At 47.8% G+C, this 266581-nt stretch overlaps 2 protein-coding genes across 10 annotated transcripts; one reads left to right on the top strand and one right to left on the bottom strand.

The window, feature by feature from the left end:
* The first annotated feature begins 3260 nt into the window (after positions 1-3260).
* Positions 3261-23160, top strand: SNX11 (sorting nexin 11). Of its 7 annotated transcripts, none has more exons than XM_084615766.1 (9): positions 3267-3353; positions 12456-12923; positions 13078-13188; positions 16397-16448; positions 17009-17095; positions 18163-18263; positions 18793-18891; positions 19255-19467; positions 21851-23160. In XM_084615766.1, the coding sequence occupies exons 4-9, from the start codon at positions 16425-16427 to the stop codon at positions 21978-21980; spliced, it is 654 nt and encodes a 217-aa protein (XP_084471892.1). In that variant the 5' UTR covers positions 3267-3353; positions 12456-12923; positions 13078-13188; positions 16397-16424; the 3' UTR covers positions 21981-23160. The 7 variants fall into 7 exon arrangements, with proteins under 7 accessions (XP_084471893.1, XP_084471892.1, XP_084471889.1 ...); XM_084615763.1 differs by having other exon boundaries at positions 12407-12923; XM_084615765.1 differs by lacking the exon at positions 12456-12923.
* Positions 23161-30179: 7019 nt separating this feature from the next.
* Positions 30180-258032, bottom strand: SKAP1 (src kinase associated phosphoprotein 1). 3 transcript variants are annotated; one of them, XM_084615548.1, is made up of 13 exons: positions 257909-258032; positions 249330-249435; positions 229462-229487; positions 212057-212173; positions 84482-84562; positions 83189-83272; positions 78478-78602; positions 77593-77656; positions 75792-75971; positions 59899-59961; positions 48902-49014; positions 31455-31564; positions 30180-30539 (listed from the first exon to the last, which is right to left on the bottom strand). In XM_084615548.1, exons 1-12 carry the CDS (start codon positions 257955-257957, stop codon positions 31463-31465), a joined length of 1110 nt encoding a protein of 369 aa, XP_084471674.1. In that variant the 5' UTR covers positions 257958-258032; the 3' UTR covers positions 30180-30539; positions 31455-31462. The 3 variants fall into 3 exon arrangements, with proteins under 3 accessions (XP_084471674.1, XP_084471675.1, XP_084471676.1); XM_084615549.1 differs by lacking the exons at positions 83189-83272; positions 84482-84562; XM_084615550.1 differs by lacking the exons at positions 212057-212173; positions 229462-229487; positions 249330-249435; positions 257909-258032 and adding an exon at positions 175226-175390.
* Between the last annotated feature and the right edge of the window lie 8549 nt (positions 258033-266581).

Here is a 266581-nt window from a genome sequence, read left to right as displayed (position 1 = left end):
CCCCTTATTCTTGTATTACGAGACAGGGAAATAGAAGTTCTCAACCAACCTTCTGTATACTAAAAAGCCCCCAAAGACTCAAACCAGAATGCAAACAAAAAAAGACCATGGCATTTATTAATTTATTTTTTATTTTTTGTTTTAAAGCTAATCACATGAGTTTTAGGGGCCTGACTCATGATTTTGGAAAGCTTGAGGTGGCCAATACTACTACAGCACACCACAGGTCACTAAGATGTAAAACTGCACCACGCTCCATATAATGAGAACACATTGAGCGTGTGAGATCACACTGACTAATATGCTACAATACAGCGTGCTACACTGTAATACAACACCATGCGCTACACAATAGTGCTTCTGTACTGCAGAGTATGCTATAGCACGTTACACAATGACAATACACCACAAAACCATACAATGCAATGTAATACAGCACAACCATAACCCAACACACTATTCACTATAAAACAGTGGAAAACAAAAAGAAAAGGAGGACTTGTGGCACCTTAGAGACTAACCAATTTATTTGAGCATAAGCTTTCGTGAGCTACAGCTCACTTCATCGGATGCATACTGTGGAAAGTGTAGAAGATCTTATTATATACACACAAAGCAAGAAAAAATACCTCCTCCCACTCCACTCTCCTGCTGGTAATAAAGTGATCACTCTCCTTACAATGTGGAAAACAATACACTGATACAACACCCTATGACACCCAACAGCCACTGTTACCTGGGCAAAAAATGCCCCAGGAGCTTCAATGCCAATGTATTCCCCTGCCATTGCATTATTTAACTCTGGAGAGATCTTTGAGATACACTTTGTAGGAGAGACACAATGGGGCCTGGTGATACCATGCATGTCCAGAAAGGCCTGGGACCTACCTGCATGTATGGGACTGATTTGTATTTCCAGAACTCAGTGAAATGGGTCAGGTTTACCAAAGCTTAATAGCACTGTCAGGTGGCAGGGATACGGACTCACTAGATTTCAGAGTAACAGCCGTGTTAGTCTGTATTCGCAAAAAGAAAAGGAGTACTTGTGGCACCTTAGAAACTAACCAATATATTTGAGCATAAGCTTTCGTGAGCTACAGCTTTAGAGGCTCCTGTTACAGGGTCTGACTCCAACATGCCTGGAGCATCCGGTCTTCAACACTTTGCTTCTCTCAGTGGATTGTTTTTATTGGTTAAAGCAAATGAAGTGAGCTGTAGCTCACGAAAGCTTATGCTCAAATAAATTGGTTAGTCTCTAAGGTGCCACAAGTACTCCTGTTCTTTTTGTGAAACAGGAAAGAAAGTGGTCATGGCACCAACCATGTGTGAGGTGCAGGAGGACTGCTTACCCAAGTCAAGGAAAAGAGAGGGAGCTCCTTTTTGTTCCCTTCACTTTAAGCCCTGTAGTTTTGTTTTCTGAGCCTTTAGAAAAGGCATGCATCCAATGAAGTGAGTTGTAGCTCACGAAAGCTTATGCTTAAATAAATTGGTTCGGCTCTAAGGTGCCACAAGTACTCCTTTTCTTTTTGCGAATACAGACTAACAGGGCTGTTACTCTGAAACCTGAGCCTTTAGGGTTCATCCAGGTCACATTTTCAAGCTTATCTCTGAAGTCAGGAGGGCTAGGAATTGACTTTTGTTTTAAATGAAAGCTGAGATTCCCTTCCCACCTAATCACTTGACTCCAGAAAAACATCAAATGGCATGAGAATCATCATGACAAAAGAATGGGAGTTGGCAACACCTCCTGTGTCCAAAAGCCCCACCCGGCTAAGTGGCAAAGGACTTGGTGAAACAGGAGGAGATTATAAGGTGGACATAGGGGTGGGGAAGGTTGAAGGGCTGCTGTCCTCTTGTGATATGCAATGTTGTTGTAGCCATGTTGGTCCCAGGATTTTAGAGAGACAAGGTGGGGGAGATAATAGCTTCTGACGGTGAAAGAGACAAGCTTTCAAGTTCCCCAGTGCTCTTCTTCAGGTCTGGGAAATGGAAGGTACAAGGTGGAATAGATATTTGGGTTTGAATAGAGACAGGGAAATAGATTCAATATGTGTAATGACCCAGCCACTCCCAAAGTTAAGTATCCTCACACCTTCTTGTCAACTGTCTAAATGGGCCATCTTGATTATCACTACAAAAGTTTTTTTCTCCTGCTGATAATAGCTCATCTTAACTAATTAGCCTCTCACAGTTTGTATGACAACTTCCAACTTATCTGTATCTATCTTCTTACCATATGTTCCATTCTATGCATCCGATGAAGTGGGCTGTAGCCCACAAAAGCTTATGCTCTTAACACATTTGTTAGTCTCTAAGGTGCCACATTTTTCAGAGTAACAGCCGTGTTAGTCTGTATTCGCAAAAAGAAAAGGAGTACTTGTGGCACCTTAGAGACTAACCAATTTATTAGAGCATAAGCTTTCGTGAGCTACAGCTCGCTTCATCAGATGCATATCGTGGAAACTGCAGCAGACTTTAAATATACACAGAGAATATGAATATGCATCTGAGGAAGTGAGCTGTAGCTCACGAAAGCTCATGCTCTAATAAATTGGTTAGTCTCTAAGGTGCCACAAGTCCTCCTTTTCTTTTAAGGTGCCACAAGCACTCCTGTTCTTTTTGCGGATACAGACTAACACGGCTGCTACTCTGAACCCTAGCAAAATTATGAATTTCAGCTCCCAGGCACGTCTTTTGAAGGTACTGCTCAGGTTTCCTTTCCTGACTGTAACCCCCTGTGAAGAGAGCACTATGTGGATGGGCGAGCTTTTCCCCTTGACATAGCTGTTGTCTCCATGTGCGCCAAAGCTGGTCTCTCTTACCAGCGGATGTTGGTCCAACGGAAAGATCTTACCTCACCCACCTTGTCCTCTTGTGAGGCTGTTGTATATACAGGGCACCAGGTGACCTCCACAAATAGGTGCATAGGTCAGATTCTGCCTCTTCCTCAGGGTGAGGACCTTCCAACACACCCAGACCCCAGTCTCGCCTATGCTCTCTTCCCCCCCCCCCCATCTCTCTCTCTCCCCCTGTCCTTCCCTCCTTTCTTTCTCTTCCTCCTCTTCACACTGTCTTCTTAGCCTCTTTTTTGTTTGCACCAGCCTCTTTCTTTCTTTCCCTTTTCTCATTCTATTCTTTCTCACTTTCATCCTAGTTTCTTCCTTCCTCCTCGCCAGCCTATCTACAGGGTGGGGTGGGTGACGTCCTGCCTAGGAGTAGAACTACATCTCCCATCCTGCCCCTGGCTCCACCGGAAGGAGCCCGGGAGCTCGGCTATAAGGGAACGGGAGCCGAGCCCCTCCGCTCTTAAAGGGGCCGCGCCGGCACTGGCGACCGCTGTCCTGGGGGAAGAGGTGAGGATTCGGCGCAGGGGGCGGTCTGCGAAGGGTGGGGGTGAGTGTTGGGGGGCGGGGGGAGCCACGTCCAAAGTGTGGGGGGGAATTGGGTAGGGGGGGAACCATGTCCAAGGTGGGGAGGGGAGGGAGCCATACCCAAAGGTGGGGGGGGGGAAGCGAGGGGGCAATGGGGAGGGAACCATGTCGGGGGGGGGAAGGAGAAGAGAGGGTGAAATGGGGAGGGAACCATGTCGGGGGGGGGGGAAGGAGAAGAGAGGGTGAAATGGGGAGGGGAGGGAACCATGTCGGGGGAGGGGGGGAAGGAGAAGAGAGGGTGAAATGGGGAGGGGAGGGGAGGGAACCATGTCGGGGGAGGGGGGGAAGGAGAAGAGAGGGTGAAATGGGGAGGGGAGGGAACCATGTCGGGGGAGGGGGGGGAAGGAGAAGAGAGGGTGAAATGGGGAGGGGAGGGGAGGGAACCATGTCGGGGGAGGGGGGGAAGGAGAAGAGAGGGTGAAATGGGGAGGGGAGGGGAGGGAACCATGTCGGGGGAGGGGGGGAAGGAGAAGAGAGGGTGAAATGGGGAGGGGAGGGGAGGGAACCATGTCGGGGGAGGGGGGGAAGGAGAAGAGAGGGTGAAATGGGGAGGGGAGGGGAGGGAACCATGTCGGGGGAGGGGGGGAAGGAGAAGAGAGGGTGAAATGGGGAGGGGAGGGGAGGGAACCATGTCGGGGGAGGGGGGGAAGGAGAAGAGAGGGTGAAATGGGGAGGGGAGGGGAGGGAACCATGTCGGGGGAGGGGGGAAGGAGAAGAGAGGGTGAAATGGGGAGGGGAGGGAACCATGTCGGGGGGGGGGGAAGGAGAAGAGAGGGTGAAATGGAGAGGAGAGGGGAGGGAACCATGTCGGGGGGGGGAGAAGGAGAAGAGAGGGTGAAATGGAGAGGAGAGGGGAGGGAACCATGTCGGGGGGGGGGGGGGAAGGAGAAGAGAGGGTGAAATGGGGAGGGGAGGGAACCATGTCCGAAGAGAGGGGGCATTGGGTAGGGGAGGGAACCACCATGTTCAAAGGGGCGGGGGAGAGGGGTGGATTGTTCTCTTTCCAAAGGGGCGGGGGCATCTCTCAAATTCTGCAGCTGGCCTGGAATGTAGCCCCCACCCTGCCCCGTAGCTGGTCAGCTGAGGGCTGAGACTGCCCACGGGCCTCTCTGGGCGTAGGGTAGGCAGCGTATATAAATAGAACCCAAGCCACACAAATAGAAAGGAGGCCAGTTAGAGACACTGTGTTACTGTACCAATGCAACATATTGTCATTGCTCCTGTTGTGACTCATGGGGAGTAATTGCTTGGCTCTGCCTATGAAACCCACTCCATGGGCCCCTGCTACTTCCCTGCCCATAGCATTGCCAGGAGATAAGTCTACCAGGGCTGCTAAAATTTCAGCCTGCTAAACAGGATAGCCGGGTGAGTGGAGTCCTGGATGTTGCATTGAAATAATAGAATGTATATAATGCTTTCAGATAGAAACCGCCTTCTCGGTTCTCGTCCACGTCAACTGCAAATATATGTAAAAAAACCCAGTATTATAGTAACTTTTGGGTGCTTTTTTTTTAAAGCACAGGTTACGGGGTTTTGTATGGGGCAAGTCTGAGGACAGATTCTAAAAGAGCTCAGTATGTTGGTTGCTGACCTTTTGGAAATGTGGGTGAAATCCTGAAGTGATTTCAAATTCCACTGAAGTCAATGGTAAACCTCCAATTTCAATGCAGTTAGGACACGAGCGAGAGAGAGAGAGAGAGAGAGAGTGTCAGTCAGTCACAATTAGCACTTCTGAAAGCCTGGACCTTAGTTTAGGTGCTTAAACGAGAGCTGAGCTCTTCTGAAAACCTAGTTCCAACTGTAAGAAGTGTTGAGCCCTGTAAGTTCTGGCCCTGGATGTCTAGATGGATGTGGGCAGTGGAGGGATCAGTCTAGGGTTCCTTCACTAGAAGGGAGAGTCAAAGGAGAGTAAAGTCTGTCTTTGAAATCTACACAGTTTAAAAGAGAATCCTGTGCAAAATAGCTTCATCTAAAGATGACCTGCACAAGGAGGAATGAAACTGGATTTGTTCCCTTCTTTCCCTGCAAAGCCAACCCAAAAGATTTTCCCTGGCAATCTAGGTCTTCTCTAGCTCTTAACCTGGAAGTCTCTGTGCTGACTGGAGTCTTGATACCCCAGTAACCAAGATTACTGGTGTGGATTTCTAGACAGATGAGGCTAAGACCTGCACGCGGTGTGAAGAAAGAGAGAGTGCTGGTGGCGGTCACGTTTTTATTCAGACCGTTAAAAAACCCCAAGGATTTTGAAACATTTACTCAACAAACACTTGGGAGGAAAGCACATCCTGTAAAATAATGAGGAAGAAGAGGATGAGCATCCCCAAGGAGACATTTGAGTCATCTAGGAACTTCTCCAGCAAAAGAGGCAAACCAGTGTTCCTTATTTTTAAGGCAAAAATAAGTCACTTTTAAATTTTTCAGGGGCGTGGAGCTGACTTTTTATACTTCACAACAAAAACGAAGGCCTAGCCTATATTCAAGGGTGCACTACTTGAATTTTAAATCAGTTTAAATACTGCCTTAGCTAAACCTAGTGAAGACACCCCTAATCAGCATGGTCACCCACAATTGTTTAAAAATCATGAGTCAGTCATGAGATCAGGTTAAAAATTATGAGATTCAGAGAATAAATATTGGGTTTTTTATTTGGCTTCTGGTTTTTGTCTCTGTAAGGGTCCTATTTTAAAGCATTTTTTCCACAACCATGAGGGCTGGGAACTTTTACAAAAAATTAAAGCTCAAACTGTCACGTGACTCCAGGAGCTGGGTCTTTAAGAAAAATTCCAAATATCACAAGATTTGGCACCTCTGTTTCATGCAAATTAAAGATGGCAAGGAATCCAGTTAAGCTAAATCTACATAAACCAGGTTAAGATAATCCAATTTGAACTTTGCTTCTATAAATTTAAGTGTGTTCTGGTGCAATTTTGAATAGAGACATGACTCAAAGTTGCAATCCAACTTTCTTTGTAGATTGCCTTTAAACATATAAAAATGCATTGGCAGTGTCTGAGACCGAAATTTTTCAGCCTTTGGAACCTTAAAGCGAAACTGACTACAAACAAAACTGAAAGCTATGCATCCGATGAAGTGAGCTGTAGCTCACGAAAGCTTATGCTCAAATAAACTGGTTAGTCTCTAAGGTGCCACAAGTCCTCCTTTTCTTTTTGCGAATACAGACTAACACAGCTGCTACTCTGAAACCTATTTCATTTATTTTCCTTGTCCAAGGTGACAAATGCACCTCCTAACTCCCCCCACCCCCTGAAAAATCCACCAAACAATAAAGAGCAGAGTGACAAATTGGGTATTTTAATTCACTTCTAATTTAAGAGGTTCTAGATTTTTTAAAAAAGCATGTTTTTAAGCATTTTTAGGTTGAATCTGTCTCTTTAAACACAGTTGCAGCAAAAACTGGTTTCTGCGCCATGTAAGCTAGAGTTTTTGTAATGCAGCCACCAGGGGCTTTTTGTGTGGCCACAGCCTCCTGGATGGTGATGGGCAGGGGGGCAAAGCACTGGTCCCTGCCCCCTTCTGGAGCCCCACAAACATTGTAGGAGCAGATGATCAGTGGGAGTTCTCCACCTTCCTGGGGGTGGGGTGGGACTCAGGCTTCATCCCTGGGGTGGTGGATGGCAGGCTCTGGCCCTGTGGCGGTGGGCTCGTTCCCCCAGCAACAGGGCTTCATGCTCTGGCCCCAGGCTCATCCCCCACCATCGCCCTGACCCCTCCTGCCTCCTCTAGCCCTCCAATAGACCCCCAATCGCCATTGCACCCTCCCGCCTCCCTACCCATCTCCCCATCCAGGGCTTAATTTTCCCCCAGCTTGCCAGGGCTCAGTAAGTCTGCTGTGAAAAGTAATAACACATATCACTTTTCACTTAGCAGCCTTACTAGCCAGCAAGTCTAAAGAAAAAGAAAATCAACCAAAAGAGCAAAGCACCTTATTTGTGTTTCTATTCTGCTTAGGTCCAGTAAAGAATAGAGACAACTGTAGATAATTTTGTCTGCCCAAAAAAAATACATAAATAAATTACAATGATTTGGACATGTATAGGTGCATATTTATTTGTTTTTTCTAAAGTTAGTTAAGTATTTTAGGAAAAATTGCCAGAGTGGCCACCAGAAAGAGTTGGTGGCCATACTCTGAAGCCACCAAAAATTTTCTTGTGAGAACCCCGGTCTAAGCAGTCTGTTGTAGATGAGTCCAAATAGGGATAAATCCATGCTTAAAATCAATGTTTCTGGCTGTTCAAAGTGCTGTTCCACAGCCAATGACGACTGGGGTTAAGATCCTATCTACACTGTGAATATAACATTGTCTTCTGATTGTGCACATAGGGTCTCAGAGGCACTGTCGGGTATTTCCTGATCTCTAACGTACAAGGGAGCACCAGACAGAAGCACGTTCCTTAAAGCCGTTAGGCAGGGGGTCTTAAGGAATATCAGAGGAAATGCAAAGGCTAAAGCTCATAGTAACCAGGTCTTCAAAGGCAATTCCGAGAGGTCCAGATTCACTGTGCAGAGTGACACGAAAGGTCTCTCTCTCCCTTCTTGCCTCTTCTAATGTCTTGAAAATTATTCTGGAATAAGGTAGGGTATTGATTTCAAATAGATTAACTTTCCTGATTAACTCCATGTGTGACTACTCCAGAACAGCGTTTCTCAAATGCAGCCACCAGGGGCTTTTCTTGCAGCCATGGCCTTCTGGGTGGTTATTGGGGTGGGGGGGGGGGAAAACAATGGTCCCTCTCTGGAGACACACAAGCTGGAGGAGCAGGCAGTCAATGAGTTTCCCACCTTCCCGGGGTGCTGGAGTTGGCTTCAGCCCTGGGGTTGCAGGCTCCAGCCATGGGACTTTGGGCTCTGTTCCTCGAGCTCGCCACCCCTCTCATCACCTCTGGCCCCCGCTGCCCCCCCTAGTGCCCCATTGCTCCTGGCTCCCGCTGCTTCCGTACCCACCTCTCCATCCAGGGCTCAATTTGTCCCTAGGATTGCCAGGGCTGAGTAAGATTGCTGTGAAGAGTGATATTTGTGTGTGTGTTAATATCACTTTTCACAGCAGACTTAGTAGCTAGCAAGTCTAAAAAAAAAAAAAGCCACCCAAAAAGCAAAAGAAACAAGAAAAAATACAAGAACGTGCAAAGCACCTTATTTGTTTTTCTATTCTGTTTAGCTCCAGTAAAGAATAGAGACAACTGTACATTATTTTTATTATTGAGTCTGCAAAAAAACCCAACTCCTTCCTAAATTAATTACAATGATTTGGATATGAATATGTGCATATCATTTGTTTTTCCTAAAGTTAATTAAGTATTTTAGGAAAAATTGTCAGAGCGGCAAAATTTGTTGTGAGAACCCCTGCAGAATAAGAGTAAGACTGCTTTATTCTGAACCAGAGCGTAATCCATTGCTGATTCAGATAGTATCAACATATGGAGTAAATCAGAAATCACCTCCCATGTAGACGAGTCCTAAATATCTGTCTTGATCCTCCCTCACTCTTATTTCTCAGGCTCCTGGCTGATTTGGGCACATGAGCTAGGCTGTGTCCTCTCTGCCATTCAGTTGCTGGAAAATTGAATTCTTCTTCCTTCCAATTCTGTGCCATTCCATTAGGCACATTTTGATTCTCCTCTTCCCCTTCTGTGTGTTTCTAACCTAGCTAAGCCAACAGGAGGTCAGACTAGATGATCATGATGGTCCCTTCTGGCCTTATGAGATTATGAGAACAGGGCTGATGCTTTTAAACTACTTTATGTGTGCAATACTGTTAACCATACATCTCTGGGGAGGAGAGGGAACATAGGGGATAAGCCATCTGGTGCCGGTTCTATTGTCTGAGCACCTTCCATTACTGCATTAAGTGCTGTGACTAACATCTCTCGTGTGTGTGTGTGTGGCCTGTTCTTTCTCTCATCCTCTCCCTCGGGGGAGAACTGTGGATGCAGGGCCTTGTTTGTTCCGATGGCCCGCACTCAAAATTGGGGCCATATTTCCAGACCTACTGCACACCCAGCAGCTCCCATTGTAGTATCTAGGTGCTGAGCATTTCTGGAAATTTGGCCCTCACTTAGGGACCTAAATGGAACGAGCCTGGTAAATTAGGAATAGGTGGAAGGGGACTTTTCCTGCGTGAGGGAAGCTTTCAGTTTGGGTAGCCTGACACAAAGCGCAAGGTGGGTGGGGGTGAGGGAATATCTTTCATTGGACCAACTTCTGTTGGTGAGAGAGATGAGTTTTCCAGCTTAGTCTATGGCTACACTACGCAGCTTTTAGTGACACGGCTGTGGTGTGAAGTGAAGTGGCCTAACGCCTCTCCAGTCATGGGATGGGGGAAGAAGCAGGGGGGCGGGGGAGCGGGTTTTAGAGATTGTTATAGTGAGCATCCAGTGGCTATTCAGTTCATGATTTTTAGTATCTAGCAAAGTTATGGATTTAAGCCCCCAGGCTCATCTTTTGAGAGTGTTGTGCAGGTTTCCTTTGAGGATGAGGACTGAGAGGTCAGATATGGAGTGATCACTTTGTGAAAAGTGTTCATAGAATCATAGAATATCAGGGTTGGAAGGGACCCCAGAAGGTCAACTAGTCCAACCCCCTGCTCAAAGCAGGACCAATTCCCAGTTAAATCATCCCAGCCAGGGCTTTGTCAAGCCTGACCTTAAAAACCTCTAAGGAAGGAGATTCTACCACCTCCCTTGTCATCCACAAGTGACAGTGTTTTAGTCATGTATGATTTTTTTTTTTTTTCTGTGCGAGTTCATTCGCAAGCATAGTGATTCTAGGTTCACCCACTTAGTTGTTGCTGGAGTATTTAGCACTGGAGGCGGTGTACCATGTGTTGTGATAGGCATATGTGGGATCCAGGGATCTTGCAAGGTGTGTTGTGAGGAGTGTTGATCGTTGTAACAGTGGAGATATGTCTACAGGTTTCGCATCTGTTGTTCTGGTGAGATCTGGTGCTGCTTCGAGTTGGTGAGCCCTAGTGTGTGGGGAGCTTGCTTCTGATGATGATTGTGGAGAGGTTGGGGGCGTGTTTTGAAGGCCAGAAGAGGGGTTCAGGAGGGATTTTTTTTGTAGATGTGGTTCCCATTGAGTATAGGTTGTAATTGTTTGACAATACCCAGTATGGGTTCCAGTGTTAGTGGTAGGTGACAGATAGGGTTGTGTGGTTGGAGTGAGTTTTATTTCTGTATTGAAGCAGGTTCAGGGCATTGGAGTGGCACGTTCCAAAATAAAGAACGAGGAGGACTTGTGGCCCCTTAGAGACTAACCCATTTATTTCAGCATAAGCTTTCGTGGGCTAAAGTCCACTTCATCAGATGCATGTAGTGGAAAATGCAGTAGGAAGATATAGATACAGAGACCATGAAAAAATGGGGGTTGCCATACCAGCTCTAACGAGACCAATCGATTAAGGTGGGCTGTTATCCACAGAAGAAAAACTTTTGTAGTGATGATCAGGGTGGCCCATTTCAAACAGTTGACAAGAAGGTGTGAGTAACAGTAGGGGGAAAATAATACTAAAATTAGTTGGTGTAATCGCTCCTCCACTCCCAGTCTTTATTTCAAGCCTAATTTAATGGTGTCCAGTTTGCAGATTAATTGCAGTTCTGCTGTTTCTCATTGGAGTCTGTTTTTGAAGTTTTTGTTGTTGAATAATTGCGACTTTTAGGTCTGTAATTGAGTGTCCAGGGAAGTTGAAGTGTTCTCCGACTGGTTTTGAATGTTATAATTCTTGAGATCTGATTTGTGTCCATTTATTCTTTTGCATAGAGACTGTCCGGTTTGGCCAATGTACATGGCAGAGGGGCATTGCTGGCACATATCACATTGATAGATGTGCAGGTGAACGAGCCTCTGATAGCGTGGCTGATCTGATTGGGTCCTATGATGGTGACCCTTGAATAGACATGTGGACAGAGTTGGGTTCCTGGGTTAGTGTGTTTGTTGTGCGGTGTGTGGTTACTGGTGAGTATTTGCTTCAGGTTGGGGGGCTGTCTGTAAGCGAGGACTGGTCTGTCTCCCAAGGTCTGTAAGAGTGAAGGACTGTCCTTCAGGATAGGTTGTAGATCCTTGATGATGCACTGGAGATGTTTTAGTTGGGGGCTAAAGGTGATGGCTAGTGGTGTTCTGTTACTTTCTTTGTTGGGCCTGTCCTGTAGTAGGTGACTTCTGGGTACTCTTCTGGCTCTGTCAGTCTGTTACTTCACTTCAGCAGGTGGGTATTGTAGTTGTAAGAACACTTGATAGAGATTTTGTAGGTGTTTCTCTGTCTGAGAGGTTGGAGCAAATGCAGTTGTATCTTAGAGCTTGGCTGTAGACAATGGATCATGTGGTGTGGTCTGGGTGAAAGCTGGAGGCATGTAGGTAGGCATAGCGGTCAGTAGGTTTCTGGTATAGGGTGGTGGTTATGTGACCATCGGTTATTAGCACTGTAGTGTCCAGGAAGTGGGTCTCTTGTGTGGACTGGCCCAAGTTGAGGTTGATGGTGGGATGGAAATTGTTGAAATCATGGTGGAATTCCTTAAGGGCTTCTTTCCATGGGTTCAGATGATGATGATGTCATCAATATAGCGCAAGTAGAGTAGGGGCGTTAGGAGATGAGAGCTGAAGAAGCGTTGTTCTAAGTCAGCCATAAAAATGTTGGCATCCTGTGGGGCCATGCGGGTACCATAGCAGCGCCGCTGACGTGAAGGTATACATAGTCCCCAAAAGTGATCACATTCATGTTCCAGAATGTGATCTACTTCTCTGGCGGAGTGTCCTTGTTTGGTGTCTTTCTCTCACCAACAGAAGTTGGCTCAATAAAAGATATTCCCATACCCACCTTGAAGGTGTTAAAGTGTGTATCCTGGATTTCCCCCCCTTATGACAGGAGAGGTGTAAATGGGTCACTTCACCTTGAATGGTCTCTTGAAATATATGCTAACTTCCTACAGTATGCTAAATAATCTGTTCCACCTTGTATTTAGCTGTGACGCTGAGTACACTTCCTGGACCTCGTGTCTCTCTCGCCAACAGAAACTGGTCCAATAGAAGATATTACCTCACCTACCCTGTCTCACTCATATTCTGGGAGCAACATGGCTACAACAACACTGCATACAAAGCCATAAATCCATCCCTCAAAAACAGTCTACAAACAATCAAGCTGGAAGAGGTGAAGCCAGGATGCCCTGGGCAGGCTCAGCCCTCCAGCTGCCCCAATGAGTGACCCAGATGTGTCTGCAATATATAAAGCAAGCTGAACTGGTTTAAGAACCTTGTCTCTGAAATCTGCAGGGTCCCACTGGCTGGACGATTGCCACCATTTGTTGTTGTATCTGTTTCTCTTCAAACTATTGAGAGTGAAAGCTAATTATGTTGTAGAACAGGTATTGCAAACAGCTTAAGTCAGAAGCATTTAATGGTGCATCAGATCAACTGATGCCATCCAGTACAACTTGGAATTACTGAAGGGATGCAGTAAAGGAAGTGGTTTGTATGACGGTACTGTGCTAATATTTCTGCTATGTAACTTAATTGCTAAAGCTTGGTGACTAATAATACACGGGTCTCCTTTGGCTCCTCTTATTCAGGGCTTACCAAATACTTTACAAAGGTAAATTAACCCTGTGCTGGGTGTTGCTATCTGTGTTTACAGCACCATGGAGTCTGGTTTCTGATGGGCTCCTGTGTACGACCACAGCACAAATGACGAATATAATTACAAATGGGGGAAGGTGAGGCACAAGGGTTCTGCTGCTTGCTCCAGGTGAGTCAGTGCATCAGAAGAGCTAGAAATAGAGGCGCAGTCTCTTGCTCTAACCACTAGATGACACTGCCTCCACTGTATAGCTTATCAAGACAACTTGGGAGGCTGGCTTTTTGGATTCCACCACACAGGTTAAAGTGTAATCCTTCCTCAGGTTCCATTGGTGTTGGCAAAACAGGATATTGAAGCAAATAAGTTGTGATAAGACTGAAAACTGGGGGTAGGGGGGCTGTAAAGCTTCAGAAGATGGGATCTCTGTTTGCCCCTTTTTTTGCCACAATCTCATCCATGTGATCACAAGAACTAGTTTCAGAGTAACAGCCGTGTTAGTCTGTATTTGCAAAAAGAAAAGGAGTACTTATGGCACCTTAGAGACTAACCAATTTATTTGAGCATGAGCTTTCGTGAGCTACAGCTCACTTCATCGGATGCAGTGAGCTGTAGCTCACGAAAGCTCATGCTCAAATAAATTGGTTAGTCTCTAAGGTGCCACAAGTCCTCCTTTTCTTTTCACAAGAACTAGGAGTCACCAAATGACATTAACAGGCAGCAGATTTAAAACAAACAAAAGGAAGTATTTTTTCCACACAACGCAGTGTCAGCCTGTGGAACTGCTTGCCAGAGGATGTTGTGAAGGTCAAGACTATAACAGGGTTCAAAAAAGAACTAAATAAATTAACGGAGAATAGATCCATCATTGGCTATTAGCCAGGATGGGCAGGGATGGTGTCCCTAACCTCTGTTTGCCAGAAGCTGGGAATCGGCGATAGGGGATGGATCACTTGATGATTCCCTGGTCTGTTCATTCCCTCTGGGGCACCTGGCACTGGCCACTGTCGGAAGGCAGGATACTGGGCTGGATGGACCTTTGGTCTGACCCAGTATGGCCGTTCTTATGTTTGCTAGGCTGGGTTGAGATTTTATTATGGTGAACTGCAAAAATCAATCAAGTTCCCAGCATGGGGAGTGAATGAAAGTTGCAGCTGTTTTAAGAGGATAACTTCCTCTGAGGTCTAGCAAAAGCTGAGACCATCTTCAGCCATCCTCTTGTGCACGTACACATTCAGGACCTAATGAATCCAAAGGGCAGGCTTACATTTCTCTGCCTGCAGGGCTGGTCTTGAAACCGCCAAAAATGTATGGAGAACTGGGTGGAACTTACCTGTCCTTTCGACTGATCTCTCTCGGTTTTTGAAGAACTGAACTAACGTCCTGTCTGATCACCAATTATTTCTTACGCTGCGTATTACCGCAGCACCCGGGACATCATTGTGTTAGGCAAAGTACAAACACAGAGGAAAAAAGGCTGTTTCTGGCTAGAAATGTAACCTAGCTGTAAAGGAAGACTGGCTGGCAGAAGTACCAGTTACCTTGGAGGGGAAATATCCTTCCCACTCCTTGGCACAGGTTGAAAATCTAGTGAGGCTGATTCAACCCTCCACCTTTCCAAGGTAGAGTAACAGAGTCCACACAGGCTCTTTGAACTAGACCTTAAAAGCAGGGGTCCTCTCTGCCCTGCGTGGCCAAAGATCTTGGGTCACCCTTCCTGTGAAAGGGCCTTTGCTTAAAACAACCTCTGTGACTGTTGCGCTGTACAGCAGCTGGCTACCATTTCCCCCCCCGCTCCCCCCCCAGAGCTGGCCGCATTTTAGTGGCGCCATGCACAGAGAGATCGGAAAGTGCTCTGGGATGAGAGGTGCTACACAGGTAAAATGTTCTCATAAGAACATAAGAGTGGCCCTACTGGGTCAGACCAAAGGTCCATCTAGTCCAGTATCCTGTCTTCCAACAGTGGACAGTGCCAGGTGCCCCCGAGGGAATGAACAGGACAGATAATCAAGTGATCCATCCCCTGTCGCTCATTCCCAGCTTCTGGCAAACAGAGGCTAGGGACACCATTCCTGACCATCCTGCCTAACAACCATTGATGGACCTCCATGGATTTATCTAGTTCTTTTTTGAACCCTGTTATGGTCTTGGCCTTCACAACATCCTCTGGCAAGGAGTTCCACAGGTTGACTGAGCTTAACAACAGTTTTCGAATGGTTGCTACGGGCCAGCTGTAGGTCTCCTGAGCCACAGTGGGTGCTATTGCTTATCCAGACACAAGCTTCCTTACAACATGTGGGAGCATGGCCTCTGGATCCCTGCTGGGCTGGGACGCTCAGACCTGAACCTGGCTCTCTCTCTGAGGGGGAAGGCTGAGCATCGCCGCTAGGATAGCCTCTCCGAGGACCTGTCTTCCCGTACCGCTCTAGCGCTTCAGTGAAGACGCTCATTGGCCGATGGGAGAGCTTCTGTTGGCGCGGTTAATCCCTCTCCCGGAGAGGTGGTGGCTACGTTGGCGGGAGAAGCTCTCCCGTCGCCACGGCGCTGTCCACACGGGGGTTAGGTTGGTATAACGACGTCGCTCGGGTTGTTTATTTTTCACACCCCCTGGGTGAGGCGCTGAAGCCGACGTAGGTCTGTAGCGTAGAGCTGGCCGGAGTTGTAGCCTTTCTGATGCAGTACTCGGGTTATGGTGGGGGAACTCCCTTTGCAGGAGATCAGCACCTTTGTTGGCTGAGCTTGTGAGGCCGGGCGCTCAATCTGATGGCCTCCGTCTGTACTCCGGTAACTTCTGAACGTGGCATCTGATCAATTCCACATGGTTCTAGGCATCCATGGGGGGAACCATATTGATTTGGAGGCTGTACAGAGCCCTTGTCAACCCTTTAGCAGATGCACAGCTTCAAGACTTCTGCAAATGGGCTGTAGATCAAAGAACTAGTTGATGGCACCCATTACCGCCTTTCAGTAGAACGCCACCCCTGTCTCCGCTCTGCCTGCCCTCCCAATGGGTTAGCACCTTGACACCCTGAATGACTAATCTCCCAGACACAAGAGAAGTAACAATGGTGGGGGAAGGGGACGGGCACATGGAGGTGAGGAATGGAGGACCCTGGCATGGGGGGAAGCAGAAGAAGGGTGCACACAGCTGTGGGGCAAAACAGGGGGAAAATGGGGTACCCTGGTGTAGGGGGAGGGGGTACAGAATCTCTAGCAGGGGGGAGATTGGGGGACCCTGGTGTGGAGAGTAAGAAGGACTGGGAAGGGGGGCATCACCTTCAACTGAACATGTGAGCCTGTAATGAGTCCAGGCACACGTGTAGCTTAGGATCATCTCTGCTTCGTCTAACTGAGGGTCTGTTTGTTTTCATCTGGACAGATGCTTCCCTCTGGGCTCTGGCTGTAGGATGTTGGAGAATCAAGAGCAAGAAGTAAGGCTCTCCCGAGTTTCTGCCGTTTCCTGTTCCATGTTTGGGGGGCTGGCAGGTTGGGGGGATGTATGGAGCCTTTGAATTCAGTCAAAGATTGAACCCTAGTGTGAGCACCTTAATGCTAGCAAAGCGGGAGGTACACATACGGGGAAGAGGTGGGCAGCCCTTAGCTGGTACCCAGGGGGATAACGTAAAGTGTTTTACAGGGTCAGGTGGGGGGATTAGTCAGAGTGGTCAGGGCAGGCGCTGTCTGCTTAGCATGGCAGCAGCAGTGTGGGCCTTTAAGGGTAGGATGGGGTGGGAGGATTATAGTTTGGGGGAATCACTGGGTAGAACGAACCTCAGAGTATGGCTGGGACACTTCCCCATCAAAGTCTGGTGCTGCTGAGGTCAGTACCCAGCCTTTCAAAGGCAGCACCGCTTGCCTGTTCCTGCCACTTGCAGACCTTGCCACCAGCTGTGGGTTACAGCTGGGTGACAGGAAGTCAGGGACAGGCTGTTCGGGATGGGGCCATTGTGAACATCTCCTTGGAGTTCGGCAACAGGTTCTCTGCCCTCAGGAGCTGACCACGGTGCGTGTTCAGGACCCTCGGCTCCAGAACGAAGGCTCCTGGAATTCCTACGTGGATTATAAAATCTTCCTCCATGTAAGTGCAGAGCGGCTCCGGGGGGGGACATAGGAATGGAGCTGAGCAGCACAGGCCTGCCTGACGCGGCACCATGCTGTCACCTCTCCCCCGTGAAAAGGTGTAAAACGCCACATTCCAATCTGGCACCACTTTGCAGCCGTGTCTGAGACGGTGCAGGGTGCTGGCCAATCGGAGCCCCAGGGCCGCTGCACTCCAACTAATTCAAATCCCAGCATGGTCCACTCAGCCCCTTCGGCAGGATTCAGGTCTGGGGAGCTTGCTTAGCCCTGTACAGTGCTTTAACTAGTTGATCTTTAGATCATCTCTGACTCCTACCCATGAGGAAAGCCATCTCTGCAGGCCCCTATCTAGATTAGTAGCCCTCAACCAGGGATCCGGGGCCCCCGGGGGGGGGGGGTCACGAGCAGGTTTCCGGGGGCCCAGGGCAGAAAGCTAAAGCCCCGCCACATGGGGCTGAAGCCTGGGGCCCTGAACCCTGCTACCCGGGGCTGAAACTGAAGCCTGAACAACTTAGCTTTGCAAGGCCCCCTGTGGTGAGGGTCTCCGGGCAATTGTCCTGCTTGCTGCCCCCTAACGCCTGCCCTGGCTTTTATATGCAGAAAACCAGTTGTGGCACAGCTGGGCCGTGGAGCTTTTAAAGCATGTTGCAGGGCCTCACAAAGGAAAAGGTGGAGAGCCCCTGATGTAGGGAATTAAATGATCCCTAGCCCCTTGGTGTCGGAGCAGGTTCCAGCAGTGAGTTGGGGTCATGATTGGGGTCATGATTAGAGCCATTCCAGGCTCTCAGCTCCATGTTCAGGCCATGACACCATGCTGTCCCCCAACTCGTTTGCACGTAAAGTCCTGTTGCTTCTCCTGACATCAAAAGATTGGCTTGGACCCTCCGCTTGCAACTTAATACCATGTTCTGGTTCAGATCAGAACGTTCCCCTGGGAGCACAGGACAGCAGGACCTTATGGGAAGAATGAGCTGGCATTGAAGGGCGATCTGACCCCACACCCCTGGGGCATCTTACAGGGAGCTGCCTCTGATCTTTCCCTTCCTCCCGCGTCTCGTTTCACAGACCAACAGCAAGGCCTTTACTGCCAAGACCTCGTGCGTGCGCAGACGGTACCGTGAGTTCGTGTGGCTGAGGAAGCAGCTCCAGAAAAACGCTGGCTTAGTGTGAGTGTGAAATTCCTCCTGTGCCTCCCTGATGCCAGATGCCAACTTCCCCTTAGCACAGAGGTGCTGGGTATCCTGACCCTCCGTAGGATAAGGCACTGTAGGCAGAAGAGAGCGGGGGAAATAGAAACTGGCCCAAAAGGTTGGCTGCACCCACAGATTCTAAGTCAGGTGAGCTGGGTTCTAGTAACTGTGACCGGGGGCCAGTCATGTGGCGTGAGCGAGTGCCCAGCACCAAAGTAGATGCCTAAACAAAGGCCTTGAACTCGGCACCCAAAGCGCTCACCCCGCTGGGCAACCTCTCGCTTGCAGGGGATGGAAGGGTGTCTAAAGCTCCAGCTGTGGAAATGCTGGCTGTTCCTGGGCCCAGGATCTCTACAATCGCCCAAGGTTGGCGGTGGGAGAAAACGTGCAAACGGCAAGAGCACAAGGCTGGCTCCGAGCCGCTTTTCCCACCAGGTCCGTCCCATGGCACCTTGTTCCGTCTCTGGATACCGAGCCGTTTCCTTCCTCTGCTCTGTTCCCTCAGGCCTGTCCCGGAGCTGCCAGGGAAATCCACCTTCTTTGCAGGCAGCACCGATGAGTTCATTGAGAAACGGAGACAGGGGCTCCAGCAGTTCCTGGAGAAGTGAGTGGAAGGGATGCAGCTCTCCCACACGGCTCGCTTGGTGCCTAAAATGGGTTGGGGCAAGGGCTATTTCGCTCCAAAGCCCTGCTTCCCAGGAGGAAAGAAGACTGCCTAACTGCTCCGTTCCCCCAGGCTTGAGGGTGGTGGTGGTCTGGAGTCAGAGAAGAGTGTTCCCACTAGAGAGCCTGAGCTGGGAGAGGGTAATGTTAGTTTTTGGGGGGGGGGGAGCAGGAAAATGCTCCCTATCCTCTTCAGCAGGATCCTCCCCTGCCCTTGCTGTCTACCAGCCCCTGTGGCTGGTACGCAGGCCTGGGGGACTATACCGCATTCTGCATTGTCCCCTCACTTCCTGTCTCTCTCCAGGGTGGTGCAGAACGTGGTCCTCCTGTCAGACAGCCAGTTGCATCTCTTCCTGCAGAGCCAGCTGTCGGTGCCAGAGATCGAGGCATGCATGCAGGGCCAGAGCCCCCTGACCGTCACGGACGCCATCCTCCGCTACGCCATGTCTAACTGCGGCTGGGTGCAGGAAGAAGACACCCGCCCTGCGCTCGGGGCTAGGGCAGAACTCCACGGCAGGTACTGGGAGCCATCTGAGGGGCTTGCTGGCAGTGAGACCGATAGCTGGAACTAGGCTAAGAATCAAGCCCCTTTCCATGTTTGGAGCTGGAGATCAGTTGGAACCTGGCTCTGCCCTCTCCAGACAAGGCAGTGGCTATGGGCCTTACCGCAACTTAGCCACTGCATCAGCTGTTGTGACCAAGTGGGGTCTAATGTGCTTGGTATGATCCTCCCAAAGAACACACCACATCCAAATAGGGACGTGGCTTTAATTCACACAATCCCCAGCCCCCATCTGCTCCTGAGCGCCCCAGGACTCGTCACGGCCTGCTTGGAGGATTTCTCCCCGCCGTGCTCCATCTGCCCGGAAGGAGCAGTCCAGAGTCCCATCGCTGCTCTGTGCTCACCAGGGGCCTCTGGCGCATCCTTTCATCAGGAGCAAAGGTTTGGCGCTCTGGAGTGATGGGGGCCGCATATCCGAAGGGCTCAGCTCCCCTTTGGGCACCAAAACAATCACACGCCGCTTTCCTGATGCTCCCTGTGTTGAATGCGGAGCCCGCACCTGACTCATCTAATACCCACTTCCCTTGGCCTTTCCCCTACTGCACAGCCGGGCTCGCACATCCTGGTTTAGGCCCAAGGCAAACCCAGACCGTATCCTGAGCAACTCAGACTGGCACGGGTGAGGAATGATGGTCATTCTCCAGTGGCAAAGCTGCCTTGTGGCTGACGTGGCTCTGCCCGGGGGGAGTCGCCTCCACCTTCCTTGCTGGAGGGGAGGGATCCTGTGACCCGAGCACCCTCTGGGAGGGGAGGGATCCTGGAAGGGGAAAGGACACCACCAGACAAGCTCCTGCGCGTCCCCACCCGTGGCCCCAGTGGTAATCTTGTAACAGGAGAAGCGTCTCGTGCTCAGGATTTGTACCAATTTCCATTACTCAGTGAGTCGGTTTCTGCAGCCTGCCAGCTGCCCCTCTCCTCTAGGGGGGAGTCGTTGGGTCAGGGAGCTGGTAGTTGGTGCAGGATTGGGATCCTGCATGGCCTGTGGTCCTCACCCTCAGCCCCTCTACTGCAGCACCAAGAGTAGAATCTCTCTAAGCCTCCTGTGTGATGTGGGGGGAGCCACCCCCTCACCTCTGAGCAACCATTTAATAGAGAAGTGCTGTCGTGCGGCCTCTTGCAAGACCTCAAGGCACCTGTCCCCAGGGTATGGCGGTGCTGAGAATACTTTGTATTCCGCTGCCCTCCGAGCACAGAGGCTCCTATGCACCAGCAGCTGTGCAAAATCCTAGTTCCTGGAGGAGTGGAGATGCGTTTCTCACCCTGGCAAACCGGAAGGGAGGTGAATAGAGCCATGACAAGATCGTCGTGCCTAGGCTCCTTGAACATCTGCTGTAAGCCACTGTGGAGGCAAATGAATCCAGCTGCATTGCTTGTGTGTTCCCTTGCCAATTAACCAAATTCTTTAATTGGTGCTGGGTCCCCCCCACCAGTTAGGAAGACCCTGGGGTGGGCTCAGTCCAGGCCTAGCTGAGATTCCTTGTGTCCCTGTGCTCCTCCGGGGGGATCAGTTTCTGGCTCGGAATATCAAGCCTCTCACTCTTGGTTTTAAATAGCAGGAGAGGAGGTGTGGGCGGGCTGCAGCCCAAGACTCATTTTTAAGAGAGCCCCCGCCCCGGTTTAACGAAGGGTTTGGAATGGGCGCGGTGAGCTGGGCTGACGGGTAGGTATCCATGCAGCTCGGCAGGCTAGATGCTTCGCCGGCTCAGCTGCCCGTGCTCTAAGCCCCTCTCTGGCAACACCTGTCCTGGCCGCACCATGGGATTCACCCATCTCTTTCCCCTCCCCTCCCCTCTTCGCAGAGGGCTCTGTGCTGTTTTCGGTGGATGGGGCACCTGGAAGCGGAGGAGGGTGCAGGGGCGTGCGGAGCTGGAGGAGAGGAGCTGCTGGCTGGCTGAGCAAGTTGCACCTGTCCTCCTCCTTGGGCCAGCTGCGGAAGAGGCCCCCGTGGAAGCCTGGAGAAGCGGCTGCAGGCAGATGGGGGCAGGTGGCTGAAAGGAAGCCGCCTGCTGCTCTCTCCCCGCTCCGTGGGAGCACTTGGGCAGAGGTGGATCTGGAGTAGGGCAACTTTCCCAGCCCCCCCGCTGCTCCTCCCAGGATTGCTGGGGTCGGGGGCCAGGCTTCAGAGCACTCGGGTCCTCATGCTGCTGTCAGCTTGGCCCCAGCACTCACAGGAGCCGGGGGTAGGGTGGAACGAGCGAGGTGCTCACACAACTTCTCTGCCAGTGGCTCACTGCTGTTACACGGGGCAGGGTGCTTGTGCAGCTCTGGACAGCTGGGGCGGTGCATCTTGCCTTGAACCCCTCTTCCTTCCTGACTTTCTTGTGCCTTCTCTCCGTAGCTGCGCTGGTCTCGGAAGCCCCCCTGTTCGGAGCTGCCTGAAACCCCCTTCGTGCTGGAGCGACTTCGGCCTGGAAGACAACCACTCGGATAGCCTGGATTCTCCCACGAAGCAGCCGGAGACGGAATAAGCAGCACAAACGATCTTGTACGCCCTGTCTGGGAGCAGCGGCTCTTGCTCTGCGGAGAGCTGAGGAGGGCAGCTGAGTGGCTCCCATTGGTGCAGGATTGGGACCCTGCATGGCATGTGGTCCTCACCTTCAGCCCCTCTACTCCCAGAAGCTTGTGGCCACTTCCTGCCGCCTCTGGACGGTCCTCTTATAAGGCAGGTGCTGGGTGAATACACAGCTGAGCTGTACGAAAAGGGAACCAGTGCTTAGTAGAACCTAAGTTTGTTACTCCCCAGGGCTGTGTCATGCTCTTGTGGGGGGACCTGTGTGTATTAGGGATGGGGGCTGTTTGAAAACAAAAGCCAGCTCCCTTGATCTTGGCTTGATCCTCCGTCCCCTTGGAGCTGGGTCATGGAGGCGGATGCTCATCTGTGCAGAGATCCTCCAGGAGAGAGGTTGTCTGGATCCCTGGGCTGAGCTGCTGTCCCTCCTTGTCCAACAGATCAGGCAGCTGTCCCAGCAATGCCCAGGGAATTCTCGTTCTTAGAACTAGAATTCAGTCTTGGTAGCATTCCCCTCTGAAAAACCACCGGCCACGTAGGCACGAGCGGTGCTCCTTTGCACATCCGAGAGCCACATTTAAACAGCTGCTGAGCCGGAAGCCCACATGCTGGGTATGGATACCACCTCCACACCTGGGTACTCCTAGCCCGGCTCGGCCTGCAGGCTGCGTGCAGCTGGAATGAGCCAATGAGCTTTCCCTAGGGGCTCTATATTGCAGGATTGATTCCTCCATTGCAGCAGGGGTGGGGGAATGTGTTGTGGTGGGACAATGAGGCCAGAAGGTTTTGTTTGTGCTCCCCTTTTGTGTGGGACACCCCTCAAGCTGGGCTTTCTTGCAGGAGAACAACCCTTTTGGCTAGCACAGACCTGCCTAACGGCTCAGAGGGCAAAGGGGAAGGGCAAAGGGTGGTGATCCCTGTAGCCAGCCATAAGGGAGCAGAACCGAAGAAAGAATCCCTTAGTAAAGAATGGGCAATCCCACGCTGCAGCTTCCACCAGGGCCTCTCTGCTTTCAGCCCATCAGGTCCATTTACTCTGCTGCTCCCTGTATCTTTCCACCAGCCCGTCGTCTGGCATTGTCCTGGCTCAGAAGGCAGAGCTGAGGTGCTCTGGCCTGCAATAAATGTGAAGCATGTGAGCTACTGGGTGCTGGTGATTTACATCTGGTGGAGAATGGGGCTGATGTATCTTAAGCAATAGGCTTGGGGCAGGGTAAGATGCCATCAGAGACCATCCCTGCGTCTGTCGCACTGGGCACTAGATTGTGACAGCTGATTAGTGTCCAATTGCAGCTGTGTGTGTGGGGGCAGGGGGGCGAAAGGGCTTTTCCTCCAGGCTGGGCTCCCCAAATAATACATCCCTGCTAGGGCATCTTTCACTCAAGGCTCCTACAGGGCCGGACAAACGGGCCTCGGTATTATCCTCCGTCTCTGCAGGGCGAGAGAACCTGCTTCTCTCGGGCTCCGTGGGGCGCTTGGTCAGGAGACCCAGCCCGAGCTGGCTTTAGTACTGCTGAAAGGGGATGGAGCGGCGTGGCCGGGGAGCAGAGGGGCTTGGTTTCTGGGGCACGTGCATGTGGCTTTGGGGTGGGAGGGACACAAGGACGTAGGCCCAGTTATGTCCTTGCACTCCTTCCTTGGGCTGCGGCAGGGGGCTGACCAGCGGCAGGGCCCTAGAGAACGGCAGAGAGGCTGCCTGCTGAGCGGGCACCTGGCGGTGGCCAGGCTCTGCTATTCTGTGCCCAGAGCTCAGCAGGGGTGGGTGACCTGCGGGCTGGGCTGGCGGAAGGTGAGGGCCGCCCTGCAGCCAGGAAGGCAACCCGCGACGCTTAGCAAGGCTGGAGTCCGTTTCCCTCCCGGCGCCTGCCGTATTCACTAGCAGAGCCTGCTCTGAGCGGGGGGGTAGACGACACCGTACCACGCTCAGTTTCACTGACGGTCGGAATTTGGTGGTCGCAGGGCCTGGCTGTGAAAGTCAAGTTGGGTGGTGGTCGATTTCCCCGGGCGCTTGTGTTGAGGTTTTTCTTCCCCCCCCCCTTCACACGGGCGTGGTCCCCGCCTCACAGGCCGAAGGGTTGGGGCGGGGGGGAAGGGGAAATGAAGCCGACAGAGGGGAAAATCTAAAATGTCAAAAGAAGTTCATTTAAAAAAAACCTGACAGATGCTCACTAGCGGTAGCCGCTCTGCCGATTGGCGGGGGCTGCCTCCTGAATATTCATGAGAGCACAGCTCCACACGGTGCAGCTGTGCCTGCAGCTCTGATCTAGAAACTTCCAGCCAGGAGCTGGTGGGGTTGACGATGCAGCCAAAACGCCAGCCCTGCCAGGTGTGGGGGGGGCTGTCCCTGCTCTGCCCCCTCAGCGGAGGCTTGACCCGCAGGCACAGCGGAACTCAGGGCAGACACGGGGCCAAGAGGCATGTGGGCTGCACCCGGGGGTGAGCTGAGCCCCCATCAGCCTGAGCCGCGGGGGTACTGAAGCCAGGCTTGCAGAATCCCAGCATGCGGCTGGCTCGGGCATGGGGCTGCCCTGCTTGGAGACCTCTGCCGGAGCACAGTCTGCCCTAGGGTTTTCCCTTCTCACGCCTCTCTGCCACGACCGGGCTTCCCAAGCTTGCTGGATAAACACACTGAACTACAGTCTCCTAAATGCCTTACTGGGGCAGTTCCCCTCCCTGCTAGCATGTGGTCACTGAAAGGCAGTTCCCCACTGTCCTCTCGCTACAGGTCACGTTCCGGGGCCAGAGGTGCCCTGGGGTCTGCAGCTAAGAGCCCCAGCTTCCCCTACCTTTGACACCTACCGTCTGGCACAAACCTAGGCAACCGCTGGCTGAAACTCTACAAAATGACCCTGGGGAAGGGGGAAAGCCACCTGAGCAAGCGCTCTGGGGGAGGGTTAGTCCTGGCTGCTGCTTAAACAGTGCCTACCCCCAGAGCTGGCTGCATCTCAGGGACAGCAAAAATTATTTCTAGAGGTGCTGCAAAAGTGTCATGAAAACCCATCAATCCGGATGCAAAATCTGTTGACTTTTCCAAGGAGGGTGGGAACAAAATCCCTCTACTGTCGGCTGGGCCTGACCAAACCAGAACGGACTCCAGCTGAGTGCAGGTGTCAGGCTAACTCGAGAGCACTGGGGCTCGACCGTGATTAAAGGGGCTGGGGCGTCAAAGGGGGGGCATTATAACACTGAGATGTTTTCCACAGCAGCAGCTGAGCTCCAGTCCTGCTCCAGAACACGGCTTGGTATGCTGGGAGACGCGGCTCTGATCACGGGGAGGTGCAGGTTCTGTTCCCTTTCACCGGGGAAGGGCTTGTATATGTATTGAATGCTGGTCAGCTGCTGCGGGAGGATCATTTAGACCCCAGCTCTCCTAGCCCTCTGCTCCAGTCGGAGTTCCTCGTGGCACGAGCCTGTCTCTTTAACAGGGAAACTAATTTTGCCGCTGCTGCCAGTGGCATGGAAGGCACGGCCTGTGCCCACCGCAGACCCAGTAAGCGACGGGCAGCCAGGGCAGCTGTGGATTCACGTGGAACCGGCCAGCTGAGAGGGGCTGCAGGCAGGCGCTGTGCTGGAAGCGAAAGGCTTCCTTCCTGGATCCCAAGCCCTAGTCCTTGCTTGCTGCCTGCCTCCAAGCTGAGGCCAGGTATGTGACCGGCACACAGAGCAGCTCAAGGTAACCTCTCTTTTGCCCATGTGGCTGAGGCCTTCTCGAGATGACTCCCCACTCCCCACAAAGCCTGGCATCACCCCAGCCTCTCTGCCTGGAAGCAATCCAAGCGCTGGAAGCAATCCAGGCTCATCCTTTCCAGCTCCCTGAAGGAGGCCTGGCTGTGTCTCAAGTCTGTGCAAACAAATTGTAGCACATGTACCGGCCAGCCAGCTCAAATTGAGAGAGGGAGGAGCCCCCGGCGCCTGGCACTGACTGATCGGAATTACAGGCCGGAGCCAGCTACCTCCACCGTGCTAAGCCACCTGCCTGCTCCGGTGCTGGCGTTGAACCTGCCCCCTGGGAAGCTGCTGCTGCCTCACGCCAACCCCCTGCTGTACAGAGGAATCACCAGCCCCGGGACTGAGCGCTGAGAACGTTGCTGGCTCCCATCCCGCCCACTGCTGGAGATAGGGTGACCAGATGTCCCAAGTTTATAGGGACAGTCCTGCTTTGTGGGTCTTTTTCTTATATAGGGTCCTATTAACCCCCAACCCCCGTCCCAATTTTCACACTAGCTGTCTGGTCACCCTAGCTGGAGATGGAGGGAGCAGGGCCTCCCGTCCCCCCGTCTCCAGAGAGCACATACCCAGAGTGCACAGCAGATAAAGTCCCCCTTGCCCTCAACAAAGGTCTCTTGTAATATAAGAGAAGAGGTCTCTCTCCCTGCTCTCCAGCGAGTGGGAAGCACCCAGCGTTCAGGGCCAACCCCTGCCCCCCAGAGCCCACCCTTCACTGTGGGCAGGGCTGAGTTAGGCCTTCTGCTGCCACCAGCTGCTTAGCGGATGTGTCACCGCTGGAATCAGAACTGCTGCATGCCGTAGGTGCTCTGTGGGGCAGGTGCCCTCTCATAACCCCACTGCAGGGGATGGGAGGAGCGATAACCACTCCTGCTCAACCCACAGGCGCAGCTCTGCCCACGTGTTTGCTTGGATCAGCAGTGAAAGTGTGATAAAAATGTAAAGTAGTTGCCCTTAGGCTTCAGAGTCAACACCCCACTGAGCTGAATGAGGCCGTGCACACCTTCCTCAGAGTGACTGTTCTGGGCTGCCGGCAGACCCAGGCCCATGTCTTCTCAGCCTCCAGCGGCAGAGGCTAGGGTGAGTGTTTTTCAAAGGAAACCAGCTACCAAGCCAAGCATCAGCTCACCTGGCTGCCACCAGCAGGCCCAATTCCCCCCCCCCCGCACCCCTCCCAGCCTCTGGGGCCCTGCGGCGCTGCAGCCTCCCCGTTAGAGCATCATGCAGACTCCTGCCAGCGGGGAGAGAGGCCAGCACTGCAGCAGAATCGCTGCACCCTGCTGCATGCCAGGAGGCTCAAATATGTCTACCAATTACAGGACAGCTGTTCAACCGGCTGAAGGGGTGGGGGTGGGGGGGGACCTGTCTCTTTAAGAGCCCTCCCAGTGAGTGATGAGAGCTGGGAGATGCAGGCAGTCAGGCCCTGATTAAACACTCATTGTGCAGAGCACGCTTAGAAAATTACTGTAATTACAATCGGATCCCAGCAGAGGGATGAGCTCCAGTCCTGGTAATAACCCGGCCAGGTGCCTCTTTCCCTAGCCCACAGGAACCAGCTCCCTGGCCTCCTTGAGCTGCTAAAAGACCGAAGAAAGCTGCCCAGATTTCTGGCCTAGGCAGGGCCGGAGTGGGCTCTGCCTCCTGGGCATGGCGCTTTGGTGCAATGTGGCTCTCTGCCCAGACAACAAATCCCCGACTCCAAATTCAGGTGCAGCGACAAATTCATCCTCCATCGCACCCTCCAGCGAGCGACTAGCTCTTTGCCTCGCAGTGGGCCGGGATTGTCCCACCAGGTCTTTCCCAGCTTGGCTATGCTCCCCCTGACACAGGAGCAGAAAACTGGCTGTATGGACAGGATGGGAGATCTCCTGCTGTTTACTGCAAAAATCTAAATATCACGGGATGAGGACAGGCCAGCCGGTGCCTTAAGGCCAACCCTTCCAATCACCTTAACCACTTGGGTGCAGCTCCATCTTCCCAGGAGCAGGAGAGGGCGTGGCAGGGGCGTTCCCGCACCCCAGCTGCCATAAGGACCCATATTAATATTATTTACATTACTGTAGCATCTACCGGCCCCAGACATGCAGCAGGACGCCGAACAAAAAGCGGGTCCCTGCCCTGGCGCGCTTGGAATGGCATAAGTTAGGGAAGCCGGCAGGGCTGCCTTATGCATTGCTGGGGGCCGAAGTAGGGATGGTTGAGCCACCTGCCCTCTGTCCTTGCACTGGGCTCTAAGTCAGGGCCCGGCTTGGAAACAGCCCCGTGCACCCCCCCCCGGATCTCAACCCCCAGCTGGCCGTGGCCCCACATCTACCTGGTCTCTGAAGGGCGCGTAGTTTCCAGGGGATCATAGGGCGGGTGATCAGGAACAGGTAGATGCTAAAGCCTGGCTCAGTGTCCCCCCGCTGTCTCCTCCCGCCCTTTCCGCGGTGGAGAGAGCACGTTAGCGTCTCCCGAGAGGGTCTTCGCCCTGCGTTCGCTGCTGAGGAGCCCAAAGTGCGTTGCAAACAACCCAGGAGAGATCAGTCAATGGCAAGGAACCTCTGGGTGATCTTAAAAAAAAAAAAAAAAAAAAAAGACCCACCAACCTCTGCGCAAGGCAGGAACGCTCACCTTATAGCCAGGACCCCGAGAGATCCAGATTCTTAAAGGGGCCTAACTCCCATTGATTCCAACAGGAGATAGGTTCCTAAATACCTTTGATCTGGGCTTAAGTAACTTGGCCAAGGACACAGTATGTCTTGGTAGAGCAAGGAACAGAACCTGGGGCTCTGGGCTCACAGGCCCTTGCCTACAGAGCCCCACTCTGCCAGCCTTTACACCTGCTCCTGCTAACTTGCTCGGAGCATTTCAGCCCCAGTAGCCTCCGATTAAGCCATTTCTCGAGTTGGCTGCCAATTTTTGGACTCTTGCTAGCTACTGCTGATCAGTAGCCCCCCTCTTATCCATCGCTCATTCCCAGCTTTGCCGAGTCCAACAGGACCATGCAGCAGCCGGGGAGTTACTCCAGACCCAGCTCTCCTGGGTTTGAGCCACAAACGCATCCCTCTCCCCTGCATGTCTGAGCCGAGGGCTGGCGGGAGACCTGGCGGGCTGCCCGGTTTGGAGGGCCAACGACGGGAGGCAGGGCACAGATCATGCCTCCAGCTTACAAAGGGGCTGGTGTTTGGCCTTGCACATTGCAGCAGGAGCGGTGTTTGGCCTTCCACGTTGCAAAAGCTGCCATCTGCACCATGAGCTACACGGAGCCCAGCCAGGAATGAGGGGTGGGGGGACATCTGACAGCTCCGAGTCCCTTCCTCTTGCCCAGCCGCGGCTGCTTCCCTCCCCCCGCCATGCGGCCGTGCATCGCTCGCAGGTGAGCCATCTTGGCACCCTTGCCAGTGGAGCAGCAAAACTAATTAGAGCTGTCAAGGCTCTTCCCTGCTCCGCGTCCAACAGCAGGGGGGCAGGAAAGGCTTCCAGGTGCTTTGCTATGAGCTAGCAACGGGGCAGGGGGCAGGTTTACCCCCAGCCCCTTCCTGCAGCAGGGAAATCCTTCCCTCCGTGCAGCCAGGGAGGGCAACGAGCTCAGCCTGCTACCTGCCAGCAGCAAGGGCTGGAATCAGAGGCCTTGAAATGCCAAAGGAGTTAGAGACAAATGAGAACCAGCTGTCCCCGATCCAGCCCTCCTCCCTGTGCTTTTGAGAGCACTGGCAATCCACCACCGAGTCGCAGCGTGGCTCTATCTCTAATTGGCCCTAGTCCTCAAAGGTGTGTAGCCAACTCGTGGAGCCTCTCCTGGAGAAACTGAGCCCCTGAATTGGGAAGGCCCTTAAAACACCTGCTTAAGTCCGAGCACCCATGTAAGAGGTGGGCTGAATACGGACAAGACTACACTTAAAAGGGCCAGTCCCACCAGCAATGGTAGCTGGCTCGGGAGAATCAACACACTGGCCATGTGCTGTGATGTGGGAGGTAATTTCAGGAAGGCTGATGGCTTTTTTCCCTTTGGCCCGATGCTGCGGCCAACAGTTAGCTACCACCACCTAGTGGCACATGGGGGACACAGCCTCTCTCTTTCCTCCCCCCTGCCCCACGTTGATGGAAAGGTACCAACCCATCCGACTTCTGGGCTGGACCGTCCTGGAGGATGAAGTTCTCTGTTGCTTCCCAGAGATAGGGGAAGCACAGAGAACCTGTCCTCCCAGCCCTACACAGGAGCTGATGGAGCTCCTATCGGAAGAGGCTGGTCATGGGCAGAATTGGTTTATTGCGCTGGGGTCTACCAGGGCCGGAGAGGGAAGGCCAGTTCCAGTGTCGTGTCCTCTCCTGGCACACGCCCGTCTCTCCTCCCTGATCGCCGAATCTAGCCACAGAGTGAGCCAGGGACTGAGCCTACAGGGAAGCTGAGATGCTGCCAGAAACTGTGAGAACGAAAAGAGAATCCTTTATTTTGGGTCTTTCCCCACCCCCGGCTCACAAAAGAAAACAAAACTGGCCCCTGCGTTGGCCGACTGCTCAGGCGTCTCGCCAGCTGGGGTAAGAGCCACATACAAATGTCATTCAGAATCAAGTGGGAAATGAGGCCGATCATATGGAATCTGGAGTGGGGGGGCACATTAGCTCGATAACGGGCTCAGGGGCGAACGGGGGGCTCTGTGAAACATCAGCAGCGACGTGGGTGCTGGGACATGAGTCTCTTCACGTGGAGGTGGAGAAGGTTTCCATAGGTGCCCGAGGGGCAGCAGGGGAGAGGACACCGAGCTGGGGGCTGCTGTCCAGTATGTCGGGGAGAGAGGCACCAGGGGGTCTAGGAGGAAAGAGATACAGGAGTGAATATTGGCAAGGAGAAGATGAAAAAGGGCGTGACCATGGCACAAGCAAGCTGCGTGATGCACGCACAGCGACTCACAGCATGGGATGAGGTGACACCAGTTGATTCAGCAAGAGGCGGTGTGGGCCACTGGTTAGCGCAGGTGATTGGGAGTCAGGACTCCTGGGTTCTACTCCCAGCTCTGCAGCTAACTCGGAGTGTGATCGCCCAGCTCTCTGCCTCAGTTTCCCCACCTCTCTACAAGGCTTTGAGATCTTTGTGTGAAAAGTGATCTGTAGCCAATGCTCTGCTAAGTACTGTTATGACTACCACCAAGAGACAATGTTTTCTGGGAACAAAATCTTCTGAGTTGCTGTTGGCTCCATCTGACCCGAAGGTAACAACCCTTTTCTGTGCTTCATCCAGGGATCTCAAAGCACTTGAAAAAAGTCAGGGACATTTCCATTGCAAAGCCCCTGGCTCGTGGTCACAGCTGGACTCACTTCAGACACCTGCCCACGGTCACAGAAAAGCTGGGAGTGGAATGCAGAATCCTTGATTCCCCAGTCCTGGGCTTGAACCGGCCGCCCTCACTCCTTGAACGTCAACGGCTAATTCCTCCCACCCCACGCTACCTGGTCTTTGAATCGCCAGGATGGTTTTCCTGCCTCATTAGCTCCAGTGTAAGGTGAAGACCAGAAGATGGAGCCAAAGGCAAAATCCTCCCAGGTTTCTCCATGTCGATCTTCACAAAAGATTAAAAACATACCCCAGGACTGTCCCAGCCCCAGCCTCTGGACAGACATCTCAGACCTCCTGGCAAGACAGTTTTGTTATCAGCGAGGGCTGGGGTGGGGGAGCGATCTCTGAAGAAGTGAGAAGAGTTAAATCACAAAGCAGCATGCCTCTTACCTGTAGGATCATCTTTCCTCCAGTTCGTAGGCGGCTGTGAGGTATTCCTTTGGGACGATCCCCACCTCGCTGTTCAGTTCGCCGATCCACCAGCCATACATGTTGTATTCCTGAGAAAACAAAGCAAGAAAGGGCCCATCTTGGACATCCTGGACGAGATAACTTAATCCTGCCTTGAGTGCAGCGGACTGAACCAGAAGACGTCTCGAGGTCCCTTCCAGTCCTACGATTCTAGGATCTTAGATAGAGAGGATGGGGGTCACCGTTAAATCACTAGGCAGACAGCCTGGGTTCCATTCCTGACTGCCACAGACTCCTTAGGCAAATCCTTTACAGCCTAATTTACACATGTATCACTAAGGCCAGCAACCAGAATTAGACCAAAGTATTAAAAGTCCTCAGGAGTCTAAACTCTCGCGTGCCACAGGCAGAGAACAGGAGAGACCGAGGAGCCACTGTTGGTAGGGCACCGAATAGTGAGATGGGCCCAGATAATCCTGGCAAGTGACCCACACCCATATGCTACAGAGGAAGGCAACCCTCCCCTCCCCCCACAAGATCCCTACCAATCTGACCTGGGGGAAAACTCTTTCCCAGCCCCACCTATGGTGATCAGTTCGACCCTGAGCATCCAAGCAAGACCCACCAGCCAAGCACCTCAGAGAGGGAACGCTCGGCGCCAACCCAGAGCCCTGCCCCCCCCCTCCAGTGTCCCACATTCAGCTGTGGGCAATCTGTGATGCTTCAGAGGAAGGAGACAGAACCACCCCTCCGTTCCCCCCAAAAAATTAGACGGGGAGGGAGGAAATCCTTCCTGACCCCGACAGGTGACTGGCTGGAGCCCTGAAGCATGAAATACATCAAGAAGAGACGAATAATACCGTAGAGCGAGGGAGGGCTCTCCAGGCAAGCATCTCACAGCACTTTGCAAACAGGAGGGTGACGCTCAACCTTGCACAGAGGGGCAGCCCAAGCATAGGCACGGACTCCGCGGGTGCCCTGCTGATCAGCTCCTCCCCCTCCCCCCCTGCACCTCCCGCCCACTGAGGATCATCTGTTCAGCGGTGTGCACGAGGGAGGGGGGCGGAGTGAGGGCAGGGCGTGCTCAGGGGAGGGGGCAGAATGGGGTGGGAAGAGGAGGGGGTGGGGCCTTGGGGGTTAGGGGTGGAGTGAGGGTGGGGCCTGGGGCGGAGCAGGGGTCAAGCTACCCCCCCCCGGCAAATCAGAAAGTCAGGGCCTCTGAGCACAAGTTCTAGGCACCCCCAAAATTCCACTTAAGCCCCCTTTTCAGGGTGTAGGCAGGATTTAAGCAGTGCATAGACGCAGAGGATCTCACCCATGGCCCAGCTCGCCCGGTATGCTTTCACCGACAGCCACCAGCCCCAGCTGTTTCAGAAGCAGGTGCAGCAAATTCTGCAGCGGGTTGTTTCCACGTGGGATGAATTTTCACACGGGACGTTTCCTCCTAAACCCTTTGGCTAGCGGTTGGTTTGGGTGCTGAGGCACGGAGGCTTAGAGCCCAGGTGCTGATCCCCTGCACAGCATGAATTACGTCTCTATTTTACAGATGGGGAAACTGAGGCACAGACGGACCGTGGTTGGGGGTAGGGGCACATGTTAAGTTAGAGAGGGTGAGAGATAGAACCCAGCCCTCCTACGGCCTCCCCAACCGCAGGCTAACCAGCTTCCCAGCTGCGAGTGCGAGACAGGAGCAAACACCTGGCAGGGTGGCTGGTTTCCGCAAGCGATGTGCTCACCAGGGTGCCGTGTGGCAGCAGACGCTGCAGAACCTTTGAGCCAAGCAGACCTGCCAGGTTCCAGAGCGATGAAAGACCCTCCCTGGCCGCATTGCGACCCTCTCAAAACAGGAAGGAAAATCCTGCGGCAAAAGAGGAGCAAAAAAAGCTTTGGATGATCAGCTGCCTTAGTGCGGAAATGAACGGGATCTGCACTCGCAGCAGGAGGAAACTAACCCACCCAGGAGACCTTTGGCTGGAAGGGGTGGGCAGTTGGTCAGAGAGCCGTCCAACGCATGAATGGAGCAATCCAACCCTCCCCGCCCCATCCCTCCTCTGCCCACCGCAGCTACGCCTCAGCCCGGACACCACGAGGTATTTTAAAATAATTTCTGCTTTGATGAATTGCCGGGGAGCTTGCAATTGCTCATAATCAAAGGGAGGAAAATGCAAATGAGAGCCAGTCGAGAACTATCGGCACCAAACGTTTATTCCACTGCACAGTGCCAAAAAGAATTAAAACAACATTAAACTCCCAGCAATAATGTTTAAGTCCTCGTTTCCAAGTGCCAAATTGCACCACTCTGGATCATACAGATGTTTGTTAATTATGCTAATTTTTATTAAACTATTAAAACGAGGAGTGCATTGGCACAGCAAGCCAAAGCCCGGCACCGAGTGAACCCTGCTCTCGTCTGGAGGTGCTAATTTACTAAGATGCTGACGCCTGGATTTAGGGGGTGCTGAGCAGCTGGGTTTTTCTGGGGCAAGGGAAGAGAGCGATGGAGGACTGTTTCCCTGGAATCTACCTCATCAACTTCCAGCAGGGCCTGCGTGCTCTGTGCTTGCGCAGATTCGGTGGGGGGAGAGGGGGAAAGAACTTAGCTGAGACAATCATCTGGACGTTCGTTGCTTTGAGGAGGTGGTGAACAGGCACCTGGAGCTGCTGAGATGGGGTCTGACACGCACACTCCCTGCAGGGCGATACACACCTGCGGTTCAACACCACTGTGCACCTGGCCGGAGGATCTCCAGGCACTTTGCATAGCCTCATGTAGCCCCATTGTACAGGTGCGGCCACTGAGGCAACGGACGAGGAAGTGACACGGTCACAGTCAGCAACTGAGCCCAGGTTGCTTTACAAGCCAGGGAGTCAACATCCTCCCCCTCCTCGCCCCAATCCTCCTCTTACTCGCACCTGTTTAACCCCGCTGATTTACACGTCCCTTCTGATTCATCCCAGGGCAAGAGGATATACTGCCACCAACCCCTTGCAGGACGACGCTCGGTGCACACAGATAACAAAAAGCACCTGTTCGGCATGCCAGGAGGCCCCAGTTCTGCTCTCAGCCCTGAGACTTCCTCCCTCAAACTCAGAGATCCGCTCCCAGCAGGACGGCCCACTCCACCGGCCCTGGAGCTCTCTGCATTTCCTGCCTGCGACCGGCGGTGACGAGCGCCCCTGAAACAGACGCTCGTTCCAATAACCGGCAGCCGGCAGGTTTGCGCACTGGGCCGTAAAAGGATTGATGCTGCTAATCTCCATCAGCAAGGGGAGAACAAACAATCCCCTTCCCCCTGTAAAAGGAGCAGCCAATTCTATAACCGAAAACACGTCACGGCCACCAGCACGGGATATTTCACAGCTTGAATCAGCCTCCGGTGGTTTCCCTGTTGCCATTTATGGCCGCGCAAACATCACGGCCCTCCTTAGCGATCCGCCGGTCACAGGGCCTTGAATCCCTCCATGGGGCTGCAAATGCCCTGCCAGTAGGTGTCGGGGGAGGGAAGCAGCAGGTTGCTCCTCATAAGCCTGGAAAAAAGTGATTGGAGCCCCCCTGCTACATGATTGCCGCATTTTAATTTCCAGCCACCCCCGCTGCTTCCTATTTGTGTGATCTCTTGCAAGGCAGCTCAGCCATGACCTGGAATGACCATCCCTGTCCTGGGCACAGATGAGATGGCCGGGCTAGATTCTCAGCAGCTGTAAATCGGCGTAGTCTTGTTGACTTCAATGGGGCTACGGCGACTGATGGCAGCTAAGGAGCTGGCCTTGGCCTTTGAAAGTTCAGGCCAAGACCTGTTGGGGTTTCCCAGCCTCCAATGTTAATTTAATTCCCGGTCTCATGCTAATGGGTCCCCAGCCCCACCCTACAGGGCCCTAGAACCAGGCGGGGGCAAGAGGCCAATGAATCCTCCAGATTCACTGAGCCAGGGGCTTCCCCACACATCCGGTTCCACTCCTGGAGGGATCTTCTGCTTCCGGCGTGGAAGGAGAACTTCTTATTTGTATGGCGAGAGGACAGCTCTGTGATGCTGGGTGCCGCATGGATACGTAGCAAGAAAGAGTTGCTGGAGAATGGCAGAGCTGTTGTCCCTCTTTGACAGGCGGGGAATGGTACCCTTCATCTCCTGTCTCTCAGGCCGGTGCTTTTAGCCACGAGCCCGTTGCTTGGACCCTGAAACTGGGGCTGCATCTTTGGGCGGCTCCCCTCCTAGGGTCGTCGGGGGAACGCTAACGTGATATTAACATGGCTGCAAAGACAGCATCTGCTCCTCCAGAGTAAGCGTCCCCCCGCCGTCCCCAAAATACACGCGTTTCCTTTCCTTTCCTTCTACCGAAAGTGGAGCCGGCAATATTTACTCCTCACCCCGGCCTCTGGCCCCGGCCGACATCCACGCGCTTTCTGCCCGGCCTCGTAAACAACCCGTGCCTCCTTCAGGAACACAATCAATCAGCCCCCCTTCGCACAGAAGATCAATGATGCTTTGATGGATGCCCAAGGAAAAGCCAATCAATCAGGGACTTATCGGTTTATGATTGCTCGGCCCCATTATCAGCGTGTGTGTGTGTCATACATTATTGTTAGTCAAATGGAGGATCCTCATTCATAGGTGAGGCATGCCTTGTGCTATTAGAGGGTCAGCTGACACAGGGAATTTTATACCAGGTCAGCTATATATCTGTTTATCTAGAAAACTGGCTCGGAGCAGAAGCTAGCTCTGAAATTTAAAATTTACCTTCCCCCTCAGGGAATTCAAAACTTGAAGCCAGCGGAAGATGCCCAGTAACTGCTCAGAGACACTGTTTATTTAGAAAGCGCTCACTTATGTTTTCCCAGCATGGGGGACTTTTATCAGATATCTCCTCAGAGGAAGAGGGGACTGGTCAAAGGCTCGGTGCTGTGCTAAACCGGGAGGCGGCTTCCCCGTTACTTTGGCGCCCAGCAAACCATCCTTTTCTCCTCCCCCCCCTTCTTGTTTATTATTCAACCTTTCTTCAGATAAAGCACAATAAAAATGAATGATTAAATTTGACCCCCCCCAACCATTATTTATTTGCTCTTGCCAGGAACTGGTTAAATGAATTCCTGCAGGCGGGAGGTGGACAGGCCCAAGAACACACGCAGATGGGAAAAGCAAAGTGATGGCCGGTCGGAGCGTAGGAAATACGGGAGGTAGCAAGGGAGGGCGTCAAATGAAATGCTGCAATCCCCACTTGGGCAAAGCTGCCATTTGGGGTGAATGGGCTTAGCCCAGTTCATGCTGGACAGCACCAGAAGAATTTAGGAAGGGATTGGCCACTGCCCAGGCCTGTGATGTGCAAGAACATGCTTACTCCCGATGACTGCCCCCCCCCCCGGGAGCTTTGCCTGCAGGAGGAGGTCAGGATTTTGCAGGGAACTTAAAAAAATCATCTGTGCAATGCCCTCCATTTCGATGGCCTGCGACAATAAGCTCAGTTCATCCCTGGCCCGGGCCCTGGACTTGCACCACAGATGAATTTGGCCCAGAGATAAAGATGGGTGCACAAGGCCCAAGGACATTGCCTGACTGTGAATCAGATGGGCCCGTGGTCTTTCTGCGTATGCAAGCCACAGGGGGTGTCGTCTGCCAGGTTAAAACTCTGCTCCCAGTTACAGTGGTGTCAATCCAGAGCGACTCCATGGAAGGCAAAGGAGCTACTCTGCGTTTACACAGGTGCAGATGTACTCCGGATCGGCAAGCGAGGGCTATTTTAGGAGACCCATGGATAGCACGACACGAGGTACCGTGTAGGAACCCAGCTAGATCAGACAGACAGACAGCTGCAGGAAAGACTTGCAAAGCAGCTCTGTAATTGAGGCAGGAGGTGCACACCGAAGCAGAGGGAGGGAGAGGTACTTTCATTTGCAAGAGAAAAAAGGAAGGGGGGGGGAGTGCTGAATTTGGAGACCACCCCGGCTGCCCCATTTCCAAGATGATGGGATTGTGAGATCATGTGAAACTGCAGTATTAATATTTATTCCATAAAGCATGCAGCTCACAGCTTTGCACCATTCTGCCGCGCTTTGACCGCAGTACCAACCCTCAGGCACAGCAACACAATTTGGAAACAATGTGACGGAAATGTTTAATCTGCTCAGCCCATCTGTGCTGCGTATTTCTCCAGCTCTCCCTGAGAGAGACGCCTTCGAATCTCCACATCGCCTTTAATATTCTCCTAAATCACCTCCCCACTGCACTTCAAGGGCCATTGCTACAATATCACAGGTTCATCTAAAGTGCACTGGGTTGGGGGGAGCCCCCCCGAAGAACAGGGGTATGGGGGGGGGGGAGAGACAGGGTGTTGCTTGGGCTATTTTTTATTTCAAAATAATTTCCAGGGACAGTCTTTCCATGCCCCTTGGAAAAAGTGAAGGTGATTAGTGAGACTGTTTAGAACCAAACAGGCTGGAATGGAGGAAAATCATTTCCGAAGAATTGTTTTTATTAATCTCCTGCCCAGCCGCTCTCATTCAGGCACGGCTTTTATTCGGCTGGCCTGCAGGCCCAATCCACAGTGGGTTCCGCCCGCGACCACAGGACTGAGCCCTTTGGCAGAGAACGTCCTCCTAGAGCCGGGAAAAGCACAGGGGACTGGGAGTCAGGGCTCTCGGGTACCATCCCAGGTGCTGAGAGGAAGCAGGGTCGGGTGGTTATAGCTGAGAGTCAGGACGCCTGGGTTCCACGCCCAGCTACGGCACAGTGTTACGTGCCTCAGTTTCCCCTGTTTTGTAAAACTTGAATGATCCCCATGGCTGGGGGGGGGGGGGAGCTGAGGTTTATCTACATAATGCGTGCACAGTGTACAGCAGAAGAGAGACTAAATGTGAGACAGTCGACATTTTTTTATTATTACTTTTTTTTACACCCATCACTTCCATATCAGGTGGGGGGCAGCTGGTTGCAGGGGCTGGCTCGGGGCCTGATCCTGAGAGGTGCCTAGCTCCTTTGACATCCCACCAAAGCCGAGAGGATGCTCAGCCCCTGCACGCTTAGGGCCCCTCACCGGGGGGGGAGGGCCTGGCCTCCCTCTGAAAAGGGGGTGAAACTGGGGGTGCTCAACATCTGCTGGAAGTGCTTGGCACCCCTGGCTCGTGGAGCTGGGGCCGCGCGTGTGCACACGAGGTCCCGTTCTGCGCTAGGCCCCCCCCAAACCTGCCTCCAGCTGGGGGAAGAAAAAAAAAAACCCAAACAATCGGGCTCCCTTTGAGCAACTCTGCGCGTGAAAAGACCGGAAGAATTGAACGCTCAGGCTCGTTCGCTGGCAAAGGAGGGGCGCGGGGTGGACAAGGCGTCCCAATTGTGGTGGCCCCCAGCCTGCCGGTGTGTTACATCATCTGCACACATAGGTGTTGCCATGGCAGCTGCTTATAGCTTCATTTCCTGGATCCCCCGAGGGGGTGTCACAGCCGGATCCACCTGCTCTTTACCCTACCCTCGGTGGGGTCATAGTAAGGTCGCCAGAATAAATGAACGCGGGTACTAATGATCTGTTTGCTGGCTGTTTATGCTCCGTGTGTCAGGGGCACTCACATTTAGAGAGCTCATTATGGCTGCAATTAGACGGCACCATTGCTAGATATTTAACTCCTTTTTCTTTTAAATTAGCATTTTAATAACGTGCTTTGAGCAGGGGAAACAAAATGACCATTTTTCACGGCCAAACTTCTTAGCTGTAGGTGTAACTTTAATGGCAAAGTTGTGAGGGCAGAGAGGCAGGAGCGGCTGGTTCCCCTTCCACCTTCCCCCCGCCCCCCTTCTATTCTCCCCTCCCCATGAGGGAAAATAAAAATAATAAAGGGAGAGATTTTTATTTGCTTTACGGCACGCTCGATTTTCTCAATGTGTTCTGCCGCCAATTAGATTCAGCTTGAAAGTCCCAAACATGGGGGCCTGATGAAAATTAGCAGTCACCAGAGTTAAACTTTGTGCGTGACCTGTGAAGAGGGCTTGAAATGATGCTCTGTGTGTGTGTGTGTGTTTGTGTGTGTTTGTGTAAAAGGAGCCATTTATTTCAGATTCCCCCGGCTGAAAAAAGGAAAGGGGAGGGGAAAAAAAAAAGAGAGAGCACCCATTAGAAGATCAGTGCTATCAAAATATCTTTATACAGTAACCCCCAGGGCCACTTCCTTTCAAAAGGTCACTGCAATTATTTCTGTTTCGTTCATAACTCTTCTGATGATCTTATAAGACTGTGTGGAAAAAAGAGGAGGAGATAAGGCACTACCTGTAATTACTGATCCTAGAAGGGAGAGGGATGGAGAATTTACAAAGGAAGCTGGGGGCTGGCAAACTGAATGAGACAGAAGTGATGCTACAGGGGGAATAGAGTCTAGAAGTTTAGCTTTCAGGAACTTGAAAAGGCCCCTGTTTTATTCACATATGGTTTGAGCAGTTGAAAAGTACAAAGACCAGTAACAAATGGGAACATTTCCCTTAATTCCCAGGGTCATTTTATGATTGCTGTTTATTTCCTTTTAATTTGGGAATAAACTTAAACTAAACATCATTTTGCAGACAAGGAGGTGAACGGGACTCCAGAAACTGTGTTGTTGTGGAAAAGAGAGATGTTTGTCAAGTGTGTATGTGCGCACACATACAGTTAGAGAGCAGTGCGTAGGAGATACTGTTCGCAGTCAGGGTTGGAAGGATTAGATTATTAGTCGTAAATGTTGGTAAATGTGAATTTCACTGTACACACACAATCCGATGGAAAAAAATTGCTCCACAGATGATCAACAAAATATACAAAAAGTGCTGAATGAGAACATATTAGAGTTTGATTCAAGGCTATTTACTTTGTCTTTTTGGACGTCTGATCTTGACAATTAGAGTGTTAATGGTTATAAAGCTTTTACTTTTTTAATCTCAACATCTACGGTCGTTAAATAACCAGAGGACCTCCCCCAGAATTTCCTGTAACTGTGAAAATTGGGGAACCCCCCCCCCCGATCAAAATGGAAACCAATGCTTAAAAAGAAACATCGCTATTATCTGTCAAAATCATTTAAAAATAAAAAGGAAAACTTGAATTCTGCCAAGTCTGTGCACTTTATGCATCTGTAGGAGATGAGACAAAAACACGCGCGTGAAAGTGGCTTTAAAAATGTATTCGTTTCCTACCCTCTTGGAATCCCACATCCAAGTTCTGCCTGAGATTTTCTGTTCTGACACCGGGCTCACAACTCTTTCCATGACAACAGACGGGAGGGGATTTCAGAGCGACAGGAGTTTGGAGGTCAATAGTTGAAGACCAGGAGTTAGGGGATCAAAAACACTGGGAAAACACCCCCTGCACACACACACACAGACAGTTGAAATAAAGATGATCTTGGTGAACTAGTGAGGAATCAGAAAAGGGGAAAAGTGCAAGGGGGAACTAAGGCAAGAAAAGAAAAAGGCAGCTTTTGTGAGAACAATGGTTTAAATGTTTACTCTTCTGTATCAGCTCAGCTGCACCTTCGAAGCTGCTGTTTCATAAATACAATACGGATGGCACAGGCTATAATTTGGTGATAGCTACCCCAGGACATATCTAGATACACTTCTGTTATTTTAATTAAATACTGCATTATGGTTTGTGACAACTTCATCGCTATAGCGTAAATGAATTTGGAATTAAAGTCTTATTTAGGCATCCAGTGTATCCCCCCACCCCTCCATTTCTCAGTTTTACAAAGCAAAGGGCTATAAAATCAAGATGTTTGTTCATTTACAGATGGAGCAGTGTGGAAAAAAAAAAGGGGGAAAACACACTATAGAAGCTGACTCTGAAATACTCATGGTTTACAAGCATTCTCAGACAGAGGAGAGAATTCTTTTGATCATAAGTGGGCTATGCTGAGTATTAATTGTGTGTGTTTATTCTTATCTTTCAACCTGGGCTCGTCTGAACAATTATACTGATGGCCATGGGATTTTTTTGCCTCTTTTGTTTAGTAGTTAATAGCCAGCTTTTAATTTTTAAACTGTTGATTTGTTACTGGCTCCGTGCAGGAGAAGTTTTTGGAAATTTCATTTGTGATCAAGGGGAGCGGAGCTGATTGAGTTTTTTGGGCCATGGACGGAGAGGAGTTATGGCAAAGGCAAACTTATTTTATTCCCAGGAATGGGAGTTTCAATGCCATCAATCTATTAACTTCTCTCTAATGAAACTAGACCATACGTGACATTTTGCAGTATAACTGCTTTAAATGTTACCACATCAATTGGCTTAAATGTTACCCGCGCCTCATGAACCGGGATATGGTTTTATAATTATCTCTCTCTCTAACAAACAGATTTCCACTGATATTTTACACTATCAGAGGAAACAACAATGTAGTTTTAAATACAGAAGCTCAACAGGCTACAATTAAGAAAAGAAATTTACAAATAAGTTTTGTGACCCTGCAAAAGGAGGTTTCCCTCCCTTGCATATTGGACAAATCAGTGTAAGTTTTAGTGTTTATGATCTATTTTTGTGTGTGTGTAATTTGGATTTCACATTAAATTTTTCCATTGTCCAACTTATTGCTGATGAACCAACAGAACAGAACAACAAACCAACTCTCACAGGAGTTAAAAAAAGAAAAAAAAGACAGCCAAGTCATGTAAAAGTTATTGTCAAAGAAAGATGGTTCTGAAAATGACACCCTGCTTGAATATTTTTCCATCTTGGCAACCCCAGATAAAATGTCGTCCTCCTTTTAAGAAATAAAACCAGGAATCGGTGGACATTTGTTAGATTAGAAACAAAAGCTTTTTTTGCCACACATTTTAAACAGGGCATCTGAATGAAATGTCACCCCCACCCTCTTTGGCAGATTAGCAAAAGGTTTATTATTAAATCTCTGTCAAATAAAGGCAGAGTTGACTCGGGAGAAGCTGCCGGTTATAATGCTGGCTTCAGAAAATAGAAGGATTGTCACACTTAAAGACACAAATTTCCTCTGTAATATATTCGAATGGAAACCTCTGAATCCAATACTACATGGTCATATCTAATAAATTCACAATATTTCAGCCTCAACAGCCTACAACGGTTAGTTTTAAAGATTTATGTGGTAAAAAATTACTCAGTGATGAATATAGTTTATTCTGTGCAGTATTGGAGTGTGTAAGGAATTAAGCTACTGTCTTTAAACAGTGAATTTATTATTACCTCTGTCAAAGACGAAGTCTTTAACAGCATTTGTTATAAAATTCAGCACAAAATAAATGGTCTGAATATTAAAAGGAAAAAAAAAAGCCGGAGTTTGAAAATGCACTGGTGGTTCAGAAGATGAACCCAAGAGCGCTGCTAAAGTTTGCACAGTTCTGGGTAAATTCTTTGGTACGCTCCTGGAAAATGGTCATGTTCAGACTTAAAGGGAGGCTGGTGTGTGTGTTTGTGATTTTGATCAGCGGCGTAAATGCACAGCAAAGAACACGCTCCGATCTCACTTCTATCAGGGGAACCCCAAGATCGGGGATGAATTTCTGCTCCCAGCGACACACATGATCCTCCACGGAAAGGAGGAACATTTTGCTCCTGGGGGCAGCAGGGTGAACTCACCGCAAAGAACATGCTCTCATCTAACCTACACCAATGTAGACCAGAGTAAAGGCCAGATCCTGCTCTGTCTGCTCTACACGGACGCTGGTGTAAATCCGGAGCACCTCCACAGCAATCGAGAGCAGACTCTAGCTCTATTCCAATACCTGCTCTGGGTAGGGGGGAAAAAACATCGAAATGGGGAGGTAATATTGCCTATCTAAGACAAAGCCCTGCTATCGGGACCCTAGCTTAGGCTCCAGAATAGGTGGGGTGTTGATGGAGGACCCATGCAGCGGGGTTTGGCTAGAGTGTCCCGAGTGGAAACGTCGGGGTTTATTCTTTTTCTTTCTTTCTGGGTTTATAATAAATGGCCGCTGGGCAGCGGGGGCATCATGGATGTGTCATTGTGCTGCCTGGCTTTTGTCCTCTTCTGGAATGGGTGTCCCCTCATTTATAAAAATTACCTGGGAGGAATGAGGCTGCCAGGGGTTTGTTCTAGACGATTGGTTCCTGTCGGGGGGGGGGGAAGGGGGGGAGAAGGAATAGCCCTCGCCTGAATTTGACCGGTGTATGACCGTTGCCTTCCAGCTGACCCCAAATCCCGTCCCCATCCCTCCTCACTCGATAGCCTCCCATCGGGGTTATTAATGGGCGCGAAACCCCTTCATCGCCATCACAGCCCTCCGTCATCACAGCACGGCGCACGGCGGCTTGTTAACACAGGACCGGGGGCGGTTTTCCGCTTCCCCCTCCCAGCCCATAATAAATATGTGGGGGTGGGGTGGGGGAGAGATTTGCAGATACCATTCCCCTCCGGTTAGGTCAGAGGTGGATAATAGCTATTTGACAAGCAGCAACCAGGTTCATTGTGCCACTCAGACCCCCCCTGCACCCCCACCCCCACCCCCACCGAGTACAGTTGTTGGAGAGTGACAAAAAGGGCCACTAGATGTCACCAAACTCCTCCTTTCGCTCCAGGGTCCAAGGAATAAAAACATTCTCCCCCCCAAATACACTTTCATTTCAAGCAATTGAGAGAATTAACTTCTCCGGTTTTATGGGCTGCGTGTCACATCCAACTAAGTCCACTTAAAATAGGAAGTCTCACAGCGCTCAAATAATTATCATAACGTACAAATCACCCGGCCCGGGGGAGAGGGGGCCGGCGTCCTTTAGCTGCCGGGAAAAGGGAAGGGAAGCGGAACCTCGCTTTGCTAGCCCGTCACGCGGCCCAGACGTGCTGCACAATGGCACCGGGATGCCCCAGGGCCCGAGCAACGCTGGAGGCTCGGTACAGGCCCAGAGTGGTTCCAAGCGGTAATGGGACCAGCCCTGGCAACAGTCACAGCACTGGCAGTCCGGTGAAGGCCCCCGCGGCACTCCCGGTGCCAGAACTGGAGCAACAAATCTCTGGCCTGCGGTACCAATAAGACAGCCTGCGTTAGTACCGGTGCCGGCGGCGAAAAGGCCCGGTGCTTGTCGAACCATGCCGGTGCCATCATGTTGCAGATCAGGCAATGCACGCCGGACGCCTGCAGGCTACGCCCGTCCTGGGGATTAGCAGGTACCGGTGCACTGCCGCTGGACTCCTTCCACTCCCAAGGGGCAGGCTGGGACTGCGGCACTCATGCCAAGCACACCAGCTGGAGCTCGGCAGAACCCGGATCTGCAGAGAGAAGGCCCGGCTTCCCTGCCCCATGCCAGGGGCCTCTGGCAGGGCCGCTGCCCATTTCCTCTCTCAGGGGTGCACATGCTTCTCCTGGATTCAGAGGGAAGGGACCTGACACACTGATCTGTTTAGCGGCTCACCTGGTTGCTTCAGGTTACTTACAGCCACGACAGACTATACAGACAATTAGACCTGTGGTCGGAAGCAGAGAAAACACAATAATAGCAATGCCCCTCACCCCCTTTAGTGCCTTCCAACCAAGGATCTCAAAGCACCTTGCACATGTTAATGAATCAAGCCTCACCACCCCTGCTGGAAGGCGAGTAGGTAGCAACAGCCCCAATTCACAGATCCCGAAACGAAGGCACAGAAAGGCAAAGTGACTTGCCCAGGGACACCCAGCGAGTCACTTGCCAGAGCAAGGAATATAATCCCGATTCCCTGATTTACAGTCTCTTGCCCTAACCCCTAGATGACGCTACCCCTCTGTGCGTGTGCTCCGTGGGGACCCTGTTTCTACATCCCCTCCTGGAAACTTGATCAGAGCATTTCCGCCCCGGTGCCCTGTGCCCCAGAGCTAAGGTTGGAATCACTCCTTGAGCATGCTGGGTTGCTGAATCCTGATTGCCCGCTCACCCCCAAATCACTGTCCTCCCACTGTCGAAGCTGGAAATGTCAGACAGGACCCGAGCAGCAGCCAGCATGTGTTTCAAACGCACCAGATGGATTTTTATATTAGCTACTATTTCATGTTCAGACAGAGCGACCGCACCGCTAAAACGGCAGCCACGACGCTGCCGAGTTTGCTTCGATGAGATTAATTCTGGGGAATTAATTGGGACAAGATTGAAAAGGAAATTAAAATGCAGCTGAATGAACAGGCTCTTGAAACACCTTTTCTTTCCCCGCCCTCCCCCTGCTTCATTCCGACCCACATTCTGCTGTGGTCACGAGCGTCCGTCGTGCGAAGTAATTTACGAGAGGGAGACTCTCAGGACCCATCGGTTACGTGTGAGGAAGTCAGAGGAAGAGTCACAATCTGGAGCCACTGAAGAGAGTTCAAACCCTGCCGTGGTTCCAAGCTGCATTCCCTGCGCTGGGGTGAGGGAAGTGGGGGGGGTGAGGGAGGGCAGCAGAGGCCGATTCCCAAACAGAGTCCACAGACGAGAGGCTGGGAGGCAGAACGCCAAGCTGAGAGTCAGGGTCCTGACTCTCTCACGGAGGGTTTTACACCGGTGTAACTCCACCGATTTCAGTGGCGTCGTTCCCCACGCACCCCGGGGTCTAGGCGAGGTCAAAAATCTGGCCGTCTGGCTTGCGCGCCCAACACGACCGTGGGCAAGTCGCTTCCGCTTGCTGGCTCGTCTGCAAAAGGGTGGGGAAATGAAGTGAGTGGACCTCTTCCGGAAAGTGCGTTGAGAGCCCTGGATGGAAAGGGCCAAGAATTGCTGCCAGAAAGAAACAACTGGGCCGCTCACCCTCAGACCCAGCACAGAGCAGCCTGCGGTGCAATTAAAGCCTTCAGCTTGTCCTGTTAAAACCAAGGCCTCCTAGAAGCGGAAGGCTGAAATGGTCCAGCAGCTGAATGGGGTTCTCAAAAGCAGGGGAAGAGCTAAGAAGGGAACTCTATAGGTTCCTGTAGGATCTTGGTGTTCCACTGGGTCCTTATGCTCACCAGGGCGAGACCTTGGGTGAATTCCTTTGGCTCAGAGTTAGGGCTCCATATGAGATCAGACCAGACGAGGTTCTGCGCAGCCAGTTCTTGTGGCAATGAGAGGGAGAAACAAGCGGCCAGCGACTCCCGCACGGAGCTGCCCTCATCTACTCTGCTGCATTCTATTCTGCTTCTTATACCACGCCCATCACCGGGGTATCAGATCACTCACATTTCCACCATAGGAAATATCCAGTTGTCAATACTGGGGCAATTCAGATCCTTTGCTTGGATAACCATCCTGGACTGAGCAGTGCTCGTACCCTTTAGAGAACTTAACATGTACTGATTAGTCCACCCCCTCTCACAGCTGCCCAGCAATAGGCAATGGGCATTCCCATTTTACAGAAGGATAGAGTGAGACTTAGAGAGCAGGATGGCTTGGCCGAGGGCCCACAGAGGGAATCAGTGGCAGACAGGAGATGGAAGCAGGAGTTCCTGTGCTCAGGCTGCACCTCCCTATAAAAAGAACACAGCCGGCGTAACTATTCAAAAAAATAAAATGGGCCAAGCCCTGGCCGAGGCCCCACACTAATCCAGACCTGCAGCCTGGGGGAATCTTTCAAGAAAGCAAAGCTTGGGAACGGGGCCAGGGGGTGCCCTCTTCCTGAAGTGAACTGTATTCCAGAGAAGAGACCGAGTCTGATCCATGGGACTGTGCTCCCAAAGGGCCTGACTCCCACGAAGTGCTGAGCACCCACAACTCCCAGTGGGAGCTGGCAGGCCGAGCCCAGCTCCTTCCAGAATCGGGCCCACAGGAAGGGTCCAGTAGCATCATGTGACACGAGTTCAGGATTCCCCTTGGAAGAGGGGGTTTTCCCGGTCATGCAAACACAGCCCTTGAGCAGTGTCTCCCTTTCTGACCCGGCTTGGCCCGATGAACAGCACCAAGGGAACTGGAACAAAGCCTGGCACATCTGGGTTTTGCCCCATTAGTCACAGGGGGCCAGATTTTCAGAGGTGCTGAGCCCCTGCAGATTTCACCGAAGGGATGCAGGGGCTCGGTTCAGCAGAACCTGAACACGCCCGGCTTCCAGCCCTCCCGGGATAGACGCACGTGCTGGGCATTTGGACCAAAAAACACCTGCCGACCCATACAGGTCCAACGGGGAAGGCCCCCTGAGCCAGTACGGCAACCTGTCGGCAGAGCCAAGAGAGGATGTTCTCATCCCTGGTCGAGGGAGCCTTTTGGAAGCGACAACACTTAACTCTGCCGGGAAACTGGTGCTTGAGTGATGCGAGATCCAGGGAAGGGGCTGGGAACAGCCTGCCTGAGTCGTGAGTGACCCCCTGTGGCCAAATCATCGTGCTAGGCGCTGTACAAACATAATGCCCCTTAAGCTGTTCGGCAGAGAGTGACAGAGCCACGCTCTTCACACGCTCCAATGTCACTGTGAACCAGACCAGGCATAGCCGCAGCTGGTGCCCGCCCCGCGGCCACTTCCTGGCCTCTTCTGAACAGAGAGAACAAGAGAGGTCGCTTGCAACCCCGCTCCCCGGCCCCCCTTAGACAGGAGCCTGGCTGAGGATCCTGACTCCGTCCCCGTCCCCCTCCCCCCACGGGCACGTTCAGCACAGTGCACAGAGTTCATTTATTTACCTGCATGCTCCTGACAACGAAAGGCCCGGTCACACCTGGCTGAGCAACTCAATTACCCCTGTAATGCCAGAGAAACACCACACACAGACTCCATTACGGAGAAACATCTTGCCTGGGGGCATTTTAAATACCATGTGCTTATGCTTGGGACTGGGGAGGAAGCATTACAGAACAGTAAGAGCCAACGGGGGAGGGGCGGGGAGTCAGCACTGGGCTCGCCTCCCAGCCGTGGGAGGGAAAGTTGTCCGGTGATTAGAGCACAGGACTGGAAGCCGGGACTCCTGGGTTCCATTCCCAGATGTGCTACTGACTTGCTGAGGAAACGACCATGCTCCGTGCCTCAGTTTCCCCACCTGTGAAACGGGGATGATGATACTGACCTACTTCAGAGGGGGATTGTGAGGTTTAATTCACTCGTGTCTGCCATGTGCAGACGGGAGGCACTACAGAAGGGCAAAGGAGCATTATTATGCATGCCCACCCTCCTGCTTTCTCAGGGTATTGCAGAATACTGTTGGCCAGGAAGCACCATCCGGGTCTGACTCTATCCTGGATTCAGTCCCATAAGCTCTTAGCAAGTCACAGTGCCCTGAGCCACTAGAGAAACCTGGACACATCAATCTCTCTTTGTGCTGCCAGCCAGCAAGGACCTGGGCTCCCTTCCAGATGTCAGGCCAAGTCCTTCCATGACTCATTCTCCAGGCTATAAGGCACAGGAGAACGCTGGGCTGCAATCATTTCACATTGCTGCTCATGCTGTCTTCCTGCTGCCGGGCATTCAGATATTGCAGTGCTGGGGCGGGGGCATGTAAACACCTAGACACCGACGCCACTTCCACATCTGGCCCATTAAGCTCAGAGGCCAAGAATCCTCCTAGCTTTGGAACGGTGCAACCGTTCCCTACCTTGCTCAGGATGTAGATGATATCCCCACGCTGAAAAGACAGCTCATCGGGCTGGTTGCTGCTGCAGTCCCACATGCCTTGGTAGTAGTTTGCATAATCTCTCGTGCGAAGGCCTAGAGAGAGGGGTTAAGAACAGCGGACAATTACCAGAGGGTTCCCCCATTTCCCAGGGGGATTGGTTTCTAGTGGCCACTAGGAACCCATTCAGCAGTGGGCCCCAATGAGAACAGATGGAAGAGTTCCATTATTTCTTGTAGGAAATTTTGAAAATTTTGTATCTTAAAAAAAGGTGACCTTTTCCAGTTACATTAAAAATGGAAAGAAAAAGAAGTGGGTTCAAAACCATTTTTTTTAAATCAAAAAGGTTTTTGAAAAGACAAGCCCCAAAATAACGAGGAGTCCGGTGGCACCTTAAAGACGAACAGATTTTTTGGGCATAAGCTTTCATGGGTAAAAACCCTACTTCTCATGCGGCATCTGAAGAAGTGGGTTTTTTTACCCACAAAAGCTGATGCCCGAATAAACCTGTTCATCTTTAAGGTGCCACCGGGCTCCTCGTTGTTTTTGTGGATACAGACTAACATGGCTACCTCCCGATACTTAAGCCCAAAAATATTGACTAAAATCTGAACTGCAAATCGAATGGTTTCCCCCCAACATTCCCCTTTTAATCAAAAGCTAAGACGTTATTACCGGTGCAAAACCAGAAAGTTTCTACCTCTCGGAACGTTTTCCAGGTAAGTTTTCATTCTGCTCAAAAAGCCATTTGCCCTCAAAAATCTGTTTCAGTAAGAAAAGGTGACACCGGCCCCCGGTCTAGCCCAGAGCCCCAAGCACGGGAGCTGCGGCTGGTTCAAGCTCAGGGCAGTGGAAGAAGAGTATCATGAAGTAATGCCAGATATCTACACAGCCCCGCTGGGAGGAGGCTGCTGGGGAAGGGGACAAGCGGCTTGATTCAAGAAACCAAGCTGGAGGTTTCACTTCATTGTTCAGGGCTCCCCTTCTAAGGTTGCCAACCCTTCTGGATTGTCCTGGAGTCTCCAGGAATTAAAGATTCACCTTTATTTAAAGATTATGACATGTGATGAAACCTCCAGGAATAAGTCCAAACCTACCACCTCTAATCAACCAACACTGACACCTCCCTCCTAGTTGGTGTTGGTCCTGCTTTGAGCAGGGGGTTGGACTAGATGACCTCCTGAGGTCCCTTCCAACCCTGATATTCTATGATTCTATGCTGCCCCTGCGGTCACCTCCACAGCCAGTGAATACAGAGGAGCAGAGCAGGCTCCTACCAGCCCACCTGAGCTAAAGGACTTTCTCTCAATGCTGTGGACTCTTATTCTCGCTGGACTAAGCAGCTGAGGGAGACGCTCACATTCTCAGGAGTATCTACACTTCCAGCTCGGCGTGTTGTTCAAACAGAGAGTAGCCGCAGTGGGAGGAGCTAGCAGCCCGGGTCCGTGCCTAGCGTCTCGGACAGGCACGCCGTCAGGGTTGCTTGCCCTTCCTGCTGCCATGGCTACACTATTTTTTGGCATCACCCCTGCCCCCCGCCCAGCGTGAAGGGTAGACGTAACATGCAGCCTGAGGGTCTGGTTACACTGCAGCAGCAGCCCAGGGGGAGTAGAACACGAGTTGGCAGAGTCTGGGCTTGTTAGCCTAGGGCTTGAGCGTCTACACGCGCTTGTAACCCCAGGTTAGGAATGGCTGAACGCTGGATCCCAACCTAGGGCTCCAGCGTCCACACTGCATTATATAGGCCCGAGTCCAACCTCCCATATTCCAGACTTCCTAATGTCCTCCCGCTGTGTGGCCACTCCAGCCCTTTATTTGTGGGGCAGTGTGGCAAAACTTGTCAGCCTGTGGGATACTTCTGGAGGACTCCCAGAGCACGAGTCTAGAGGGGCTGCGTCTACACCGCAAAGCAATAGGGCTTGAACCCTTGGTGCCGGCCTGGTTCAAGCGTGGACTCTCCATCCCTATGCGGTGCTGGGACCCCGGTTAACATGATGCATGTGTAGCCTGAAGGGGGGTTGGGCTTGAGCCTGAGTTCGAACCCCAGGTTTACCCTATAGTGTAGACAAACCCTCAAAGGCCTGGGAAGCCTAAAAATTAAGCCTCATACTGTGGTCTATATAAAAATAGAGAGAGTTCTCATGGCCAGGAAGAGGAGATAACATGTAGCTACTTTCGTCTGAGGCAGTACCGTTACGCCCACTTTACAACCAGGGAAGTTGAGGCAGAGAGAAGGGGAGGAAATGACTCGCCCAAGATCATTCAGCAAATCAGTAGCAGAGACAACAGAACTGAGCAGCTTCACTTCCCTGATGGAGGGTGAGGCAGGAGAGCGTTCTAAAGGGGTAGATCAAGATACTGGGATACTGAGAGCTCCCAAGTTCTGTGGCCCAATATGCGTAAAAAAACCTCCAGTAAAACGAGAAGCTAAGGGGTCTCATTCGACCACCGAAGGGAAATCACTGGAGTGACAGGGCGGGGAATCAGGCCTGTGAAGCATAAATAGAAAATATTGAGCACATGTTGCAGGAAATGTTCCTAATATGGTCTAAGGGATTGAATGGTAAGGGCACATCTGGAGATCTGTGCCCAGATTTGATCACTTAAATATGAGAAAGGACATTACAGAGATGGGTAATGATGCAGCGGGGAACAAACAGAATGACTCGGGGACTTGGGGAACTTCAGGAGAAAGGCTGGAAGAAAGTAGGTCTGTATCCTTTGGAAAAATATTAAAGGGGGAACTTAGTGGCAGGGCAAAGATTGTGAAGGGAATAGAAAGAGCAGGAGCGGTTGGGTTATTTAAGCTTGTATAAAACACAGGACCCAGCGGTTATGAACCGAAGCAAAGGAAGTATCAGCAGGCAGAATCTCATCACAAAGTCAACAGCGGATGGCAGACGGCAGGGGGCAGCAAAAAATGGAATGAGTGCAAAAATATTTTTTAAGGGAACTAAAAGGCAGACAATCCTGTGAAGCCCAGAGTAACTCAGTACCAGGGGACGGGACGCACCCCAGACTTGTTGGGTCTCTCTGGTGGAGCACAAAGCCACTCAATTTTGGAGAAAAAGACACAAAACGTATTCCAGGAGGATGGAACTTCTTGGGGGGTGGAAATTGCTCAGGTTATTAACTAAAATATTAGTGATCCTACAGATCATTATAAGTAAATCACTGACAAAGAGGTTTGAATACAGTGATGGCCAAATTCAGCGTACTTCCCTCTTCAGACAAGAACAGGTTTATTATTTTCCCAATATGTTGTGGGGGTGGGAAGGAGATTTGGGACTGAAACATACCACGTTCCACGCTGTAAGAAGTCGGAGGGTCTATACGTGGGATTGCAGAACATATAGGGGTACCGGCCGCGCTTTGACCACACCAGCTTGCTAAAAATAGCAGTGTAACCTCGGTGGCATGGGTGGTGCTGGCACGGGCTAGCTGCTCGAACACAGTCCCGCCCGGGCCTCCACAGCTACTCTGCACGTTTTAGTGAGCTAACTTGATCAAAAGGTATGTTGGATACGCCTATGCCTGCTGTAAATTACACCTTCTGATTGCAGTGCAGACATCCTCATGCAGAAACTGGGGCCACCAACTATTTCCTCCTGTGGAGCTCTACTGCTGAAAGAACTGGTGCGCCCGCTGGATATCAGTAGTTAATGAGAGCAATCAAGGAAGATAAGGACATTGCTGAGAAGCTCAATGGTTTATTTGTGTCAGTTTTCGCTACTCGGTCGAGGAGGCTTTGGAGATCCCTACCCCGGATTTGCTCTTCCCTGGTAATAAAAAAAGAGAGAGTCTTGGAAGTGGAGTGGCAGAAGAGACGGCAAATTGATCATTTAAAAAGCAGCAAGTCACTAGGCTCATAGGGGAGATCTAAAGAAACTGAAGCACGACGTGGCTAAGCTGTTCTGTGCAAGGTCCCGCGTTGTTTAATACACAGTGTATGCCCCATTGTCTGAATAGCGTGGGGGACACGCGATCGAAAGGGCAGGAGTAACGGCACGGGGCCCAAGAACAGGGTTCGGATAATAAGGGCTTTGGAAAAACCGCAAGTGCGCTGTATTTATTAATGATCTGGAAAGGGGGGTAAGCCGCGAGGCAGCAAGATTTGCAGATGGTGAAATGTTATTTAGGTTAATCAGGACCAGAGAGGGCGGCGGGGAACTTCAGAGAGCCCTAACCAAACGAGGGTAACGGGCAACAGGATGGCAATGGCAACGCAATGTCAGTAAGTGCCAAATAATGCCCCGTGGAACTACTCTGACACCTTAGAGGAATCTAAATTAACTGAATCCACTCTGGAAAGGGACCTGGGCATCGTTATAAACAGCTCAATGAAGACCTCTGAGCAATGCGCAGCTGTGGTTTAAAAAACAAGAGCAAAAAGCTCAGATGTTAGGTTGAATAAGGAATAGAAGGGGGGAGGATTCTGTAATGCCTTTGTATAAAGTAGGTAGAAGAGAGTATAATGGCTTTATATAAAGTAGGCGGGTGAGGGAATCTCTTTTATTGGACCAACGTCTATGGGCGGAAGTGACAAGCTCGCAAGCTTCCCAGAGCTCTTCTTCAGCTCTGAGTCCTGACCTGAAGAGCTCTGAGAAGCTCAAAAGTTTTGTACCTTCCACCAACAAAAAAGACATGACCTCACCTGCCTTGTCTCTCTCATCTACTGGGACCAACAGGGCTACACCACCACGGCCAAAAACTTAAAATATAGCAGTGATGCAGCCTCTTCCAGATACTGTGGCTATTGCTGTCCTACAGGGGGTTTAGAAAAGGGAAACAATCATGATCAAGGGCCTGTAAAACCTCTCATCTGAAGAGAGATGGAAAAGGTTGGGATTGTTTACCTTAGAGTGGATCCGGATGAGAGGATCACAAAGAGCATCCTCATCCTCATCCTCATTTTACAGCTGGGGAATCAGGCACAGAGGTGAAATGACTTGACCAAGGCTACCCAGCAGGCCAGTGGCAGAGGCTGGAGTAGAAGCCAATTCTCCTGAGTTCCAGGTCCAGTGCTCTCCTCACTAGCCAAGGCTGCCTAGATTGGTAACATCTGTTCTCCTGGTCTCATAACCCGAGAAAAAAAGGGGGCACTGGATGAAATTAAAAGGTTGGAGAATTTAAACCTCACAAGAGCAAATATTTTTTCACACAACGTCTGATTCAACTGCACAACTCATTGCCCCTGGAAGTTGTTGAGGCCAAGAGCTTAGATCACTGGCTCAGACCAAAGGTCCATCTAGCCCAGTATCCTGTCTTCCAACTGAGGCCAATGAGGCCAGGTAATCATCAAATGATCCATCCAGTCATCCATTCCCAGCTTCTGACAAACAGAGGCTGGGGAAAAAGCACAGGAGTACTTGTGGCAAGATTCAGAAAGGGAATGGACATTTATATGGATAGAAAGACTAATCGGAGATAGAAGTAAGTTCAACACATTTTTTGGAAGGGATATTAACCTTCATGTCTCAGGGCTGACACCAATCTCTATTAGAGATCAGCATGAGACCTGATGTGGAGGGCAGATTATCCCACATCTGCTACTGCAGGGTTCTTACACCTTCCTCTGAAGCAGCTGGTACTGATTACAATTGGAGACAGGATACTGGGCTAGATGGGCCTCGGATCTGATCCAGTCTGTCAAATCTCACATTCCTGTATCCTGTATTCATTACTAAGCCCAGCTGCCACTGCCCTCGGGGGTGAGGCTGAGCCTACACTCGGTCATATGCCATACCAGCACCTAGATGGGCCCATCTGTCTCTACAGAAATTAGTTTTCCATTATAAACAAACAAACAAACAAACAAACCAAGCCTAGATTTTGTATTTGCTTACTGGTTACTTCAGTGCAGCTGCTGCTGCTGATTCACATCAACATAAGTGGGAATCAGAATCTGGCTCTATATTTATAGATTCAATGGTCATTAAGAAAACCATCCAAACGGGGCTACTGCCATGTTTTCCTTCCCACATCTGCATGGCTTGAAACAACAGTCAAGGGAGGTGTGCAAGCTGCCCCTGTTCATTTCAGGGGTGGCCTGTTGACTCTGAAGCGTAACAATAGCAGTCTAAATAGCAACAGGGGTTTTTCTTTTATTTTCATCTGCTACTCCAGGAGAGGGCGGAGCTGTGGATCGTGGGAGGAGCCAGAGATTATGGGTGACTGTCAAGTGGTGGAATTTGGCTGTCCTGGTAAAATGCCTTGCAGATGCAGCTACCCTACCTCCCCCTTAGCGAATTCTAGCTCAGACCACAGGCTTTAAAAGCAACCAGTTGCTAAGAGAAGAAAATGAGTATCCTGTCAAGATGAGACTGCAGCTCTCAGTTTGATTTGCTGGGAGAGGCTGGCTTCACAGTGTCCTTGTGGCTCTCGGAAATGAGAAACAATAAGTTTTACATTAGCCAAATGCTCATCTGGCATTTTGACCATTTGATATAATTAAGAAAAATGCCCATTGCAACCCCCATCCTCTCAGCTTTCATTTCAAGGACTTCACTCCACCTAATTAGTCTTTTATTCTGTTTGGACTGAAGAACAAAAAAAAAAATACAGGACTAAAGCACAGAGACAAGTGCTTCCAGCAATGCCACAAACCTGTCCCTTGAAATCCTGCCCAGGGATGAGTCTAAAATATTATTCAGCATGAAAAAAGACAGGTCCTAAAGCAATCATGACCACACTAATAACTAAAATAGTTATAACAATGAACAATTAGCTCCATGAGGAAGATACTAATGAATACGAGTAGGGCATCTGAATGGCTGGCAAGGCTGTAGTGGTATGGGCCAAAATTTTCAAGGATGACCTCTTATTTGGGGTCCCCCCTTGAGATGCCTGGGGCCTATTTTTCAGAGCACTCGCAACTCCATTCCCTCAGGCTCAAGGCATTGCAAGCTGGGCCGACAAAATCCGAGGCCAAAATGAGCCAACCGTGGAAAATACGGCCTTTAAAACCCCAAACCGACGGCAGTTAGGTGCCCTAAGGGACTTGATTTTCAATGGGACTTGGGTGCATTACTCCTTCTGGCACCTCTCAAGTCCCCAGCTTTAGGGAGCTAGACCAACTTAAGGTCACTTTAATTCTGAGTGACCGCTCACACAGGGGTTTAATGCGGTTACACTAATCCACTTTAAAATCACACCTTTAGTTAATTCGGATTAACTTTCCTTAGTATCTCTGTGTAGACAAGCCCTTAGTCTCCAAGTACATTAATAACTGAAAAGGGAACCCAAAATAGAAAGAGAAAAATGGAAGCCACTCAGCAGCAAGGATCTTAGCTGACTGAACCCAGCCTGTACCTGTTCCAAGGACCTCAACGGCACACCTTTTCACTGTAGCCCAGGACAGCACCTCCCTGAACAATGGTGCTTCCAGGATAAAGAAGTTAACACGGTTGCTCTGCACGTACTGAGCCTAAGCCCTTCAGTAGGGGTTAGTCAGGAAAGAGAAGTGCCACTTTGTGGGAGCTGCGTGTGGGCAGCCAAAGACCGAATTGATCCAAGGAAGATATATTATTTGTATTCCCGGAGCACTCGGAGATTGAGGTCAGGGCCCAATTGTGCTAGGGGCTGTACAACCACATAGTGAGACAGAGTCCTTGCCCCAAGGACGTTACAATCTAAATAGATACGATAGGAGGTGTGGGGAAACCGAGGCACAGAGAAAGGAAGTGGCTCGCCCAAGGCCACTGGAAGAGCCAGAAATAAACCCAAGCTTCCCGAGTCCCACTCTAGTGCTCTACCCACTACACGCCGCTGCCGCTTTAGGATTAGGGCCTGCTTCTGTTGATTATACATTCCAACATCCTCCTAGGAGCCAGTTCTGAGGGGAGAATTAGGAAGTTCAGTGGGGAAATGGAACTAGTTTATTTTATTTTAATTTACTTGCTTAGGTTGATTTGTTTATATTTTACAAACATGCCCCTCCAATATTCCTTCCGTCTGTTTCCCCTCTGCCTTCTCTCTTTAGTCAGCTGCATTTGATCCTACACAGATGAAGGTGCAGCTTTGTGTCATGACCAAAGCATGGTTTATAAATAACGGGACAGCGTCTGTTTTCAAAGCTTTGGGGCGCTCGTACCTGCTGTAGCTGCCATATGCTCCAGTGGCCTAATAACTCATCACGCTGGTGGGGCATGAAGGTGGGAAAACAGCACCACAGAAACGTGACATTCAGAAGAATTCTCATTCCCTCTGATCTTCACAAGCACCTGGAACTCAAACTCATTTGGCCGAGTGAGCCAGTGACCCTGCAGCAGCGATGGCCCATCTCAAGGGCTTTTCCACTCAGGGAATGACCCTCCAGGAGATAAAAGGACTTATGGCTGGACCTTGTGCTTAGCTTGTGGCTTCACAGCAATGCTGGGGAGACACCATCGCAGGCAGATCTGGTTCAGCCAGGTCTGAGCTAAAAACCCCATCTGGCTTCTTGTAACTGGGGCTGGCTAGGAAACAAGAATTCCATTCTGTAGAAAACGTTGCAGTTTCAAAATCTGTTCTCATTCCTCATTGGGAGGAAACAGAGAGCTTTGGAAATCTGTCATGGAAAGAGAGCAAGCGAGGAATCCCAGAACGGCCAATAGCCTGGTGGTGAGGGCACTCGTTCAGGATATGGAAACCCCAAGGCTCCTGTCCCGGCTCTTCTGTTTTGACCAGAAATTCCACCCTGGATTGGAAGAAACCTTCCTGACAAAATTGTTGTTCAAACAGGTCCCTGCCACGAAAAGTTTTGTTTCAATTGATTCCAATGAAAACAAGTCTTCTGGCCAAAAATTCCTCACCAACCCTACTTGTGCCCAACACCCGAAGGCCTAGGACAGTTGGTGGACAGGTAAGTAAACCAGCATGGCCACGCACAGACAGGCCGATACAGATTTTCAGGACTGAGACCTTCAGCACCAAAACCACCAGGGCTCTACCACTTGAGCTAAAAGGGGAACGCCACTGTACAAGTAGTCTCCCAGTCAGGTCGCTAGACGGAGACCTCTTCACGTGCACTAAGCCAGCAGACACAAGGCGTTGTACAGGCCGTGCGGTCACCTTTTCCTCTCGTGCACACAGAGTGCATCGCGAAGTGACAGCCACCCAGATCTGAGCTAGTCAGACCTTAACGGCCAAGGTTTTTGTGTGTGTGCAGAGAGGTGAATAAAGCTTTAAACCTGGCTGAATCTCCCCTGCTCATGTGGTTAAACCTCCCCCTTTAATTTCTGGGACATGAGCCCCATGGAAAGGGGGGAGGAAAGAGCCCAAGGAGGCGGGTCTCAAACCAGATTTTTGCCAGGTGGCCACAATTTCCTGAACGGAGCTGTGAAAAGGGAACTGGGGCTGCAGGAAGCTCACAGCTGCACCGCCCAAGGCTGCTCGCACACAAGGGCTTCTTTCCTGTGGGTGGGGCGGACGCCCGATGGGAAGAGAAGCAGGTGGGACTAGGGGGAACTGGGCAGGAAACAGACCTTCCGTTCAGCTCCCACCCGAGGGGTTCTTAAGGAAAAAGCAGGGGTGGGGACGCTGGATTCCAGGCACATGCCGGGGAGGCAGCTTGTTCTGTAGCGATGGTTTGGGGTTGGGTTTCTGGTGCCTCCAGCATTCCAGTACACAGACCCACCCTGCTCCGTTTTCCTCTCGGCTTTGCTGGCGGTGACTCACTTTCCGCTCTTTCCGATGGTTTTTTCGGTGCGTCTCTCTCCCCCTCTCCCCAATCCCGTTTGCGGCCTGAACTTTACAAGCCTGGTTCCCTCTCTGAGTGCTCCCTGGTCCCGATCACCTGCTGAAAACGGAGCAAGGGAAGACAGAGCAACGGCACGTGCATTTACAACCGAGATCTTTGCAGACATGAAACGAGCTGCTGGATTCTAAGTCAGGCATGGCTGATGGATGGAGCGTCCTCACTTGAGATATGCCCCGTTTTGCTGCAGATAGCAGTGTGGGAGAGGCCATTGGCAAGGTTCCCTGCCACTGAAGGAGGCTTCAGCAGGGCGTCCATCCTTAGGAACGCAGGATCAACTAGTTACCTGTAGCATGGATAACAGCAGGGGGCTGGAGGAGGTGCAATTTCGCATCCACCAAAAAAACAGTTCCATAGTCATATCCAAATGCACCTGGAATGAAACCTGGGCATCCAGAACTGGGACCAGCCAGCAGTTCCACGGTCGCTGCTCTGATTGCATGCCTCCCTGGCCCTGCCCTCTGAACTTCCAGTCTCGGGGCACGGCAGAGTAGAGACTAGGTCTTTCCACTCCCCTGGCCCTCAGGGTCAAGGAGCCACTTCCGCTCTCATTGAGGAGCAGGAACAAGGTAAAGAACCGCGGCCTCCATCCTTCCAGAGGAACCTGAACCTTTCCTCAGGGTCAGATCATGACATCTCCTTTTCCTTTCCCCACTGGGCTGTGCATTCCCCCTTTGCTGATACGCCTGGAGGTTAGCTGGATCCTGGAGCTCTCGGCCCAACCTTCGGAGAGGGACTCAGTGCTGTCACAGCAGGTAGGGGGCCACAGGAGAGTAGAGAGATGCTGGATGGTCTTGGGCTGCTGGAAACCAGCCAAGGGAAGATTGGAAGGAGAGGAAACCCCATGGTGAGCCCACCCAGCCTTAACGGCTCACAGCTGGTCATGGCGAGACCTGAAGGAAGGCTCGGGGGTGGAGGGGGGAGATAGTAGGGGGAGGTACCTCACAGCCCATTGGTGGAGCAGGGGGGCGTAGGTAAAGCAGCTGGTTGATGGGGGATTCAGGAACAGAAAGGGAGGAAGCTAACGGAGAAGGTTCTCAAAAGGGTTCTGAGCAGCTAAGAGCCTCCTCCCCTCCACATGCACCGTCAGCAGCCTCACTCCCAGGGCCTTTTCACTCCTCTATGCTCTCAGCCACACAGTCAGACGTACACTGACTCCTGATCTAACTAGCTGGAGGAAGGTCCTTCCTGCAGCCCAGCCCCAAGGAGCCTGTTGCTTCCAAACGATGTGGTCGTCTCTTACCTGTTTTCCCTTTACTTCCAACGTCTTCTCTGTCCTCCAGACCGGGTGGGTCAAGCTCCTCGTCTGGAGGGGAAATGAAATGAAAGAACTTGGTTAGTGAGGGATTATGGAAGGTCCCTTCACCCTGTCCCCTAGATGAGGGGTGGGACTTTTCCAAAGCTCTCAGCATTGTCCTAACTCTGATCCCCCTGAAGTCAGTGGTAAAACTCCCATTGACTTCTCTGGGTGCAGAACAACACCAATGCCATCCGTTTTGAAAAATCCTGCCCTGGAGGCTTTACGTGATGCCAACCGCCAGGGTCTCCGAATGCCTGGCACTCTCATTTTAGAGAGTAGTGGATGCCAAGCCGTGCCCTGGGTTTGAAAAAAGGACATGGCCCACAGAAAAGCCTATGGACAAATGGCGACTCTGAAGACTTCCACGCACAATGGTTACCAAAGGAATTAATCCTTGAGTGGCGGCCTTCAGAAGAGACAGAACCATTATGTGGAAGAAGTTGAGATACTTCAGCAATGCCAAGCAGCAGTATGAAACCAATAGATTACATTAGATTAGAGATTAGATTAGATAAAATAGATCGGATGATTTGGATTGAGAGAGAACATCTGATTCTCAAACCAGTAAATTCAGAGCGTACATTTGAAAAACGGGAAGGGGAAGTCCCCTGCTCCTGGGACAGGTAATATTTTAAAGCATGTTGCATAAACCCATGAATTCCTATTAACACTGTTAAAAACAAATCACTTACGATAGCCCCATAAATTTACATGGCACTTTATAAGCATCATATAGGAAGAGACGTTTCCTGCACTGAAGAGTTTATGGTCTGCGAGACACAAGACACTGACCGAACAATAATTTCCAGGAAATGGAGGAGGTGGAATGACTTCTTGAAAGAAGAAAAGGAGTACTTGTGGCACCTTAGAGACTAACCAATTTCTCGAAAGAAGCAGATTTAAGGGGGAAACTGAAGAAGGAGAGAGAAAGGACACCTGCTAGTGAAGAAGAGAGAGGATGATCCAGGCATAGAGGGCAGATGGTAGAAGATGCTGAGGTGATGGGAGTTTAGCCACTGGTTTCAGTAGGAGAAGGGTTGAGCCTTAGGGGAGAGGACTGTAGACAACAGGAGTAAGACGAAACCAAGAGCAGGGGGCCGGTGGGCGCTAGGCTACTCATGAGCACAAAAGGAGATTTAATTCAGTGTGACAGAAAGCCGCACCAGTTTAACTAAAACCAGTTTGGACTAAGTCAGTGCAAGCCCCTTTTGGGCACACCCTTAAATCGGTTTACAGCTGGGTTCTGGTGATTTAGCTGAAATGGGTAACGTATCATTAGCACCGGCATTCACTCTCCCAGGGGCTGATTGGTGCAAGGTCCTTACACTGGCACAATAATACAGGTTCCGAGTCCCTGAACGTAGCGGCATCCACACCAGGCGTGTATGCACTACTTGGCCAAGCCAGTGCTGAATTCAGTTTGGCGGCAAGCATAGGCAATGACAGGAATCAGGGCTGGATTCAGGCAATCCAAGATCCTAGCCACACCCCACCTACCCAGAACAGGAGATCTGGGTGCGGGGCCAGATGGCTCTAGCGTGCTCCCTCTGCCAGAGGCTGTCTGCAGACTCAGGAAGACGTCACTGCATCGGTTAGGCTTGGATCACATTTGCAGGTTTCTCTTTGCAACCATGAAGTTTAGAAACAAAACCCAGAGTCCAGTGCTGTTCCATGTCTCCGGAAGGAGCATGAGGTACCATCACTGAAGCTCAGTGTGTGAACCCAAAGGCACCAAGTTTTGCTCTAATCTCAGGGCAGAGCCGTATGTAGCCCAGTTTCATGAGGAACCATGGTGGGGAGGGCCTTTCTAATCAAGTCAGCGATGGGTCTTTTGCTGATACCATGCAACTTGATCACAAGGTGGTAGATAATCTGCTGCCTTTAGACACTTTCGGAAGACAGAGTGCTCTTCCCCACCCTCCACGGCCCGGACCCAGCTGTCTCTGCCTCCCGATTCTAATCAATGCAAATCAGGTCAGAGCTCCGCTGTGAATTACAAATTGGATCCGAAGTTGGAGGGTCACTGTAACGGCTCCCCCATTAGACGGGAAGTGGCACCAAAGATCTTTTCTAAATAAATCAGACTTTATTGTAAAACTCGGCCACTGACGAGACATAACCTCATTAGCATTGATTTTAAAATAAATTATTGAAAGTGGCTTTTGCCTGCTCTTTGCATTTGTAAAAGAGAATGTAAATGTATCTGCAACCATGATAAAAAAACCCCCACTATCAAGGCAGTCAAAAGTAGATTCCTTTATCCTTTCAGACAACGGCACTTAATCTGGCCCTGGGATGAGAATGGGAAAGGGAACAAATAAAACCGATTCTTCCAGGGCAGTTCAGTTTCTTTGGAGTCATCTCCCAGGCTACGGCCAGTCTTATATGCAGAACAGCATGACTATCAATGAGGAGCTCATGACCTCTAGTACAGGACAAGGACGCTTATCAGCAGAAACAAACTCTCCCCAGCCAAGGAGGATGACGATTAGGGAAAGGGCTGTAACAGCTCCCTGGCTACTTCTATAGCTAAGCTATAGAGAGGTAGCATTTCCAAATGGTGGGAGACTTGGGTTCAAGTGGCTGTTCTGCCACAGATTCCCTGTGTGACCTTGGGCAAGTCACTCAGCCTCCTGGTGCTCTAACGTGGGGATGCTAGCGCTTCTCTACCTCTTGGGGAGGTTGGGACGATAAAGAAGATTGTGAGGTGCTCCGATAATAAGGCAATGGAGGTCATACAAGCACTTACTTGAGGCAGATACTAATGCCAAAGTGTCCGCGCCCACCCTTACAACTCCAGGCTTTTCGGATAATAGGAAGCGAGATGGAAGAATGGTGTGGGTGGAAAAAATGATCTGACCCAGCCTTGGACATACAGAATTCCTGCCTGACTTCCCCTCTTTTACCCACATCGCGCCCCACCCCCCACCCCCTGGCAGAATTTATCCAGACCATAAATTGCTTCGTAAACCCATTTGAGCAACGGCGAGATCCTCTCTGCAATCATGACCTAGAATGATGCAGCTATTCCACTGGGACAGTGGACTAAAAAGGAGAGGCTCACGAATGCCGGAGGCGGAATTTTACAGCTCTTGGAGCCAGCGGAACTCTTGGCCACAAGAAATGAGGCCAACCACTTTCAGCCCTAAATGCACTTGATTTAGCTTTCCGTCAAGAAGTTACTTGCCCTGTAAACTAATTCAGCTGTTTCTCCTCTGGGCTGGAAAGGGAAAAAGATTGCTATTGTTACTTGCATTTTTAAATACTAAGGAGAGGCTTAGATTACACAGTGACTGTATACATATCTTGATCGATAAGTAGATGGTCTCCTGATTGGAGAGCTACCCATGCCTCACAGGCTCTGTGCCTCAGTTTACCTATCAGTAATGGGGATAATCCTACCTGCCTACATCAGAGGGGTGCTGTGGAGATTAGTTGGCTAATTCCTGTAAAACCAGACTCATCTGAGTGTTGCTACAGAAGCTCAACGTATTGTTTTCATTCTAATTAGTGCTAATGGGACTCATCTGAAAGTTACAGGGAGGTGTGTTGAGAGCCAGAACGCACGGGGGCTCCGGTTGCAATCTCCACAGTGGATGAGAAAATAGTGGCCCTAATGAGAGACAATGTGTTTTCCGCTACACAGCAAAGTAACATGTACAAGCGAAACACGCTCCTGGAAGAGCAGGAATTGCACGAAGGTGGTCCCATTCCAAGCTCTGTTTTCTGCGTTAGCACTTTCGTGGCTGGCCACATCATTTCTCTCTCCAACCCAAACATCCTCTCCCTGTGCCATTCCATCTGCAATGTGATCCTTCTCTGTCTCTCCACCTCACTGTTGCAAAGAACTCAGTCTACACTACGATTATAATCCAGCCAGTTGCAACCCGGTTAAATACTGCAGTGAGAACGGATTTAGTTGTGCAACGGGGTTAAAACCCTGGGGCCGTCCAAGGTTTGGGGGAATATCGATAGGTTCCCCTTGTATTACATATGAACAGTGCTGCAACTGGGCCCGGAGACGGCTGCAATCCCTCCTCTGCCTCAATTATCGCTGTAGCATAGAAGGGACCTAAATGTCCTCTCTCTTCCAAAGTCACGCGGTCAAAGAATGCCTGGCAAACGACGGCACGTGTCTTGCCTTTGCTGCCACTGGGTGAGAAGGTTTCAGAGTAGCAGCCGTGTTAGTCTGTATTCGCAAAAAGAAAAGGAGGACTTGTGGCACCTTAGAGACGAACCAATTTATTTGAGCATAAGCTTTCGTGAGCTACAGATCTCTTCATCAGATGGCTAAGCTGTTCTGGAGTGCTCTGCAGGGAGCGACTTCTCATAACTCTCGCTCCTCAGGTCAGCTGGACGCCGGCGTCCCGATGTGAGGAGAGACGGGAACGTCCCAGGGAGCACGGTTCCCTCTAAGCTGTGCGCGTGTGCGTGCACACAAATTTGCACAGAAGCACAACAATTTGCACTGAAGAAATTTTTTGCGCGCACAGACTGTCAAAAATTAGACGGGTTTCAGAGTAGCAGCCGTGTTAGTCTGTATCCGTCGCCAGGGAGGCTTGGCGAGTGCACACACAGGTCCCGGCCCTTCGAAGGGGAGAACATACATCCACCCTGTCTTCTGCTGGCATTTTCCCCTGGGCTTGGCAGCGGGGAGGGGGGCGGGTAAGGCAACTGGAATGGCAGAGCTACAACTCTGACAGGCAAAAGCCCTGCTTAAAAAAAAAAAAAAAAAATAATCGAGGAATGGATGAAGGCTGCCACACTGGAAAGAGCCCCCTGCAGAGACCCACGGATCCACCCGGTGCCAAATGAAACAAACAGCTGGCGAGAAGCTTTCTGAAATGCCTCCCCTGCTCCGATGCAGAACAGGAGTGACCCTGCATGGCACAGATTCCAGACTAAAGCTTCTCTACTTGATGGCCGTGTGGGCAGGGGGGATAATTAGCAGAGAGGGTTAATGATTAAGACGGAACCCCGTCGTCCCTTCAGAAGGAACCTAAAGCCACAATCTGGAGTTGAATTTAAACAGTAGGATGAAGGAGCCATTGGGGCACTTATAACCCATTCCCTATTGCATTGAGGTCACAAGCACGTGGCTGAGTCCAGAGGCTAACGATCACTGTTCCAATCAGCATATCAGACAAGCAATCCTCCATGCTACAGATTTGGGACTGCACATAGCAAGCTGTTCAAGCAACCCATCTACTGCTGCCATTACCGTAATATGGAAGCCGCCCCACGCTCTTTAATATATTTATCCTCACCACACCCCAGTTGCTAAATGACTTGCCCAAGGTCACACAGAAAGGCTGTGTAGGGAACTGAATGAAGATATCCCACATCCCAGCCTAGCACCCTAATCGCTAGACCATCCTTCCTCTCTAAAGTACCTTCCATCCGTTTGGCTCAATGGATATTCCCCCCACCCCCAAAACTAAATTTCCCAGATTTTAGTTTGTGTGTATTTCCCCCAATGAAGTACAGCCTGGGAGTACGGAGGACTAGTAAGTGGGCAATAGCCTTCTAGGTCTGCCATCCATTCGTTTATGCAAAGCTGTACCTTATTCATCCACAGTCTGTAAGTCGCATGCTGGGAAGCATATCAAAAAGTTACCATGAGCATTTTGTGGCAAGTCCGTAACTTGGAGGAATGAGCCCTGATAACAAACCTCTGTTGTATGTCCTGAGTGGGGGCCCTGGCGTCTAGCTCCCATGCTGACCGGCACATTATACGCATCGTCGACAGAGCGTTGCACTCAGCGGTACTCAGTATCATTTAAGTCTCCATGAGCCGCTGCTAAGGCCTTCAGGAACTCAAATGCAACCCTCAGGAACAAGCAGTGCTCGACTTGGATTGCAAGCTCTTCGGGGCAGAGATTTTTTTGTTGTTGTTTGTTTTCTTTTTGTTGTGTGTGTACAGCACCTTGCACAATGGGGCCCTGATCCCTGACTGTGGCCTTTCGGCTACCATAATACAAATAATGAACACCCCTTCAGTCCGTACTCTGCCCCCCCACATGGAGACACCCCATCCACTCACATCCGACATGCCCCTGATCTAACCCCATCTACCTGCCAACCTACTCCCCTGCCTATATGTGGTTATACCCCGGCCCCCTGTGGTCTGTGCGGATCGGATTTCAACCCCCATCTATTCCCTGCACACCCATGCTCACTCATCTATCTCACTGCACACTCCTATTGCAACCCCACAGACCTGCAATCTGGGCCTTTCATCTACCACAATCTGCAGCCTCCACACGCCCCTAATTGCGTCCTGGCTTGCTCCCTGTGGACATCTTTGCCCTCATCCGAGCAGAGCTGCCTTAGGCCTCCCTTTTCCCCAAACCCTCCAGCCTCTCCTCCCTTCTTGGGAAGCCATCAGCCAGCACTGGTGCAGGAAAACACATGACATTCCAAGGGGAGCCTTTCTGCTATGTGACTTTCGGTATGTGGGGGGAAAAAAAAAGTTTGCATCCATTATGCTAAGCCCATCGGGCCTTCTGTGTCTCTCCCCCCTCCTGCCTTGTGGTGGAGCAGGCAGCCTGGCTCCTTTCCGCCCCTTCCTAGCAGTAACACAGGCGGCTCTGCTGGACAGCAGAGTGTGTACTAAAATTCCCACGGAGGGTTATCTGTCTCGCTTTCTCTCTGCTTTACGGGAAACCCCTCCAGAGAGCAGGGCCGGTTCCTGTTGCCATTACAGCTACTGCGGATCCGCATTTCCCGCCTCTAATGGGTTCAGGCGGCTTGCTTGGTTCCAGCCCCCTGCCCCCAAAGACGACAAAACTTTACCCAAGACCCTTTGCTTATTCTGCACTCAGCTACGAGGTACCGTGGCTGGCACAGGAAAGGAAAGAGCACCTTTCCCAGCAAGTCTCCTTCCTCCGTCACCTCACCCCAACTTCACAGCTGACATATCACAGAACATTTTAACCAGAACCTCCAACCCCCTCCCCCCCAACAGGTTAAAAGTTCAAGTCATGGGTGCCGGGAACAGGGCACCAGGCCTCCAGGGTTCTATTCCCAATGTTGAGCAGAAGTGTCGCCTAGTGGGTAGAGAAGGGGGTTGAGTGTCAGGACTCCTTAGAGGTTTTTAAGACCCGGCTTGACAAAGCCCTGGCGGGGATGATTTAGTTGGGGATTGGTCCTGCTTTGAGCAGGGGGTTGGACTAGAGGACCTCCTGAGGTCCCTTCCAACCCTGATCTTCTAGGATTCTGTTTCCAACTCTCAAGCGTGAGGAGAGTGAAGCCTGGATGCGAGTGCTCTTCCTGGTTCTGAAAAAGAGGGTCATGTAGCGGCTGGAGGAAGGAGTTGGGAGTCAGGATTCTCTGCTGGATTCTCTTCCCAGCTCTGTCACGGAATTGGGCAAGTCACTTCCCTTCCAGTGAAAAACAGGGAAACACCCTCTATAAAGTGCTCTGAGCTCCTCCGAGGAAAGGGCCTATGGAAATGGAAAGTCTTTTCAGCCGATCCTGACAGCCTCCTGTACTTTACTGAAGGTACAGAGCCTTGATCCCGCTTCTCTTTGCATTGCTTCGATGGGAGCAAGCGAAGCCTCTAAGACCTCACCGAAATGGATGCCCGAGGAGATGCGCAATGAGCGAGGTGCGGGGTAATTCAAACGTCTGCCCCTTCTTGGGATGGGGGTAGCTCGGCGCGAGGTACGGTTTGCATCGACGACTAGGGCCACGTCTACACTTGAGTCTGCACTACAGTGCCTAGCTACACGAGGTAGTGAAAGGCCCCGGCAGAGAGAGGCGCAGATAAAACTTTGGCAGCAGGACACCACGCTGCTGAAGATAGCAATGGGAGGCACTGTTTGGGCACGCAGAGAGCCGTGTAGGATACGTAGCCTAAGGTTCTGGCACCTCTCTACGCATTTAAGGCAGTGATTCTCATACTTATTTGATCATGCCTCCCTCCTTTGCGTGTGTAGGAGTTAACGCCCCCCCCGCCACACAAGTTCATATACCGATAAAAAAAATCAACATGTAACTCTCACTAAATATTAAAAGCAGAAAGGCATTGATTCAAACACAGCCATTTAAGTGTAAATTTGAAGTAAGATACTACTTCCTGGCATCACACTGTTGTTACTAGTGTGAGCCTGGGTTTTTTGGCAATATTATTCACGCCACCCTTGCTTCGGCGCTGCTGCTGGCAGAGATGCTACCTTCAGAGCTGGGCGCCCGGCCAGCAGCCACCGCTTTCTGGCCACCCAGCTCGGAAAGAAGCGAGGGTGGTGGATTGAAACAGCTGCCGTGCTCTAAGACGGAAGCCCTGTTCCCCTCAACCTTCAAGAGTTATTCGTCGCTGTGGGGAAAACGTGCATAGGAAAGTGTTTCCCACCCCCCCAAACCTTCTCACAGCCCCCCCCGAAAACGGTAAATTCTGTGCTGCCCAGTTTGAGAACCTCCAGCCTAAGCAGTTCCTCACCTTCTACGCTGCTATTTCTACCCATTCTAGCTGGGCAGGCAGCGTCTGTGCTCCACACAGGTCGTGTTGCCCCGAGGGACCGAGTTAGCACTTGCCAGCTGGGATATTCACATGTTCTAAGGAGACCAAATTGCACAGCGGCAAGCGGCGGCCGTTCGCCATCCCTCAGCCGCTCCTCCCCTACCCCGAAGCCTCACCTGGTGCCACACCGCAAATGAACACGCCACCCTGGGATTTTGGAGGGGGGTGGTGGTGTCAAAGTTTTATCTCCCCAGTGAGTCAAACCACTCCCCTGCACGACCCAGAGGGCCAGGGAGTCAGACGATGCTGACATGCGCCGGGCTATGCAATTCCACCAGCCACAAGATGCCAGCATGTTCAAGGCTACGTCCCTCCCGAAGCAGCAAGCTCCACGGTGTGACGGCGGAGGGGACCCTGCCTCACATGACGCTGGCATGTTTGGGGCTCTAATTCCATTCACAGCAGGCTTCCCGTGCCGTGTGTGGCATGCTCCGCGCCTGATGCCAGCCCGCAAGTGGCAGGCTGAGCGAGTGGATTGGAAGCCGTGAGCTGAAACATTAATCTCATAATTAAATGCCAGCCTGTCTCCCAGCTGCACAGCACCCCAGAAGGGCTGTGATGGATGGAGGCTTTTAGGAAGGAAGGGGGAGAACTCGCAAGCTTTGGTTGGATTTTCCTGGGGAGCAGCTTGCTGGGGTGCTGTGGGACCCTTTCCTGTCTAGTGTGCAGGAGCAAATATCCCAAGGGATGGCACCATCTACTGGACCCACTGAAACTGCTCCCTGCTGGTGCACGCTGGCAGGTCACCCTCCTCTGCCTGTGGCTCAGGCAAACACCCCAAGTGCTGGAGGCTAGGGTGGGGGACAGCGATTAAGGAACTGACCCAGCCCCCTGCTCATAAGCAAGGTTGGCCGCCGTCAAAGCCTGGAGATTCCCAGAAGAGCAGCCAGGTGGGAGACCAGTGTCTTCAAACGGCTACACTGCCCTTTTTAGCTCCACTGCCTGGGCCCTGCAAGTCCCAGTCAATTGACCGGGGCTCTGAGGGTTTTTCTTTGCAGTGTAGACGTACAATGACCACATCATAGGCTCTGGCTCGAGCACCGTTTTGCCGTACTGTCCTGTCCCCGGAAGAGTGTTAAAATTCGGTACCACGCATGGTTCTATGGATACTATTAGGCTGTTTACACTGTAACCCCTTCACCCTGTTGTGACCAGGTGCCCTGAGTTGGTTATAGTGTAGACAGGCCCTTAAAAGAAAAGGCAGGACAAGTTCTGCCTTCTAGGGCAGGGATTGGTCTCAGATATTACAGAGATGAGGAATAAGGGAACGCTGAAAAATAAAGATACAGCCTCCGGCAAAACCCTGATGGGTCTTTTCTGATCCCGCTTCCCTCCATCTTGCCTCCCCCCGCCGACATGAAATCTACCAGTGCCCAAAAAGGCTGAATACGCAGCCTTTAATGAGGCACTGATGTGGCACGTTCCACCACAGCTGGATTGCAAACCCGATCCCCTCTGAACCCCTGCAGGGGAAACCGGTTTCCCCACCCCCGGGTTCCAAGAGACCGGGGAATCGGTTTTTCCCGCCCCCTCCCCGGGCACAGCTACCGAGCCCCCGGTGCTATGCCGGAGCAGCCTGCATGAGGGGCAGATTCTCAGAGGAGTTGTGTTTTAATGTAGCAATTTGATTCAATTTTCCACTCTATAAAATTACCCATCACTGCTCGTTGCTTCCTAACAGACACCTTCACTCTTAATTTAACAATCCTATCGAATTCTGCCAGGGAAATTGGAAAAATTTATCACCTGTGAAATTTTATTTTTCCTTGGTTGTATCTGTTTTTGTAAAACTTCATTAACGACGATGACTTGCTGAGGAAATTATCTCCCCCCCCCTTTTCTTTTTTTTAAACTTGGGACAAGAGAAAAAATAGCTCGACCTCAGCAGAGATTGTCATTTGCATAATAAAACACACACAACATGGAGATTCCCAGGGAGGACAGAGCTCGAGAACGCAGACGCTTCCTCAGTTAGTTCTCTTGGGTATTTACCTGGCTCCCGGTATGGCAGGATCTGAGCACCTCACAATCTTTGATGTATTTATCCTCACAACACCCGCTGTGGGGCAGGGCAGAGCTGTTCTCTCCACTGTACAGATGGGGTTCTGCGGCACGGAGAGGCGAAGTAGCTTGCCCACGGTCACACAGGAAGTCTTGAACCCAGGTCTTCAGCTACTGTCCAAACCACTGGACCATCCTTGCCTCTCTAAAGGTTCCTCTCTTTACGGTCCCCTGAAACCTGCCTCCTGCATCATCCAGCGTGGGAGGCAAAGATCACCTCTAATCCAAAGAACGCTGAGCAATCGTGGCGCCATTGGGAGGGAAAGGTGTACAGTGGCTTTAGGGACCTGGATCGCCCGAACCCTCTCCGGGGGAACGGTGGTGGATCCGCTGCCTCTGACACCCTCCAGGCCCATGTGCAGACAGGACATGCACCATAGTGAAGTGGCTTTAATCCACGAGACTTCTCTTATGATCCCAGTTTACATAGGACAAGACAGGGCCTGTCTGGTAAGAGCTCCACCAGGAGCTTGTCACCCACCCCTGGAAGTTGCAAGGGAAAACGGCTGCTAAGGTGGACAACCCACATCTATGCTTCCTGCAGCTGCTCCCATCAGAAGGGCTGGGACCTAGCAATCCCTCTTTTACCTTCTCCTACCCTCCCCCCAGGATACTCTAGCAAGAACGACTCCATTCTTCCTGTGCACACACCAACGGACATCGATTTTCAACCGAGTTGGCCATCAGCAGGTTCTGCTGTAGTTTGCAGAGGGGACCGCTCATGACTGGGGAGCACAGGTGAGGTGAGGAGAGGCAGCCCAGCACGTTGGGCTAGCAAAGGCCACGGGGGTCTGCATCAAAGGGAGGGGACATGCTGTCTCACTTGTCCTGTCACCGCACAGCAACGCTGTTTTCTTGTGGCACCCATTTTCGCCTTTCCTCCCAGCTGGTGCATTCTGGGAATCTCGAGCATCTACCCACGAAGCCCAGCCCAAGTTGCTGGGAGCAGGAGCCACTAGATAATTTCCCATCATGACAGTTTCCGTGTGGGATCCAGTTAGCTGAACCAGTGCCTCTGCACCACTTCTTACTTCCCATCCACGCACGGGGAAGCAGGAGGAGAAAACAGGATATTCGTTGAGCTGGACCTGACCTCGTTGCTTGTAAAGGACCTGGGCTGCAAGAGGACCAGGGCATGCAGAACCTCGGAAAGGCATGGCCAGGTCAAGGGGTTCCAACCAATAGTTTGTTGCAGCACCAGGAGCAGCAAGGCGGGGAACTGGCTGGAGGGGCAAAGAGTTTTTGGAGATACTGGGTTGACCTCGGCCCCAAAGGTGGATTTTTTTGGCAAGCTGTTACAGACCAAGTGAAGATGGACAGAAATGACTCGCCTGAAGCGTGTTCTAAAACCTGCCCAGGTAAAGAGAGGGTTTTATTTGGATTTCAAATATTCCGCCGTGGCACGCTGCAGCCTGAACATCACAGCACCTCTGGTTTTCCTCCATCTCATTTTCTGGTAGCACAAACGTGCTACCAGAAAATGAGATGGAGGAAAACCAGACGTGAAACTGGCTTCTCCTGGTTTCATCGGCCAAGCTCAGGAAGGCAAAAATGGCAAAGCAAGCAGCCCAGGGAAACCTCCCTGTCCCAGCCCTAGCCCAGGGAAGCCAACCGGCCCAACCTTTGTTCCGGGGAGCAACAGAAAGGCTGAAAAGAGGTTTAATGATTTTAGGCATTACTACCAGCACATGCAAGGAAACCCGGGGTCGGATTCTCTCCTTCCTTGCAGGCTGGGAGGTTATTTGCACCAGCACAAATGTGCATGCAAACCTTTACTATTCCAATTTAGTAGCATCTTTCATCCACTTTGCACTGGTATGGCTGACTACGGTGGGTGCAGGACGATGGAGGATTTGGTCCACAGGTTTCCCTCACTCGTGCAAAGTGCTACCTAGATCAGTATGGTGGCATTTTAAACGCCCGCCGCCCCCACACATACACACCGTCACCTTTATGCTCCTGGTAAATGACACCACTGGGCTGCAAGGCAGCGGAGAATGGGGGGCCCATAATTTTGAAGTCGGTGGATACAGTGCTCCTTGGGAGAGCAGCTACCAACTCAGGGAAAGTTTTGAAAAGCAACCTATTTCCAGACAATCATAGCTCTCATATTTCCCCTCCCCGGTTCTTTTTATTACTTCGGGGCATTCGGACAACAATCTGATCCTTGCAGCTCCAAGGTTCGTCTGCTCCTGCTGTTTGTCCCCCCACCCGTAGTCGGAAACCTGCCTTTGTGCAGTCACCGTTCATTGCTCTGGAGCTGGTTGTGGGTCCTGTAAACAGACCAGTATTGCCCTCCCATCCTGCAATCACGAATGCCCTAGGTGCTCACTTTTATTTTCCCCTGGGGATGCTCCCCCCTCCCTGCCCCAAGGCCCCGCCCTTGCTCCGCCTTTTCCTGCCCCCTCTCTGCCTCTTCCCGCCTCTGCTCCAACCCCTCCCCTAAGGTCCCCGCCTGCCCGCTGCTCTCCGCCCTCCTGCAGGCGCCTCCCTCAGCTGCCAAACAGCTGATCGGCAGTCCTGACAAACAGCTGTGGCTGCTGAGCACCCAGTATTTTTCTCCTATGGGTGCTTGAGCCCCAGAGCACCCACGGAGTTGGTGCCTATGACGAATACTGTTTGGAGCTGCCGGGGAAAATGCTCATCTACAGGGTGGGGTGGGGGTGGCAAAAGCCTTAGCTCTCACCAGACAAACCTCAGTGTATCCCTCCCCACATCCATCCGAGATCCTGTAAGCAACACAGGAGGGGTTAGCATCTTCCCCTGCCCCTATGCGGAGTTATCACCCTGCCCAGACGAGAGAGCGATCGAAGTCCCAAGGAAAGAGAATCAGCTAGGCCATCAGGCAGGGTCCGCCGAAGGCTGGTCAGGCAGATTTAGATGCTGCGGCAGCAGCTTCTCGATGCACACGGTGAAGGTCACTGGATTCTCGAGGGCATTTCCTAGTGCCATGGTTCTCAAGGATTTCTCCGCCTGTGCCATGAGCCGCGCAATCCCACAATGCTTTGCAGTTGCTTAAGTGGGGCAAAGGCCTCCGTGTAAGGATGGATTTCGGCCCCTGTGCACCCAAGTCCAGCCAAAACCAACACCCTGGACCCAAATCGGCAGGGGCATGTGACCCTGCATGCTGCCCCCCATGCGTCGCCTCTGGTTACACCACCTAGAGCCTAGAGGCTCCAACTGTGATCAGGGCTCCGTCGTGCTTGGCGCTCGCTGCACATACACCTAGCATGAGACAGCCTCTGCCCCAGAGAGCTTCCAGGCTAAACAAACAATAGGTTGGCGGGAAAAAACAGAGGCAGAGGGAAGTGAAGCAGCTCAACCAAGGTTACGCAGCAAGTCAGTGGCTCAGCGAGGAACAGAATCTATCCAGTGCCCTGCAACCTGCAGCCACCTCTACCTTGCTGCCCAACTGCTGAGCCCAGTCCCTTATGCCTGAGAGCTTGGGCTCTTAATTGCTGCCTAGCGGAACCTTCCTGACGTATTTAATTTAGCTTTTAACTTGCTAAAAATACAAAGCTCCAAAAATAAAAGGAAACAAGGACCTAATTTTCATGCAAATGCCCCTAGCCAAGGGGAAGACGGAGCAGAGTGGGGGCAGGGAAATAAAAAAGACAATGGAAGAACTGTTTCCGACCAGAATATTTTCCAACTTTCTCTAGGCCGCCTTGAAATCAGAACAAGAGGAGAGGAAGCTGGAGCAAAGCAGGGTAGGGCATAAATCAGCAGCGGTGGTAAAGCAGCCTCTCACCCTGGGATCCTTGTAAACGTCCGTCTGGTTCCCTGAGTAGGGACAGTCGTCAATGGAGCTACGTGAAGAATGCAGGGTACGTCTCCACCACAGCCAGGGGTATGAATGGCAGCTTGTGTAGATGCATTGGCGTGAGCTGTTCTCTCGTTACCTTGCTAATAGCAGAAGTGAGGATGCACAAGCCCTCCTGACTCCTCTGACAAACAGACATGCTAACACAGTCGAATCACCACCAAGGAATAGCGGTCCGCACCACCAAGGAATAGCGGTCCGCACCGCCACCTCTCTGGTCTCGCCACACTTGACAGCAGGCTCCGGGGCAGGTCCCATGGTGCTTTCATGTCAAGGTTCCTTCCCCACTCCGAACTCTAGGGTACAGATGTGGGGACCTGCATGAAAAACTCCCTAAGCTTATTTTTACCGCTTTTAGGTTAAAACTTCCCCCAAGTACAAACTATTTTACCTTTTGCCCTTGGACTTTATTGCTGCCACCACCAAGCGTCTAACAAATATATATCAGGGAAAGAGGCCGCTTGGAAACGTCTTTCCCCCAAAAATCCTCCCAAACCCTACGCTCCCTTTCCTGGGGAAGGCTTGATAAAAATCCTCACCAATTTGCATAGGTGAACACAGACCCAAACCGTTGGATCTTAAGAACAATGAAAAAGCAATCAGGTCCTGAAAAGAAGAATTTTAATTGAAGAAAAAGTAAAAGAATCACCTCTGTAAAATCAGGATGGTAAATACCTTACAGGGTAATCAGATTCAAAACATAGAGAATCCCTCTAGGCAAAACCTTAAGTTACAAAAAGACACGAAGACAGGACTATCCATTCTATTCAGCACAGCTTATTTTATCAGCCATTTAAACAAAACAGAATCTAATGCATATCTAGCTAGATTACTTACTAAGTTCTAAGACTCCATTCCTGATCTGTTCCTGGCAAAAGCCCTTCTGAACTGTATGACTTTGCACTAGGAGGGCTGCTCCCGAGTCCCTCAACCGGCCACTACAGCTTGGTTCATGCCCATGCGTGTTGCACCTTTGGCAAGTTTCACTGTATATTGTCCCTTGCCAGACCAGAAGCTGCATCACAATTACAAATCCGAAGCCCGCCAGGAGGGACCATTGTGATCATTCTACAGAATGCAGGCCAGAGACTCCTGCTTTGAGCCCACCAATGAGTGGGTTAAATTAGAGCACATGTTTCAGACACACACCTGACCTTGATTTAAGAGACTCCAAGTCATAGAGAAGCCACTGCACTGGGAGAGAAGCAGGTTAACTCTCATGGTCCGTGGTGGACCAAGCTGAACACAGCTGGGAAAAGCCACGTAGGTCAGAACACGTTATATATTCAGTAGAAACAAACGTTCCATGAACCAAGCCTTTTTATTCCAAAGAAAGTGGTTTCTTGAGGGGATGTAAATACCCCTCTGCTGCGTCTACAGCCCATTGCGAGTGGTCAGAGCGTTTCTTCACCTGACCGCTTGGCTGCTCACCTGGTAGAACCTCATAGATGTCCTCTTCCTCCTCCCCACTGGCCGCTGCCACGTCCTCCTCCGAGTTGAGGGTATTGCGGGATTCTGCATTTGGAGAGCCAAAGCCGTCGATGTCATCATAAGCTTCTTCCTCCTGCTCCTCCTCCTCCTCATCGTATGGGATGGTGAGGGAGCTCATGTCTGGCAGGGGGGACGATGAAAAAGAAGGAAGGAATCAAAGGAAAACAAAAATCACTGCGTTAAATGCTGGTGCTTCCGTCATGGGCTGAAATCTACCAGAGAAGTCAGGCTACCATCCCGCAGCGCTCATCATTCATCCTGTTCTGCAACAACACAGAACTTGGGGGGGGGGCACCCCTTTTATGGACTATGGGTGTCTGGCCTAACACGTGGGTTAGGAGCCCATGGAATGAGGATCGGGAAGGGGATGACAAACCCTGGGGAAGGGGAGGAAGTCTCCAGGGTGCAAAGCTATGCTTCTTTTCAAGCAGGAAAATAGGATGGAAGGTTTCTGAATGAGCCTTACCCCCCCGCCCCACCCCGAGAACACTCTGCAGGGCAGACTGACCTCAGCGGAGCACTGAGGAAAGGAAACGTGGTCAGTGGATTGTCGCCGAGCATGTAACAGAACTGATTTGCCAGCAGGGCCAAGGTATTAACAGACAGACTGAACAGTGTTATAGCATAGGGTGCACTAAAGCTGCCTTCCCTCTGTAGGAGGTTTGCACATCTCAGGCTATCTTCTGGTCTCAGCTATGCTGGTGTAAATCTGAAGTAACTTCCATGAAGTCAGAGAAGTGACTCCAGATTTCCACCAGAAACACAGAGCTCAGAATCTGGCCCTTAGTGGCAAGTCACATGCATGAACCCAGAACAGGCCCACTCCTGTTTTTCAAATTCTACTCAAGCTTCTTGCAAATAAATAAATAAATAAAATAAAATAAAAACAAAAACATCACAGTGGTTGGTTCTCTTGTTAGCAGAGGTACAGAGTGAAGCTGGCAGCCCTTGTCCTTCAAATAACAACAGCGTCTTTCTCTCCCGCAACAAAAGCTCACAGTCCAGTAAGCAATGCTGGATGACTGGGCCCTTTCCCACCTACATCAGTCTCCCTCCTCGTACGTTCGGCTGGGCTAGCTGATTGTGGGACAACTGGATATGGTCAATAACCCGCTCTACCCAGGGATGACTGCATCTCTCTCTCTCTCTACCATATTTGATTATAGCTTCCACACCCCACGGTCAGTGCCAACCCCCTGGACTGGCCAGCAGAGGGTGCCATTAGAACAGCCATTCAGCAACCCATGAATTAGGATTTAACCCCCCACGTTCTTTGCCCCGTGCCAATGGGCTGCGTCGGCCACATCCTGCTTTTCTATTCATTTGGGCGCCTTCGTTTATTGCAGAGAAGAGTTTAAGGGCATCAGTGCCAGGAGGAGAAGCAGAATGGAAGGACTTGCTAGTGGTAAAGGCACTGGACCAAGCGCTCTGAGGGGGAATATTGTCTGGTTTTAGAGCTGGGGACTGGGAATCAGGATTCCTGGGTTCTTTTCCCAGCTCTGACATCGACTTGCCCTCTGACCTTAGACCTCTCTTGATTTTCCCATCTGTATAATGAGGATAACAATAATATAGATACCCATCTTGGGGGCTGCGAGGTCTAATTCGTCAATATTTGGGGAATTCTTTGAGATCCAGGGATGGAGGCAGCTAAAGACATGCAAAGCTGTCTACAGATAATGGACTGAATGAACTGTAAAGTCAAGCACATTGGCTATAGAACTCCCCCATAGCTACTTACCCTTTAAGAGAAACTGGATCTGATCCACCCAGTCTTTAGCCTCCGCAGGACTGGAAGCTGTAAACTAGGGAGGGAATTCATTTGTTATGTCATTAATGTCTTAAGCAGAGGTCGTGTAGACAAGCTCCTAGAGCAGGGGCCTGGGATCCAGGACTCCTGGGTTCTTTTCCTGGCTCTGCCCCTCACCCACTGGGTGACCTTGGGTCACCTCTCTATGCCTCCATTTCCCCATCTGTAAAATGGGGATAATGCTGCTGACCTACGGCAGAGAAGGTTGTTAGGCCTAATTCATGAGTTAAATGATTTGGACTTATCAGATAAAAACGTGTCAAGTGGGGTTATTATTGAGTCTGAACCACAACTCCAGACCCAATTTCTCTGTTGCTTGGAGCTTGCATTCTCATTTACTGCTGGGCCAGATGAGGGCAAAGTGCTTTGGTTCTGGCTGTGTTTTACACCTGCTTTGTACTGGTCTAAAGGCCCGTACAAGATGCAGGGCTGTGGAGAATCAGACTAGCCAATTGGCAATGGAAGTCAGTGTTGCTGCCGATTGTCAATCTGGTAAAGTAGGTCCGATTCAACACCGTGCAGCAGGTCACAATGAGACACTTGGAAAGGTTTGCATCCAGATGAGCTTTCAAGAATGAGGGGCACCAAAACCTTCTGGCCTTGTTTCTCTGGTCACAGATTTGGGTTTGGGGGATGACGACATGGGAAAAGGTCTCACCCCACTCAGAGATTCAGACACAGCAGGCCATGTAGACCGTACAGTAAATAGCAACATGCCAGGTGCATGCCGTGGTATGATACACGCAGCGTTCTCATGCTCAAGCGGTTGGGGCTCAGAGAGCACAGAAATAGGACCATTTCTTCTATTGATCCTACCTCATAGCTGCGTTTGCCAGGGCTCATGAGTTTGAAACAGGATTCTCTTCGGGAGTCTTTGCGCAGGTGGAAAGCCAGCTGGGCACTGTAGTACTCAATGGGAAAAGTCCCTTTCGGTTGCTTGCCTGCAATGAAACATAATAATATTGGCTTTGTATGGCTGCAGCACCTTTCCTTGAAGGAGCTCACAATGCTTCACAGATGGGGGAAACTGAGGCACAAAGCCATGACCTGCCCAAGGGGTCTCAGCAAGTTCACTGGGAAATGGACAAAAAACTCCTAAGCCCCCTGGTGTGAGCATCTGTATCCCCAGGAGAAGGAAGGGTTGTAGCATTTTCCCTCTTAGGTGAAGGACCAGCAAAGCAGAGGCCCTTCTAACAACCCTTGCGGGACTGTAACAGCAAAGGAAAGGTTGTTAGGGTCACACAGACACACAAGATGAGCTGCCTGTAATGAAGCAGAGACCTGTGTGTACTTGGGGAAATATGATACAAACGATTATTCTGCTGCTAGTAGAGGATTAATGGTTTGGTGCATCCCTGGCTGGGATGATTTAGTTGGGGATTGGTCCTGCTTTGAGCAGGGGGTTGGACTAGATGACCTCCTGAGGTCTCTTCCAACCCTGATATTCTATGATTCTATGATTTAGCGAGGCCTTTGACAATTTGCCTCTGGAAGCTTGTAGACATGCAGACATGTTCACATATTGGATCAGATCCTCAGCTGGGGCGAACTGACGTAGTTCCATTGATGTCAACAGAACTATGCCAAATATACACCAGCTGCAGATCCAGCCCGTCATGTCCTTATTGGAACTGGCAATGAGCTGGTTCCTTTTTGCGTCAAGGGAGAGAGCACATCTGGTGGATACAGGAGAAGACTGGGAGTTTTATTCCTGGCTCCGCTGCTGATTTGCAGGGTGATCTTGGACACGTCATGCCACCTGCCTGTGCCTCAGTTTCTCCATCTGTAAAATGAGGGTGGTGATACATAGTATCAGAGCAATGCAGGACTGGAAGGGACCTCGAGGGGTCATCTAGTTCAGTCCACTGCACTGAGGCAGGACGATGTATTATCTCTAGACCATTCCTCACAGGTGTTTGTCTAACCTGTCCTTAAAAACCTTCAGTGATGGAGATTCTACAATCTCCCTAGGTAATTTATTCCAGGGCTTAACTACCCTGACTGTAAGGAATTTTTACCTAATGTCCAACCTAAATCTTCCTTGCTGCAATTCAAGCTCATTGCTTCTTGTCCCGTCCTCGGTGGTTAAGGAGAACAATTGATCACCCTGCTCTTTTAACAACCTTTTAGGTATTAGAAGACCATTTTGTCCACCTTCAGTCTTCTCTTCTCCAGACTAAACAAACCCGCTTTTTTTCAATCTTTCCTCGTAGGTCATGTTTTCTAGACCTTTAATCATTTTTATTGCTCTCCTCTGGACTTTCTCCAGTTTGCTCACATCCTTCCCAAAACATGGTGCCCAGAACGGGACACAATACTCCAGGGGAAGCCTTACCAGTGCTGAGCCGGTGGGAGTATTACTTCCCGTGGCTTGTTTACAACACCCTTGCTAATATATCCCAGAAGCACGTTACCCTTTTTTTTTTTTTTTTTTTTTTTTTTTGGGTGCAACAGTCTTACATTGTTGACCCACATTTAGTCTGTGATCCACTCTAACCCCCAGATCCTTTTCTACAGTACTCCATCCTCGGCAGTCATTTCCCATTCTGTATTTGTATTGCATTGTATTTGTATTTGTGCAACTGATTGTTCCTTCCTAAGTGGAGTACTTTGCATTTGTCCTTACTGAATTTCATCCTATTTATTTCAGATCATTTTTCCGGTTTGTCAAGATTATTTTGAACTCTAATCCCATCCTCCAAAGTGCTTGCAACCCCGCCCAGTTTGGTATCATCCGCAAACTTGACAAATGTACTGTCTTTGGCATTATCCAAATTATTTCTGAAGATATTGAACAGAACCAAACCAGGACAGATCCCCGCGGGACCCTACTCGAGACGCCCTTCCAGTTTGATTGTGAACCATTGAGAACTACTCTCTGAGGTCACTTTTCCAACCATCTGTGCACCCACCATATAATAGATTCATCTAGGCTGTATTTCTCTAGTTTGTTTAGGAGAAGGTCACGTGAGGCAAAATCAACAGCCTTACTACCACTGAGATGTAATCTATCTACTGCTTCCCCACCTATCCACAAGTCTTGTTACCCTGTCAAAAGAAGGATATTAGGTTCATTTGACATGATTTGTTCTTGACAAATCCATGCTGTTACTTATCACTGTATTTTCTTCTAGGTGTTTACAAATGGATTGTTTGATTATATGCTCCATTATCTTTCCGGGTACCAAAGTGAAGCTGACTGGTCTACAATACCCTGGGTTGTCCTTATTCCCCTTTTTATAGATAGGTGCTATATTTGCCCCTTTCCTGTCCTCTGGAATCTTTCCCATCCTCCCCATAAGTCCTCAAAGATAATAGCTAATGGTTCAGAGATCTCTTCAGCCAGATCCTTAAGTAGTCTGGGATATATTTCATCAGGCCCTGCTGACTTGAAGACATCTCACTTGTTTAAGTAATTCTTAAAGTGTTTATTTTCCTGTTTTAGCCTCAGATCCTCCCCACTGACATGGATGTTCATAGGCGCCAGGGCTGGAGCACCCATGGAAAAAAATTAGCAGGTGCTTAGCATCCACCGGCAGCCAAGTTCCCCCACTCTCCCCCCAGAGCCTCCCACCAGCCGGCGGCCCCAGTGATCAATTCTTCCCCCACCCTTCCCAGCGCTGTTCCGCGGGGTGCAGGTGGTGCTGGGAAGGAGAGGGAGGAGCATGGATGGGGTGCACTCAGGGGGGGCAGGATGAGGCAGGTGGGGGTGGGGCCCTGGGGGAAGGGGTGGAGTGGGGGCAGGGCCAGAAAGAGGCAGGGCAGGGGCTTGGGGAAAGGGGTGGAGCAGGGGCGGGGCCCGGGGGTGGAGTGGGGGTGGGAAGAGGCGCAGCAGGGGCGTGGAGGAAGGAGTGGAGGGGGGAGGGGTCAAGCACCCCCTGGGTAGAGAGGAAGTCGGCACTGATTGGTATGTTAGTTGCCAATCACTGCTAACTTTTTTGGTGAAAACTGAAACAAAAACGGCCTTTAACACGTCGGCCATTGCTGCATTTTCTGTTATTGTCTTTCCCCCCTCACTGACTAGAGGGTCGACCCTGTGATTGGTCTTCCTCTTGTTGCTTACTGTAAAATGTTTCTCCTTTATGTCGCTAGCTAGTTTAATCTCATTTTGTGCCTTGGCCTATCTAGTTTTGTCCCTACATGTTGGTTTTTTATATTCATCCTTTGGAATCTGACCTCGTTTCCATTTGTTGTAGGATTCTTTTCTGAGTTTCAAGTCGCTGAAGATTTGCTTAGGCCAGGGCAGCCTCTTACCCTACTTCTTATCTTTCCTATGCATTGGAATAGTTTAGTCTTGTGCCTTTAATAATGTCACTTTAAAAAAAAAGATCGACCCCCTTGGGTGATGGGGGTTGCAAAGCTTAATCTTGTTACTGTGCTCTGAGATCCTCAGAAGAAGGGTGCTAGAGAAGGGCAAAACCATCGCTGTCAGTGAGAGTCAGCAAATTTTCATTTTGTCCTAACAGGGGAATAGTCGTCATAAAACGAAGAATATGATGCACGTTTGCGCATGCGTTAAAGCTGTTAGCATGCAGGGTTTCTGGATGGGCGGAAGTGTATAACGAAGCCCATATAACTAGCCGTACCGAACTCAGCTGGAGGTATTAGCTGTGTGTTTATATGTACCTGATGGAGCATAACTGCAAAATATTTATATACACTGACACATGGATTATATACAGTCACTTGGGGAGTTAAAGCCCAGGTGATGCCTAATGGAAAACTCGGTTCAGCATTTTATTTACACAGTTCCAGTCCTGTGTTTCTCTTCTCTTGTTCTTTACCAATAAGTATATTGAAATAAAACAAAGCCAAGATCTTTCTAAAAGTGCCGGCGCTGATGCCTCATCTGGCATCAGTCACCCTCTGGCACATCATAATTATTTACCAGCCATGTGAAATGAGAAGCAGGAGCTTCAGGTGCGAAACCAACAGACAGCAGGAAGCAATGGACTCTTAAGGAAACCAGGACTGAGCTATGAATCGTAAGAAGAACTGAGCATCCAAATCTCTTAGGCACCTTTGAAAATGGCAGCCGACACCTTGTTCTGGGGCAAAACGAAGAGGAGGAAATTGGTGCATAGGCGTAATCATTAACCTGTGGAACTCGCTGCCACAAGACATCACTGAGGCTAAGAGCTTAGCAGGGTTAAACCTTCCTCCAAAGATTAATGATTTGTATGGCTAATGAGAACATTCATAGCAACGTAAGAGGGGATGAAAAACAAGGGATAGCAACCTTCCTGCAAGGCATAAGCCAGCCAGCACCTAGCGTAATAGAACCTCTAGGCAATATTGTAACACAAATAACAGAAAATCACAGGATTCAACAGAGTAAACTAAGGAATGAATCCAATTCGCTGGGGCCAAATTTATCCCCTGAAGTCCCAGGGACTTCAAGAGAGAATGCTCTGGAACTATCTCCCCAAGAGGCATTAGCGTTAAACAAGGGCTTGCCCCGTCTCGTCCCAGCCCACTTGAGCTCCCCGCCCCTTGGAGAACACAAGGCAGGTGCTTTGCCGCTTACTTTTTTCATTTGCATAGTACAGAAAGGTCCTTTTGCTGAGGACGCACCATCGCTTCTGCCACTCTGAGCCAAAGAAACCATGCTCTGTGGGGAAATGGGAAACAAAGCGGGAGTTAAGGGCACTGCGGAAAAGGTCTCATGATCTCTTTTGTGTATTTCTAGTCAGTATAAACCCTCCGTCCCTGCATAATCCCACAGGTTTCCCCATAGCATCAGTCGGGCTGGAATCAACTCTCAGAACTGAGCACTAGATATGGTGCTGATGGCCTAAGACTCTGCCCCACGCCTTTGACCCCCGCGGGCATTTCTTCACTAGGAAAAAAGGTGTGTTCTTAACCCAGTTTTGCTACACATGGTAACTAACATGAGGTAAAAGCCTAGTGAAGACAGGCAATTTGTAGCTTTCACAGGGATTAGCAAGGCAAAGCAAACCTTAGCCTCCCGCACCATCTGTTCCTCAACCTGCTGATGTATGTGAAAGCTACAAATGCCTCATCTTCCCTAAGTTTTCGCTCCGCGGGATCTAACCTGAGTGAAGAATTCACCTTTTTTCCTTGTGAGGACAAGGCCTCAATGTTTAATCCCATTTCTGGGTTTTGCTCTTTGGGCAGAATGATGACCTGCAAAAGTTGCACCCTTTGTTACTTCTGATGCATAAACAAAACCTGAGAGATTCCACACACCCCACCCTGCAGAAAAGATTTTTTTTCCTGCTTGTTCTTCACCTTGAGAATAATTAAGAGTTCAAATCTTATTTTTGTTGGAGAGCTCCTTGTATGACTCACACTATGGTGGAGACTTCTCCCGGCTCTTAAGTGGTGTTGAATCTTTAACGAAGAGAGCTTTCCTCCCACGTGCTTTAGTTAAATACAGTAGGTATTAACAGGGAGTAACGGCTGGGCTTCTCAGAAATGCCCAAGTGGTTTAGGCGCACAAGTCCATTGACTTTCAATTGGACTCGAGTCCCTAAATCACTTGGATGCTTTTCAAAATCCCACCCATGGTATTTTAAATCACCTGACTAAAAAGTCTTTCCCTTTCGGTTTACCAGGTGTCATCTTGGTATCCCTGCTGTCATGAACCTATTCAGTTCTCCAGTCATCCACAGAGACTGGATTTGAATTTGCAAAGTAAAAGACAAGCAGCAAATAAACCTTTTTCACCCCCTCAACCACAACCACCACCCACTCTCAGACTTATTTATATATCATCATCAAGAGGCATAAATAAAGGGGCATAAACCCACCCACCCTGCTTTGTAGGTCACCTTAAACCGGTTTATTGGACTGTTACCTCTGGACCTCTTCTCCAAGTAGCCTTGCTTCAAAACAATCCCCAGACCTTGGGCAGGTTTCTGTATGCTGTCCTCTGATCCTAAAGAGATCAGAGCAAAGTCTTGTGAAATACACAAAAGATTTCCCATCTGCGGACTGCGCTCCGCCTCGACCAGGCATGGCCATAGACACACAGTGCATGGCCAAACATGTATGCAACCAATGTGCACGCACACACATGCATGACCTCTCTGAACCCTTCCGTACGCGTCACACCCAAATTGGATACTCCAGCCCGCTAGAAGGGTCAACAGATCTTTTCCAAACTATGAGGCATCCCAGCACTGACATCAGCTTTTATCCGTAGGAGGCGGCTCTGAGAACTAGGCTCATAACGAACCTTGTTAGACTAAACTTTATTGAGGTTATTGAGATGTCCATCCATCTGCCACCACTTGGGCTTTTTAATGTCACCGTGCATGAGGGAGGCAGAGGGACGGGGGCAGAAAGCAGGAGCAACACGGTAACACACAGAACACCATCAAGTCTGCAAGGGGAATTTGACAGGTAGAAAACAAAGGAAGCGCGAAGGGAGAATATTGCAGGACTCCAGGAGCCGCTGAAGACACACCAGCTCATTCTGACATAGCAACATACTGCAGAACACCCACGGCTAGCCCCGTACACCTGTATCGATAGCCACACCTACGATTCACGCAACCCCCCTCCCCCTCGGGTGTTAGGTTTGCCGCTCAGCTCCTTCCATCTCATGCGCTTTTATCGTGCCCGACCCGGTCATTTCAAAGCACCCCCCCCACAAATTAAAGTCCTGAGCCTCTCCGGCAGGATCCCAGATGGCACCTTTCCCGTCATCGCCATTGCTATCTTAAGCAGGGTGCTCTCTTTTGGGTCCTCTTGCTTTCGCACCAACGAGCCCTTTCTGCACTCCACTTTGCACAGCTACTTTGCCCTGGCGTCAGTGTCTGCACAAGGGGTCGGGCACCAGTGAAAAGTCCGCTTTGACTACGGGGACGTCACTCATTTAGGGCCTGATCCAAAGCCCACCGGAGTCAGCAGGAGTCCTTCCATCAGGCTCTGGGCTAGGCCCTGGCGAGAGGAGGATCAGGCCCACTAGCCACGCTGAGGTCACCCTGGGTCCGGCCCCATGCTGTGCGGACAGAGATGGCACTTGGGGTCCATGAATCCTGTAGCTGCATGCTCCACCTACCTGGGAGATCTGGAAATATTGGGGTGACTCTCAGTCATGAGCTCCCCTTACAGTCCTCTTCCATGCACAGAAGGTCTTGGCTAGCATGGATCGTCTGTGAGCAGCTAGTCATGGGCCACAGCTCACAGCTGTGGGGGTCAGTGCCCCCCCCCCCCACAGCAGGCGTCAGCAGCTCAGGATCCTTTTCCTCCACCCCAAAAGGCTAAGGCTGATTCTGGGGGCTAAGCCCCCGGCCCCCAGTGAGAGCTCCGGGGGTGTCAGCAAGTTGTAGGAGGCTTTTGCCACCTGACAGGATCAGGCTTGTTATTCCCAGACTTTGAGGCCAGAAGGGACAATCGCGATTGTCTAGATTGACCTCCTGCATATCTCGGGCCGGAGACCCTCATCCGGCGACTCTGGCATCCAGGCCAAACCCCTCGCGGGTTGCAAGACTTAGGGAGGGGAGGCTGTGCCTTGCAGCACATTGTGTAACTGACTGGATTGCACCTCATCCCCAAAATCCAGCCTCGAATTCCACAGCCCAGGGCCTGCCGCTGAGAGCGGCCCGCCCTGCCGCCTTGTGTCTTAATAATTTGTGCTGAAACACAATAAGAAATGACTCACTGAACGCCACTAATCATCTCTCCAGTGCCTGAGCTTGGCAGCCTTTTAAGTATGAGTAACTTCCCAGAATCCCAGACCAGAAGGGTTGCTCCTGTTTTCTTAGCGTGTCTCTCTCCCGGCTCAATCCATCCCTCGTGTCAGCTCCCTCCTTTGCCGACTCTTTTCATTTTCGTGTTTTATAGTTTGCAAACTCTGGGGCTGCTATAAATCCCCGCCCACGGCTCTCGGCGCGAACGCCAGACACGAGAGCGGCACCAAAGGCACAAAGTCTGGTTTTGTACAAACATCCCCCCTACGTGGGCACCCCCCTCTGTGCTTGTTATTACCTGGGAATCGGAGCCATCCACAGGGGCAGATCCATCACGCCACTGAGGTCAATTTACACCAGGTGAGGATCTGGCGCCTAGGGTGAAACTCACCTCTGGGGAGAGGCCCATCACTTAAATTCTAGTTTGAAGGCTTGAGTGGTGCATCGGCCCCACGTTGGCCCTCTGGCCAGGGGTGATTTCACCCCTATTCAGTAGGCCTGGCCTTTCCCCATGAAACAGAAAGGCAGCAAATTAAAACCAGATTCAAGCAAATGCTTTTCCTGCGTTAATCCATGGAACTCACTGCAGCAAGATACTGCTGAGGCCAAGAGCACAGCAGGATTCAAAACCAAGACGGGACATCTGTTTGGAAGGGATATAAGGCCTCAAGCTTCAGGGCATAACTGGACCGGTAACTATTTGGTGTCCGGTGGAAATTTGGCACCTTCCTCTGAAGCAGATGGTCTCAAGCACTGCCAGTCGCAGGGCCCTGGACTGGTCTGACCCACTACAGCAATTCCTGCATTCCTAAAGCGGGACATGGGGTTTTGCTGTAGAAGGCCCCATTATTGACATAGGGGCCGGCTGAGCAGTTCGGATCAGAATCCATGGCCTTCCGAGAGACCGGGGTCGCCGAGAACCCTGGTGCAGAGGCCACCCGCCTGGCATTGCTGCAGCCCACTCACACAGGGAGCAGAACCTTTGTCACAGACACACCACGTGCTTTGAGATGCTGAACTTCCGACTGTAGGGGGGGTGGAAAGAAAAAAAAAGGTACAGTAAGCATTTTGTTTTGTTTTTTTTAATCGGAATCCAGGCCCCTTTTGTTAATGCAAATCTAAATGTCATTTTATGGGACATTTATAATTATGAAAATGGGCTGACACTGCCTGGTACACAGGGGGAACCCGCAAGTATGAATATTACATTAGCGTGCCCGATGCCAGCTCACTGATCCCGCTGGCAGGCGCATAAAAAATGCTCGAGTGAAACTTTTATTTAGACGTTAAGATTCCAGGCCCCAGCGGGGTGACGCAGGCAGCCCCTGTGAGATCCCATCAGTACGAGTGTTGGAATTGAATTACCCAGGGGGAAAGGCAGGAGCAGCGAGCGCTGGTTTGCTTATTTAATTTCATTTACTTTCAGTACATTATCAGCATGGAGCTTCCCTCAGTGTCCCCCCCACCCCAAGAAACAAGGCTGCAGAGAAGGGTTGCATGCATGCTCCAGGGGCCATCTGCAAGCTACAGATCTTTCCCGTCCGCTCCTGCTCCATGCGCTTGTCCTTCACGGGCGAGCAGAACCTGCACTGTCTTTTGCTAAGGTCTCCTGAGTCAAGGAGGATTCTGGGAAGCTATAAAGGGTCCATTCAAACACCCCCAAGAAGGGGGGAAAAACAAGGCAGTATGGCCTAGGAGACGGAGCATGGGGCTGGGAGCCAGGATCATCCATAAGTAACCCAGCTCCGTCACTGAGTTCACTGTATCAGCACTGTGTCCTGCTCCACCCGTCTCTCTGTATCCACCTGTTGTCTCTTGTCTTAGATTGTAAGCTCTTTGGGACAGGAACCATGTTCTTGGTGTGTGTACAGCGCCTAGCACAGTGGGGACCTGGTTCATGCCTGGGGCTCCTAGACACGACCACAATACAACTAATAAATAATGATGCCTCTCTTTGGGCAAGTCACATTGCCTTTCTGTGACTCAGTTTCCCCATCAGTAAAATATGAATCATGAAACTTACCCTCCTTTGTAAATGCTATGTGACTGCTTAGATTAAACACACACGAGACCTTGGAAACATTAAAGGCTAAGCACCCTTATGACTGCAGCACACAAGACAAACATCACTGTCAGAACCTCCCGGATACAGCCCTCGTAACACACCCGGAGCCATAAAGATGAAATCTGCGGGAGGCATGTTACTGCAGAGGACATGGCAGTTCTGCACCTACTGCCCTATCGGGGGAGACACAGAGAAGACAGAAGCTGTGAGGCAGAGCATTTTCTCCCTCCAGACTCGCCCCGAGCACCCACAGCCAAGTCTGCCACACAAGTGCTGAGCAGGATTCTATCTCTCGGGAGCTCCGTGACTCTCAGAGACAGCTGTGGACTTGGGCTGCCCCGGGAGAGCCCTCCCCAGCAGGCGTTGTGTATCCAAGAAAGCAGAGACGTTGGAGCCTACAGGAGTCACGGTCTGTTTCACCAGGTGTGTTCTCACTCAATGAGAAGAGAGAATCAGGGACAGTCAGCTGGTAACACCAGGCCACGGGGATCAGAACACAAGAGGCCACATGGCTTGGCTTGCACAGGGCACCAGTGCTGAGGGTGGGTCTTTACAGAACAAGCTGGCAGCAGATGGCTAAATTATCCTGAAAAGAAAATCACTGGGCTTTTTTCTTTTCTTTTCACCTTTTGCTTAACTTTTTAAAGCCCCCAGTTCATTCTCATGCGCTAGAAAAACAAACCCTAAGGGGCTAGTCACAAACTAGCCAGGGACACATGCTACGCCAAGCAGCTCAGATAGGAAGGCCGGGAAGGACCAATACAATATATCTAGTCTGACGCTCCGGGTCAGAGAATTTCACCCAGTAATTCCTGCCTCGAGGCCAAACAACTTGACCGGTCAACCAGAGCCTCGATTTAAAGACTAAGGCCTTGTCTAGAGGGTAAAGAGCGAGACCGTGCGCTGGTGTGAGCGAAGCTCCCCATCTCGGATGAAATTAAAATGCACATTTTTAACAGGGAATGTTAATCAATCATTGGGCCAGTTGCCAAAGGAGGGGCTAACTTCTCTATCGTTTAGGGCTTGTCTATTGCAGCCAATTAAAGCGTGGCAAGCCAGCCTGTGACTCTATAGCGCACCAGGTTGCCGGGCAGTTACTCGCCAGGGGGACACAGCTACTGCGCAAAGAGAGTCCCGAAACCAGCTACTAGTATGCTAAGCCGCACTCTGGGATGTTTGTTGCACTGTAGCAGTGGCCACATGGCAAGTTACTGGCCGGCAAGCTGGTGCGGTGTAGACTCACCGCCTGGCTTGCCATTAGCTGCAATAGACAAGCCCTAAGCGATAGAGAAGTTAGCCCCTCCTTTGGCAACTGGCCAAATGATTGATTAACATTCCCTGTTAAAAATGTGCATTTTAATTTCATCCGAGATGGGGAGCTGTGCTCACACCAGGCACCCCTCCCGCCCCTAGAAATCCCATCCCAGGTGTCATGGGAGCTAAAGCCACACAGGCCTGGAGGACACGGCAGCCCTCACCCTACCATGTTACCTGCACGTTCAAAGGCAGGACACGTGGAGATGTTGCTATTGCAGTCAATTCCTGAGCGTTTGTCATTCCTGCTCCCTCACTTCGGTTAGACACTGTACTGAGAGCAACCTTATTACAATAAACCTAGAGGTGGGATTTTCCAAATCGCTCCGCAGTGACCTATCTACTCCTATTGCAGTCAATAGGAGTTTTGCTGTTGAGTGGAATTAGGCTAACGCCGAGGAACCGACTGCGGAAGCAACTTCACCCACTCGTACGACAGGATTTGGCGGTAAATGGGTCTACGAGCATGGCGGCTTATGCGAACCTCACTGCAGTATTTTGGACCATTGCTGTAAGACACTGTGCAGGATCAAACCCCTCTCTCTTTCAGTCAGCATCTTATGGGCCCCCATAGAAGATGGTGAGTCTCCCCTTATTTAAGCTGCTGAACCGCCATCTCTGTCAAACTCAAGAGGGTTCTGTAGGAGGCCTCGTGTTGCTAAGACACGGGACCATGGAGGATGGTGGTCCATAAAGCCCTCCTTGGTGGCCTGCAGAATGGAGCACCTGGCAAGTCAAGCAGCAGGGGTGTGTGGGGGGAGGGGAGGGGAGCAAACAGGATGATGGGGGAAGGGGGGGCCCACGAAAGGCTGTCTTTCTCACAAAGCCATTCGCAAGATGAAGAAGCTGGAGAGCCAGAGTTAAGCAGACAACACTGGACCTGGTGTAGGTCAACACAAATCAACAGAGTTACACCAGTAAAAGAACGTCGTTTAATGAGTGGCGCTCAAAAATCTCCTGCAAACTTCATGGTTGAAAATGGCATCATGTTGGCCTGTGTTCTCTGCACCCCCAAGCTCATCTCTTGCACCTTTTCCTTGCCCTCCACTATTCCTTTGTTTAAATCAAAATATCTGCTTCATGTCCCCCGTTTTCTCTTTCTTCTCTCATTCTGCTGCTCCTCATCCTATTCTTCTCTTTAGTCTCTCTCTTCCTCCTTGCTCCCCATTTTCCTGTAGCCATATTTCTATCTCCGTCTCCCAGCTCTGGACCTTAGTCTAATTTTGCAGTGCCTTGAAAACTTAGAACCATTTATAGAAGAATGGGAATGAAATGAGCAACCGTTTCACAGAAAATGGGAAACTAAACAATCGCCAGCGTGCATCATCTGAAGTAGATCTTGTGCCAGACTAATTGCATTGCTTTTTTTTTTTTTTTCTTTTTTTTTTTTCGAGGAGGTTAATAAGCAAGTAGATGAAGCAAAGGCTGTGGAGGTGATTTACTTGGGCTTCAATAAGACTTTTCATAAGAGGCTAGTAAGCCAAGTTCAAAGGATAGGCATCTACCTTAGGATAGCTACCGGGATTGAAAGTTGGCGGATAACCAAGGTGCAGTTTACATTCAAAAGCAGCAAATCACATGGAGGAAGTTATCAACTGAAATTTCCTAGGGCTCAGACCTGGGTCCCGTTCTTTTCAAGGTACAAAAGCCTAACATACTGCATGGTATCCCAATTTGCAACGCTGTTTTGTCTGAATACAAACAATTCAGCTAAAGTTTGCATTCAAAGTCGGAGACAGGTCAAGAAAGAAAGGGCCCTCAGGGGGATGTGACAGTAGAACTGGCCACGGTGCGAGTTTTATACATCTTCTTTTAAAGCATTTGCCACCAGTCAACACTGAAGCCTGGATCCAAAGCTAGATGGCTTATGGCAATTTCTGTGTTCCTTTGACAACTTTCGACATAAAGGACTAAACGCCAGTCCCACTGAAGTCATCCTAGGAAGTTACAAACCCATCAAAGAATGGAAGATTGTCCTATTGGAATGATGTTGTACTTTAAAATTCTTGTAGATGCCACATAGTTATTGGCATAATATCGGTAGATCGGAAAGACAGAGACAGAGACAGACCTCTGTCTAGAGAGCTAGCTAGTTAGTGTAGGTTTTCCTAAAGTGTCCGTGTGGTATCTATGACTGACAACGAAACACGACAGAACAGACAGACTTCCATGACTTCAGATGGGACTAGTACAGGCCTGGGGCATGTAGGGAGACTCTCAGTGCCTTTTATTCTGCCTGGAAAATTTCCCAGCAAGTCTGAAGTTAAACTAACTTTGCAAAATGCAAAAATGGAATTCAGAAAGGAGGCAGCGCCTTTGGCCCCAAAGTTTCCATCCAAGCCACTAAGTCTATAATTGCAAAATAAAAAACACAATCTCACAATCTATTTGCACAGCTCATTAGCTCAGGGCTCACACTCAGCAAAGAGGGAGGGTGGGAAAAAAAAACAAAAAAACCCAACCCTTCGGCACCAAGTACCTTTTGGAAGTTGCTATGGAAACCAGTCCTTTGCTCCGGCTTTGCAACTGAGCACATTTCCTTTGCACATTTCTGCTCCGGTGCGCTTGTTCGTCTGTCCATCCGTCCGAGGAGTTTATGAAGACATTTTTTTTTAACAAGTCTTCTTTTTGTATACAGAGAGAGAGAGAGAGAGCGCACTCCCCTGTTACTTCTCTCCCCCAAACATAACATTATGTCAGCCACTCGACCTGCCGTGCTACTGGGACAGCATGATTTACAACGTGAAAAGGGAAAACCTAAATCATCACAGAATGAAAACATTAAAGTTAATGCCTCACAAGTGAGGAATTTATTACCATTAACTCCAATAAACAGTTATAAACCACCCGTCCTTTCCTGTCCACGCACAGGGACACAGACGCAGGGACTTCATTACGCTCAACTTTCTTTTCTTCTTCACTAGACCAGTCATGTGTGTTCCAATTGACCACCATTTATTGTTAACTGGACTGGCTCATTTTCCGGGGACTGAAGAAGGCATGAAGGCCTCATCCATTTTGTTTCGCGGGCAGCTCGGTGCAGATGGATGGAAGAAAAAAGTTCACGAGACATGCAGCTCGATGGGTTTATTTAAACGCCACTGAAATATATGCTTGACAAAAGCCAACTCTCGCCTGGGCCCCGTACGTCATTACTCAAAAAGGCTGATGTATAAGTAACAACATATGGGCAAGCTGTGAAGTTACACCGGATACCAGCTCGCTTCAGGGTGCACTTGGCCAAATATTTGCTCCTCACTGAGGTTCCACTACCACGCTGAAACCTGAGCCTGAAATCTGAGGCCTTACTGAATTTTTTCCTCTCACCCCATCTCAAAGGAACAGAGGGGAACGTGCAGTTCCCTGTATAGTACCCTCTCTCCAAGGAAAAGCATGTAATAATAATAAGGTTATTAATTATTGACCAAAGCCCAAGGTCTTTCCTCAGTTAAAAACATCCATTGGCTTCCACAGGACTTTAGGATCTCATCATCATGCACGCATCGGAGTTGGTTATTGGAGGGTTGCTCCCAATTAAGATTGAACTGGGCTCAGGTCTACCAGCGTCCGGTCTGCAGAGCTGCCCCAGGATCAGGCCCCTCAATACACACAGATAACGCCTGCACACCCCATATCTATTAGAAAGCATTTGTACTGTGGTAGCACACAGCAGCCCCCAGTCAAGCACCAGGACTCTCATGGTGCCAGGTGCTGTACAAACCCAGAACAAAAGGCTGATCCCTGACGATTGCCTGTCAGACCCTCTACCCCACGCCTGCTTTGGGGCTCTTTGGAACCATTTCTCCTCTCCTTTGCTCTGGCACTGATCAGGACCAGCTCAGCTGAGGAGAGCAGATACAGACCACAGACTCTTGGTACCCTGTCCATAAAGGAGGAATAGTCAATTCAGCTACTAAGGGACCAAAACTCAAATCCTCCACATCCTAAATTTGCTTGCTAATGGTTACCAACACAGAGAGCGGCTGAGCAATACTGGCTCCTCCTGTCCAGAGGAATGTTGCTTGGCTGCTCTCTAGCTTCATTAAGTACCCACTCGTGGATCTAACAGGACCAAGGATATAGATGGTTCTTACAGTGAATTCAGTAGGCGGCTGGTTTCGGGCTCATCCTGATCCCTAACAGGAGCAAATTCAACGGCTAGGGTTCCTCCATGGAGATGCTCTGCCCTCTTGAGTTTCACCCTGGAAACATGTAGTTTTGATGGCTCCAAACAGCCCTAGGCTTTTGTAGGAGTTTGATCCAAGTCCCAACTTCACAGCTTGGGGCCCATCTCTAGAACTTATTCTAAACCACGCACCCAATAAGCGGGTCCCACTGGATCTACTGTGGCAGCGTGCTCATACGGCAGTAGTCACATGGGCGCGGAACGGTAACAAGATACTGTCACAATCTAGCCTTGTGTTGGTCAAGCCCAAATTATCCCTCCTCCTCCACCTTCCCCATGGTTTGTTCTGAATGGACAGACAGAAACTCTGGAGTCGGGAAGAAAGCAGAGGAATGTTAAGGAGTGGAGCTGCTAGGGTACCGGAAGTAATTATCTAGATAGCTGTGCTGTAGTCAAGGTCATGCAGAAATGTACTTGGGTTTTGGGAACTGACAAACTTCACCAGTTTCTGGATCGCACTGTACCTCCCCTTATGTTCTGTCCTCCTGCAGGCCGCCCTGTATACCGGAACACGGAGCCCAAGCCCCTGGCACTTCTCTGCTAGGAAAATCAGCGACCACAAAATCAACGCAGAAAAATTCCCAAAGTTGCAGATGTGATTTTAATTTAGAGGGTCTCTGCCAGGCCACAAAAGACCAGACACCTGTTGGCTAACGCCTATCTCATGGCTTAGCCCATTATTTCTATAAAAATTCTGTAGCACATAATTGTCAGCCTTGACACAAACTATTCCTATAGATCATGGTGGAAAAATCAAGAGGATTTAAGGACAGAGGAGGGTAGGAAAAAGTGAAACAAATGACATGCAATTTTTCAAGCAGAAACAATGGCAATATGAAGATATATAGGTGTCAACCGTACTGGAGGAGGCAGGAGGGGCTATGCTCTTTTACCTCTTACGGTGTCACTCATGACCTCTACCATTTGAAAGGCTTTGATTCCACCTTGCCCAAGGGATCTCTGAGCACCGGAGAAGAGATGAAGAATGCCCGCACCTGACCTCACCTCTACGTTGTCTAATGACTGACGGCATAAATCAGTGTTTCCCCTCCGCAGACCCAAGTGTCAAGAACCTATGTGAGAAGGCTGGAAATATTAAATGATTTCCCCGAGGGTTTTGATTGTTACTCTGTTTCTCTCCTGTAACCGTAGAGTCGTGTTGCACATAAAGAAGAGCTGTCCCTTGGGACCTCAATTTGTGTATAGAATGAACTATAGAAATAAGTCAAACAACCAGCTTCCACCTTTTTTGGAGAGGAGCACAGAACAAAAAAACCCCAAACAATGAATGGAGAATGGGCTTATTCTAGTCCATGCTTTGTGCTGCAGGGCTCTATGCTGCAGGGCCCTTTTGCACCACGCCACTGGAATTAAGAGGTTTGACTGTATTTCCTGCAGAACCTCCCTCTCCCACTGGGCTGGAAGCCCGATCAGAAGCCATCGCACAAGATCCAACAGCTTGTTCCCGAGTTAAGCAAACAATCCCGCTGGTCAGCAGAGCAAGTGGTTCCTTGTGCTTTATAGGGGTAATGTGGCCTTTAGCAACAAGAACAGCTTGAGGAGTCAGGAATCCCCCCCGAGTTCGGATCCTGGCTCTGGCATTCGCTTGCAGTGGGGTCTGAGGGTGAGTCACTCAATTATACAGGTTGCATGTGCGTCCTGCGAGAACTTACTCACGTGTGGTCCCAGGGGGCTTGATTCTGAACTCCAGCATCAATCAGGAGCAAGTCCACTGAGGTCAAGGAGTTACACCAGCAGAGAGCAGTCAGGCTACTCATAAAAGCAGCAGGATGGGTGTGAACTGGGTGAGAAAACCCATGTAAGGGCATAAGCAGCTAAGGGGAGTAATTTACACCAATTTGATGTGAGGTGGGGACCAGGCAGAACCCTTGGGATAATTAGAGAGCGCAGCTCCTACTCGGGTCAATGGTAATTGTGGCCACTCCCATCAGACGTAGGGGATGGTGGAGCAGACATTCAAAAGTGTGTCTTTGGGGAGGGGTGAGGAAGCTGCCTTATCCACTCCTGGGGAAATTCTGTGCCAAAAATTAAAAATTCTGCACACAATATTTTAAAATTCTGCAAATGTTATTTGTCAAAATCATACTGTATAATCATGCCAGTTTCAATTATTTTCATAATTTATTTCAAAATACCTGTCAGCAAGTATGTCTGTGACAATACAGACATGCACAAAAATTCCCCCAGGAGTAGAGAGTTAAAGAAACCCCTATGACAACCCAGTTCCCGTTTCTCTGTTGTCTCCTCCTCCTCCGAGCCCAGCCAGGGGGCCAGACACTCTCACCCCCTCTACCCTTCTAGAGCTCAGGGATCCAGATGGAAAAACAGCCTGATGCTGGGTCCCAGGCTTGCATGGAGTTTTCTGCATGCCATCACCTCCTTCCCTCAGGGTGTGCTGGGAACTGGAGCTGCTGGGAACCCTCCAGGTCCCTCCCCCTCCCCGTGGCCTCTGTCTGGTCCACTAGCCCCTAGTGTCGGCCAACATCCCTGCAGCCCATTTCTGTGGGGGCAAAAAGGGAATTCTGCACACACACCATTAATTTCTGCAAAATTCTGCATTGCGCAGTGGTGCAGATAGGGTGATCAGACAGCAAATGTGAAAAATCAGGACAGGGGTGGGGGTTAATAGGAGCCTATATAAGAAAAAGACCCAAAAATCGGGACTGTCCCTATCAAATTGGGACATCTGGTCACCCTAGGCACAGAATCCCCCCAGGAGTATAATTTATCTTACACCCTCTTCTTAGTAAATTTTTCTGCGACTCACTCTAACCTTGGCATGATCTTGGGGGGTAAGTTACGCTCATTTTGCATATCTACCATCTACCAACCAGGCCAAGCCATAGAGTTTAAGGCTGGATTGTCTAGTATGACCTCCTCTCAACAAGCCCAAAGCATTACGACACCCGGGAGACTAAACTATTGTGTGTGCCAGGCAGAAAGCAGGAAGGATTGAGGTGCACAGTCCCCAATGCCCCTGCAACGGGAAGGAGCTGACTAAGTGAGATATACCCAGATGATCCTAGCAAGCGACCTGTATCTCATGCTGCTTTGCTGCTTCCATCTGAATTCTGATGAATATGTACCTCTTTGCAGCGTTGTTGTAGTCCCGTTGGTCCCAGGATATTAGAGAGACCGGATGGGAGAGACCGTAGCTTTTATTGGACCAGCCTCTGTGGGTGAAAGACCGCTTTCGAGCTACATAGGATCCATCTCAGACCCAAAGAAGAGCTTCGTTTAGCTTGAAAGCGTCTCTTTCATCAACAGAGCGTGGTCCAATCAGGAGTGGTGGACGTGCCCTAAAAGTGGGCGGGTACCTACCGCCCAGGTGGCGAAGGGAGGGCGGTGCTCTAGGGGTTAATTAGTGGATGTTTGTGCTGGGCTTTGCAAATGGGAAGCCCCACAGAAATGCTAAGTGGGGTCATTATTTCATCATTCAAACCCAGCATCCTTCTGTAAAAACAAATTTTGAAGGGTAATTAGGCCTAATTGCTTTTACCGTTTAGCTGCCAAGTTATTTCATTTAAAAAAGCAGGTCAGGTCACCTCTGTGGAAAGGTTCTCCCTAAGAAACATCACTGCGAACAAACAATCCTGCCGTCACACAGTGGAGTGGCTAGCCTGTAACTACGCAGCGGGCAGCTGCCCAGCAGGCTAGCGACGGAGAAGCAGAGTATAAAGCTTTGGCCTGGTCTATGCTAAAAAGTTAGGTTGACCCAACTAAGCCACTCAGGGGGTGTGGATTTTTCACACCCCTGAGCAGCACAGTTAAGCTGACCCACCCCTGGTGTAGACAGTGCTAGGTTGACGGAAGAATCCTTCCTAGCTCCCGCCTCTTGGGGAGGTGGATTACCGACTCCAGCGGGAGAAGCCTTCCTGTTGGCGTAGGTAGCTCTATACCGACGCACGCGTACACAAGCCCTTAGGGCATAATTATGTGGAATCAGGAGCGTGACCGCAGCCCAGGTGGACGTTGATCCAGCCAGCTTGAACAGCAGCAGAAGTAAAGCCACAGCAGCACAAGCTCGAGCCGCTCGAGTACGTCACGATGGTCCCGGGTGGGACTGTTTGGCCTGCGCTGCCATGGCTTCAGTGCTGTTCTTTGTGCCAGCTAGGCCAAAGGACAGGTCTACGCTGCAGTCACGGAGTGTGATTACAGCCAAGCTAGCTCTAATCGAGCAGTGATACCGCAGCAGCCCGGGTTTAAGTGTGTAGCCCGATTGAAATGCCGGCGCAGTCTCAAGGGCTTCCCCTCTCAGCTGATTTCCACCGATGTCAAAAAGGTCCTGTCTCAACGGAATGAGAGCCGTTCATCTGGACGCACCCAGCCCTGAGTGCAAACCAGGAGCAACTCCACTAAAGTTAGGGCTTCTTTACGTACAAACAGTTTGTGCTGCTTTGTGACAATCCCTGCATGGTTAAAGCAGTGCAACCTCTCTAGCATGGAGAGTTTTATTGGCGTATTGGTCTAACTGTGTCCACACTGGAAGCCGTACTGGTATAACAAAACCTGGTATGACCAAGCCCTGGCTGGGATGATTTAGTTGGGGTTGGTCCTGCTTTGAGCAGGGGGTGAGACTAGATGACCTCCTGAGGTCCCTTCCAACCCTAATCTTCAATGATTCTAACTATATTGGGGAAATAATCACGCCCTTAACTGAAGCAGTTATACAGGGACAAAATCTGTGTGCATCCCAGGCCTTCGTAGAGCGGCAGCTTGACTGAATGCCCACTGAAGTTAAAGATGAGCCTAACCGGTGTGGGGAAGCAGACACTTCTGTTGGATGACGGGGGTACTTCACTTCCCTTGCTCCCGAGACAGGGCTGCACCCCCTCTCTTCTATTACAGGACATCATCAAGGAACCACCATGGTGAGGAACAATTCCTCTGTGTCCAAATGGATGCCCTGGATTTTCAGGTGAAAACTCACACTCTTGGAGGAGGTTTGGAAGCCTCACGGAGGTGCGGCTGCAGCCGTACCCCTCTTCAGTTCGCAAACTAGCTAGATTGGAGCAGGGAAGCCGAATCAGCGTGGGCTACAGCATGGCGAGCTACTCAAGTACTTACCCCCGAGCCTGGGATGGGCTTGTATGGCCTGTGGGCTGCCAGGGCTTCACTGCTCCAGGACCTAGATGAAAGCCAGCTCAGCCATGACTACCTGAGCTGCACTCACACCTTGGGACTGCAGTATGCGCATGCCCCAAATCTTCATGTCTGAAGCAGGCCAGGATAAACAGAACAGGATCGGGGAAGCCTCTTCCGAGGCTTGACTCAGCTTCCTTGCTTCTCGAACAACTCAGGGAAGTGGTGCAGCGAGGGTGGTGTGAACATCTCTGGAGTTCATTAGCAGCTTTTGCCCTGACCTGGACAAAGATGTTTCTGGTTAAAGCCCTGCCGGGCTCCTGCATTTGGGAGCCCAAGGGATGAAACATCTCGGGTGGTTTCTGTCTCAGCAGAGTGAGCACTGAGAAGCAGGACCAAGAGACTTGAGGCAGATACAAACATAGCCGTTAAGAGGCAGAGGCTCATCTTGAGCATCCGTCCAGAAAGCGTGCCAGGGCAGGGAGCAGGAGCCAGTCATACCCGAGAGAAGAGTGACCCTGAACGCAGCAGAGCAAATCAGAAGCAAAAGGAAAACGATCCCGGGTGTCAGATGGCAAGCTGGGCTGTGCTACGGACAGGAGATGGTACTGGTCAGTGAACTGCAGCCTGTATACATGGAGAGAGACAGGAACCAGAAGGAAACCAGAGGCACCATGTAAGAGGAACAAGGCTTCAAGAATGTGATAAAAGCAAGGCATCAACCTTAATTTTTCCACCAAGCTGAAGGCAGCTCTGCTCTGGAGATCGGCTGGGACTTTTCCAGCACTACACCTGGGACATGTCAGCAGAGACATGGTCATCTGGCAACCTCTGCTAGCATAGCTCTTATTTTAAACCTCATCTTTCTCCGTCGCCTAAACCACCAGCAGCAGCCGCCCTAACCGGGCCCTTTCCCTCGACTCATCTGCTCCAATCTCCTTCACCAGTCGCACTCCCCAATTTCTTCCTGGGGTCTGGCATCAAGCCATTCTGGAGTTGGGAAGTCAGGAAACCTCCCTGTGAGCCGGGACTCATTCCAGGGAAGGAAGAACATTGCGTGCGTGGTGGGAGGAGGTTCCTCAAAGCCCCCCCCCCCGCCCCGTGTCAGATGATACATGGCTATTAGATTAAAGTCTCTTCCATTAGTGAAGAGTGAGAGTTTGCTAAGTGCGGTTATCTGTTAGCTCAGAGTCATAACAAACCTCCCAGATAAATGAAGTGCCAATTACCCCCTTAAAAAAAAAAAACAAAAAAACCCATGGTTTCCTCTTGGAATTCCAGGGGCTCAGAATTCCCGCTGGGAATGGCTGGAATTTTGAGCCATACTGGACCATTTTCAATCAATTCCGGGTAAAGCAGCGTATGGGAAAAAAAGTGCCAACCATCAGCACCAGAGTTTCCCTAGGAAACGATAGCAACAGGGCAGATAGAAAGGGGGATTTGACTATAGTCCTAACACGCGTCACGGGGTGGAATTTTCAAAGCCGTTCACTTCTAAAGGGAATTGGGGTGATCTGTTCTCGTAGGAAGCTTTGGGAATCTCAGTCTACAGTTTCTAACCCCTGCACAAACATTCTTCCATTTCACCATTTGTTGGTGAGGGGGAGCAGATCTTATGAGGCCCATTTCACAGATGGGGACACTAAGGCGCAGGGCTCTCAAAAGAGAACCGAAGTGACTTTCCCTCACCGAGGAAGTCACCGGCAGAGATCCCTATGCCATGCTAAATTCATTAGACCATGTTGACTCTTCTCTTTCCATTAACATGACGGGGCAGTGTGGCTGTATGTCATTTCTAAGCTCAGCTCAGCAACGTCCTGAATTTGTCCTGCATTTGCAGAGAACTGCCGTTACTTCTGACGCCCAATCCAGGGCAAAGCCCAGGCTGGGCTCAGCGTGGCTGCAGCTCCAACAATAGGAATTATGGCTTTTAGCAACAGATGAGCGTTATGATTTATTAGCTGTATTGTGAGAACACCTAGGAGTTCCAGCCAAGGACCAGGACCCCGATCGTGCTAGGCGCTGCACACACAGACCTGTGAGGCCGGAGCCAATGGAAGGAGACTGGTGTCAACTTGGCAAAATGAGAATCAGGCCCACCGGTTGCCAAACTGGTGCACGTTACCCCTTTGTGTGGCTTACACCAGCTTTCCGAGCCGATGAACAACATACAGCACCACTTACATCACCACCGATTATCCCAAAGCCCCATGGATTGCCCTTCTTCCTTCAAGCTGTATGCGGCCCATGATCCACGCTCTGAGGAACTTACATGGAAAGCCAGTAACGACTGCAAGAGGCTACTAGCAATTCAGGGAATGGGAGGTGCTGCTGCTACGGGGATGCTCAGTCATACAGAGAGCAGACGGTGCCAACATCAAGCATCTCAAGAGCGGTTCTCCAGTGCAATACAAGATCAGGAAGTGGACTGGAACAGGAGACTTCAGCCGCTCTGAGCAGGCAGACTTGACGAAGAGCTCCATGGAAGCTCAAACGCTTGTCTTTCTCACCAACAAAATTAGTCCAGTAAACGATATTACCACACCCACCTTGTCTCTCTAATAACTTATGACCAACATGGCTACAACATCGCACCTATATCAGAGCTAGGTATTACGGTTATTATTATATTCTCTGCACCTTGAAGTCTTTGAACCATGATTTGAGGTCTTCAATAGCTCAGACATAGGTTAGGGGTTTGTTTCAGGAGTGGGTGGGCGAGATTCTGGGGTCTGCGTTGTGCAGGAGGTTGAACGAGATGATCATAATGGTCCCGTCTGAGCTTAAAGTCTGAGTCTATTACAGTGCCCCAACATCTCTCTGTTGGGCTCAGTGTTTAAGCTTCCGTTTAAAAGACAAGCTTTCTAGTGCTTATAGTTGCAGAGAAAACCTTCCAAACGAGACCCTGACACAGTGCTTGGGTGACCGAGTCTGGTTTGATAGAAGCATGAATGAGCCTCCTTCAGCATTAACTCTGAAGCCTAACAATGACAAGTACCCGGGCCCTCTTCTCCACTGCCTTGTCCCTGGTGTTATTTGCACCACAGCAAAGTGAGTGGGAAATGCTAGTGTTCCAGAACCACTTTGCACTGCCACTAACAACTACACAGAGGTGCAAGGCAACGGAGAATTGGGCCCAACGCTGAGAATGTTTCTTATTTCGCCGATTGTTCTAGCAGAAAGACCCAGCCACCAATCAGGACCCTGGCCGGGACGCAGCGCCAGCCACGCGGTCTTCGCTACCCCGTATGTCAAGTGGGGATGAAACTTGGCCACTGCTTTGACTTGTTCCAGATAAGAACGTCATTCGTCACTTTGGGCGGGGGGGGGGGGAAACGGGTTTTTAATCGAGAAAGTGTCACTCTGTCCACACCCCCCAGAGAACAAATGTGTGTTTTATCACCAGCAGAACAAGAGCAGCCTAACACCTGCGGCAGGCGCGCCCCCCTTCAGCGCTCCCCTCCCCACAATGCTTTTACCAGGAGGTGCGGGTTGGGGGGAGAAAATCACAATGATGGATCTGACCATCTTAATTAATGTAAACAAACAGAAGAGGAACATCAAATAATGCCCTTGACAGCCTGAAAACAGAGCCGGGCGTGCCAAGCTCGCTGTATAAAGGGAGAGCTTTTGATGTGCCGGCTGCGGGATCAAGATTTGTAAATAGCAGCAGCTCTGTATCGCGGCTTATCCAAATATTTTCATTTCCCATCACCGGCCGAGCACCGGGGGTTGACGGTTTTGGACTCTTCAACTTTCAGCTTTCACCCTGCAGCCGCCAGGCGAGAGAGTGGGGGAGGAGGGCGATAGTGGGTCACTGAGACATGCCCGGGGATGCCAGCTTCACTCCCCTCCCCTCCAGCAGCATCCCTGCTCACAGGCTGCCTGGAAGCTGAAGCCCTGTGGCACCTACCCACCCACTGCTGCTCACAGATCTTGTGTGGAACATGCCTCTAAATGACCCGTTTCTCTCTTCCTCCACCAGACATGGATGATGATCCCAGGACCCCATTGTGCTAGGCGCTGTACAAACACAAAACACAAAGACTTGCCCCAGTGGGCTTTGACATGCTCATATGGTGCCCCCTTCATCTACCCCACACCGATCACAGTTCTTTACCGAGACATGACACAGAAGGAACCATTTATTTCTAACCCCCTCTCCCAACCCTCCGGGGACACATGGTGTGACGTGACCAGACAATCTTCTCCCATCACACACTACTTTGAACATTCCTGCCTAGGTTGCAGGTCCCCGGTGGGCCGTGCAGGTGCACCACCAGGGCCTATCTCCTGATTTCCACCTGACAGGTCTCCAATCAGGGAAACCTGTGTGGGAAAAACCAGACATGTGTCCCTGTGTGGGACGAGATTAAAGAACACCCCCCAAATACTCGAACAGGGTGGGTTGGCAGAAGGGGTCATGAGCAATTAGCGTGTGCATCGTAGTGTGCATTCTACGGAGAAAGCATGTGCCAGCAGAGAGTCTATTAGGATTTTTTGATGATCTGGAGGGAGGGGGAGAGAGAGAGAGACAGACCCCAGGTTTGGGGGAGTGCCGTCATGCATAACACAATCCTGGTAGTTTCCAAGCTGCACTCGAGTTAAATTTGGGTGAATGGGGCAAAAATAAACAAACACAGAGGTTTGTGCCATAAAGATTGCATGAATTCCCATCCTGACACCGGGGCTGAGTTTCAGGTCTTTAAAAACACATATGAATAAAATCAAGCACTTCCATTGGCTTCTCGCGCTTATTTATGGGCACTAGGAAAGGGCTCTCAGACGGAAATCTGACTTTGACTTATAAAGGGCCAAGCAAAGGTCAACAGATGGATGGACAGGGGTGAAGTACCTCTCTCTGGTGAGCATGGGGAAGCAGGGGCTCGAGGCGGACGGCGCAAACGGCTTTGAAATCGGGGCTCTGCCAACCTGGGGTAGCGGGTGCCTGCTCGGTCCGGCACAGCAAGGGAAGCCTGTGTCCTGCAAACAAACCAGCCTCTGGCAATGGCAGAGAGGACTGCAGAGGGAAGGTGCAGTTCCAAAGGTCGGCCACAGGGAAGCAGCGTAAGATCAGGATTTAAGATACTAGGCGCTCAGCCCCACCTAATCTCGCTCCCCACCCTGCTTCTGATTTTAGGACCTATCCTGCTTTCCCAGCAGTGCGTAAAATGGGCAGCGGGGTCAGGGAAACTTGTCTTCCCACAATCCCCCTTCCAAGCACACATGTGAGCGTATCCTCACCCAGGCTCACACTCCTCCCAGGGGTGCACAGAGACAGGAAGCAATAAAAGGCCTAGCAAATGCACCCCAATCAGTGCCAAGCTGCCCATGCCCCCTTCGGCCCGCATCATTAGATCTGTTTGCTGATTGCTCTGTGCTGCTGTTCTGAAGGAGGTGACATTCTCGTAGGTTTCACGTGTAGCAATCTCAGAGACGCAGGCAGCTGCCACCGAATGCTTTGCCCTGCTCTCCCCAGGCCTGTCACGGCCTGCATCTCACGTCGCCTCCCCAGCTATAGGTCTCGCCCTCGACACCGTAGCCACACAGACTTCTCTCACGACTCTGGCTTCCAAGGATGTTGTTTATCCCTAGGGTGACTAGATAGAAAGTGTGAAAAATCAGGACAGGGAATGGAGGGGTAATAGATGCCTATATAAGAAAAAGCCCCAAATATCGGGACTGTCCCTATAAAAATCGGGACATCTGGTCACCTTATTTAAGCCGGAGATCCCAGGGTGCTAAGCATCTTGGGTCCCTACATTTGAGATGCAGCTTGGATTTCCAGCATTGCTAAGTGGGTTTGAGGTGGGTGCACTGGCTTACACCATTTGGACAAATTCTGTTCTCAGGAGCTTTCTAAGTACAAGCTTGACCTGAGCTCCAGAGATCTCTAGTCACCCAAAAAATGAAGATTTATTTTACCATGAAAGGCACTTAAAAAAAACCCAACCAAACTTGGTTTCAGAGCAACAGCCGTGTTAGTCTGTATTCGCAAAAAGAAAAGGAGTACTTGTGGTACCTTAGAGACTAACCAATTTATTTGAGCATAAGCTTTCGTGAGCTACAGCTCACGAACTTGATGACTCGTCTCCTATAGCTCCTACAACACAGTCTGGGTGGGAGGGGAAATCGAGGGTACGGCTCCACCACGATAAAAAACCCATTGCACCAAATCTCAGCGCTTGGGTCAGTTGACTTGGGCTTGCAGGGCAAAAACTAGCGTAGACCTTCATGCTCAGGGCAGAGCCTGGAGCCTCAGACCCCACGAGGGGGAAGGGTGTCAAAGCCCTGGCTCCAGCCCTGAACACTGACACTGCAATTTACAGCCCCAGCCCTTGTCAGCGGCAGATCTTCTATTGCAGTGTAGATCTTACTCAGCGAGAAATGACTTGCCTGAGGTTACATAGCAGAGTAGGAGTTAGGAGAGTCCCAGTCTGGTGCCCTACTCAGACTTCATGTGACCAAGCTAGAGCAGCAGCTTCCTGGGAAGCTAGGAATGGGCGAGGGGGATGGCTCACTTGATGATTACCTGTTCTGTTCATTCCCTCTGGGGCAACCTGCATTGGCCACTGAGCTAGACGGACCTTTGGTCTGACCCAGTATGGCTGTTCTTATGAGTCACCCGAGCCAACACTCATCCACTCTCTGGCTTTCATTTCCTCTCAGGAGCAGGATGTTAAAGCAGAGCAGAGGCCTGGCCTTCCTTCTCCCGGACTATTACTTTCCCTGACATCAGCCTTTAACTCCGAAAACTTTTCTAAAAGGTGCTGAATGCAGCACAGCTTCCCTCCCAATTATTTATCCAAAGGTGGGGGGGGGGGGGAAACAGGGAAAGAGAAGGATTCTCTGATTTTAAAAAAAAATTATTGGTAAAGAGAGATAAAATAAAATATTGATCGTGCTCGCTGTATCCCATCGCTGGAAATGTAAGAAAGTGACAGGGCAGTAGAAAGAATGTTTGCTCAAAAACAAAACACAAAAAAAAAGCATCATTGTCTTCTTATCTTTCTGTCACCCACCAGCAGTGATAAATCCAGGACCAGCTAGATCAGGAGTTTATTATAAAAAGGCAGCAAATGTGGTTAATAGGTCAGAATCGTGGGTCCCCAGCTACAAATCCAGGCTCGTTCCAGAGTTCAGAACTTGTGGGCAAGACTGAGGCGACTTCCCCAAAGTCAAGGAGGATGTTTATGTAAAATGGATTAATTTTTACAAGCAGCATGTTGGGTTAACACAGCAACTTGCCTTCCTCTGGAGACCTGGACCCACACCTCTCTTTAGTCACAAGTGCAATGAGTTTGGTGGCCTCAAGCTAGTTTTCAAGTGGATGTGATTATTTATTCCATTGATGGTTCAGTAGCTTACTAGGAGCTCCAGTCACAGACCAGGACCCCCTGGTGCTAGGGGCTGGACAAACAGAACAAAAACACAGTCCCTGCCCCCAAGAGTTTCCAATCAGCCATGTCACAATGCTGCAATGTTCAAGGGCAGACATTGCTTGTCGATAAGACAGGAAAGTTATTACAGGTTCGGACCTTATTGAATGTCTGCCTATTTATTTCAGACCGTTTCTCCAGTTTGTCGAGATCATTTTGAATTCTAATCCTGTCCTCCACAGTGCTTGCAACCAGCTGAAAACTTTGTAAGGGCACTCTTTGGGCCGTTATCCAAATCATTTAGGAAGACGCTGCATCTTCTGGTGACCTAGAAATGACTACATGGGGGCTTAGATTGGCTTAATTACATAACACGGAGTGAAATTTTTCACAGCCCCAAGCCATGTGGTTTAGACCAGTGATGAGCTGCCAGAAGCTGAAGAACCAGTTCCTTCAGTCGCTCCGGGTCTTCGGCGGCGCTGAAGAACCTGCCGCTGAAGTGCCGCTGAAGGCCTGGAGCGAGTGAAGGACCCGCTGCTGAAGGCCTGGAGTGCTGCCAGGTGAGTAAAAATTCTCAGGGGAGCTTCCCCAGCCGAGAGCTCAGACGGGACAGACAGGACTGTCCCACGGGCCGCATGTGGCCCGCGGGCTGGAGTTTGCCCACTCCTTTAACAACCGATCCTAAACCGGCTTCAAAATTTAACAACTGGTTAGCGTGAACCAGTGCGAACCGGCTCCAGCTCACCACTGGTTAAGACCACCTAACTTTGTAGTGTAGGCCAGCCCTGAGCAATTTCAATTGCATGCCCTTCATGGAAGAACTATCATCTTCCTAAATTTCTTTACAGTGCTTGGCAAGATCTTAGCATCCACAATTCCAGATCTTCCAAAGAGCTCAAGCTCCCAGAAGCCTCCCTGTCGTGACGCCCACGGTCAGATTTTCAAAAGAGCCGAGATCCCACTGAACACCAGAGTAAGTGGGTCAGATCTGCAGAAGAACTCAGTCCGTTGGGTACTGACCATGAGTGTTACAATAGGGCTGAGCTGAGCTATTTGCAAAATGTGGTCCCTTGTGGGGGAACTTGATAATTTGGTCCTGTATGTATTTATGCTGCTCTTATCTGAGCCCTGCTCAAATAATAAAATAATTCCATAGGGCTAGTTTTTTTTCTAAAATGCCCACAGCCAAGAGAACTCCCTGCAGCTCCCAAGGAGAGACAGGCCATTGTTTTAGACACGCCATCATTTTATCTATAAATACGGTGTGAAGGATTTTCAGTTCATGTGAACTTTCTTCTCCGGGAAGAGACGTACTGTACTACTGCTCTGATCTTGGAAGAGCCTCTCGGTACAGAGGGGAGAGAAAGGGAACATCATGAAGAATTTGTAACCGTGCACGCAGAGATGACATTTATAGGGCTCTCAAATTGGAAACTGTACATTTTATTGCACTCTCTGTCAAAAAATGCAGTTCTATCAGAGGTTAGAACGACAAGGGAAACAACCAATCAATATCCAGCTCTCTAATATCTGCACTGAAAAAAATCATTATCCTGTTACTTTTATGATGGCGTTATACTTGAAATACGATAGTTTAAGGCTGTTTCTATGACACAGCCAGTTTTTGTTTTGGGGTTGTTTTTTTTTTTTGGAGGGGGGGCATTTCCCACCCTCAGTTCCCTTCGGATCAAAAATCAGAGCAAGTGATCCTGAGTGGGGGGAATCGAACACACACGTTCTAAGCCAAGGAAACTTGGACCTTGGTTCAGAAAATCACTTCCGTCCCCACTCACTTCATGACATTGAAATACTTTGCTGGACAGGGACCCCGCCTTCCTGCTGTGAGCATAACCACATCTGAGATCCCCCCCACCCCGAGTTCCATTTGCATGCGGTCACTGTCAGAGCATCTGCAGAGTTATCAGTAACTGGGGCACAATACAAAGCTTGGCCTGTGATGTAATTCCCCACACTGGCCGCTGATCAAAGACAGGACAACGTGACTTTTGCAGACTGTCGCAGCCCAGCCTCGTCAGGAATGCTCCCCACGATTGGCAGCAAGGGCGGGGAAAAAAAAACCACAACAAGCCGCCGGTTTAAGGAGTACGTCAATAATACGTTGCAATGATAAGTATATTTGCACTCACACAACCCTTCCCCCACCACGGGAGCTCAAATCACTTTATGTTGCTCAGAGGAAAGTCGGCATCGGTATCTCCATTTTACAGAGGAGGGAAGTGGGGCCTGGAGAAGGTAAATTGCTTGCCTGATGTCACAGAGGAAGCCTGTGATGGAAGCCCTGACTGAGCAGGCCCCCCGCCGGCGTGCTTGGGGCTGTCCAAATGCAGAGAGCTTACAGTCTGAACAGACAAGCTGGACAAAGAGTGGGAGGGGAAAGTTTTGCTGAGCCCGGTCTCCTGAGTTCCAGCCAACTGCTCTCTCCACTGGCCCTGGTGGGCCCTGCCCCAAAGTCCTGACAGCCTGCCATGGTACTAGAGGTGTCCCTAAAAACTTTGCCATGCAAACGAATACTATGTAGGCACAGGAGGGACATGAAGAGAGTTTGCCTTAACTTTTTTTTTTGGGGGGGGCGCGCAGACGGAAGGAGGGGTGCTTTTGTGGGCTAATATCATCTCAATGCTATTTCAATTCTGCATTAGCATTTGGATGCTTATCGATGAGGTTTGCATTCCATGGCCATAAACGTTCGGTGCTGCTTTTCCTGGCTGTCTCGCGTCAGTCCTGTGGAGCACTAAGTGGGTCCTTAATGAACGACAGAAAGGTCAGCTGGCCCCACCACGGGCCTCCGACGTCAGCCCCAGCAAGGATCAGTAGACGCTACCGAGAAGAGTTCAGAGCTGTGCAAACGAGGCCATGAGCCAACCCCACAACCTGCTGCGGCAGAGACAAACTCCGGCAAGGGGCCTTGCTTCACTGCCGTTTGTAACCAGGTTTTTAAATCCAGAGGGGTCCACGGGCAAGCTGTGTCCAAACCCGAGAAGGCTCCTAACCGTGGGGGGATTACTGGAGCAGGGCACTGAGCACAACCATTGGGTCCTAACACAATGGGGCCGCTGTGCAGACAGGACAGCCCAACAGGCCTCTGTGAGAGACTTACCCTGCTTTCCTGGCCAGCCTAAAATGCATTAAGCACCCCCCCGCACACACACAGCATTTGCCTCTGGCACCAGCAGCTGAGGCAGGATGGGAGCACTGTCCAGATTTTCCCATAATGCCCCGATGCAGCATGGCAAGGAGAGACAAGCCAGCACTCGTACACCAGGTGAACCAATGCTGGTCAGTGAACAAACTGGGGTGCATAACCAATCTCTTATGGGAAAGCCCTAGAGCATTTAGTTGGAGAGAACCCAGTGGGGCTCTCTAAATTTTCAATAGGGTTCAACGGAAATTACTCTAAAAGCCTATAGAATTTAATAGAGGACGATGTCCTTCCTATGAGAGTTTTTTGCACCATCCGATAGAGGGGTACATACACCTCTATTCAATTCTATGGACTGCTCCACTGGACTGATCTATAAACGTAACTGGCAGATGAGCATTTCAGGGCCTTTTTCAGCGCAGGTGGTTCTAACTATAGTACGGACAGGGTCAAAGGGGACTGTGTCGTTCTGAGAACCCCACTTGCCCTGCTAAGAGGCAAATCACGACTCCTAGTCTCACAGGCAGGAGTGGAGATTCCCACAGCTGCCCCGGAAATCCCTTGTCCCCACGTGGGATGCTCAGTTAGCATAGTGGACCTTGGATCGGGGCTTTGATAGGAAGACACATGCCAATAGAAGGCTATAACTGGCAAGGAAATAATTTACTGTAACACACAAGCTTTGTCATAATGGGATATTTACTGGAGGGGAATAAAGTTCAAATTCCTTTCAGGTCTCTTATCACTGGAGGTAACGGAACAAATTGTGTGTGCTATTCTCCCTAGACTGCAGGAGTCAATGGGAATCCGATTGATTGATTGATTGTTCTGTGTTGCCCACTGCCATTGCAGGGAGCCCTGGGACATGCAGAAGCCAGCAAGTCTGCACCCTCGATACCCAGAGCTCTCTGCAACCGCAGGGAAAGTTTCTCCACCTTAGTTTTCAGCAGCTGTAAGATTCTCTCCATCGCCGTGGCTGCCTCTTAGTCATGTTAAGAGCTCTACAAGCTTTCCTCCAATTCCAGTTCGGTGTTTCTCTCTCTCCCAGATTTCTCAACATCACACTTTACATGCCAGGGATCTTCAAATGGGACACCCCGGAAGGAGCGAACCTTTAAAGGATCCGTGGTTTAAGGGTTGGGAGGGACAGGACGGGGGGCGCGCAGGAACGAAGACAGATCAATCCTAACAATTCATCACACCACGAGCTGTCCAAATACTCCAAGGCATCATCCAGGTTGATGTATTGCTGAAGTCACCGAGCGACACCCTTAACAAGGCAGCCGGGACAACAGCTGCCGGTCAGGGGGTGTCAAAACACACTCAGGGCGAGGGCACAGGAACACACTCCATCCGTCACTGACCCCCTTAATGGCCAGTCCGATCAGTAAACTCTCTCCGGGCCTGAGCGTGTGCAGCGGTGCAGGAGCCTTCCTCTGAACCCCACAATGCACTGCTTCACCGGGCAGCTCTGACCCAGGATGGTGCTGGGGAGAGCAGGGACTGGCGCCCACCCCTTACGTAGGGTGTGCGGATAGGCTACTCAATGGGGAGCGTGTTTCCCAGATTTTAGCTAGGGAAGGGGGCCGGGTGTGCGTGAGTGTGTCTACGAACTGCGGCAGGTAAAAGTACTACGGTAGTGCCTAGGAGCACCCATCGTGAACCATTGTGCAAGGCGCTGGGGCAAAACCAAACCGAGAAGACAGTCGTGAAATGCACACCTGCCTCTAGAATAGCGTCAACCTCATGCCCCGCTCAGTCACAGAAGGTTTATTGTTACGTGTGGGGGGATGGAGACATAGGTGCCGACTTCTGCTCCTGCCGGTGGGTGCTCGACCGCCCTCCGCCCCTGCCCCGCCCGCATTCCAACCCCTTCCCCAAAGTCGCCACCCCAACTCTGCCCCCTCCCTGCCCCTTTTCCTACTCCTTCCCCAAATCTCTGCCCCGGCCCTGCTTCTTCCCCGCCTTCTCCCCTGAGCAAGCCACGTTCCTGCTCCTCCCCCTCCTTCCCAGCACACCGCCAAACAGCTGTTTGGCGGCGGCAAGGAGGGACGCACTGGGAGGTAGGCAAAGGAGCAGGGATGTGTGCGCTCAGGGGAGGAAGGTGGAGCGTGGGGTGGGAGGGGAGGTTGGCTGCTGGTGGGTGCAGAGCACCCACTGATTTTTCCCCATGGGTGCTCCAGCCCCGGAGCACCCACGGAGTCGACGCCTATGGATGGAGCGCGTGAACCACAAACCTCCGAGTTCTAAACCCATCCCCCTTCCACTGACCTCTCTCAGCAGCCATGGCAAATCCCATCACCTCTTTGGGCCTCAGTTTCCCAGTCTGATAAGGGGAGGAATGGTACCAGCCCAACCTCACAGCAGGCAGGTGAAGTTCAATGCACTAATGTTGTTCGAACAACATTTTTAAATGCCTAAATGCTTATTACTTCTTTTGGTATGTGTGCAAATTACATAGAACAGGGATCAAGAGGTCACCAAGCAATTCCAAACGTGAAGGGCCCTCCTGGACGTGTTTCCAACTTCACCACCACCACGGGACGGAACTGTTCACCACCTGTCAACATGGAGTACCTTCTGTTTTATGTATGCCCCAAATTTTCAAAGATGACTAAGTTTTGGGTGCCCATCTTGATTTTCAGAGCCCAGGTGCCCAACACTTTCTGAAAATCAAGCCCCTTTAAAGGCGTCTCAGAGTGATAAACCTTTCCTCTTCAGGCAAGTACATGCCAGTCCAAGAAGAAAGAATGGGATAGATCAGAGTGGGACGAGGACAGGTTTTCACCTCCAGGTCACTGGATCCGAGCCAGACCAAGACAAAGTCTTTACAAGCTGAGACCGTTTAGTGGCCTCTGGTAAGTGATGTGACTTTGGTAGGTCTTAGTTCATCATCTTAGTACAGTAGGTGAAATTCATTGTATGCAAGGGGCCAGCTCAAAGCCTATGTACCACTTAAGTGCTCACATGGGACTTCCCAAAGACCCTAAACCACTAGAGAGGGCTTAAGTGAGACACACGCTTTGTACTGCCCCTTGGCACTATGGGTGACAAATTTCACTCTACATCCAGGTTTCAGAGTAGCAGCTGTGTTAGTCTGTAACCGCAAAAAGAACAGGAGGACTTGTGACACCTTAGAGATGAACCAATTTATTTGAGCCTAAGCTTTCGTGGTTAGTCTCTAAGGTGCCACAAGTCCTCCTTTTCGCTCCACATCCACACCACCAATACCCCACTGCTGCAACGGCTCCCATTTGCTGGTGGCCTCAGCCGAAGTCTGGACCCAAACAGACCAACGGGGACCGAACTGCTGTGACCAAGGGAGACCAAATACATCCCAGGTCCATCCAGGCCTTGATGCACATGCTGGGAAGCAGCCTGGATACAGGTCTCTATGTAAAGCAGGGCAGTTCTGAACCGACTAAGAAACGCTTTTGCAATGACAGTTCTCATTGCTCTCCCCCTCTGTCAACACTGCTGGGTGGACTTCTCATCCGTTCAGATCTTCTGGTGACCTCAGCGACCGCACCTGGGGGCGAGGACAAAGCCGAGCAGCAGAGAGTCCACACAGCCAGCTTGTTGACAGGAGAGGATGTGCATGAATTTGTAGCCCTGGGGATAAAGCTGGTTCTACTTGTACAAGGGTCTGAAATCCCAAAGTTAAGAATAAAACAATTCACCAGCAGGTGGCTATTTTTTTTTTTTTTTTGCACAACCTCCCATCTATAAGTGCACATATGCGCAAACTCCCCTTCTCTGCCAGTGGGGTAACAAAATGCATCGAAGCCTATGCACGTTAATGAGGACAACACAATCAGTGCTGCAAACGCGCCTTATAACCGTCTGCAACTCTCCCGCTTTGCAGGACACTGTCCCTCCTACGCATTACGTTGTGCATAGCAACGCTCAATATCATGGGCATCAAGTCCCAGAGATAAACCAGTACAGAGGTCCTTAAACTCCCTGTCCTGCTACCCGGCCCCAAGTCTGCACCCCATTGGATTAACGGGAGTCCAGCTGATTGCTGCAGTTTCAATAGCTTGTTCAGCCATCGATTGCCGTCATGTCATCAGGAGAAAGGGATTAATAATAGGGTGCTCGGGTTGGCTCAATACTGCTGATGGTGCCTGACAAAATACCGCGAGGAGTGCTCCCACCGGGACACTATCTGTGTAGGAAAGCCGCAAGAAACGTCATTCAGGGTTTCTTGGAATAATGATTAATTCTAGATCTTCAGCCTAGAAAAATCCAACAAATAGTTTCTATTAATTCCAGATAAATTCTCTTCCCTTCTTCAGTTCATCGCCATTTCATACACAGACCTTTTCTCTGAAACTCACGAGGGGAGATGCATCTTTTCCTGGAGCCCCCGGCTCCTTATAAACCACCCAAGGGAAACGCAGCTTTTCATTACCCTCCCACTCTCTTTGGCCCCTCAGCTAAGGCAAACGAATCCCCTATGCAACCCATAGGACCGAGAGTGGTCAAAGGCCGAGAGGCAGCACGGTCCAATGGAAAGGGCGCTGGCCTGGGAGTCAGGACCCGGGGCAAGTCACTTCCCCTCTCTGTGCCTTTATTTCCTTGCCCCTGATGTGCACACCGAGGTAGACAGGATCCTGTCCCAATGTGTTTGTATAGGGCCTAGCACAGTGGGGTCCTGGTTTCAGCTGGAGCCCTCAGGGGACTGCTGTAATAGAAATAATGATAAAGTATGGTCCATCAGCTGAATGCAGCCAATAAAGCTCCATGATACAGCCTGTAGCTACCCTACCCTTCACCACATTCGAGCTCTCCAACTATTAGTGATCAGGAGGACACTTGAGTATGGGGTGATTTTCCACCTACTGCCAGGCATCCTCTGAAGCATCTGCTCCTGGCCACCATCAGAGACAGAACACTTGGCTAGAGGGGCCTCAGGTTTGAGCCAGTCTGGCTGTTATCTCCCTCCCTGGGGCGGCATAGCTCGGACCTGATAAATTGCCGTTGTGGTACTCATGGGGGCACGCCTTCCCATGCAGGGTCTTCTTGCCATCACTTGGCACTATTATAACGACACTCAGCACTTGTTTTGTTTTTTTCCTTTTTACTTCTGCAGGGAAAGGCAGACTCAGAGCTGAGAGCACGGCGGAGGTTAATCAAGAACACAGTTGTTGCCACCGAGAAGCCAACATTTACCCGCTTTCTCGTAGGGCGTTACTGGATTAGGAAGGGACATCCTAGCATCTCCCTATGCTTCAGGAAGGATCCAAGTGTAGGATTTCACATGCTCCTGGGTGGCAACTGTGGGCAAATCGTGATGGGTGAATACTAGCAACTCAACAGTGCCCACAGCTCAGATCTCAGTTGGCCTTAAACAGTCCATGGCCCCCCAGCGGTTGCCTCAGCCTGTTATCATCTTTCCCGTAACACTGCAGGAGGCTTGACAAACAGGGTCCCAAGGAAAAGATTCTCAACAGGGTCAACACCCACAATCAGGGAAAAAAAAAATCACACCCATGGCAGAAACATTTTAAGCTGATTTATGGTCCTGGCCCTTTAAAATCCCTCTGCTCTTACAGGGTGAATTCCACTGAACCATACTGAGATCCTGGGAAATAAAAAGGGAAACAGGAGGCGTTTTAAAGGGCCAGACTCTGAATACACGCACACACAATATATTATATATTAATAAACACAGATGTATGCTCCTGGCATTTCCTTGCAATCTCCTGACTCCAAAGTCTCCTTTTCTGCAAACGAGCTGCTTGGAGATGTTAATGACGTCCTGAAAAGGGCAGGCTGGACAACTAACCTCAGCTAATTCAGCAAACAATCACTGGGAGTGGGGGATGGGGGGGGGGAAGTGTCATGTGTGATTCAGAAGCTGCCAAACGTGGGGTTCACCCCGAAATTTCTGCACAAGGAGTGGGGGTTTTACACAAGCATGTGTAAGCACAAGCATGACTGGGGCAACAGCAGCCTCTTGAGCACAAAGAGGAAAATTGTGCACCCCCGGACTTTGGACAAATTGCATTTACATGCAACCTTTTCCCCCTTCTTCTCCCGCCACGAAGAGAAAAGATCGCAACCTGACATCCCATCCTTCAGCGTCTCTGAGCCGGTGCCGATCCGGTGACCTCCCCCTGAATAAAAAGGGGAAGGGACCGGGGGCAGTAAATCCCATCCTGGTGCACATCAGCCCGGCAGTAAATCGGAATCCTCTCCGTGCCCTCTTTATTATCACATTCACAGCATGAAGTTATGAGCTTCTACACAGCTCCTGCTATAAAAAAGTGATGGATGGCAGGGAAACCTCAGGGAGGTAATCTATTCTCCCATTAAATTTTACTTTAATTGGTCTTTGAGTCAATCAGAAACTCACTAGACAGTGAATTAAGAAAAAAGAGAAAGAATAAGAATGAAACAGGGTGGGGGGGGGAAGGTGTCTTTTTGCAGTTACTGTATTATAATGCTGGATGACTCTTCTATTGAGGGAAGACAGGCTGTCAGTCCATACAGAGATCTCAGATCTTTTTGTGGTATCAGCAGAGAGAATCAATAAAGGCAAATGCCCCCAACAACAAAACAATGGAAAACCAGCAGCACGGAACCTATCGGTGACAATAATGCAAAGAGCAGAGGGGAAAAAAACCCAGCATTACTAAACAACAGTTATGGATAACATGAACATGGAGCTGGGGCGGTGGGGGAGGGGGGAGCGGGTAGCATTAGTCAATTCTGGCCATCGGTAACATTGAATAGGAGTATAATTAATGCATTAAATGACAGTTCTGATCTCAGGGTAAAACAGGAGCAACTCCACTGATGGACCAATCACTAGCACAACGCAAACCAGACTATAGCCTCGGAAATCAGAAGAATTTTTAGTGCTGGCAACATCTGTGCAGTATTTAAAAGCTTTCGTGGGTTCTGAGAAAGGTATTCAGGGTCCAGTAACAGCCTCCTAGGACTTCCTGCCTCATTAGAGGGATAAGGAGTGCGTCACTGTAAAAGTCAAGCATCCTAAGGAAAATAAAAACCAGAGCAGAAAGATAAACCAGAGCAAAAAAACAAACAAAGAATGGAGGGTAAACAAGGGCAGCCATTGTTTTGGAGACAGCGTTCCAGAGCTGACATCTGAGGCTTATACCCTGAAATATACGATCAGGTTTTATGGGAGAGAGCGCCCCAGGGACTGACACAGTCTCTGTAAACAACGGACTTCGGGGAGAAAGCTGAGGTTTGTGGAACATCCTCGGCCTTCACTTAACGATACAAATAAAATAAAGAGCAGTAAATGTCGGAAATAAACACTCTGGTTCTGTCTGCTGGACCTTTCCCTGCAACGCCCACACTCAGGGGGCAGACCATGACTGACTGCCAGCATTGGAAATACACTCAGCTTGGGCTTAGACGAGGAATTTAAATCTTAGCGGGTTCAGGGACCTCTGCTTGTAGGAGATATGCCTAACGCCTGCAGGGCTCTGAGCATATAAGACATACCATCTACCTCTCCTGGCGTTTGTGGGCAGCTCTTCGGGGAGCAGGAGCTAGGATTGCTCTGTCTGCAGCGGGCATGATATGCTACCTACACTACCCCAATGATCACCTGTGAGCCCACCGAAACGACTGCAGGTGTAGTACCAATGACCCAAACCTTGGAGTGCACACCATCCTAGTATGGGAGGGTCGGAATCTGTAAGTAGGGCCCTACCAAATTCACAATCCATTTCAGTCAATTTCACGGTCAGAGGATTCTAAAAATTGTAAATTTCGTGATTTCAGAGACATTTAAAGCTGAAATTTCACAGTGTTGTAACTGTAGGGGTCCTGACCCAAAAGTGAGTGGGGGCTGGGGTGTCACAAGGTTACTGTAGGGTGGGGGGTTTCATGGTATTGTCACCATTACTTCGGCGCTGCCTTCAGAGCTGGGCCCTTGGCCAGCAGAAGTAAAGGTGGCAATACCACATCCGCACTACAATAACTTTGCGACCCCCCCCCAACTCCTTTTGGGTCAGGACCTCCAATTGTAAAAAAGCTGGTCTCCCCCATTAAATCTCTTTTGTATAGTGTAAATGTACACAAAAGACAAGATTTCATGGGGGAGACCAGATTTCACTGTCCGTGACGCGTTTTTCATGGCCATTAATTTGGTAGGGCCCTATCTATAAGCATCTCTTACTTTAACTGGCCCCATTATCAGACTGAAGGGCTGTTAGTGACATGACAAATCCCTCTGGTGGGGAAGCAATGCCCAGAATCACCCTGAAACCAGCGCTGAACAAGCATCTACCAGTAATTCCAGAGCAGTGCTGCAAACCCTCATGACTTCACCACACGTCTCGCAATAGTTGTTGCTTTTCTTAAAGCCCCAGCTCCTGGAGTCCCAGGAGTATGGGGCAATCTCAGCTTTCATTTTAAAACAAAGTTTCCAGCCCTTGTGCCTGAGGAGAAAAAACTCGACGGCACAAACCCAAAAGGCAAGGGCAGGAGGGCAAACAAAAAGAACTTCGTCTTTATTATTTTTAAGCCCACCTCATGATTTTGGGGGAGGGCCGACTCATACTTTTGCAACACTGCCGTAGCATCACCCAAGACCCTTACCACAATGAAGTAGTGTTTCATCCAATTTCAACCCATAGGGGACTCCTTCCCTAAAAGCCACTTGGTGCAATAGGGCAGCATGAAGGGGTTACTTAACCACCGATTCTCTGCCAGCCGCATCCCTGACAACGCATGAGCTCTGGTCCGACAGACCAGGCTGCAACACCATGCTTGCTAAACAGGAAGCAGAATCTGGGCCTGACCCCTGGATGAACCCTGATGCATCTTTAGGCAAACGGAGCAACGAGTCCCCTGACAACGTGCCCTTCTGTGCATGTGGATGGGTGGGGGCGGGAGGGTGAGGGGGGAGAGGGTGATTATGAAAATTAGATCTTTTAAGCGCCAGACTTTAGACTCATTTTGGACTGACAGCTCACGAAGAGATCATCTGATGCCCTTAATGGGAGCCCACAGGTTCAGGGGCTGTGCGGAGTTAATCATGCACATTGGTGACACAGAGAGAGGGGGACGCAGACCCAGATGTGCTAGAAGGGAGAGCAGGGACTGTTCTGTACTGAGCATCCTGCTCGTCTCTGGGGGGAAAAAAGGTTTTGGGACGCCCACTTCACCAGCCTGCACACCAGACCTGATTCTGCCCTCACCTTACAACACTGAGCACTATTATAGGACGGCATTTAACAGGCCAGATTCTAATCCCACATGTGTGAGTGTAAATCCAGATTAAGTCTGCCTATGGGTAACAGATCAGAATTTGGTCCCACGTATTCAATTAGAACTTGCGGTAACCCAATGAAGATCGTCACATCCCCTTTCCAGATGGGAACAGAGGTGAAGCAAGTAAGATTGCAAAGCCATGGTTACAACTCAGGAGTTCTTGGGTCCCAGCTCCGGGCTGCCCATTAAGCCACTGAGGATGTGTAACTGACACACACCAGGACACAATCAGTTCTAAAATCATCCAGCGTGGATTATCCGGTAAGGAACGAGATTGGCCAGGTCATACATCACGGGAGGTTTACCTGCTCTCCTGTCAACGGAATGACCCTTAATGCTGTGACTAGACAACTCCTATTTCCCCCTTAGGGCAGGACCTTTTGGGCCTGGCCTATCCAGTTTGCTCTTTGTTATTGACCCGTCTGCCCCTTCCAGCACCCGGAACAAGCAGCATCCACAACCACCGCATGGGAGGGTTGTGTCCTTTGGCCTTCTCTGGTACGCTGCTCCACGCTATCGGGGTTAATGTCCTTCAGTTAAAGAATTGCCCAAGGGATCATTAAGACCTGTGATTCAGATTCTAATCTTCTCAGTTCCATTGGCGCAAATGTGGAGTAACTCCTTGACCTCAATAGCGTCACTCTAGATTTACACCACTTGGCCCCTGTGCCTGCAGGTGTGCTGGTCTCTGGATTCTTCTCCTCTAGGATTTCAGTCCCCTCCACTTCTAAAACTTAGCACACAGAGAACCTAGGAATAAAACAGCAGATGGCAGCTAACCTGCTAGGCGTTTGGCTTCCCGCTGCAAAAGAGGCCCATCTTCCTCAGTCCTCCAGGCTCCTTTAACTGAATTAGCTGTATTAAGTGCCTCAAAGTGGCCCAGGCAATGAACATCGTCGATCAGTGCCTGAGAAGGAATGTTCTGAGGGGTGTAATTCTGCCGGAGGAGAACGGACTTCCTGAGCACACGGGCCTAAACTGCAGGGTAACAGGCCGCTAAATCTCCGGCTGTAGATTTACAGCCTCCATTCTCTTTCTTTACTGCAAATACAATCCGGCAGTAATGGTCTAACACAGGAACACCATCACCAACCGGCTGATGGCTCACATAAAAGCAATGTCAACCAAAAACTATGAGTTTATAAAAGGGAACAAACCCTCAACAGTGACAAGAACATGAAACCCATTAACAATTTAAACACTCTCCATTTTTTATTCCCCACCTTGAAGCTATTACGGCTGATAGAAGGCTTCACAGCTGAGTTAACCACTTCAAGGGAGGGCTACACACACGCGATTTGCTGAGACCACAGGGTGGGAGGTTATATGGTTGAAAACCATACGGGGCTCTGTTCCCGCCAGCTGCCCGGCGAACTGAGGGTGCTCAGCACCTGGGAGGACTGGGCCCTTGGTGATGCAGCCCCAAAGCTCTTTGAAGAGCTGCCGAGTAACCCTGCAATATAAAAGATTATCACCATGGTTACTGGGGGGGGAGGAAGTCACAGGTGTGTTGCAATTGTTTCTCCCTGGGATTGTCATGCTGCTCTGCGTCTCTTTGGCACCTAATAATATTACTGAGTAAATGTTTGTGGACGCTGCAGTCAAGTCCATTGCAAAGGCTCAGCAAAGAGACAGGGGTGGGGATGTGTGATCTTCTTGGAGAACAGTTTTCAAAGGGTTTCTGCAGAAGACACCAACAAAAGGCCAATAGTTTGGGGTGACGTTTAACAGGCTTCAATTCAGTGCCCCCGGATTGGTGACAACTGCCCTTGAAAAGGAAGGGATCGGTGGGCTAAGTTTTCTGCCCTGTTGTGCTTTGGGATCTGCATCTCATAACTAAAGTCGTTGTGCAAGGGAAACTCAACTCACTAGACTATTGGCCAGCGTTCTGGTGGTTGGAGAAGTCAGAACTCCGGGTTCTAAACCCAGCTCGGCCGCTGACCTTGGAGAAAAAACAAACAAACCATTTTTACCTCTCTCTGCTCCCTCAGCTTCCCCAACCATAAAAACAGTGCACGGCTTTGCCATCCTTGAACAAAAGACACGAATACTCTTGTGTTCTCATAATCTTGTCTGTTAATAGAGAATCTAACAGTGGGATGAGCCTCATTCAGCCAAATTCACGGAGTCTATTATAGGGGAAGCCCCCAGAGAGAAAGAAGGGTATGTAAAGAGGAAGCAATTCCATCCAAGGTGCAATTCCCCTTATCTGGAGCATCAAATACCACTGCTCAATAAAAAAAACAAAATACGTTTTGAAGCAGAGAGAGACAGAGGCTCCTCTGGTCCTTGATGCAGCATGGAAATAAACTCTCGAAGTGGGCTGATCAAGACTGCCTAGGTGATTTAGGAACACAAATTTCCATCCTTTCCCATTAAGCCTTGACTGTGTACATAGTAAAACTAGTAAGAAATTGTGGTAAATGTTTCTAATATGATCACAAATAGAATACATAAAAACACCCTCAACATCCCAGATTATCCAGGATATCATTCGGATTAGCATGAGACTCAATTTGTGTTAATTGGGTGAATGTGTAGATTTCACAGGTTACAGGTCAGAACAGGAGAGCACCCATCGGTCTGGAGGAAGATGAGAAACTACAGGCCAATTTCCTCAGAGATGGAGCCGTCTCACTCACTCTGGGCCGTACAGGGAAATGCCTGTGTGGCTTGTGGATTCTAACACAAATAGATTCCAGAACAGGATCGGAGGCTAAGAAACTAGTAGAAAAATAACCCAGTTTTTCTGGGCCGGCGCTATAATCTCAAAAGCGGCCTGTTCTACATCCCGGGCTGTAAATGTAAATAGTGCCCACATCCAGCCCAGCTATCCCAACACCACAACCCCCCCTTCCTTCCTTCCTGTTCTAGTCCCCGGACAAAGGGGGCAAACCGCTGAGTCCCGTGAGAACATCTTGAAATAAGATATCAGCCCCCAAAGGGAAGGAAGTCACAGTGGAGGCTATGCCATAAAGCTGGTTCCATCCTATTGAAACGCCAGCAGATGGGGCCATAAACATTTCCTCCTCCCTTTGCTAACAGCCACAGCAGCTTCAGATTCATCTTTATCTTTATCTTTCTGTCAGGTCGTAAATACCTCTCGCTCGGTCTTTCACAACTGTGCCAGGCCAGTTTACTTCCTGTTGAGGTTCATTTTAAACAACAGAGATGAAGAGGGGGTGCAATCCGAGTGGGATCTTAAAAACAAAAGGGAGAGGAAGGAAGCGTCCCCCCCTGCGCCCAATATAGGACGTGTCCTCAAGCGGGTTCTCTCTGAGTTTCATATTTAAAAGGCAATGTTTGATATTTCCATGCCAGTGGAGCCAGGGCTAGCAAGCCAGCCAGCTACAATGGTGGCTTCTGATTAAAAGGATCGTCTTCCAATCCAAGGGTCCCATCCATCCCCAGTTAACTCCACTGAGGTCACAGGAGTTGCGGCAGGGATGAATCTGAGCTCAGATATGGGTTTGACATTTACATGGATCGCGTGAACATCTGCAGCTGCAACAGACAGGCTAAAAGAGTAATAAGGATTGTAAACCTTTACGCTTCAAGTCATAAGCCAATCCGTGAGGAGGGTGAGAAAGAAATCTGTACTCCAGGCAAGTTATTCCATCATTGCCTTTTATGGGGTTTCTTGCACCTTTCTCAAAAGCAGCTGGTATGGATCACTTGTAGAGACAAGTTACTGGACTAAGCTGATGGACCATCAGACAGCGTGGCAATCCCCACGTTCCTATTATTTTTTGCATTCGAGAAGCACCCAAATACCTCAATCAGGCTCAGGGTCTGTGTGTTGCTTGGTGCCAACAAACACAAGACGACAGTGTCTGCCATGAAGATTTTATATTCTCATTTCCTGTGCTGAAACTGACATCTGCAGCTTTCAGAATTAACACCCCATTGAGCAGGGTGGGGAAAATTCACAACTCCCCTCAACCTGATCCTTCTGTCTGAAGACTCAGGCAGGCAGCTCTGCATCTAGGCCACGCTTAGAAGGTTTCCTCTTCCACCACCAGGACTAGAGTTATTTTTTGGCATCGAAAGCTTAAAATTGCTGCAGAAACTGCAGGAGCCTACATCTAGGTGCATGTTTGGTTCTGCATACTGCCACGTTCTGGATAACTGTCAGTCCTGTTAAGTGTTTGACCTCAACAGTATCTTATAGCAATGAGTTCCACAAGTTAATTATTTACTATGTAAACAAAACAAAAGCACCAACTGTTAATTTTTACTGCCTATCATTTTGGCAGACATAGGCCATATTTTGTGTGGAACTGGGATACAATATTACCAACTCCCTCCTCTCCAGATCCCCATATGAGACATGGAGGAAACTGAGTCACAGACCTAGGGAGACTTGTGCACCAAGTCAGGAACAGAAGCCAGGAATCCCTATCCTAGCCATCAGACAATGCTTCCTCTCTGTGGCCACTGACAAACTAACAGGAAGCAAAGCCCAAGCATAAACACGGGTAACATTCATTCTCCACCGTCCAGCAAACAGGACAATCCTGACAGAAGACAGCACGCTTTTGACCCTTGCAATATTTGTGGAGAGGAGGTAACCCCTTGTACAACAAAGCTGCAATCAGCTGTAAGACACTGTGCTTCAAAGAACAAATTCTGGCAAAGCAGTTAAAACTCCCTAACTAATAATAATAGTGACAGGCTGACATTAATTAGAACAAGTGGACTCTTGTTTAAACAGCAGTTTATGAAAGGCTGCTTCCTCTTGCCTAGAGAATGGAAGCCCTGTGCTGGTTTATTACACTGGGCCCTGACCTTTGATTTTACATATATTGTTTTTTGCGTGCATCCTGGCTAACCGGGTGCAGGGTTCATGGGGGGGAAGGGTGTTTTATAACAAGTGGTCCACTGAAGCCCGAATACTGGATGTTCCAACTCAGCATCAACGGACGTCATTTCCAGCTCTCTTTATCGCTTTATCTGACTGTCCTGAGTTGCTACATTCCTCGCCATGCTGGTTGCAGTGTAGCTGCCCCAATAGGGCCAAAAGCCATTGATTAGGGATATGGCTACACTAGAGTTGGAGGTATAATTTCCATGTCCGGTAGCCATACCTGTGGGAGCGCATCGAGGTAATGCACCACAAGATAACTGCATAGCTGCAGCAGCGTGCGTGCGTGTGTGTGTGTGTAAATGAATTAGCCATTTCGAGTACAATCCCATCCAAGACCCCAAGCAGCTAGCCCCTCCTGCTACTCACACTCCGACTTTTCACAGGCACGTGAAATGGAAATGACCCCTTCCTGAGGTCCTTCTGGATTTGTCCCACAAGAGGGCACCAGTTAGATCATCCTTCATAAGACATCAATCCCCATAGCATCTGGCCATCGCTGCCTACAGTTAGAAGTGCATCAGTTCCTTCAGAGGTTTTAAGGCCAAGAGGAACCATTAGGATCATCTCGTCTGATCTCCCGCAAAAAGAACCTCGGCCGGTAATTTCCGCATGAAGTCCACCACGTCTGTTTGAACTATATTGAAGAGGATCAGTACCTCCGACCCCTCTCCTACAGCGTAAACCAGGTGGGATTTCCAGCTCGAGACATGCCCATGAAAAATGGACAGGTCGCTGCGGTGGTGAGAGTGGTGGGAGGAGGTAGCCACCGGAGTATGTTCCTAGGTGACTGGGTTGCAAAATAAACATGGTTTATTTCCTAAACTACATAACCAGGGACATTTTGCAGCCCAGTCACCAGGGGAATGCTGGCCAAAAGAGACAATCCTCGAAATCACACGCTGCTGTGGGCAGGTAACGCATGGGTTGTAACCCACTAACCCTCCTTTGTCTTACCTTTGCAGAGGTATTACGCTTAACAATCTGTTCCACCTTGGATTTACCTGTGACACTCTGAGTCCCTTTTCCAGACCAGAAGAAGAGCTCTGTGTAGCTCAAAAGCTTGTCTCTTTCACCAACCAGGGGCAGATTAGGCAGTGGGCCAACAGGGCCCATGCTCAGGGGCCCTGGCCAATTTGGGGGCCATGGGAAAAATGGGCAGCCTTGTGCTCTGAACAACTCTGCCTGCCAGGCACTCCAGCCCGGAAGCAGGGTCATGGCGTGAGGGCTGGCCCAGCACTCCTGCGGGGAGTGGGGTCAAGGCACGGGGACTGGTCCCACTCTGCCTGCTGGGCAGGGGCGTGGCATGGGCCAAGCCCCTGTGCCCTGACCCCATTTCCCTGGCAGGAGCAGGGGGATCTGCAGGTGGAAGGGGTGGGGAGGGTCCCCCAGTTGCTCTGGCCCAGGGGCCCCACAAAACCCTAATCCGCTCCGTCACCAACAGAAGTTGGTCCAATAAAACATATCACCTCACCCACCTTGTCTCTCCAATATCCTGGCACTCACAGGGCTACAGGTCCTCTGCTATCTGCATCAAGACAAAAAACCACCTACGGCTGGACTCCACTAGGATTTTACATGAGAAAACAGACTCAAGTTAGCTCTCTCAGTATAAATGCATCATGCCTCCCCCTCCCCCCCCCGAGTAAAGACTAAGCCAGAATCATACACTTTTGATTGCAAACGGCAGCATTTCAAGCAACGAGGGCCAAATTCTGCTCACAAGTAATCCTGGTGTCCATCAAGATAACTTCGCTGAAGTCCCCGTGCATTTAAAACTGGTGCGAATGCAATCAGTGTGGTTAATAATTATTCAGGTAGCACCTAACGGCTCCAACCAGTATCCCTTCCTCCCCAACAGGCTGAAGGTTGTTCACATGTAAGCCAGCCTTGCTAGAGGATCCACAATCTAGAGAGACACACAAAGGACAGGAGAGGGGGGAATATTCACAGGCATCATATAATTGTGCACATCGATCTGTGACAAAGCTGCTCAACAGAGTATTTGCATTTACAATTTCTTCTTCACTTCCTGAGTCTCTTGCTGCGCTACAAGGTTTGAGTTCCCGCCCCCACAGTATTTAATAAAGAGGGTTTAAAAAAAAGAAAGAAAGAAAGAAAGTAAATAGGATATTGAGGAATTTATTTTTATCTTTTTAATTGCAGGAGATTATTCTGCATTTGTACTTTCCAGGATTAACAGCTAGAACCAATGCTCTCCGTTGTCTAAATCTTCTCATTCTACTAAACATCCGCTACCCTGAAAGAACTCCACAGAATCCCATAAAACATTATTTATCTGTGTGCGTTAGCTGCACGATACTGTAATTTCCAGAATAAATGCTGGGTGTAAATTGTTGTTTATGTTGGAGGGTGACTGTCTTTACGAGAAAGAAAGTGAAAACTGAATCTTCACGGCTTTATTTCTTCCGCTGAATCCTCTCCTGCAGCAGGAGAAATGCCTGGTGGAGAGCTTGAATGGAACTATGTAAAGACTGTCGGGTTCAAACAAAGCGTAGGTAAATCCATTTAAAGCCGGATCCTCAGCTGGCGCAAATCGCTGTAGCCCCAGGGACCTAAGTGCACCTGGCTTGCCAATCTCATAAAAATCACATGGAATTAAACCACAGACCTGGCCATTCAGGTGGCTACACTTAAGGGCTCAGCACCATTTTTATTACAAACCTTGGCTGGTTAAAACAAACAAACACACGGTTTCCTCCATCCGATTGTCTAAACCCTGAATCCTAGCGGCGGAGGGGACCTCTATCCATCCAAAGGAGTAGGCCTGCAGCCGGTCTCTCCAGAAAATGGATAAGGAACAACTGGAGGATCCTCAAGTACTGTCCCCAAACAGCCACAGCACACAGCTAAGCTAGGAGCCCTACTGCAGCTGTGTTACCCAGCACTTGGGCTTGTCCACTCATCCTACCAGGGCTCCGCGTTACTTCTTTGTTCCTCACGTCTCAGGCCTGTCGAGTCAGAGACCGAGGAGCAGCCGGAGTTTGGGCCTAGAAGACGACGAGGTCTTGGACCTCTGAGCAGACTTTTTTGGGGGTGCAACGTGTGTGGGGGGGTGGGGAATAACTGTTTTGGCTGCAACAAAGAAAAACCCAGGGGGCCCGATCCTTCCAGTGGCTCATATCCCTGGGAGTCGAGGATTCATCGATTCCAGGACCAGAAGGCACCATTCCAATCCTTTAGTTTGACCTCCTGTATAACAGAGGCCACAGAACTCCCACAAAACAATCCCTTGAGCAGAGCTTTTAGAAAAAACTCCAATCAGGATTTTAAAATTGCCAGCGGGAAGGAATTCACTATGACACTTGGTGAATTTTTCCAACAGTTAATTACTCTCATTCTTAAAAATGTAGGCCTTATTTCTAGTGTGAATTGGTCTAGCTTCACCTTCCGGCCATTGGACCACGCTGGACCTTTCTCCGCTCGATCGACGAGTCCATTATTCAATATGTGTGGCCCACGCAGATATTTTTAGACTGTAATCAAGTCACCCCCTGGGCCCTCTCTTTGTTAAGCTAAACAGATGGAGCTCTATGAGTATCACAATAAGGCAGGTTTTCTAATCTTTTGATCACAGAATCATAAAATCACAGAATATCAGGGTTGGAAGAGACGTTAGGAGGTCATCTAGTCCAACCCCCTGCTCAAAGCAGGACCAGCACCAACTAAATCATCCCAGCCAGGGCTTTGTCAAGCCAGGCCTTGAAAAACCTCTAAGGACGGAGATTCCACCACCTCGCTTTGTAACCCATTCCAGTGCTTCACCACCCTCCTAGTGAAATAGTGTTTCCCAATATCCAACCTAGATGTCCTGCACTGCAGCTTGAGATCATTACTTCTTGATCATTCTCATGGTTCTTCTCTGAACCCTCTCCAATTTATCAACCTCCTCCTTGAAGAGTGGGTGCTAGAATTTGACACAGCAGGAGAAGGCTCAGTGCAAGAGGATGGCAGGGTGGTTTTCCAGGCCAGGATTGAGGTGCACTGGCAAGACGGTAGGAAGGATTTTTATACAGCACATGCCCGCTCTGTTCCCCTATACACCTATTTCTAAAGGACTAACCATGGCAGCATGTAAGTGCCAAATAAAAGCCTAAAGATGTTTCAGCATCACAGCTCCTGTCCTCTCTCAGGGAAGCTTTATTTCATGGCCCTGTTTCAGAGGGAGACAACTCTGGTAAGGAGAAAGATGGTCAGCAAATATGTTGCAGCCTCCGTTGGGAATCATTGTGCCCTAGCGGATAGGGCATCGGGCTGGAGTTCAGGAGGCCTGGATTCTTGTCCCAGCTCTGCTGCCGACCTGCCGGGCAAGTCATTTCCCCTCTCTGTGCTTCTGTTTCCCCTCTTGGACTTGGAAACTTAGAACATTAGCTCTTTGGGGCAGGGACTCTCTCTTATTATGTGTTTGCACTGCACATTCCACAAGGGGCAGGTTGAGGCATCTACCGTAATACAAACAATAGGCTAGCAAAGGCCCAGGTAACAAGATGCACCATGCATTGCACCCAGCAGTGAAGACACGAGATAGGAATTCATCCTACGGGCGCTCCACAACGTGGCACACCTCACACATCGCTTCCAGCTCCCAAGAGCTTTGTCCTTGGTGCCATCAGCTTCAAGGGGCCCATGTGGACGGTAGCAATCCCAGCGGAGAGTGGTCGAGGTGGCCCATCCCACCAGCTCATGAGCTTCGCTCCCAAATGGCTTAACATTCCTCAGTGTGAGTTGGTAGAGTGCCCGTTAAGGGGACCTGGATTGAGGTGGACCTCCAAATGCAGAAGATAACCAGCAGAGATGCAACTGCCTCTCTACACCTGAGCTGAACCCTGCTAATGAGAGCATCCAAACTCAATGCAACCTTCCTCCTCATCTTTGAAACGCAACATACAGGGCAGAACGCCACTCCCACCTCCCCTCTCCCTCCCCTACGGGGTGGTGGAGAAGCTGTCACCACCACCAACAGCACAAGTGGGGAAGCAGAGGATTAAAGTTCAGGGAAACTTTTGATGAAGTGCCAGAGCAAAGCCCATCATCGGGAGGAAGGAAAGGTCAGAGAGTGGAAAAAATAATAAGAAAATATAACTGCTTTCTTATGAGGAAAATATTATGAGTTCTTCCCCTTTTTCAGCTTTTATGGAAGGAGATTCTGCCAGTTCCCTCAGAAAAAAAGAAGAAAGAGTGGGTTTAAAATGAGATTATGCACCTTCAGGGTGCCATTAGGAAGTTTTACTGTACTGAGATGACATGAAAGCTCTGGAATTAATATCCCTGAGATGCTTCAAACCTGCAATAGCAATTATTGTACTACGTGTCCCTGGATAAATAATAGGGCCATTCAACTAATTAGCTTCAATGATTTCAGCTCCCTGTAAATTCTCTCTCACTCGGCTATAAAAACAACACTAGGCAAACTTTTGGTAACAGAAACTTCATTCGGGGGGGAAAAATAGGGTTTCCCCCAGCTCCTAATTCACAACAGCTGTCGTGGTAAGGGTGCGATTCCAAGGTTTGGAAATATTAATAGGCTATAAATAGAATATATAAAAGGAGGGCTACTATTAATTGCCATTTACTGGTTGTAATAAACCTATCACACCAATTTCTGCCCTCACACATGTGCAACCCCATTAATTTCAGCGGGGCTGCCTGTGTTAATTGAGAGCAGAATTTAGTCCTCTGGTTGTAATTAATTAATCAGATTTTCAGTATGGTTTGCATACTTTTTTTTTTTAAATATGTCTTCACATTTCTCTAGGTTTGAATGATTCAGCAAGAGCCTGATTCTTCTCTGACCTGCACCTTGTGTAAATCATTCATACCCATGCAAGGTGTGTGAAAAATGCCACACACGACACACACACAAAAATACACATATATACACACACAATTTTGGGCCACATTTTGATTTTTAGCTACAGCACTATTAATCTGTAGTAACTTCTGTGAAGTAAAACTCTGGATTTAGATTGGTGGAAGCAATCTGGATCGGATTCCCCGCCTAGCCAGACACCTATCTGTGTTTCAGTATATTTGGGAGGGAGGGGGGAAAAAAAACAAAAAAAAACTGACATGTGCTGTCAAGGCTTTAGTTTGGCCCCTTTGAAAATCCCAGCCTAAGAGAAGTGCCCAACTCCCTTAGGCACCTTTGAAAATCCCGGCCAGAACTATTAGCCTTCATCATTGCTAAGTGTCACAGACAAGGCACCTTTCTTCACTGAATTAAACTGCAGGATAAATGGAGCTGCTTCAAAAAAAATCCTGCTCCTTTTAAACCAACCAAGAGAAAGGATTTCATTATTCACCTCCAAATTTTCCTCTTTCCTGCTGTAGTTTCAAACTACCACCAGACAAATGCTATAAGATCCTGGCTAGTAGCATCTGAACTCAGAACCACCCTAAACTAGATTCGCACTTTGAATAGAAGAAAGAACAAGGAGGACGTGTGGCACCTTAGAGACTAAAATTTATTTGAGCATAAGCTTTCGTGAGCTACAGCTCACTTCATCAGATGCATGCAGTGGAAAATACAGTAGGAAGATATTAAATATATATATATACACACGCGCACACACACACACACACACAGAGAACATGAAAAAATGGGTGTTGCCATACCCAGTATAACGAGAGTGATCTGTTAAGGCGGGCTATTATCAGCAGGAGAAAAAAAAACTTTTGAAGTGATAATCAGGATGGCCCATTTCCACACTATCAGAGGCTCGTTCACCTGCACATCTACCAATGTGATATATGCCATCATGTGCCAGCAATGCCCCTCTGCCATGTACATCGGTCAAACTGGACAGTCTCTATGTAAAAGAATAAATGGACACAAATCAGACGTCAAGAATTATAACGTTCAAAAACCAGTCAGAGAACCCTTCAGTCTCTTTGGTCACTCGATTACAGACCTAAAAGTTGCAATTCTTCAACAAAAAGACTTCAAAAACAGACTCCAACGAGAGACTGCTGAATTGGAATTAATTTGCAAACTGGATACAATTAACTTAGTCTTGAATAGAGACTGGGAATGGATGGGTCATTACACAAAGTAAAACTATTTCCCCTCCTCCACCCTGCACTGTTCCTCAGACGTTCTTATCAACTGCTGGAAATGGCCCACCTTGATTATCACTACAAAAGGTTTTTTCTACACCCGCTTTCCGCTGGTAATAGCTCACCTAAGTGATCACTCTCTTGTTACAGTGTGTATGGTAACACCCATTGTTTCATGTTCTCTATGTATATAAACCTCCCCACTGTATTTTCCACTGAATGCATCTGATGAAGTGAGCTGTAGCTCACGAAAGCTTATGCTCAAATAAATTTGTTAGTCTCTAAGGTGCCACAAGTCCTCCTTTTCCATTTCCAACAGTTGACAAGAAGGTGTGAGTAACAGTAGGGGGAAAAATAAGCATGGAGAAATAGTTTTACTTTGTGACCCATCCACTCCCAGTCTTTATTCAAGCCTAATTCAATGGTGTCCAGTTTGCAAATGAATTCCAATTCAGCAGTCTCTCGTTGGAGTCTGTTTTTGAAGTCTTTTTGTTGAAGAATTGCAACTTTTAGGTCTGTAATTGAGTGACCAAAGAGATTGAAGTGTTCTCCGACTGGTTTTTGAATGTTATAATTCTTGACGTCTGATTTGTGTCCATTTATTCTTTTGCATAGAGACTGTCCAGTTTGGCCAATGTACATGGCAGAGGGGCATTGCTGGCACATGATAGCATATATCATATTGGTAGATGTCCAGGTGAACAAGCCTCTGATAGTGTGGCTGATGCGATTAGGTCCTATGGTGGTGTCCCCTGAATAGATATGTGGGCAGAGTTGGCAACGGGCTTTGTTGCAAGGATAGGTTCCTGGGTTAGTGGTTTTGTGGTGTGGTGAATAGAGACTCCAGAACCCCTGGGTTATTTTTTTAAATCTAACAGGCCTGGCTTGATAACCATCTGAGAATGTACTTTCTTGCCCATTCATTTATGAAGCGAGCCTTACATCTGACAGAGACCTTGCCCCTCCCAAAATTAAGTCAGAGCCATAAGCTTCACCCTAAAGTTGAACTAGCCTCCTCCCTTAAAATGACAGAAAGGCGCGAAGTCAACTTCTGATTACAGGGCAGTTGTGGTTTGGAGGTTAGAGCAGAGGAGAGCTGGTTCTAATTCTTGTGTCTGCCACTGAAGCATTAGGAAGTTTTAAGTGACAGACCCAATGGTCCTGTTGAAGTCGATGCTTAAAATGTATGCATGTAGTTGCTTCAGGGCCTCAGTTATTCTGTCTCTAAAAATGAGGACTATGATACCCTTTAAAGCTTTTTGAAATTGATGGATGAAACCCCACTGTAAACACCGAATACTCACATGAGTCATCGTACAAACTTCCCCACGGTTTAGAGGCCTTCATGTCTCGGTGTTGTTCTGGATCCATCTCTATTTAAAATGTTGTTATTTAAAGGCAGACTAGGATGGGAGTTAATTCTGTAGTATAAAGAAGCTGAATATAAAATGGCATGTGTTTCTGCTTTTAATTAGGCTTAACTTTCAATTATCGTAACTAAGAGACGGGGAGAATTTCTGCTCAACAGGGAGGAGTTGAGGGGGAAAAAAACAAACAAACAAACAAAAAAATTTAAGGCCAGAATTTTCCAAAGTGCCCAGTGCTCACAATCCAGGCGGAGGAGCTGCTCCCTTAAAACTCTGGACCTGCACCCTTTTGAAATTTTGCCCCCCCCCGGGATTCAAACCTGCAAGGTGTTGAGCCCCTTCCAAGAGGGTGTTGAGTCACCACAAAACCTACTGAAGTCAGGAGGTGCAGAAATACATTCCCACATGCTCCAGTTCCCCCCACCCCTCATTACTTCACATTTTCCCCGTCTTCCGGCTCATGAAAATAAGAGAATCCCATAGCCACTAGTATGCATCCATATTTATAAATACAAATGTATAGATAAATAAAGTGAACAGATATGGGCTTAGGTGAATGGAGGAAGGCACATAAACACAAAGCGATTCCTCTAAAAGGAAATTTATCTCAGCCATTCTCCCACGTTAGGGCAGCCACACATTCCATCTACAGCATTCTAGGTTATGGCCCTCGGTGGGAATATTAATAAAAGTAATAATAACAGTGTGATCAGACAGCATGATCCTTAAAGAACGTGCCCCGGTGTTATTCCAACTTTCTCCAATCTCTTTCGTCTTCTCTCCATTTTTGCCTCGTTAGGAGAGGTGCAGTTATTTCAGCCCTCACATTTCCACCTTCGGAGAGATCTGTGCTCTCAGCTGATGAGAAATCCAGTCAGCTCACTGGAGGAGGGTGGAAAGTCGTAACATTTGTTTTGGAAATTTATTTTAGCCAATATTTCTCAATAAAATAAATTGTATAAATGAAATCAGACTGACATGGCAATATTTCCTAACTAGCCGGCGTCTCCATGCAGCACTCAATGCTGTCAGAGATTTTTCCCTGAGGTTTTCCCCATTTATTTTATTTTATTTGAAAGCAGGAGAAAGAGCGAAGGGAGAAAGGTATCTGTGTGGTATATTTTTCAAATCAATACAAATATGGTTACATAACAACCAGACATTGCATGTTTCATGAGGACACATGCCTTACTGTTTGACGATTGCTTCGTTTCCTAGGATCGTTTCCAATAATATGACAATAAAGGTTAAAAAAAAATTACAGCCCAAGCTTGCAAATAATGAGTTAACCCTTAACACCTATTAAGGACTGTGGCATCTGAAGATACTCAGCACCACTCGGGATTGCGGTTTCTCTTTTAAACTAGCATGTTAGTGTTGCACTGAAATTGTGTACGGATAAGTGTGATAGGTGCTGAAGTGATGGTTCTCTGAGCAGGTGTCTTTGGCCTCAGTTGGACAGGTCGCACAAACAACATGACAAAATCAGAAGGGTTTGCACAGTCCTAGATAGTATCCACACTAATGAATCCATGATCCCCTTGGATGACACACCTCCATCACAGGGCAACAGTTCTGAAGATTAACTCTGGTTCTCTGCATGGCACCAGACTTCCGGACCAGGGACCAAGATCCCAATTCAGCAAGGCACTTGAGCACGTGTTTCTCTTTAACCTGAAGGCAAAGGGACTTCAGCCTGTGTTTTGCTGAATTGGGATCCAAATTCATCCCAGGTCTAAGTCCATTGAAAGTTGCCCCAGGGCTGAACTGACTTACTGTTTTATACCCACAGAATGTCACAAAGGTGGGACTGCGTTGCCACCATCTTCATTTTACAGGTGGGGAAACTGAGGCACGGAGAGACTTGACTTGCCCCGAGGTCACACAGTGAGTCAGTGGCGCAGTTGGGAAGAGAACCCAGGGGTGTACTATCCTCTGAAGCAGATGACTTCCCAAGACCAGCACTCCTTGCATCTAGAGATGAGAAAAGTGCTCTTGAAGCAGAGCAGTCAGATCCCAGGAGGAGGGAATGGCCAGGCACTGGCAAGTAGCAGCCCTCCTGAGCAGTTAAAATGCAAACTGAAGAGAGCCCAGAACCACAGCCATCCAGTTCAGCAGAAAGATGGTGCTGGTGGCCATGACGTGGGGCTTGGGCAGCACAAGATAAGCCTGAGGAAAGCTGGAGCATTCCCCAGAACGCTGGCAAGGAAGGGGACAAACTCTCCTCCCCACACCTCCAAAAAGAGAAATAATTAAAGCTTCTCGATAGGGCACAGACCGAATCCATCACTGCTGGAAATGGAATCTCCAGCAATGATCAGGGAAGGGTCCTATGCCCAGAGTACCTATTACTTAGCCTGGATCTCACATTCTGCGAATGACACACCGAGAGCTCCAGCCCGATGCCCCTGGAGTCTGTGGAGAACAAACCAGAGTGGATACTATCGTTTTCTGACTTTGTAGGAGGCCACTGGTACAGAGAAAACAGAGGAGGAGGCTGGATGCCTAAATTCCATCTCCAGCTTTGGGGCAGCTGTGGTCTAGTGGACTGTGCAGGAGGGGTGGCAGCCAGGACTGCTGGGTTCTGTTTCCAGCTCTGACAGTGATTTGCTATCTGAGCGTGGGTAGGTCAGTCAGCCTCTCTGTGCCTCAGTTTCCCCACATTATAAACCAGTGATGATAATGCTTCACCACCTTTAATCTACAGATAAAAATATGCTCCATGCATGCTAAGCGTTATTATTATAGGGGATATATTGCAACACCCTGTTACTTTAGAGACATCCCCAGATGGATTATTCTACCCACTAGACACAATGCTTCTGCCTCCTGGTATTCAAACCTCATTTCAGTCTGTCTGTCTCTTGGAGGTGCATGTGTGTGTGGACGGACAGACAGACAGACACAAAAAGCGTGCAACTCCTGCATTACAAATACAAAAAATGTACGTCAAGAACAGGCCCCTTATTTATTGAGTTTGGAAATTCTGGACCAAATCCTAACATTCTTACTCAGTTTTCGCTCCAACTCCTGTTGGCCGACCTCCGCCTTGCAGCAACAACTCAGACCTGGGCAAACAAGACCCTGGCCCGCGTCTGGCAGCTACACACACCAGGTTCGCTGCTTGGACCTTTGAAACCATTAGGGTTTCCTATGGATGCGAACAAAATAGACGTATGCAAAGGAAACTCCTGTGGAGGGGTGGGGGCAAGGAAGGGCTGCCTCTCTCATTCCTCTGCGGCACCTGGAGAGAAACATTCAGTCCCACAGCCAGAATCAGAGGGTCTCTCACACCGCTCATCCCACCGATCAATTTTTACTGCTGGAGAGGACAATAACGGTAACAACAGTATAAAAAAAAATCCCCGCAATGACCCATAACTGTAACATATTGCAACCCTTTAAAAATGACCGTGGTAGAGGAAGCTTCTTTGTTTCTCTGGCAGCAGACAAGGAGAAACTCAGGGGCTGCCTCCGTCGCTCCTGAATGCGCCCAAGAGGCTTAAACGCTCACAAACCAGGGAAGACGTTGTGGGAACGTGCCAGGTGGGAGAGAACACAAGTGGGAGGGAACGGAAATCCACACAGAGGACCCTCGCCCTGATCCCAAGGTCAGTACAAAGCGATGATCTTGTAATCCGGGAAAACTTCAGAATCAGCTGTCAGTGTTGGCCTCATCCCCATGTAAGGAATGGATGCTACTCCCAGTAGTGTATTCCTCTATGGCTGGTGCTTCTGGTACTGAAGACCATGCACCCAGACACATCTGTAAACCAATGGAGCATATTGCACAGCTTAATTCCCCCCCCCCCCCTCCAGCCATATGCTGCATCATGAAAACTTGAAGATCTAGCACTTTACTGTACCACCACGCACCAAAATCTAGCTCTGCCCCTAGAGGTAGCAGACATTTACTCATCTACCATATGCAAGAGACACACAACCCAAGAAACCTGGCCACAGACACACTTGCAAGCAGACACACACAGAGTTTTCTTTCCACTCTTCAATGTTCCACTCCAAGAGGACTTCACCACAAAGGGTTTTTTTTTTTTTTTTTTAATATCTTTTCACTTTGGGAGGTCTGCAACATGAAGAATACTTACAGGGTTTAGATATATCAGCGCTGCAGGGTAGAGAATCCAACAGTACTTTCTCTGGATGGGGTTCTTTAGAAAACTCACCACGGTTCGCACCATATAAGCGGACAGAATGTCTTTAAAATACTGGGCATGATTCTCATTTACAGTAAGGCATCTTTATAGCAGCATGTGAAAGGGACCGTAACCATCACCTGCCCTTAATCTTTAGCAGATCATTAGCCACAGAATACCTGGTGTCTAACCATCCTATAGTCTTCACTGTACCATCTCAGCACTGGACTAAAGATTCTCCTTTGCCATGATTCCTACAAAAACTTGACAATGGTTTGTTGGCTGACAAGCTGAGACCACTGTCCACCCTGCTGACCAAGAATCAGAGAAGATTAGGGTTGGAAGAGACCTCAGGAAGTCATCTAGCCCAACCCCCTACTCAAAGCTTCCCCGTCTCATTGTTGTCCCTTGTCTTAGACTTACATTGTAAGTTCTTTGGGGCAGGGACGGTCTTTTTGTTCTGGGTTTGTCCAGCGCCTAGCACAATAGGGTCCTGGTCTGTGACTAGGGTTCCTAGCTGCTGTCACATTGCAAATAAAATGATAATGCTCTCCCAGGCACTTTTCTGCAGTTACTGATCCTAACCAGCTAATAAAATGTACAGCTGTTTTAAAATTGTTACTTAGTAGCAGGGTGCCAGATTCTTCTCTCATTGAAATAGGAGCAAATCCAGAGTAATTCCATCTTAACTTCAGAGGAGTCACTCCAGGTTTATACCTGTGTAACTGACAGCAGAATTTAGTCCAAAAAGGACCAATGGGATATAAAGCAACAACAGTGTGAAACTCCCCTCCCTTTGTCTCCTCTTCAGATTTCAAAATACACAGGGTAAGTTGCTTAACTTTACACAGGTGCACTAACTCTTTCATTCACTGAAGGTAAAATGTTACCTCCCACTGGCTCTCAAATTTGCATGCACAAACCCCAACCTGCCTGTCCAAACTGCATCTGTGTGTGAGGGAAGTCAGGGTGTTAGTTTAATTCAGCTCCCTAATCTGCATGAGCAGAGTTAGCTGGAGTGCAATTTTAGTGCCTATTTTTGAAAATCCTGCCCCCACTCCAAATCAACGCAAAAAACAACTAAAACCAGCCTATATTCACATTTGGGTTTGGAAGGAGAGAGACATTAGAACAGCAGGGGTCTTTATAAATGCCCAAGGGGGGCATTTTTGCCTGGCCAGACTTCCATTTTTGGGTGTGATTTCCACCCTGCCAATTTTGCATCTGTATTTTCTGTGGATATAGGAGATTGGGCCTCTGGCTGGCTGAAATCTTACCTGTGTGTGCTGTTGCTACCAACAGAAATCTGGCTGTTTAGAACATTTCCCCAACCATGTTTGGAAGGCCTAGAAGAATACAGCCCACAAACAATCCCAGCTAAATCCACCGAGGATGGGGGTGTATGCCTCTGTCATGTTCCCACTGAAGCTCAGAATACACCACTCCAAGGGCCTGATTCTGTTTCATTTATATCAGTTTCACCCTGGTTTTAATTTCTTTCACCGCAATGCTCCTGATTTACACAGATATAAATCAGGACCAACATCGGTGTCTAGATTCAACCCAGCTGAACTCCGCTGTATTATTTTTATATCTTGATTTCTGTAAGTACAAAACACCTAAAACTAGGCTCTCATTAGCGGCTTCAAGGATCAAGGAGAGGTTTATAAACATTGGGGCTTTTAAAAAAATGAAATGAAGGTGCACAATAGCATAAAGCCATTTTTAAATGTACAAATGCATGGTTTAATCATTTCTACATATTGCACTTAGAAGTGTATGAAAAATACTGAAATTTCAAATTTTTGAAAGTGGTCCACATTTTTCACAAAATAATAAGTCTTTTTTTTTTGCTTTAAAATAGAACAATTTTAAAGGAAAAAGGGTCCTTTTATTTTACTCCCAAATGATTCTATTTTGGTGAGGGGGAAAAAAAATCAAAAACAAAAAAAATCAATATTTCCTTTAAATGTTCTGAGTGCAAATTTATTTTGTTTAAAAGCTGCCAAAATGTGCTCTCTTTCAGTGTTCAAAAGGCAGTTCTGCAAACATGTTGTGAGGAAAAAAAAAATCCACCCAAAATATCGGGATCACAAAATAATAGAGAAATTATTTAGCTCTTCTACAAACCTCGGCATGAAACTACAAACATTTTTGTCATTTTTGCACAGCCTCATTACGGTGTGTTATGCTTTGTAACAGCTTTTCCTAGCATCATCACTAATGGATTTTATAACGTGCTTTATAAGAGGTTATTAAGGAATATGGCTATAGCTGGTAATCATTGTACAATATGAATAAAGCATTTAAGAAATGGCCCCTTCATTTAAACTGTTAACCAGGAATACTGAAGCGTTATAAACAACATAGGAGATGCATGCACGTTTGGAGGAAAGACCCCCCCACCTCCCTGAATGTATCCCAGCCTTGCAAAATTTTGACATCCAGATTTTTTTCTTTTCTGGGAGAGAGTAAAATACCAGTTCATTCATCATTACCCTTAAGACCCACTTTCACCGTCCCCTCAGACTATTTCCTTTTATGTTATACGTCATCTATTCTATAAAATAGTATAATAAATTTTAAGAAGTTCAACCACGCTATGCATGGGCCATTGCCAAGGAACTGTGCCCTCTCGCTGCTGCATTTCCGATCTCTCCTCCCCGCATGCCTCGCTCTTTTGTCGTCCCTTCGCTGAATCATTTAGGGGCTTGATTCTGCGCCCGTTGACGTCAAGAGCGAAATTCTCATTGATGTCAGCAGGAGCAGGATCACGCTCTTTGAAACAGGGATCATGTCTTTATGGATGCATTTATATGGCCCCCCTAAGTACAATTTTGGGAACTCCATAAAAACAACAATACAGGGTGGGTGGATGGGTGAACAGTTGGGGGGAGGGAGGAAGAGGAGATATTTTCATCACAATTCTGCAAGTTTCTATTACGCTAAATCCCAGAAGAATTTTTCATCCCAGTTTTTGAAGAGAATGGGGGAATATTTTCCTAACAGAACAGAAAACAAAATCTGTCCAATATCATCTAACTCTCTTAAGGTTTTTGTATATTGCCCATCACCACTGCATCTAACCTTTAAAACCAAGAGATCTGTCTACAGTGCTAGCTCAAGACATCCTGCACACAGAATTTTTACTACTTTGGGAAAGCAGTAACGCAATGAAAAAAATAAAATCCAGGTGCTTGTCAGTCTCCAAACTGCAAGTAGGTGGCAGTGGAGACATTCCTGGATAAGTCTTCTCAGCAGGAAATGTACAAGGAGAAGGGGGAGGGGTGGGGGGGGGGAAATAATCCTCCAACAGTAACAAACATACAAAAATAAATAACTGTTCGAAACGTTAACTTCTTTCCCTGTATCAGATCATTGTTAACAGCTAATAAAATATCTGTCTGCAGGGACCCAAGATATAATCCACCCCTAATAAAGAAAATTGCAGGAATGAAAAGTGATCTGCTGGTTTTTACACCATTCGGAGAAACAGAGGGGTCAGAAGATTTGAACAATTGCTTCCTGTAAAATTAAACGTGGAGTCTGCAGGAGCTGTGAGTCACCAATCTCTAGGAGGGGGAGAAACAGCTCAAAGCACAGCTATTATAACTCCTGGTTACCATTTTTAAGACGCACCCACTAGCAAAATGCCATATTTTAAATGAGTCATCCATGGAAAACCATATGACAAAGCATTACAGTCTGTGCTCTTAGAATGCATCGTAATTAATATCAATTGAATTAATTATAATGGGCTAAGTGAAATGTTATTAAACAATGCAAAAGTACAAATATAGCATTCTCTCCAAACAAAATGTACCGTTTTCAATATTTGCCTGCAGCCAAGGACAATAAATCCTCTTAAATTTGCCTTCCAAGGTCAGCGAGTGCAGGAGATGCATGTATATGATTTTCTAGTTTACCTGCTAAGGAGAGACTGGGGTCAGTAAATTATACTCCCAATTCAGTCTAATTGAATAGGCTAGTGGACGTCAGGCTGGAAACTGGAGAGAGCATGAGGACACACTTGACAACATATATCTGTCACAGGAGACAAGAGGAGACAGGTAAATGGACTGACAGAGGGGAAAGATATACCACGCATATAATAACCACTATGTGATGAGCAGAACAAGTGTTAACGGAAGAGTAAGACAGCCACCACCATGATCTGAAGAGCGACTCTGCTCATAGTTTTAATTGGCAGAACGTGCCGCTGATAGGCAAGCGGAGAGGGAAGCGCAAGACTGATGACCAGCTGAAAACCCGTTACACGTTCTCAGGCTAAAATAAGCGGCAGGAAGTCAGGTCTTTGGACAGGGCTACCAAAATGGCCCCAGGAGGGCGGAGAATGTGATCTTGGAATGGGGAACGGGTACCGCTACAGGTACACGAAGCAAGCCAACGCACGCAACCTGGAGATTATATTAATAATTCTTGGCTGTTGTCGTGCACGTTTATCCATATATATTAATGTGCTAGAAAGAGGAGGTTAAATACCGTTACCTCCCATCCTACAGAGAGGGGAAGTCATTTGTCCAAGCTGACACAGCAGGCCAGCGGTAGAGCCGTGAACATCATCCAGTTGACCATGGTCTTTGTCCTGGACTATGACGACTTGCAGTGAATGGGACAGAAGAATAAGGAGAAGAGGGAAGCAGACAGGGAGATGACAAAAGAGGAGGACTGACGGGGTAGGAGACAAGGTGCCAGACATTCTCTAGGGAGAGCTAATGTGGGGGGGGAGGGGTGTTGGAATCTGGTTCCTTTATTAAGGTCTGATCCAAAGACCACTGGAGTCAACAGAAGCCTTTCTATTGATTTTGGCGGGCTTTGGATCAGACACCAGGCTTAAGAGGACATAGTGGTGGACTGGCAGAATAGGTACAGCTTGGGGTTGTGGGAGAGGTAAGAAAGGAAAAGTGGGCCTGCAGCCAACTAGGTAAGGTCAAGCGTTTGCACAGCAAGACCGTGGCAATGTAAGGATAATGGAAACTCCTGGCCTGCACAAGCAAGAGGCAGGAAAGTCTTCAGCCCTCATTGTCCCCTGTCTCAATGGGTGTGCAGAGAGACAGCCTGCAGCAGCTATGCAATGTGTCCTAAACGAGCAGTAGGGGCTGCATGCAGCTGGAGGGTCTTGGCTCTGAGAGCAGAAGGGGGCGCCCAGTTGGAAGGCCTGCAGCACGGGCCTGAAGGCTCTCAGGGATGCGATAGCGGGCCTGCCTCTGGTAGCTCCATTGTTACTTGCCTCCTCCTGTGGCAAACACCTGGCAAAGACAAGAAGGCCCCATGCAGAACTCCCTCCTCCTCAGCAGCCTGGAGCCACGCCTGCCTTGGGAGGATTCTGAGGGATTTCTAACTGCAGGCACTTTTCTCCAGCTGATGATGGTTTGTCTTTTTTCTAGCATCTCCCAGAGGATCTGAAAGCACTTTATAAATGTAAACAAACTTCACCCTGGCAATGGGGATGTTGTCACACCGATTTTATAGATGGGGAAACTGAGGCACAGGGCGCAAGTGATTCTTCTGGGTTCTATTCTTGGCTCTGCTGCCGGAGTCCTGGCTACCAGTCCTACAGACCCCCTAGAAAATACGCTCACTTGCGATACCCTGTGCGCTTATTTGGAGGGAGGCCATAAACCGCCCTTTGTTTATTGCACTGAACAGTGGATCCAAACTAACATTTTCATCAATGCTTTGACAATACACGTCACATGGAAGCGGACGCCTAGCTCCTAAACATCCAGTTAAGCCTTCCTGTGCGACGGACGGCATCCTCCCCCATGCAACATGCTCCAGATGAAGATCTGGAGAGTCAAAACTCCCAGAACTCCAGGTGGCTATCATTTAGCCTGTTTGGATGTTAATGACAAAGGAGTCTGAAATACCAGGAGCAGGGGACAAGGAAGCTGCCTCCGGGATGACGTGACCCGCTGGCATTAGCAGGCTAGAAAGAACTCAGGATGTCTGCCAGTTACATCCAAGAATTCTGGAAAGCAGTCTCCAGGGGAAGGTCTCATTGTCTGGGTTTTGGCCCGGGGCCAAATTAAAGGGGCAGCCCAGCCTTGCTCTGTCTGGATATGTTGCAAGAAGGCAACCAAAGAGAGACTTGTGGGCACATACTGCTCTTGCCTCCCCCTCTCGATCCCAGAGGGGTCCAGCCCACAAAACTGGAACAATTCTTCTGCGCAGACAAGAGCGAGCCCTCTGTGCCACGGAGGGCAGCTTGCATTGCGGGAAATGCAGGGTGACGCGTGGGACATGGAGACAGTGGATGCACTGCTAAATGGACCAACCTCATGAAGAAGTGAGGCCTTCTAGATAAGAGTGGAAAGCAGAGGTTGTTCCCTCTCTGCCACTGGACTGCAGTGATTCTGCTCTGATTCTGTAGCTCTGATTCCTTCCCCCCCAGAGTAGCAAACTCGGCTCACCCAGCCCCTGGGGAAGGTCCTCAGGTCCACAGCCAGGCTAATCAGGAGACACCCTGGGAGCAGGATTTGCAGTGTTGCAAAGCTCATCATGTTTGGTGATTTTTCTTCTAGGCCCCTGTCCTGTAGTCATGTGACTCTTGGCTTCCATTTAAATATATACAGACGGGTTTAGCCCTTGCGGTTACAAAGAAAAGCTTGAAATGGGAACCCTTGAAGCTCGTAAATTAAAAGGCAAATACAAAGACCCAAAATGGTTTCTTTTTAAATTTCATGACTTTTTAAGTCAAGCTCATGGGGGGGAGGAGGGAGAGACGACACTTAATTTTTGAACGCGTGGAGAAGATTTGGAAGGCTTAATGGTGCAAGCGGAAGGATTGAGCTAAAACAGCGCAAAAGGATGCAGATGAAATCTCACAACTTTACACCACATACAGCTTTTGTCAAAGCGATATTTTGCTGCATGAGACAGCAGCTCTTCATGAGTAGGGGCAGGGCATGGAAACCCCGCAGTCCCTAACTTCCCCCTGCGTGAAGTGGGGATGCTGCCACGCTCACTGGGTTTTTGAGAATTAATGGTGTTTTCAAAGTACTGTACAAACATTTTAAGAGTACTATGGGAAGAAACACACAGCACTGTCGGACAGCGAAGAGTTACTCTAACAATAGTGGGGGGGTTTCTATGTAATCCCTGTGTATTCCAGTACATTCATAAATTCAATTTTAATCATAACTAATACAATTTTACAATAAGAGGCCGTACTGTATTCCAGTGGTTTTCAACCTTTTTTCATTTATGGGCCCCTAAAATTTTTCAAATGGAGGCGCAGACCCCTTTGGAAAATCTTAGGGGTAGTCTGCAGGCCCCCAGGGGCTCACAGACCACACTTTGAAAGCCACAGCTGTATTCTAATCCATTGTGAGATTCACTATCCCTTTTAAAGAACTGAATCCAGTGGTGAACTCACAGTACGCCAACTGTCTGTTCTACCAGAGGCTCCCTTAAATGCAAGAGCTGGATAAAGAACAAGTATGCAGGGACCACTCCCTCCCACCACGGGGATGAAACCTCTTCTGGGGGACGACATAAAAAGAGTAACAGCACACAGCAACGTCGCAGAGCAGTTCAAGACAGAAAGGGAAAGAAAGATCGATGGGGGCATTTAGGGAGGAAAAAAATAATTATTGGATTCAGAATTTGGTCAGGAAATCAGTATTATGGCCCCTCGGTTCTCTCACAGGCTATTTAATGGTCATAAGTGCTCAGACCCTCATTTTTATATCTTACTTCTGAACAGCTCTAAGTTTTGGCATTTTAGATTGGTTTTTCTATTTTCCTGGCTCATTCTCAATTTTGGCACAGGCCAGAGAGTCTCCTGAACACACTTAGACGAATGATCCTTACTCTTTGAATCACCCCACTGAAGAATTCAATGGGACTCCTCAAGTAGATAAGGACTCTGGGTGGCGCGTGTCCACAGGATGTGTGGTGCAACTTTGTCCATCTGCTTGTTTGATTTCACCGCTGCGGGGGAAGCGGCACATCACATCCGTTGATTAGAACGGTGCCCAGTGCTAAATGAAAATAACGGAGTTCCAGAATTTGAAACAGGAGGGAAGAGGACGATGACGTGTCAGTCTCTGCAGTTCTGCTGATTAAATGAGATTGCATTATTAGAGATCTATTAGAGGTCTTCAGAGGTAACATCTGCATCTGGATCCACATTGCAAACTCTAAGCTCCCAGAGACTTGGACTGGCTCATTTGAAAGACAGGGGCCATTGGCAGAATGTGGATCTCGATCTGGGTTTGGTTTTCAAACACCTCCACCCATCAGGCTGATGCTTGTCTCCTCACTTTTGTTCGGGTCTCACTCTGCAATCTGCCTTCAGGACAGAAGAGCCGCCCAGACCTTTAGCAATGCAGATGAACTTCGGCCATTTCCAGCAGGGGGCACTATAGGCAAATGAGGCACAGAAAACACCCTCCCAACACATCCCCCACTAGGAGATAAAGACAGGACACAATATAGTATAGATTCCTCCCCTCTTCGGGTCAAAGTGGAGCGGCCACTGCCTCCATTTCCATCCACTCCATCTCGGACACGAACACGAGACTTCTGCGCTGTCCGACAATGTAACATTTCATCTGGTTTAACATTTTTTGCACGTTTATAAAAGGGCAGAGCAGAGGAAGTGAGCTCTTTCCATTGTAAATGCTTTTCTTTGTAATAAAAACTACCTTCACCCCAGAAACACACACACACACACGTCATTCCAAAATTCTCCCAAGACTTGCATGGATCCTGAGATTAGACCTATTGTCTATTCATCAGCACAAAGCACTGGGAGTTTGGGGTTGTTTTTTTTTTTTAAGCGGTGAACGCTGAATATGCTTCTGCATAGGCGATACTGAGCCATTTCTGAATCGCGAGCCTTGTGCAAACACAGTTGCTAAGGAGCAAATATGTCCGTTCTCATCTCCCCAAAAATAATAATTAAAAAAAAACAACTAACCCCAAACCCTGCTAGGTTGCAGAGGCTCTGAAGGAACAAGAGGCAGTGAACTCGAAGCAGCCCAGCCAGCAGCATCAGGCTTCGGGAACAAGCTGGAATTATTTGGTTTTGACCGCCAGATGACCTGAAGGGCCGCCCAGCCTGATGGACAGTCGGACCATTAGTCCTTTTAAACACACATTCTTTTCCTGAAACACAGACATCACTCCGCTCGCTCGCAGAGAGAGAACCATCTAAACCAGCCATGACCCTGCCCGCTGGGTTATGGGCCTAAGGCTAGGGGAATTCAGAGCACAAAGAGCCCCCGAACCCCAAGCATTCTCTGAAGCCTGAGAAAAAAAATCATACTAAGGCAGCCCCTAGAAAAAGACTGTATGCAGGTCTCCGGTTCTCACCGCTGTGTCCTGTACGACTGGGGCAACAAAAGGAAATATTTCCAGTCTCCTTTCTTTGTGCTTTCTGTTGCTATTTATTTTCTAAGCAAATGAAACGATAAACATCCGTCAGGATCCTGGTTGGTACCGGCTGTGGTTCCCGGCTTGCTTTGCCAGGGAACGCGAGACTCCAGTATGTTTTATTTGCCGCTCTCATGTGGTGAGCCATAATTTTGGGTCTTATTATTTCATGCAAAATGAGGCAAAGCGCGAATGAGCCCTGCTGCTAATAGTCCAGAACAACCTATTAATCCGCAGCAAAATCAAGTGGTGCAAAGGTTAGGAAAACGGTAGTCCTCAGGTTAAACAGGCAGACTAAAAGGCCTGATCCAAAAACCCAGTGAGGACAACGGGAGCCTTCGCATTGACTTCAATGGGCTTTGCATCAGACCCTAGGGGTGTGGTTCCAGCCCTAGTGAGGTCCACAGGAGTTTTGCCATTGACTTCAACACAGCCAGGATATCAATTCTCTTCCTGGCTTCGCCAGGGTCTTGCTCTGTGATCTTAAGCAAGTCACTGAATGCCACATATGCCTCAGTTTCCCTACTTGCAAAAGGAAGAGAATATTTAATCCTTCTCCCTTAAGAACATAAGAACGGCCAGACTGGATCAGATACCCCAGTACCCTGTCTTCCAACAGTGGCCAATGCCAGGTGCCCCAGAGGGAATGAATAGAACAGGGAATCATCATGTGATCCATCTCCTGTCACCCATTCCCAGCTTCTGGCAAACAGGCTAGGGACGCCATCCCTGCCCCTCCTGGCTAATAGCCATTGAATTACGTCTGCAAAACACTCTGGAGGTTCACGTTGTGGCTGGGGAAGCACAAATTATTAAGCACCTAGCGCACCCAGCAATATATAAATACAGGCATTGTCTTGAGCTATCTTACTTTGCTCAGAATTATCACTTAAAAGGGCCAATCCTGCTAGAAAGAAAAAACAAGTGTGTTTGGAGTTGAGAGGGAATGAAAGAGAATGTCAACTCCCCCCACCCCTGCAAGGCACGATTTATTCGCTCTAAAAATATAACGAGGGAATAAGTATGTAAGTCAAACACACACCAAAAAATACATACATAAAAATTAAAGCTTTCATCTCTGCAGATCCCCAGGCCCCTCTTAATCTCCCTCTGGGGATGACTGACAAACTCCGCCGCACAGAGGGAGGAAATAGCTGACTTTCCTAAACCTGGCACTGGGCACTGAAGGCTGACTAAAATAAGTTAATAAGTGAATGCCACTTTCACAGGAGCAGTTCTCCCAGTGGAAACAGCCTTTCTGAAGCAGACAAGGCAGCTCCCAGGCTTCGTGGGATTTAAAGCCCTGGATCTGTCCTGCATACGCTCATTAGGGGGCTGCTTGTTAATGGCATTTCCCAGTCTGGGTTTGGAATTCAAAGGCCACTTGATGCCCATTTAAACACACAACTTCCTTTGCTGCCGTTCGGTTTCTGCTGGGGAAATGAAAAAATACAGAAGCCCTTTATTATTAACAGGAGTCAGAATGAACCCCCGGTACTATACCTAGTGCGCTCTATGTTCCGGGAAAGCATGCAGAGCCGATATTTATTTATTTATTTCTAAAGTTGCTTCCCACTGCTCCTGATGTTCTGCAGGCTGTTTTGGCTGTTTGTTTTCTCTAGCGCTGTGGCTGTACAGGAGAGTGGGCATGACCCCTAGGCTCTGGCTTGCGGTGTGTCTAATGGTCCCAGAAGGTAACCTTTTCACCAGAGTTTTCTCGGAGTGACCCCAGAGTGCCATCTGTCCAAAGACTAACTCGTGAGGCATGTGGAAAAGGCAGCTGGCCTGCACCCAGAATGCCGCCTCCAAGGCCCTCCATCTGCATTTTTTAGCCTTTATCCGAGTTTGCGGAACATGCCTCCCCCAACAAACTTACATTAACCCTTTCCACCTAGGGATGGGAATTTTCCCCATTTTAATCAAAGTTGATTATAATTTAGGCACTCCCGTCCTGGTACAAATCCAGAGTGGCTCTGATGATTTACATGAGTTACTCTGAATTTACACGGATGTGACTGAAGGTTAAACCTGCACCTTAATTTCTCCCCTGGGATACTTTCCCCTTTTCCCCCTTGGTCCTTGTCAGCGTTTGGTATTGCGGGTAATAAGCTGCTGCTGGGTTTACTTAAAAAGCAATCTAAGAAATTAGTTTTGTCCAAATGCAGCATTTACAGACTATAAACTGTGATCATGAGAAGAAAAGGAGTACTAGTGGCACCTTAGAGACTAACCAATTTATTTGAGCATAAGCTTTTGTGAGCTACAGCTCACTTCCACTGAATGCATCCGATGAAGTGAGCTGTAGCTCACAAAAGCTTATGCTCAAATAAATTGGTTAGTCTCTAAGGTGCTACTAGTCCTCCTTTTCTTTTTGCGAATACAGACTAACACGGCTGCTACTCTGAAACCTGTGATCATGAGGAATATTACATGAATGAGCGGTTGGCGGGAGTCATACTATTCACCATGTGCATTTCTCGTTCAGTCCAGACAAAGATGCGCCTTGATTCTTGGAGGAAGACTGTAACACTCAATACTGTACCAGGATCGCACCGACTGCAGGAGCAGCATTAACAAAGCGTCAGAACTGTTGGGGGCCACTCTTGGAAATCCAGACCCTGTTTGATCAGCACAGGGATCAGCCGTGGGAGGGTTATTTGCAACCGCAGTGAAACGTGGAGGCACCCAAAAAAATACGAGCCTCGTTTCCGCCGGCACAAAGCGCACCTGCGAAAACAGAGGTCGTGCTTGAGACTATGGAGAGGCCATTGCACGTTAAAGAGATGGCTTCATCTTAAAATAAGGAAGAGAGTGGAATTATGGAACGGCTCATATTTGCTCCAACGTCTTTCTGTTTTCTCTACTCATGACACCTTGCAAACGCGGGATCTTTTCCCCTCCCCTCAACTCCGCTGCCACAAATCCCCGGACGACTTAAGGAACAAGCATAAACATTCACACACATTCAACGGCCCTCGAGAAATCCCTATTTCTCTGCTCCATTGAGATGAGTAACATTTAAAAACAAACGCAAGTCCTGATTTCCATTACTCTCGGGAAAACTAGCAATGCAGGGTGGAATAACTGATGTCAATGGAAGCTGAATATTCACCGCACCTTCCAGGATTAGGCCTTGGGGACCTAGGAAAAACTCCCATGGAGGTCAATGGATGCAGGATCAGCCCTTAAAATTTAGGATGGGGGTGTTCAAAGGCAAGCACCAAACTCCCATTGACTTTGGAAATGGTTGCTTAACTTCTTCAGCTACTTTGAAAATCTCCAGATTTCACAAACACAGTTGCACATCTGCCAGGCTGGGATACGCAGTAATAGAGAATTATCTTTTGTGTGTTCATAGGATTAACCTTTCCAGTGGCTGACAACCAAAAGCATCTTGATAAAGAGTATTGCCCTGTCCCCTCTTGAATCATTTTAAAAACAACCCCACAAAAATACAGCACGGCATCACCATAAGGGACAAGACTGGCATCAGATAAAGGTTTTCTTTCTTAAGGCCTACAGCAATGCGTCTACCATCCATGCCTTTAACCGTTTCGCTCTCCCCAGCATGATGGGCACTCAGACATTATAAAAACGTTATGCAGGGAAAGTGAAGTTGAATTACAAAAGCAGATCCCTACAGACCGCTAGCCCGTTACACATTGCCACTGGAAGAAATTAACCAAAGGCTACTTTTCAGCTCACACCGATTTCACCACTCCTCCTTTTGTAACTGACTCTTGCTGTTCTGGTTTTGTTTTGAACTTCAGGTTTTTGCAATCAAAGAAAAAAAATGGCAGCCATTAGAAACAGCAGTTAGGGACTTAGTCCAAAATCAATTTTAATTAAAAACACTCCACTTTAATGTTGAACATGGCCATTTTTACCATTGCTATTGGTTAGCCGGACTGGATAGTCTATTTTGCCACTGATATGCAGGGGAATTTTATACTAGGAATTACCACTGGAAACCTCCATGTAAATCCTGTGAGTGTCAAGGAGAGACCAACCCTCTTATGGCTTTGAACCCACCATAATTAACTTTAGGTATCATCATTCCCTAAACTCTGGATTTCATTTTTGGGTTGGAGGGGCAAATAAGCTGCAAAAAGAGCAACACTCTTTTATACGCGTGGCTATGACCCCGAGTCAGTTGGTCACATGCAGCCGGCTCCCATTACCAAATCAATAAGCATTAAATCAACCTCATTTTCTACTATTTAAATTAACTATCACTGGTTTAATTGCAGATTCGTCGCCTGCAAATGGCTTAATACGCTTTGCACAATAGCACAGATGCGCTTGTAGGTTACAGATCATTGAGAGCGCTCCGCAAATTTGGCCCTCCTAAACAGCCCGTTAGCCTACAGTAGGAAGCCTATTTAGCAAAGGGTGAAAAAAAAAAAAAAAAAAAAAAGATAAAACGGGGAGGATGACGGCAAAGACACAGCGTGGGAGCACGTGTTAACGGTCACACCACCGAGGAGAACATAGGCTAGATCCTGCTCCCAGGGAAGTTTCAGCCATTCCCTACCATGAGAACAGGATCTGAGCCCTGAACTAGCTAGGAGAAGGCCTCCTACCACTTGAGTTCCACCTTAAGAGCCTGTGGGAAATGTAGATGATGCACAGTGGGATCTGCATGGCCCTAACTCAGGGTCTAGTAGACATGGCACTGGACTAGGTGTTAGGAGAATAGGGTTCTATTCCTGGCTCTGCCACTGGCCTATTGTATGACCTCGGGCAAGTCACTTCTCTCTGCCTTGTCTGTTTAGACTGTAAGCTCTTTGGGGCATGGAGCATCTCTTATAAAGGGTATGTCTACACTGCCAACCCTGCTCCCCCCCGCCTCCAAACCCACAGCAGCAAGTCTCAGATCCCAAATTAATGGACTCTGGATCATACTACGGGGCTAAAAATAGCCACCCAGGCTCGGAGACCCTCCCCACTCACCAGGTTTCAGAGCCCCTGTGTGCAGGGTTTTTTGCTGTGCAGATGTATCCTGCGTGTAGGGCAGGGGTAATCTATTTTTTTTGCCGAGGTCCAAATTTCTTGGTCAAGGTCCATACGCCATGAATAAAAAGATTTTGCGGTCTGTTCAAAAGCGTCTGGCAGTCCGGATGTGGCTCGCAGTCCATCTATTGACTACCCCTGGTGTAGGGTGACCACCTTTTCAACGGGCAAAAGCGGGACACATGCAAGAGCTCCGCCCTCCTCTGTGGCCCCACCCCTACTCCTCTTCCCCCCCCCGAGGCCCCGCCCCCTGGCCAGAAGCTGGAGCTGGGCCATGGTGAGAACCGCCCAGGGAACCCGGGCAGCTGTGGGGAACTCCAGACCCTGCATCTGCCCTGGGAGGGAGACCAGGGGGCCTGAGAGCAGCCCCCGGCCCATGACTCTGCCCCCTGTGGGGCATCACCCAGGGCAGGTGGAGGGTCTGGGTCGGCCCACGTGGCTCTTACTACTGCCTGGCTCCGGCTTCTGGCCTGGCTGGGGCAGGGGGGAGGAGAGGAGGAGCAGGGGGCGGGGCCTTGTGGCAAGGGTGGGGCCTAAGGCCCATCTCAGCTCCCTCTCCCACCACTGGTAAGAGACTGGCACCATCCCTGAGCCTCGGGCAGGTGTGGCATGGCAGCACAGGGAATGTGGAACAAATGCTATCTCGCAGTCATTCAGACCGGGACACGAACTCTGCATCTAGGGCCTGTCCCACCCAAAATGGGACAGGTGGTCACTCTGCCTGGGTGTCTGTACAGCACCCAGCACAATGGAGTGAGGCCTCCAAGTGCCACTGTCCTAGAATCAATACAGGGACATGTGAGGGGAAGGGTGGTTTTTGCATTTCATGTGGATCAACATGTGCGCGCTACCGTCCAGATTTTTTAACTGCATTCCGTCCTCATTTCCAGATTGCTCACAAATCACTGAAGCAAGCCACCGTCGTTATGATTAGCGCAGCCCTGCCTAAGGCGACCGCTTTTCAAAATGGTCTTTTAAGATTCCAATTCTCCCTCACGAGTCCGTGAACCAGGATAGGGATATTGCTTTGGCCCTCTGCCTCGGTTGCTTTCCCCTTTCTTCCTGTCTTGACGTTGGGACAAGAAAAAGTCTGTAGGTGCGCGGGGATCTGTTAATTTTTTATGGATGTCAGTCTCTTGACATCAGTGTGAGATAGACTAGTCCCTGGGTCAGCGACAATGACCCCAGCAGCACTAAAACATGCTCAGAGTAAACACTCAAGGGCGGGCAGCTCAGCTTATTCTACAGCAAGCTTGTTCAGTGCTGGCTATAACCTCCCCCTTTGCCTAGCTATTAAAAGCAAGGACTCGTCATCATGTGTGATTTAACAGGCCTGCTAAAATCAAACCCTGCTGATCCTGGAGATGGAGTCACCACTGGCACCATAAGCCATTCTGTCTGGCCAAAATCTGGAAGGGAGATCCAGAGTAACTTTCCGGAGCCTTAAAAGGCAGACGGCCAACTGCAGTAGGGTTAAGGCACAAGACTGAGCCAGAAATTATGGTTCTGTTCCTAATTCTCCCACAGAAATTTCTCCCGGGATTAGGTAAGGCTCAAACTCTGCTGCTCGGTAAATAGATCAAATGTAAATACACAGAACAAAAGTGGAGCCCTCCAAAATCCGTAGTCACTTTAGAAAGTTCAGTACCACTCATCTATAGACATGTCTGATCTTTGTACCAATGTCTTTATCTAAAGCACCACGGTGGCAATATTCTATCTCCCAAATCCGTGCGCACCCTAATACAATCCCGGGAAACACAAGGCCCAGGCCTGAAGCCCCCTTCCTCAGGAACTGAACTGAACAATCGACTCTCTAACAAGATTTGGTTGGCATTACCAGATCCTGATTTTTCAGCCTGGCCAGAGCATCCAAGGCAAAGAACAAAAGCTTTAATATCTTTTTGCAAGCTGCTCTTCACGGCGTGGGCTGTTTGCAGGATCCTGCTGGAATCCCTTGAGTCTGAGAGAGAAATTTAATTCTGAACTCCCAGGTTCTCGATCTCTGCAGCTGGCTCCTGAACAGAAATTCTTTATGCATGCTAGGTATAAACCAGGACTACTTTACCATCTAATTTTAGCACAGCAAGAATTAGCTCATCCATAAATGACAGCAGGTCGGCAATTCCTGGGTCCTCTCGAATGCCCAGGGCACAGATTAGGGATAAAAATATCTAGTTCTCTACATGTTATACTGGACGATGAGCTGCTGAATTCCCCAGGATGGATTTCTTAAACAGAATCTTTCACTTAACAACCTAGCCTGCCCTTATTTGAGGTGGGTTTTTTTTCTCTAAAGTTTCCAAGACCTTGCTGGTAGCAAGCCAAGGTACTACCAGGAGCCACGTTCTAACAGCTAATGACAGCAACCGGCGAGCTGAGCAACACCTTGAGCACTTCACAATCTTTGATGTATTTATCCTCCGACCACTGCAGAGATTGGTAGTGCTATTACACCCATTTTACAGATGGGGAACTCATAGCCTTTAAGGCCACAAAGGACCATCATAATCATCTAGTCCAGTGGTGGGCAACCGGCCGCTTGCCAGGGTAATCTGCTGGCGGGCCGTGAGACAGTTTGTTTACATTGACCATCCGCAGTCCCGGCCGCCCGCAGCTCCCAGTGGTTGAGGTTCGCCTATCCCAGCCAATGGGAGCTGCGGGAAGCAGTGTGGGCTGCAGGGACGTGCTGGCCGCCGCTTCCCGCAGCTCTCATTGGCCGGGAACGGTGAACCGCAGCCACTGGGAGCTGTGGGCGGCCGTGCCTGCAGACGGTCAATGTAAACAACCTGTCTTGCAGCCCGCCAGCGGGCTACCCTGATGGGCAGCATGCAGCCCACGGGCCGCAGGCTGCCCACCACTGATTTAGTCTGACCTCCTGCACATCGCAGGCCACAGAACCTCACCCACCCACATCTGTAATAGGTCCATAACCTTGGGCTGAGTTACTGAAGTCCTCAAATCTTGATTTCAAGAATTCAAGTTACAGATGATCCACCATTTACTCTAGGTTAGCGGTTCTCAACCCGGAGTCTGGCCCGCTGCAGGGTCCAGGCTCCAGCTGCCTGGTTCGACGCCGGGGTCTGGGACCCGAGTACCCAGCCCAGGACCCAGGGCTCTGTTCCTGGCCCCACTCTGGGCGGGGGCGCTCGGCATAGGGGATTGTTGAGAGGTTGGGGGGGGGCACTGTGGTTCTCAGCCTGCAGCCCACATAACACATTGTGAAACAGGTTGTGAACCACTGCTTGTCAAACCAGCAAGTGACCCAGTGTTGCAGAGTAATGCACAGAGATAAAGAGACTTGCCCAGGGTGACAAAAGAAGCTTATAGCAGAGAACAGAACTCAGGCTTTGTAAGTCCCAGGCTAACACCCTAACCACTGGACCATCCTCCCATCCCAATTAGAAAAGGAGACCAGGTCTGACAGCACCAGCGCAGTCTGTAAAAATCCATGGGCTTGACCAGCCTCCAAGGCTGTGAAGAAACAGACCTGCTCTGGGGCCCATCTAACGGTACCTACTGATACCACCATTGGGGAGACCCAGGTGCCAGTCCCATTCTCTTGCTTCTTGAGTGATAGAGCACTGAGTATCCTCTGCAACATGGCCCAACTTAAAAGCCCCTTTTAAAAAGCATAAACCCATTGCAGCCTTTGGAGGCAGGGGCAGAACAGCCAATCTGGCAGGTACCGGAAGTCCTAGGCGGGAGGGGTGGACGCCTGCTTATATGTAAGAAAGATCCAGCAAAAGATAAAGACTCATCTCATTGTTCTCAGCCAAAGGGACGGCGATCATAGCATAGGGCCCCGAGGACGCTGAGAAAAATGAGGCAACGTCCAAGGTTCTGATAGGAATGCAAAGGTCCCCACTCAGGTAGGAGAAAATGTGCAATAAAACTGGCTGGTTTAGCTTAACAGGTAATTACAGAGTTAATAAAATGAGGATCCTTGACACGACGGGGCCTAACTATGCAGCCTGGGTCACGGGAGCTAAGTGACTTTTTAGTTTGCTGATCATTGATCCGATAGACAGTAACAGCTCCGAATTGGATCGATGCAGCTGTCGGACTCCAGGAATGAGGCCGGATGCGAAGAAACCTCATGAAATTTCACATGAGGAAGTTTACTGCTCTTGCACTATGACCCGCTTGGAAATGAAACATCAGGACCATTTACCTCACCTGCTTTTAATACAAAAAAGGGAGTACGCCACACTGTGAATTATTTGTCAGAAAGATCGATTTAAAAAAAAAAAAAAGAAAATTTTTAGAAGGGGAAAAAATGGCCTATTTTGCTTTTGTGCCATTAATAAACATTTAAGGTGGTTACGTTTAAAAAAAAAAAAAAGGAAGAAACAACCCAGTCCAGTTTCCAGGCTGCAAGTTGGGACAATATTTCTCAACATATTCATTTTTATGCCATATTTCCATTTAAAAAAATCCAGAAACATTTAACCAAACCGAAAAATTTCATGTTGTTGTAAAGCCATTTTTAATTGGGACAAAAATTAAAAGAGGGAAAAAAACCCAAACAAACAAAAAAAACCCCTGACCAGGTCTAGTACAAACCCGGCACGATCAACTCCAAAAGGGTTGGGGTTTAGATTTATTAGAAACCGTGGAAACTTTGGGGGATGGCGGAGCCTGTACAGGAAGGATGGGCTCCATCTAAACCAAAATGGAACAGATTACGGACAGGTGCCGAGGAACATGTGATTCGGACAGAGCCATCTCTTCGGGGAGGATCTACTAATGGAGATTCTCTATGTCCTAGTAAAGAGGAGAGGATGGAATATGGTAAAATATGGGTAGGATCTGATGTGAAACAATCAAATGAAAAAAAGAGTCCCATTCACATCATGTAATGGCAGACAGCTAAAAAGTGACAAGTTTTTAAAGTGCTTATACACCAATGCTAGAAGTTTAAATAAGATGGGTGAACTAGAGGGCCTTGTATTTTAAATGAGGATATTGATGTAATAGGCTTCACAGAAAGTTGGTGGAATAGGATAATCAATGGGACACAGGGTACTAAATATATCAGAAGGACAGAACAGGTCGTGCTGGTGGGGGAGTGGCACTAGAGGTGAAAGAAAGCGTAGAATCAAACGAAGTAAAAATCTTAAATGAACCAAACTGTACTATAGAACCTTTTTGGATAGTAATTCCATGCTCTAATAACAAGAATAGAGCAGTAGGGATATACTACCAACCACCTGACCAGGATGGTGATAGTGACTGTGAAATGCTCAGGGAGATTAGAGAGGCTATACAAATAAAGAAGAATCTCAATAATAATGGGAGATTTCAACTACCCCATATTGACTGGGCACGTGTCACCTCAGGACAGGATGCAGAGATAAAGTTTCTTGACACCTTAAATCACTACTTCTTGGAACAGCTAGTCCTGGAACCCACAAGAGGAGAGGCAATTCTTGATTTAGTCCTAAGTGGAGCACAGGATCTGGTCCAAGAGGTGAATACAGCTGGACCGCTTGGTAACAGTGACCATAATATAATTACAGGTTTCAGAGTAGCAGCCGTGTTAGTCTGTATCTGTAAAAAGAAAAGGAGGACTTGTGGCACCTGAGAGACTAACAAATGTATTAGAGCATAAGCTTTCGTGAGCTACAGCTCACTTCATCAGATGCAGCTGCAGCTCATGAAAGCTTATGCTCTAATACATTTGTTAGTCTCTAAGGTGCCACAAGTCCTCCTTTTCTTTTTACATAATATAATTAAATTTAACACCCCTGTGGTGCGGAAAACACCACAGCAGCCCAACACTGTAGCATTTAATTTCAGAAAGGGGGACTACACAAAAATGAGGAAGTTAGTTAAACAGAAATTAAAGGGTACAGTACCAAAAGTGAAATCCCTGCAAACTGCATGGAAACTTTTTAAAGACACCGTAGAGGCTCAACTTAAATGTATACCCCAAATTAAAAAACATAGTAATAGAACCAAAAAGGTGCCACCATGGCTAAACAACAAAGTAAAAGAAGCAGTGAGAGGCAAAAAGGCACCCTTTAAAAAGTGGAAGTTAAATCCTAGTGAGGAAAATAGAAAGGAGCATAAACACTGGCAAATGAAGTGTAAAAATATAATTAGGAAGGCCAAAAAGAGAATTTTAAGAACAGCTAGCCAAAGACTCAAAACGTAATAGCAAAAAAAAAAAAAAAATTTAAAGTACATCAGAAGCAGAAAACCTGCTAACCAACCAGTGGGGCCACTAGACGATTGAGATGCTAAAGGAGCACTCAAGGACGACAAGGCCATTGCGGAGAAACTAAATGAATTCTTTGCATCAGTCTTCACGGCTGAGAATGTGAGGGAGATTCCCAAACCTGAGCCATTCTTTTTAGGTGACAGATCTGAGGAACTGTCCCAGATTGAGGTATCCTTAGAGGAGGTTTTGGAACAAATTGATAAACTAAACAGTAATAAGTCACCAGGACCAGATGGTATTCACCCAAGAGTTCTGAAGGAACTCAAATGTGACATTACAGAGCTACTAACTAGTTTGCAGCCTATGACTTAAATCAAATGACTGGATAGCTAATGTGACGCCAATTTTTAAAAAGGGCTCCAGAGGTTATTCCGACAATTACAGACCAGTAAGCCTGACTTCAGTACCAGACAAACTGGTGGAAACTATAGTAAATAACAAAATTTTCTGACACATAGATGAACATAATTTGTTGGGGGAAGAGTCAACATGGTTTTCGTAAAGGGAAATCATGCCTCACCAATCTACTAGAATTCTTTGAGGGGGTCAACAAGCATGTGGACAAGGGGGAATCCAGTGGATATAGTGTACTTAGATTTTCACAAAGTCCCTCACCAAAGGCTCTTAAGCAAAGTAAGCTGTCATTGGATAAGAGGGAAGGTCCTCTCATGGATTGGTAACTGGTTAAAAGATAGGAAACAAAGGGTAGGAATAACTGGTCAGTTTTCAGAATGGAGAGAGGTAGATAGTGGTGTCCCCAGGGGTCTGTTCTGGGACCAGTCCTATTCAACATATTCATAAATGATCTGGAAAAAGGAGTAAACAGTGAGGTGACAAAATTTGCAGAGGATACAAAACTACTCAAGATAGTTAAGTCCCAAACAGACAGTGAAGAGCTACAAAAGGATCTCACAAAACTGGGTAACTGGGCAACAAAATGGCAGATGAAATTAAATGCTGATAAATGGAGGAATGCACATTGGAAAACATAATCCCAACTATACATATAAAACGATGGTGTCTAAATTAGCTGTTACCACTCAAGAAAGATCTTGGAGTCATTGTGGATCGTTCTCTGAAAACATCCACTCACTGTGCAGCGGCAGTCAAAGAAGCAAACAGAATGTTGGGAATCATTCAGAAAGAGACAGATAAGACAGTAAATATCATATTGCCTCTATATAAATCCATGGTACGCCCACATCTTGAATACTGCATGCAGATGTGGTAGCCCCATCTCAAAAAAGATATACTGGAATTGGAAAGGTTCAGAAAAGGGCAATAAAAATGATTAAGGGTATGGAACGACTTCCGTATGAGGAGCGATTAATAAGACTGGGATTTTCAGCTTGGAAAAGAGACGACTAAGGGGGATATGACAGAGGTCGATAAAATCATGACTGCTGTGGAGAAAGTAAATAAGGAAGTGTTATTTACTCCTTCGCATAACACAAGAACTAGGGGTCACCAAATGAAATTAATAGGCAGTAGGTTTAAAACAAACAAAAGGAAGTATTTTGGACACAATGCACAGCCAACCTGTGGAACGCCTTGCCAGAGGATATTGTGAAGGCCAAGACTATAACAGGATTCAAAAAAGAACTAGATTCGTTCATGGAGGATAGGTCCATCAATGGCTATTAGCCAGGAAGGGCAGCGATGTTGTTCCTAGCCTCAGTTTGCCTCTGTTTTACAACTGTCCTTCACAGAGACAAAGATCATTTTGTCAATGGTGACCCAAGACCCAGAGGTGAAGAGACTTGTCCAAGGGCATAGGGGAAGTCTGGGGCAAAACTGGGAAAGGGACCCGGGTCTCTCAAGTCCTGCTCCAGTGTCTTTCCCACAAGGTCTTTCCCACTCTTAACAAATGTGCTGACATGCTCTGGTGAAAGGAAAGGGTTCTGAATCAATCATTTACAAGGTTACGGGTATAAAAAATCTCCACGTTCTCAGACATAGAAATCTCTCCAATTTTGTGAGTGTTAATGGGGCAGCAATAGGGCCCTCTTTATGCATGAACCTGTGGCCCTGACTCAAGCAAAAAAAAAAATCTCGCATTGGGCCTGATCCTTTCGCTGATTTGCATGGGAGCTTTGCTCGAGTGAAGACTGCAGGGTTAGCTCCACAGGTTCTTTATCCCTCAACAGCTTCTACAGCGTGCTGAGATGGGCAGAAGTTCCATGTGACGACCCTACACTGGGATTATGGTGTCTCATGTAGGAGGAGAAAACTACAAAAACCCTACACAACAGGCAGCTTTATAACAACTTAAAAAGCAGCACTAGGACGTGGAAGTCATTCTGCAATATCCAAAGAAGGGATCCATGCTCTGCAAAGAGATTGCAGTTGTGAAATCTCCCATCGTTGGAGATTTTTAAGAGCAGGTTAGACAAACATCTGTCAGGGATGGTCTAGATAATACTTAGTCCTGCTGTGAGTGCAAGGGACTGGACTAGAGGACCTCTCGAGGTCCCTTCTTTCCTATGATTTCAACAGCAAGACCAGTTTACATATCTGATTTTTGGAAACTCTGGTTGCATAAGCATATCGTAAAAGCGGCACCATCCCAAATCCAAGCACAGTGTAGACTCTACACCCCAGCACCCCAAGGCTGCAACATTACCAACATGAAATCATTCAAAGCAAAGCTGCCCTTTGGAATTTTTTTGGTCTGGAAGAGGAAAATCAACGGGTCTCAACACTGTGCGTAGAACAAAGGCACTGAAGGTAAATGTATGCTTTATACCTGTGTCACTTGGGACCAGCTGCAGTTGTCTAGTTCCTGACTTCAGGACAGCTGAAGATCAGTGGCTGTCTACTAGCCTTTGCATCAAGTGCTCTACGCACTGCGGGAGCTGTTCGTCCATCAAATTCTTACCAGCCCTGCTCTGAGAGAACAGGGTGTGTGTGCGCACACATGATGAGGGTGAAGGGGGGGCACAGAAGGAGGACAAACTCTCCCCCCCACACACCGTTCCTTCTTTACGACCATTCCCAATTCTAAGTTTAAATTTGAAAAAAAGTCCATTTGCAATTTTTAGCACTTTATATGTTCAGAGCCGAGCAAACCTTAGCTCATTAAACCCTCACGATACGCTCTTCGCCTGTAGATCCCAAAGTGCTTCACAAGGGTGTATAAAGCATCATCATATCCATCATACAGAGGAGGAAACGGACACAAAGCATTGAAACGACTTTCATGGAAATTACCAAAGACCCATCTAGTCCAGTATCTCCCTCTCTGACAGCGGCCCGTACCAAATGCTTCCAAGGAAGATGCAAGAAACACCATTAAGGACATAGAATATCAGGGTTGGAAGGGACCTCAGGAGGTCATCTAGTCCAACCCCTGCTCAAAGCAGGACTAATTATTATTTCTGGTTTGTATGCCAATCAAGATTGGAATAGACCAGACCCATGGGGAAAGTTTCTTGGAATGAAACCTGGTCGATACAGAAATTGGACCCATTTAACTAAATCAGGTTACAAATAGATGTAGTAAAATTAGTGCAACCTGCTTGTGTGGGGATAACCAAATGGGTTTAAAGATGCCCCAAGATCAATTAGCTCAAACTGGAGCCACTTAATCTCTTTGTGCTTTTAGCCTCTAATAAAAATCAACATTTATCCCTCAAGAGTGTTCACACCAGGGTGAGGGGAGGGCTGGACTGAATCAGAAATTGGATCTGGATAAATCAGCACCATGTGTGTATGTAGACATGCCCGAGCACAGGCTAGTCAAAGGGATTGGTAATGAGCACTGTTCCCTCTAAGCTGTGTGCGCACACACAGATCCTAAACCCCGCGCACACGGCGAAACACCACCTGCACAAACATTTGCACTGAAGAAATTTTTTGCACACACGGCCCGTCAAAAATTTGCATAGAAGAAGTTTTTGGCGCACACAGGCTATCAAAAATTAGAGGGACCATTGGTAATGAGCCTTTCACCCCTACCTTGCCTGTTCAAAATGTAGCCACAGTTTGCATGGACCTCGAGTTGTCACCACCTGATGGGAGGTCAGTGGCTTTATCCAATATGATTTTGATGCTTCTCAGTACAGTTCACAGTGGACAGGTGTCCACATCATATGAACCACCATGAGAAGTGACACTAATTGGCATCGCTGTGGGCACTCAGAGGCCAAGGTCTGGAAAAAAAAAAAAAGATGGAGAATTAACTTCCCCCCCTCCCCTTAGAGATTGTCCCCTTTGGGACATAGGGAAAGTATGTGGTGGAGCTGACTGCATCGTTGGTGCTCATGCTGTCCTTGTGTATTGAGAAATAAGGCACTTGCAACACAGTGAATCACAGGGAAAGCAATATTCGCTGTCATCCGAGCAAAAGGGTAGATTAACCTCCAGAGCGCTTACAAATATTGTAAAAATCAAAATTCATGTCACAGCTACACCCAGACGCCCCAGCTGAGATCTAGGACCCCTTGTACTGGGTGTTCTAAGATACGTAGCAAGAGACAGTCTGTGTTCAGAAGAGTTTACATGATGAATAGACAAGACAAATCATTATCCACATTTTGCAGGTGGAGAACTGAGGATACATCTTACATGGAAGTCGGAGGTGTAATTTCCAACTTGGGTAGATGCACCTGGGTTAGCTCTGATCTAGCTAATGTGCTAAAATATAGCCATGGTGGTGCAGATGGCAAGCCAGGGTAGATGTCCTGAATACAATCCCATCCAAGACCCTAGGTACGTACTTGGGGCACGAGCCCATGGTGCCACAGCTATATTGCTAATTTTTAGCAAATTAGCTCAATCAAAGCTAGTACGCATATCGGAAATTATACCACTAGTGTAAACATACCATGAGGCATAAAGAGGATTTGCACAAGCGTCACATCAGGAGTTTGTTGCTGAGCCACGGACTGAACCCAAATCTTACAAGTTCAAGTCCAGAGCCTTATCCAGAATATCATCTTTATCAGCTAGATCCTATTCTGTAATAAATCTATTGCCAAGCACCATGGGGAAAAAACAAGCTGGCGCACCTCTGCACAGATACGCAGGGGCAAATTCTGCTCTCATTTATAAGGGTGCAAATTGACTGACGTCACCGGGGTTGCACTGGCGAGACAGAGCTGAATTAGGCCTGCAGGAGCCTCCAAAAATAATTGGAGGTGAGAAAGGCACGATGGAAACACACGGCTTTTAAAGAGTATACATAAAATATTTAAAAATAGATAAATTATATATAAGTGTATACAATGCCCAGAGATGCCTCGATTTATATGATAGGGTTTCTGTAGCGCAGTTGAGCTCCAGGCAACAGAAATGAGAAGTCAAGCCGAACAGCAATACCGTATCCCAGAGACTGTGACATCTTATAACAGAGAACAGAGCTACCCCTGGGGCCCTGCGTAAAAATTATGACATAGCAGCAAAACAACGTAAGTTAATTTCACTGAAATTAACAACAGTTTCCTCCCCTTGAGCACATGGTGAGATAGAATCCAAATCAGAAGGGGAGGAATGTTTAAACAGTCAGGGCCTTTGGTTGGCTAAATCTTAGTCAACGTTTCTGAATTTTTCTTTGTCTTTTAAATAAAGGGACGCACCAAGATTTGGGTTTTTTTTAAATCATTGCTTTTTCCCCCACTCGGGAGCTTCAAAATTAAACCTGCTTCTTTGTCAAACTACATTTTCCTCCATTGGGCGCATAGACTGGATGGCTCGCGGAGGAGTGTTCCCCAGTTCTGTGCTGGTGGAGGTGTTCACGATTGTGTTTGGGTAGGGGGGGTGAGTGAGAAGGTAATATAATGAAGCATTTAAAGTAAATACGAGATCTCACATACACAGAATTATAGCGTATCAACAGGCCCAATCCTGTAAATTCTTAAGTCCGGCCTATAAAGAGATTTTATACCAATATAATTATAGTTTAGGGCTGTGATTTTTTTTCTTTTTTTTAACCAAAAGAGTTATATACTAGTCCAACCTTCCAGACCATGTCTACACTAGGATCACTTTAGCACTATATTATGCTGGCAAAGCAGACACAGCTGCTATAGGCAGAGCTGCGCTTTGACCGGTACACCTTATTCCATGTTCCCGCCTCCTCCGAACGAAACAATCTACACTGGGCAGTTTTGCAGTATAACTGCTTCTACACTAGGGATTTCTGCAGGCATAGTTATGTTGGTCTGAGGTCACACCTCTTCACACCCCCATCCGACATAACTATGCCAGCAGAAATCTGTAGTGTAGACATGGCTCCAGTGTGGATACCAAGATAAAAGGGCCTTAATATTGGTATAGCGTATTCTCCTTCCTGTATGGACATAAGGTATACTGGTATAAGGCACTTTTATACACTTTTTATACACTGCATGCACGCTAGGGGAAGACGTACCAATTTTAATTATACCGGTATACTTAAACCAGTGCAACTTTGTGTGTACACAAGGCCTTAACAGACATGGGCTCGGATTCTGCAAAGCAGGTATTCCGAGACAATCCCTAGTTTGCAAAGTACTTCTGCGCATACTTAAAGCCCCACTCATGGGTGCTGCCGCACCCCCTGGCTGCAAGTGGTTTCTGTTCTATACAGGGTTTACAGCTTGGTTCAGTGGCTTTCAGCACCCCCACTGTACAAACTGTTCCAGCATCCCCGGCCCCACTGACAATTTACAGAATAAGGGATTGTCTTAAACACATTTTGCTGAATGGGGGCCACAGGGCTCACCATGATAAGTAGCTCTATTGAGCTAAACAGGGCTAGCCGTGGTGTGTTTGCATGATCTAGGTTTGTAAAGTGCTGTGTCCCTGTGTGAATGTTTAATACAATATTATAAATTAGCCAGAACAATTTTAATGGAGAGTTACCGGCAAGGGGGGCACACAGAGAAGGGAACAGGCCACAGGTGGAGTTTCCGAAGCCTGAGCATATCCTTCTAAGAACTTTAGAAATAAATCCAGGAGAGGGGGGCGGGGAAGAGGAGAGAAAATTCTTGTTGCATCACAAAGCTGGAGGTATCAAGCCTCCTGCCTTTTTGTAAATCAAAAGCTTTCCCTCAATGGTGAGAACGTCTGATTCACAGACCTTCCCGGAATTTCTTATCTCAGAAAAGTGGTGGTGAGGGTGATGCTTCTGTTTACAGCCCTTAAACGAATCCACTGGTTATTTGCAGGCAGAGCAGGATTTAATGAGCTAACAGCAGTATCCCTGATTTTATGTCTTTTTCACCTTTAATTAAAAGGGGTGTGCTTCTCCCTACCGGCCTAATGGGTATAAAGCGGGACATCACTGATAAGGAGGAGGTAGCAAGACTAGCCATTGAAAGTAGAACCCAGATGTCTTGACAATTCCACGATTCATTATGTGAACTTGCACTTCATGGCTCCGTGCCTCAGTTTCCCCATGCTTCAAGGGATGGTGAGGAAATTGGGAGCATGCACCCACTCTCCCTACCCCCCAATAGCAGTTCTCAAAATTACTTTGATGCAAACTTTAAACACAAACATAAGAGGGGAAGAAATTAAATGACCTAGTAACAACTTCTAGTAACAGGAGGACCAAAGCAGAGCAAAAAAAAAAAAAAAAAAAAGCCACAGAAGCCAAGAAATTCAGAATTAAGACTAAAAATCCGTCAGCGCCTCATCCCATTGAACTTTGACGCCTGCGAGATGCTACTCTGTATGCTTCATATAGCACCTGAGACATTTGCAATGCCCAGGGTCGCAGAGCTACGCGCTGAATCCTCCCTTTACTCAGGCAAAACTCCTGGAGGCAGATCCTCAGCTGGTAGAAATTTGTCACAGCTCTCTAACGGCGCTGTGACAATTTACGCCAGCTGAGGATCTGCCCCTCTGTGGAACAGAATAGCGGGAGGATGCGAGGGTTCCATTTTATGAGAGAGATTGTCGCAAGCAGAGTTGGTTCAAACAAACACACACACACACACGTGTTTAACTTTAAGAGTGCCCTAAAAAGCTTTTAAAAAAAAAAAGTGAGTAAAGGAGAAAAGAAAAAGAAAAAGATCCTTTCCAAGCAGATGGATTTTTTCCCTCTTAAAGTGAAGGGTGGAATTCAAGGGATGATTCGGAGCCTGAGAAAAATTTAAAATGATCTACCAGTAAATAAAGATGTAAATGGTGCAAAAGGACTTCACTTTTCTTCTGGTCTCTGGGTTGTTGTTTTTCCTGTTTCCCTCAAACAGGAAAGCCAGGCATGATGGCCAATATTTCAAAAGCTGACAGTCCCCTCCATCACCGAAACAATAGCACCGTACTACTGACCAGGGTCACAAATACACAGGGAGTTTCAGAACCCTACGATATCAACAGAAAACAGCCTCTCTCGTTTTCTTCCTCCGATTCTCTCGATGGATCAGCCTCAGAGTCCTGCGTGTTTTACTGAAAACATGTAAAAATCCATACCAAAGTCATTCTGTCCCACATTAAACGAAGAACATTTAAAGTTTATATGTGGAAACTATGTTAGTAGCGTGTATTTTACTTATTTATGTATTTATTTATGTATTTTACTTATGTATTTAACTCAGGATTGTACCTTGACTGGTCGATGAACTAATAGGAAAATGGTCCCTTCCTTGTATTATAGTTGGCTCACATATGTAACATATTTAAAAATATGAGATAGTATATATAAAACACAAATGTAGACCTTATTTCCTGCCACAGGTGCCAGAGAGCCATAAAAATAAATACTAATAATACTTCAGTTCTATATGGTATACATAAAGCTAACCAAATAAACCAGAGCACCTCAGCATTTGCATCCTCCCCACCTGGGCTATTTTTGCACAAGGCAGATATTTACAAAGCACAAAATACTGTGAAATTCCTCATGTTATTTTACTTCCTGGGTGAGGTTCAGGACTCTGTTTTTTTCAGCCCCCAAAATGTCTTTGCAAAGCATTCAAAAAAAAAAAAAAAAAAAAAGGCAGGAAAGGTGTGGGTGTGTCATAGACTAAAAACTCACGCACAACCCCCGCTTATAAAGTGTTTTCCATTTTTAAAAATCTCTGTTCATGCCTGAGCAACTTACAAGCAAAAACGTTACATTCAAGTACAGCACACAGAACAGGAAATTTAAGAGTGCATGGGAACCAAGTTACTGTTATGAGCTATCATTAATATACATCTTGACTTTTGACTTTTCATTTTGTAACCTTCACATAAGTTTTTGGATGTTTGTTTCCCATATTTTTGTAAGGAGGAGGAAGGGGGAAGTCCACAGGTGCTCAGTTTAAGGGACATACAAGACACCCACCTCCATAAATGCACAAAATAAAAAGCCAGGGGTGGATTTGCAGTCTTTATTCGCTCGTTGGCGAAGCAGCATTGTCATCCTCTGTAAGTTTACTTAGGAAGAGTGACAGGTAGCAGAGATTAAATAAATAAAAGACTAACCAAGGGACAAGGCTGAAAAAAATGTGTCTACTTCACAGGCTTTACCCATTTCCCCCCAAACAGAACTGGAGATTTCAACGATAAGACGAGCAGGCAGGACGCGGAGAGAACACCTGAAAGATCTACTGACAGCACTTGTGTCTAAGGTTCTCAATGGCTGTTTACACCAAGTGCCATCTGGCTGTATAGATATAACAACAATTATTCCATTGAGGTATGCAGCTCTCTAAATCATATTAATATACAATGATTCCACTAGTCTTATAGGACTTGATGTTTCTGCGTGCTCCCATTTAACCTGGGTAATGCGCTAAAACAAGACTGCCTCATCATTAAGAATTGATTTTTTATTTATGTGAATGTCACTCACAATCCCATGATATCCTTTTGTAATTCAGGGAAACAGGGGCTGCATCCCTGTGTTAATCTGTTTTTATGGCATATCTTTAAAAATTTGCAACATCTTGCTCCATTTGGATATTTATGTCGAGATTTGTGTCCCCGCGCCCAAGCTGCGGTTTTGCTTCAGAGATCTATTTCACGAGGCAATGGTGCAAAATGTCTAATCTACTTCATTAGCTACATTACATCAAATAAGGGTTTTTATTTCTTTAAATTATTTAACCTTGGTAGAGCCCACTGGGACCACAATAAATTACAGCCACACTAATGAAAATCATTAGTTAGGCTATTCAAAAAGACAAACAGGAACAGAATTAAATATATTTTAAAATCAACTTTTTTTCTTTCCAATTTTGAGATTTGATCATTCAGGGCACTCATCCATGGTCTGGGACTACCGTTGACTGTGACTCCAATAGAAACCGTATATTATATTTTTGCAGAATGCACATCCCCCTCCCCCTCCCGCAAATTTCCAGAGTCCCCTTTAAAGCTTTGCTGCTGGCTTCCTAAAGCAAACAGACCCGACTGAACAACATGGTTTCATCACCATCGATAGGGCAGAATTTAGTTCCAACTACCGATATAAATGTCAAACACCCGTGTGCCTTCTTCAAGAACAGAGCATGTGATCCAGCTTCAGCAATCTGAGGAATTACAGTTAAAAAAAAAAAAAAGTAAAGGCCAAATCCTGCTGAATGCAAAACCTCCATGGGAAACAGGATTGGGTCCCGCATAGGACAAAGTGAAGCAGTGTGCGCTGGGGGGGCACGGAGAGTAAAATTAAATACATTTGCGTCGGGTTGTTATTCGAACATTAGTAATAAAAACTGTATGTTTAATTTAGATTCTCCCCCACTAAGTATCTCACAAGGGAGATCTTTAATAAACACCTTCCCCATCCATATCAATACCACTGTACATGTTGCCGCATTAATTCAAGTTACTAGTCTTTGGTCTGGGATTTTTGTTTTTGTTTTTTTTTAAGGCAGAATTTTGAGCCTTGCAATTTAAATAAATAAATAAATAATTCTGCACATTCAAAGCACCCCAGCCTTTGAAAGAGCGTTTGGGAAAGGAACAGGATTTCAGGATGTTTTCCAAGAAACCAGGCCACAAAAGAAACCAAACCTACCCCCCCACCTCCTAGATTTTGCAGGCTGTTATTAAGAAGGGAGTCATGTCCTGAATCGTGTAAATTGTAATGTTGTAACAGCCTGTTAAATAGATCAGATGATTACATTACTATATAACGTTTCTTGACACAAAACCTCACTGCTGTAATGATCAGTGTTTTGTCTCTGCTATTTACAAGGCTGGTATTTGCAAACCTGTTCCAACTTCCTAAACCAACAGAGAGGAGCGCTGTTTTAATTTTTAGAGAGTGTCCTGCAAAACTCTAGCCCTCAACATAGACAGCAATGAGAGATTTTTGGTGCACAAGAAATGCAGAATTATGCCTTATGTCATATTACTGTAATCCATATGGCCTCTTGTATGCATTTAATAGCATCCTTTGGTGGTGGGTGAACATCATATTTCAGTTCTCAACTGTGATCCCCCTTATGCCAGGTCATTCCAGCCACTCAATACCTGTGCTTAAAAAAAAAAAAAAAAAGGAGATAATTGTGACCTGAAATTATTCCACGTAAGAATTTCTCTCAGATAAATACTGCTCCTGGGTCAGCTGAGAAGAACTATGCTGGCGATGGTTATTTTGGCCTTCAGACCTAGGCCTTAGCAATACTGTTACTTGTCCATGTGTCTCATGTTGGGGACTAATTTCAAACAGTTTGCAAAATTATGCCACCAAAAAATATGCAGTATTTGAGTGGTGTTAAGGATCCAATTAAAAAAAAACCACAAAAAACAACCCACCACCCCCACATACCCACCCAACCCATAAAGGGCCAAATTCTACTTTTGTTTTTTCTTCTGGAGCAACTTTAACAATGTAGAACGCTCCACCAGAGCAGAATTCAGCCCACTCTTTCCAGAAGATTCAGGGATGGTTGAAACGTCACCTTCACCTAGGCATTGGTTCACACTTGTACTGTATGTAAGCCCATGTTCCCTACAATGACCCCCATAAAACCTAGACTTAAAATGGTGATTTAAGCATGGCAGCTCAATTTCCTGGCTCTTGTAGATTTTAAATTGGAATCTAATACAAGCCAAATGTATTTTCTGGTTTAATTACTGCACTTCGGTTTGTTTTAAAGGTTGTTTTTTTTTAAAAAACAAAACAAAACCAACAACTATAAAGTACGCTCTGTGCCTGAAGTTAATTTTAATGTCCAGCTGATAATCCATGAAAAACACGCGGTTTGCAATGAAACCGCTGACAGTAACAGTAAAGTGAACATATTGCTATGGGGTGTTTCAACCATTTGCCAGCAACGGCTGTCTTTTTAAATAGAAAGCATCACATGCAGCATGCAAAGAAGTCAGAAGTGTGTACGCACTGGGGGGGAGAACACGTGTGGGGAGGGGGGAGAGAAACCTGCAGATCAATCATTTATAATTAACAAAAATCCGATTGGGGCTTTAAATAGAGATCAATGCGTTGCAGGCCAGGCGGATTGAGAGGATGTATTCACCTTCTCGTAACTCTCCTAGCAAGCTGTCACACCTACAGAATCACCATTTGTTTTGTTAACAAAGCTTCGGGGGGCGCCAGGCTCCCATTGAAATTTCATTAATCTAATGGAGTAAAGTCCCATAGAAAAAAAATCAAATTCTCGTTGGACGAGATGGTACCTGGGAAAGATAACCTCTGTTTGAACTCCCAGGCTCTGATCGCTCTGCTATTAGTCTGAGGAAATAGACAGCAACAAGGATGATTACAGCCACCGGCCTCTACATTTTTTTTTTCCTCCCCGCTCACCGTCCCCCCGCCGCCCCCGCCTGCTCCCCACGGCCGCCCTCTTTCTTAACTAGCAATTTTGAGCACCAGGGCCCTAGTGTCAGCGAAGCACCATGTTTCGTGCAAAGGGGAATTGTTCTCAGCTGACACTGAATAGCCCGCCGAGGATGATCGGCTGCTTACTGTCAGGCGGGGCAATAAGAGCAAGCGTATTGAGGGGAGGGGGACGACGTCTAGATGGGTCCTCACAGGTAGATGCTTATGTGCGCGGGACACCTGAAATCACAGTTACCCAAATCTCCGTAACACGGAGACTCTGTAGATCGAAGAGCAATGTCGGCTCTTCTGACGGTATGTCAGCGCAGCAGCTGGTGGGCGCCATTCCCAGCTGCGGCCGACGTATGTGGGCGAGCTCTGACGGCCGCTTGGGCTAGTCGCCTGAGTCCGATCCCATCTGAGATCTAAGGACGTACTTGAGCGGCAGGCCCGAGCGGCCGTAGCCACGCACGGCTCCTTTGAGGGCATTATTTTGATCAGAGCTAGCATGTGCACGTTTCCCCAGTCCCGCCTCCAGGGTAGAAGTGCCCTAGAATCACAGATGGAGAGATCGAGACAATGAGCCGAATGCAACCTTGGCGGAAGCAGACCCAGCGTGCATTGGCAGCTGACTACATCCAATGAGTGGGAGCGCTATCAACAGTTGCCAATGGTCCTAAAGCCTTCATGTTCTCATTTGTAGCTCTTACCTCACACACACCCACCCACCCACCCCTCTATTGGCTCCAGGCAGTTCGGCTCCCAGGCTACAGCTCTCAAAGTCATTAACATGGAGGGATCCAATGACGTTCAAGGCAGAGATGGGCCCGAGCCACAAAAGTTCGGGTGTGTTCTCATCCACACTTCGATTCAGCCTTAGAGATACAGGCCCAGCAGCCTTGCCAACTCTTGAAGTTTTATTGCAGGTCTTGCTGCATTTGGTGGGTTTTTTCTTAAAGCCTCAACTCCTGGAGTCAGGTGATTGCACGGGGGGGGGCAAAGGCTTAAAAACATGAACCCTAAAGGCTTATAAACCTGAATAAGAATAACACCCCGTATTTTTTTAAATCTCCTAGTTGGAATTGTAATAGTGGGTCAAGATTATCAGAAGCACCCAGCACACAGTTGAAAGCAATGGCCCTTCCTGTGAAGGAAGGTGTTACTTAATGTGAGCAAGGATATCAGAATCCGGCTCTGAACAAGTTACAACCTTACCTTCAACTGACGAATCCCCCCTGCCACGCTCGGAAATCAGTCAGCCCAGCAAAATCTCAGTTTGCCATTTCTTTGGCATGGGTAATACAAAGGCAGCACACTTTGAGTCTGTGGCACGTGGGTCAGTCACTCTTCTTCAGCAGCCAACATAAAGGAATGATTTGGGACGTTTATTTTAAAAATCAGAGCACTCTGGCAAGAAATAGAACTTCAGAGGCATCGGGTGCAGGAATCGAATCCTAGAAAAAAAGTCTTGTCTGGCTGAGTACAAGTTTACCTAGACTGGATTAAAAGCGTTTGCACCATTTCTTTAGACATCACTTTAGACCGCTATTAACAGCCCCACCCTGGCCCAGAAAATGCTCATTTGCTTCCTACTTACAATATACACTGTGCACTCAGCTGCCCTCCATCCGAGGATGCCAAAACACTTTAGAAGCGGTGAATTAAGCCTCAACTCCCTTGCGAGAGAGGGCGATGTTACCATCTCCTTGCAGCAGATGGACAGTCTGAGCCTCCCAGCACAGAGCTGAGAACAGGATCTCCTGACTCCTAGTTCTGTGTTTCAGCCATAAGACCATTCTCGTCCTCTGTATAACTCTACATAGCCTTCCCTTTATTATTATTTGTTGGGTGCTGCTTTACAGGCTTGGAAGGATTCGATTTTTAAAATCGGTAAATGTGGATTTCACCGTACACCCACAAACCAACGGGAAAACATTTCCATCGATAATCAAAATTTACAGAGAGGAAAGGAAGAAAAATGCTGCCCGAGACCTTCTTAGAGGCAAAATCTAGTGGATTTAGACTTCTGAAGCAGGCTGGTTACAAACGGGCCAACAAATGAATAGTAAAAACATGTATGATTTGTTCATTTAAGGAGACCCACTTTGTATATTTCGACATGTGATGTTGAACGGTTTGCATTTTAACAGTTTATAAAGCTTTAAAACTTTTTGCATCTCAGCATCAGTCATTAGCTAAATGCCTGATCCCCATCCCCCAATTTCCCGCAAGGATGAACATTTAAAGTAGACAAAAATCTTAAAAAAAAAAATAAAGCAATACAAACTGAATTCTGTCAATACAATCAACAGGATGAAGTCAGCATTACTGGAAAGGGACTGGTGCCCCTGGTTCTAGTCTGAGCTCTGCCACTGACCAGATGCATGACCTTGGGTAAGTCACCTCCCCTCTCTGTGCTTCTGTTTCACCTCCCAGCCTGGTCTGTAAGTTCTTCGGAGCAGGGACTGTCTCTTGCTAGGTGTTTGTACAGCACCTAGCACAATGGATCCCCTCCCCTGATCTTGATTGGGACCTCAAGGAGGTACTGTAGGTTTCTGCTCCAAGGTGCTCACCATCTTAGACATAATCCAAGATGGGGTGACAAAGAAAGAAGAGTAGAGCAGAGAGACAAGCAAGCAAGCAAGCGACATAAAAGCAGACCATAAAAGAGACCATACAAGCAAGAGACCATAAAAAGATCAGATGTTTATGAGACAAGTGTGTTAGCTTCTCCATCGGTTGGAGGATCAGCCATTCAGGGTTGACCGGACCAAGCTTCGAAGGGGAGACCGGCCACATGGTCTACAGCCTGGGATAGAGAACACAGGAGCAGGCATGGAGCTGCCCGTGGGAGGGGAAGATAAAGGGAACATCAAGGTGAGCAGAGTCAGCCGACCCCCTGGAGATTAAATGCAGCTGGAACAGACCTGTGCAGGGTCTTAAAGCTGAGAAGGAGGAGTATGAAGGGGATAGAGGAGGTGATCAGGGACTCCAGCAGGGGGCAAAGTTTTGGGAGTGCAGGACAGGGCAGTATATGGTAATCTCTTCACGTTGTACTCACCCGGCGTGGCTCAGTATGTTAATATTTTCCCCACATGTGCCCATCACTCCCTAACCCCTCTCCTTTCACAAGGGCCCTATTTATTTCTCTCAGGAGCACGTCGTTGCTTCCCGTGGGCATCGACCTGTAGAATTTGACTTTCTGCCTTCTGTACTATGACACCTTTCACCCACCGCTGTTGGAAAATGCCAGCTGGAAGTGCCTGAAACTTTCTGAGCCAAAAGGATAAGGAGAGCGGGAACAGGAGTGGAAAACAACACAGACTTCAGATTACCCTTGGAAAAACAGCCTTTGCATAAAATAAGACACCTTTCTGGACAGCTGTCTCTTACCATAGGGGAGAGAGATTGTGTGTGTGTGTGTCTCACACACACACACACACACACACACACAGATGAGCCTTCGGGGAATTGTATGAACTTTTGAACCAGAGATGGAGAGACAGAGCATACCCTGTTCCCACTTTAATAAACAATTTTTTTTCTTCAATTAATTAAGGTTTGGAAAGAAAAAAAATTGCAGAAGAGAAGTAATTTAGCATGCGGCACATACTTTACAGATGGATCCTACCTTTGGATGCTTATTAAATCTATGCATGATTGCACTGGATAAAATTAATCGCATTGTTTTTCACTATTCAGAAGGGTTGCAAACAGCAAAGAAAATGATGCAAGGCTCTGATTCCCCCCCACCCCATTCCCCACCTTCAAATAGTAACAATAAGAACAGACACACGAAGAGAAACCTCATTCAAATTATATCCACAAGACGAGAGCAGCAGAGTGGATGTATTTTAACGTCGAGATTTTATATTTCCTATCGGAGTAAAATCAAGACTCACCATATAACCTAAAGCTTACGCTCAAATAAATTTGTTAGTCTCTAAGGTGTCACAAGTCCTCCTTTTCTTTTTGCGTATAACCTACTGGAACACGGACGTTTATTCTCAAAACAAAAAAACCACCCCAAATTTCTGACTCTGGCCTCTGAACTATTCAATTAAAGAGTGAAGGTTTTTGTTCAGAGAAAGAGCCGTATGACTAGCTGGGGCTACACACCAGAGTAAATCTACTGTATCTCAGCTTGCCGAGCATAACCCCAACCCTGTCCTTTGATAATGGAACTTCCTGTTGAAAACAAGACAGGGTATTAAAAGAAATGCCCAGTGCCTACAGTGCCGATGAATATTTGCATCCTGTCAGCTTTAATAAAAGACTGGCAGTTCCAGAAACTCAAGCCTACACCTTTCCCCGACCTCTCCATGCCTCCCACCATTTTGGGAGCGGTAGATGAACTTTAGCCTAGCCCCGAGTGCCCTGAAAATGACCTCACGGTGAACTTGAAAGGGCCACTCTCTTTCTAAAGGAGAGGAGGTAGATGGTTTGCTGAACTCCCTCACCTCCAGGTTCTGTTAAGGCCAGAGCCTCGCAATCTGACTTGACACAACCAGGTTTATGTGATGGGAATCATGCTCCATCAGGGGCTGAATGCCAGAGGCCCCACCCTATTTCACTAAAGAGGCTTGAACTTGGGTCACAAACTAGTCAAAAGATAATAGCTCTCTTCTTGCTCCCGCTCCCACCCACAGCAAGGATACACAAGACGCCAGAGCTTTGAATCCTGAGGCTTCTACATTGACTCGCACATTTTACAAACTGTCTGAAGTCAAAATGAGAGAGAAGAGGGTGGGAAATCACACAAATGCAGCGAGGGAGTTTGCTGGCATGCAGTGGACGAATACTAATGACGTTGCCCAGTTCTGCAACGAAGAGGGCGGAGAGAGAGAGGACACAAAATTACAATACACAAAATACAACATTGCTACATATGAGCAAGAGTAGAGAATCACCCTGCTGGATATCAAACAGGACTGAGCCCTATCAGTATTTAGATCAGAGACCTCCGAAGAAAACAGTCAGATGCTACAGGAAGTGAGACTGGGGATTCGGTATGGGGTGCTCATCCTATTATGTGGGTTCTGAACTAATAGCCCAGCCTGGTGCAAAGGGCTTCTGTGCTCCAGGGGCGTATCGTCCATCAGACTTAATGTACCACTCAAATCGGGACCGCTAGTGGTCACTGGTGATCTCAGGATCAGTTTTACACAGTAAAAATGTGAGTGGTTTAACCCAATTTTGACTGGGGTATTTACATTTTGCCTGCCTAAAATTCCCCCTATGATTTTGACTGGTATCTGCCCGCTCTGCCTCATCCTTTGTGCAGCACTGAAGATGCTCCTGAATGCTGCCTTCGTCAGCGTTGCTACAAAAAAAATAAAAAAGGACAGAAGCAAAGATACACAGAGCAACACTGCAGGTTTTAACGACGTTCTGGATTCCACAGCATACGTCTGGTGTGTAGCAATCTACAGATAGGACATTTCCCCTGTTAGATGGGTATACACAGTGCTACAGACAGTGCAGCCTGTCCCAGTGGCCCGAGCATGGGTCTGAGCACTGGGAACCCTGATGTTCTAATCCATCTCGGACTCCTCTGTGGTGCTGAACAACTCACTTACCCTCTCTCGGACTCAGTTCCCCACCCTCCCATCTGCAAAATGGGGATAATTCTCACTCACCCCCAGGACACATTGCAAGTAGTAATTCATTTTGTGCCGTGTTTAGAAGAGGAGATGTGATATCATTCGGCGTGTGAGCAATAGGAGATAGAAACAGCTGCTGCATTGTTAGACCAAGGAAAAATTACCGCATGGATATCAGCCACTGGTACAGCTGCACCAGTGCAAACCACTCGTGTATGCTATTCTAGGGATGTAAAAGGTTAACCAGTTAACCGATAAGCATCAGTCTTACCGGTAACATATTCAGTTAATGTTTAAATGCCTAATGTGCAGGGTTGGCAGCTGGGACCCTGGGTGCAGGGCCGGCAGCCGGGACCCTCACCTCTAGATCCCACACCTATCTTGTGAACTTGTTAACAGTTAAATGTTTAACCGATACAATTTTAATAGTTTAAAGGGTTACATTTTTTTAAAACGCTATTTATATCCCTATTCTATATAGGATTTTCTACCATGCTCATGACTTCTGTAGTGCATTAGGCTGGCAAAACCTCAAGTCCCGATTTGCACCTGGCTTCAAGCAGGGGTTAGCGGCATTGGTTCAGACCATGTCTTATAGCAGCTTAGTCTGTTTAAATTAGGGGCCTGCACTGATGCACCTACATTAGCGTCTGTTTCTTGGGCGCAAGCTCTTCAGGTCAGGCATTGTCTTTTTGCTACACGTGACCAGCCCCTAAAAGAACAGAGCATTGATCCTTGATCAAAGCTTCGGGGAGCTACTTTCCTCTTCACAGCCACTACAAGAGTATATCAGATAGTAAAGAAACTGCCATACGGACTTCTGGTTTCAAGATGGTAGCTGAGCTCCAGTGGTCTGCAATGCTGTCAAAGCCCTAACAGGCGTGATTGTGTACAGCTTTGCTTTCAGTTTTCCTCTGCCATGTTGTACATATTTGAAGGGTGACAAGATTTCAGCAAGAGAGCACATGTGCGTGCGTTAGTTATTAAACCTTCTATAAAATTTACGGTGTGCTCTCCTGCATATTGGGTTTGTAAGATTTGGTTTATTGATACAAGAAAACTAGAAAGATCAAAAGAATAAAGAGACACGTCATTGTTTTGGGTTTTGGTTTGGTTCCAAGATCCTTCTAAATGCCACTTCAGTATAGACGGTGGTATCCCAGATCTCACAGCTAACCCCCATAAATCCCAAGCCCACAACAGGCACAAGGATGTGGCCACACAGAACTCCTTGCGTGATAAAAGCTGGACCGTAGCTCATTTGCACTGAACTAGTACAAATGCTGTAAACGTTGTTCAGTATTAATCTGAAAGTTACAGCCCTGTAACTATTTGTTAGAAGCAGTTGCTGAAAAACGAGACACACTTGGAAGTCATATTTCATGGCTATGACAAAACAAGGATCTATAGCCCTCCCATTGCTTTGTGATGATGAAATATGACTTACTTTTGGTTAGCTGGCAGGAATGTCTTGGCTATATCTATTAAATACATCCTTGACAAATCCTGTTGTCTGTAAAGTGCCATGCCTATGTATGGTGCTCTAGGAATACAAAGTAATGTCACAAGTAGTTAATATGAGGAAATAATACATTGAACTTATTCAGCACCTTTCGTCCAGGATTCTCAAAGGATTCATACACTTTAAAAACTTCTAAGTATAATTATCCCCATTTTAGAGATGGGGAAAGTTGAGGCACAAGTAGGTTGCGAGTATTCTCTTGGGTCTCATGCATAACCAGGAATAGACCTCAAGCCCCTCAACTCCCACTCTGCTACTCTAACCTCTTGACCACACTTTCTCCATGTTGGGACACATACAATTATTACAGAGACCATTCACTGAATTCAATTCTATTCCCAACCAAGCCAATGTGGCCAGGATTGGCCTCGCTGCTGGGTTCTGAGGATGTACTTGCCACAGAAGCAGGCCTCTTGAAAAGAATGTTATCATGAGCTGATCGTGCTGCCAGGACAACATCATCCCACAAAAGGGCTTTGCTTTTATGGTTACAACAAATAATATTTTCATTGCACTAAATCAGTGGTTTGCAATCTGTGGTCCACAGACCCCTGGGGATTTCCAAAGGGGTCCACATTTCCATTTGAAATTTTTTTCGGGGTCCACAAATGAAAAGAGGTTAAAAACCACTGCACTAGACAGAATGAATTTTTGCAGCTGTTTTTGAAATCTTCAAGCCTTGCAGTGGCCACTCGTGTCTGAGGGTACGTCCTGCCATCTAAAGTGCGACTACATAGACATATCCTCGTTAGCACTGCTAAAACAGCAGCGTACATACGGCAGGCTGTACAAGCACACCTGGGACACGTACTGACCTTACGAGCCTGTGCAGAATTCGCCACCGCTATTTTTAGCCATGTGAGCATGGCTAAAGTCATGGGACAGCAGTATAGATTATACTCTTAGGCCCCCAAATTCAGGAAAGCACTTAAGTACATAGCCATTGTCCTGAGACGTGGGGAGGGGGGAAAACAATTGCCTTTATTTTGTTTTATAATATGAAGTCGACAATATCCCCTATCCGATTTCAGGTCAGATTTGTATCAGCTCAAGTTATCCCAGCCCGATGGCTACAGACCCATGAGGATCTTTTCAGAATTAGGGAACGAATCTGCCACAGAAAATTCCATCCCTTGTGGCAGAACGTAGCAGTGACCTGCCAAAGCCCTTACACACACACACTAAACCCCTGCATAGCATAAAAGACCAAAACGTACGTACAAATGCTAGACTTATTATTTGTATTAAGGTAACACCTCAATGCGTCAACCCAGATCTGGGCCTCATTGGGCTGGGTGTTGAATGTACACAGGGTTAACGGAGCCCCTGCCCTGAAATGCTTACAGGGTAAAGAGACAAGACAGGCCGAAGGGTGCATAGATGCCGACTCCGGGCTGGAGCACCCATAGGGGAAAAGAGTGGGTGCTTAGAATCCACCAGCAGCCCCATGGACCAGCTCCTCCCCCTCCCTCCCAGCATCTCCCACCCACTGTGATAAGCTATCCAGTGGCGTGCAGGAGGCCCGGGTGGGGAGGGGAGAAGCGGGGGGCAGGAAGAGGCGGGACGTGGGCGGAGCAGGGGTGGGGCCTGGGTGGAGCACCCCCCAGGAACTGAGGAAGTCAGCACCTAGGCAAAGGTGGGAAGAGGCTTTCCCAAGGTCACCGGAAGAGCCTGGAATTTATCTTCAGTCTCCCCAGTTCCAGTCCAGTATCCCAGACTGCCTCTGCTCCATAGAATATGCACAGTGAATATATTTCCACCCTTAGGTGTATGTGTAATGGAAATGTATATAGGATCAAATCCCCACTTATCTTTTACTCTGGCAAACTCCTTTGTCTAGGGTAGGATTGCACAGAGTAAGCAAGCAACCCAAAGTACGTGCCTGTATTGCAAATATACTGCATATAGATGACAACATTTGGACCCACCCACCCTAAGAAAATCATTTAAAAGCAAACATTAAAGTTCCTAGCACTTATGGCTCTGAAGAAAACCTGAAGTGAACTTCAAACTGTATCTGCTGGAGTCTGCGGACAGCCTGCAACAGCAGCTTTAAGAGAAGGACGAACTCCATAGGATGCTGAAGTAGGACACGTTGAATGCCTTATTTCAGTATCTCTTTTATTTTGGCAGACCCATGAAGCACATGCATTGCCCTATTAGTGGCTGCAGTGGCAGCTAATGGCTGTCAAGAGTTTGCTGAGGGGAAGAAAGAAAGAAAGAAGCCAATCCTCCTTTCCCAAATTTAAAGTGACATCCCACCCTAGCTCAAAAGGGGGAAGACAAAATACACCCCTGATCCGGGACCAAAGGCCTCGATTGACTTCCAGCGGCCAAAACACACCACGCCTTCCTGAGGTGCCAAAAGTCTCAACCCCTCTCCCCTCAGCTGTCCAATTCACCTGCTTCCCCTGAAAGATGCCATGATGCAATCACATTGTTCATAACAATCTGCAGCACTCAAAGTTTGGGGCAGTGGAAAATAAGTGCATTTTAATATAAAAAAAACCCATGGTCTGCTTAGCGGAGGTGTGTGGGCATGTATAACTATACATGCATCCCCGCTGTGTGCAAGTTGGCGCTGGTATCATACATATCTCACACGTCGATCCGTTATACATAGCTCTTAATTCCCCATTTCTCATCCATGGTGCTCAAAGCACCTTGCAAATGGCGATAGAGGTTCATTACAGCCACATGGGGAAACAGAAACATGAAGAGGGGAAGTGACTTGCTCAAGGTCACCCAGCAAGTCAGTGGCGGAGCCGGAAACTGAAAGTCCCCATCTAGTGGTCCGTCGAACTCTGCAGCTGTCCGCTGGGCACGAAGACCAACTCCTGGCGATGTTTCGTTCTGTGCTCGGACAAGCTATAAGGAGTGTCAGGAGATTTTTGCCAGAGGGCTGGATGGGTGGGGAACCCAAACTTTCTGCATCTTGGCAGTAACGTACAAAGATGAGATGACTGGCCTGCTAGGGGATATGCCAATTTGTTTGGGATTTTTTTGGTTTTGTTTTTAAGGGCCGTGGGGGGGAAGGGAGTGAAAGAGGAGGCATGGACTACACTTTATGGTTGCCATGGATGCAAGGTCAGCCTTCCAGACTTGGCTTTACCAGCAGAGTTCAGACGGGTCAGCGTGTGACCGGCTCAAACCCCGAGGTTAAAAGTTCAAGCAGCGATGCAAAAACCAATATGTCCATGCAGAGTATGCTGTACAATTTATTTCAATTTACATCAAGCCATGCATATAAAATTTAGATAAATTCCATTCAGATCTGATGTTGCCTGACACACAATGTATGCAAACAGATGTCTTTGGAGGCTCGCTCTCAGTTTTAGGGAGGAAAATAAATATATTTTTAAATTTAGTGTGTCTCATGGATTTTCTTTATTGCATTACCAAAAAAACAAAACAAAAAACAAAACTAAAAAACAAAAACAAAACAACAAAACCCCACCCGGACAATTTTAGCTTTAAAGATGTTGGATCCTCTTTTCCAATCTGATTTTTTATTTTATCCTTTGTAATTTCTCCCACTTCCCCAAACCACACTGTGTCATGTTAAGAAAGATAATGAGTATTTACAACTGTAACCCTGGTGTCATTGCTGTTATAGCCTCTATTTATATCCAGTGCCATTTTCTCTGGATTTCCAGTGATTGATCGTTTTGATTTATATTTGGGTCCAGTCCTCCCTCTTTCCTCTCCCTGATACACACCTTCAAACCAAAAACCTTCCTAGAATAGCCACAAGATGGCTCCCTACACCCCTTCTCCTCACCGAACAGCCCATCTACCTTGGCTCCGTACTATGGAACAATAACTGTTCCGGGTCTGACCGCTTCATAAATGCAGTGTATTTCCATTGCGAACTAAATGGACCACAGCATATCCACTGGTGTAATAAACTGCAATGCAATACCGGATGGAAAGAACAGAGACCTCAGCACTTCTTACCTAGGGTGACCAGACAGCACTTGTGAAAAATCGGGATGGAGGTGAGGTGGGGGGTAGTAAGTGCCTATATAAGAAAAAGCCCCAAATATGGGGACTGTCCCTATCAAAAATCAGGACATCTGGTCATGCTCTTCTTGCCACTCGTTCTCTCCAAATCCCATCTCCCTTGACAGGGAAACACACATTCTGTTTCCTGTTTTGACTGAAAGAAATAGCAGAAAAATAAGATAATAGAACATCCAACGGGTGGGACCTGCCATTGCAGAGCACAGGTGTGCAAAGGGGGGGAAAAGCGTTTCCAATGGAAACACGCAGCACAGGTACAGAATCAAGTTGTAAGTCACTCTCTGAATTGCTGACTCACTGGGGCCACAGTCAAAGCCCCCTGAATGCAGAGAAATGACTCCCACTGACTTCAGGCTCCCCGGGATGGGGTCTAGATTTCTAACATTAACCTCAGAGCTACCCACAAACCTTGATCCTGCATCCCTCCTTCCAAACTCAAATGGCATTTCCCCATAGGGAGGATCTGCAAGATTAGGCAGAAAGAATGAAATGGTGGGGGGGAGGGGGGGTTCAGAAACACAAGACAGCTTTTTAGGGGAAAATTAGCCAGATTATTTCTGTAACACATTTAAGAGAAACAGAGTCACAGGTTTAGAGGGGTTCTCGAGTCTTCTACAGTAATCAGAAACTGCAGCACTTTGGACCATTATGGCTATCATTTTTGTTTTTTCCAAAAGGGCATTTGGTTGTAATAAGTACCTATGCGCCTTTGTGTCAAGCAGTACGTCCCAACTTTCTATTCTTAGGATTTAAAAAAAAAAATAGAAACATAAAAGAACAAAAGCTCGAGCAGCAGCTTTTAGTCTGAAAAATGACCACAAAATATTGATCCCAAAGCCTATTTTGATAGATAATGCTCTGCAAAAGCAGCTTGTTTTAAACAGAAGTTTGGGATTTTAAAGTGCCAGCTGCTTGCTTTTAGAGTTTTCAAATTATTGGTGATTTTATCTCTAATCCCACCTCCCCACTGCCCTGTTCCTCCTTCCAAAGAAACCTCACAATTACAAATTCTTCAGCCTCAAAGGGCTTCTCATCAAGTTCCCACTGAAGTCAGAAGACAAGAATTTTACACCTCAAAACATAAATCCAATTCCTTCAGGGAGCAATTTTAAGGTTGCAAATAATGGGCCAACTCCTTTAGTCCATACTCAGCTTTATTAATAATTATTGTCTTTGATGAGAGTTTTGCCTCATGCACTGAAGTCTCTGAGTAATGCCCAAGTAATGACTTAATAAGGGCCTTGGTGGATTAAGGTAAGAATATTAGGTCAAATGCTAATCATCCATCCCGGTACAGAAGCGTATGTTTTGTGCATGTCTGAAGCCTGCTACGTGTTCATATCAGTTCTCTATTCTGGGATCTGGAATTAATGATCCACCCACTTTTCAAATGACTAACATGACGGGGGACAAAACCTATTTCAAAAGCCCTCTAATTCTCGATAACATACAAGCTCCTTATTTTCATCTTCCCTGTCAGTCATGACAAGTCCTCCTGACTGGACAAACACTCGCTCAAATTCTGGCCATTCATTTCTATTCCCGATGATCTGACCGGAGGTTTTCACAATTATACGGGGTTCTGCATCTTCTGCAGAAGGAACAATAAGCTATAAAACAAGGAAGAAAGATTTTAAAGACACTGCATAAAGGTTTAGCTCCTACATTTCGGTCTCCGATTCTGCAAAACAGACATTTCATTCCCGCCCAAGATGTGCGGGTTGCTGGAAACCAAGTTCCAGGAACCAAATTTACTGCATCAAGAAGCTTTTACTGTATTTGTAGTGACTGTTTCTTTTATATCAGTTCCAGACTCCAGCTAGCAGAATCCCTTGAAGAACAGATGTCCTGGGGAAGTGCAACTATTCATTCTAACAACAGTTTGGGGGGTCAGTCCCATAAGAGTGCCAGGCCAAAAGGGCTACGGCTGGCGTGAGAAATCTACTTTTATGATGAGCTGAACAGTCAAATAAAATGGAGCATTGCTGGGAGTGAAAAGACACTGATTTGCTACACTACTGTATGTGGGGGGAGGGAAGGGAATAAAATTCCACATAGTTAGAGTCTCACCCGTGTTTAGAACCTGCTTCCAGTTCTTCATCAGCATGAAAAATTACAACTGTAACCAGATTCTTCTCTGTCGCCTGCGTAAATGTGCTATTACAGCTGTTCATATTTTCACTCTAATGAAGGGTTGCACATTTAAATGGTAAGATTTATTATATATTGTACATCGCCTGTGTACATGCAAAACTGTTAATTGACGCCTAAAATGCTGCTTGTTTATTCTGACATCAATGATCATTTTTCTCAATTTTTAAATTAAAAAACAAAACAACAAAAAGCTCGTTCCAGCACAGACGGGTTTCTGTTGCTTACGAAGAAACAAAGAAACTTAAAAATAAGAGGAAGAGGAGGATTTCAACAGAGGGATAAAATAAAGCTTATTAAGGGGGGGGGAAGTCACTCTCCCCCCTCATCTGGGTGAAAAAAGGAGTCAATTGTCCAAGCTGGTTTGATTTTGCAGAGAACTGGTACGAGGTTGGGTTCATAAACAGGTGAAATGATAGAGTTTATTGCAACGAACATCAACACTGAAACTAAATAACTGTGTTCCCATCTTGGTCCCGCTGAAAGACGGATGGTAAACTTGACCTGCCGCTGGTACTATCCGATTGCCATTTTTTATCCCCCTTCACCGCCCCCCCAGGCTGAGCCGCGTTGTGTAAATGTATGTGCTTGGTCAGGTCAGGCCCCGGGATCGGGTGAAACTCCGTTCACATTTGCATACAGGCGGAGTTTCACAATGAAGGCCCATCTGTTCCCGTCAGAGAGTACAAATCGAGTGTCACCCAACTCACTGCAAACGACAGCAGCATGGCCATTAGATGGAGGAACACTTAGCTCAGGTTACGGATATGGAACTGCTGATTTGGGTTTAAATACCTGATAACTGAAGACTTTTTATTACATGTGAACAAAGAATGAACCCTGAACTGAACACAGGAGTCACCTCCCACCCCACATATACACGCTCCACCTCAGCACCCTGGCTTCCCCACCCCAACTGAATCCATTACCAATACAAAGCTGCTGTATTTTCCACTGTCCAAAAATTAAACAAGATTGAAGTGTCCCAATGGTCTTTAAAACTATATATATGAAAAGATGGGAAGGGTGCGGGGGGGGGGGGAGGGAGGGAGAGGAGAGAGAGAGGAGGAAAAAAGTAAGGGGAGGGGTAAACAGAAGATGAACTCTGAACTTTACATGCCCTCTGAGGTCATTAATATTGTTGCGACGTTGTTCCTTGAACTTCTAGTAAATTTCGTCGGCGTGGAAATTTTTGTTGCTGGAGTTCAACAGAGGTGAGAAGCCAGCCTCCGCACCCCTCCCGCCGCTCGGGTTAGGGATCCCTCCGTGAATCCAAACTATTCACTCGTCTACTGATAGGACGGTTTATACTCAAAAAGAAATCTATCAAGATCCATGTCACAGCCTGTTCCTCAACCTTAAAAAAAAACAAAAAACACCACAACCCAAGGTATATATTACAGTTGACAGACAAGTCACACACAACAAGAGCTGCTCCGCACGACAAACACCACCTTTACAGCCAGCGGTGGGGCAGTCCAAGTTCACAGTGAAATACAGCCAAATACAAAGGAAGAATCTATAGGGTTCGTTCGTTTCTTGTTTAAAACAAAGGCCCTTTTCCTCCTATTTTCACTGGGATTTGACGTTTCTTGATAAAAATCTTTCCTGCTTTGGTATTTGTTCTCCTTTGTAAATGGCTCAGTACAAAATACTGTTGTTTATTTCAGGGGTGATGTTAAGCAAGTAATACGTACGTACGTACTAATCCTTTGTCCTAATGGTAAACCTCCCATCTGAGGATCGGCCTATTACAAACAGTGGACTAACTCTTAGAACACCCTTGGGATGTGTCATCATCCACATTTCACAGATGGGGGGTCGGGGGGAACTCCGGCCCAGTGAGGGTAAGCATTTTTCAAGAACAGACTCTAATTTTTGAGCACCTGGGGCCGCCCGCTGATGTCAAAAGGGGCTGCAGCACCCCCAAAACAAATCAGGCCCAAAACTGAAGTACCTAAAGTTAAGGATTCATTTTTGACAACATGACTTGAAGCAACTTCCAAGGTCACATAGCGAGTTAGAGGCAAAGCTAATAAAAGAATCCACAATGCCTGATTTCTAGCCGTTTTTAACCACTAACCCATCCTTCCTCTCTGCTCAAAGCCAAAGCAACTTAAAAAAAAAAAAAAAAAAAAAAGAGGCCACACGGTTTTACTTCCCCAACCCCATCACTATCAAAATGCTTCGCGATCAATCTGTAGAAGATGCTGTTTCTATAGTTTGTCAAACCTGACGCTTGTTAACCCTGAAGAAAGTTATACACTTAGCGAAAGGAGAATGGATTCCTTGTTTCGGAAGCACGAACTCAAATACATTTTTGGTCTCTTTTAATCAAGTTCAAGGGAAACTGAAACCCCAGCTAAAAATAAAAAAACCCAAACGCATGCAAGTTCACCCACTGTGACATCCTGAACCCTATATGCTAGCTATATTTCCCTGCAGATCATGATGCAAAGTTCCTGTAAACAAGCTGCATATGTGCATATTCTATTCAAGCCCCTTGTAGAGATGCCATGTATTTGCATGCAGGGTGGCTAGATGCACCCATGTACTAAGGAGGAAAGAATAAACCAAGAAGCAAAAATGATGATTATACAGGTTTCCCCTTTTGTCTGCTCCGGGGGGGGGGGGGGGGTGACCCATTAAGGCGCTGTCGTTTTTTTAATTCCAATTTTCCTACAGGGATACAACCTAATTCCCCCCCCAAAAAAAGGCAAAAACACACAGTCTGATGGAAATATTGGCTGCTTGGATTCCCGTCTCTGCCCCCCTCCCACCCCCCCGCCAGTTTGGAGTGCACAGGAACTGAACCTTGAACTTAATTTACCCTTTGAACTTGTTACCTTTAAAACAAGATTCCCCATGCTTTCCCTTCTTCAAAACAAATTTCATCACAATTACAGTCCCTTCCACTTCGCTTAAAGATATATAATCATTGATTTGACCTAATTACCTGGTGCAGGCCTCTCTCTACAAGGTGAAAGCCATATTGGTGTGAACAGACGTTGACCCTTGTATTCTTGATACCCCAATTTTGTTCTAATTATTGTAATGCAGGTTTTCCATCTTAGTCTGTCTCTTTCCCCCTCCCCTTTGGTATTTCGCTCCTTTCAGACTCCGTTATGCCCCTTGGGTTATGACATGTCTAATGCCAGGCTTCTAAGCACTTCTCGCATTGAAAGCGTCAGGCTTTAGCTACAGAATTTGAAAGAGCGGCCTTGTTTTCTTCCGACAGAGCAGTTACACAATCCTGCCGCTAATCCTCTATTTTTGTTCTACAAAGGAAAACTTTCCTTCTGGAAAACTAAGGGACTTCTTATAAGGAAACCTGCATTATTCATTGAGGCCAGAAGGGTCCATTGTGATCATCTACTGTGACCTCCTGTATCACACAGGCCAGAGAACTGCCCCAAAATTATCCCTACAGCAGATCTTTTAGGGGAAAAAAACATCCAATCTGGATTTAAAAATTGTCGGTGATGGAGAATCCACCACAACCCTTAGTGAATTGTTTCAATGATTAATTACTCTCACGGTTAAAAATGTATGCCTTATTTCCAGTCTGAATTTGTCTAGCTAAAGCTTCTAGCCATTCAGATTCTAGCTGTCTTTCTCTACTAGATTGAAGAACCTACGATTAAATATTTGTTCCTTATATAGATATTTGGACTGTAATCAAATGACCCCTTAACCCTTTCTTTGTTAAAATAAAAAGATTGAACTCCTGAAGTCTATCACTGGAAGGCATGTTTTCTACGTCTACACTACCGCGGTAAATCGACCTGCGCTACGCAACTCCAGCTACGTACCTCCCGTTGACTTAGCTTACTCTTCTTGACAGGGATAGAGTACAGAGGTTGGCTGGAGTGCGATCTGTAGTCGATTTGGCGGGTCTTTACTAGACAACCAGTGGATCGATCTCAGAGCGTCAATCCCTGCTGTAGTGTAGACCTGCAGTACGCCTTTTCTCATTCTTGTGGCTCTTCTTTGAGCCCTCTCCAATTGATCAACATTCTTCCTGAATCGTGGGCACCAGAACCAGGCACAATGGCAGTGGTCCCACTGGTGCCCAATAAAAAGTCAAATAATCTCTCTGCTCCTACTTGAGAGACCCTTTTTTATGCATCCCAGGACTGAATGAGCTATTTTGCCCATACTGGGGGTTCATGTTCAGCTGACACAAACCCCACATCTTTTTCAGAGTCACTGCTTCCCAGGATCTATCCTGTAAGTATGGTCAACATTCTTTGTTCCTAGGTGTATACATTTACATTTAGCTCTATTAAGATGCATATTGTTTGCTCGCTGGCTTTCAGCTTACCAGTCACTCCGTATTCATCACCTGTCCTCTTCATTATTTACCACCGACCCAAATGTGTGTCATCTGCAAATGTTACCAGCCATGATGTGATGTTCTCTTCGAGGCCATTGATACAAATGGCACAGGGCCAAAAAACGGTCCCTGCAGGGGACACACCCACAAGCAATCACATTTTGAGACCTATCAGTTGGCCAGTTTTTAATCCATTTAATGTGCGCTATGTTACTTTAATATCATTCTAGTTTTTTAATCAAAATGCTGTGTGGTACCAAGTCATATGCCTTACTGAAGTAGAGGACGTCAACACTATTACTTTTATCAACCAAACTTGTAATCTCATCAGAAAAAGATATCAAGTTAGTTTGCCAAGATCTATTTTTCCACAAACCCACGTTTATTTGCAATGATTTGCATTACCTTCCTTTAAATCTTTATTAATTGAGTCGCATATGAGCGTCTCCATTATCTTGCCCAAGATAGACGTCAGGGTCACAGGCCTATAATTACCCAGGTCATCCCATTTACCCTTTTTAAAAATTGGCACAACATTAAGTTTCTTGCCATCTTCTGGAACCTACGTAGTGCTCCCAACACACACTGAAAAATCAACGTTAGGGGTTCAGCAAGCTCCTCAGCCAGCTCTTTTAAAACTCTTATATGCAAGTTATCTGGACCTGCTGATTTAAAAATGTTTAACATACTCCAGAAACACTAGTGTTATCATGATATAAGACTGCATTGCCTGCTTTTTCCCAAAATACAAAACAGAAATATTTATTGAACATTTCTGCCTTTTCTGCATTATTACTGATCATTAGGGCTCCATGTCTGTCATGGAGGTCGCGGAAGTCACAGAGCTGGAGCAGCCACATCTGAGGCCCTGGGCAGCAGCCCCCGGCCAGCTGGAGCAGCTGCGGCCCCGGGCACTAAAGCAGCTGCAGTCCACAGCCCTGGGCAGCGGTCCCCAGGCGGCCAGAGCAGCCGTGGTCCATGGCCTCAGGTAGCTGCTGCCACTGGCTCCACTGCCCCTAGTAGCTGCTGCTGCTGGCCCTACCGCCCCCAGAAGTGCCCTCACCCAGTGTCTCCCCCCAACAGCAGCCTCACCCCACCCTCCATAGCCCCACCCCCGAGATTTAATCACAGGAAATTTTAGTCTAAGTCATGGACAGGTCACGGGCTGTGGCCCATGAATTTTTGTTTATTGTCCATGATCTGTCCATGACTTTTACCTAAGATACCCGTGACTAAATTGTAGCTTTACTGATAATTCTACCATTTCCATCTAGTAATGAACCAATACCATTGTCAGGATTCTTTGTTCCCCATATATTTTAAAAATACCTTTTTACTGTCCTTAACTCTAAATATTTAATCTTGTATCCTTTTGCTTCCCTTCTCAATTTTCTACAATTCCTAACTTCTGATTTACAGTCAGTCAATTTCCCCTTTTTTCCCCCATTTGTTTTTTTTTTTTAGTATGTATTTTATAGCGATCTTCACTTCCCTTCTAAACCAGACTGGGTTTTTAACCAGCTCAGCCTTCTTCCTCAGTTGTGGGATTGTGGCTTTTGGGGCATCTAGTAAGGTGTTCTTAAATGAGTCCCAATTACCATTCACATTTTTCCGATTAAATTCTTCCTCCCAGCTGATTTGGCTCATAATGGTTTTCATTTTTTTGAAATAGGCCCTATTAAAGCACCAAGGATATACATTACTGGTCCACACCTTATTCTGTTAGCACATTATAAATGTGATCAAGTCACGCTCGCTTGTGTCTTAGCTATCATTAATTTTTAGTTATTTGCCCCTTGTGTAACAAATGCACACGGGACATATCTGACAGATTCATATACTTTGCCACCTCTCTGCCAAGCATCTCACAGTTTACAACCTTGAATTATCATCAACATCAGTGTGATCAGGGAAGTATTATCTCCAGTTTACAGATGGGGGAGCTTTGGCACTACAATTAGGACGATTTTTCCAAAGCTGTGCGCCCAAAGTGAGGCTCTTAAACCCAAATTTAGGCATCTGAAGTCAGTGGCCTGATTTTTAAAACAGTCTGAGCAGCTGCAAGTCTATTAGACTATTTAGAAAAGCTGGACGTGCACAAGTCCATGGGGCCGGACGAGTTGCATCCGAGAGTGCTGAAGGAATTGGCGGCTGTGATTGCAGAGCCACTGGCCATTATCTTTGAAAACTCGTGGCGAACCGGGGAAGTCCCGGATGACTGGAAAAAGGCTAATGTAGTGCCAATCTTTAAAAAAGGGAAGAAGGAAGATCCTGGGAACTACAGGCCAGTCAGCCTCACCTCAGTCCCTGGAAAAATCATGGAGCAGGTCCTCAAAGAATCAATCCTGAAGCACTTGCATGAGAAGAAAGTGATCAGGAACAGCCAGCATGGATTCACCAAGGGAAGGTCATGCCTGACTAATCTAATCGCCTTTTATGATGAGATTACTGGTTCTGTGGATGAAGGGAAAGCAGTGGATGTATTGTTTCTTGACTTTAGCAAAGCTTTTGACACGGTCTCCCATAGTATTCTTGTCAGCAAGTTAAGGAAGTATGGGCTGGATGAATGCACTATAAGGTGGGTAGAAAGCTGGCTAAATTGTCGGGCTCAACGGGTAGTGATCAATGGCTCCATGTCTAGTTGGCAGCCGGTATCAAGTGGAGTGCCCCAAGGGTCGGTCCTGGGGCCGGTTTTATTCAATATCTTCATAAATGATCTGGAGGATGGTGTGGATTGCACTCTCAGCAAATTTGCGGATGATACTAAACTGGGAGGAGTGGTAGATACGCTGGAGGGGAGGGATAGGATACAGAAGGACCTAGACCAATTGGAAGATTGGGCCAAAAGGAATCTGATGAGGTTCAATAAGGATAAGTGCAGGGTCCTGCACTTAGGACGGAAGAACCCAATGCACAGCTACAGACTAGGGACCGAATGGCTAGGCAGCAGTTCTGCGGAAAAGGACCTAGGGGTGACAGTGGACGAGAAGCTGGATATGAGTCAGCAGTGTGCCCTTGTTGCCAAGAAGGCCAATGGCATTTTGGGATGTATAAGTAGGGGCATAGCGAGCAGATCGAGGGACGTGATCGTTCCCCTCTATTCGACATTGGTGAGGCCTCATCTGGAGTACTGTGTCCAGTTTTGGGCCCCACACTTCAAGAAGGATGTGGATAAATTGGAGAGAGTCCAGCGAAGGGCAACAAAAATGATTAGGGGACTGGAACACATGAGTTATGAGGAGAGGCTGAGGGAGCTGGGATTGTTTAGCCTGCAGAAGAGAAGAATGAGGGGGGATTTGATAGCTGCTTTCAACTACCTGAAAGGGGGTTCCAAAGAGGATGGCTCTAGACTGTTCTCAATGGTAGCAGATGACAGAACGAGGAGTAATGGTCTCAAGTTGCAGTGGGGGAGGTTTAGATTGGATATTAGGAAAAACTTTTTCACTAAGAGGGTGGTGAAACACTGGAATGCGTTACCTAGGGAGGTGGTAGAATCTCCTTCCTTAGAGGTTTTTAAGGTCAGGCTTGACAAAGCCCTGGCTGGGATGATTTAACTGGGAATTGGTCCTGCTTTGAGCAGGGGGTTGGACTAGATGACCTTCTGGGGTCCCTTCCAACCCTGATATTCTATGATTCTATGATTCTATGAAGTCCCTGTTCCTTTCAAATCAGAGCTCCGTGTGCTCAGTACGTTTGAAAATACAGCCACTTAGATGCCTAAAATTAATTTTAGCCTTTTGGTCTAAGTGACTTGCCCAAGATCACATGATTGAAGACTAGAACCGAGACCTCCTTGCCCTTAGCCCTGTGCCTGATCTGCAAGACCATTCTGCCTCTCCACCATGTAAATGAATGCGAAACCGTGGCCTAGTGAACACAGCACCAGATTCTATTTCCTGCTCTGGCACTGAACTGTTGTGTAAACTTGGATGAGTCAATTCACACACCTGCTCTTCCATTTTCCCCTCACACCCCTTTATCTGGTCTCGTCTATTTACACTGCCAGTTCTTCAGGGATGGGGACATTCTCGGACGTCATGTACGTGCTGCACAATGGGGCTCTGATGTTGGCTGCTTCTTGGTGCAACTGCAACACAAATTAACACCGGCACACACAAAATCTTGATGTTCCAGTGGTCGGGGGTGGGGTGCATGACTCGGATTCGAACCCAGCCCTAAGCAAGAAATTAAAGCAACGTGGTTCCCGTCCTTTTACAGGAGCCTTTTCCGTCTTAGAAATTAGAGTAGTACCAAAAAAAAAAAAAGCAAGATAACACAACCTACAGTAAAATCATCTCAACAGCTTTAGGTGGCAATCTGAGAAGCTCAAGATTCTTTATCATTCGGAAACACTGGAGATAGTCCAAAAAGGATTTTAAAAGATCCCATTAAGGATTTCCGCCCACACCTATAATAAACAGCAGCAGCCACTGACGCTCAGGGTCAGTGAGAAATGTCACCTCCTTAACCTTCTCATTTGGTCTTGGGCAATTGAAAAATAATTTACCAAATTGCAAAAAGGTTCATAACCTAAGAGCGAACACAGGGAAAAGAGCCGTTCTCATCTTTCCCCAGTCACGGCCCACGCCCTGGGGTGGAACATTGTCCCAGCCATGAGATGAGTGCCACATCCTTGAAAAGAAGTGACACAGGGCGGTGGAAGGGAAGAACAGGTGTGCAAGGTCAACCAAGGCACGTTCTTTCCACCCAAATCCTTTTCCGTCCTCTCTAATTTAAATGTCATAACCAAGAGGTATGCATCCGATGAAGTGAGCTGTAGCTCACGAAAGCTTATGCTCAGATAAATTTGTTAGTCTCTAAGGTGCCACAAGTCCTCCTTTTCTTATAACCAAGAGGAAGACCGGAATTAAAGAGCCAGCACTGGATCAGGCAGATAAGTGCTGTGATATCTCTGACACAAAACTGAGGCTAAAGTGTCCATTTGTTGTCGTCCCTGGTGAGAAAGGCCATCCTCAGATCCCCTGGAGCTGCACTGTAATAGACAGACACTGAAGATAAAAGGAGCAGAAGTCCCACAATCCACCCCAGCCCGAACTCATGGATTTAGTGTTGAAGGGCTACCCTCAGCTTACGCCATTTTTAGGCTTCAGTAGCTCAAGTGGTTTGGCTCTCTGCTGATCTGCATCGTCCGGGGTTGAACTGGAAGCTTTAAAAGGGTTGGTAACTATTCCAAACTCCTCCTACAAGATAATGGCCTCTCCTTCTGTGCATGCTTCTTTATGAGCTTTAACCTGAAAGGACAGTGGCACAAGAGAACATCCAGGAACTGAAGGAGAAGGAAGAGGTGAGACGATTAGGGCTAGTGGAATTTTTTTTGCTGAAAACTTTTAGTTTCTTTTTAAAAAAAAACAAAACAAAAAACAAAAGAGGGGCCTTGGGGAAAAAATCTCCATACAATACAAAAAAATCCCTTTTTCTTTTTTGGTGAAGTGAAAAAAGGTGGATTTTTTTTTCCAATAAAAATGTTTTCAACTTTGGTAAAAAAAACCAACAAAACAAAACAAAAACAAACAAAAAAACACACCAAAATGTTTTCATTCTGATTCAAAATATCAAAACAAAATTTTCTCATTTCAAATGGTTTTCCTGTAGGAAGGGAGGGAAAGATGGAGAATTCTGGGAAATAATCTCAGACAAAAATGAAAATGTTCATGGAAAAGAAACTTCATGGAAAAGAATTCCCATTTTTTAACTATTGCTAGTCAGGATACCGAGGACTATGACCTGGGCCATTTGCAACATGTCTGGGCAAGTGAAATGATAAGAAAGGCAAAGGAGGAACTGAAGGTGGCTAGGTAGCTTCCACTGGTAGGATGAAAACAAGTTCTGAACCAACTAATGAGGAGTTTAAAATCTAAAGGATGCCACTCTCATCAGGAATTTTAATAGATTAATAGATTCCAAGCCCAGAAAGGACCATTGTGATAGTCTACTCTGATCTCCTGTACAACACAGGCCATAAAACTCCCCCAAAATAATTCCTAGAGCAGATCTTTTAGAAAAACATCCAATCTTGATTTTAAAAATTGTCAGTGATGGAGAATCCCCCCGACCCTTGGTCAACTGTTCCAATAGTTAATTACTCTCACCATTAACAAGTTACGCCTTATTTCCAGTCTGAATTTGTCTAGCTTCAACTTCCAGCCATTGGATTGTGTTACACCTTTCGCTGCAAGACACAATCAATCACCCAGACACTTGTTGGATGACAAATGCAGCTAAACGTGGGATTACCAAGGAGGCTACTTAGCTACCTGGAAGACACATTATGATCCAGGAAGCAGACAAAGTCACATGGCTTTTTATCCATTTCAAAGAGCCAATGGAGGGCGCAAGCAGTGACCACAAAACTGATTGTATGCAACATACTCAGTAAAGGGCTTCCTAGATTGTAGCTGCACACAGGTATTACTTTAATTCTGGCTGATTTTAGGGCATGAAGTAACCCAATGAGAATGGTGCTGAGCATTCATCCCACAAGCCACATGGCAAGGTGCCGTGAGTATCCAAGACCCACCAGAATAACATCCTAAGGAAAGAATAAGAAGAGGTTGGTGGAGCTTTGAAAGGGATTGGTGGATCTGAAGGCTTCCTGTTGGGAAACTGAGAGCAGGAAAGGATCAAGGAAAAGATACCAGCTGCATAAAAGCAGAATATGTCCACGTTCCAGCCTATTGTTAGTTTTTGTGCCCCATCCATCAGCATGTAGTAGTATCCAAGAACCTTCATCAACGGGGCTGAAGGGCTTTTATAAACAGGGCAGGAAGGAAGAAAGCAGGCCCATCCATAAACCAGGGCATGCAGGAGGCTTCGGGTTCTATCTTGTCATTGCAAGCCTCAGCCATGCTGAAGAGAAACCTATCAGGGGGCCCACAGCCAGTTTCTCGAGGCATTCTGCACATGGAGCATCCAGAACCTTTCTGGTGGTGCAAAAGGACAGCACTCAGAGAGGACTCCTACAGCTCCCCTGTGGGAGTGCAACGGTTGCTCCCTCTCCCCCTTACCTGCTATCAGCTGATGCAGAAGGAGGTGGGCAAATACCCTGGATTTTGCCATGCCCCCATTTGAATCTTTTGTGCTTTTGACGTCATTTCCATCTCTCGTGCCCCACTGAACTCCAAATGTAAGGACCAGGATCACAGGAGGTATGAAGGAGGGTATCAGTCCCCACCTCAGCATCCTCCCACTCCCAGTCCAACTATAAAATGGCGCTAAATCATCCAAGCCACCCACGCCGCTTTCCTAAGGACAACTAGAAAGTAACGAAGGTCTTGTCAATAAAGCTATTGATAAAGGGCAGGTAAGGGAATACTTGGAGAATTGGATACTTATAAATCTGTAGATTCCGGTGATTTGCATCCTCAGGTCTTGCGGGAATTAGGATAATGAAATTACTAAACTGCTGGCAATTAATTCTGAAAAGTAATGGAGACCCAAGATGACACCAGAGGATTTGGGAAAACAATAATCAAACACAATACCCATATTTAAAAAAAAAAAAAAAGCACATAAGGATGAACCTCGCAATTACTACATCAAATGTCACACTCATAAAATAATGGAATATTAACCTATGAACATAAGAATGGCCGTACTAGGTCAGAGCAATGGTCCATCTAGCCCAGTGTCTTGTCTTCCGACAGTGGCCAGTGCCAGATGCTTCAAAGGGAACAAACAGAACAGGGCAATGATCGAGTGATCCATCCTGTTGTTCAGTCCCAGCTCCTGGAGTCAGATGTTTAGGGACACCCAGAGAATGCAGTTGTATCCCTGACCACAATAGCTAAGAGCCATTGATTAACTTATCTTCCATGAACATATCTAATTATTTTTTGAACAGAGTGTATATTTTTGGCCTACGCAACATCCCCTGGCAATGAGTTCCACAGGTTGACTGTGCATCGTGTGAAGAAGTACTTCCTTATGTTTGTTTTAAACCTGCTGCCTATTAATTTAATTGGGTGACCCCCCCCCCCGGATTCGTGTGTTACGTGAAGGGGTAAATAACACTTCCCTGTTCATTTTCTCCACACCGCTCATGATTTTATAGACTTCTATCATACCCCTCCTTAGTAGTCTCTTTTCTAAAATGAACAGTCCCACTCTTTTTACTCTCTCCTCAGAAAGAGACTGTTCCATACCCATAATCATTATTGTTGCCCTTCTCTGTACCTTTTCCAATTCTAATATATCTTTTTTAAATAGGGCAACCAGAACTGCACGCAGTATTCAAGGTGTGGGTGTACAGTGGATTTATATAGTGGCATTATGATGTTTTATGTCTATTATTTATCCCTTTGCTAATAGTTCCTAACATTGTTAGCCTTTCTGACTGCCACAGCACACAGAACAGATGTTTTCAGAGTACTATCCACGATGACTCCAAGATCTCTGTCTTGAGTGGCAGCAGCTAATTTAGATCCCATCATTTGGTATGTATAGCTGGGATTATATTTCCCAATGTGCATTACTTTGCATTTATTGACATTGAATTTCATCTGCCGTTTTGTTGCCCAGTCACCCAGTTTTGTGAGATCCCTTTGTAACTCTTCACAGTGAGCTTTGGCTTTAACTATCTTGACTAATGTTGCACCGTCTGCAAACCTTGCCACTTCCTTATTTATCCCCTTTTCCAGATCATTGATGAATATGTTGATGATGAATATGAATATTCCAGTAGAGATCCTTGGGGGACCCCACTATTTACCACTTCCCTGTGGTAAAAACTAGGGAAAGGGGAAAAATAGCCTGAAGACCTGGATTCTGGGCAACAAGCAATCTGAGTCTGTAATGGGCAGTTGACATAGGGAAAACTGGATCATGGTTTCTGATGGAGTTACCAAATTAGCAGATGAAGGGTCAGGCAGGTGATACAGTGCCCCAGCAAATCTTGCTTGAAGCATTAATTTCAATCAGTTTGGCTATCAATGTCTCATGGACTGAAAACTGACCCAAGGTAGCAATCAGTGTCTCTATATATTGGGAAGCCGTGTCCACGTTGGGGTACTGTAGGGTGTTGTCACACGTTTTATCTAACATGGGCAAACTGCATTAATTCCATGAGCAGGAGGAGATTACTTGATATTTGCATCGCCTCCCAGTTTAAAGGCTGAGGAAACAATACCGGGAACCCAAGAGGTTAGGAATAGGAGCAGGAGAATAAAAAACGAGATTCATCTTGCTGAAGTGGAAGCTAGTACATCTGGGGAAAATAATCTAACATACATTGAAGGAGAGAGCGCCGTGGTGGAGCAGCGGGGAAGAACAGTAGTGAACAAACAGGACAGGAACTTGCAATGCAATACAGCAGCACAAAGAAAGAGCCTGATTAGGAACTACTTAAGAGGTAGTACCATGCTATGGACGAGAGTGACAAAATGTGTCTCTCTACAAATGGCCAAACTGGGTCAGGCCGATCTACCTTGGTGGTTTTCAACCTGTGGTCCACGGACCCCCAGAGGTTCACAGACTATGTCTAAGATTTCCAGCAAGGTGCATGCTTCCATTCGAAATTTTTTAGGGGGTCTGCAAATGAAAAAAAGATTGAAAACCACTGACCTACCTAATGTCGTCTCTGTAGCAGAGGGGCATGTTGGATTCTCCAGCGGCAGGCATATCCACCCATAGTTCACTTAACTGTGCGTTACTACATAACAAAGGACGGAGGATGGAGACGCAAGGTCTTCCACAGTAGGTGGTAAGTTATTATTTACATTGCAGTAGTGCCTTGAGGTCCCCTGACAGAGGCTCATTGCAGTAGGTGCTGTACAAATCCAAACTCTCTGCTCCAAAGAGCTTTCAAGCTAAATAGACAAGACAAAGGGCGAGTGGGGAAAACAGTCCAAGGTCACTCAGCAGGGCAAAGAGCGGAGAATAGAACCTGAATCTCCTGACAACAAGTTCAACAGCCTGTCCACTGGACCAAGAGGATCATCTTTGCTTTGAAGCACAAGGATTATCAAGCCTTATCGTTTAATTCTGCAGTAGCTACTCCCAACCATAAATATGGACTGTCTTCCTCAATATCCTGGAGCGGCGAGTTTCATGACCCCTCCCTACTTCTCGGCAGGAGCTCTTGCTCACCCTACACCTCATGCACAGGTGTTTTGTAGAAACAAGGAAGGACTTTCCAAGATTTGGAAAGCGTTCAAAGAGCATAAGGATCTTCGCTGCATTAAATCTTACTCTCCCTTGGCTTTCGCGGATCCTCTCTCTCATCCCATCTCTCCAGTGGCATCGATAGTCTCTCTCATCAGGTCCTCTCCCCTTTCACTCCCCATGTCGGTCTCAGAGGGCTCTGTCCTAGCCCCTCCTTGGGCAATTGCAGTCGTTCGTGCAGCTAAAACCATCACTTATTGATGACACTGCACTCTGCCTCTCCTCTCCTAACCCACTTCCCCTAATCCAATCCTACATCTCAGCCGGCCTCTGACATCTCTTAGATGGCGAGATGCCATCAGCTTAAAGTTAACAAACTAAAGTAAACTCCTGATCTGGCCTCTGAAACCCCTGACACTCCTCGGTTCCCCATTACCATGCTCTTTCCTGTACTTACCCAGGATAGTCCAGTAAACAGGGTATGGCAAAATCTAGCAGCCACGTTGCCAGCTGACCTGATTAGACTCTATAGTCTTGTGCTTAAGGCACTGGTTTAAGACTCTGAAGAGCTGGGTTCAATTCCGAGTGCTGCCCCAGACTTTCCATGTGACCTTGGTGTCACAGATCCACAGCCTCTGGTGTATTAGTGTGCTGAACCCAAGGGTTCGCCCAGTTCCACAGTGGCAGGCCCATGGCCTTCAGGACTCAACAGTGGGCCTTTGGGTACCAGCAATCCCAGTCTCTGACCGTAGCTCCCTCCAGCCAAAGCCAAGATTTCTGTTGGAGGCTTTTTACTGTTCCACCTTTAAAACAAGGTGACAGGTTTCAGAGTAACAGCCGTGTTAGTCTGTATTCGCAAAAAGAAAAGGAGGACTTGTGGTACCTTAGAGACTAACCAGTTTATCTGAGCATAAGCTTTCGTGAGCTACAGCTCACTTCATTGGATGCATACTGTGGAAAGCACAGAAGATCTTTTTATACATACAAACCATGAAAAAATGGGTGTTTACCACTACAAAAGGTTCTCTTTCCCCCCACCCCACTCTCCTGCTGGTAAGGAGAGTGATCACTTTAGATAAGCTATTACCAGCAGGAGATTGGGGTGGGGGGAGAGAAAACCTTTTGTAGTGGTAAACACCCATTTTTTCATGGTTTGTGTGTATAAAAAGATCTTCTGTGCTTTCCACAGTATGCATCTGATGAAGTGAGCTGTAGCTCACGAAAGCTGATGCTCAAATAAATTGGTTCGTCTCTAAGGTGCCACAAGTCCTCCTTTTCTTAAAACAAGGTGGTAATTCATTAGTTACCTGGCTATAGAATCTGACAGGCTTTCTTAGGTTAGCAAAGAGAGCCAAAGGTTAAGCCATAGTCCATCCTGACCAAACCAGTGCAATCAGCCAGCCAAGCTGTTACAGCCTCCATGGCTCTGACTCTCTCCCTTAGTCCCAGGTGCCAGCCCTGTCTCTCCAAATTCCAGCCCCTTAACACCTTTCTCCTTTGTTCTCCAGCTGGGTTCACATGTTCCATCTGCCCACGTTTCCCGCTCTTAGACGTTGATTGTTTGGTCCTTAGGGGTCTCAAGGTCTTTCTCGACCCAGAATGGGTCAGTTTCAACTGGTTCTTTAGTGACCAGTTTATGCCACCCCAGACAGCTAGGCAACGTACAGACCTCATCACTCCTGCTCCGCTCCAACAATGGAGTTAACCCCTTTTGCACCCATTGGAGAGCAATGCTAAGTACAGAAGGAAACTGAGACACGAAAGTCTTCATGAAAACGTTACAGAAAATTCACCCTTTGTCACACTTGGGGAAGTACTTAATCTCTTTGGGCCTGACCCAAGTCAAATGGAGTCTTTCCCTTGACCTCAACAGGCTTGGATCACATGCCCTGTGCCTTGGTTCTCCAGCTGTAAAATGGAGTTTGTTCTTTCTTTCTCCTTCCCTTTGCCTGACTTGCCTATTTTGATTGTAAGCTCTCCTGGGCGGGGCCTGTTTCTTGCCCTGTGTTTGAACTGCACCCAACACAACAACTCAGCGACTGTCAAAGTTCTACTGTAATAGAAACAATAGATATCAAGTGGGGTGGAACAAAGACACCTGAACGTTGCACCGTGAAGTTTGCCATTAAGTTGCACCAGCTCGTCCGGTGGCCCAAGATAAACTCCAAAATGGATCACTGGTGGAGCGAGGTCCCCTTTTCTAACAAACAGTCTCCCTCCCACCAACAATCAAATCTCAAGGCTTCCTTGCAGGCAGGGTACTCAAGAGCCAGTGGAACAGGAGCATCTTCACCCTGCTTAGTCAGGTGCCATTGTGAAGGTAACCGAGTTAGTCTTTGCAGCAACAATTTCTAGGCCCTAGGTGATGGGACTTTTCAAGGAGCTGATCTATCTGCCTGAAACATCCAGCTGACTTCATCTGCCAGAGTGTTTGTTAGACCTCAGGGGCCGGGGAGGAGGGGAAGAGCAGCATTTCACCAATGTCAAAGCTGCTCCTGCTCACCCCTCCCTCCGCAAACAGAAAAGGCTCTAACCAAATCCAGAGAGCCATAAGCTCAGTAGCAAGAAATTATCCCATTGGCAAAGATTCTGTTCTTGTTGAGTAGCGACTCCTTTATCTCCCGGAGACAATCAACCTTCAGCCAGAGGAGTCTAACCTTAAAACCCCATAACTCAATTTAACGTAGTGTTAAAGTTTGGGGGAATATTTGTCAGTGCCGGCGGTGATACAATCAGGCTGAGGGGCCCTAGAACAAAGAGCAGCGGGTGAAGAGCATGTCACCTCGCTACACATTCGTTTCCTTGATGAACAAGGAGCTATTAGCCAGAGCGAAAGCATTATCTAGGTGAAGGATGATACTGATTGTTTTAGCTACTCTTGCAAACGCGGACGAGAGCATAAGGTCCCGGTGGCTTTTTGTAAGTCCCTGGTTGTGTTCCCCCCCGCACCACCACATGCGAGTCTGTGTGAGCTACCCTTCAAGAGCAACCCAAGATCAATTTGAGGCTCAGCTCGCTTCCAATCACCGTGGCCCTCACAGGGCTGAACAATTGAAGTTGGACTATTTTGAAAAACAAGTTCATCACCATAAGCCTCTAACAAAACGACTCGAAGACACGCACAAAATGGCCTCACGCAAAATGACAGTGACGAAACATCCAGCAGATCCTATTTACTTAAGCAAACCCACTGGCAGACACAATAGCTACAGGAGGAAGCTTGCTGGATCGAGTTGTACTTTGGTCCCTTGCGTTTAAGTGGAGAGACTCGATTGAGAGAAATAGGAGGAGAAAAAAACAAAACCAAACCACAGGTGTAATTTCCCTACCGATCTCCCAACCGCTCACACCCTACCAGCTTAAGTCGATCTAACTTACGTTGCTCAGGGCATGGAGCGCCCACTGGCAGCCACCAGCAGCCAGCTCCCTTCCCTTCCCCCCCAGTGCCTCCCGCCTGCCAGCAGCCCCACCAATCAATTTCTCCCCCTCCCTCCCAGCGCCTCCTGCAATCAGCTGTTCCGCGGCGTGCAGGAGGTGCTGCGGGCGGGGGGGGGGGAAGGAGACGGAGGAATGGGGCGGAACTGGGTGGGAAGAGGCGGGGCCTGGGGCTGAGTGGGGGTTGAGCATTCCCGGGAGAAAGGGGGAAGCCGGCGCCTGTGGCTCAAGGATGTGGGGGGGGGAGACACGCCCCGAGTGATGCAAGTGACCATGACCTAAGCGCTGTCCACACCAGTGCTATGCCAACAGGAGAGCGCTCTCCAGTCGGCGTGAAGCGTCCTCACCAGACACGCTACAGCGGCGCCCCTGCGCCGACTGGCAACCTGCCCCCAGCGTTCCAAGGGTCTTCAGACGGTCAGCTCCTCGGGGCAGCGACTGGGTTTACTTCTGAGCATTGTACAGTGCAGGGACCACCACTCAAGTGCAATAAGAGTAATGACAATTGTACCGATATTCTCCGTTGCCCCAATTCAACAAAGCACATGCCTCAGTCCCACACTGCGGCTAATGGGATTTAGGCATGCGCTGAAGTGCTTTGCTGAACAGGGGCTTTTATCGGTGCCTCGATCATTTCACCCAATAGTAAATCTAGAAGTTCAGGGCTTGTTAAAATGTTTAGCATCTGATCCTGCAAACAGATACCACGTGTGCTTAACTCCACTCATGCGAGCAGTCCCGTCGCCTGCTCACGTGAGTAGAGTTATGCACTTGCTCCAGTGTTTGCAGGCAATGCTTAAAGTGATCTGAAAAAAAGGTGGAGGGGGGGAAAGGGGGCATCAGTCTGGAAGCAGAAGCTTTAGTAGGAAAGAGCGTACATCAGCCATGCAGCTCTATTTTTATTCTTCTCATTTTTTTGGCTGGCCCTGCAACCCCTTGTGATCTGCGCCGTCCCGCCGTTCCCCCCCTCCCCGCCCCCCTTTAAGCTTTGTTTGCAGGATCAGGCTATTTTACACCAAGCATCATTCCATCTCTCTGCACAGGAGTCCTCCATACCAACTAAGGGCTTGTCCTCACTGGATTTTTTTTTTTTTTGCCACTCCAAACTCATGCCCCACCAGCGTAAAAATTAGACTTGCACCTTGGTTTCAGACAAAAACCACAGATACAGATATATCTGTTCTACATATAATGAGTTCTCAATGCACTGGCTGAAAGAATATATACATATATGCACACACACACACACACACTAAAATATACTTTAAAATTCTTACTGTGTTTATGCATTTATATATATTTTTAAATCGTAGGGCTTCTTCCGCATACAAGTAATTAAGAAATAACCAGATCACAATCCTACATTAAAAAAAACAAAAACCAAAACCAAATCTGTCTCTATAGCCTGTATTTGCAAATTTCTAGTAAAAATTACAGGGCATCCTTTGCCCTTTGGTCCCATTAAGGAATTCTGCATGCACAAGCTGAAAGATAGATAAATCTTTTCATGCTTGGAAGCTGGTGTGTGGGGGGGGTGCTAGTTAAATCTTTACTGGATTTTCAATAACCTTGTAAGAAGTAACATCCCGAGCCTGATCGCTACAAATGCCAAGTGCTTTCAACTACCCACGGGCTTCACGTTAAGTATGTGCTTTCCTGAATCAAGGCCATCGTTCTAGTGAGAAGTCCTGGAATGATAGCCCTGGACATTTGCGTCCACCGTATAGCCAAAAGACAGACAACTCCACCCTTGACCTTGAGGTTCCAGCTGTATTACATTCCAATTTCTAAAAAACTGGAACTAACTGGAAACGCCATGAAGTCCTTTAATGTAGGAAGCTTTAACTATTTATTATTCAAAAGCAGGAGAGATGCAAATTCCAACCATTTTGTTAACTTATATTTTCCCTTCTACTGGGCAGAATTCAGAGACACAAAGCATTTATCCCTTAGATTTACATATTCATGAATAAAAAGACCTTTAGGAAGAGGGTGTGTAAGTTACCCCCCCCCCCGCCCCCGGCGGCAACAGTAACTTGTGCACTGATAATTCACGTGTGTTTGACATGGCAAACATGCAATTTGCCACAAGAGAAAGCTCAATCTTTTGCCTTGACAGCTGCCACATCACATGAGAATAAGCTACATGATGGAGCAGCTTCTTAAAGGAACATGCACAGACTCATACTCACTCCAAAAATTTGAGGGATCAGAGCATTCCCCTATTTTTCAATTAACTTTAAACAGTGCTCACTTTTCAGTTTTCCTCCCTATTTTAAACAAACAAGGCTTCGGTGAAAGCAGCCTTGCAAAGCAATCATGGACATTTAGCTTAGGTACATAAATCTATTCACCTGGTCTTACCATGATAAGAGAGAGAAAGAAAGAGCTGGTCCAAGAACTGCTCCTATGTAAATTCACTGTTTAAGCCACTACAAGGGAAAACAACATTTGCCTAACAACTTTTACGTGACAAATCATGTAAAATCAAGCTCCACGATTATGCAAACGACTCCAGCTCATATTTGCTTCAGCAGGTGTCTAGGTAACTGTACAGACACTGCCCTTTGGCATGAGGCACACACAGAACTGAACCTTGAAGAAAATTGTCCCAACGGTACAGAGAAATCCATAGAATTGTTAGTGCAAGAATCTTTAGTTTTAGTTTATAGAGTAGTTTCTAAACACTGCCACCCTGAAGATTTGAGTGAGTCTCTTTTCAGAGCCCAGGATGCCAGAGCAGCAAAATTCAGATCAATTTTACTGAGCATTTCATTCGATTTGACATTATTCTTAAAATCCCAGCTCAATTACATGAGACGCTCAGCTTCCCTTTAAATTTTAGAAAGCGTTTCTGGCTTTCATATTTGTGAACCCTACAAGGGCATGGAAACCAGAAGGTAAATAAAGAGAAGCCAAAACTGCTTATTTTGGCTTTAAAATCATTATTTTTAAGCCAATCTCATCTTTGAATACCTGGAGGTTGGCAACACTAGAAACAAACACTCCAAAAGATCGGTGTGGTTTTGATGTGGGAGTTGGGTCCAATCCATCTCTTAGGGTGAAGAAGAATCATTAAGTCCCCCATAGAGAGCATAAGAGGGAGGCCTATTTACACTGTCAAAGTGGTACAGAGGGGTCTTAATGTAAAGGAGCACCAGACCTTCAGAGTTTATTTGAAAACCAGTGCTAGCTTGACATGCTTCAGGCACTTTACAATGAAAGCCCAACTTTCAACCTAGATTGAGGAAAACCATAACAGAATGCTCTCTCTAGGTACTAGGTGATGGCTCTTGCATTTTTTTTTTAAAGGTAAAAACAACTAACCCTCTCTCTTTAGATTTTCAGGGCCAAGTTGAAAAGAGAATTCTCAAACTAGCCTCTAATGTACCCCAACTAAGCCCACAGTTCTGAGGGTGCAATCTACTGCTAACACAAACGACCGGATTTACACAGCCATCTGACCTGCTGAGGTAAACTGCACCCCCAGTCAAGCAGAATTTAGATGGCTAAGGAACTATCCCTTGTGCCCGTGATTCATGACACCTGTCAGATCTCAAGCACAAAGCTGGGGGGGGGGGTGGAGGGGTTATTTTGAAAATGCAGCCCTACCATATTTACAGATGACTTTTAAAACAAACAAACTTTTAAAGTTGAAAACTTGGCTGTTTGAGCCTTATGGTTCCTTGTTCTCTTCGAACATCTGCCTAGGTTGTGATGTTGTTTCATCCATTTCTGGCAGCCTCTCTGGGATTCCACCCCACCCAATTAATTCTCAAGAGAAAGGTGAGCTAAGTCACTCCATGTAAAATATGGCTGACCCTTTTGACCGGAGAGGTGAGTGACCTAGGAACCTATCTGTACAACGTCAGAGACATTAATAGCACTAAGTTCAACAGTTCTCATGTTATGGCGCATTCCCACTAAAAAGGTGATAAAAAGGGACAGAATAAGCTCTGTAGCTTTAACGGTACATGAACTCCTTACAAACTGCCAAACAGCACTGGAAAACATTGGTTTATTTCTGCAAGTACTTTGTAGCCTGAATAATGGGCCTGATCCTGTGGACCCTAACTCTGGGAAAACTCACGCTGAAATGTCGGCGTGGATCTGCTGGAGCAAGGACTGCAGGATCAGGCCCGATGTTATGGAAATGATACCCCTGCATTTTAACCTGCTCATTTCCTGGCCTTGCATACACCATGCTCAACATCAAAAAGGAAACTGACCAAGTGGAACTTTCTGTGTCAATTGCACTTGTCAAGAAATCACATTTCCAGAACCTTTCACACTCTGTTTCAAAAGTACATTAACAGCAAGTTTATAATAATCCTTTCAAAAGAACAAAGAGGCTTTCCAAACCTTTGGAGGACTGACAGATAATTGTTTCTGCCACCAGTCCACAAGAAAGAGGTAAAGCTTTGGAGTATTCAGGCAACAGGTTTTTACACACACCTGTGGACTTGATCTATGGTGGAGCTGAGACCCTCACCCTCAGATGAAGTCCACTGGGTCTGCAGATGCTGAGCACCCCTGGGGGCAAAAACAAAACAAAAAAAAAACACTAGGCTCCTATTTTGCAGAAAAATCTCAGGCTCTCCTGAATACATCTGAAATTCAACCGGAGTTGCATACCTAACTCCCTTAGGTCCCTTTAAAAATCCAAGTCTAGAGCACTGGTAACAAGCCACACTGTGCCAGCTATTGCAAACTGCAGGCCAGGTTCTAAACTCCATAAGGCTGGTGGAATAACCCTGCTGAAATCAATGGACCCGCTCCAAGATTTACAATAGTTCAACTGAGGTGAGAATCTGGTCAAATAACTATCACCTTAAAAAAAAAAAAAGACAACAATTAACATTTTTGGTCTGGAAAATGTTTGTCTGCTCATCACATTCATCAGAACAGGAAGAGACACTACAAGAGACACCGATTTGCAAAGCTCGCTTTGTGATCCTCTGTTATTTATCGACACCACGCTATTGGGACAGATTCATTGCTGGTATAAGCCTGCTGAACTCAAAAGGAGCGACACTTTGGCTCATTTTGCCTGAGCACTGTTTTCCCTTCACACCACAACTCCTAAAAAAACAACCACCAAAAACCCACAACAACTCAGACTGAAGTTTGGGGTGGGCTGATGAGGGGCTACCTTTCAATAAGATCACGCTGCAATAAGCAACCCTAGTTTTCTCCATAGCCCATTATTTGCATCCACAGCTCAAACCGATTTCTGAGTTTAATAGCTACCACAAAATGCGCACTCAACGTTATTTTCTTTCACCACAAGAGGGGGCTGCAGAACTCTCATCTCTTTTGTGATCCACAAAACCCCCCAGTTAAGGGCTGCTTTATAGTCAACTACAAGGCAAGGCATTAAGCAATTAATACACATATGTATGCCCACATGTGTCAAAAAAAAGATGCATGCCTATCCAAATACCAGACACACATGTCCATGTGCCTCTTAAAATCTGCGTACATGCTGGGTTTTTAAAACAAGTCAACCCACTTTCACAGAAAGGTTCCACAGTTCAGAAAACATTTTTTTAATAATAAAAAAAAGCTATAGAAAATATGGAAACAGAACAGATGCAAGGTCTGGAAAACGAGACACCCAAGAAATGGCTAAGGGAACTAAACGTACATAAATTAGAACAGCAAACACTCCAGGGACAAGCACACAGGGTCTCAAAATACCTTCAAAGAGGAAACAATGTAAATGAAAGGAATTATTCAGGGGCTGGAATTCACCTGTGTGCAGAAGGCCATCAAAAGGCCTACAGTGACTGAACAAAAAGAGACAATGAACTTCTAAAAGAGAATGGGCAATTTTCCGCTGGATTCCAAGGAGCGTTCTCCAGGGTCTCCTTTCTGAGGACGACTACTCACAAGCAGAAATTGCTGCCTATCCCCCCCAAAACTCCTTGCAATTTTATATCTTGCAAGGCAGTGGAAATCAGAGAAGGAATTCCCTGCAGTAGGCAAGGGGATTGCAAAAGTGCCACCAGAGAAAAACTGGTTTGTAAACTGAGGAAACTAGTTACAAGACTTAAAAAAAAGAAAAAAAAATTAGAACTCTTGACTAGATACAATGGTCTGAATTAGACTATTCCCTGCAATAAGCTCGCAGTGGCAGACTCCCGCACCCAGGCAGAACTCCACTGAAGTCAATGGGCTCCAGGCAAGCCCAAGGGGCCACCCACACAAATCTGTGGTCTAGGAGATAGTGCACTGGCTTGGGAGTCAGGAGACCCGGAGTCTATTCACCAGCTTTGCCACCGACCTGCTATGTGAATGTACAGCACCCTAATCACAGCTGGACCCTCTGGACACAACTGTCATAAAAAAGATTATAAATAGGACACATCTCATTTGCTGGACCAGAGCTTCAGACTAAAAGCAGAAACTTGGTGTGTGTAGCAGGGATCTCCACAATACTTTTCATGCTCTTTTTAAAAACAAACAAAAACCCCTCAGTTGTTGTCCATTTGCATTTTATTCCCCCAGATCATACTAAAGAATAACGTTGCCTGCCCAACGGCGTTTGTCGAAATCAAAGCCATTTTTAAAGTTGCTGGTTAAAAAAAGGCAGAGGAAGCTCAGAACTAAAAAAAAAAAAGAGAGTTGGGTTTTGATTGTGTTTCAAAGGCAAAAAACCCCACTAAAAACCAACCAGTTGTGTGTTTAAACAAGGAAATAATTTAGAATAAAGAGAAACAACTTGTAAAATCTGTTGGGCCATATTTTTCTGCTAGTGTAAATGGGTTAAATTCAGTTAAAGTCAAGAGAGCTGCGATCACTTATAGCAGCAGAGAAGTTGCCCAACATGTGGAATTTATGTATCAGATGTTTTGCCATTACACACACACAAATATACATTCTATAAAGACATTTATATTCAGCATAATGTCAAAACAAGACCAGACGTGATATGAAAGGCACTGTAGTCCGGTGGATAAAAGTACAGGACTAGAAGTCAAGCTGAAATCTATTTCCCCAGTTCCATCACTGACTCGCTGTTTGACTTTGACTCACTTCTTTCCCTGGCCTCAGTTTCCCCATCTGTAAAACAAGGATACACCTGCTTCCCCCACCATTTTAAAGACCTGTGAGATGGAAGGGTGAAAAGCAAGATAAATAGAAAATATTAATGAGACAAATGCATACCTCCAAGTTCTGGCATCTATTTAATTTACACTGAACTTAAAATTAAATTGCTGGACTCTGGCAAATGAAGTGAACTACCAGTCTGAAAAGAAAACATGTTAAAAAAAATCGTGAAGTGGTAGGAGTAGAATACATTATATGGAAAGTGTCTCCCCAGAAATACTTATCATTATAATAGTACTTAGCACTTATATAGTGCTTCACAGCCTCCAAGCGCTGTACAAACATTAGCTTCTTAATCACTCATTAGGGATGATCCAAAACAACACTGTCGTGGCTCATTGCATAAAGTCATCCCCAACTTGCAGAATTGCTTCTCCTATCACGCTCCATGTTCTAGAGACTAGAGAAGTTTAAAGGTTCCACAGCTTACTGGAAAGTTTGGTACAAGTGGGGCTAGACAGCTCAAGAGCCAACAGCCAGAGGCACACGTCCCACCCCCTTCTCCACATTTTAGATTGGGAAGCAGAGCACACCAACACCTTCGCTAAGCAGGAAGAACCTCCTGCCTTGATAGCCTCCAGTTAGCAAGCCTGGAAATGCAAGAAGAAGGGATGAGGTGGTCTTTAGTTGCCTATGCAGGGTTTGTGCTTCTGTGAACGCCTCCTCTAATTGTTGCAAGAGGGGGCTAGAAGATGCATGGTGGCGACTAGGTCATGGAATGGTGGCACAGCCAGAGAGATGAAGGTGGTCTTGGAACCTGCCAGTCCAGAGCCTCCCAGGGGTAGGTCTACATGATAAACTTTAATCTAGCTAGTATGGGCACCAATAGTAGGGCAGACGTGGTGGCACAGGCTAGCAACCAAAGGATGTACCCAACTCCCCTGCAGGATTGTACTTTGGTTGGTACCCCATGCTGCCATGTCTACACTACCCTTGTTGCCCACGTTAGCCAGATTACAGCTAGCAGGGATATGCCTACCGGTGCTACAATCACACCGTCACTCGCAGCGTAGACATACCTCATTTGTTGCCCAAGTTGGGTGAGCTATTCCCCAGGTATGAACCACCCACCCTCTGTGTTTGACGAGAAGTAGTTTATAGTGACTTTGTATTACAGTTGCATCTAGGGCCCGTGGCAGCGAACCTCTCAGCCCAGGTCAAGAGGCTTGGGCTAGTGAGGCTTGTACTAGCCCTCTAGCTATAGATCGGACTGGAGCTCACACTTTGAAGCCCACTCCCCTCCAGGCTTCAGAGCCTATGCTGCAACTTCAAAGTGCTGTCTACACAGCTATTTGTACAAAATTTTCTCAACCTGAATGGGGAGGTTAGCTCCTGCAGGCAGTATAGACAGGAGTCTAGAGGCCTCAATTGAGAATAGGGCCCCCTCCCGTTCGCTGTGTTTGTACAGCAACTAGAGTTGCTGCCCTGGAGAACTTATGGTCTAAATAGTCAAGACAGACCTGGTGTGAGAGGGCAAATAGGGGCACGGAAAGGTAAAGGGTCGCATTTTCAAAAGTGCCTAAATCCCATTTTCAAACGTGACTTCTTGAGTCTCACTCAAAGCCAAGGGGACTTTGGAAAATTTCACCTGAAGCCACTTGCCCACAGTCACAGAGCAAATCCATGTCCAAAGTGGGTCTGGAACCCCGTGTCCTGGGTCATAGTCCAGCACCCTAAGCAGCAGATTATGTTGCTTCCTGAATCCAGCCAGCACTCTGCAGCATCGCGCTCTCCAGACAGAAGCAATCCGAGGTGTTGCAATACCACCACCTCTAGAGATCCACAGAGACTCTTCACCAGGCCTTAAAGATGCCACCTCTAAACATCTTCACTATGGCAGTGTAACACTTAGCCACAGTCTTTAAGCAGCCCTGTTATCCCGCTGGGAAGCTGAGTAATTGCAACTATCCCTCTATATCAAGAGAGGTTACCAAGGGATCTCCTTTGTATCTATTCCTGGTAAAGGTCTGGCAGGAGTCCCTCTTGACTGGCTCCAGCTAGGTACATCAGGTATGTCCCCAGGAGCCAGTGTGGTTTCAAAGTAGGATGTGGCCCCACTAACATCATTTTTGCTCTCCTCCACATCCTGGAGGAGGCATGTGGGACAATGCCAACCTCTATGCAAAGCTACTGATCTAAAACAAGAGCCTTCGACGGTATTAACAAAGGTGCATTGTGGCAACTCCTCAAGAAATACAGCTACCCAGACAAGTGAGTGAGTCATCCATTTGTCCCACCTGGATACGTTTGGAAGAATCAATTGCAGCAGGGCCCTTCCCGAGCCCTCTCAGATCAGGACATGGATCAAACATCATGGGGAGAGGGGGGTCCGCTCCCCTATTTGCTGAGGTCACCAACAATTCACAGGCGAGGGTCTAGATCCAATCGTTCATGTCGGAGGATGAAACAAACACCACTCAATTTCTTATCCAAAAATATAGACCTGCTGTTGCTCTTACTGCCCAGCTACACAGGAAGTCCAAGAACGGGTAACTCGTTCTAATGGAGCAGCGGTTAGTTTGGTCTCAATGCCAGCATAAAAAAATAAAAATAATAATAATAATTCTCTTGCCAATTCTCCACGTGGGCATCTCTGCGCTAAGTCTGAAATCTTCAAGCATCTGAAAGTTCCAGAGGTGGCAAATCTTTAAATACCTTGGGAGAGTTATTTCAAATCAGGCCCTTTAGGGCTGCCCAAAATCACCCCTCAAAGTTAGCAAAGCAACCCTCTCCTCCCCACCCTCCCCTGTTTGTGAACGCTTAATAAATGTGCCTGGAGAAACCACAGATTTCATAAAGAGATCGCTCTCGTCATCAGGAGGCTATGCCCAGGTCTTCACACCCTTCGATGCCCATTTAGTCTGGTATCCATTATCTAGGTCATATCCCTCTTCATCCATGCTGTATATAGGTGTGTTTTATATCTAAAAGGTAGAGTTTCTTAACACACACACATGATACGAACAGAACCTAAACTCCATGTCTGTTACTCATGATGGTGATCCTCTACAATTATTGGTGAGTGACTGAACCAATCCGGTCTCCAGTCCATGTAACAAACCCATTCATTTTATGGCCCAGGCCAGTAGAAACTGCAGATATGCATAGCATCCCACATTGCACAACGAGGCTAATGCCACAGATGTTATCCGTGCTTATGAGCTCACCCCAAATAAAAAACGATCCATTATCTTATGATGCGCAGGAAGGTGGAGGAGCCGGGAATGGAAAATCAGGAGGTATGTGGGCAGATGGGAATGAAGCCCTGGAAAATTAAGCAGGAAGGAGAAACTTAAGAGGGTGAGGGAAAAAATGAGGGAGTTTAAGGAAGAGGAGGAAATGAAAGATCTGGAAGCAGAGTATCAGGAGACCAAAAATCAATCAGCCTTCAGTGAGATTACACCAGGGATGTCTACGGACACGGAAGTTAGACTAGAGTGAGCTATACTGTACAGTGCTTTGAGTTCAATGGCACGTCACGCGTTTCTCACGGCTAAGCCGCCCACTTGCAAGCGGAGACAAGTGTTACTGAAACTTTTACACGGGGGATGCTCCTGTGCAAAGAGTAATGTTCTAGCACTGCTTCTGTAGGGTCTCAAAGGAATGCGTGCTCAGCCTCTGCATTACAGCTCATCCCCAAAAGATCAGCCTGAAGCATCTCTGCATTTCCCTGAAGAGGGTGCCCAAGATTTTCAAACATGAGTAGTGAGTGTGGATGCCCAAACGGAGACACGCAATGGGGCCTGATTTTCAGAAGGCAGGTGCTCAGCGCTTTCGCAAGCTCAGGGCCCGTTAAGATGTCTCAAATTGGGCAACCAAAAAAAGATGAGGCACCCAAAATCACTCCAACTTTTGAAATCCATAGGCCACTGGGTCACGTTCTGCTCTGCTTCGCCACTTGAAGTCTGGAGCACAACAGAAACCGTTTGGTTTATACTCATGCAACTGGTGTGTTGATTTGTCCCTTTCATTTTAGAAAGGTACCAAATGTATTCAGTACAACTTACCCTGGTTGATAAAGCAGCTAGTCCTCAACAGAGAGAGAATACCCATCAACAATGACAGCATATAAAGTTAAAGAGGGAAGAGGGTGGAAAATATACCAGATTCAGGCTATCCCTCCAAACACTACACAACAAAGGATTGCGGGAAATTGAGACGCTCTTACCGTCATCCTGGTAATCCGATGCAAGTGATGCATCTGACACAGTGGAAGGGACGAAACTCCAGCTCTGGTTGTCATCAAAGCTGTCCTGTCCGAAGTAAGCATCAGCCTGATCCCCTCCTGGAAAGGGAAGAGAAGAGGGGAAGAAGTGAACTGATTTTAGTAGAAAGCAACACACACTCCTAGCCTCACCCCAGCTCCTATGGCCTATGCTGGAAATTATCCCCTGCTGCTCCCAACTATCTTCCGGCCACTGCCAAATTCCAAAGGACTTCAGAAGACGCCAGATCAGACTGTGGGAACAAAGAGTTACGTCCTCTGGTTGATGCATGACGACATTTATGGGGACTGTGTTTGGGTGCATGCATGCCCCCAAAAGCATCCATATTGGATGCCTATCACTTTGGTACCTGCAGAATGTAGAAGCAGTAGGTAGGGAAGGTCTGTCTTGTAGCTAAAGACTGGGAGTCAAAATACTGGATTTCTAGCCCCAGCTCTGCTATGGCCTCATTACACCACATTTGGAAAAGTAAATGTTCCCCTTCAGTGCTTTAATTTCCCCATTTTACAGATGAGGATTATAGCACCTACTTCACAGGGACGTTTAGACCTTTAATGCTTATATAGAAGACTTTGAATCTCAAAAAAGAGGTGCGAGAAAAAAAAATTAAACACATTATAGATCTACTACCAGAACTGGCAGAATACCACATGCAAATGAACTGAAGCAAAATATTTGTGTGTGGGTGCAACAGAGTGCTTGTATATTAGATTCTAAGCGGATTGTCCATTAGGGGCTTTGCTACTGATGGTGATTTTATATGGAGAGCTCTCAGATACCACGGTGATGGGCGGCAGTATAAAACTGTAAGATAGATGGTGCTGTAACAGGCCTCTGTAGAAGGAAGATGCTGAAAACCACAGACAGAAGCTGAAGAGTCCTGGAAACAGAGAGACAGAGACAGAGTGTGTGTGTACACACAAAGGACAAAAAGACAGCTGCTCAATTCATTCAACACACGCCAAACAATGAGAAGGGGTTTTTCAACTGATTTTAATATGAACTCAAAACACTAAATTGTTAAAAAACAAGACCATGTACATTTATCTCAGCAAACTATGGAGAGATTTGTGCCCGGCGATTTTAAACCAAGCGGTGAAACAGCATCGAGGGGTTTGGGAAGGAGAGGTGTGCACACATGCACAAATCAGCAGCTGAAGAAAAAAAATAAAATCATATTCAGCATTTACATGGCAGTTTGTATTCCAATAATCCTCAAACACCCACAGGTCTCATCCCACATGTTCATAGATGGGGAAACTGAGGCACAGAGAAATTAAAGTCAGAATTTTCCAAAGCGCTCAGCACCCACATTCACAATCAGATCTTCAAGGGTGCCCAGGTCCCTTTCAAACACCAAAATAAGGGGCCAATTCCCCGCCTCCCCCCAAGAGAGAATTTAGCCTATTGGGTTCTGTGCTCTTTTGAAAATCTGACCCAGGAGTGTCCCACTGGGAGCTGAGCACTTTGGAACACCTGGCTGCCATTGTGGGTGCTGGGCACTTGAAAAATTGCACTCTTGAAACTTTGACCCCACGTCAGAAGGCATCAGCATCACAGGTGGGATTAGAACTCAGGAGTTCCTGGCTCCCAGACCTCAGCTCAAGCCACTAGAGGGTTCAGGCAAGAGCCACAAGAATGATTAGAAAACTTGAGTGTTAAGAATGTTACACAGTGTTAGACTTGAGAAGCTCAATCTATTTAGCTTAACACAGAGAATGTTAAGGGGTGACTTGATCACAGTCCATTAAGTATCAACAAATATTTGACAACGGGCTTTTCAATCTAGCAGACAAAGGCATAAGATGATGCAGTGGCTGGAAGTTGAAGCTAGACAAATTCAGACCGGAAATAAGCTGTAAATTTTTAACAGCGCAGTAAATTAACCACTGGAACATTTTACCAAGGGTCACGGTGCAGTCTTCATCACTGGCAACTTTTAAATCAAGAGGGGATGTTTTTCTAAGAGATATGATCTAGTTCACACTAGGATTTAATTCAGGGCCTGCGTTATACAGGAGGTCAGACTAGACAATCACAGGGGTCCTTTCTCGCCTTAAAAATCTAGGCAAACCCATCTCTTTTTCTATTTGCTATTAAGAGCTATAAAGTAGTATACAGTTGCTACATCTTTGGCCAGTCCTACTTCCTGACATACCTTCTGTCAGTCCTACATCTGCATGTTTTCAATGCTCAGAAAGTGGCGAGCGAATTCAAAACAGGGACCAAAAACCACCCCACAACTGCACAAGGATGCTGTCCTGCTTTTAGGATTTGCAGTGTTTATTGGCTCAGAGACAGTAATACTCTACCAGGGAGAAACTGCATGACAGAGGTTGCAGGACGCAGAACACAAACTGGTAGACTGTTTATTTACCTCTCTCATATACCAAATACTGGCCAGACACTAAACAGAGGTGGTGTGGTTTATCAGTTAGAGGCAGGAGATTGGATTCTCTTTCTAACATGCCACCGGTTGAATGACCTTGTGCAAGTCACTTTATCATTCAGCTCCCCCGCGCTTGCCCATTTTAGTACCATGCTTTGAAACCCTGGGATAAGAAGGCACTACCGATAGTCAAGCGTTAAAAGAGAACAGGTTAAATATTGCTACCGAGCAGCAACATCACGTAGTTCCAGGCAGAGCACAACCACTGAGAGTTTATTCTAACAAGAAATCTTCCTAAACACTGCAGTGGAACAAAGCCGGTGATTCACATCGCTGCAGAGACACAGTGAATATGCCACTACGGTTAAGCCCACAGATCTGTTAAAAGAATGGTTCCTTTCAACCAAGCCGAAATACTCTAATTTTTTAAAAAAAGGCTGTTGAAACAATCACCAAGGTAACAGGTGTTCTCTTATAATGAGATACAGGTGTAGCATCATGGTGATAACGAGCAAACTGTTTACGGTTTGCAAATACCAAAAGGGAGCATAGCCGCGTGAGCTAGGTTCATTGGAAATGAACGTACCATGCATCACTGCAGTAAGCCATTTGCAAAAACAAGGGCTTAATCCTGATGCTTACTCACAGGGATAGTCCCGTATAAATGATGGGGTCTACCAGCACAAGGAAGGACTGCCTGCATGAACAAGGGCTGCAAGATCAGGCTATGGGGCTGCCACAGGAAGACATGTTTTTTGCATAACGTTTAACAGACGTGTGTTGTATTATGAGATCATACAGTGGGGGTGTTGCTAGACACACATTGTTCCTTGTTACGTTCACAAACAGGAATATACACCAGATTTTCACATGCATGTGCAAACAGGGCCGTACTGCACAATTACCTAGTCACAAATCTGTATGGGCTTAGTTGGATATATAGCTGGACAGTGCCTGGCATAATGGGGTGCTGATCGCTAGATGTTACCGTAATACCAGCCAACAAAGACGCAAAGCCAGGCTTGCCTTTCATGTTAATGTCTCCTAGTTTGTTTCTGAGAATATTTTACGTCTTGTGTTGAGATTCAAAGGACAAAACACACATCACTGCTTTGAGGGGGTGGGGGGTAAGCCACTTCCTCTTTCTGTTTGGATTTGCATTAGGAGAGTAAAGTTCTTGCACTTTAATTCACTTCTCCGTCGAGTTTATGAAGCAGCAACAGCTAGTTGAGTCCAAGCAGGGGGGAAAAAAACAAAACAAAAAAAACACCTAAAACTTGTCAGGGGCCAAGCTATTGTTCCTGAATGAAGAAAAAACTCATTAGCCTTTAATGAAGAAACAGGGAATAAAAACCAAATAGCACAGAAATCCCAGCAAATAATTACCGTGCACCTGACACAGAGCTGCTCTATCTTTCTACCCAAACCCTCAGTAAAATTCTCCAACTTATCACTCTTTGGAGCATGAACCAAAGTAAGTCAGACTCGGAGGGAAAGAACAATAGGGACACTGTGGGCTGTCGTTTCCTGCAGCAGGTCCCATGGTGCAGCATTTGGCTGCGCTGAATATACTAAATACTGTACCTTGCCTCCGATTCTTATTGGGAGGGTGTGGGGGAGAAAAGGAACAAATTGCACCAGCGATTAGCTGGCTTACATTTTACACAGCTGCTGTGTCTTCTGCAGCAACACAAAGAGAGGCCCAAAGGTGTGATGGGTGATTAATGGAGAGATCGTTCTTTGTGCATATTGATTCTAAGCAGACCGCAGTGGGGAAAGATCCTCTCTCCGGCAACTTGTAGCATCACTGGCGGGAGAGCGAACGGTGCTGGCAAGCTTGAATTGTGGAGGCCCCAGATAGAAGCATGTGTCAGTTTGGGTTGCTATCAATTATGTCGAGTCCGCACTGGACAGCAGGCGGCCCTCACCTAGACCTGGCATTTACTGAGACACAGTATCTGGCAGACCCTCCGGGCTCAGTGTGAATGAAGGTCGATAGGTTTTTAACTGGTCGTATTAGGACAGGCCCTGAAAGAGACATGCATGATCGTACGCCCTGGGGCTTGAGCCCGCATGGCGCGGGGACCGAAAGTACTAAGTGAACATGTGCAAAATAGAAACAACAATGAGCAGGGACCGTGGAGGGGCCCAGCACAGTGTTAATAAAATGCTGCCATGCAGCCACCATATCATCGCTGCCTGGGAGCAGGACGGAGGCCTACAAGAAGCGTCTAGCTAGCCACCTCATTGGGGAATGCACCAAAGCTATTGTTTCCCCAGCCAAAGAGTAAACAAGCATAAGACTTCAGCGCACGCCTGGTACTTTGCTTTCCTGGGTCCCACGTATAACCTCTACTTGCACGGGAGCACAACCAATTCAGGCATCCCACTGCAAACTGTGTGCTCTAGTGGATGAGGGGGCCCTGGACTGGAAGCCAGGAGACCTATGCTCTCAGCCCGGCTTTGTTCCATCTTGCTGGGGAAGCACCTCTGTTGCTCAGTTTCCCTATCTGTAAAACGTGGGCGAGACTTGCCCTGCTTTGAGAGCTACAGACTAAAAGCACCGAGTGTTGCTGTTCGGACTTCGGGATTCAAGGCCTTGCTGGTGTGGGCCCAGGTGAAGAGAAAGAAAAAACAGAGCAGAACCGGGGAGAGAAGTTTTTAAAGCTATACTTGTCTGAGGTATAAAAAGCCAAGCTGATGCCTTTTGGCACGTGCGGGAAGAGGACCAGGCTGATTTATCTTCTAAAGGCGTGAAAGGGTTTCACAGTGAAAAACGCATTCAGATCTACAGTAGATTGGTAAGCGAGTTCCGATTAAAGCTGGTTTCCCCTTCGGTGAAGGTCTTTATCCGCGTACCTGGAGTTTCATTAAGTGTCTTTTTAGGAGAGAAGAAAATCAACACTAACCAAATTCTGTTTATGCTTTTATGATGGACTAGCACACGCCAGAGGAAGTAAAAATGCCTGACTCCAGTTAATATTCAAGTGCCTGTAGGAAACAAAATTCCTGCTTTAAAACTAATGAGTCCTCAGGATCACACTACAAATAAAGGTCTCTGATCCAAATCCCATCTGCCTTTCATGCTCGACAGTGTTAATATCTCCAGATTTTCAGGGACTAATTTAGCAGTAATGCACTTCCCAGAGCAGAGCTGTGGAAATATCAATACTATGGCTTAATATCCCTTATTACAATCACTCCCCTAAATTATGGAGTATCACGTGGAAATACATCAGCACAGACGCACCCACACATGTAAATGTTATTCACATGTCAATATATTATAGCTTCGCATTTGCAATGCTGAAGCTTAGGCTCAGTTGACATTGCCATTATAAATTATATACCTTTTTGAACACACTTATGTACTAGAAAATGTATGACGTTTCCTACTCATCATCTTAGAGGCTTCGTCAGCTCCTAAATACCCTTTTGGACTTGCGTGATTAGCTCTTCTGATTAACGTGTGAGTAGTGGAAGTCTGGTGTGGGGTTTTTTGTTTTTTTGTTTTTTACTGCTGAGATCCACAATGCTGTTTTACACCTCTATTCACAAGCATTTCTAGGCACGCGACATAAAAATTGAAAGTTATGTTACATCTACCTGCAAATTTGGCCCTTGTCACTTCTTTGTCTATTGTAGATTACTCTGTAGGTCCCTTATAAATGCTCCTCTTTTCTCCGGCCCTACCAATGACAGAGCTATTTAAGGATTTAATTAAATTCTAATAATTAGGACTTCTGATCTCAATCTCAAACACTTCATCCAGCTTTATAAATATTCTCATTTCCCAGATAGCAGAGAAGATGAGGCAGACCGTTAAATAACTTACTCAGGGCAACGCAGTTGAGCCAGTGGCGGACTAGAACCCATATATCTCACCCTACTGACTGGACAGTAGCGCCTCCCTGTATTAAAGTCAAATGCAACTTAAGACATCCCTCACACAGGATTTGGCGGGCCAGAAGCATATTCAATCCAAGACTAATTCTGTTCAGTCGGTACCCAGGTTGCTAATCACATGTAGTAAAAGCAAATTAATGGGCTACTAAAATGCTATTAACGTTTAAAACATCCAGAAAGTGGAAAAAACACAAACTTCGGACTTATTATTTTCCAGAATGTTCATTGCTACGATGCCTGGGAATTCTGTAACTGGAGGGCAGCCCTGTTGAATATTCATGAGGCAAGAGGTAACTCTTCCATGACTGATTTGCAGACTGTTAAGTGCTAGCCAATTAAAAAAAAGTTCTCTCTTCTAGACTAGGTTCTTCCGTGCTGCAATGGTTATGTATGGCCAGTAGGGTGAGCTGCAGCGTGCAGCATCATTTTAGGTAGCAAAAAAGGAACCAATAATGGGGGCGGAGGGGAGGGGGAGTGGAAGACAGTGGACAAGATTTTAACCCCTTCAGAGCCCGATTATGAATGCCAGGAAGTTTGTTGCTTTCTTTTAAAGTCAAACAGCGATTGGGCACACTTCATAAAGCAAACTGTAGCCCTCCGAGGAGGAAATACCAGCCCTGCATATGGGATACAAAATCCACCTCTGTTATCTGCCAACACATCCAAATCAGAGGGTCTGGATAGTTACTGGATCAAAAGCTATTCTAGTGTTGCCATCTGAAAGAGCGGAATGTGGGCAAAATAAAAATTCAATGACAATGCTCAGAACAGCGGGGGTTAAAATTCCCTCTGTCACATGGCCAAGACACACGCTTGATGACTAAATAAAACCGAATGCTAAAACCTGGAAGTTATCGATTTGTCAGGTCTTCTCTTTCCGGTTTCCCACATGATCTCCCTCAGGGCTTGTGTACACTTAAAATGCTACAGTGGCATGGCTAAACCACACCGCTAAAGCACTTCAGTGTAGATACTACCTTCACCGATAGGAGGGGTTCTCCCATCAGTGTAGATAATCCACCTTGGTTTAACAACACTGCTCAGGGGTGTGGATTTTTCACACATGTCTGAGTGACAAAGCTGGGTTGGCTGAACTTTTTAGCATAGGCCAGACCTCATCCCCTACTGCCCCTGCACGTAATAGCATTAAGAAGTTTAATCTTGCTGCAGGGACCTAGGGTGACCAGACAGCAAGTGTGAAAAATCGGGACGGGGGTGGGGGGTAATAGGCGCCTATATAAGACAAAGCCCCAAGTATCAGAACTGTTCCTATAAAATCAGGACATCTGGTCACCTTAACGGATGCTCAAATCAACCTTTCCATATTTGTTTGGGGTATTTCTTGTTTTCAATACAAAAAAAAAAAAGAAGACAAGAAATTTGTAACTGCAGCCTTTGTTTGCCAAGCTAATTAACTAAACCTCCAGGGCAGCTCTGTAACTGGAAAAGGTTCGTTCCAACCAAATTAATGTCCTGATATGTTCCTGCTGGTCCATTCCTAAACATAGGGGTGAAGCAAGAGGATATAGGGCCCATATGGCCAAAAGTCTCAGGGCATTATAATAAAAAAAAACAAAACCCAACCCTCAATAGCTATACTTCATCTTTCCACAGGCACAGATTGCGCCTCCAACTCCATTCCTCAGCTGAATTCCTGGCTCAGTTTCCCCTCTCCTGTTCTTTCCCCAAATCTGCCTTCCTCCTAATCTTCCCATTCCCGCAGTTTCTTCCCCAGAGCTCTTCTGTTTTGCAACCTTTCACACCGTCCCCTAAAGCCAGTGTATACCCTGCCTCTCAAGTGGGTAGCAGTTCCACAGAACAGCTGCCCGACAGGGGAAGCTCACATCAGCCCTGCTAAGAGACCGTGAAACCCTGCAAAGCAGAAGATTCCCATGGGATATAAACAAGTAAAACCAAGGGATTTTATTCTTCAGTTTATGACACATTAAGGACACCAATGAAGGGCAAAAAAAAGAGTTCGAGGCAAACTAAATGGCTCAAACGGTCTTCTAATAATTTCATATTTCTATCCACTAATAAATTAAGCCTCACAACACCCTTAATAGGCATTATTCTCATTTTACAGAAGGGAGACTGAGGCACGAGGGGGTGGGGGGACTTGCTCAAGGTCAGACGGAGGGGGTACGTCTACACTGCGATAAAAAAAAGCCGGCACCAAGCCTTGGGTTGCAGGGCTATCAAATTGCAGTGTAGATGTTTGGGTTTGCACTGCAGCCCAGAGGCCCCGCAAAAGGTGGGGGAGAATGGGAGGGCGGGGGGAGAGAAGGGTCCCAGAGCCTAGGCTTCAGCCCAAGCCCGAACATCTACATTGCAACTTCGTAGGCCTGCAGCTCAAGTCACCTGATACCGGGCTGGCCACGGGTCTTTTATTGCAGCGTAGAGGTATCCTGAGGCAGCAGGAGAGTCGGGTACAGAACTCAAATCTCCTGACTCCTGACCCAGTACACAGATTGTGTTCACTTCCCTTGAACCAAACTGCATTTTTCAGATTCAGCTCATGAGACCTTGCTTACATCTGTTTTTCCTTCCCCCTCTAGCTCACTGACTCGCCACCACCTGCCTATGACCTATTTGGCATTCAGCACTCGCCCCCACCTTCACAGAAGAGCCCAGTCAAACCAGTACTAGCCCCTTCATGGCTACCCAGAATGCCCGCATACTCGAGGATTTGGATTCCCCCGATTGGAAAGGGTAGGAGGCCAGTGATTCTGACAGCGCATGAAAAGGATCCCTCTGGAGAGGGACACTTCTGAGAGCCAGCACAAAACTAGAGACACACTTGACCCGTCAACAGGTCCCATACGGCTTCCCACACCTCATCAACAAGCAGCTCGTCTATGGATGCTGGCTTGGTTTGTCTTTTGGAAGAGGGTTCTACGGGAAAGGGGGTGAAAATGGGATTTTGGGAGGGGATTCCAGGTTTACGGTCACAAATTTCCATTATTTCCTTCTTCCGCATCATCTTCAGTAACAACGGTTCTGCAGGCCAAAGTATGCCTTGAGTTACATCCATGCAATGCCCCCGTTGTCAGTGTTTTGCCCTTAGCAGACACCTTCTTGGCTTAAAAGGGTTTGCTCTGGCATTAACTGGCTCTCCAATCAGAACTTAGTAAACAATTCAGATAACGCATAAGGAAGAGAATCCAGTTTGCTCTCCCATACGGTGTTGGCTTGGCAAGGCTTCCAGGAATCAAAACCAACCTATCCCTTAATAAAGCGATAAGTATGACTGAACACATATCGGGATCAGCTTTGTTACATAAGGTGTCATACTATGGGTACATACAGCACCTAGCGTCAGGTCATCTGTAGGTACTACAGTAATACAAACTATTCCATAGTCACTTTTCAGTGTGGAACCAAACTTAGCCTTCAACAGGATGGGCTAGAAACATAAAGCAACAGGGGTCATGGGAGAGACCAGACAAAAACATCTCCCCCGGGAAGCAGAGCACACATGCCCAGTCCCTTTGAGAATTTCAAGTTGGCTTGAGCTAGAAGTGGGTCAAACCCAAAACTCTAGATCTGAGCACCCGGAAGCTTGGAAAATGTTGGGACTCAGGATTTAAACTCTGCATCTTGGCCCACTCCTAAACGGGCCACAAGGGTTATGGGAATAAAGGGCCCTGGTTTTCCTACTATTAATTTATAGATACTAAGGTCAGAAGGGACCATTATGATCATCTCGTCTGACCTCCTGCACAACGCAGGCCACAGAATTTCACCCACCCACTCCTGCGAAAAACCTCTCACCTTCCATGGGGCAGGGACTCAACGTTACACAATTCCTCCATCTTCTGGAGGCAGAGCTCTGAAATTTGTTAAGAACTAGCTCAGAGCCTTGTTGTTCCCTTTCAAAGTCCTAAGCACTCTCACTCCATCAGCTTTTACATAGTAGTAGGTAAAGGCTCAGGTGATTATCTATGTGGTCTTCACCCCCAGCGGGGCAATTCCTTCAGTGCTCTTCTATTCAACAAGAGCACACTATAGTGCTTGGGCCACATATTCATCTACGCATACTGCAGTCATCCTTGATATTTATTTATAAAGGGAAAACAGCAGTGCCTTCCTATTACACACACAGGTTCAGAAGATGCACCGAGGGCTCATTTGAAAAGGCTCTCTGTCCCTCTGAAGCTGCATGCCAGGTAATTTAGAGCTTCCCCTAACAATTTGAGTGGCTGGCGTGAATAGATCCGTGAAAGCCAAAGGATTTGTTCATATTGAACTTACTGCGATTCCCCAAACTGTTGTATATTTAGCATTTTTATGGACATTTTTAAGTCTTCTGTTTCCCCGCGTATCCCCTGCTCTTTAAGCAGTCATGAATCCTTCCCCATCTCCTACATGGAGAGGATTAAAAAAAAAAAAAAAAAAGCCAAAAGCCCGGCTATACGTAGAAAGGGGAATCACACAGACATGGGGCGGAAACTATCATCAAACTCTACTGGACATTGTGATTTGACCTGCAGTAGCACCAGGAGAGCCAGGCATAGAGCAGGATCCTGTTGTGCCTGGTGCTGTACAAACCAGAGAGCAACAACAAAATAGACAGTCCATGCCAGAGGCGCCGACGTTGTCCTTTCCCAGGGGATGCTCCACCACTGCTCCACCCTAGGTCCTGCCCCCATCCCTCCTCTTCCCACCCCCACCCCGTCCATTCCTGCCCCTGCCCTCACTCCTCCCCCTTCCCCCCAGCACCTCCTGCACACTGCTAAACAGCTGATCCACAGCAGGCAGGAGGTGTTGGGGGGGAGGTGCTGATTGGCAGGTCCCACTGGTAGGCAGGAGGTACTGGAGGGAGGGGGAGGAGCTGATGGGGGGGGTGGCGATTGGGTGTTGAGCTCCCACCATTGGGTGCCTGCCCCAAACAGCCTGTAATCTAGTCCTTTCCACTGCAGTTGGACTACCAGCCACCAGTGAGTGGTCAATGAAGCACTTTGGACTCACGTGCTAAATTCAGATGCAAAGCTTAGGTGGGATTTGGACCCTGGTTAGGACATAAAGACGAGGGTTGCGATTTTTTTAAAACCCTCCTCATTGGTCTCGTTCTGTTCCTACTACAGTCGATGGGAGCTGTATCATTGAGTAGGTCTATGCTATCATCACGGAGTGCGTTGCAGCTTGCGTAGAAAACACCCAAACTAGCTTTAATCAAGACAGCTTGGGTACTGGAGCACTGAAGCCACGGCAGCATGGGCTAGCCACCCGAGCGATTACCCAAAGCTCCAGACAGATTTTTACAGCTCACACTGAAGCCTGCCTTACCGTGACTTCACTGCTCTGGTACGCAAGCTAAACTAGCTCACATACAGCTAAATATACCCTAGGACTTCACCCAATAGCAGAATTTTGGCCAAGACGGAGCGCTTTTGAGAGGCCCATCGTCAAACTCCTCGGCCTTGCCATCTTTGGGGGTGTTCTTTGAGGCCCAGCTTCTGGTATCCAGTGATTGCAGTAGAAATTGAGTTTTCATTAAAAAACAGAAGACAACAGAGAGCTTCTAGCTCTCATGGTTACGGAGAAACCTGGGGGCACCCCATGCTCAAAAACACAAAAGTCAAATAAAACCCTATATATATATATTTTTTTTTTAAAGTCTCATGATTTTGTTGGGGCCTGGTATGTGATTTTTGAACACTTGATACCTTATGGACTACCTTATGCCAGCTTAACTGCACCACACAGAAGGGCCGGTTAAACATAGGCATGCCTGAGTAAAAGAGGTCCCTTGTATATGAAACCTTTCCGAGCACATCAGTCTATTTTCTTCAACAGGTAGTTGCATGCCTCTAAAATGTATGTGTGGTAACGTATGGTTCAGATCACGTAGTATTTATACACATGCATTTATATAGAGAGAGTGTGTGTAAAGCTACATGGCAGATCAGTGTTTGAAAGGATACCAACAGGAGGGATCTTACTGCAAAAATATTTACAGCGTATTGTCTTTACACAGATTAATTTGCACAAAGTGTAATGCACACAGCCAGGGCCCCCCCCCCAAAAAAAACCACACTCAAACTTGCAGGAAGCAAAGCCATATAGCTGACAAAAGGAGCTGTCAAAAATGTTGATCTTAAAGCTTGCTTTTTTTTTTTTTAATGTTAAAGAACATATGCCTTGTGTATGTTTTATTTTTCATTAATTAACACATACACACACACACCCTGGACTTTACAAAATGTTCTAACACAGGTTTTTGGGGTTTTTTTTAAGTCTTTCCATGTTATGACATTTCAAGGTTTGTAGCCGGCACTTGTGTTTACAAAGGAGAGGAATTCCAGGCATGGTGATAGAATAGATATTTTAACAAAAAGTTATAAATATTGTCAATGTGGTACTTTTTTCCTTGAGTTTTCAAACACATCATAAATCTAGGCTAGGTTTCTGTGTCTGAACCCTGCTTCCAACTGCACTCGAACCTTCTGGCATGAAGGCAAAGAGGGTATTTTTTTAAATATATAAATAAAACTTAGTAAAATCACTGTGCACTCCATTAATTCAGGAACACTCCCTCTTTGGCTTCAAAGGGGATCTTTTTCTTTACAGTACAGATAGTGTTTTTGCTGCTTTAATGATTTGCTACTTGCACTTGTCATAACTACATGGACCAAGTATGCGATACCAGGGAGCAGCGGTTAGGGAAACACAAAGTTCCGTCTCCCGTCCAACCCCGCGCCAATTCACTTCAATAGGTTTGAGGCTTTACATAGAAAACTAGTTCATAAATCTAACATGGGAAGCCTTTGTAGAGCACCAGTTAGTTAATGAAAGATGCTGCGCGCATGCCCCCACTATACATACCTCATGCATGAACCCAGTGAACATTCAGTGACCCGTAAAGCAGTACGGAGTTGAGTCAAAATAAATAGGGTTGATACAGAGAAAATGTTACACATTTAATCTAAATAAGTATTTACACTAGAAGATTAGTGGCCTGAAAAGACTTTCCACACAGTTACTTACTGAATCCTCTTATGGAACACAACGGATCCTAATTTTTAAGCAATGCTTTGCCCAAATTCTCTTTATCAACATAATTTTCCACCCGGCTTTTCCACAGGGACGAAGACTGGGTTTGTAGTTAAGGCACTGGATTGGGATTCTGGTGATCTGGACTCGGTTCCTAGCTGGGACCTTCTTTATAACCTTGGGCACGTCTCTCTGCACCTCAGTCCCACATCTGGGGCTAACAATCCTTGCTTTCTCCCAATTTTGGCCTGTTTCATCTATTTAGACTAAGTGCTTCAGGGCAAGAAAGGTCTCTTAGAACACACTTGTACGGCACCCAGCACTGGCCAAAAGTTTCCATCTAAAAACTTTTCTTTTTAAAATGGAAAACTGGGTTTCCAACACGAATTATATATGTATATTTTTTAAGAAAAATGTCTGCTTTCAGCTAAAAAAAAAAAAATTTTTAAACCAACAAGCCGAAATTTTCCACCTGGGTGGGGGGAGGGGGAACACCATTTTCCAGCCTAACCTAGCACAATGGGGCTCCCAATTTCATTTGGAACGACAACATAGATAACAACAGCAGGTGCAAATCCTATTATTGAGGCATCCACCCCAGTGGTTTTCAACCTTTTCTCACTGGCAGACCCCTAAACATTTTTGAATGGAGGTGCACACCCCTTTGGAAATCTCAGTCTGCAGACCCCCAGGGGTCCACGGACCCGGACCATTGGTTGAAAACCACTTATCTACCCTAACTACCTGATTTGAGAGAGCACTCAGGTCCTTAGAAGTCTGAGTGCTTTCTACCTGACTTGATTAGAAGGGGATTATCCTCTTGGTATGTAAGTGCTGACCCCACTCTAGGATTTGCACCAGCAATTCACTGAGAGCACAATAGGGGAGCACTTAATTGTGGGAACACCTATGTAGAGTGCAGTGGTGAAAATCTGGCTCAGCATGCACACCTTTAATAACGATCCTTGCCTTTCTCCAACGCCTTTCACTTAAGGATCTCAAAGCACATTACAAACGTGAGTAGACTAACCCCGCATCCCTTCTACCTGACATAAGTAGGGTTTTTTTTATTACCCCAATTTTACAGATGGGGAAACAAACACGGAGGGAAGCTACTTGTCCCTGCCCTGACATGGAACACACTACACTGAGTGCTCTCTTCTCCTTACGCCTTTCCCCCCCCTCCAATTCCTTCCTTTATATATTTATTCCTAGATTCCCTTGCAGTACCATGAAATGGCCTGTTGCCGCTCTCTGAGACCACTGGTTCCTGAGGCACTCAAGCTGCTGCAGACAATTCAATGCAGGGAAAATGCTCTTAAGAGCAGGGAGAGAGGAGACAGAAAGAGCAGAGAGAAAACTTTGGGGGTGGGAGGCAGAGACTAAGTTGACTCATGACCTGCATGGATTTTCGCTGCCAACCCTCCTTGCATCCATTTCCACAAAGGAAATATCACAAGAGAAGATGGCATGTATGTATAAAAATATATGCCCGTGTATACAGAATGCTTCCTATACATCCCAGTCCTCTCCAGAAAAAAGATATGCCTTCCCTGTATTCTAAGCAGAGAGCACTTAGCCAAAAAATAAGGGAGTACCCACCATCGTGAGGCGTAGAAACACCCGTCTTTTGGGTGATCGTGAATTAAGCGGATGCGGCTTGCCCTCTGAATCACACAACTTACCCAAGATTCAGCGACAACTTGCACAAGTTGGCTTGAACACATTAGTATGCCAGATCCTCACTCCACATTCAACAGCTCTGGGAATTTCAGCCAGTCCATATTAGAGGCCAACAGGTTTCGTTGGCTTCCGGCATTAAAAGCTTTAACTGCCTGAAACGTCACAGAGCATTGCTTATCCTCTTTGAAAAGGGTAGACAGTAGAAACCTTTCAGAGCACTAAAACCTTATACAGAGGTTCCCCAAGAGCTGCTTGTGGCATGCAAAATCCTGACTGTTTCTTAGAACCAGACTCCGTCCCTCCAGGGCCATTATTTCAATGCTCTGGGTTTCTAATATGGCCATCGATCAATTAATTGACTTTCTAAATGTTCCTTCACGTGCTCCAGGACACGTGGGTAAAGCATTCCAAAAACAACGGAGTCCAAGGAGAGGAATACTTGGGACGTCTCCAGCGCTTGGCCTTGGAACGCTCAGCCAAAAGTACTTTATGGAAGTTTGCTATTAGCACTCCATTTGGCAGCTAGGAAAAAAAAAAAAAAAAACCTGAGGCCCAGGAAGGTTGAGCCTCTTTCCTAGGTCACACAGCAGTGACGGGGAACAAAACCTACCCAGTCTCTTGTCCCCTGGTCTAACCAATGGAGCCCACTGTATGTTAATGAGGTACAATTAGAAGACTATGGAAGTACATCAGAGCACTTCAAAGCACTGTACAGAGAAGTATGATAATCCCATATTATGAATAGGCAAATTTAGGCACAAAGAGACTTGTCCAAGGTCACAAAGCAAACTGGAGTCAGGGCTGGCGATTCCCAGGCCCTCATTTGAACCACCAGCCACTGCTGTCTCCTTAATACATTCTCTCGGGTTAATAACCCTTCCCCAAACGGGGGGGGGAGGGGTCACATTTACAGAGTCACGTAGGCACCTGAAGATACAGCAACGGAATTTACAAAAGCACCGAAGCGAGCTAGGTTCCTAGCATAAAGCCTCTAAATTCCTTTTAGAAATCTGGCCCTGTTCTACAAACCAAGCTAAAACCCTGCAGCGGCATTAAAAAAAAAAAAAAAAAGAGCGAACAGTTGATGAGAACAAGAGCACTCGGAAGCATTTTTGCCCCCACCCTTTTTAAACTGCGTGAACTTCTCCCATCAAAAAAAAAAAATCTAATTTTGAGCCCTTTTATGTGTTCTAATCCTCTCGTCTTTTTCTAATTTTGAACACAGCTGTCTGCTGTACTTTCGCGAATGACGCCAGATGCTGGGTTCATCAACCAAACCCACGAAAACAATGGTTTGAAAGCAATTAGAAGCACCAAGGCTGCACTGAGGCTCATATTAAAATGTGATAACACCGTTCTAGGGGGAATTGTGATGCTGCAGCATTTCTGACATTTCTGGGCTGCCAGACAGACAGGATGCCTTGGAAGCGGGCCCTGATCGAGGAGGTAACATACTGGAATTTCTATCTGGAGCAAAAGAAGAATTAGCTGAGTGGGAATGCTCACATGGATTTATTGTTTTAAATGATAGCCCCAGCACCCGTCTTCCTGGAATGCTAGCGGATCCTTGTGTTTGCACACACGTACCACAGTAATCATTGAAATAAAGACACACACACACACACACACACAATTATAAATTTGTATTCTGGTAGCACTAAAGGATCTGGCTCCGGGATCAGAACCCTACTGTATTAAGTATTCCACAGATACGTAAAGATAGGAGTGAGAGACAAGGGGACCAGTTCAATTAAAAAGGAGACTTTTCAGTTACAATTCCACTGGATATGCAGAAGCATCCACCTACTCCTGTTGCTCTCAACTTGAAGGTACCATTGGGGTTAAGATCGTTATTAGTGATAAGGTAGCGCCTCTTGGTCACATTATGCTACGACACATAAGAGACAGTCACTGCCCTGAAGGGCTTAAAAATCTAAAAAAGACCTGAGAGTGGGAAAACAGAAGCACCCAACAGGGAAGTGACATGCCCAAGGTCACACAGCAGAGCTGGGAATAGAACTCAAGCATCCTGGCTCCCAGTCCCATGCCCTATCCACTAAGGCCATGCTGTTTCTCCAAGGCAAACGTTCTCTGGAGGTCACTTAACATTTGCACAAGCCAGTCTTGGGCCTGCCCATGGTGTGTGTAGACCAGGCACCTAGGCCAGCACCATACGTGGCTGGAGACCTGTCCCCTGAATCCCGGGAGAAAAGCAGTGCTGATTGCTCCCAAAGCCCCTCCCACAACTTTGCCACCCCCTCCTAACTGCTCCACACGCGGAATGGCTAAGGCTTCCCACCTGCTCATCTTGCACTGGGGCCCAATCAAACCGATGACAAGCCCTGCCCCTCAGAATGGATAAGCTGCACTCACCTTGGGGCAGAAATTCCAAGTGGTACCTGCAAGACAAGAAAAGAGAACAGGCATAAATATACTGCACCCTATATTTTTCATAGTGATATTATTAGGATATGGTTATAGCAGAATGATGATGCATTTTATGCAAGACTAGTCACGTGAGGGGTCATTGGTGAAGTTACGATTTGCTGAATAAGGTTATCCTATTGGAATGCATGTTCCATTTTTGTATCTGAAGTTATGAATATTGACTATGCGTCTGTATTTCAAATATAGTTACACTGGGGTAATGCCCACTAGACAAGATGCTTTCAGTCTATATAGTGGGTGGGTGGCCTATTCAGGTGAATGAGCCATTAGGGAAAACAATAGGCCTTAGGAGAAGCTTATCTCCCACCTGGTGAGCCTTCCTGAGAACGCTCCAGACAGCCTGTGTGTGATGGCTGCTGTGACTCTACAAGGACATGTGACCAGGCCACATGATGCTGGACTCCATCTTGGGATGTCAGTATTTTTCCACAGACTGGTCTGGGAACCAAGCTTTGGACCAAAGGATTCCCACCATATGCAAAAGCTATATAAGACAGGGAGTGACATCATCTGGGGTTCTTCACTCTGCACACAAGATGACACCTGAAAACACCTGAGGAACAAAGACTGAACTGGGGGAAGTGCTGGATCCAGGCTAAAGGGATTTCTAGCCAGTGTATGAAAAACCTGGGGATTTCAAGCTGTAAAGCAAGTGTAGCTTGTGCCTTGAGAATCTACAGGTCTGTCTGTACCATCTGTTAGGCTGAGAATCTACTATTCATATCCAGGCTATTTAGTATATTATGCTCAGTTTGCGTTTTTGTTTATTTGCTAGGTAATATGCTTTGATCTGTTTGCTATCACTATGATCACATAACATCTCTCTTTTGTAGTTAATAAACTTGTTTTTGTTTTAATCTAAACCAGTGAACTTTGACTGGAGTGCTGGGGAAAATCTCTGCCTGGTTACCACAACTGTGTATTGTTCACTTCACATTGAGGGAGACGCTGACCAGGTATTAAACCCACATACTGGCCAGATTTGACCAGGGCAGGACGGTACCGCTCTGGGGCCCCAGGTGGGAAGCTGGTGGTTAGAAAGCCTGTGTGTAACTGCAGGTGGGTGTGCAGCTGTATGAATGCTGGTGAAAGTGCAGGCTGGAGGGCTTTGCAGCTTGTCACAGCAGTACAGTGTGAGAGGGAGCCCAGGCTGGTGGGTCAGGGGGCTTAGTGGTACCCCAATTCCTTGTGGCATCCCGGGGGGGAACCCATCACAATACATTATCTTAATTATTCGTTCCACTCTGGCAGGCAATAGAGAGAAGAATTATGCCAGACACATGGCCAGGGATTCAGTAAGTGTCCAAAATGTGCTTCTTGCAAAGGATGTCTCAAGAGAAGCTAATTGGCCTTCTTGAGATTCCGTACTGTGTAAAGACCCTGAATCCAGGACGATTTGATTCCAGAAGCTCTTAAACCTTTTCATATTATGGATCATTTCTTAAAAACCCAGAGACTTTTGCAGGATCTCTCCTGTCCCAGCCTCACAACCCCCTCTCACACCTTCCTTGTAGTAACTACGGCACTTGGTTACACGAACAAACTAACTAAAATGGAGGAACAGTAATAAGGAAATTAGATGAATAAACTCACAACAAAGCAGCCTTGCCCATTACAGTGGGGTATCCTGCCACATTTTGTACATGTGTTGTTTATTCTGCCCCACCCTGCTCTAGACACAGGACTTCATATTTATTGAAATTAAATCTCTCCAGGCATCTATAGCCCCTGGTGCCATTGAGCAACGGACAGAAAGAGGATGAATTTGACAAAAAAGCATTTGCTGGAGCTTTATTATTTGCCCTTCTTTAGCACTGTCCAATCAAGGTTCTCCAAGCGCTACACAACTGTCAGGCTGTTAAAACTCATCCCCCGCCCCCAGCGCTGCGATTCTCCAACGCGGCCGTTCTCGGGGCTCCTTCACACGGCATGTTACTGCGCCACGAGCAAGGATCGGAACCTACAGTGCATCTGCTGGCTGCGCGGTAATGTCCTAGCTGGACACTGCTGCAACACGGCAAAAGTTGCGGATTGCGGCTTCGCAGACTGTTGTCAGAGCACAGCACCCCAGGATGTTCACTACACCACTGCAGCGTCCACACGGGACGTTACTGCACAGCAAGCTGGTGTGCTGGAGACTCACAACCAGGCTTGCCACACCGACAAGCCCTAATCTCATTGGGAACCCCTTGTTGCCATGTAGTGGGGAGACCCCTCGCAGTGAGCAACACAGGGAGGGCACAACTCCCGGGTCAAAAATCTTGCATTAGTGCAAACGCAGGTAGTATATATATTTGCTCATGCCACATTTATTACTTGTAATATAGTAGGGCCTAGAGCACCCAAGAAAGATCAAGGCCCCAGTTGTGTTGGATCCTGCACAGATATGTAGGGACAAACGGCCCCTAAAGAGTTTACAATCCGAACAGACAGGACAGAAAAGGGAAGGGAAGGGGGAGGAAACGGGTCCAGACTTGCAGGTCAGCAGCTGAACCCACGTCTAGGTTCCAGGCTTGTGCCCTTCTCACTATGCCAGTATTTCTCAATTATTTGAGACCAGGGATGGGCTTTCTGCCTTCTGAAACTGTGCCCAGGAGATTTGAGGGACCAGCACCAGTCCATGGACCGGTCATTGAAAAACACTGCACTATGCCACTCTCTTCATCTGTTTTGTTCCCCTTTCCTCCACGCTACAGGTGATGAATGCTCAGAGGAGCTCCCTTTTGGGTTATTTAATAGAAGAATGTCATGGATAAAAATCTCAAAAACACAGGGGACATCGGCTGGCCCCACGCAAGGAGGCTCTTTGAAATCGGTCCTTCGGTGGCATTCCCTCCAAAGCTAAGCCATTCACAGGCAGCTTGCCCACTCTAAAGGACTGGGTCTATGGCTATCAATGGCAAGAATCCAGTATATCTAAATCCAATCCATTTGTTTTCTCATTAAAAGCTTTCATGAAGAAAATGATTTAACACAAACGTGCGAGCGACTGACTCAGATTAATTAGAAAACAACAACAGAATCCCGATGAAGGACAGACTGTTTATTTCAGTCCTTTGCTTTGGACAGAATGTATGCGGGGAAGAGGAAGAGATTGCATCTAGAACACAGACTTTAATATTTAATCAGTGATTAAAAAAAAGCTACTGTGGGTTACATTGGAAAAAGAGGCACACACAACCCTGCCGTACGCTCCCTGGCTCTAGGGTTTTACATACTGGACTCTTTAGAAACTCTAGGGTGTGGTTCATTTTACCCACTTTCCATGTTTCTCTATGGGATCTCTTCACCTTACCCTATCTGAAGTTCCGCATCTCCTTGTCCCGCCAAACTCAACCTCTTCTCTACCCCCTCCCTGGAAATTCTCTCAGCTGGGAATGGTCCGTATTTCACTATATCGTCCTACCTTCAGGATTTCCTTTCCCTCAGTGCCACAGATTTAGAGACTACAGAAGAAACTCCTCATAGATACAAGTAATCAGAAGAGGAATTGTTGCCATTAAACAACGCAAGGCCCTTATGTTCCCTTCTGGGGCTAAGCCTGTTGCCCCCACAACTCTGTGGAACCCAGAAATGAAGGACCAAGCAAACAAATCAAACCCAGTCTCCCACACGGCACAGCGGAGTAGCCAACGGACCAAGAAAGCTCAGTTTTAGAGCGTGATGCACCTTGAGTTTTGACCATGTTAGGAGGAGCAGACAGACAGAAGTTCAACCACTCCTTTTCAGGTGAAATTCAAAAGAACAGCTGCAAACCACCATCACCTACAATTTGTCTTTCTGACTCAGACGAAAGGGTTCCTCTTCCTGACCAGCCTCAAAGAAATAAGAAAGGTGGTTCAGTGATCACTCTAATTAGACTTTTCTGCCAAATTTAATCTCAGGAAGGAATGGAGTCTTTAAGACTAGGAAGAATATCAGTGTCAGTTTTAAAATACTTGTCACATCTACGCTGAGGTCTGAAAATGCTTCACTAACGCTTCAACAAGCCACACAGCTGAGCAAAATAGGTCAGCATTATTATCCCGTTTTATGGATGGGAACCCACGGTGCAGAGGTGAAGTGACTTGCCCAAGGTCTCACAGCAAGTCAGTGGCAGAGGCCAGGAATAGAACACAGTCTTCCTGATCCACATTCCTGTTCCTTAACTATCATTATTAAACATAGATTTCATAGAGTTTAAGGCCAGAAGTAGCCATTAGATCATCTATTCTGACCCTCTGTCCACCACAGACCTTTAAATTTCAGCCAGATACACCACCGCACACACACACACTGAACCTAATTACTCTAGTTAGATTAAAGCATTTCAGTTCTTGGGAGACTAAACCGTTGTGTGCCACAGACAAAGAAACTAAGAGACCCAGGTGCCACCAACGTCCGAGGCCCCCTGCACTGGTAAGGCACTGATTAGGCAAAAGAGGCGCAGACGATCCTAGCAGATGATTCACAACCATGCTGCAGAGGAATGCAGAAAAAAACCATAGTCCCTGCCAATCTGACCTAGGGGCAAATTCCTCCCTAACCCCAAATGTGGCAGTCAGTCTGTCCGTGAGCAAGACAAACCAGACTAGGATCTAAGAAAAAGAGGATTCTTTGGGCCATTTCAGAGCACTGGCCCACCCCATCTGGTGTTTGGTGTCCAACCTGATACTTCAGAGGTAGGCAAAAAACAAAACAACCCCTGCCCCCGAATTAATCAGGTCAACTGTGTATTTGGGGGTGGGGGGGAGCGCCACATGGGAAGTCTTCCTGACCACTGCTGGCTGAAGCCCTGAAGCATAAAATGAGATTATATTCACTATCTTAATACATTCAAATGTTTAACATTTTGGTAATACCTAGAGGCCAACTATGTCAGGTCTCCATTGTGCTAAGCACTGGACAAACACAGTAAATGAAGGTCCTTGTCTCAAAGAGTTCACAATCTAGAGAAAAAGACACAACAAGCAGATGGGACAAACCAACCAACCCGGGTAACAAATCTAGGTGAGCAACTGCAAGAACATCCTCTCCCGCCAGAGGATCCCACAGCTCAGAATTTTCCCTTTCATGAGTCTCACGGTTGGGGTTTGTCTTTGCACATCATGACAATCTTGACCCTTGCTTTTCATCATGGCCCTCCCCTCATCTCCAGACTAGGGCCACATTGAAGTGGTCCACTCTGTCCTCTCCATCCTAGCTCCTCTTAGAGTGGAGACATTTTCATATCTCCGTTCGCCCGGCACAGCATCCTCCCCAGAGGAGAGAGATTTTTGTCTCCTGAGCAGCTAATGATTCTGAGATAAGGGGGCGGGGAGGAGGAAATCACTTCTTGTTTTGTGAACTTTTGTCTCTTGTGCTTGAGAGACTGTCCTAATCTCCCCTGAACATGTTTTAGTGATAACATTTACTGCACCAGGGCCAGAACGATTTTCTGTCACTTTCAATTCAAGTTCAATAGAAGTATCAGAGCTTTGTTTCTAACCTCTGTCATTTTTAATACAATAAAATGGTTTTAAAAATGTAAAATTGAGTTCCATTTCCTACTGGACCAGCAATCTTACATGAGCTTCGTTCTTATCAAATTTACAAAAAAAGAAAAAAGTTTTGCTTTTTTTTTTTTTTTAAATGTAAAGAAACCGTCGAAAACTCAACTCTCATTAGATCAATATATGCTTTTAGTCTCATGCTTTGATAATTTTCACTCTAGAAAGAGTACGTGCAGAACAAAAGTTCGGGAGGGAAAAGGGAAAGTTTCTTTTTTTTTTTTTTAAGTCCAGGAGGAAAGATGTCTTGTGCTCTAGACACAGAACTGAGTCAGAAGATCAAGGTTCCAATTCCTGACTCTGCCACAACTTCATGCGAGACTTTGGATAAGTTGCTTACTCTGCCTGGGAGAAATGAATCCTCGTACCGAGGGTCTGCCCAATGCCTATGCCCCACTTAAATTCTCAAAAGCAGGCTTAAAGGGAGATTTAAGTGGCTGGCTTTGCTGACCCTCTGCACACAGTTTCACTGCATGTGAAATGCCTTTACTAGTGTTTGCAGAGTGCTTTGAGATCCCTGCATGAAAGCTTCTATAGAGGTCCTAGCCAAATTCAAAAGGTGATCACAGGTGTGGACCTTTCCATTCACATGCGGAGTCATTTGAGAAGTGTGACAATTTGGGAAAATCCCCCCCCAAAATTTGCCTACTGACAACCTGGATTTCAAATAGGTCACTCCATTAGAAAGTACAACTGTATCTGTAACCACGCGCAGTCTTCCCGAAGTGTACCCAGTGAAGCAGAGCTATCAGAGGAATTTAGCGAAGTAGTCAGGGAAATCATCTCCTGCCAGTCAGTGAAATACAACAGGAGAATGGAGCAAGAGGCCAGTTTTCATTTTTATTCTCAGGTAGGCTACTCCCATCAGTATTCCCAGGACTTTAAAGTACCAGGTCAGTAGGGAGCAAGTAGTTACGCTTGCCTGAACTGGGGGACTGGTGGCCCTGGGAGACTAGCCACCAGGAAATTTCTTCGGTTGAAAATAATTCTGTTGCAACCATTTCTTCTTGCAAATAAAGCATTAACTTTAAAAATTCTGAGTGTTTGACTGGCCTCGTTACATCCGAACGACGTACCCAGTGGGAGGCGTGAAGGACCAAGGGCCAGATCCTGATCTCAGACCACTGCAGCTGTACGCGGGAATTAACTCGCTCACCGGTTAAATCGCTCACCAGTGAGAGGACGAAATCAGGCCCGAAGACTCAGAGGTAGCTGACAATCCTGAGGTTTCACAAGGCATTAAACATCATTTGTCCTTATGTGTTTTATTAGTTTTATTTAGCATGGTTATTTTTGTTCCCATTTAACTATTCCTCCTGTGCACTCTGTATTTAGTTTAGCCATCAGCAGCTGGAGGGATCCCCTATGAAGAAGGATCCCCAAAGCTCTGGTAAAAAAAAAAAAAAAAAAAGGGAAGCAGCAATCTACATTAGAGCTGGGGAAACAGACAAGGGGTAAGAAAGGGAAGAGTCACCAAATGATTTAGCAACTGGGCTGTAAAACAAACTATAAAAAATTTTCTCTGTTACGAGAAGAACTTTGATGTGACACGTAAATCCAAGGTCTAACCCAGAAAAAACATCTGATTTCCATTAGAAAGCCAAGAAACTCGTGATGCACTGCTAAAATTTTAATAAAGATCTCCCACGAACATTTCCTCCCCCCGCTTAGCATGTTATATGCCACTTCCTTCCCCGTGTCGCATAGACTTTAAGGTCAGAAGGGACCATCAAGATCATCTCGTTTGACCTCCTGCACATCGCAGGCCACAGAACCTCACCCACCCACTCCTAGAATAGGCCCATCACCTCTGGCTGAGTTACTGAGGTCCTCAGTACCACAAGGGATGGATCACTTGATAATTACCCTATTCTGTTCATTCCTACTCAAGGATCTGGCACTGGCCACTGTGAGAAGACAGGACATTGGGCTAGATCAGAGGTCGGCAACCTTTCACAAGCGGTGTGCCGAGTCTTCGTTTATTCACTTTAATTTAAGGTTTCACGTGGCGGTAATACATTTTAATGTTTTTTAGAAGGTCTCTCTCTCTCTCTAAGTCTATATATTATATAACTAAACTATTGTTGTATTGTAAAATAAACAAGGTTTTCAAAACGTTTAAGAAGCTTCATTTAAAAATTAAATTAAAATGTTGATCTTACGCCGCCGGCCCGCTCAGCCCGCTGCTGGTCTGGGGTTCCGTTCACCTAGGCCGGCAGCGGGCTGAGCGGGGCCTGCGGCTGGGACCCCGGCTGGCAAGGGGCCGGCAGCCAGAACCCCAGACCGGCAGTGGGGTGAGCGGCTCAGCCTGCTGCCGCTCAGGGATTCCGTCCGCCGGCTCCTGTCAGCCGGGATCCCGACTGCCGGACCCGCTCAGCCCGCTGCCGGTCTGGGGTCCCGGTCCTGCCCGCATACAGTGGGTACCTACCTTCTCCCTGGTTCTGGCCATTCTCTCCCTCTCTCTCTGCACTGAGCAAAGGGCTGGGGGTGAAGGAGCAGGCTGGGGGTTGGGGTGTAGGGTCTGGTCCGGAGCTAGAACGAGAGAGGGGGCTCAGGGTTGGGGCAGGAGGTTTGGGTGTGGAGCGCTTACCTGGGCAGCTCCCATTTGGCGGGAGGGGTGCAGGTGGGAATGTGGGGAGGGAGGGGTAGGAGCTCCTGTTTGGTGCTCAGGGTGAGGGTGGGGATGTGGGGGGCGCAAGAGTCAGGATGAGGGGGGTGCATGGGATGTGGGGGGCTGGGGATGTGGGGGAGTGCAAGAGTCAGGGCAGAGGGCTGGGGGCATGTGAGGGAGGTGCAGGTGTCAGGGCAGAGGGTGTGGGGGTGAAGGAGTCAAGCAGAGGGCTGGGTGTGTGTCTGAGGGGGGGTACAGGGCTCAGGGCAGGGGTCTTGGGGGTGTGCGGGGCTGCAGGACTCAGGGCAGAGGGCTGGGTGTGTGTGGGGGGGGTCAGGCAGAGGGCGGGGGTGTGGGGTGGGGTCGTGGGGTGCTCACGGCAGGGGGCTGGAGGGGATATGCCCCACTTCCCCAAGGCCCTGCCCCCGCTTCCTCTCTGCTTCTGCGGGGAGTACACTGACTCCGCTCCTCTCCCACCCCCTCCCTCGCAAGAGCCAGCAGGGAGGGAGGGAGGGACGAAGAGGAGGAGGAAGTGCAGGAACCCAGTACACTGCGGGAAGAGGCCGGGGAGCCGGCAGGACCAAGCTTCTGCCCCTTGCCCCCGCGGGAGAAGAGCGGGCCGGGCTAGGCCGGATTTTTAATGGCCCGCTGCTGCCTGCCGGGACCCCGGCAGGCAGCAGCGTGCCATTAAAACCGGGCTTGCGTGCCGTCTTTGGCACGCGTGTCATAGGTTGCCAACCCTTGGGCTAGATGGACCATTGTTCTGACCCAGTATGGCCGTTCTTATGTTCTTAATCTTGATTTAGCTACTTCAAGTGACAGAGAATCCACCATTTACTCTAGTTCCAAACCAGCAAGTGACTTGCTGCGGAAGGCGGCTAAAAACACCCCAAGGTCACTGGCAATCTGGCCTGAGGGAAAACCCTAAACATGGCTATTATTTAAACTCTGAGCACGTGGGCGAGACCCAACCAGACACACCCATTCAGAAATGCATGCATTGTACCAAAACAGGAGTATTCTGCTAGTTTGTTCTATTTAAATAAAAACATTCCCACAACCATATAGCCAAGGAGGTTATGCATTAAACTTATACATAAGATGCACTTTATGGCACTTTGCTCCTGAAAGACATACAGGGCCTGATTCGAATGTATTAACATTCCAGTAGCAACCTACAGGCCCTATGCAAGACTGGAGCCCAATCAGATGTACATACACAAAGAGGATGCACTCTAAATATGATGAACAGAGTGGAAATGAAGCAGAGGTGTCTGTTTTGCAGATGGGAAACCAAATGACCAGATTTTCAAGACAGCTCAGCTCCCACATAGGTAGGCTTGGAAGAATTCATTTTTTATCATCATTTCAACAGATAAGAACAACGTTTACTTTTTTAAATCAGTTTCAACATTCACAGGAAGCTACAGAGGGGATCAGACAATTATTTAACGACTGTAGATGTTGAGATTGAACAAGTCACAGCATTATAACCCTTAAAACACAAGTTGTCAACATCACATGTCAAAACATATGATGTACATAACCTTCAATCAAACTCTAATAAGTTCTCAAGCCGCGTTTTTTGCCTATCCGTACATTCTGATTATCGAAAGCAATATTTTTTCGTCGCTGTGTGCGTGCGCGCATATACACGGTGAAATTTACTGATAAAAATCTAATTCTGCGGAGCCAATATAAGCTCCTAATGCCATTTAACACCACCAAGGAGCCAGACCTGCTGCTGGCCGTGTCTGGGGCACAGCGTAGTCCGCAGTGCCAGAACAGGCAGGAGGCCTGCCCTAGCATCCCCGCTGCGTCGCTGACCAGGAGCCGCCCGAGGTAAGCCCACACCCCAAACCCCTGCCCCAGCCATGAGCCCCCCCCCAACCCAGAGCCCCTTCCTGCACCCCAAACCCCTCACCCCTGGCCCCATCCTGCAGCCCTCACCTCCACACCCCAACCCTCTGCCCCAGCCCTGAGCCCCTCCCACACCCCAGACCCCTCATCCTGAACTCCGTTAGGTGGTCGTGGGCATCAACAGTTTTCTTCACCTGGGTCGCCAGAAAAAAAAAAAAGTTTGAAAACCACTGGTCTAGAGGATTTCAACAATAAATCTCAAAGCCCCTCACAAAGGTCAGTATCATTAGCCCCACTTTACAGAAGGGGAAACAGGCAGAGAGGTGAAGTGAGACGACCAAGGTCATACAGCAGGTCAGTGGCAGAGCCAGCAATGGAACGTATTTTTCCAAAATCCAAACTCAGTGCCTTAATCACAAGACTAAACCATACACTGGTGTAACTCCATTGACTGAAAGAGAGCGACTCCTGGCTCTCCCCAGGCGAGGCAAGATCAGAATCGGTCCTAAAATTACTGATCGCACAGCTAGGTGCGGCGCCCCCTCAACCCCCATCGTCTGCCACTGCTGATCCTGAGAGCTGCCGGACACGACCCCGTTCCCCAGCTGACACTTCAGGTGACAGATCCCAATCGCTAAAGAATGAGTCAAATAGACAACAAAACCGTTGGGCTAGATACAAGAATCACCAGCTGAGATTCTGTGGCCTGCGTTGTGCAGAGGCTTTGTTCTGATGATCATCATGCTCTCTTCTGCCCTTAAAAGGCTCTAAATATAAACCCCACTTTCCTCTCAGGCTCATTTTTGGCAGGAACCATAAAATCCAGTCAGGTTACAATCAAATTTCCTGCATTTTCTTGTCCAATTAAGAACCCTAACATCACCACGGATATTAAATAGGTATTTCAAGGCTGAGTCTAATTTGTTTGGTGCACAATATTTGTTGGTTTTTAATGTTTGGGGAGAAAAAAAATCAATGCTGAAAAAGATTTCAGGCAGCGGGGGGGGGGGGAGAGGAGGGGGGGGGAGGAATTTGGGAGGAATTTCACCATTAGCCAGGTCAGCTTATGAACCACTTCAAATGCATTTCTCAGCTAAACGTTACAGAAGAAGCACCAGCTCTGCAAAGGCTCTGGTTACTGAGTCTCCATCATTTACAGGCCTCAGGTTTCAGATTAACAATGCAGCCACAAGGAAACGGATGGGAAACAGAGGTAATTTTATCAGCTGGAATGGCAAATGATGCAAATTACTGAAAGGATCATAACCCGGAAGGCATCAAACTGCGTTACTGGAAGAGTGGGGCGGGGGGGCCAAATTCATCCCACATATAAATCAATCAGGTTGCACCTGGTTTGAATTTGGCTCGGAGATGTTTGAACATGACGGAGCCGTCATCTGCCCACGTACAGCACGGAATAGATTGCAGGGTGCTCACAAATTAAAACAGAAACTCTATATGGTATCAGACTTTTTGAAAATGTAAGGTTAGCATTAATGTCAACACGGCAAAATGGAAGGAATTCCTTTGCAAGCGATTTTCTCCACCTTCACGCAACTGTACCGGAACAACAGAGATGGTTTGCAGTGACAGAAAACGCAGGTCAAGAACTTTTCTATACCTATAGGGTGGCAAGTGACTTCTCGGGTACCTTACGAGACAAATCCATATCCAGTGGTTAAAATGAACCCGAACCGTTGGTCACGCTGAGCAAAATCCCACCACCAAGTGAAACAAATTTCAGCCTCCTGAATAAGTGACAGATGAAAAATAGCACTTGGGCTAATTAAAGACGATGTAGTGAGGCCAGTTCAGCCTTGAAGGTAATGTGCAGAGCTTGATTATCCGCCTGGCTACCAGGTCACATTCTTAAATTCCCTTTTATCTTGATATTGCATGTTATGCGGGATAATGAGCCTCATATTGGTGAAAATTACAGAGAGGGCAGTTACACTAATGAAGCAAAATTACCCTGAAATTGCAGCCTCCTGCACTCTGATTTCAAAACTTTAAAACAAGATTGGAAATTAAGATAACAGATGTAGTTAATCTGATTAGAAGTTTATTAAAGCAGTGCCCACTAGCTCTGCTATGGACCTTTGGATGTCTGTTATAAACACCTTTATAATCCAGATATAAAAGTTCTCTCAGATGGGGTCAAGTTCACCCCGATGTAACTGAATGGTACATCAGAAGCGAGACTGACCATATTGCACTTCGGCTACAGCTCTAGAACAGAGTAAGTGGGAAGTTTAAGACGACATGTGAACAATTCTAAACCCACTGATGTAGTGGACGACAGATTTTTAGCAAGGAATTATGTAAACGACACTATTAGAGATGCTGAAGCCCCAACACACAAAACCATACTGGGTCAAAATGTATCCCTTCTGCAATTCCCGAGGGGGACGTAGCCAGCCCATTTAAGCTTTGAAAAGCCGCCTGACACCAAATGCAGTAAGTACTTTTCTTAAGGATTGTGCTAGCTAAAGTGTATTAATGCACTACTTGAAATCATTGCAGGGGTCAGATGCGCACAAAGCTACGTGACTGTATTGCACGGAAAAAGAAATACCAGCCTTAATATGTATTTATTACACAAAAGAACAAGCCTTTGTGATCTACAATGTGAACAGATCATTCAGAAAGTGTATGATTATTACAAGGGTCCTGATTATAATTTTAGGCACTATACAAAGATAACTTGTCCTAGAACCAGTGTTCTGACTCCCAGTTCAATGCCCTATCCACTGGACCACACTGCCTCTCAAATACTTGAAGGTCTGGAGTAATGACTTGCAAGTTTGGGTTCAGTTATAGATTCCGTGAACAACCGGAGCTCATAGTTAAACCACTGGGAGTTTGGGGGCCACAAGAAGTCCATGACAGATCAATTTTTAAAACTCCCGGGTATTTATATTTAAGGCACACAGGATATTGCTGTCGGCAAAACACGTTCCAGGGAGATTTTTATTTATTTATTTATTTTAAATAAGCTACCGCAGGCAGCTGATCGAAAAAATGTTGCCCACAAAAGCTCTTGAAAGTTTTCAAAACCTTTTTTTTTTTCTTTTAAATTTGCATTGAGGTTCGGCCACTCAGTAAGGTGGGCTTAAAAACGAACAAACAAAAAAAGCAGCAGCAAAGAAAAATATGAAAAGCAAAGGCATTTTTGCAACAACAAAAAATTGTGTTGAAAGTTTTCAGACCAGTTCTATCATACAAAGGAAACTATCAAAATAAAAATAAAATAAAAAATCAGAGTCCCTACAGTTGAACGTTAAGGGTGCCACCGCATAGCATTTTGGTGCAGTCCCCCCACCCCAGGTCAACAGATTCAGGTTAGCAGGGCAAAGGACTGTGTGGACAGTGCTCAAACTGTGACTCACTGGGGCTGGAGCTCGTGCTTTGAAGCCCAGCCTCCTCTCTAGGCTTCAGCCCCAGCTCAAGCACTCTCCATACAGGTATTTTTAGAGGTCTGGCATGAGACCCAAGTCTGTCGACCCAGACTGGGAGGCTCCCCCCAGAATGCTGTGCAGACAAATCCTAAGGTTGAGATGCAAAGCAGCAAAGGGGATGGATGGTTTAGTGGAGGGAGGGGATAGCTTAGTGGTTTGAGCATTGGCCTGCTGAACCCAGGGTTGTGAGTTCAATCCTTGAGAGGGCCATTTAGGGATCTGGGGTGAAAACTGGGGATTGGTCCTGCTTCAAGCAGGGGGTTGGACTAGATGACCTTCTGAGGTCCCTTCCAACCCTGATATTCTATGAAAGGCCACCCTTACATCACCTCCTTACGCTAGGGTATGTGTCAAATGGCTGCATCTACACTGGATTGCCCACTGACGGCATCGCAGTGCTGGGGTGTTAGTGTAAACCCAGGCTGCAGCATTAAACCCTCCTGGTTGCCCCAACCCTTCTAAAGCAGGTCCAGACAGCACAGCAGTTAACATGCCAAAGGTCTCCAAGGGTATGTCTACAGTACACCTGGGAGAGAGCCTCCCAGCCCGGTAGACAGATTCGAGCTAGCATGCTAACAACAAGTGTGGATATTGCAGCTCCACTCCAGACTCAGGTGAGCCACCCGAGCTCAGACCCAGGGGGTCAAGTATGCTCGAGAGGCTGAGCTGCACCAGCCAACCTACCAGGGCTGGAAGGTTCGCTCTGAAGGGCAGTGTAGACATACTCCAAGTGCCTCATCTATGCTAGAGCTCCCCCCCCCCGGTAGCAGTGCAGGGAAACAGGGCAATTCATAGGAGGACTAGCAAGAACGGGTACCATGGCCACTGCAGAGTTTACGTAACCCACGCACCTCCTGAGTGAGGTGTTCTGTCCTATCTAGGGGCACCGAGACCACTTAGAGAGAGATTATGAGTCTACTCTACAGCCTTAGCTAACAGCCCGTTAGCTTTTAGCTCGTGCACTAAGCTCCAGAGGTCCCAGGTTCGATCCCACCCGCCATCAAGCGCAGTCTGTCGGTGTTACATTTAGTCATGGCGGGACAGGTTAAAGGTAGCATTGCAGAGTACATGTTGGATTTCCTTGTTTCTGAGAGCGTCATGCTTAACATTTTCACTAGGAGGGTGGTGAAACACTGGATTGCGTTACCTAGGAGGTGGTGGAATCTCCTTCCTTAGATATTTTTAAGGTCAGGCTTGACAAAGCCCTGGCTGGGATGATTTAGTTGGGGATTGGTCCTGCTTTGAGCAGGGGGTTGGACTAGATGACCTCCTGAGGTCCCTTCCAACCCTGATATTCTATGAACATTATTTAACCCTTCCTCTCCATTTTTGTCTTGGTCTGCCTGGCTCTACTTTAACATTATTCAATTTCACAGAGGCAAAAAATACACTGAGTTAGTTTCCGCTGGCTGCAAACCTCACTTCCAACAGTGAGTTTAGACGACCAACTGGCTCAGAAAGGACCTCTGAGAAACTATCTATCCCCATTTTTAATAATCAATCTTATTTCCTGTCCCCACCCTAGAAATAAATTGTCTCCTTGCTGATGGATGACCTCACTTCGGCATTTAGACAGTTTTTTGGTTACTGTTCTTCCCAAAGGACCGGGGAGGGTTGGGCTCCTGAGTGGAGTCATGTATCCAATTCTTCCCAGGTGTCGGGCATCTGGTGCTAATCCTGCAAATGGCACACGAAAGCAGCTTAACAGAACCCTGATGTTCTCAGCAAACAGCTTCAAAACAAACTCGCCAAACCAACCGTTCCGCAAAACAAGAGGGCCTGACAACCTGAGCGGTTTCAGGAAGAAGAGCGTAACGTCTCCTCTTTTTCACGACGGCTGCTTTGCAAGCAGACTTTCAGCACCACAAATAGATATTTTGCTTCCAGGTCAATTAACTGTTTGCCAACAACTTCTACAACTAAAGGCGATGATCCCAAAGCACTGGCAGAAGAACATACAGATAGTCTAGGACAGGGGTTCTCAACCTGTTTCTTCTTGAGGCCCCCCCCCCCCCAGCATGCTATAAAAACTCCACAGCCCACCTGTGACACAACAGTTGTTTCTGCATATAAAAGCCAAGGACAGGGTTGGGGGTAGCAAGTAGGGAGGGCACCACGCCACAGGGGGCCCTGCAAAGCTAAGTTGCTCAGGCTTTGGCTTCAGCCCCGGGTGATAGAGCTTTGGGCTTCAGCCCCATGCAGTGCGGCTTCGGCTTTCTGCCCTGGGCCCCAGCAAGTCTAATGCCAACCATGCTTGGAAGCCCCCCTGAAACCTGCTCGCAGCCCTCCAGGATCCCCGGACCCCTGGTTGAGAACCACCGCTCTAGGAGAGTGAAATTCATGATCTTTGTTCAAGGAGTTACTCATAGAAGATTGAAGAGGACTACAACTCAGCGCTCAGCCAGAGCAATGGGTATGTTCCAGAAGTGCTATTCCAGCTGCTTAGGTGGAGTATGGGTTGCTACACCTGAAAAATCACGTGCACCTCATGAATCCAAGGCCTTAGGCCCAGATCCTCAAAAAGGTATTTAGCCGTCTAACTCCCACAGCAGTTCAGCACCTAAATACCTTTAAGGATGCGAGCCTCTGGGGCTACACTCCTGCTTCTCCCCTAAGTCATTCCGTGGCTTTTGTCTTTGTGGGTTTTGCACACAGCAGATAGGGGCGAGTAAGCTGAAAATAGATATAGGAAAACACAACTGTGAAACCAGAAAATATGGTCAGGCTAAGCCGTGTGTACATGTATCCGTGAGAGGCAGGAGCAGGATCCAAAAGACTGCAATCTTTTTTGTGATTGACCGCATTTCAACATGACAGTGTCCCTTTAAATAGCCAAATACATTCTTAAGAATAAAACGGCGTAGGCCCACACAACCCAGTCAAACGGCAACAGCCCCTCCACCAGGGCCTAGAATCTTTTTAATAGTACATTTCAAACAAAGATACTGCAAGCTGCTTCCCAGCTAATTACAATATTCTTCTGTACATCCTCAACCGGCAGCATAAGCAGACATGAAGCCCAACACTGTGCATGTTAAAGTCAATGGCAATCCTCCCACTGAGAACAATATTAGACCACTGGGAGGACAGCGGAATAAAAACCCGAAGGCCAAGTTACAGGAACAGCTAGTCAGCCCAGCTCAGAATAATCCCTTCCCTTTCAGGGATGTCTCTCCCCACAGCTCATGGTTAAGCAGGTGACTGATCTCCATTATAAATTTGAATAATGAAGTGCTACACCCCGCGTCATCTTTCATGAGACAAAGAGGTGAAAAGCCGAAAGAACGACGCCTGAGCAGAGGAGCCAGATGCTTCCTGAACGTGACTGCAGATGACTTCCTGAATACGCACCACAAAAGCCACAGCATGCTCCCCGAAGAGGCTAACCCGTGCCGTGCCCTGAAAACGAGCTCTGTTTAGGTCCTTCAAAGAAGAAGGTGGCTATTATTACAGTAAGCAGCTACCACAAATCCTTTTCTGAACTCTTTCAGGTTAGAACAGAGATGTTCAAACGCACTATTCTCCAATCACCAGCAAGCAAGAGAAGAACCACCAGAAAACCAACGCTGCATTGCAGCCTCTGCTCTGGGACGGCTGCTTTCTCGCTTCTGTCTCCACACAAGCCAATTGCGAATAACGCCAAAGACCAGCTCCTCTTAAAGCACTGGCCAGTTTTACATTGGTTTCAAAGGGAGCCGGAGTGGGCCCCACACGTTCTCCCATACATATGGAGAAGGGAACACCCTGCACGTTCCCCGTTATATTGCAAAGGCTGCACCAGAGAGTCCTTAGCGCGTTGATATGTTACTTTCTTCTAAGCCCTACCACAAAGTACATTCTGTGCTCAGCCCACAGTCTAGATTCTCTCTTCCCCTAATCCTGCTTCCTTTAGGTCTAGGCAGGGTAGCAAGCCTCCTGCTTTGCTAAATGAGCAGAACAATCCAGTACTACCAACTCGCACAACTTTATCGTGAGTCTCAAGCTATTTGGTATTTTTCAAACCCCAGGGCCCTGGAATTATATTACGCAAAAACCTCAGTTTTCATTAAAAAAAAAAAAAGTTTATTGCCCGGAGGGTTGCAAAGAGACACTCTGCAATGTGAAACTTCAAGACGCTCACCTCAGAAGCCAAACAAAAGGACCCCACGTTTATTATTTTTAACATCCCATATTTTAAGCCAATCTCACAGGGTTTTTCCCCACTCCAGGGTGACACCTGACTCATGATTTCTGAATGCTTAGGTTGGTAATCCTACCCCAATTGTCTCCTTCCCAGCAGGATGAATATCTGCTAACCGGGTGGAGGTGCTTCAGGTGAACACTGCCAGCCAGTTACACTGATAGACGAAACAGGGAGCAACACACCTTCTTTTCAATATTGGGGGACATCATTGTCCACCCTTCCCTTGCAGATGCTGTAGCCCCTTTTTCTGAAGGCTCCCTTCTTCTCTCGCATTCAGCTTGCTTCAATTATTCAGGGCAACCCAGGCTGATAATTACACAGTCCTGAGTTGCTGAATAAAACTGATGCTTAATTAGCCAGCAGGAAAGATCGATTAAGATACAGCAGGGCATCTTGCAAAGTTCTTTAGTGGGACTGTGGGGAATAGAATCCGGCTGTGCCCTTCCAAAGCATAAAACACTCTGCGTCTTAGGGACTCGGCCATAGTTTTATTTAAACCGGATGCTTAGACCGGTCACCCCCCGGAGTTTTATCATTCGATCTTAACTCCCCACATGCCACGGTTCACATCCTATAAAGACATGACTATCACCAAGTTCTGGAGCACATCTCCAGCTGAAAACCACAGGCAGAACTCATCTTCCATGGCCTTATCTGTCTTAGCCCTCGCTGACTCTTTTCCATCTATGCGATTGCCAGGGGAAGAATTTCCCCCAGCACATCAGCACAGCGCACAATTGTTTAAACCCCAAACAGAGTAATTCACTTCACACTTTGACCCTGTGCCAGAGTCCTGAACCCAAGTATCTTCAAAGTTTTGGGAATCCAGGAATCCAAATTGAGAGCTAGCCCTGAACTCTACAGATGGTACTTTCATCTCTGTAAAAGGTCAAAACCCAGGAGTAGGCACCCCTAAGCACTAAGGCCTGGGCTGCATCTCTAAAACACACACACAGGCTCACCAAATGAAATTAACAAAATCAAGTATTTCTTCACAAAATGTACAGTCAACCTGTGAAACTCCTTGCCAGAGGATATTGTGAAGGCCAAGACTATAACAGGGTTCAAAAAAGAACTAGATACATTCATGGAGGATGGGTCCATCAATGGCTATTAGCCAGGATAGGCAGGGATGGTGTCCCTAGCCTCTATTTGCCAGAATCTGGGAATGGGTGACAGGGGATGGATCACTTGATGATTACCTGGTCTGTTCATTCCCTCAGAAGCACCTGGCATTGGCCACTGTTGGAAGACAGAATACAGGGCAAGATGGACCTTTGGTCTGACCCACTATGGCCGTTCTCAAGTACGCCTTTAGCAACAGGATGGACAGATGCTCACTCTTCCAATTTGGAATGAGGAAAAGCAACTTATTCACAGGTCTGAATATTCAGGCTTGTTTTCAAAACCTCCATGAAGGACAAATATTCATTGCACGATTTATTTCTGATGCCACCAGTGTCCTAGGAAGGGCAGTGTGGTTTAGCAGATAGAGCCACAGACTAGAGTTCAGGAGAGGTGGATTCAATTCCTGACTCTGCTGCTGGATGACCCGGGGCACGTCATTTCCCTCCCCATGCCTCAGTTTCCCCATCTGTAAAATGTGGCTAATGCTGTTGACCTCCTGTGTAAAGGACCTTGAGATCTACAGATTAAAAGAGCTATGCAAGAGCTAGGTATCATTATAGGAGTGGCGCAAACACAAAACAAGGACTCATCCCTGCCCTAAAGAGAATAAAATGGGTGGTAGTCTGAAAAATGCAGGCAGGAAGTCGCTCGCCTCATCCTTGCAGAAAGTGAATAGCTTAAACGCCCATGCAGCATCTGTCAATGCAACGTGCAGACACCCATAGGCTTGCACAACCACCCCTTCAGAGAACAGGCATGGCTGAGCCCAGACCCACATAGATATCTGGCACCTAACTTTCACGGATTTCAAATCAGTGACAGTTCAAAGACCAAATACCTTTTGTGGATCCGGGCCTACTTGCTCATTAGGCTAATGGCACTTTTGGAAGCATCCTTCAGAGTCCTGCTGTGGGGGCCCAACCGGTTCAACGAGACGTGGGGCTACCCGTTGCATTCCTGCTACTTTGCACCTTGAACCCTGGCAATTCTGCTCCCATTGGAACGTAGTGCAGAAAACCACAAACCTGGCCTTGACTTGCCGGAAGCCGACCAGAATCGCCTCTCTCTGGTCTCTCGCTCTCGCACTCAGGTTCTCATTCTGCAGCCCGTCCGCCAGGTAACCTTCAGTATCTGTTAGGGAAGAAAGTTACAACCGTCAGGAAACCACACAGGTGGGGAACAAGAATTAGATTAGGAGGAAGACTGCTTTCAAGTAAGAAACGTATGCGTAACGGTGCACTGACAGCATCTGGGAGCATGTGATCAAACAGCCTAAGCTAAAGACAGTTGGCCTGAAGGCTCTTCTACTGGAGAGGGTCCATAACTATTAAAAGCAATCACACCGGTGGGCGGCACGCTGAAGTTTTGCCCAAGGCAGCAGATTTTCTTGAGCAGCCTCTGGAACTAGGTTTGCATTGATATAAGTCAAGACAGTTGTGGGGAAAAAACAAGGACCCATGAAGAAACTCTACCAAAACAGAAGGGAGTGTGTGTGGGGGGGAGGGAGTGAAACAAGACAAGGATCAGCATAAACAAAGGACATGTCTACCAAAGTTAGCACACTGGGTAGACATACCCAAGGTTACAAAGTGAAATTGGGGGTGTGGGAGGGGCTGAAAGAGAAAGAGCCACAATGGAAAGAAAAGTGCAGAAGGAAAAAAAAATAAGAGAATGGAAAATGAAGTAGGAAGCTGAATACGAGTGTTTTGGACCCACTGCTCACAAAGGGTCCAGTTCTGTTCCTATTGAAATCAACGGCGAAACACACCATTGAGGTCAATGAGAACAAGATCAGTCCCAAAGCAGAGCAGAGCATGAGCAAGAAGAATGAGCTTGTGAGCAATTGAACAGAGCTGAAAGAGAGAGACTCCAGAGCCCCAGCTGACACAGGGTCTCCAAACAGCCTGTCCAGTGCTGGATATTGCAGGATTAGAGGAGGTGTTAATAAACGCCCAGCACTAGGCCCCAATCCAATTCTTGGCCACCCGTATTCATGCCATGTACTGACCCAATGCCACACCCACTCCCTCAAGCCATTGTTCCTTTGGAAAAGGCCCCCATGTGTGGGATGCCGAGTCCCACTGCATGGATTCGCATCTGTTTTTTGCTTGACATCCACGTAAACTGCCCTGTCTTGGACCACATGGATCTACAGGGCATCTGAGTTTCAGCGGTAAACAGACAGGAAGGAGGAGCTGCAGTATCATTCAGATTCAGACCCAAAACGCAGAGGCTGGGTAACCACCTACGCTTCACGGAAATAAAGAGACAACCGAATGAAAAAAACACAGAACCAAGCTTCTCTTTAAAGGGACAGCAGCAAACAATGGGTTATTTGTGGTCAAGTCCAATATATATTCGTATCACAGCGTATGATCCTCTTCACAGTTGTAGCTCAAACACAAGATGAACTGTATCCTTTGTTTATCTGACTTGGGATGGTAGGCACAAAAGATGGTTTAAAAGACGGAATGAGCGTTAAACCTCAAACTACACGCATTTAGATGGGCTCATTTGCACTATTCGCCAAGCTGCTTCATGTGAAATATTCCAATACCCAGTGAACTGTATTTTCTTGTTTCAGATGAGCTAGGATAACTCACCTGGAAAAAAAAATACTTTCACAAGCAAAAATTATCTCTGATAATACTTATTCCCACCTGTTTTGTGATTTATGATCAAACATCTTCTATTTGCATGGATATCAGCTCTCCTTCCAGAGAGCAAGAAAATGAATGATTGCTCCCAACACCCAGTTCTGATCTCATGCCAATATAATGCCACACATTACAACAGAGTTGCTGCCAGTTTATGCTGGCGAAGCAGAGATTAGAATCAAAGCCACACTGATGTAAGTAGCCAGTGTTTCGGCCTACACGAGTTCTAGCATGCCCCTAACTGTGACACTAATGAGAGTTTAATATCCAGCTTGCCAGGCTTCCAAATTTTTACACCGACGCTATGTGACAGTTCACCCCCCAAAAAGGAGTGCTCTCTCTTTAGTACACCCTAGGAGTTCACACAACTCTTTAAAACATTAACTACTCCACCGGCAAGCGTGTAGCATGTTCTCAAGATCAAAATGGCACGAGAGGAATATCCTTTTCTGTCTCTCGTATCAATCTTAATTTCCTTCGACCATCTGCTCTGTGAGACATTCGAAGGCTCACTAAAAGAATGAGGAAGTTGCCAGAACACTTTAGACTGGAAATCGCCGTCTGGGGTACCCAATTCTAGAGGAAGAGGCACTGGGCACATACCAGCAGCCAGAAGACCAGGTGCTAGTCCTGCCTGGCCTGCGAAGGATCCAGCGAGCAGGACTCAGGAAGCCTGGGAGTTGTACAAAAACAATTTGTAGAAACAAGGGGTCTCAGCCCACATCACTTCTAGTGTCTGAAGCAGAGAGTTCCCTCCTGGGTTGGATTCCTTCAACTGAAGTCATCCATTTCCAGTTGCCAACTAAAGTAATACTCAAGTTAACAAATACACTTACGCCAAATCCAGGCTCTTCCCGCCTTCTCTGGCTTGCTGTTTTCGCCTCATTTTCTATCACAGCCCTCTCTCCCCACGCCCCCTTCTACAGAGCAGGCACTTCTATTAGGACAAGGCTTAACATGACCCACCTGCTCTCCCTGTGTCCTGACAAGAGCACAGCTGCCTTCCTTCATCCCACAATTAGAGTCCCGAGAAGCAGCTGTGTCTTGTTAACCCCTCATTAAGGCAGACATAGGAAAGCTGCCCTAGGTATACGGCCCCCTTTAGCCTACTATCTGAGCCCCTCACAATCTTTAGCTTACGTACAGCCTCAGAACACCCCTTCGAGGTAGGGAAGTGCTGTTGTCTGCACTTTATAGATGGGGAAACTGAGGTCTCGATCCTCAGGGTGTTTAGGCGCTTGATCCCTATTTAAATCAGTGAGAGTCAGGCACTTAAATACATTTGAGGATCTGGGCCAGAGAGATGAAATGACTTGCCCACGGTCACACAGGAGGCATGTGGGAAAACAGGTAGCTGAATCTAGGTCTCTGAAGTTTCAGGCAAGCCCCCTATCCCTTGGGCCATCTTTCCTTTCCTACATCTGTAGGAATTTAGCTTGCGAAACAGAGGCATGGTACCACCGGCCCAGGAGAAGCCCAATAATGCTATTTGGGAAGCTAGGCACAAGCCACTGAAGGAGGACTTATGGTAATGCCAGCTAGGTGCTTTCCAAACACTACAAAGGACAGTCCCTGCTCTGAGCAGTTCACAGTCTAAGGACAGACCAGCAGACAAAGGTTAAGAGATGGGCACTAAAGCAGGCAATTTATTATATACAAGTCAACTCATTTCCCTGTAAGCAACACAGCAGAAACGGGTCATAAAGAGGGACTTAAGGGAAAACGATTGTGTGGACCATATTTCCATAGCTAACACACGTGGAGACAAAAAATGAAAAGCGTGTGCCACCTTCATAAAAATATAAATACAAGTTGCATCCCTCTGCCATTTTTAAAGGCTGACTAACTCCATGAGTATGAGATTAGCTGTAATATGGGGTTTACTTACTAGGAAGTCTGTGTGGATCTGCTGCAGGATAAATTATAATAAAACCTGCAAGCTACAGCGAGCCCCCTTTCTGCGCCGTCTGCTAGGTTTATAGCACCAGGAAATGAAAAAGAAAGCCTGACCATAAACTTTCAAAGTGGATCAGGAAGAGCAATATGTAAGTAGCTCTAGAGTAAATCACACACCGATGTTAGTTTCACTGCTTAGCTGTAATGGAATATTCTTGATTTTTATGGATTGCTAGCCGCGACCCACTCTGAAAGTTTACAGGACTCTCCTTTTCATTTCCTGTTGCTTTAAAAAAAGTTGAAATTTCATCAAGTGCTTCCATGGAGTTTGCAAAGGAGATCGCGGTTAATCCAGCGTGAGATGCACAGGGTCATAAAATTAGGTCACAGCTAGAAACGTCTAGGTAGTAAAGAACATTAGAATGGTGGCACTAAATGCTAGGAGCTAACCAGCACTCAGCAATGAGGGGGATGAAAGGTTTTAAAATACCACATGGGTGTGTCTCTCTGCTACCCAGGAACTAGATATCAGAGGGCACATAACAGCACTTGTATCAATGCACTTAAATCCAGCTACAGTTCCTACCCAGACGTTACTCGCAGACTCAGAGGCATGGGTTTCCCTAAAGAGTTGCAGGGATTGACCCATGCAGGTGAGTGCTGATCGCATCAAAATTCTTGGGTAGTGTTTTCCCCTTCCCACACCACTCCCGTCACCCTGGAGCAGAAGGGAATTGGAGGCAGCTGCTAACACAGGGACTGCAGGTTTCAGAGGAGCAGCCCTGTTAGTCTGTATTCGCAGAAAGAAAAGGAGGACTTGTGGCACCCTGGAGCCTAACCAATTTATTTGAGCATAAGCTTTCGTGAGCGACAGCTCACTTCATTGGATGTGTTGTCGCTCATGAAAGCTTATGCTCAGATAAATTGGTTAGGCTCCAAGGTGCCACAAGTCCTCCTTTTCTTTCAGGGACTACAGAAACCCAGGGGTCCAGAGAGCAACGTGGACGCACTGAGCTTCGGCACGAATGCTTCAAGATCTGCAGGACTTGGGGAATCCACAATTTTGCAGGGCCAGATTTGCCTCCCCTAAACATGAGAATTATAAGGAAACTAAATCTGCAGGTTCCACCGAAAGGATTATTTAGCCATGAGCAAAGACAGGAGGGTTTGGGCAAAAGTCTGATTCAAACCCACAAGGGAGCTGAACCAACGGAGGTTACCTTGATGTCTTCACCTTGCCCTGCTGCAGTGGTCTGAATACATCACCCATCTCATCTGCTTCCATACTCCTGAGGCAGGACAGCCTGGGTGGAGCCAGAAACTTCGGCCTTGAATTTTCAGCTTTAACACGGCGTTTGAAGCTTTATCCCTGAACTCCCTGACGTGTGAGAGTCCAGTGACGTGATCTCCACATTGTCCATGGCTTAGTCTCCTTCAGAAGGATGAAGGGTTAAAGAGTATTTGTAAAGGGGACAACAGCATCAAGGCTAGTTGTCCTGAAATTAGACCCCACCAGCTTTGTTGTGTCAACGCACCTGCAAAGCACAAGCACCGAACCAGCTGCTCCGTTCTGCCTGGGAGCCGCACTCCAGCAGAAACAGGACACCACAGCTCACACGAATAGGGCCAGCAGGCAGGGGCGCGGGGGGGGGGTGGTGTGTGCCATGGTTTACCCACATCACCAGCATGTCTGCAAACCAAACAGCACTCTGGAGTTTTCGGGGTTAGTCACCCTGCTGAGAAACAGGGATTTTTAAAATTTATTTATTTATTTAAAACCATCTTGCTTTAAAAGCAGAGTCAAAAATAAAAAACCCGCATGGGGAAGGAACTTTTAAATGTCAAGATAAAAAGGTTTTGTAGAGGGTGTTTAGGCTTTGAGCCAATCAACTCGGGCACCAGCCCTTCAGTAAAACTGGGGGCCCCAAATCTGCAAGACACCGATGCTGAACTTGACTCACATGAGTGATGCTTCAATGATAACAATGAATCATAGAATATCAGGGTTGGAAGGGACCCCTGAAGGTCATCTAGTCCAACCCCCTGCTCGAAGCAGGACCAATTCCCAGTTAAATCATCCCAGCCAGGGCTTTGTCAAGCCTGACCTTAAAAACCTCTAAGGAAGGAGATTCTACCACCTCCCTAGGTAACGCATTCCAGTGTTTCACCACCCTCTTAGTGAAAAAGTTTTTCCTAATATCCAATCTAAACCTCCCCCACTGCAACTTGAGACCATTACTCCTCCTTCTGTCATCTGCTACCATTGAGAACAGTCTAGAGCCATCCTCTTTGGAACCCCCTTTCAGATAGTTGAAAGCAGCTATCAAATCCCCCCTCATTCTTCTCTTCTGCAGGCTAAACAATCCCAGCTCCCTCAGCCTCTCCTCGTAAGTCATGTGTTCTAGACCCCTAATCATTTTTGTTGCCCTTCGCTGGACTCTCTCCAATTTATCCACATCCTTCTTGTAGTGTGGGGCCCAAAACTGGACACAGTAAGTAAGTAAGTAAGGCTTCAATGGGGCTACTCACCGGTGCAAAGTTAAGCGCATGCTTAAGCGTTGGCAGGATCGGTGCCGAACTCCAGAGAGAGAATGCAAGCTAGTAAATAGACTTTCAACCGCTGTGGGCTCAAAGCTATTTCCTATCACAAGAACACCGCTGTCACTAACAAGCCATTCATTAGCTATTCTTGTGTACTACGTATGGCACCTAGGCATCCCTAAGTTATGCAGGAGCGTATGCCTTTAATATCAGAAAATGGACATTACACTGTGTACGTTCTTGGTGTCTTATTTCAGATCTTGATTTTAAATAAAAACTCTCCTGGTGATGCACTTTGCAAACACAGAAACAACCTGAGCACCTAGGAAGCTGGAATCCTCCTTACGTACAGGAAAGGCCCAACCACTGTACAGATTGTTAAGATGCAGCAAATTTGATACAGAAGTATGTGACATGCAATTAATCTCTATTCATAGCCTGCTATACTTGTCAGCAAACAAAGGCTCTGCTTTAGAAGGAGATCTGAAGACTTCAATTAAAAGGAGTCTGCTAACAAGAAAATAATCTAAGTTAAAGGGAGGTGGCAGGTGCAGAAGTGAGTTGTTTACCAAAGTGTCAGCTCTGAACAATAAAGTGCTACACATCAAAAATGCGAAGGGGGTGAACTTCACTGCAGCCTCATGATTAAAAATAAAGAACAGGAAATTCACATGTACAGCTGGGGGAAGACACAAAGCATTTGAAAGCAAGCTTTGATGGGCCTGCATGTTACATTTGAGAGAGAGAGTGACAGATCTCAGCGCTGAAAGCTTTGCATGTCCCAGAAGGGGAGAAAGTCAGTGCTCCTAGCCACTACTGGAACGGAGAGGTACAGGCTACAGCAGGTTTTGCTCAGACGGGGTCCAGCACTGGAAATGTACTGTAGTGAGCGTGGCAGGGGAGGCCTGTTAGCCGTGCTCTGGATTAAAGGGACAGGATCAAAATTTGCGTACCGTTAGTTTCTGTGTGTGTGTGTCTGTCTGTGTCACAGCAATAGGTGCTGGAACTAGGGGTGCAGGCTCACCCCCTGGCTTGCAGTGGTTTCTATTATATACAGTTTGGTTCAATGGCTCTCAGCACCCCCACTATACAAATTGTTCCAGCCTCCCCACCCCCGGTCACAGCATAACAGAGGAGAGAAATCACAGAAAGGGATTGTTACACCATACAAGTTGGCAGGGGAACTCAGGGGCGGGTGTAAGGTTGGAAACCGCTCTTAATTGCCGTTAAAGAATAAATCCTCTGATTTCAAGTTAAGTGCCCAGGCCCCAAACAACTCAGGTGAGATAAGTCAGGAATAAGGGGCATTAGGCATAGCTAAGCCTGGAAGCAACATAGATCCATCCCTGGCTCTGAAACAGACACCTGTAGATGTGGGAAAATTTCCCACAGCCTTTATTCACCATATTACAGTATCAAGATTATAACAGAGTTATCACTAATATTTGTAAGGGTCGGTGAGGAGCTAACCAGGTCACGTTTGTAGCATGTTTAGGGATCTGCGGATAGAACGGGTTAGTATTATAACTGCTCAGTCTACGCATCGGTTTTAATAAACACAAGAATAAGCGTCCCTTGACATTGGTGAAGAAATAAAGGGAAACAGATTTAAAAACACCCACACACATCACGCTGCCGCAGTTATGCGCTGAACAAGGTCAAGGCTGCCAGCTGCATCCCCCAGTAGGTTCATCATTTAGGATACTTAGCAGTAGGAAGTTTAGCACCATGTACGTAACCAGAAGCAGAAATTAAAGCTAGTGCCATTTTCACAGTCTCCTGGGAGGATTGAAAGCCCACTGTTTCCATTAGAGTTGCCACTTAATGGGAATTTGTCCCAACCTTGTTTATTACACCCTAATGTTGCAATGTGCCGAACAGGCATTACTCCGCTGCACTAAGCCGCCGTCATGCCAGGACATGCCGAAGTTGCATCCAAACCTGTCTGCGGGATACTTTGGGGGAGCTTCTCCCTACATCGGAACATCAATGCCATTACCCTCCAAAACTAGCCCTCCTCATATGCAACAGTAACACCCATCTCCTATATGGTGTTTTTCCATCAGAGCACTTTACAAAGGAGGTCGGTGTCACAATCCCCATTTTACAGATGTGGAAACTGAGGCACAGAGCAATTAAGTGAAGTGACTTGCCCAAGGTCACCCAGTAGGTCAATGGCAGAGCTAGGAATAGAACCCAGGCCTCCCGAATCTTACTCCAGTACTCCACCCCCTAGGCCACATTCCCCTCCCTCTTTCGGACATGGAATCACTCCAAGGCACACTAAAATAATCCCAGAAGCACCAGGTCAGGTCAGGCCACGTTCCCTTCAACATCCTCAGCTGGAAACAGGAGGCCTATGCAAGCTGGTAGCCTGGAACCCCTCCCCTCCTCAGAAGGAGCAACCCCTACTCCAACCAACACAACTGTCTCCTCCCGGAGCCACTTAGCAAACTACTTTAGCAAATTCTCCCCATTTAGCCGAGACGGGGCAGAGGGAATTGGGTTACCTTCAAGGAGCCTCTGAATCTCCTCAGGGATGATGGGGGGCATCTGCATCGGGAAGAAAGAAGGGAAGAGTCCCAAGTGCAAATCTCCAGAGGCTGCCTCTGCTGCTGTCCCTGAGGCACAGAGGCTGACTGATCCAGTGAGAGAGGAAGCAGGGAGGGTGGGGCCTGCACTGTAGAGGGAGAGGGACTACCTCAGGTGCTTCCTGTTTCACCTACCTCAGGATTGCAGCCTGCAAACACCTGCATGATGCTGCAGCAGGAGAAATGCAACTGCAAATTCAATGCAAGCCCCTGGACTTGCCCCGTAGTCAGGGAGAGCTGTGGGGTGGGTATGCACCTACCCGCTTGCATAGAGAGAACACGGGGCTGTGTGTGCAGGCACTCTGCATTGTCATTTAGCCTCTTATGTCTGGCCCTTGCATAGGGGAGCACTGAGTGGTGCATGTTACCGTGCAACCCAGACTATCCTTCCTGCATCTTGCAGGGGCAGGGAACTGGACTCTGCTGAATTCTAGTGCAGCCTCCTCTGTCCCTACATCCTGCAGAGGGAGGGAAGTGTATTCTGCCTTGTTGCAATGTTCCGCCCGCCCACTTCCAGAATCCCAACAGGTGCAAGGCACTTTCCTATTCCGATGGCTTGAACTAGTTGACATGCTCCAACATCTCCATCCCGCTAAACCAGTTTTACTGACTGCCCTAAATGCCAGCTCGATCCCATTCCTGCATTTCCACAGTCTCATAACTAAAGTGGCCATTGAATTATATTTGCTCACAAGCCTACATCTCTTCTGAAACATGAACTGGCCTAGGCTGACTGTAGGGATCCCTGCCGTGTCTGTATAGAATGATTCTTAACTTGCATTTATGAACTTTCAGGCTACGCGTGGACCAGAAAAATTCATCTTTCCCTAATTTTATAAGCACAATTGGCCCCATTGATTTGACTCACACAAGTTAGATTAACCACATGGATCAGGCCCAAACTTTGTGCAGGACTTTGATATCCTTCAGTGTGAAAGGCACTGGAGAAACAGAATATTACTAGTGTCAAGCTGTCTGGAATGGCTCACTAATGCGGGTGCCAACCTCAGAGTAAACCAGGGCACAAACCCAGGTAATGGAGGCTGGGGGAGGCAAAGCCTCCCCAAACATTCACTAAGGCTCCCCACCACAGCCCTGGGGCCGGGCCATGGTGGGGCTCAGAGCTCCCCTGGGCAGCCCGGGCTCAGGGTTCAGCCCCAGCCAGCTGGGGTTCGGGGCTGCTCCAGGCACCAGCAGGCAAGGAGGGAGGGGGGCAGAAGGGGCAGAGTTGGGGTGGGGCCTCAGGTGGAAGCAGAACAGGGCCTCAGGCAGAAGATGCGGGGCAGGGGGCTATCGTCCCTGAATGGGCAGTGTAAGCGCCGCCCATACACGAACCCCAAATTGGTTGTGTGTTCTGTGATTAGATTTCCCCAACCAAATACCAACTGTGAACTTCTCAGGCCCTGTAACAGCTTTAACATGGAGTCACAGTCTCCTTGGGCGCCCCGGGCTATCTTGCCACCCAGGCAAGCTTGCCTTTGTGATAGATGGTCCCTTACACCAAAAAATCACAACAATATTTAGGTTAATCCCAGTCCCAAAGCACCAATAAAATGCACCCTGTATCTCTCACCAAAGACAACACTCGTAGCCAATCCTATAATAAACTAATGAAAGGAAAAGAAATGAGAATTATTTACAAGGTTAAAGCATGTAAACATACACACACACACACGAGATACAGTCTGAGGTTCCAGAAGATAAGAGTAGCTGTATAATATGCGAGATTTATATGTCCATTAGGGCTAACTCAAGCTAAACAGCTGGGGACCCCTTGCTTCTGCTTAGAAATCTTCACCCCTCAGAGTTCAAGCAGCATAGGGGGTAACAATTGCTCCTTAACAGGGATTTCTATTCCCTTCCCCCAGCATTCCAGCTGTGGTGGGATGAGGGTTTGTACCTGTACCAAATCAACAAAAAGAAAAGGAGGACTTGTGGCACTTTAGAGACTAACAAATTTATTTGAGCATAAGCTTTCGTGACCTACAGCTCACTTCATCGGATGCATTCAGTGGAAAATACAGTGGAGAGATTTATATACACAGAGAACATGAAACAATGGGTGTTACCATACACACTGTAATGAGAGTGATCAGGTGAGGTGAGCTGTTACCAGCGCTATATTACTTAAATATTACCTGATAACATGGAATACAGATGTAAGAAGTAAGATGAATACATGCAGCTTCCTCCAAGCATTCCAGAAAATCTAAACACATTCTTAGAACTCTAAGATCTATTTTAACAATATTACCACACAGGCGAGCCAGATTGGCTTCCAGCTCTGCAGTGGTCAGTGTGGCCCAGTGGCCTTGTCATAAGCTGGCACCAGGTCTGCCAGCGTCCCAGTCAATGTTCCCTCTAATTTTAGACAGGCCGTGTGCGCAAAAAATTTCTTCTGTGCAAATGTCTGACAGGTCGTGTGTGCAAAAAATTTCTTCTGTGCAAATGTCTGACAGGCCGTGTGTGCAAAAAATTTCTTCTGGGCAAATGTCTGACAGGCCTTGTGTGCAAAAAATTTCTTCTGTGCAAATGTCTGACAGGCCGTGTGTGCAAAAAATTTCTTCTGGGCAAATGATTGTGCTTCTGTGCAAATGTTCGTGTGTGCGGTGTTTTGCCGTGTGCGCGGGGGTTAGGATCTGTGTGCACGCACACACGTGCACAGCTTAGAGGGAACAGTGGTCCCGGTTAGTATTTATTATTATGTAACAAAGATAAGTTTCTGTGATCTTGTTATTTTCATTTTGCTACAATTTTTAGTGCCTGCCCATGGTTTTTTTTAATGTTGTTTTCCTGACACAGGAAATACCCTTAAAGTGGCAACAAAGCTGAGTGCTTGGGCCACGTGCATCAGCATTAAGACGGCACTAAGCGCCGCTGGGCATGCTCCTACCGGCAGCGAATGAAGCCGAATTATCGTAGGGTAGGAAAGGCAAAAATCTGGGAAGAAGAGAAGAGAAGGGGGATGTGTTGGGCCCCGACCCTGCAAACACTTACGCCCCTGCTTAGTTTTGCTACTGTGAGATGCTCCCTTTATTTCAATAGGAATTACGATAGTTTTTTGCATTATCAGCACTTTGCCGCCATGTACACGTATTACTTGAGAGGAACAACAATCCAGTGGTTAGGGGGCTGGCTTCAGAGTGGAGAGACAACCTGGGTTCAATTCCCTATTATGACATAGGCTCACCATGTGTTATGGAGCACGTTCTTTCACCTCTCTCGATGCTTCAGTTTCCCATCTGTAAAGTAGCACTGCCTTGCCACACTGGGGGGCTGTGAGGATAAATATACCAGAGATGGTGAGGCACTCAGATACTGTGGTAATGAGGGCCACAAAAGTACCGACGGCACATGGACGGTTACATGTCCGTGTTATGAGTACTGTAATGACTGTGAAGAATTGTGATGCTCTACTTTCTGAGACCGGTTATGCAAAATAAGAAAGAAAGGATGTGGTGTGTTTAAGTTAGGTTAGGGTTACCAGATAGCAACTGTGAAAAAACGGGATGGGGGTGGGGGGTAATAGGCACCTATATAAGAAAAAGTCCTCAAAAAACGGGACTGTCCCTTTAAAAACAGGACATCTGGTCACCCTAAGTTAGGTAAAACTCAGATAAAGAAAGAATGTCAGATTAATTGCAGGGGTTTTGTTTTCTGTGGGGTTGTGTGTGTGTGTGTGTACATTGGTGGCATCAAAGGAAGGAAGCCAGAACAATGTTTAGCTGTAGTGTTGGTTTTTTTAACTGAACTATAAATAATATTAGATGTAAAGTACAACACTGCAAATACCCACAAAGAAATAACACGTGCCCAAAAGAGATGACTTGAAGGAAGGAAAAGAGGGAGAAAATGCTTAACAAATCCATGGGCCACCTACTGTACATAGTATCTAACTAAAAGGACGATGTTGCTGTCTGGTTTTCTACGTGCTGCGCCGTTAAATGTGGTCTCTCTGCGTGCTGCAGTGACGGCTGCCATTTTGTGCTTCAGTTACAGCGTGAGGAGCACCCTGTGCTCTCTCGCTCAAAGAGTCTTGGATTTGTTCTGTGTCCCCGGGAAAACAAATCAGCTAGGACTGCAGATCTGTCACTAAGCTGTACTTCATACCCATGTGTAACTTCACAGCAGCCTCAGATCCTTCTGAGGCATTGGTCCCGACCACTTGAACTAAAGGAGACTCTTCATGAGCTTTAAGCAGTATAAGGCCTTTGACACACACTTGAGTGGTTCTCACAGCATGCAGAAGAGGGTATTAGTGTGTCTGTGTGTGTGTGTAGATAGACAGATATATATGTGTACATATGTGTATATATAAAGTCACTAGCCAGTTCATTACAATATACAAATAAAGAGCAACTGCTTCCTGCGGGTGATAAAAAATGGGTGAGCCAGGAAGAGAACTACATTCCCTGGACTGGTGAAATGCCTTCAGTTGTGCCAGCAACACCAGTGAAACCTGATCAGTGCAAATCCAGAAAGACAAAATTTTCATCCTACATAGAATCATAGAATCGTAGCATATCAGGATTGGAAGGGACCTCAGGAGGTCATCTAGTCCAACCCCCTGCTCAAAGCAAGACCAATCCCCAATTAAATCATCCCAGCCAGGGCTTTGTCAAGCCTGACCTTAAAAACTTCTAAGGAAGGAGATTCCACCACCTCCCTAGGTAACGCATTCCAGTGTTTCACCACCCTCCTAGTGAAAAAGTGTTTCCTAATATCCAACCTAAATCTCCCCCACTGCAACTTGAGACCATTACTCCTTGTCCTGTCCTCTTCTACCACTGAGAATAGTCTAGAGCCATCCTCTTTGGAACCCCCTTTCAGGTAGTTGAAAGCAGCTATCAAATCCCCCCTCATTCTTCTCTTCCGTAGACTAAACATCCCCAGTTCCCTCAGCCTCTCCTCATAAGTCATGTGTTCCAGTCCCCTAATCATTTTTGTTGCCCTTCGCTGGACTCTTTCCAATTTTTCCACATCCTTCTTGTAGTGTGGGGCCCAAAACTGGACACAGTACTCCAGATGAGGCCTCACCAGTGTCGAATAGAGGGGAACGATCACGTCCCTCGATCTGCTGGCAATGCCCCTATTTATACATCCCAAAATGCCATTGGCCTTCTTGGCAACAAGGGCACACTGCTGACTCATATCCAGCTTCTCGTCCACTGTAACCCCTAGCACTGCAAAGAATAGGAGGGCTGTCTCCTGAGTATCATTTGCACTTCTATTGCCACCTTTCACTCAGAGATCTCAAAGCACTTTACCAGCAATGAACTAGCACCCGGTATGATGATTGGTTTCGCTGTAGCTCACAGAAGCTTATGCTCAAATAAATTTGTTGGTCTCTAAGGTGCCACAAGTACTCCTTTTCTTTTTGGTATGATGATTGAGATTCACAACTTTCCTGTGTGGTAGGTATTATTATTAAACCCATTTTACAGTTGGGGAAACCGAGGCACAGAGAGCGTACCAGCTTGATTTCTGAAAACTGAGACATAAGTGATTTACCCAAGGTCAGCAGGTAAATCGGGAATAGAACCCAGGAGACCTTCCAGAACCCTGCACTAACCCCTCAAGCTTCTGCAGCAGAGAACAGAGCCCAAGAGTCCTGACTCTCAGATAAACAGCAAATACCACCTTCCTTTTTGCCACTTCCATTCCTTAATGTATGAACCAGATACAATTTTAGGGTGGGTGAGCTGGGGAAGAGGAGGCTGGCGTTGATGACGGGCACATTCCACTGCATCATTGTCACGAAGCATCAAGGTTTCCGGGCTGTCGATGCAAAATGCCTTCCTACTCGATCACAGCCCCGCCTTAATCATCTTCGGGCCCAGGTTCAACAGCCAACCTCGCTCCTAATGATATTCCGTTAACTGGACAAATCCCTTTGAAGGCTTGGCTTGCTTTGAAATCCAATTTCACAGGAAGCCAGAGCTGATTGGGGGTAGCTATGGAAACCAAGCCCTGCAGCCTTTGAGGAGCTGAGAGATGCAAGGCAAGATGTGAGAGTCAGAGTCCTTTAGTGCTCTGTCGGAAATATCAAAGGATCTAGAGAGGTTGGCAGGAGATGTGTCCCTGCATAGGAGCTGTTCTGTGTGATTGGGTACCAGGTGTCTGTCAGTGGAGGTAAGCAGCCAGCTGTCCTGTCACCCAAGCTGAAGATGGGACTGAATACACAAAGCCGTAGCTCTGCGGGTCTTTCCCCCTAACGCATCAGCATCTCAGCCTTCCTCTCTCCCTGCCCCCTGCCCATTCTTGAAGGTTAACAACAAAAAGGGTAACAAGGTTAAACCACAAAGCCCTGGCTGATAGCGGTCCTTTCAAGCGGCTGCGCTGAAATTGATCTGAAATTTCGTGCAATTAGGTAAGGTGAGGATGTATGTGCCCACACGCCGGGGTGGCCAACCTGTGGTTTCAGAGCCACATGCGGCTCCTCGTACAGGCACCAACTCAGGGGCTGGAGTGACAGGCGCCAGCTTTCCAATGTGCCGGTGGGGGTGCTCACTGCTCAACCCCTGGCTCAGGCCCTACCCCTACTCCACCCCTTCCCACCTCCTTCCCTGAGCCTGCTGTGCCCTCACTCCTCCCCCCCAGAGCCTCCTGCATGCTACGAAACAGCTGATCAGGAGGTGCGGGGAGGGAGCGGGAGGCGCTGATCGGTGGGGGCTGCCGGTGGATGGGAGGTGCTGGGAGCAGGGCAGGGGAGCTGGTGGGGGGCTGCTGACATATTACTGTGGCTCTTTGGCAATGCACATTGGTACATTCTGGCTCCTTCTCGGGCTCTGGTTGGCCACCCCGATCTAGCGCAATATCACAGTTCCTTCCAGACTACACTAAATCACCGGTCGATCCATTCCAGAATCACATTGGGATTCAGGAGACCAGGGTTCAAGACCTGGATCTGCAGCTGGGAGACCTTTGGCAGGTCTTCGCTATGAGTTTCCTTACATCCCTCTTGCCCATTTAGGGCTGTCTTTTGCTGTGTGTATGCTTATGCAGTATGCAGCAGAGCAGGGCCCCAGTTTTAGCCAGGGTCTCTCTGTGCTATTGTAATTAATAACAATAATGAAAGGGGCTGGAGACTCATTTATTTATTCAAATTTTAAAAACATATCGATAGGTGCCTTCCAGTGTTCGGTGGCCTTCCAGAAAAGAAAAATTATGCCATAAACAGAAACAAAACACAACCCATATATATACCCACCTCAACTCACACCCTTTCCTGTGTCTTTGCAGAGGGGAATCCAACATGGGTTTTGCGGCATGCTTGGAAAGTTAATACATCTAGATCTCCGGCATTCCAGGACGGGGCATGAGTTCCAGTTATGGGTAGAAAGGTACTAGGTCTACCTGCCTCTTTATTAGTAGCATCTGTAGACTGAAGACACAAGTCTGAGTTCTGGATATGCATCTGTGCAGCCCCACAAAAACGAATGGCGTGTGAGTCAGAGCAGAATTTGGCCAGGTCAGTGTAGACAGCTGAGAGGAAAGATGCTCCAAAAGACCTCAGACCAATTAGCTTCTCCACCACACACTTCTTGTGTGACCTTGGGCAACTCACTTAGTCTCTGGGGTGCAGATCCTCAGAGGCATTTAGGGCTCCTAATTTCAATTGAATCCTATAGGAATTAGGCACCTAAACACCTTGAAGGAGCTGGGTCTCAGTCCCCCATCTGTCAAATGGGGATAATAATTCCCTATGTCACAGGGAGTATTATGAGAATAAATGCATTAATGAATGGGAGGTGCTCAGATAACTGTGGGAACAGGGGACCATATAAGTCTCTAGATACATAGGAAGCTCACACAGCTAGACACTCATAGATGCTGGAACTAGGGGCTCAGCCACACCCCGAGTTTGAAGTGGTTCCCGTCATATACAGGGTTTACAGTTTGCTTCAATGGCTCTCAGCACCCCCACTATACAAATCGGTCCAGGCCCCCTGGTTGGTATGAACAGGGACGCTCATACTGAGAGGCATGGGAGGGAAAAGAATAACATTGCTGGAAATCTAACAAGCAAAGCATGGCTGCGAAGGGATAAAGCAGCCAGCCTTCACAGGGCCTTGAGGAGAAGCAGTGCTGGAGCGGAAAGCGTACAAAGAATGGGAGGCCAGGCAGGTAGAGATGAGACGTGAGATTAGCCCCTGTTGTTCTTGGGGCTGACTGATGGGTTTTGGCTTAATGCAGAGGGCATTATTGATCCCTGGCTGTTCGGTCACACTGTGTGAGGCGGCTGCCCTCTGCCCTGTGGATGGGCTGTCGCACCTCCGCCTCTTTCACCAATCCCCGTCAAGCTACTTTAATGAGTCTTTTATTGACAACGCTGAGTCCTAATGAGGAGGGGTGCTGCACACTTCATTAAGGAGGCACAGGGGCCCGCTTTTCCGCAAACAGATAGGACCAGCAGCTGCTGCCTGGAGTGCAGTGCGGGCAGGGATGGGGCAATCAAAGCAGGAGCTTTGGGATCCGGGCCCCCACCCCAGGAAGAGAGGAGAACCCAGGGGGAGCAGTCAGGCGGCTGCACCTGACCTGAGGTGGCTGAGGAGGGTCTGGATCCGTGCTTTAGGAGGCAGAACAAGGATG

Source organism: Lepidochelys olivacea (assembly GCF_965140295.1).
Source record: "Lepidochelys olivacea isolate rLepOli2 genome assembly, chromosome: 27".
NCBI classification, from domain to species: domain Eukaryota; kingdom Metazoa; phylum Chordata; order Testudines; family Cheloniidae; genus Lepidochelys; species Lepidochelys olivacea.
The sequence above is the reverse complement of the archived record's forward strand: the minus strand, read 5'-3'. Positions and strand labels throughout refer to the sequence as shown.

Coding starts and splice junctions, on each gene's coding strand:
- SKAP1 (XM_084615548.1), bottom strand. CDS start 257,957: ATGCAGATGCCCCCCATCATCCCTGAGGAGATTCAGAGGCTCCTTGAA. Junction 83,273..84,481: donor CTTGGAGAAGAGGTCCAGAG/GTAACAGTCCAA, acceptor ATTTCCCCACAG/AGCATGGTTTCTTTGGCTCA. Junction 75,972..77,592: donor GATCCAGTTTCTCTTAAAGG/GTAAGTAGCTAT, acceptor CCCCCCTGCCAG/ACATGAGCTCCCTCACCATC.
- SNX11 (XM_084615761.1), top strand. CDS start 15,474: ATGGGAGAGCTTCTGTTGGCGCGGTTAATCCCTCTCCCGGAGAGGTGG. Junction 15,581..16,396: donor GCTGTCCACACGGGGGTTAG/GTTGGTATAACG, acceptor TCATCTGGACAG/ATGCTTCCCTCTGGGCTCTG. Junction 16,449..17,008: donor TGGAGAATCAAGAGCAAGAA/GTAAGGCTCTCC, acceptor CTCTGCCCTCAG/GAGCTGACCACGGTGCGTGT.